At 43.7% G+C, this 245,622-nt stretch overlaps 4 protein-coding genes and 1 non-coding gene across 9 annotated transcripts; 3 read left to right on the forward strand and 2 right to left on the reverse strand.

Annotated features, from left to right (window-relative positions):
• The first annotated feature begins 3,389 nt into the window (after positions 1 to 3,389).
• rspry1 (ring finger and SPRY domain containing 1) lies at positions 3,390 to 105,481 on the forward strand. The gene is made up of 14 exons (XM_070897912.1): positions 3,390 to 4,400; positions 35,117 to 35,169; positions 61,283 to 61,395; positions 63,398 to 63,524; positions 69,864 to 69,922; positions 79,889 to 79,955; positions 82,360 to 82,491; positions 86,088 to 86,203; positions 88,885 to 89,028; positions 89,708 to 89,819; positions 91,602 to 91,704; positions 99,332 to 99,484; positions 99,712 to 99,816; positions 103,843 to 105,481. Exons 1-14 carry the CDS (start codon positions 3,973 to 3,975, stop codon positions 103,937 to 103,939), a joined length of 1,809 nt encoding a protein of 602 aa, XP_070754013.1. The 5' UTR covers positions 3,390 to 3,972; the 3' UTR covers positions 103,940 to 105,481.
• A 4,725-nt stretch (positions 105,482 to 110,206) lies between these two features.
• arl2bp (ADP-ribosylation factor-like 2 binding protein) lies at positions 110,207 to 150,927 on the forward strand. 4 transcript variants are annotated; one of them, XM_070896900.1, is made up of 8 exons: positions 110,208 to 110,305; positions 117,838 to 117,943; positions 125,128 to 125,197; positions 129,333 to 129,394; positions 133,003 to 133,109; positions 133,680 to 133,765; positions 146,586 to 146,626; positions 149,482 to 149,569. In XM_070896900.1, exons 1-7 carry the CDS (start codon positions 110,303 to 110,305, stop codon positions 146,614 to 146,616), a joined length of 465 nt encoding a protein of 154 aa, XP_070753001.1. In that variant the 5' UTR covers positions 110,208 to 110,302; the 3' UTR covers positions 146,617 to 146,626; positions 149,482 to 149,569. The 4 variants fall into 4 exon arrangements, with proteins under 4 accessions (XP_070753002.1, XP_070753001.1, XP_070752998.1 ...); XM_070896897.1 differs by having other exon boundaries at positions 110,216 to 110,305; positions 146,530 to 146,626; positions 149,482 to 150,927; XM_070896898.1 differs by lacking the exon at positions 110,208 to 110,305 and adding an exon at positions 117,529 to 117,743 and having other exon boundaries at positions 146,530 to 146,626; positions 149,482 to 150,927.
• Positions 150,928 to 152,851: 1,924 nt separating this feature from the next.
• On the reverse strand, positions 152,852 to 194,330 carry pllp (plasmolipin). Its single transcript, XM_070896902.1, has 4 exons — positions 194,044 to 194,330; positions 164,850 to 165,026; positions 158,050 to 158,172; positions 152,852 to 153,944 (listed from the first exon to the last, which is right to left on the reverse strand). Exons 1-4 carry the CDS (start codon positions 194,182 to 194,184, stop codon positions 153,825 to 153,827), a joined length of 561 nt encoding a protein of 186 aa, XP_070753003.1. The 5' UTR covers positions 194,185 to 194,330; the 3' UTR covers positions 152,852 to 153,824.
• A 5,756-nt stretch (positions 194,331 to 200,086) lies between these two features.
• On the reverse strand, positions 200,087 to 230,288 carry LOC139278784 (bifunctional arginine demethylase and lysyl-hydroxylase JMJD6-like). Of its 2 annotated transcripts, none has more exons than XM_070897913.1 (4): positions 229,455 to 230,286; positions 224,842 to 224,977; positions 218,357 to 218,486; positions 200,087 to 204,260 (listed from the first exon to the last, which is right to left on the reverse strand). In XM_070897913.1, the coding sequence occupies exons 1-4, from the start codon at positions 230,099 to 230,101 to the stop codon at positions 204,175 to 204,177; spliced, it is 999 nt and encodes a 332-aa protein (XP_070754014.1). In that variant the 5' UTR covers positions 230,102 to 230,286; the 3' UTR covers positions 200,087 to 204,174. The 2 variants fall into 2 exon arrangements, with proteins under 2 accessions (XP_070754014.1, XP_070754015.1); XM_070897914.1 differs by lacking the exon at positions 200,087 to 204,260 and adding an exon at positions 215,276 to 215,353 and having other exon boundaries at positions 229,455 to 230,288.
• An 86-nt stretch (positions 230,289 to 230,374) lies between these two features.
• Positions 230,375 to 230,457, forward strand: trnal-cag (transfer RNA leucine (anticodon CAG)). The gene has a single exon. It is a non-coding gene; the product is annotated as a tRNA-Leu (tRNA).
• Positions 230,458 to 245,622: the final 15,165 nt, after the last annotated feature.

A 245,622-nucleotide genomic window follows, 5' to 3' on the forward strand; every position in this document is an offset into this window, starting at 1 on the left:
GCCATCAGCAGCAATTTTCCTCCCCAGGAATTCAACCTCTGGTGCCATGAAGATGCATGTCGAGTGTTTCAGTCTGAGTCCCACTTTGTCCAGACGATGTAGAACCTCTACCAGATTGTTCAGATGTTCCTTGGAGTCACGACCTGTGATCAGGATGTCATCTTGGAACACGACGGTTTTGGGAATGGACTTCAGTAGACTCTCCATGTTCCTCTGAAATATTGCTGCAGCCGAACGAATTCCAGAAGGGCACCTGTGATAAATAAGCAGTCCTTTATGCGTGTTAATGCATGTAAGTCTCTTCGACGTCTTGACCAGCTCCTGTGTCATGTAGGCCGACATCAAGTCCAGTTTGGTGAACGACTTCCCCCCGGCTAGCATTGCAAACAAGTCATCAGCCTTCGGTAACGGGTACTGATCCTGTTTCGAAACCCTGTTGATCATAGCCTTGTAGTCTCCATAGATTCTGACTGTGCCATCACTTTTCAGCTTAGGAACAATGGGGCTGGCCCATTCATTAAATTGAACGGTTGATATGATCCCTTCACGCTGGAGTTTGTCCAGTTCGATTTTGACCTTCTCCATCATCATATACAGAACTGCCCGAGCTTTATGATGGACGGGTCTTTCATCCGAGTCCACGTGGATCCGTACCTTGGCTCCCGTGAAGCTGCCGATGCCTGGTTCGAACAGCGAGAGGAACTTGCTCAGTACTTGGGCACATGTATCTTTCTCCAACGACAACGCCTTGATGTCGTTCCAATCGCATCTGATTTTTTCAAGCCAGTTCCTGCCGAACAGCGTTGAGCCATTGCCTGGGACAATCCATAGTGGTAACTCGTGAACCGCACCGTCATATGACACTGCCAATCACCGTTAGGAGTTCTTTGTTGTACGTGCGCAACTTGGCATTGACTGGACTCAGCCTGAGCCTCACAGCCTTAGTATCCCACAGCTTGTCGAATGCCCTCTGGCTCATTATCGATTGACTTGCCCCCATGTCCAGTTCCATCGATGCCGGCACCCCATTAAATTTCACGTTGATCATTATCGGTTTGCTCTTAGTTCGGAACGAGTACAGTCCATACACTTACTCCTCTGGTATCTCGGATTGCGTATCCGGATCCACGCTAGTCTGACCACACGGCGTGTCGCAGCACGCTTGCTCATCTGCGGACACTTGTGCTGGAGATGCCCCACTCTCAGACAGTCTTTGCAACTATATTGCTTAAATCGGCACTGCTGGTGCTGGTGATTTCTCCCACAACGCCAACACGGAGAAATCGGATGTATTCCCGCTGGCAGACTTTGGACAGCCACAGGTTTTGCATACGCAGTCGGGTAGGCCCTGCCATGTGCCGCTCTGCTGAACGGTGAATCAATCATATTTACAGTACTTGCCGAGTTTCGATTTTTCACTGATATCTGCTTTAGACTTCTATCCGTGGTCTTGCATGATTGAGCAATCGTGATGGCCCTGTTCAAGTCCAACGTCTCCATCGCCAGTAGTTTACGCAGGATCACCTCGTGGTTGATGCTGATTACAAAGAAGTCCCTCAGCATGTCTGCCAACACAACCCTGAACTTACACGGTCCCGCTAGACATCTCAGGTCGGCAACAAATTCCGCCGCATTCTGGCCCTCTGAGTGAACATGCATGTAAAATCTGTATCTCAAGATGATGATGCCTTCGTCTGGCTTAAGGTGGTCCTGTATCAGTGTACACAATTCTTTATATGTCTTCTCTGTTGGACTCACAGGCAGGAGTGGATTCTTTATCAGACCATAAATTTTTGGACGACAAACCGTGAGGAACACCGCCCGGCGCCGATCTGCGTCGCCGACCTCCTCCATTTTGTTGGTCATGAAGAACTGGCTCAAACGGCTCACAAAGTCTTCCCAATCTTCTCCTTCCACAAATCGCTCCAACAATCCAATTGTGCTCATTTTTGCATGCAAAGGTTCTTGTTGCCTCGTCGCCAAATGTTGTGTATGCAATAACTGTTAGACTGAGTACTGTTTAACTCCAAGAGGTATGACCTTGGCTCTCCTTTATTAAGGCCCAAAGTGACTAATATACAAAATGGCTGGCCTTTTTACTTGATTTGCATACACGTTTGTGCAGCCCAATGGCCTCCAATAGTGATGTCATCTAGTGGCTAGTGATCCCAAAAGTACATACATGACAGGGACATAGTCTCAGAATAAGAGGCCGCCCATTTAAAACTGAGATGAGGAGGAATTTGTTCTCTCAGAGGGTTGTAAATCTATGGAATTCTCTGCCCCAGAGAGCTGTAGAGGCTGGGTCATTGAATATATTTAAGGCGGCGACAGACAGATTTATGAGCGATAAGGGAGTAAAGGGTTATGGGGAGCAGGCAGGGAAGTGGAGCTGAGTCCATGATCAGATCAGCCATGATCTTTTTGAATGGCGGAGCAGGCTCAAGGGGCCAAATGGCCTACTCCTGCTCATATTTCTTAAGTTATTATGTTCTGGGTACCACACCGAGGAAGGATGCATTGGTCTTGGAGGGAGTGCAGCGTAGGTTCACCAGAATGATACCCGGACTTCAAGGGTTAAGTTTTGAGGAGAGTTTACACAAGATAGGGTAGTGTTCCCTAGAATTTAGAAGGTTAAGGGGTGATCTGATCGAAGTTTTCAACATATTAAGGGGAACAGATAGGGTAGCGAGAAACTATTTCCGCTGGTTGGAGATTCTGGGATGAGAGACCAGAGTCTAAAAATTAGAACCAGACATTTCAGGAGTGAAATTAGGAAACAATTCTATACACAAAGGGTGGTAGAAGTTTGGAACCCTTCTGCAAACGGCAATTGATGCAAGATCAATTGTTAATTTTAAATCGGAGAGTGATAGCTTTCTGTTAACCAAAAGTATTAAAGGATATGGGCCAAAGGCGGGTATATGGAGTTAGGTCACAGATCAGCCATAATCTCATCAAATGGCGGAGCAGGCGCGAGGGGCTGAATGGCCTACTCCTGTTCCGATGTTCCCACCATCATCAACCTCCCAAAAATCTAGAAGTGCTTCCTTTTTAGAGGAGCACAAGTAATAAAACCTAAATCATGCAAAAAGAAAGGCAATTTAATAAATTAAACTCATATTATTTCCAGCATCGAATGGTACTTATCACAGACTCGAGGTATGCAACACTGCTATAAAACTCCCTCAGCCTCTCTGGGGGAGGGGGCGGGGCCACAGTGGTTGTGACGTCACCCTGTGACGGAATGTGAAACCTCTCAGAGCCAACATATCCAAATAGAAGGCGCGGGCGACAACCGAAAACAAACTAAATACGCGACCACCTTCCTTTTCTTTGTCTCATTCTCAATCATTTTCTTTTCCGTGTTTGTTGCTGTTGTATTTAAAAAAAACACAGTTGATACAAATGAACTTTTGAATAATTGGCGCAGGCGCATCAAGCATTCTTTCTTCTCCTCCCACCCCCGCCCCGGTCGGAAAAAAAGGAAAGCGAGCAGGCGAGAGCGAGACAGAAATTGCATCCAATCAGAGCGGGCGGAGGCTCGGGGAGCGGCGCGGGCCTTTTCCAAATAAACCGTCGGCACGGGCTGCAGCGCGAGCGGCGCGGTCGTGGTGCCGGTCCCTGTGCTCGCGGGGCTGGCAGAGAGGTGGGGAGAGGAGGGAACCACACTCGGCCGGGAACTGATGCAGCCGGCCGGCCTTCCGGGGGGGAAGTTGAGGCCGTGATCGGTACTTATTGTTAAAGTGGGCTGCTGGCTGGCTGCTGTCTATTTCTTTTCAAAAAAAACATGTCGGCGGCGGCGCTTGGGCCGTTGGTTTCAGTGGCGGAGCTAAGATGGTGGCCGGCCTGGTGCCCTGCCTCCGGTGCCCGCGGCTAAAGAGAGCGAGCGAGAGAGAGAGAGAGAGTGAGTGAGAGGCGGCGCCCGGCCGGGAGAGGATGGTGACCCTATCGCGGCGGGAGCCTTCCTAGATGATCGTAGCGGCCTGGATCGTATTCCACGCCACTCGGAGCCTGGTGCGAGGGTTAGTGCTTTCCACAGAGCCGCTCGGCGCTGCGGCTAACGCCAGCGGCCGGATGGGCAACAGCTGCGTGTGTCGGGAGGACAGCGACGTCGACGAGCACCCGGCGCCCCCGGGCGAGCTCGGGCAAGCCGAGCGTCCCCACCCGCCCCCCGCTTCGTCGTCGTCCTCTTCATCGTCGCATCACCATCACCACCACCATCACCATCCCCTGCATCACCATCACAACAACGCGGAGGGCGAACCGAGGAGCCGCTCGAGGGACCCGGTGAGGCCGCCCAGGAGGGGACGGGGCCCCCACGAACCTCGCAGGAAGAAGCAGAACGTGGACGGCCTGGTGCTGGATACGCTGGCTGTCATACGCACACTGGTGGACAAGTAAGTGGCACTTCTCGACCGCCAATTCTGGCCTCCCTCCCACAGTCGGTTCACAGACCTGCCGCAACCGATCTTTCACTGGCCCGTTTTCTCCCCTCATCCTGCACCACGGGGAGAGTCTGGAGCCCCACCAAGATGCACGTTGGTTCGGCAAAAATGCATAAAGTTCAACCACTTCGGTTCGAATTCCGAGAGCGGTCTGAGCCCCGTCAGAAGTTGCTCACATTTCATTCGTGTTCAAACTTCACAATCACTTGAGTATCACCTTTTTTCAGGGTCAAGTTGGCCGTGTGTATCAGCGATCCTCTAGCCAGATTTGCAATGTGTCTTTATTTTCGGGTTTTAAAACCAATATTGTGGCCTGTCAGTCGTAATACACAGTTGTTACCCAAAACCTTTACAGTGGGCTAATGTGGCAGTGTTTCATGTTGAGGAAACTGCGTGAAAGAATAACTGAAGATATCCAAACAATTCTGTGAGGTAGACGGTGATGGTTTTCGATTTCCTTGAAATTGCTACATCGGAGCTGTAATGGTTATGATTCATAACTGCTGAGTTAAGTAGGTGGCCCCACCCAACAGGTTGTAATATATTCACGAAATTCACGTCTCGGGTCTGATCAAGCTGATCAACTGTGTTGGTACTCTGTTCTCCATTAACAATTTGAGTCATAACAGAAGGCCGGTTAGTGACGAGGAAATTAAAGCAAATTGTAAACATATCTAAATTATAGGGCTTCACAGTTTAGTGATGCTATGGCACTTTATTGGTCTGCTGTAAATTTGTATCTGTGTAGTTGTAGTGTAAATTTAATTGTATTTTATATGTTCCTTCAATTGCAGATTTATAAAGTGCTGTATCATACAATTTCTTTTCTTGGAAGCTGTTTTAGCCAAGTTACCTAGTTATCCAGTTTCTGGTTATTGTGTGGTCGTGTGCTGATGAGACAGATCAAATAAAGAATTTAGGAGGAATTTCTATGAGGTAGTGAGAATGTGGAACTTGCTGTTGCATGGAATGGTTGGAGTCGATAGTATTGACCTATTTAAGGAGAGACTTGATGCATACATGAAGACAGAAATAGAGGGATATGGGGGCAGGGTGGAAAGAGGTAATTCATAGTTGGAGGAGGCTGTCTGGTGTAGAGGCACAGGCATAGGCCAGTTGTGCTGAATGGCCTGTTTCTCGTCTCTAGATTCTATGTAATGTATGACTTTGCTGTGCTGTAAAATGTATTTATACAGGTCAACTTTGTCTGAAGCAGATTCCACAAGGTGTGATGCATCTTGGCTATAGTGAGCACATGGAAGTGTTTATGATGTCATGCAGACATCATTAAAATGTATATTTATAATATGTTAAAATGTAATTTTGGAAGATGTGTACATATGCATGGGTTGTAAATGTGATATAACACAAGAAGCTAGTGACTTTTTGAAAAGTTAAATGTGACATTTTACTTCACGTTTATAGAATACCTCAAATATCTTTGTGCTTTACAAAGTGAAATGACTTGCATAGTATTGACAGCACAAACAGGCCATTTGGCCCAACAGCTCCATACCTGTGTTTATGCTCCACATAAACCTCCTCCCACTCATCATCTAACATCATCAACATATCCCTCTATTCCATTCTCCCTTGTGTTTATTTAACTTTCTTTAATTGTATTTATACTATTCACTTTAACTACTCCTTGTGGTAGCAAGTTCCAAATTCTCACCACTCTTTGGGTAAAGAAGTTTCTTCTGAATTCCCTATTGGATTTATTAGTGACTATCTTATATTTATGGCCCTTCATTCTGGTCCCCTCAAATGGCTACATCTTTTGTCTACCCAATCAAACCTTTTCAAAATAAAAACTTTATCAGATAGTCACCCCTCAGTTTTGTTCTTTTCTGTCCTGATGGGTACAACTTCTTGGTTCTGGTGCCATCCTAATTAATTGTTTTGGCACTTTCTCCAGTGCATCTTTTTAAAAAAAAAAATATGGAGTACTGTGAACAGTTCTGGTCTCCAAGTGCGGTATAACCAAGGTTCTATACAAGTTTAACATAACTTCTCTGCTTTTCAATTCTTTCCCTCCAGAAATGAGCCCCAGTGTTCTGTTTGCTTTTTTAATGGACTTATTAACCTGTGGCCCTACTTAGTGAATTGTGTATCTGTACCCCCCAGATTCTTCTGCTCCTCTACCCCATTTTAACACATTTTCCAAGGAGTATGTAGCCTCCTTATTCTTTGTACCATCATATACCTCTTCACACCTGTCTATATTGAAGTTTATTTGTCAATTACATGACCATTCCGCAAGTTTATAAATGCCTTGTATTTTGTCTCGGCCTTCTGAATTAACTATAAACCCCCACCACCCCCTCAATTTTGTGTCATCTGCAAATGTGGAAATTGTACTTAATGAATTTGGACCCAGGAATCTTAAGTAAATGGTGAACAACAGTGGTTCAGCACTGATACCTGTGGAGCACCACTTCCCACCTTATGCCAATCTGAGTAATTACCGTTAACCCCTACTCTCTCTCTCCTGTTTCGTAACCAGCTTGTTATCTATCCATTCTACGACTTGTCCACTGACTCCGCATTGGTCATGGGTCTGCTATTGAAGGCCTTTAGAAAATCCAAATATTTGTCTACTGCATTACCCATGTCTACTCCTTTCTTGTTATTTCTTCAAAGAATTCAATAAGGTTTTCAAGCATGACCTCCCCTTTTGAAATCCACGCTGACAATTTTCAGTTTCTATATGTTTTATTATTGCATCTTTGAGTAAGCAAATGTGGCAGTAAAGATAAAAGCAGCTCATGGATGAATGATTTAAGAACATAAATAGGAGCAGGAGTAGGCCACCTGGCCCCTCGAGCCTGCTGTGCCATTTAATAAGACCATGGCTGATCTGATCATGGACTCAGCTCCACTTCCCTGCCCGCTCCCCATAATCCTTTATCGCTCAAAAATCTGTCTATCGCCACCTTAAATATATTCAATGACCCAGCTTCCACAGCGCTCTGGGGCAGAGAATTCCATAGATTTACAGCCCTCCGAGAGAAGAAATTCCTCCTCATCTCCGTTTTAAATGGGCGGCTCCTTATTCTGAGCCTCTGTCCAAGTTTTAGTTTCCCCTGAGTGGAAATATCCTTTCTGTATCTACCTTGTCGAGCCCCCTCATTCTTATGCTTCAATAAGATCACCACTTGTTCTTCTGAACTCCAATGTGTCTAGGCCCAACCTATCTTCATAAGTCAACCCCCTCATCTCCTGAATCAACCTAGTGAACCTTCTCTGAACAGCCTCCAATACAAGTATATCCTTCCTTAAATACGGAGACCAAAACTGTATGCAGTACTCCAGGTGTGCCCTCACTATTACCCTGTACAGTTGTAGCAGGACTTTAAACTCTCTCCCCCTTGCAATAAAGGCCAACATTCCATTTGCCTTCCTGATTACTTGCTGTACCTGCATACTAACTTTTTGTGTTTTATGCACAAGGACCCCCAGGTCCCTTTGTGATGCAGCACTTTGCAATTTTTCTCCATTTAAATTATAATTAGCTTTTCTATTTTTTTCTGCCAAAGTGGATAACCTCACATTTTCCCACATTATACTCCATCTGCCAAATTTTTGCCCACTCACTTAGCCTGTCTATATACCTTTGTACATTTTTTTGTGACCTTCTCACAATTTGCTTTCCCACCCATCTTTGTATCATCAGCAAACTTGGCTACGTTACACTTGGTCCCTTCATCCAAGTCATTAATATAGATTGTAAATAGTTGAGGCCCCAGCACCGATCCCTGCGGCACCCCACTAGTCGCACTTTGCCAACCGGAAAATGACCCATTTATCCCAACACTGTTTTCTGTTAGTTAGCCAATCCTCTATCCGTGCTGAGATATCACCCCCAACCCTGTGAGCTCTTATCTTGTGCAGTAACCTTTTATGTGGCACCTTATCGAATGCCTTCTGGAAATCCAAATACACATTCACTGGTTCCCCCTTATCCACCCTGCTCGTTACATCCTCAAAGAACTCCAGCAAATTTGTCAAAAATGATTTCCCTTTCATAAAACCATGCTGACTCTGCTTGTTTGAATTATGCTATTCCAAATGCCCTGCTACTGCTTCCTTAATAATGGACTCTAGCATTTTCCCAACAACCGAAGTTGGGCTAAGTTGTCTATAGTTTCCTGCTTTTTGTCTACCTCCTTTTTAAAATAGGGGTGTTACATTTGCAGTTTTCCAATTCGCTGGGACCACCCCAGAATCCAGGGAATGTTGCAAGATTACAACCAATGAATCCACTATCTCTGCAGCCACTTCTTTGAAGACCCAAGGATGCAATCCATCAGGTCCAGGGGATTTGTCCGCCTTTAGTCCCATTGATTTACCAAGTACTACTTCTTTAGTGATAGTGATTGTATTAATATCCTCCCTCTCTATAGCCCCTTGCTTATCAACAATTGGGATGTTTTTAGTGTCTTCTACTGTGAAGACCGATACAAAATATTTTTTCAATGTCTCTGCCATTTCCCTGTTCTCCATTATTAATTCCCCAGGCTCATCCTCGAGGGGACCAACAATTACTTTAGTCACTCTTCCTTTTTGTATACCTGCAGAAACTCTTACTATCTGTTTTTATATTTCGTGCGAGTTTACTTTCATAATAAATCTTCCCTCTCTTTATCATGTTTTTAGTCATTCTTTGCTGACTTTTAAGTTTCCCAATCTCTGGCCTCCCACTAGTCTTAGCCACATTGTATGCCGTTTTCAATTTGATATCATCCCTTAGTTAGCCACGGATGGTTATCCCTTCTCATTAGTCTTTCCTTCTCATTGGGATATATTTTTGTTGTGAGTTATGAAATATCTCCTTAAATGTCTGCCACTGCTCATCAACTGTCCCATACTTTTGTCTATTTTCCCAGTCTACTTTAGCCAACTCTGCCCTCATACCTTTGTAGTCTCCTTTTATTTAAGCTTACGACACTGGTTTGAGAACCAACTTTCTCACCCTCCAACAAGTTTGAAATTCAACTATTTTATGGTCACTCATTCCTAGAGGATCCTTTATTAAGAGATCGATTTATTAATCCTGTCTCATTACACAGTACCAGATCAAAGATAGCCAATTTCCTGGTTGATTCCGCAACGTACTGTTCAAGGAAACTATCCCGGATACACTCATGAACTCTTCCTTTGTTCAATCAATGTGAAAAAATCGTCCATGATTATTGCCGTTCCTTTATTGCAAACCTTCGTTATTTCTTGATTTATACTCTGTTCAACAGTGTAGCTACTGTTAAGGGGCCTATAGACGATGCCCACCAGTGACTTTTTCCCCTTATTATTCCTCATCTCCACCCAAACTGAGTCAACATCTTGATTCTCTGAGCCAATATCATTTCTCACTACTGCACTGATCTCATCCTTTATTAACAGTGCTACCCCATCTCCTTTTCCTTTTCTGTCTGTCCTTCTGAATTGTCAAATATCCCTGAATATTTAGTTCCCAGTCCTGGTCACCTTGCAACTATGTCTCTGTAATGGCTATCAGATCATACCCGTTTGTATCTATTTGTGCTGTCAACTCATCTATTTTGTTCCGAATGCTACGTGCATTCATCTGCTCTTGGCTGAGGGAAGAATACTTATCAGGATGCAATGCCAGGAAATCTTTCTGTTCTTCAAATAATGATATGGCATCTTTGTCACCTGAAACATAGAAATGAGCAGATGGGATCCACATTTAATGTTTCAGTTGAAAGGATGACTCCTACAATGCAGCATTTGTTCATTGATGCAGTGGCAGCTCTGATGTGCCCTGATTATTTTATCCACTCCAGGGGCTTTGAGTATATAAATCACGACTGACACGCCTGTGCTGTGCTGAGGGAGTGCTGCACTGTTGGAGGTTTGTATTTCGGATGAGACATTAAACCTGCTCTCTCAGGTGGATGTAAAAGATCCCATGGCACTATTTGAAGACAAGCAGGGGACTTATCCCTGGTGTCCTGGTCAATATTTATCCCTCAATCAACATAACAAAAGCAAATTATCTGGTTGTTATCACATTGCTGTTTGTTGGAGCTTGCTGTGTGCAAATTAGCTGCTGCGTTTCCCACATTGCAGCAGTGACTACACTCCAAAAGTACTTCCTTGGCTGCAAAGTCGTTTGAGACGTCTGGTGGTCGTAAAAGGCGCTATATAAATGTGTCTTTTCTCAATAGAAATAAGGCTTGGTGTCACTCGAACTACTTTTGAGGCCATTTTCCATATGTAAGCCCAGGCAGTGAGTGTCAGTAGATTATTCAACTGTCGAACCCTTGCCTAACTGGGCATCCATACACACTTTATAGCGGCGTAGTTGAAGAGTGATGAGAATTAGAAAGCCCAACTGACTTCTCTACCTCTGGGAGGCATGAAGACGAGCTGTAGCTTTATTTTTTTAAACTTATTTTGTGTTTGGCATAGATGTGATTGTCTCTTGCAGTTGGAAATCAAACATTTTGGGCAAGAATCTCTCATGATGGACTAACAGTTTAATTTGGGAGACACTGTCCATTCTCAATTTTTAAGTGTAGATTCTTGCTCAATAGAATCCTGGAACTGATCTTCCAAAAAAACTTAAATCTACAAAATGAGTTCTGAGAATTCAACTGCTATTTTACCAATGAGGATTTTGAATTATTGCCACCAGTTTCAACGCAACTTTTCTTGCAGATTAATATATAAAGCAGTGTATCTTTTCTCTGGAAACATGTCACAATTGTCTTTGCATATTTATCTTGCAATAAAAAAGTTGCAGTGATATAGGAGAGAAATTAAATTGAATGCAAGTGCTATTTAAAAAAAAAAAAAAAAAAAAATTCTGTTGCCAGAATAAAATGGTAAATCAGACTGTACTTGGCAGTTTGTTTTTTGCTTTATTGCAGCAATACTGCAAGTGAGGATCCATTCACAACATTTATGCCTTGTAATCTCCAAATTAAAAGTTTGCAGAAAATAATTTTTGCACACGAAGTATTTTGAAACTTGTGATGGGTATTTTGCACCTGTTAGTCGAGTAATATTTTGATCGATTCAGAAAAATATTACTTAACCAGCAGGTGTAGAATACCCGTGAGACATTATTGTGCACACTTGTCTTTTTTATAATATGTGAAGTACTGTGTTGTATGAAAAGTACCTGTATGAGATCCTCAGTTGAGTTTAACCACAAACTATTCATCTTTGTTACAGTACAGTCTCATGGAGTGTTATTATTAGAAATGTATATTTACCAATAGTGGCATTGAGTGAAACCATCTTCGTGGATAAATTTGGTGCCTCCAGCACACTTGCTGTTGGAGGAAACCTTTCAAAGTCAACTGGGAATTGGGTTTGTAATCTCTCATGGGGAGGAATGTTTGAGGATGCTGATTTGAATTTTTTTTGGTGGCATAATTAGGCGAAAGTGGATACGATTGCAACAAAGTCAAATTCTTATAAATTTGGTCATAGTAGTTGTTGGTGCAAAAAAAAACGAAGGAAATTGTGATACCTTTTTATGGAATAGGAAATTGATCTTTCAATTCAAGTGGTTCTTTTATTGGGTCAGCTGAGTAACATACAATATTAGGTTTATTGTATTTACTGTACTGCATGCTTGCTCAAAACTGGGGCACGCTACAGATGGCAGTAAAAGATGTTCAATGGATTTCTGTAAATTCACTACATTTGAAGGTTCAATGGATTTCTGTAAATTCACTACATTTGAAGGTTTGAACAGTTTTAGCAGAATTCAAATATTTGCTTTTGAGAACCAATTAAATCATTTGTCTATTCAGCATCTTGAAAATTGGACTGGTACTATGCTTATTAATATACCAATATTTGTGCTTCATTTCTGGCACATTAACATATCTACAAAGTCAGAAGTGGGGATGTTGGCTAATGATTGCACAGTCAGTTCTATTTGCAGTTCCTCAGATAATGAAGCAGTTCGTGCCAATGTGCAGCAAGACCTGGACAAATAGCCAGACAGTGACCATTTCCAACAAGAGCAAGTCTAAACATCTTCCCATGACATTCAGTGGCAATATTATCGTTTGTAAGTGGTTTCCCTTGGGTGTTTTCGATGCACACCTACGTTAAAATAGTTCTAGACCTGAGGGTGATTACTGTACTGAACAGATGAATGAGTCATGAACAAATACCCCGGTCTCAACTGGCAATGCTTTATTCAAGTTAAAACACACCTGCACCCAGTAAGAACACACCCTGGTAGTCTAATACAAACAAACTCTGGCCTGTCGCGAACCTCTCCCTTAACACCCTTACTAAGATTTTGGTTGGGAGTACCCACGACACCCCTTCAGACCATGGCTGTGATCTTAAAATTGCCTGGGCAGAGATGATGCTCATCAATTCGTTGGTTTACTCGCTGCTTCTGGTGAAAACGTGTCTCTTCTGGTTTCTTCTCTCCGTCCCACGCGGAGTGCTCGGTTTTTGTCGAGGCGAAGCAGCGACAGCGAGAGAGAGAGATCTGTGGCCACATGGTCCCTTTTTTTGGCGAAGTCTGTTTGCCTTTTCTGGCCCAATAAAGTTTATCTTTGTTCTGAAGCTTCCTGTTTGTGTGGGTATTCCACTGATGGCTGGTGTTGGGTTTCACTTCCAACCGGTCTGGGTCTTAATGGCTTTCTATTGTTTTGGTATTCCTGCCTCTCTCTGGGTTATCTGATCAGGTAATGGCTTGCTGACTGATCAGTTCATCTGATCTAACTCTGACGAGTTCACATTGCTTAACAATGGACCCTCCATTTCAAGTCCAACATGGAAAAGTACCTGGGTCCCTCCCACAAACAGGCTTCCAGTTTTTTCTGCAGTGAGAAAATATTAAAATGCAATGTCCAGATAATATCCACTTAATCCTTGGGGACCCGATGACGACACGTTGAATCCCCCACTATCAACATCCTGGGGTCACCATTGACCAGAAACTTAACTGGACCAGCCACATGAATACTGTGGCTACAAGAGCGGGTCAGAGGTTGGGTATTCTGCAGTGAGTGACTTGCCTCCCGTCTCCCCGAAGCCTTTCCGGAATACTCTCCACTTGCCTGGATGAATGCAACTCGAGCTCGCCACCATTCAGGACAAAGCAACCCATTTGATTGGCACCACAACTACCACCTTAAACATTCACTCCCTCCATCACCGGTGCAATGTGTGTGCCATCTCCAAGATGCACTGCAGCAACTAACCAAGGCTTCTTCGATAGCACCCCCCAAACCTGCAACTTTTACCATGTAGGACAAGGGCAGCAGGTACATGGAGGGGGGGGGAACCACCACCACCTGCAAGTTCGCCACAAAGTCACATCATCCTGACTTGGATATATGTTGGCTTCCCTGGGTTTGTATGGAGTGTGTATGGACCAGGGAAGACAACGTAAAAGCCGTTTTTTTGACGCGCATGTGCCAAACAACAGCTTTTCCAATCTGTCAAGTTTCTGGCTTGACAGATCGCACGCATCTCGGCAGAAAGAACATTTGCACGGCAAAGATTGTGCTATTTGCCCATCTCTTGCCCTGCGAATGTCCTTAAAACGCTTGTGCCTGGGAAAAACAGGCGCAAAGCCTACTTTTACAAGCGTCAGAGTTTTTAAACCCTGCCCGCTCGGGTAATTTTATTTTAAACCATAATTAAAACTTTTTTAAAATCTGCATTTTTTTTTTCCAAAAACATTTCTATAATGTATTTGAGGTAATTTAAATTTTTTTTAATGTAGTATTTGGGGGTGTCTCTCATTTATAATAAGAGTTTCCGACTTACACAAAACTCCTATTACGGGTGCATTGTCGCTGGTCCGGAGTCCAAAACTCCGGATTTATCGGTGGCGGGATCGTACGGAATCTTTAAAATGTTCCGGAATCCGAACCTGCCGACCTTGGGGTCCTGCCGCTGCTCAGCCTCAGGCCTCAGCCTGCTCGCTGCCGCTGTCCTTGCCTCTGGACCTCCTCACCGGCCCGCCCGAACACCTCCTCAGTCACTGGCCCCGCCCAAAGAGCTTCACCACAGTGGGGCCGGCAGCCCGAAGAGCTCTTTGACGGGAATCCCCCTCCCCCTTTCTGACGTTCCGAAATCCAGAAATATTGAACCTGGGCTCGGGTGTTTCCGGATTGGTGACGTCAAAGACGATCGGAAGCCTGGAATCTGGAACGGCCTCGGTCCCGAGGGTTCCGGATTCTCAACACTGCACCTGCACTATGAATGAGAAAATACTTTACCATGATTGGGTGTCCAGACCCACATGACTCCTACGGACGTCCCAATGTCAACGCGCTCCGTTGTGCAAGAAAAGACCTGGTGTCCGGAATCTCTGAGGAGCGTTCCATCAAAAGGAAAGTGCACATCTTTTCTCCTATTTTTCGTGGGAATGCCTGTAGTAAGAAGAGACCGAGATTTTAGGCCCATTGTTCCTTCACCTTCACTGGGTCAAAATCCTGGAATTCCCGACAGCACTGTGGGAGTGCCTTCACCACACACTAGCGGTTCAAGAAGGTTCACCACCACCTTCTCAAGGGCAATTAGGGATGGGCAATAAATGCTGGCCTTGAGGAAACACCATAGGGCTACCAATATGCATGTTGTTGGGTTGAATAAATGTGTTTTTTTTCCTAATGAAAGAATTTTAAATGTGCATAAACGGCCTTATTTCAAGTTTCCAGTGTAGAGAATTTGCAAAAATGCAGTGGACAGCATCTACTGTCCTTTTTGTTGGATAACTCAGTTCTGAGGCACCAGTAGTAGTTAACAAAACTGAGGTAGTTTTATTACAGCCTCAGCTACTCTGCTGCTGAAACCCTCACCCATGCCTTTATTACCTCTGGACTTAACTATTCCAATGCAATCCTGACCGGCCTCCCATTTTCCACACTCCATAAATTTCAGATCATTCAAAAGTCTGCTGCCTGTGCCCTAACTTGCACCAAGTCCCATTCACCCATCGGTCCTATGCTTGCTGACCTACATTGACTCCTGGTTATGCAAAGCCTCGATTTGATTTTATTTTTTAAAAATTCTCATTCTTGTTTGAAATTCCCTGCATGACCTTGCCCCTCCCTATCTATCTCTAACCTCCTCTAGCCCTGCAACCCTCCGATATCTGTGCTCTGTCAATTCTGGTCTCCTTGCGCATGCCTGATTTTAATCGTTCCACCATTTGTGGCTGTGCCTTCAACTGCCAAGACCCTAAGCTTTGGAATTCCCTCTCTCTCTCCTCTTTTTCCCCCATCTTAAAACACACCTCTTTGACCAAGCTTTTGGTCATCTGCCCTAATTTCTCCTTATCTGGCTTGATGTCAAAATTTGTTTGATAACACTGCTGTGAAACACCTAGCAGCGTTTTACTACATTGAAGGCGCTATGTAAAATACAAGTTATAATAATGTAGCCCTGTACATCTACATAAGATATACAACACAGGAACAGGCCATCCGGTCCATTCCGGCGTTTATAATCCACTTGCGCCTCCTCCTGTTTTTTCTCATCTAAATCTACTCAGCATAACCCTCTATTCCCTTCTTCCTCATATGCTTGTCTAAACTCCCCTTAAATGCATCTATACTATTTTTCTCAACTACTCCCTGTGGTAATGAGTTTCACATTCTCACCACTCTTTGGGTAAAAAGTTTCTTCCGAATTCCCTATTGGATTTCTTGGTGACTGTTGTATATTGATGGCCTCCAGTTGTGCTCTTCCCCACAAGTGGAAACATGCTCTCTCTGTTCACTCTTTCATAATTATAAAGACCTCTATTAGATCATCCCTCAGTCTTTTTTTCCAAGAGAAAAGAGATCCAGCCTGTTAATCCTTTCCTGATATACCCTCGCATTTCTGGTATCATCCTTGTAAATCTTCACTCCTTCACTGCACCCTCTCCTATACCCTTTTTATAATATGGCGACCAGAACTGTAAGTAGTACTCTGTGGTCTAACCAAGGATTGATGCAGGCTTAGCATAACTTCCTTACTTTTTCATTCTATACCTCGAAATAAACCCGAGTGCTTGGTTTACTTTTTTATGGCCTTGCTAACCTGTGCCGCAACTTAGTGATTTGTGCATTTGTATTCCGAAATCCCTTTGCTGCTCTACCCCATTTAGACTCGCACCCTCCAAGTGATGTGACCTCCCTATTCTACCTACTAAAATGTAATACCTCACATTTCCCTGTCCTGAACTTCATTTCCCAATTATTATATGCCCATTCTGCAACTTTATTAATGTCCTCCTGTAATTTGTTGCAATCATCCTCAGTATTGACTTGTCCCTAATTTGGTGTCATCTGCAAATTTTGAAATTGTGTTTTTGATTCCAAAATCTAAATTGTTAATAGAAATTATCAACAACAGTGGTCCCAGCACTGATCCTTGTGGAACACCAGAACCCACCTTCTGCCACTGTGAATAGCTACCTTTTACCCCTACTTTCTGCTTTCTATCTTGAAGCCAGCTAGCTATCCATTCTGTTACATGTCCCTTGACTCCTCATTCTCTGACCTTGTTCATCAGTCTATTATGGGGTACCTTATTGAAGGCCTTTTTGAAAATCTAGATAAATTACATCCACTGCATTACCATTATCTACTCTTCAGAAAATTCAAAGACGTGTGTGTATATGTGTATATATATATATTTATTTATATATATGCCAGTCCTTTTTCCAATGAATTATTAAATGTGTAGGGATGCCTCTGCTATCTCTTCCCTAGATTCTTTAAAAAATGCATGGATGCAATTCATCAAGACCAGGTGTTTTATCATCTTTCAGTTTGATTAGTTTATTTAATATGTCCCCTCTTTTTTATTTTATTTTAAGTGTAATCTGCTCAACCAGTGTCATGTCCACTTGTTCTATTTCCCTGATTTAATACGGAAGCAAAATAATTATTTAATATCTCTCTTCTATCGTTTGTAGGCAGTCCCTCTGAGTAGAGGATGACTTGCTTCCACACTAAAAATGAGTTCTCGGGTGACTGAAGAGTCCAATGCGGGACCAACAGTCTGTCACAGGTGGGGCAGATGGTGGTTGAAGGAACGGGTGGGTAGGGTGCCTGGGTTGCCGTGGCTCTTCCCGCTGTCGATGCTTGGCTTCAGCTTGCTCTCGGTGAAGTGACTGTGTTCAGGGTCTTCCCGAATGCTTCTCCTCCACTTTGAGTAGTGGTCTTGGGCCAGGGATTCCCAGGTGTCAGTGGGGATGTTGCACTTTTTTTCAAGGAGGCTTTGGGGGGGTCCTTGAAGTGTTTCCTCTGCCCACCTGGGGCTCGCTTGCCGTGTCGAAGCTCCGAGTAGAGCGCTTGTTTTGGGAGCCTCGTGTCAGGCATGCGGACAATGTGGCCCGTCCAACGGAGCTGATCGAGCGTGGTCAATACTTTGATGCTGGGGATGTTGGCCTGAGCGAGAATACTAATGTTGGTGCGCCTATCCTGCCAATGGATTTGCAGGATTTTGTGGAGGCACCTTGGTGGTATTTCAGTGTTTTGAGGTGTCTGCTGTATATAGTCCACGTCTCTGAGCCATATAGGAGGGTGGGTATCACTACTGGTCTGTAACTCATGAGCTTGGTATTGGGTTTGAGGTCCTGGTCTTCAAACACTGTTTTCCTCAGGCAACCGAAGGCTGCACTGGCACACTGAAGGCGGTATTGGAACTCGTCGTCTATATCTGCCCTTGTTGACCGTAAGCTCCTGAGATATGGAAAATGGTCCACGTTGTCCAAGCCCTTGTGGATTTTGATAACTTCGGGGGGGGGGGGGAAATCAGGTTGGTAGAGGACCTTTTGTCTTATGGATGTTTAGTGTATTGCCCATGCTCTCATTCGCCTTGGTCAAGGTGTTGACGATGGCTTGGAGTTCGGCCTCTGAGTGTGCGCAGACGCAAGCATCGTCTGCATACTGTAATTTAATGACTGAGCATGGGACGACCTTGGATGTGGCCTGGAGGCGACCGAGGTTGAACAGATTCCTGTTTGTCCAGCTCCACTCCAGTGGGGAGTTTGCTGAGGGTGAGATGGAGCATTGCAGCAAAGAAAATTGAGAAGAGCGTTGATGCTGAACGTGGAATATGTATGGTGGATCTATTCGTCAGGATCACTGCTTGCATGTCATTGTGGAGCAGGAAGAGGATGGTCACGATTACAGCGTCCGAGATCTCCTGGTATGCGCTCCTCCTTCCAGATAAGAGAAATGGGGTCATGCATTCATGTCAATAGTGCTTCTCCGACATGTTTTAGTGCTTCGAAGGGGCCACATCTGCTCCTGATGCCTTGTTTTTCAGTCAGTTGTCGGGTGGCCTTCAACCTTGTGCCAGGCTGGGATCGTGGTGGGTGGCATGCTGCGCGATGGAGTTGAGGACACTCTCGTCGAAGACAGATCTTCGACATGTTCCTTCCAGCGGGTACTGACTGCCTCTCTGCCCTTGATGATCGCACCTCCGTTCTTGGTTGGCAGTGTGGTAGGGCCTTGGATGCTTGGGCCGTAGGTGGTCTTGACTGCTAAAGAATCCTCGCACGTCATGGATATTGGCTAGCTGCTGGATTTTTATTTTGTGCTTTCTCCACCCACCATCTTTAGGTCGTGGGTTTTCTGTCGGACCTTGGCCTTCAGACGTCTGTAGAGCTGCTTTCTTGCTCTCGAATTGCGTTGCTGTTTCCAGTTCAAGAATGCCTTGTGCTTGCGGCATATTAGCTCCTGGATCTCCTGGTCGTTTTCATTGAACCAATCTTAGTGATTCCTGGTCGAGTGACTGAGCATCTCTTCACAGGTGTTGATTTATGGAGGCCTTGAGGGCAGACCAGACACTGGACACTCTGGGTCATTCGGAGTCGTCAAGTTGGTAGCGAGGCACTGGCTGAATATGGCTTTCTTAGCGGGATCTTTGAGTGCTCCTGCGGCATTGTTTCTGTTGCTGCCGTTGTTTTGAGGTGATGGTGGTGACAGAGTGAGTTAGGCTGTGGTCCGTCCAGCAGTCGTCCACTCCTGTCATGGCGCGGGTGATGCGCGTGTCTTTGCGGTTCCTCACTCGGACGATGACTTAGTCTAGCAGATGCCAGTGCTTGGAGCATGTTGCCATGAGAACTTATGACGGAACAGGGTATTGGTTATGACGAGGCCATGTTCTAAGCATTTTGTCAGGAGGATACTGTTGGAGTTGGCTTTCCCTACCCCCTCCTGCCGATCACACCTCGCCAGAGGTTAGTGTCCTTCCCAACTCTGGCGTTGAAGTCACCAAGGAGGATCAGCTTATCACCTGTTGGGACTCGGGATAGGGATTGTTCGAGGCTGGAGTAGAATTCCTCTTTGGTCTCGTCTGTAGCTTCAGTGTTGGGGCGTACGCGCTGAAGACCGAGTGCAATGGTTCCGGGCTAGGGTGAGCCGAAGAGTAATGAGACGTTTGCTTATCCTGCAAGGGGATTCTGAGAGCCCACTAGCTCATTTTTTACGGCGAAGCCTACCACATGGAGGTGGCTGCCTTCTGGTTTACCTGTCCAGAAGAAAATGCGGCCACCACCTTATTCTTTGAGCTGGCCTTCCCCTGCTCGCCGTGTCTCGCTTAGGGCGGCGATGTCTTTGTTGAAGCACCTGAGCTTTTAGGCAACGATAGCGGTGTGGCATTCTGGTCTGTTGCTGTTGGGGTTGTCCATGAGGGTCCTGAGGTTCCAGGTCCCGAACTTCATCTTAAAGAGTGGAAGATGGCTGTGCGTCAGTTCTTTTAACGTGGGGTGGCCGTTGCACACCAGCTACCACACAGGCTTGACAGAGATTTAATTTCATAGTTCCTCTTTGCCTTCCTAATTTTTTTGACTCCTCTCCTAATCTTTTCATGATGTCCCTTATGTACTTAATGCATACCTCTTTCCTTGCCCTCAATTGTTCCCTTATGGCTTGCTTCATCCATAGAGTCTCATTAATATTTAGTATGTTCTTTCCTTTTAGTGGAATATATTATCTGTTGAACACAGTTTTAAATGTTTTCCACTGCTTCTACATTGTTTTTTGCTAATTTTGTTGCCCATTTTATTTTCCCAAGTTCTATTCTGAGCTCCTCAATCAACTTTTACCCTGTTTTCATCATACTTGTGTCCTTTGTAATTATCATGTTAAAGCATACTATATTATAGAACAGAAGAAATAGGAGCAGGAGTAGGCCATTTTGCCCCTTGAGCCTGCTCGACCATTCAATAAGATCATGGCTGATCTGATCCTGGTGTCGAAATCTCGATCTCCGATAAATGACTCGGACACCTTCATCTCTGGCAAAAGTTTCTTTAATTTACTTGCTAGCAAGGGAAAGGTCACACTCAGTCAATGGCGAAGTGAACACCTTCGAAATGGTACAGTTTCAAGAGATATTTATACAGTAAAACGCAAGTTATGGCCTCTCTCTGTGTATTGGCTCTGTCTTGCAGTCAGTGAATACAGATAGAGTTAATTACTACATCCTTATCCTGATGTGGTTTCCAGATATTTCCTTTTGTCAGGGTTATTAGTTGGCCAGCCGGCCGTTACTCAATGAGTGTGGTAATGAGCTACCTGCCTTACATTGTGTCAGGATTGTCCAGTTTCCTGGTCAATTATCTTTTTTCATCAAATGGATAAGGTCTCTACAAGAGATAATGGCTGGTGGTTTGAGTACTTCGAAAAGGGTGGGGTGGCATGCGACAATAGGAGAGCACCATGGGGGAGGGGGGGGTACTTGTCTCAGCAGGACTTGTCTCCTAGCTGTCTGGTGGCTATCAGCCCTTTCAAGCCAGGTTTAGCTGTTTATGCAAGCCGACTGCTTTCTGCAGAAATTTCTGGAAGGACCAGGACTCCATTTTGTTATATATTAAAAAGAGCACAAAAATACCATGTGGCATCAGCTTAGATAAAAATACATTTCCACATTGGCCTCAACTCCACTTCCCTGTAAACCCTTGACTCCCTTATCGTTCAAAAATCTGTATCTCCACCTTAAATATATTCAAAACTCCACTGTGTATAGGCTCAACCTTTCTTTATATGACTGCCCCTTCACCTCCAGAATCAACCTCGTGAACCTTCTCTGAACTGCCTCCAATGCAAGTATATCCTTCCTTTAAATAAGACGACCAAAACTGTACGCAGTACTCCAGGTGTGGTCTTGCCAATTCCCTGTACAGTTGAAGCAGGACTTACCTACTTCTATATTCCATCCCCCTTGCAATAAAGGCCAACATTCCATTTGCCTCCCTGATTACTTGGTGTACCTGCATGCTAACTTTTTGCGAATCATGTACAAGAACCCCACCAAATTCTTCGACATTTTGTAATCGCTCCCCATTTAAATAATTTTTCTACCAAAGTGGATAACCTCACATTTTCCCACATTCTAGTCCATCTGCCAAATTTTTGCCCACTCACTTAGCCTATCTTTGTGTCCTCTTCAAAACTTGCTTTCCCACCTATCTTTGTATCATCAGCAAATTTGGCTATGCGACACTCGGTCCCAATGTAAATGTAGATTCTTTTCTCTCAATCTGGTTCAGCAAAATTACTGAAACGAATACCGTTTGTGCTTTAAACAAAGCAAGTTTTTATTTAAAAAAACAAATCCCGATCGGGGACTTTATCAGACAGAAGGAATGCAAGTCTGTTCGAACGCACCCACTTCCTACGGACAAAGTGACGTTACATTGTAAAGGGACGATGGTTATACATTTTCGGCAAAAGATAACAAGATAGGGCTAGAGTGACATCCTAGTTCAACCTATCTCTTTTGATCCCTCTTTCTCTTTGTCCACTCATAAGCCAACCTAAGTATGGTCTGATTTTAAACAAAGACCTTCTGTTAATGTTTCAGGTTAATAACATGATTTAATAAGACCTTGAGGTTTTTCTGCAAGCTGTGGGTTTTGTTTCAATATGTGTTAGTGTTGTAACATTTCGCAGTCTCGAGTCTCAGATATCATAGCTATTCCTCCATGAATTCTTTGTTAGCTTATACTGTCCCGATACAATTCCCACGTTCTCAACTTCAATGTCTCTATACATTTTTAAACATTCACACCTTCATCCAAGTCATTAATATAGATTGTAAATAGTTGAGGCCCCAGCACTGATCCCTGTGGTAGGCACTCCTACTAATTTCAGTCTGCCAACCTGAAAATGACCCATTTATCGTGGCTCTCTGTTTTCTGTTAGTCAATCCTCTATCCATGCTAATATATTACTCCCAACCCTGAGCTCTTTTCTTGTGCAGTAACCTTGGCCCCAAGTTTCGTGCCGCGGCGAAAACGGCGCACCTCCGAGCTGGGCGCCTGTTTTTCGCGCCGAAAACTGTGCCTAAAAAAAAAAGTCCGATATTGGGAGCTCGATGTCTGCTTGGCGCGGCGCGCTCATCGCAGCAGGGGACGGAGCCTAACACGCGCGCCGATTTTCTAAGTAGCAGGGGGCGGCGGGTACAATTTAAATTAGCCTTCGTAGTGCCGGCAACCCTGCGCGTGCGCATTGGAGCGTGCGCGCACGCGCAGTCTCACACAAACATTGGCACTCAGCCATTTTTAAAAATACTGCAGAAAAAGTAAAGATTTGTTTCTTGGACCCCTGCAAAGGCTTGTAGTTTAGTTTTTTTTTGATATTTGTGTGAGGGAGTGCTTTTAGCAGCACTGCTGAATAAATCACCACCTGAAATCAGTGAGTTCAGCTTTTCACTGCTAAACTTGCAGAACCGGTGCTGCATTGGTGCATGCAAAGTAAGGACTGTGTGTTTGGAGAAATAAGAGTGCCAATTCAATTTTGCAATAATACGTGGTGTTGACAATGCAGCACCCATTCTGCAAATTTAAATATAAAACTGTCGATGTGGCTGCCTCTCCCTGTCCAAATGGCCTCAGTCCCCCTCACAGCTCGAAGGCTGCTGCAGTATCTTGGGCTGCCGGCCAGCCACTGACGCCGCTGACATCCTATGGCCGAATGGCCTCGCGTCCGTCCGCTGCTGATTCTTTGGCTGCCGGCCAGCCACTGACGCCGCCCCTAAAGCGTGGCCGAATGGCCTCAAGAACCTTAATGAGCTGCATGTGTCCTGCGTTGATTCTTTGGCTGCCGGCCAGCCACTGACGCTGCTGCTATCTCATGGCCGAATGGCCTCATCGGTCCGTTGATTCTTCGGCTGCCGGCCAGCCACTGACGCCGCTGATATCTCATGGCCGAATGGCCTCGGGTCCGTCCGGTGCTGCTTCTTCGCGGCCAGCCACGAAGAGAATGAAGGCCTGCCTCAAGCACTGCAGCTCAGCTCGAAGCTTGCTGCCACTGCCGTCGAGACACTGACGCCACACCGCTGCCTGTCTCCAACATGAAAGGCCTGCCTGAAGCACTTTCACACAGGTAGGAACATGGTTTATTTAATCTTTTCTTTGCTTATAAATTTTTATTCAGGTTGGATTTATTTGTATAAGTATAACTAAGGATTGATTGTAGAATTTAATGACTTCCCTTCCCCCCCCCCCCCCCCACCCACCTCATTCCCTACGCCTAATTTGTAACCTACGCCTGATTTTCTAAATTGTAGACAAGGTTTTTTCGAGCGTACAAAAATCTTCACTTACTCCATTCTAAGTTAGTTTGGAGTAAGTTTTCACTCACGAAACTTTGAAATCAGGCGTAAGTGGCCGGACACTCCCCCATTTGGAAAAAAAAATTCTGTTCCAAAGTGAAACTGTTCTTCCTGACTAGAACTGGAGCAAACTAAATGTGGAGAATTCTGATTTCTAAGATACTCCGTTCTACACCAGTTGCTCCTAAAAATCAGGAGCAAATCATGTGGAAACTTGGGGCCCTTGTGTGGCACCTTATTGAATGCTTTCTGGAAATCCAAATACACATGAACTGGGTTCCCCTTTATCCACTCTGCTCATTACATCCTCCAAGAACTCCAGAACATTTGTGAAACATGATTTCCCTTTCATAAAACCATACTGACTCTGCTTGACTGCATTATGATTTTCTACTACTTAATGATGGACTCCAGCATAGTCCCACTGACAGATATTAGGCTAACTGGTCTATAGTTTCCTGCTCTCTGTCTTCCTCCTTTCTTAAATAGAGGCATTGCATTTGCGATTTTTCAAGTCTGCAGGGACCTCTCCAGAATTCAGGTAATTTTTATAAATTACAACCAATGCATCTACTATCTCTGCAGCCACTTCTTTTAGGACCCGAGGATGCAGGCCATCAGGTCCAGGGGACTTGTCCACCTTTTAGTCCCATTAGTTTGCCTAGTACTTTATCTGGTAGTGATAGCGATTGTTTTAAGTTTCTCTCTTCTCTTTCCTCGCTCCCCCCCCCCCGCTCCTTAATTATCAATTATTGGGATGGTTTTCTGCCATGAAGACCGATACAAAATATTGTTCCAAGTCTCTGCTGCTTCCCATTTATTCTCCAGTCTCATCCTCTAAAGGACCAACATTTACTTTAGCTACTCGTTTCCTTTTTATATACCCGTTGAAGCTCTTGCTGTCTGTTTTTATATCTTTTTGCTAGTTTACTCTTGTATGCTATCTTTGATGATCATGTTTTTGGTTATCCTTTGCTGGTTTCTAAAAATTTCCCAATTCTATGGCCTTCCACTGTCCTTCAACATTGTATGCCTTTGTTTTCAATTTGATACTATCCTTTACTTCCTTAGTTAGCCAGGGATGGTTCATCCTTCTCGTAGCATCTTTTTTTTCTCACTGGAATAAATCTTTCCTGAGAATTCTGAAATATCAACTTAAATGTTCGCTACTGCTTTCCTACAATCTTGCCCTTTAATATATTTGCCCAGTCTGCTTTCATCAACTCTGCCTTCAGACCTTTTGTAATTACCTTTATTTAAGTTCAGGACACTAGCATGCGACCTAGCTTTCTCACCCTTAAACTGAATTTGAAATTCTACCATGCTATGATCACTCTTCCAAAGAGGATCCTTCACTGCAAGATTAGCAATTAATCCAAACTCATTACACATTACCAGATCTAAAATAGTCTGCTCCCTGGTTAGTTCCACAACATCTTGTTCCAAGAAACCATCCTGCACACACTCTCTGAACTCTTACTCAAGCTACCTTTGGACAAATCAAACTGGCAATCAATTTGAAGATTAAAATCGGCCATGATTATTGCTGTATTTTTCTTGTAAGCCTCCATTATATCTTGATTTATACTCTGTGCCACAGAGTGGCTACTGTGTGGGAGGCCTGTAGACCACTCCCACCAGTGAATTAATAGTTATCGCCACCCAAACTGATTCTACATCTTGATCTTCTGAGCCAATATAGTTTCTCATCCTTTATTGACAGCTACCCCGCCTCCTTTTCCTTTCTGCCTATTGTTACAAAATGGCAACTACCCCTGAATATTCAGTTCCCAGCCTTGGTCACCTTGCAACCACGTGTCTGTAGTGACAATCAGATCATACGCATTTATTTCTATTTGTACCGTCAACTCATCTATCTTGTTACGAATACTTCGTGCGTCAGAAATAATTTTAATTTTGTCTTGTGTATACGCTCTGCCCCTACTTGTCACACTCTGGTTATCGCTACCCTGCACTTTTGTTTTCTCCTTTCTCTTTGACTTTTAAAATTTCTGCTCGCTGGATCTCCTCCTCCTCCTCCTCTTTCCCTCCCCCCGGCCCCCCCCCCCCCCCCCAATATTTAGTTGAAAGCTCCATCTATATCCCTAGTTATTCGATTCGTCAGGACACAGGCTTAAGCTTGGTTCAAGTGAAGTCTGTCCTGACGGAACAGCTCCCTCCTATCCCAATACTGGTGCCAGTGCCCCTTGAATTGAAACCCGTTCCTCCCACACTAATCTTTGTGCCACGCATTCATTGCTCTGATCCTATTTACCCGTTGCAAATTTGCTCGTGGCTCAGGTAGTAATTCAGAGATTATTACCCTTGTGGTTCTGCTTTTTAATTTAGTCCCGAGCTGCTCTCACTCCCTCAGCAGAACCTCTTTGCTTGTTCCACCTATGTTGTTGGTACCTATGTGGACCACGATAATGGGATCTTCCCCCTCCCACTCCAAGTTCCCCTCCAACCTAGAGATGATGTTCTTAACCCTGGCACCGGGCAGGCAACACAGCCTTCGGGACTCTCTCTTGGCTGCAGAAAACAGTATCTATTCCCCTAACTATACTGTCCCCTACTACCACTGTTTCTTTTATACTCCCCCCCCGTCCCACTGCTTGAATGGCCTCCTGTACCACGGTGCTGTGGTCAATTTGCTCGTCCTCCCTGTAATCCCTGCCCCCATCCAAACAGGGAGCAAGAATCTCGTACCTGTTAGGCAAGGGCTGAGGCTCCTCCGTCACTACCTCCTGGATCCCCATACCTGCCTCGCTTGTAGTTTCACACTCTTGTCCCTGACCAGGGACCAAATTTGAATTAATTAATCTAAGGGGTGTGACGACCTCCTGGAACACAGCGTCCAGGTAACTCTTCCCCCTCCCTGATGTGTCGCAGTGTCAGCAGCTCTGACTCCAACCATCAACACGGAGCTGAAGTTCCTCGAGCTGCAGACACTTGCTGCAGAAATGTTTGCCGTGGACCTTAATGGGGTCAACCAGCTCCCACATGCAACAACAGCAACATTGCCTGCCCTGCCATCTCTAATGTAATTAAGTTTTCACATTTTGAATGCTGTTAGATTTTTAATCCCAGCTCTAATTTAAACCAATGCCCAGGAAAAAGAGAGAAATACTGACCAGCCAATCAAGCACCTGCTTTCCTGATATATCACACTTTAATTCTTTTTGCTACTGATACTCACGGGTCAGTTAATACTGTTTGGGCCTTGCTGCTCCGGCTGCCTCATGCCCTGGAGTCCCTGGCCAAAGACCGCCCTAAGTGGAGGACGTGCATCTGGGAGGGTGCTGAGCTCCTATAGTATCGTCGCCAAGAGCATGCAGAAATCAAGCGCAATCAGCGGAAGGAGCGTGTGGCAAACCAGGCTCCCTGCCCACCCTTCCCCTCAACCACTGTCTGTCCCACCTGTGACAGAGACTGTGGTTCTCATATTGGACCGTACAGCCACCTAAGAACTCATGCTAAGAGTGGAAGCAAGTCTTCCTCGATCCCGAGGGACTGCCTTTGATCATGATGCCCTTTGTAGGCCTGCTGACTTTCCTGCTCTCTCCTGATCACTATTGCCTAGATGTTCCTTTAGTTTTACATATCTTATCTGCTGTGGTTCATTCCCCATTACTAGATCGAATAGCAAATCATCCCTTGGGCTTTTTACATCTTGGGTTAGAAAGGAGTCCTGTACATAATGTAGGAACTCCATTCCCTTATTCCCTTTGCCTACTTCTCCTGTTCAATTAATATCGGGGTAGTTGAAATCCCCCATGATGATTATTCTGTTTTTTTTTTACTGATTTTGTGGATATCTGAACGGAATATATGGAATTAAGGACAGTAAAGTAAACGGGATATATGAAGATGTATAAGCCATGGAAGAATAGCTGGGAGAATGTCAGATTGCAAATAGTGCAACATCAGCATAGCTAACAGTCTGTCTCAAGGTTTCAAGTCACTAATCCTGCCAATAATATATAATTGTAACATGAAATACATCTGCAGAATTGCAAGGTCTCAGTAAATAGTCACACCATTAGATTGAAACATTTAGAGGCAATACTTGAGCTTTCAAGAAGAACATCTCATATAGATTGACTAATGAGTGGCTGAGTTAGACTGTCAATCCATTTGTATTTTGTTATCTGATTTCAAAACTGTATAACTGTTAACGCTTTACGATGTAACTTCACCTATCCGTAGGGAGTGTGTACGCTCTATCCAGAGAGTATATCTTCTGTCTGATAGGTCTTACTGGCCGGTAATAAAGACTGCTTTGTTCAAAGCACAAGAGGTATTCGACTCAGTAATTTTACTGAACCAGATTGAGGTAAAAGAATCCAGGAATTAACATTTTCACAAATTTGTCTGTCTATTTCTTCCTCCAACTCCTTTCCACGATTTGGAGGTCTGTAGATGACGCCTATTAGTGTGAATGATCCTTTATCATTTTTATCTCTATCCATAAGGATTATATTTTTGTCTTGCTGATAGCTGCGTCACTTTTTTCTAATGCTTGTTATCCCTAATAAGTACACCGACTTGACCTCCCCTTTTTCCTTCTCCCTTTTCTAAATCTAAACTAAATTTTCTAAGTCAAAACGAAGACAGTCAATCGCAGACCACTTCCTTGTATCGCTCTCTGCCCTTTCTCCTCCCCCCCCCCCCCCCCCCAAGGCCAACTCTATCTCCTTCTGTGTCTGCCCATGGGAAACAAAAACACTCTTCCCGTCTCTTACAACTGCACTTATGAACTGTTCAGCCTTTTGGCCCTCCATTCACCATGACATTTCTGCAGTTACCAATCTGCTCAGTCATACCCTCACCAAAAACAATTACTCTCTCTTATCCTGGCCGTTCCCCCAGTACAGCTCTGATCTTCGCTCAAGTCCAAGGGATGCAGACGTGAACGGATATGGTGGAGAACTGGTTTAGCCATTCACTGCCAGATCTGGCTGGACCAAATAAAGCATTAGCGGGTCCTGCTCTCGTCTGCCAAAATTGCTCACTATTCCAGAATCATTCTGGAATGTAAAGATAAATCCTGGCTTCTAATCTCCACTGCTAATCGTCTTTTTAAACCTTTCTCCCTCGTCTCCACCCTCGCCTCCGACAATAAGTGTGAGGAGCTCGTGGACTTCTTTGTTGTAAGGTTGAGTCCATCCGTTCGGCTGCCGCTACCTCTTCCCCCGAGCCCACCGAGCCAATCTTCCTCTAAGGATCCCCCACCCCCGCCCCACCCCTGACCTCACGCCTTTCGCCAGTTTCTCTCCGATCTCCCCTCATGACCTTTCCGAGCTTATCCTGTCCATGAGACCTGATTAGAAGGATCTTTCTAGTGGGGCTCCGCAGGGCTCTGTACTCGGTCTCCTGCTTTTTGTGATTATACATCAATGATCTAGACTTGAATATAGAGGGTACGATTAAGAAATTTGCAGATGATACTAAAATCGGCTATGTGGTTGATGATGAAGAAAGCTGCGGACTGCAGGAAGATCAATCAACTGGTCAGGTGGGCAGAACAGTGGCAAATGGAATTTAATCCCAAAAAGTGTGAGGTAATGCATTTGGGGAGGGCTAACAAGGAAAGGGAATACACATTAAATGGTAGGACACTGAAGTATAGAGGAACAAAGGGACCTGAGAGTGCAAGTCCACAGATCCCTGAAGGTAGCAGGTCGGGTAGATAAGGTGGTTAAGAAGGCATACGGAATGCTTGCCTTTATTAGCCGAGGCATAGAATGTAAGAGAGGGGCGCGGGGGTTATGCTGGAACTGTACAAAACACTGGTTAGGCCACAGCTACAGTACTACATGCAGTTCTGGTCACTGCATTACAGGAAGGACGTGATTGCACTGGAGAGGGTACAGAGGAGTTTTACGAGGATGTTGCCAAGAGTGGAGAATCTAAGCTGAGGACAGATTGATTAGGCTGGGGTTATTTTCCTTGGAACAGAGGAGGCTGAGGGGAGACGTATGTAAAATTATGAGGTGCTGAGATATAGTGGCTAGAAAGGGCCTATTTCCCTTAGCAGAGGGGTCAACAACCAGGGGGCATAAATTTAAAGTAATTTGCAGAAGGATTAGAGGGGAAATTTCTTTATGCAGAGGGTTGTGGGGGCCTTGAACTCACTGCCTGAAAAGGTGGTAAAGGCAGAAACCCTTGCCACATTTAAAAAGTACTTGAAGTGCCGTAACCTTAAAGGTTATGGACCGAGAGCTGGAAAGTGAGACTAGGCTGCATTGCTTCTTGTTGGCCAGCATGGACATAATGGGCCGAAATGGCCTCCTTCCGTGCTATAAACTTCTGACTTCCTGCTCCCCTTGACCCTATTCGCACCAAATTGCTGACCACCCATCTTCCTTTTCTGGCTCCCATATTTGCTGACATTGTAAACGGTGTTCTCTCCTCAGGTACTGTCCTCCTCTCCCTCAAATCTGTTGTCATCACCCATCTGGAAAAAAAACAACCCTCGACCCCTCCGTACTTGCAAACTACCGCCATATCTGCAACCTCCCTTTCCTCCCCAAAGTCCTTGAACGTGTTGTCGTCTCCCAAATCTGTGTCCATCTTTCCAGTAATTCCATGTTTGATGTCCTCCAATCCTGTTTCTGCGCCTGCCACAGTCCCAAAACGGCTCTCGTCAAAGTCACAAATGAAATCCTTAGTGACTGTGATGAAGGCAAACTATCCGTCTTCGTCCTCCTTGACTTGTCTGCAGCCTTTGACACGGTTGACCACTCTATCCTTCTTCAACGCTGCTCCACTGTCATCCAGCTGGGTAGGACTGTACGCGCCGGATTCCATTCTTATCTATCTAATCGTAGGCACAGAATCACCTGCAATGGTTTCTCCTTTCTGCCCCCACATCGTTTCCTCTGGTGTCCCCCAAGAATCTATCCTTGGCCCCCTCCTATTTCTCATCTACATGTTGTCCCTTGGCGATACCTGAAAACACAGCATCCGTTTCCACATGTACGCTGATGACGCTCAGCTATACCTCCCTTCCACTTTTCTCGACCCCCTTGGAGTCTAAATTGTCAGACTGCCGTTTTTGGTCACCCCCACAAACTCCGTTCCCTAGCCACTTACTCCATCCCTCTCCCCAACTTCTGTCTGAGGCTGAACCAGACTATTCACAACCATGGTGTATATTTGACCCTGAAATGAGCTTTCAACCACACATCCGTAGCATAACGAAGACCGCCTATTTCCACCTCCGTAACATTGCCCATCTCTGCCCTTGCCTCAACTCTTCTGCTGCTGAAGCCCTCATCTGTGCCTTTGTGACCTCGAGACTTGACTATTCCAACACACTCCCAGCTGGCGTCCCACATTCTACCCTATGTAAACGAGACGTGATCCAAAACTCGGCGACCTGTGTTCTAATTTGCACCAAGTCCAGCTCACCCATCATCCATGTGCTCACTGACTGACATTGGCTCCCAGTTAAGCAACTCCTCAATTTCAAACTTCTCATCCTTGTATTCAAATCCCTCCATGGCCTCGGTCCTCCCTATCTCTCCTCCAGCCCCACAACCCCTCAGATATCTGCGCTTCTCTAATTCTGCCCACTTAAGCATCCATGATTATAATCGCTCAACCATTGGTGGCCGTGCCTTCTGTTGCCTGGGCCTTGAGCACTGGAATTCCTTGTCTAAACCTCTCGACTCCTCTACCTCTCTTTCCTCATTTAAGACTTTAAAACCTACCTCTTTGACCAAGCTTTTGGTCAGTTCGCCTTGTGTGGCTTGGTGTCACATTTTTTGTGTCGATACTTCAGTGAAGTTCCTTGGGACATCTTACTGCATTAAAGGTGTTCTATAAATACAAGTTGTTCTCGGCCATCATACCGCTTTTGAAACCGAACCTGTAATCTGTGAAGTTATGACTGCACAGAGGCTTTGCTGTGTCTTTCAGCTCCTGATAGAAATCAATATGCTGGCAAAAAGTTACGCGAATTGCCTACCTGCTCCGAAGTGATTACACTGAAAATGTTTAAGTCTTGTGCAAGTGGGTGCAGGAGACCTGTTGCACAGCGTAAGGGGATCAGAAGAAAAGTTTCTTTGGGAATGAAGTTCTAACACACTATATAATTAATAGCTACCATGTAGATCAAATGAATGACCTGATGCTGGTTTGTTTCTTCCATCCGAGTCGGCTGCTAGCAGAAGCGGAGCATAAACGAACTTGTCTTGTATAAAGTTTTTGAAGAGTTTTCTTCTTGATTCAATGTGAAAATTATTTCCAAATGGCTAATGCCGATTACATATGTTAATTTGGAGGGGAAAGATGAAAAAAGTAGCTTGAAACAGGATAATTTAGATAAAATTGGAGATTAGCGATATAATTTTTTTTGAGTCGTGTCGAATTAAATAGAAACTGAAACCTCTCTAATCTGTATAAAGGAGAGACAAAGAAAGGTTCCTGGTATTCCTGTTGAGTTTGCCCAGAATTTCACTTCGGATGTATTGGATTGGCAATAATGTGGAACTTAGATGCAATTTTCAATGGAGGAGGAAAGCTGTAAGACAGAAGATTTGCTGCAAATATGACCATTAAAGCTGGCAAGACCCTTAAGGTTAAGAACCACCGCCCCATGTAATCCCAGGTTCGCATACGCACAGCAGTGTGCTCCTGGGCTCCGTGGGAGACTACGCTGCGTGGAACTCTGCAGCGCTTTAAGGGAAGCTTTTACAGGGGAGATTGTACAACCTAGGTGTAGATTTTTGTGATGTCCGTAGTGTACTCCTTTGATTCGCCGCCGACCGCAAATTCTTTAAGAGTAAGAGCACGTAGTGTGTATAGAACCATGTTTCAATGGGGTGTCAAGAGGAGGGGGAAGAGTGAAAATATATGCAGCATAATGCAATTTCTAATGCTGCACTTTAATGAATAGATTTTGCTTTTTGACGTGTAGGCTGATGTTTTTGAAAATGCAAAGAAAATTCTGCATTGAAAATGTTGATATCTCAATGCTGTAATATTTTTTTTGTGTCGAGCAAACATGTTCAGAACTGTGGGGATAGACAATCAACTTCTCTAGCTTTTGCCATTGCTACTGTGGAATCAGCACTTGGGAGGATGACTGTTGAGGAAGGAAGTGCTTTGCCTCTGGTCTGCAGACATTTCTTTTGAGCCATTCAGCAAAATCTATAAGCTTGGGTAGTGTAAATTTGAAAACCTCTTCCAGATAATCCAGTAGCCTCATTTGGCAACTGAACACTATTTGCTGCAGAATTTACAAATGCACTATTGATAAACTTTGTAACCCCACTGCCAGTCTTGTCACAATTTGACTATTTCCTGTTAGACCAAAGTGGGTGCAGTGTATTTTAAGACTTCTTGTTAAAGCTGATAAACTGATCAGCAGGAGAAAACTCATTATGGTAGGTTCTTGAAGAAAACTACAGGGGAAATCCAAGTGGATTAACCAGCGTACAGATTGAAACCATACATGCGTGATTCAGCGCTGTCACACTGTACTAGCAAGCCTAAAAAGAAAGTTGGAACAATACTTAAATACTTACATATACTTAAATATTATAATACTTCAAAATATTTTAAAAGTATACAGCTTAATATATAAACTTTATTTCAACAATGGTACTTGAAGGGTCCAGAGTGAAACTTAGTAACTGCTCTAATTTCTTAGCAGTTTATGCAGCAACAAAGACTGCTTTCATTCTGACGTTTAGGCAAAAATTATTTGCGCATTAACTTTAATTGTAACTATCTATAAAGTGTAAGGGATTAGTCACACTTTGAGCCAGCAGTCATTTTGATAAGTTGGCTTTTCGAATTTATTGAAATCATTTCTGTTTCGCTGTAAAAAGCAGTTGATATAAAATTAATTTGCATATTAGGCAATTTAAGAAAGTCAACAAAAGAACGGAAAATTTTAGAACCTTCTGTAAATTGAGTTTTATTTTCAAGTTCCATGTTACTGTAATAATTCCTGCAGTTTTTTTTTGCTTGGAAAATTAACCAGAGAATCTGTAAAATTCAGAATGGCAGGCAGTGACTAGTGGGGTACTGCAAGGTTCTGTGCTGGGGCCCCAGCTGTTTACATTGTACATTAATGATTTAGACGAGGGGATTAAATGTAGTATCTCCAAATTTGCGGATGACTCTAAGTTGGGTGGCAGTGCGAGATGCGAGGAGGATGCTATGAGGCTGCAGAGTGACTTGGATAGGTTAGGTGAGTGGGCAAATGCATGGCAGATGAAGTATAATGTGGATAAATGTGAGGTTATCCACTTTGGTGGTAAAAACAGAGAGACAGACTATTATCTGAATGGTGACTGATTAGGAAAAGGGGAGGTGCAACGAGACCTGGGTGTCATGGTACATCAGTCATTGAAGGTTGGCATGCAGGTACAGCAGGCGGTTAAGAAAGCAAATGGCATGTTGGCCTTCATAGCGAGAGGATTTGAGTACAGGGGCAGGGAGGTGTTACTACAGTTGTACAGGGCCTTGGTGAGGCCACACCTGGAGTATTGTGTACAGTTTTGGTCTCCTAACTTGAGGAAGGACATTCTTGCTATTGAGGGAGTGCAGCGAAGGTTCACCAGACTGATTCCCGGGATGGTGGGACTGACCTATCAAGAAAGACTGGATCAACTGGGCTTGTATCCACGAGTTCAGAAGAATGAGAGGGGACCTCATAGAAATGTTTAAAATTCTGATGGGTTTAGACAGGTTAGATGCAGGAAGAATGTTCCCAATGTTGGGGAAGTCCAGAACCAGGGGTCACAGTCTAAGGATAAGGGGTAAGCCATTTGGGACCGAGATGAGGAGAAACTTCTTCACCCAGAGAGTGGTGAACCTGTGGAATTCTCTACCACAGAAAGTAGTTGAGGCCAATTCACTAAGTATATTCAAAAGGGAGTTAGATGAAGTCCTTACTACTAGGGGGATCAAGGGGTATGGCGAGAAAGCAGGAAGGGGGTACTGAAGTTGCATGTTCAGCCATGAACTCATTGAATAGCGGTGCAGGCTAGAAGGGCTGAATGGCCTACTCCTGCACCTATTTTCTATGTTTCTGTGTTTCTAAATATACTGAGTAATGTATTCTTTCTTTTTAGTGATCAAGAGCCTCCATATTCAATGATCACCTTGCACGAAATGGCAGAAACAGGTAAGTACTAGACTGAAAAATATAATACACTAACTTCCTACAAATTGAGTTTGAACGAATTCAGTAATTTTATTGTTGTCAGCACAAAGTGAAACTTGTTAGGAGATCAGCAGAGCCTAATTTAAGTTAGAGGTTTTTTTTGTGGCGCGCTCTCTTTTTTTTTCTTGAGGCGCTCTTGGCTAAATGGGCAGGCCACTGATGCTGCTCTGACCCTGATTAAGTACACAAATAGTCATTCGTGATTCTCCATTTGTCTCTTTTTTTTTTTGTTTTCATTTTCTCCCTGTGAAGCATTACTTGACTATAGGAAGCATCACACATTGCTACATTTTATCCTTTTTTATACTTCCACATCCCTTGGGCACACTGCTCTCCCCTCCCTGATCCAGGGATGTAAATGTTAATTGCGGCACTACTCCTGTACTTTAGAACAGCTATCTCTGCATACTATTACAAATTATATTCATAAAATTGAGCATACTTGCAGTTGTATGCACATATTACAGAAGGTTCCCAACATTGAGTGCGAAAGGGTTGATTTTGTTTTAACCTGCTCTCCATTCAGTACACCATACTAAAGTTCAGTTTAATTAGGAATCTATAAATTTTCCTGAAAAATAGATTTTAAATCACTCATTAAAGTTTTGGAAGATACTAGCAAAACTGAGAGAATGCAAACAGTTAAGGTGGACATTTTACATCTAGTTTTACAGCACAAACAGGTCATTCGGCCTGACCGGTCCATGCCAGTGTTTATGCCCCACATAAGCCTCCTCTCACCTTAGTTCATCTCGCCCCATCAACATAGCCTTCTATTCATTTTTCCCTCATCTACTTATCTAACTTCCCCTTAAATGCATCTATGCTATTCAACTCAACTACCCCATGTGATAGAATGAAGAGCATTTTTACTTACTGTAGTGGGAAATTTAAGCCAATTGCCAAGGTTGTAGAAAATACAATCTTTGTCAATTTGAGCATATAAAGCTGTTTTTTGCAAATGTGTAGTGGAGATTGGATATGCCATCTTGCCATCATGGCTGGGATTTCAGTTTTTCTTCAATTCCTCCCTCTCCAATTGCCTTTTTTTAAAAGCATTTTTTAAGGCATTAACAGTAAAACATTAGGTTTTATTTAGCATGTGATGTGGAGTGAGTAGTTTAAAGTCTGGTGCCAAAAATGGTTTTGCCAACTTGCATAAAAGCTTGTAATATGGAATGATTGATGTTTCTGATCTTTTTAGAAAAGCAGATTTATCAGTCATCAAAGGGATTCCAAGGGTATTCTCAGTAGCAATGGAAGGCCTACCAAATGCAGCTTAAACATTTGACTCCAATAGTAATCTACATGCTTCAAATCGGCCATTAGAATATAGTATACACATTTCAGTTTTTTAACATGAAACAAAATACAGGTCTTGATCCTATTAATTTCCCTGCATTCTTTTTCCTCTCCCCAACCTTCAGTTCTGTCTTGGAAGCATTGCATCAGTTTTACTGCCTAAGCATTTATATAGAGAAAATGATAAACTATGTCAGATGATTTAAGTTGAAGTTCTGCAAATCTTAAATAGGAAATCTGAGCTGCTTTGAAACAGTGTTCCAGGGTGACCTTTTTATACAGGCAAAAACACAACGTTGCAGCACCAGTAACCTTAGCTTCCTTTGTTATGTTTGTCAGTGGTGCAAATTAAAGTGCAACCAGTTTCCGACAGGAATTGTAGTTGCTGAGCCTAATCTTCAAATATCCCTTAAGATTTTGTGCTTTTGTTTTTATCTGGAAAATTAAATTCCTTTTTTCAAAATAAAACACCTCTGTATAGGTAGTCTCCCCTTCAGGAAAGTTCCATTCAATCATAAAAAACATAGAAACATAGAAAATTGGTGCAGGAGTAGGCCGTTCGGCCCTTCAAGCCTGCACCGCCATTCAATATGATCATGGCTGATCATTCCCTCAGTACCCCTTTTCCACTTTCTCTCCATACCCCTTGATCCCTTTAGCCGTAAGGGCCGTATCTAACTCCCTCTTGAATATATCCAATGAACTGGCATCAACAACTCTCTGCGGCAGGGAATTCCACAGGTTAACAACTCTGAGTGAAGTAATTTCTCCTCATCTCAGTTCTAAATGGCTTACCCCTTATCTGAAGATTATGTCCCCTGGTTCTGGACTTCCCCAACATCGGGAACATTCTTCCTGCATCTAACCTGTCCAGTCCCGTCAGAATCTTATACGTTTCTGGAGATCCCCTCTCATCCTTCTGAACTCCAGTGAATAAAGGCCCAGTTGATCCAGTCTCTCCTCATATGACAGTCCAGTCATCCCTGGAATTAGTCTGGTGAACCTTCGCTGCACTCCCTCAATAGCAAGAACGTCCTTCCTCAGATTAGGAGACCAAAACTGAACACAATATTCCAGGTGAGGCCTCACTAAGGCCCTGTACAACTGCAGTAAGAACTCCCTGCTCCTATACTCAAATCACCTAACAACTATGAAGGCCAATCTACCATTTGCCGCCTTCACCGCCTGCTGTACCTGCATGCTCACTTTCAGTGACTGATGAACCATGACACCCAGGTCTCGTTACACCTCCCCTTTTCCTAATCTGCTGCCATCCAGATAATATTCTGCCTTCGTGTTTTTGCCCCCAAAATGGATAACCTCACATTTATCCACATTATACTGCATCTGCCATGCATTTGCCCACTCACCTAACCTGTCCAAGTCACCCTGCAGTCTCTTAGCGTCCTCCTCACAGCTCACACCGCCACACAATTTAGTATCATCCACAAACTTGGAGATAATACTCAATTCCTTCATCTAAATCGTTAATGTATATTGTAAAGAGCTGGGGTCCCAGCACTGAGCCCTGTGGCACTCCACGAGTCACTGCCTGCCATTCTGAAAAGGACCCATTTATCCCGACTCTCTGCTTTCTGTCTGCCAACCAGTTTTCTATCCATGTCAGTACATTACCCCCAATATCATGCGCTTTGATTTTGCACACCAATCTCTTGTGTGGGACCTTGTCAAAAGCCATTTGCAAGTCCAAATACACCACATCCACTGGTTCTCCCTTGTCCACACTGCTAGTTACATCCTCACAAAATTCCAGAAGATTTGTCCAGCATGATTTCCCTTTCATAAATCCATGCTGACTTGGACCGATCCTGTCACTGCCTTCCAAATGCGCTGCTATTTCATCCTTAATGATTGATTCCAACATTTTCCTCACTACTGATGTCAGGCTAACCGGTCTATAATTACCTGTTTTCTCTCCCTCCTTTTTTAAAAAGTGGTGTTACATTAGCTACCCTCCAGTCCATAGGAACTGATCCAGAGTCAATGGACTGTTGGAAAATGATCACCAATGCATCCACTATTTCTAGGGCCACTTCCTTAAGTACTCTGGGATGCAGAGTCTCCGGCCCTGGGGATTTATCAGCCTTCAATCCCATCAATTTCCCTAACACAATTTCCCGCCTAATAAGGATATCCTTCAGTTCTTCCTTCTCACCAGACCTACTGTCCCCTAGTACAATCGGAAGGTTATTTGTGTCTTCCTTTGTGAAGACAGAACCGAAGTACTTGTTCAGTTGGTCTGCCATTTCCTTGTTCCCCATTATAAATTCACCTGAATCCGATTGCAAGAGACCTACGTTTGTCTTTGCTAATCTTTTTCTCTTCACATATTTAATAGAAGCTTTTGCAGTCAGTTTTTATGTTCCCTGCAAGCTTCCTCTCGTACTCTATTTTCCCCCTTTTTAATTAAACCCTCAGTCTTCCTCTGTTGAATTCTAAATTTCTCCCAGTCCTCCGGTTTGTTGCTTTTTCGAGCCAAATTATATGCCTCTTCCTTGGCTTTAACATTATCCTTAATTTCCCTTGTTAGCCATGGTTAAGGGATGTACAATTGCTGAAGTTCATCCATGTGATCTTTAAATGTTTGCCATTGCTTATCCACTGTCAACCCTTTAAGTATCCTTTGCCAGTCTATTCTCGCCAATTCACGTCTCATACCGTCGAAGTTACCTTTCCTTAAGTTCAGGACCCTAGTTTCCGAATTAACTGTGTCACTCTCCATCTTAATAAAGAATTCTACTATATTATGGTCACTCTTCCCCAAGGGGCCTCACACAACAAGATTGCTAATTAGTCCCTTCTCATTACACATCACCCAGTCTAGCATGGCCAGCTTTCTAGTTGGTTCCTCGACATATTGGTCTAGAAAACCATCCCTAATACAAACGTAGGTCCCCTGCAGTCAGAATCAGGGGAAGTCATAACGGGGAACAAAGAAATGGCGGACCAATTGAACAAGTACTTTAGTTCGGTATTCACTGAGGAGGACACAAACAACCTTCCGGATATAAAAGGGGTCGGAGGGTCTAGTAAGGAGAAGGAACTGAGGGAAATCCTTATTAGTCGGGAAATTGTGTTGGGGAAATTGATGGGATTGAAGGCCGATAAATCCCCACGGCCTGATGGACTGCATCCCAGAGTACTTAAGGAGGTGGCCTTGGAAATAGTGGATGCATTGACAGTCATTTTCCAACATTCCATTGACTCTGGATCAGTTCCTATGGAGTGGAGGGTAGCCAATGTAACCCCACTTTTTTTAAAAAAGGAGGGAGAGAGAAAACAGGGAATTATAGACCGGTCAGCCTGACATCGGTAGTGGGTAAAATTATGGAATCAATTATTAAGGATGTCATAGCAGCGCATTTGGAAAATGGTGATATGATAGGTCCAAGTCAGCATGGATTTGTGAAAGGGAAATCATGCTTGACAAATCTTCTGGAATTTTTTGAGGATATTTCCAGTAGAGTGGACAAGGGAGAACCAGTTGATGTGGTATATTTAGACTTTCAGAAGGCTTTCGACAAGGTCCCACACAAGAGATTAATGTGCAAAGTTAAAGCACATGGGATTGGGGGTAGTGTGTTGACATGGATTGAGAACTGGTTGTCAGACAGGAAGCAAAGAGTAGGAGTAAATGGGGACTTTTCAGAATGGCAGGCAGTGACTAGTGAGGTACCGCAAAGTTCTGTGCTGGGGCCCCAGCTGTTTACACTGTACATTAATGATTTAGACGAGGGGATTAAATGTAGTATCTCCAAATTTGCGGATGACACTAAGTTGGGTGGCAGTGAGAGCTGCGAGGAGGATGCTATGAGGCTGCAGAGTGACTTGGATAGGTTAGGTGAGTGGGCAAATGCATGGCAGATGAAGTATAATGTAGATAAATGTGAGGTTATCCACTTTGGTGGTAAAAATAGAGAGACAGACTATTATCTGAATGGTGACAGATTAGGAAAAGGGGAGGTGCAAAGAGACCTGGTACATCAGTCATTGAAGGTTGGCTTGCAGGTACAGCAAGCGGTTAAGAAAGCAAATGGCATGTTGGCCTTCATAGCGAGGGGATTTGAGTACAGGGGCAGGGAGATGTTGCTACAGTTGTACAGGGCCTTGGTGAGGCCACACCTGGAGTACTGTGTACAGTTTTGGTCTCCTAACCTGAGGAAGGACATTCTTGCTATTGAGGACGTGCAGCGAAGGTTCACCAGACTGATTCCCGGGATGGTGGGACTGACCTATCAAGAAAGACTGGATCAACTGGGCTTGTATTCACTGGAGTTCAGAAGAATGAGAGGGGACCTCATAGAAACTTTTAAAATTCTGACGGGTTTAGACAGGTTAGATGCAGGAAGAATGTTCCCAATGTTGGGGAAGTCCAGAACCAGGGGGTCACAGTCTAAGGATAAGGGGGAAGCCATTTCGGACCGAGATGAGGAGGAATTTCTTCACCCAGAGAGTGGTGAACCTGTGGAATTCTCTACCACAGAAAGTTGTTGAGGCCAATTCACTAAATATATTCAAAAAGGAGTTAGATGAAGTCCTTACCACTGGAGGAATCAGGGGGTATGGTGAGAAAGCAGGAATGGGGTACTGAAGTTGCATGTTCAGCCATGAACTCATTGAATGGCGGTGCAGGCTAGAAGGGCCAAATGGCCTACTCCTGCACCTATTTTCTATGTTTCTATGTTAATACACTCTAGGAAATCCTCCTCCACCGCATTGCTACCAGTTTGGTTAGTCCAATCAATATGTAGATTAAAGTCGCCCATGATAACTGCTGTACCTTTATTGCACACATCCCTTATTTCTTGTTTGATGCTGCCCCCAACCTCACTACTACTGTTTGGTGGTCTGGACACAACTCCCACTAGCGTTTTCTGCTCTTGGAATTCCGCAGCTCCACCCATACCGATTCCACATCATCCAGGCTAATGTCCCTCCTTACTATTGCATTAATTTCCTCTAACCAGCAATGCCACCCTGCCTCCTTTTCCTCTCTGTCTATCCTTCCTAAATGCTGAATACCCTTGGATGTTGAGTTCCCAGCCTTGATCACCCTGGAGCCATGTCTCAATGATGCCAATTACGTCATACCCGTTAACTGCTATCTGCGCAGTTAATTCGTCCACCTTATTCCGAATACTCCTCGCATTGAGGCACCGAGTCTTCAGACTTGTCTTTTTAACACACTTTGCCCCTTTAGAATTTTGCTGTAATGTGGCCCTTTTTGTTTTTTGCCTTCGGTTTCTCTGCCTTCCACTCTTACTATTCTCCTTTCTATCTTTTGCTCTGATTCCATTTTATTTTCCTCTGTCTCCCTGCATAGGTTCCCATCCCCCTACCATATTAGTTTAACTCCTCCCCAAGAGTACTAGCACGCACTCCCCCTAGGACATTGGTTCCGGTCCTGCCCAGGTGCACTGGTTCCACCTCCCCCAGAACCTGTTCCAATGCCCCAGGAATTTGAATCCCTCCCTTCTGCACCACTGCTCAAGCCACGTATTCATCTGAGCTATCCTGCGATTCCTACTCTGACTAGCACGCGGCACTGGTAGCAATCCTGAGATTACCACTTTTGAGGTTCTACTTTTTAATTTAATTAGTGAATAAATAGTAAAATCAGAAAATGCTGGAAATCTCAGCAGGTCAGGCAGCTTCCCTGAAGAGAGAAACATTTCAGGTCGAGAGCCCTTTGTCAGAACTGGCAATAATTTGAAATGTAACAGATTCATAGGGAAGTGCTGGGGCTTGAAAAGGGGGTGGTGGGGCGGTGGAAAGAACACCAGGGAAGGTCTATGATAGGGTGGAAGACAGAAGAGATGGGAGACAAAGGGATGATGGGCTGAAATGTGATGGTAATAGCACAAGTTCGGAAACAAAAGATGAGTCTTGATAGGGTGTAAATAGCAGAATAATTACCAGCTGCCATGGGAAACAGAGAAGCAAAAAAAAGGCGGGGTGGGGGAGCTTTTGTAAAAATAAAAGCAAGAAAAGGGAACAAAATTACAGTCTGAAATTGTTGAACTTGATGAGTCCGGAAGGTTGTTTCGTGCCTAAATGAAATGTTGGAATCAATTATTAAAGATGAAATAGCAGTGCAATTGGAAAGCAGTGATAGGATTGGTCCAAGGCAATATGGATTTATGAAAGGGAAATCACGCTTGACAAATCTTCTGGAATTTTGTGAGGATGTAACTAGCAGAGTGGACAAGGGAGAACCAGTGGATGTGGTGTATTTGGACTTTCAAAAGGATTTTGACAAGGTCCCACACAAGAGATTGTTGTGCAAAATCAAAGCACATGGTATTGGGGGTAATGGACTGACATGGATATAGAACTGGTTGGCAGACAGGAAGCAGAGAGTCGGGACAAACTGGTCCTTTTCAGAATGGCAGGCAATGACTAGTGGGGTGCTGCAGGGCTCCATGTTGGGACCCCAGCTATTTACAATATACATCAATGATTTAGATGAAGAAATTGAGAGTAATATCTCCAAGTTTGCAGATGACACTAAACTGGGTGGCGATGTGAGCTGTGAGGAGGATGCTAAGTGGCTGCAAGGTGACTTGGACAGGTTAGGTGAGTGGGCAAATGCATGGCAGATGCAGTATAATGTGGATAAATGTGAGGTTATCCACTTTGGTGGCAAAAACACGAAGGCAGAATATTATCTGAATGATGGCAGATTACGAAAAGGGGAGGTGCAATGAGACCTGGGTGTCATGGTACATCAGTCATTGAAAGTTGGCATGCAGGTACAGCAGGCGGTGAAGAAGGCAAATGGTATGTTGGCCTTCATAGCTAGGGGATTTGAGTATAGGAGCAGGGAGGTCTTACTGCAGTTGTACAGAGCCTTTGTGAGGCCTCACCTGGAATATTGTGTTCAGTTTTGGTGGTCTAATCTGAGGAAGGATGTTCTTGCTATTGAGGGAGTGCAGCAAAGCTTCACCAGACTGATTCCCAGGATGGCAAGACTGAACATATGAAGAGACTGGATCAACTGGGCTTGTATGCACTGGACTTTAGAAGAATGAGAGGGGATCTCATAGAAATATATAAAATTCTGACGGGACTGGACAGGTTAGATGCATGACGAATGTTTCCGATGTTGTGGAAGTCCAGAACCAGGGGACACAGTCTAAGGATAAGGGGTAGGCCATTTAGGACTGAGATGAGGAAAAACTTCTTCACTGAGTTGTTAACCTGTGGAATTCCTTACCGCAGAGAGTTGTTGATGCCAGTTTATTGGATATATTCAAGAGGGAGTTGGATATGGCCCTTGGGGATCAAGGGGTATGGAGAGAGAGCAGGAAAGGGATACTGAGGTGAATGATCAGCCATGATATTGAATGGTGGTGCAGGCTCAAAGGGCCGAATGGCCTACTCCTGCACCTATTTTCTAGGTTTCTACGAAAGATGAGGTGCTGTTCCTCCAGCTTGAATTGAACTTCATTGGAACAATGCAGGAGGCCAATGACAGAGGTCAGAGTGGAAGTGGAGCGGAGAATTAAAGTGACAGGTGACCGGATGCTCGGGGTCATCCTGGCGAACTGAACGGAGGTGTTCCACAAAGTGGTCACTGAATCTGCGTTGGTCTCCCCAATGTAGAGGAGACCACATCGTGAGTAGCGAATACAGTGTACTAAATTGAAAAAAATACAAGTAAATTGCTGTTTCACCTGGAAGGAGTGTTTGGGACCCGAGAAGTGGGAAGGGAGGAGGTAAAAGGGCAGGTGTTGCATCTCCTGCGCTTGCATGGGAAGGTGCCTTGGGACGGGGTGGGGTTGCTGGGAGTGACTGGAATGGACCAGGGTGTCATGGAGGGAGTGGTCCCTTCGGAATGGTGAGAGGGGAGGGGAAGATGTGATTGGTGGGATCATGCTGTAGGTGGCAGAGGATGGTCTGTTGAACGTGGAGACTGATGGGGTGAAAGGTGAGGGCCAGTGGAACCCTGTCGTGGTGGTGAGAGCAGAGGTGCGGGAAATAGAATGGACACGGTCAAGGGCGATGTTGGCCATGGCGGTGGAGAGTCCTTGGTTGAGGAAAAAGGAAGACCTGTCAGAGGCACTAGTGTGGAAGGTGGCGTCGTCAGAGCAGCTGTGATGGAGAAACTGGGAGAATGGAATGGAATCCTTCCAGGATGTGACGTGGGAGGAAGTGTAGTCCAGGTAGCTGTGGGAGTCAGTGGGCTTATAGTGAATGTTTGTCGATAGTCTATCCCCAGAGATGGAGACGGAGAAATCGAGGAAGGGAAGAGTCGGAGATGGACCGTATGAAGGTGAGGGAATGGTGGAAATTAGATGCAAAGTGAATAAAATTTTCTAGTTCAGGACGACAGCAGGAAACTGCACCGATACAATCATCAATGTACCGGAAAAAGAGGTGAGAGAGAGGACCTGAGTAGGAGTGGAAACATGGAAAATAGGAGCAGTCGTCGGCCCTTTGAGCCTGCACCGCCATTCAGTATGATCATGGCTGATCCTCTTTCTCAACACCATATTCCCACTTTTTCCCCATACCCCTTGATGCCCTTTGTTTCTACAAATCTATCTATCTCCCTCTTTAATATATTCAGTGACTTGGACTCCACAGCCTTCTGTGGAAGAGACCTCCACAGGTTCACCACCCTCTGAGTGAAAAGATTTTTCCTCATCTCGGTCCTAAATTTCCTACACCGTATCCTGAGACTTTGACCCCTTGTTCTAGACTTCCCAACCAGGGGAAACATCCTCCCCGCATCCAGTCTATCCAACCCAGTCAGAATTTTATACGCTTCAATGAGATCCCCTCTCATTCTTCTAAACACAAGTGAATGCAGGCCTAGTCAACCCAATGTCTCCTCGTACGACAGTCCTGACATCCCAGGAATCAGTCTGGTGAACCTTCACTGCACTCCCGCTATGGCAAGTATATCCTTTCTTAGATAAGGAGGCCAAAACTGCACACAATACTCCAGGTGTGGTCTCACCAAGGCCCTGTATAACTGTTGTAAGACATCCTTGCTCCTGTACTCAAATCCTCTTGCAATGAAGGCCAACATACCATTTGCCTTCCTAACTGCTTGCTGCACCTGCATGTTTGCTTTAATGACTGGTGTACAAGGACACCCAGGTCCCTCTGTACATCGACACTTCCCAAACCATCACCATTTAAATAATACTTTGTCCTTATGTTTTACCTATCAAAGTGGATAACTTCACATTCTACTGCATCTGCGATGTGTTTTCCCACTCACTCAACCTATCTAAATTGCCTTGCTGCGTCTTTGCATCCTCCTCACAACTCTCAATCCCACCGAATTTTGTGACGTCAGAAAACTTGGAAATATTACATTTGGTTCCCTCATCAAAATCATATACCCCACTCGTCAATGTTCGCCACCCCGAAAAAGACTCATTTATTCCTACTCTGTTTCCTGTCATTTAACCAATTTTCAATCCATGCCAATACATTACCTCCAATCCTATGTGCTTTAATTTTGCACACTAACCTCTTTTATGTGGGACTTTATCAAAGATCTTCTGAAAATCCAAAGACACTATATCCACTGGTTCTCCCTTATCTATTCTTTCAGTGACATCCTCAAAAAACTCCAGTAGGTTTGTCAACCCTGATTTTCCTTTCATAAATCCATGTTGACTTTAATCCCGTTGATATTATCTAAGTGTGCCGTTATCTCATCCTTTATAATCGACTCTAGTATTTTCCCTACTACTGATAGGCTAACCAGTCTGCAGTTCCTTGTTTTCTCTCTCCGTCCTTTTTTAAATAGTGGGGTTACATTTGCCACCCTCCCATCTGCAAGAACTGTTCCATAATCTAGAATTTTGGAAGATGACAACCAATGCATCTACTATTTCCATGGCTACCTCTTTTAGTACTCTGGGATGCAGATCATCAGGCCCTGGGGATTTATCTGCCTTCAGTCCCATTAGTTTCTCCAGCACTATTTTCTTACTAATAATCATTTCCTTTAATTCCTCTTGCTCACTAGACCCTTGGTTCCCTAGCATTTCTGGGATGTTATTTGTCAACAAAAAATGTTCCACATATCCCATGAAACAGGCATAGGTAGGACCCATGCGGGTTCCCATAGCAACACCTTTTAATTTGGAGGAAGTGAATGGAGTTTAAAGGGGAAGTTGTTCAATGTGAGAACAAGTTCAGCCAGGCGGAGCAGGGTGTTGATGGACGGGGACTGGTTGGGCCACTGCTCGAGGAAGAAGCAGAGTTCCCTCAGGCCATCCTGGTGGGGGATGGAAGTGTAAAGGGGTTGGACGTCCATAATGAAAAGGAGAAGGTTGGGGCCAGGAAACTAGAAACTGTTAGTGAGGGCATCTGAGTCGTCGTGTATGTAGGTGGGGAGAGAGTGGACAAGGAGAAAAGAAATAGATACGATAGGAAGAAATAAGTTCTGTGGGACAAGAACAGGCTGAAATGATGGGTCTACTGGGGCAATCCTGTTTCTGGATTTAGGGAAGGAGGTAGAAGCGAGCTGTGTGAGGTCGGGGAATTGAGGTTGGTGACTTGAGGGAAGATCTCGAGAGGAAATGAGGTCAGTGACTGTCTGGGAAATTATGTTTTGATGTTCAGTGGTGGGGTCATGGTCCAGGGGGAGGTAGGAGGAGGTGACAAAGAATTGGCGATCAGCCTCTGCAAGGTAGAGGTCGGTTCACCAAACAAGAACAGCACCTCCCTTGTCACGAGGTTTGATGACAAGGTTAGGGCCGGATCTGAGAGTTCAGAGGGAGGTAGGTTGGAGTGAGTGAGGGAGCAGAGAAATTGAGACGGCTGATGTCCCGTCAGCAGTTTGCAATGAAGAGATCTGGAGAGGGCAAGAGGCTGGAGGGAGGGGTCCAGGTAGAGCGAGAATTCTGAAAACTGGAGAAAGAGTCAGCTGTGCGGGGGTGGGTGGGGGACAAGATTCCTGGCCAGAGAAGTGGGCACGGAGGCAAAGGCTCAAATTCATTGAGGTGGGGGCGTAAGGGGATGAAGCTCAGGCCTTTGTTGAGGACTGATCGTTTGGGGTCAGAGAGGGGATAGTGAAAACACGGCAGGGGTTGAAATTGGAAGAAGAGATGGGATCAGAGGGAAGTGATGGGGAAGAGGGTTGCGAAGGGGCATTGGTGTCCAAGAGTTGTTGAAGTTTATGATCCTTGACAGGTGAAAGAAAGGAAAAATGTTTTTGGTTAAAGCGCCGGATGAGGTGAAGGATGAAATGGAATCAGGACAGCTTGGAGATTGTGAGTCGGTGCTGCTGAAGAGTGAGGTCGAGAGTGTGCATCTGGAGGCGCATAGCGTTGTGTGGATCCCAGGATGCAGCGAGAGAAGTGATTTGAGGAACATTGAATATCTCAGGGATAACTAATCTTGGGTGGATCCAAAACATGAAGGGTGGAATTTCAGTTGGAATCCATGTGGATTAAGTCTGAGATGGAGACAGTTACTGAGGAAAGAGATATGGCTGTGAAAGCGAGTCTTGGCAGATACTTGATCAAACACGAGAAAGGAAACAGAAAGCGAAGAAGATGAACAAGGTAAAAGAGACAAACGGAAATCCCTTCTGAGGGAGGAGCAGAACTTCTTCAAGGTGGACATTCCGTGAAGCGCTGTGGCAGTGAATTAAACACAATTTAAGAAGCTCAAAGTTTTTCATACTTATTTAATATTTGTTTAGCAATAAATATGCTGTTAAAACCTTAGTTACACCTAATTCAACAAGGCCTAACTTTTAATGGGGTATTTAATAACTATATTACTGCAGAAAAACCCAAGTTTTCAACATTTTCACTGACTGCACTGATTGCTGGCGGTGGGGTGGTTGGGGGGGGGGGGGGGTCGGAGGGATTGCAGGAGGTTCAGAGCGCAGCCAGTGTCTGAGCAGTGAATGACTGCAATTTCAGGATTTTTGCTTTTAGATGCGCATGCAATACATCCTGAAGTTGCAGTCAGTTTCAGAGGAGTAATAACAGCATTTGCCGTTATTAGCCACCGCAAATTTCTGCCCAATAATTCTCTTAATGTGTGCATCTGACAGGAAAAGCATTTATTGCCCTGAGGTGGTAGTGGGCTGCCTTGAACCACTGAGTAGCAGTTTGAAAACTAAATAGTGTAGATTGCTTTGATTATTTAAGCGTTTCTCAATACTTGTTTCTTGTTAACCAATCCAAAAAGATCCTCAGGTTCAGGTAATAACTGAAGTTGCGATTGCCTTTCTGAACTAATCTAGTGAAGGAATAACTGGCTCTGTGCTTTTTATGTCCTCATCACCAGAAGTTTCCTCATCCTTTCTCCAATTCAGTATCGCTGATTTCCTTTATGGTCCAGGTCATGGATGATTTGAAGTTTTGATTTCAGAGAGCAAGACTCTTACTTGCCATCTTTCTGCATGTTGCCTGGCTGCAGTTGCCTCGTTTCAGTCTTTGTGCAGATGGCAGACTGTCCTAACCAGCAACAAGTTCATACTTCATGTGGGATTCACACTACAGATTCTCTTTAAATTAGCCTCAGCTTGAATTCAGTTGTTACATCCAGATCATTCTTGCTTAATTGTTCATTGTAGTAGGGCTGATTTCCAATGGAGAAAAAAATGACACTTGCTGTAGGGATTGTTTTTTTTAAAAAGTTTTTAAGATCTTGATTTTCAGTATAACAGCAATTGGTGTCAGTGAGACATTGGCTGGCTGAACATGACATCTCTGAAGCACAATCTACCTTTATCATTCAAGTTAAAATGATATGAACCAATTAGAGTGTTTTGCATACTAATTGTTATTATTTACTTGAAATAGGAAAACTATAATGTGGTTTAATAGTACAGGTTGAACCTCTCTTATCTGAGACTCCCTTATCCGGCACCATTCCCGGCTGCCGGGTGGCACGTGCACAGAACTCCAACCCCGCCCCCCCCTCAGGTTTCCCATTCCCTTTTTAGGCACAATGGTAATGCCTTTCCTTTATTATTTAATTAAATCATTCACCTAAACAGAAAATCCACACACTTACCAGAAAGAAAGTGACCAGCAATAGCAGAAGCCCCCTCAACCTAGAACACCTCGGGGCCCGCCGACACCACACTAATGGAAATTCTAATAAAAATTAAGAATGTTTTGAAAGTACTTACCTTTTTAATATTTTGATTCAGCTAACCATTCCATAGATTGAGAATATTCTAACTCAAGAACTCTAGAATAGTTTGTTCTCCAATGTGAGCACTGACTGACAGTTCCAGCCAATCGGCGCACGCACACTGAAAATACGTGACCTCCTCTTATCCGGAAATATCCCTCATTCGGAATAGGCCAGGGCACGAGGGTGCTGAATAAGGGTGGTTCAACCTGTATCTCTGAAAGTTGAAATCTCAAGAAGAAGGCATATGTAAATTTACTTCTGTGGTTGAGTTTTGAGTTCTTGTGTAGGACACTAGCCCTAACTCCAGGTGAATCTGAGCTGTGTGCCATTTTTCTCTGTCTCCTGCTGGTCTAATTGTGCAGTGTAATTTAAGTCTACAACACAAAACTCTACTATCTCCAGTTAGGGCAACATTTATATGCTTTTGCCTCTATCTCTTAATCCATGCCTTTATCATCTCAACGATTGTCTTCTCTGAGCCCTGTCCTGCACATCCAACCTCCCTCCAATTGCTAAACTCAACTTTATTGGAGGCATATTTGTCGCATACATCAGTAACTTTAAAATCTGTTGAACACATGTGTTCGTTAATCATATGCCTCTTGTAGGTTTTTACAACCGAGCTGGCAGATATGCTTCTCGGCCTTGACCAATGTGACTCCATATCTAGGCTTGCAAGTACTTCTTGGTGATTGAGGCTCCATTCTCTCATTGAAGGCTTTCTCCAATGGAGAAAGTGGGAATTTTACTGGAGTGGTTGGGGGCCGGTGGGCATTGCAGTAGTTCATCTGTGAAGCTGCACTCTAAAGCATACTGTTTGAAAGATTGTGCAATTGAACAGTTTAAACAAAGTAAGTTTCACAAGTTGAATAGGATTTTTCAGTTTTTTGCCTAGGGCACAAGATCAAATGTGTCTGCTGCCTCAGCTCCAGGTATAGGACAAAAATGTATCATTTGCCCTGCCCATGGTGCCTCTTGGTCAAATCAGCAGTCCATAATTAAATTTGTACTTGGATGTTGTGCTTCATTACTCAGTTTTGTTAATTCTAGTGGCTGAAAATCTACCAGCTGCAATTTGGAGATTTTGTTTCCTGTACCTAATAAGTGGTCTGTCACCTTCACACCACACAAGTACCAGGTAATGACTATCTCCAACAAGAGTCTACCCACCTCCCCATGACATTCGACGGGATTACCGTTGCCGAATCCTCCACCATCAACATCCTGGGGGTCACCATTGACCAGAAACTTAACTGGACCAGCCACATACATACTGTGGCTACAAGAGCAGGTCTGCGGCAAGTGTCTCGCCTCCTGACTTCCCAAAGCCTTTCCGTTATCTACAAGACACAAGTCAGGAGTGCGATGAAATACTCTCCACTTGCCTGAATTCGTGCAGCTCCAACAACACTCCAGCTCGATCCCATCCAGGATGAAGCAGCCCACTTGATCGGCACCCATGCACCACCTTAAATATTCACTCCCCCCACCACCAGTGCACCGTGGCTACAGTGTGTACCCTCTAGAAGATGCACTGCAGCAACTCCCAAATCATGATCTTTACCACCTAGAAGGACAAGGGCAGCAGGCACATGGGACCGCCACCACCTGCAAGTCACACACCATCCATAGAAATGTATCTGCCTTCCTTCATTATTGGGTCAAAATCCTCGAACTCCCTAACGGCGCTATGAAAGTACCTTCACCTCATGGACTGCAGCGGTTCAAGGCGACGCCTCACCACCACCTTCTCGAGGGCAATTTGGAATGGGCAATAAATACTGGCTTTGGCAGTGATGCCCACATCCCATGAATGAATAAATGAAAAAAAAATGTAATGGAATATAAATAATGTGTACTAGACAGTGTAAACGGATTATTTGTATTCCCGTCATTAACACAGTGGACTGCTAGTGTCTTGTGCTGCAAGTAGCAAAGCCATTTACAGCTTCCATCAACTATGAAGTTGGTTAGTTTCCATTAGCATAATTAAAGTATATTTTGATCTTGATGAAATTTTAGCTAAATTGAAATAATGTAACAGTTCTGTATATTAAAAATCTGCAATGCTGTTTACAGTACCAACTTCATCCAAGTCTGAAAATTATGCTTCAAACTTCTTGATGTGAAATTGGTACTAGTTTAAATACAAATTAAATGGAGTAACTAGAAATGAAATCCCTGGTATACTTGCAACACATGAGTGTGTGATTTTACTCCTCTACACCTCCCCCCCCCTCCCCGGGCAAAGTGTTTCTCCGAATAATTTGTGGTATTCTGCACAAGGGAATTTTGAAGTCACACTTATTCATCTAAATGTTTCCTTTATGGGTTTTCTTGAATTCAGGTTCGATAAGTTCTATCGCTGGACTTTAGATTCAGATACACTGATGGGTGAGCTACTGATATTAGCTTTCCTATCCGTGTATCTCCAGGTTGGGTTTTCTTGCATGTAGCTGTGAGGGCCGATTAGATTAATGGTTGTATTTTCTTTGTTCTGTTTCAAATGCAGAATTTCCATCATCTGTGTTTCTAGCTTTAAGCCATAGCCGTAAATTCCACATTCATATCATGGAATCAAAATTACAACACCGAAGGAGATTATTTGGTTAATTAAGACTCTCTTTAATGGCAACTATCTGCTCGAGACCAGTTTCCCTGTTCTTTCCCCATACCTTTTTTTATTTGCTTCCTTTTCAAATACTTAATCAAATTTTTTTTTTTTTAAATGCTGCTGTGGCTTCTGTCTCATAGCCACTGTGACAAAGCAATCCATGTCCTAATAACTCGCTTATGTAAAAATGCCCCTCTTTTTCTCCCCACCCCCTTCCCATTAATGTATTAATAATGAGTTTATATATATCCTCTAACAATTTGTCAACCAAGTTATGAAAAGGTTTTGAGTGCTTCAGTGAGAATTTTTAATTACCTTTCATAATTTTGAGTACTTCCCCATATGACCTGCTCTTGTGGTGGTGGGGGGTGGATGATGGGGGAAGCCCTAATCACGTAGGCAGTTTCAGCAACTCATTTAATTGACTTAACGATGACATTGTATATTTGGTGGTTGAAGTGGTTTCTGGGGGTAGCTTAGTGGCTAAATCATGTGTTACTGAGCCATAGAGATCAGGAAGTTAAATTTTTCATTTGTGTGGAATTAACTAATTAAAGCTGCAGCATCAGTAGAGGTATTGCAGTCGTCTTCAGGGCATGCAAGGGAAAATATCAGGCAGCGTTCTTGCTCCTGATCTCACTCTGCTAGGCCTGCACATATGTGCCAGTCGGGTGAAGATGGCATTGGGCTTATCTGTGATGCACCCCATAATTGAACATCCTGCTGATGCTGTCTCGGCTGATTGAAGGAGATGCATCACTTCAAGGTAAAGGATGTCCGCTCCCGACATTGAACTGTACCTCAGTATGTGTCACCACTTTGGGGGAGAAAATCCAATCAATCTACTGAAATTCAATGTTAACTATTTTTGTCTTTTTTTTGAATAAAAAATTTCAAGAGAATGGCATAACATGGGCAACTTGCATAGAGGAGTTGCTGAACTACAGTGTGCGTAGCTGAATCAATGTCAGTAGATTAATCCAAACACTTCAATTTAGTTTCAACATGTATATTAAATTGCCTTTATTAGACTGTTGGGCTTAGTAACACCTTAAAACCATCATCAGCACACCATGTTGTGAATGGGATATTTGTAATTTAATTCTTTGTAAAATATCATTGATGAAGTTTGTTTCTTTGATTGCATTCCACATTTGATAAACAGACTGCAGTAAAACTGCTGGGTTGTTGTGAAGTAGTGCCTTTTTGCAAAATAGCAAGCTGTTAATGAATGTAATTCATGCAACATTTACGTATACCAGAGTAAGAGGTGGTCTGCATGTGAGGTCTATGTGTTTGTGAAGTGTATTTAATTACAAAGTATTCTCCTTTTATACTGTGTGTGCCTCTTTTTGAGTGGGGTAAAGAGAGGAGCAACATTAGTTTTTGCCTCTGAAGACATTGTCTGTAAGTGTGCAGTGGGTAGGTATAATAAGAGTTCAAGATACAGTAACAGATTGTCACCCATGCCAAATTAAGGAGAGAATGGGTACTTCTGATCAGAGAGAAGGGAAAATTGGTGTGCCCCAGACCATTACCTTGTAACTTCTTCAGTTCCTCAATGTGGCCAGTTGTTGGTTGAGGCCTGGGGGTAACATATCTCCAGCTCATCTTGCAGCTATATGGTGCATATAATGGGCCCAAGTTTCGGGCTGCGGACGCCCGTTTTTCGCACCAGAAAGTGCGCCTTAAAAAAAACTTAGATTCGCCGGCTCCCTGCTGGTCCTCGGGAGCCGGGCGCAGCGCAACACAAGCTGTAGGGGGCGGAGCTAGGTCCCTGCGCTGAAAACAGTGCCGGGACCTCTGCACATGCACGCTACAGTGAGCGCACATGTGCAGTAGCTCCAGGTGCCCAAAACGGTGTGGGAGGGGCCCGAAGCACGCAGCCCCTAGCTCTGGCCGAATGGCCTCACTTGGGCTGCGTGCATAAGGCTGCCTTCCACGCCCAGCTCCTGCTTCCACCCGACCCGACCCGACTCGACTCCCGCTCCCACCCCCTGCCCCCGGACCGGAGCCGACTCCCGCTTCCCCCACCCCTGGACCCAACCCCCCCACCCGACCTACCTGTAAATCTGATGCTGGGGACTGGCCCTGCCCGAAGTCTTGGGCCCGGCCCGTTCAGCCTCCCACCCCCTTCTCCTTGCCTCACCCCCTTCTCCTTGCCTCACCCCCTTCTCCTTGCCCCACCCCTGTCAGAAACACAGATAGAGACACTGACAGAGACACACTGAGGCGGGGGGGGGGGCATCCCAGCATGCTGTTGGAGGGCTCCCGGTGCTGCAGTCGGTAAGTAGAAAATGTTTTATTTATTGATTTAAACAACAAATTATGTCTTAATTTTTTTTGATTGATTTATTGATGTTTTTCTCATTTATTATTGATGATGGCTCTTTATTTGTAAAACTCAAGTGTTTAATGTTTGTAAACTTCCCTTTAAACCCACCCCCCATTCCCTGCGCCTGATTTGTAACCAAGCCTGATTTTCTAAAGTGTAAACTAGATTTTTTTTCGAGCGTACAAAAATGTTCACTTACTCCATTCTAAGTTAGTTTGGAGTACGTTTTCACTGCCGAAACTTTGAAAACAGGCGTAAGTGGCCGGGCACGCCCCCTTTTGAGAAAAAAATTCTGTTCCAAAGTGAAACTGTTCTAACTGACGAGAACTAGAGCAAACTAGATGCCGAGAGTTTGAATTTCTAAGATACCCCGTTCTACACCAGTTGTTGCAAAAAATCAGGAGCAACTGAGGCTGGAACTTGGGCCCAATGAGTGGGAAGGTACAGGAGAAGAAATGTATTTTGATTACCAGTCAAAGATTTTATAGATAGAAAGAGAGCTTAGGGTGTGTGGCTAATACATGAGCATTTGATGTGATAGTTATGGCTAGTAAATGAAGCTGTAGCAAAGTGAATGGAATGAGGTTTTGGGGATAGAAAAAATTGCTTTTTGTAGGATTCTGGTGTACTAACGGGCATATTTGAATGGGTGGCACCAATTGCTGTTGTGGTGACATTCAAATTTTACTGTCACACTTGCAACTATGTTATGCCATCAATATTGTGTTCATTCTTGACACCATGTAAATCAAATGTTTAAAATATTGCACAGTATAAATAGTTAGCAGTGTTTGTATGGCAATAATTCAGTCTTTGCATCTAGCTTCACTTATGTGGTTTATCATCAGAACTGTTAAGTAAAATGAATGCCATTAGGCAGTGTGTACATTTATGTAATCATTTATTACAACTTGCATTTCTGTATCATCTTTAACATAAGAACTGCTCAAGGCACTTCAGAGAAATAACAAGATGAATGGCGAGAATAAACACCAGACAGATATCCGAATAAACAATGGCTGAGTACGTGGGCCTGCTGTAAAATACGAGAGTATTAGATGATGCAAACTGGAATAATGAGAGTAAATTAGAATTTATTTTGAGTTAAATTTATAGTCTTTAATTTTCTTCAGAGCTTCTGTACTTGTAGCAGATTGCATACCACTGCAGGTAACTGGAATTTTTCTTGTAATGATGGGAAGAGATTTTTTAAAAATCCTGTGCCAACTCAGACTTACTGTGTTTTTTAAATTTGTGAGTCACCTTTTCCTCTTCCCACCCATCCTATGTTGAGTGGCTGCCATGCAAAAATTTTAATTGTTGTAACTATTATTGGCACGGTGACCAAAAAATGGAAGCTTATTTAAAATAAAGACTGAAAGCGTGTGCAAGGGTGTTGCAATAACATTCAGAATATCACACATTCAAAGTTTGTGTTCTCTTGCCTCGCTCATTTTTGAGATCAAAAGGATCGTACTACACACTGAACATCTGTTCCTAATTGTTTGAACATAATGGGCATAATGCAGCAAATTAAATTGATCCTTGTGGCATGGGTCCATTTGTAGTGGGGATTTTTATTTGTGCATCTTGCATTCTAAATTTAGATGGTGGTAGAAACATGAAGTGCAGTAGGCTAGGTGCTTTTTCTGACCCTTTCACACATTAAAACTTTGGACGTACGATATAAGTTGCAGGCTTGAACAGTGGATGCAGATTCCTTGCAAACATTCAAAAAAGAGAACTGGACACTATCCCGCAGGAGGTTGAGATTGTTGAGTACAAAAGGGTTCTTGGGTAATGGACCTATTGGTCATTGTTATCTCCTGGAACTCTTGATTTGCCTTTAGGGGTCAGTGAAGAATGTCCCAGAATAAGTTTTTTTTTAATAACCCCACTCAGGAGATTACATGGCTGCTGGTGGGTGGGGTGGGGAGCATTGGGGGTTGCATTGCCTCGTTGCATCACGTCGGAATGGGACAGGCTCGATAGACCAGCTTGTCTTTTTCGTATGATGGTATGCAAGAGGCATTCAGGCATGTTGTGTACTAACTGATGATTCAGTGCAGCTGTGAGCTTCACGCCTGGTTTTATTTTGTGGTTTGGTTCCTGTAAATTGTTGAAATTGACTCAGACTCCACAACCAAAAGTAGCATGAAAAATTGAGAGCAAGTGAGGCAGGCAGGCAGAGATCTTGCAACCCCCTGCAAGGGACATCGATGGAGTGGATGATATCCAGAAGTCACGACACTCACTAATCACTTCATACCCAGTAAACCAGTTAACAATCCGTACACGATGCCTGCCCCATCTATGATTGGGTGGATGAAGGATGCACTTGCGCTGGGGTAAGGCACTTCGGCTCTTCCTTGCTGTCTTCTCGGGAGCTCTGGGATCTGTCACTTCAGGAAGTCAAAGTGGATCAAGTTCCAATTTGCAAAGTCATTGAGACCTTGGGATGGGTGGTTCCAGTTTCACATTCCTGTGAAACTTCAGGGTGTGGCTTATCCTCCAAGGAGACCAATCAGAAAAAAAGGTGGAGCATGTTGGCCATTTTTGTGGTACAAAAAAGCACATCATTTTTTTTATAACTATACTAGACAGCAAATCACTGAGCTGCTGCGTGTATTCAGGACTATCTCTATCGGGAGTAAATGGAAAGGTGCAAGGCTATTTATATTGCTATAGCAATGTAACAGCATTGACTAAACAAGTGAAGCAATATTTAAACACAACCACGTTGCTTCATCTGTCCTATGATACTTGCTATTCTAGGTTTTTTGACAGAAGCAACATTTTTGGTGTTACCTCCAGAGGAATCTGTACACCTTGCAAAGCCAGAGTAAATTTGGTAACAGATCAACAAAGTTTGTGGGGAAAACAGATTCATAATCTATACTAATACTTGTTTTTGTAACATTGCTATAGATTTGAAATTTATTGGCCCATAATTTGCAGTCAACAGCGATTGCTGCTGACATCGAAGAAAGCTGCCCAGAGAGATCTCGCTCTATCTGTCGCAAAACTTTAGGTTTCTCTGTGTAATTGATTATAGCGGTGTGAATAAAGGATTTCTCGTATAGTGCAGCAGTGATGTCATGAAGCTGTCTAAGCAGGAAATCGCATTGAAAAATTCTCAAACAGCATACCAGGGAAATGAGAAGTACTGATTATCTGTACTTTTTTTTAAAAAAAAATGCTACAAAGAGTGAGATAAAGATTAGGGGCATACACATGGGATTAAGGTAGAAGCTGAAATATGAACAAAATAGTTTTTAAACAATTGTAATTTTTATCATTATGTAGAAATATGACATTCCACAAACACAAAAGGTTTGTTTTTCAGGGCTACAACGGTTGTTTAGCAGTCAATGCAAGAGATTTTACATTTCAAACTTAATGATTCGCTCATGATTACATATTGGCAATGGTAAATGTTTTATTGGTATAGAGTAGTGATCATAGCCAGCAAAGACTAGTTAACGGACAGTAATTTACACTTCTGAAGAATATTACCAAATTCAGTCACTGGACAGAGAAGCATGCGATGTCTCTGTTGTTTCTTTAATGAGGTCAGGCGATTGTCTTGCTCGCAGAGAGGAGCATTCGGCTTTCACCAACATGGATCTACTCCGTTAACCGCATTTAGCTAGCATGGATCCGCTTCTTGTAGGTACTGTCGTCGTCTTCTCTCCATCTGCGCTGAGTGTTTGCAATCCCTCTTTTATCCCCCAAAGTTCTCATCAGCTTACTTAAAAGGTCCAATTGTGTTAGTTCACATAATGTTTAAACTTTTTTTTTGCTTCACAAGCAATTCTGCACCTCTGGAACTCAGTGCACTAGATATCTCTCTTTCGCCCTCATTTCATCTAACATCTTGGATAACCATGCTCCGGTACTTCCTTTTGTTTCTCTTGCCCTGTCCATGATACAGGCTTCGCAACAGCTTTAATCGCTAATGGGTTGCAGCTGCCAGTTTAACGCTTACACCTGCAAAAAAAACTACACACTTGCAAAATAGCTTAGTTTTGCAAAAGTTTATGGCCTCGAAATTGGCCTCCTTTGTACCTCCCGGAAGTGCCCCTCCACTGATGCGGAGTGTCTCAGATATTCCTCCGTTGAGGCCGAATTGCGTGTCGGGGTGCAACTTCTGGGCCGGGTGATGATAATCCCGGACCTAGAAGGTTACTGCCTCCAAGTGGGGCAATTTTGCCCCCTTGTGTATTAACTCATTACATTCTTGCAATGAGTTGCTAAAACCCCAGTTACACCTATTCCAACAAGACTCAACATTTAATGGGGTATTTAACAGCAATATTAGCGTGGAAAAGCTCAAGTTTTCACCAATTCCACTTATTTCAGCAAGTGCTGGCTATGAAAGGTGGGGGTTGAGGGCGGTGTGGGGGGGCGGTCCATAGCGCAGCCTGCGTTGGAGCAGTGAATGACTGACCGCAACTTCAGGATTTCTACGTTTAGATGCGCTTGTGCTAAATCCTGAAGTTACGATCAGTTTCAGAGGGGTCCCCACTGCAAAATCCAGACCATTGTACTTGCATTAGAGTGGTGGGGATTTGTTTTTTTGCAAAAGGGGTCACGAGCTGAGAATCAGTGAAGTACAAGTTGCATGCATTTCATGAGCTATTCTTGGTGTGAATCCTTACTGAATGTTTCTTTCATACAATTAAATAATGCATTTACACAGCATGAAAGTGCTATTAACGCAGGAGACTGAACTTTTAATATTTAATATTAGTGTTTTTTTCAAGAGGATGCAAAGTTAGAACATAAGAAGTAGGAGTAGGCCATCCAGCCCTTCGAGCCTCCTCAACCATTCAATAAGATCATGGCTGCTCTTCTACCTCAACTCCACCTTCCTGCACTATCCCAATATCACTTGATTCCTTTAATATCCAAAAAATCATATCTGTACAAAAGCAAGGAAGTTATGATGAACCTTTAAGACACTGGTTCGGCCTCAACTAGAGTATTGTGTCCAATTCTGGGCGCCGCACTTGAAGGATATGAAGCCTTGGAGAGGGTGCTGAAAAGATTTACGAGAGTGGTTCCAGGGATGAGGGACTTCAGTTATATGGATAAACTAGAGAAGTTGGGGTTATTCTCTTTACAGCAGAGAAGATTGAGAAGAGATTTGATAGAGGTGTTCAAAATCATGAGGGGTCTAGACCGAGTTGGTCGAGAGAACCAGAGGATACAAATTTAAGGTGATTGGCAAAAGAACCAAAAGCGACGTAAGGAAAAACTTTTTTATGCAGCGAGTGGTTGGAATCTGGAATGCACTGCCTGAAAGGGTGGTAGAGGCAGACTCTATCGTGGTTTTCAAAAGGGAATTGGATAAGCACCTGAAGGGCAAGAAATTGCAGGACTACGGGGAAAGGCTGGGGGAATGGGACGAGCTGAAGTGCTCTTGCAGAGAGCAGGTACAGGCTGAATGTCTCCTTCTGTGCTGTAACCATTCTTTGATTCTTCTATGGTTTTGTACTCAATGACTGAGCATCCACAGCCCTCTTGGTTGGAGAATTCCAAAGATTCACAACCCTTTGAGTGAAGAAATTTCCCCTCATCTCAGTCTTACGTGGCCAACCCCTTCTCTGAGACTGTAACCCCATGTTCTAGACTTCCAAGGAAAGCATCCTTGCAGTATTAACCCTGTCGAGTCCTGTAAGAATTTTATGTTTCCATGAGATCATTTCTCATTCATCTTAAATTCTTGGGAATATAGGCCTAGTTGTCTCAATCTCTCCTCGTAGAACAATCCCTGCCGCGCCCCCATCCCCCCGCCCTTTCCCAGGAATTCTGGTGAACCTTTGTTGCACTCCCCCTAAGGCAAGTATATTCTTGGGTAAGGAGACCAAAACTACACAGTACTCCGTGTATGGTCTCACCAAGTCCCTAAAAAATTGCAGTAAGATGTCTTTACTCTTGCACTCAATCCTTTTTGAAGTAAAGGTTGGTTATTAATAAATTCATAATCCTTTTGTAATTTGTGCAGTTGCAAGTAATGGTCATAATCTGTTTTCACCTTGTATTTCAACCCTCACCAATCTGTTTATACTGAAGCAGTTGGTGTTGGTATAAAGCAACAAAATACTGCATTGCAATGATTTTTTTCTCTTGCAATGCTATTGGCTTTTTGCAGCCACCTTTTGATTAAAAACAGGGATTGTCTGGCCAGTTTACAGTGCTGATTTTATATGTAATTTGGCCAATGTTCATATAATCTTGTACCATGATTGTATTTATTTGATGGATGGTTTGGTGAAATTCATATTCAGAGAATTTTCTAATGGGCTAATGTTTTGATTGCTGTAGCAAAGGACGACAATTGGAAACTTCTATCTGAAAACCAGCCCTGAAGTCATTGATTTGTTTACTGCATTCTTTTTTTCTGCATTTAAAATTGAACATCATGTGTTGCTATCATTCAGTGCATGTTGCAGAATTAAGGTGGATGATATCTTGGGTTGGTTGGCAAATAATGCAATTTAATATAAGACGGTGAGGATCAACGGTTTTGAATTCAATTGATGCTTCTGGCTATAAAGGCATAAGACTTGTGGGGTAAAAATGAGAAGTTTTTGAAAATTAGCGCATATTCTAATACTTCACTGGATTGGACCGAGCTGAATCTATTGGTTATTTTATCTTGGTAACAGATGAAGGTTGGCTGGAAGTAGTGCAGTCCCTGATCCGAGTTATTCCTCTCGAAGATCCTTTAGGACCAGCTGTCATTACTTTACTGCTCGATGAGTGTCCGCTGCCAACCAAAGTAAGTAGTTCATCATTTTCTAGACCAATGCTATTGTCTGTCTTTGCCTTTTAAAAATAACCTTGACCCACTCAAATATCATGTATCATGTTCTATTTGAAAGAAAGAGAACTGTTTATAGTTTTAACATTGATGCAGATTTATAAAATATCTAGTTAAAGGGATGCAATTATCAGGAATATTGGAGTACGTTTCAGAGCAACTTGCTTGTTTTCTCAATTAATAAATCAATATTGAATCGAAATGTTTCCAAACTACTATTCCAAGCTGCATTGTATACTGAATTAAGTGGGGAACTTTAAAATATATTGCAATAAAAGCCCTTTCTCCACCACCCAACAAAACAAATCGATAAACAGACATTGGTCATTTTAATGTACCATTCCCTTACAGCAGAAGTCTCCTTTTACGCTCATGTTAGTCAGGTCTAACTATAAACTCTGAATTGCAGTGCATTACTTATTGAAGAATGCTTGGGATACCCACCCTGCTTTCCTTTCACTTTAGCAGGTGTAAAAATATCACACACAGATTGCTACTTAAAGGATAAAAATACTTGTCCAAATGAAAAGTTAATAAGTTTGATGAGTTAACAGAGGGTTGATCAGGGCAATGCAGTTGATGTAGTGTACATGGACTTCCAAAAGGCATTTGATAAAGTGTCAGATAATGTTGCCAGCAGAATAAGCCCATAGAATAAAAGGGACAGCGGCAGCATGGATATGAAATTGGCTAAGTGACAGGAACCAGTGAGTAGTGGTGAACAGTTGTTTTTTGGACTGGAGGAAGGAATACAGTGGTGTTCCCCAGGGATTGGTATTAGGACCACTAGTTTTCTTGATGTGTATTAACGATTTAGGTATACAGGGCACTAGTTCAAAATTTGTAGATGAGATAAAACTTGTAAGTATACTGAATAGGTAGGGATAGACTTTGAGGTCATAGACCGGCTTGTGGAATGGGCAGATGAAGTTTAGTGCAGAAAAGTGCAAAATGATACATTTTGGCAGGAAGAATGAGGAGAGGCAATATAAACTAAATGGTACAATTCTAAAAGGGGTACAGGAGCAGGGAGACCGGTGCACAAGTTGTTGAAAGTGGCAGGAGGGTTGAGAAAGCGGTTTAAAAAGCATATGGGATCCTGGGCTTTATAAATAGAGGCATAAGAGTATAAACGCAAGGAAGTTATAATAAACTTTTATAAAACACTGGAGAGTGTGCAGAAAGGATTTACAAAACTGGTTCCAGGGATGAAGGACTTAAGTTATGTGGATAGATTGGAGAAACTGGGATTGTACTCCTGAGAGCAGAGAAGATTGAGAGGAGGTTTGATAGAAGTGTTCAAAATCATGATGGGTGTAGATCGAGTTGGTAGAGAGCAACTGTTCCCATTGGCGGAAGGGTCGACAACCACAGGACACAAATTTAAAGTGATTGGCAAAAGAACCAAAGACGACATGATAAAACCTTTTTAACGCAGCGAATGGTTGGAATCTGGAAGGGTGGTGGAGGCAGATTCAATCGTGGCTTTAAAAAGGGCATTAGATAAGTACCTGAGAAAAAAATTGCAGGGCTATGGAGAAATGGCAGGGGAATGGAACTAGCTGAAGTGCTCTTGCAGAGAACTGGCACGGGCTCGACGTGCCGAATGGCCTCCTACTGTGCTGTAATAATTCTATGATTCTAAAACTGTACACGAAAGCAGAAAGGTGGACAACAGTAATCAAGCTATATACAAACCGGACTGACTTTAGAATAGACAGCAATCATAATCTTTACTACATCTCTCTGCATAAATTCCAATATTTTGCAGAGGAATAGCCCCAGCTTGGAAATTACATGTGTTTGAGGGAACTGAGATAACAATAGTGCTAAAATCAACAATAACAATGTTTTCCATGGTATTTAATGCTGTGTTTTGAGATGCAAGATTTATATTGATGTGAGATTGAGTAATGAATGTGAAAATACACCATCTAGTTTTGTACTTTTATTTTTTTAGGATGCATTACAGAAACTGTCAGAAATGTTGAATTTAAGTGCATCTCTAGCAAAGCAGGATGCTTGTAATCCAGCTAAACACCGCAACACCACTGCAGTACTGGGGTGCCTGGCTGAAAAGCTCGCAGGTATGAAGTAATCACTTTTTCCCCCTAAATTTCTGGGATTTCTTCAGCCAAGCGCAAACACATTATCATATGTACTTGAATTGTCCTTGAGATTACTTAATAAGCACAACGATAATATGTTACAGTAATGTAATCCGAATGTGTATACGGACCAGTGGCATACGGAACAGTGAAAGGAGGAGCATCTGAAAAATCGAAGGAAATAAGGAAAGATTAAATTCATGACCAGTAAAGATGTGCCATACTGTGAGATAGTTTTGAGGCCTTAACTTTTGGACAAGACATGAGTAGAGTGCTAAATTAAGTTTTTATGTTCATAATTGATTTGTTCTTGATTCCCCTTACCACTAGCATGTGCAGGTGATTTATGAATATCCACTAGCTGAGATGAGAGTGGAAAATTTCTGTTATGCAGAAAGCCTGATTTACCTGAAAAGAAGGGGGTTCTATTGTAGCGCAGTGGAACTGAAATCATTTAATACATAAGAACATTAGAAATAGGAGCAGGAGTAGGCCATTTAATAAGATCATGCCTGATCTAGTGATCACATGCCATTATGACTGCCTTACATAGTTCTTGTTCATTTTCAAATCTTATTGGTATATTGCTTCACATATATAGATGCAGTTGTACGATGCGTACATGATATTTGCAGGTGTGCGTGCTGATGTAGTATGTATTCATATTGGGTATGTTAATTGTTTATTAGAATGGTTTCTAGAAGTGGTCGGCAGGTGAGTACACTAAGAGGAAGAGTCGGGTGTGCAGGGACTACCCTATCTAATTTGGGGGTTACTCTCTTGTACTGTAAATCTTCTTCATAGCTGAACAATACAGTTTGACAAGTTATCAGCTTTCCCAAAATGATGCTTGACTTAAGTGATATTTTAATATATCTCAAGTTGTTTGCCTCGTAGGAGCTGCAATGGAAACTCCACAGCCACAATTAAATTACTGGTCAGTTTTTGGGGGGGGGGCAAGAGAAAGAGAGGGAATCTTGACGATCAAAATTGTTTTTCAAAAGCAACGCATTGGTTATTAATTACTACCTTATTTCCAGGGTTCGGATGGTGGAGGATAATCTTGTTGACTTCCGTCAGTACTAACTTATATCAATGATTTTTATACTTTGCAAGTCTTCAAATACTGGCTTTTTTTGTGAAAACAGGAATATGTTCCCAGTGGCCGAATGGATAAAGACAGTAGCTGGTGTATCTGTCAATCATGCTGATCAAAAGGAACTAGATTTGATTACTGTTTTTTTTCCACCATTGATTTTTCACCGTTTATTTCTGGGATGATAACATTGGCCCTGGACTAAGGAGAGGAAAAATCAGCCAAGGTTACCTGTTCATGATTCTTGTCCTGTGACTCCTGCTTCAAAGTGCATATATGGTCATTTGGTGACAGTAAGCAGCTTTGGATGAGATGTTCTCTATCAATAGCTTGTTGAAACGGACAGCCTAGATTCATTGGATAATAATCTGCAGCATACTTTGGGTACAATAGTGTAATGGCTATGTTACTGGCCCAGTAATACAGACGCCTAGATTTATAATCTGGAGAGTGGGAGTTCAAATGCCACCATGGCCGTTTGAGAATTTGAATTCAGTTTTTAAAAAAAACATTTGGAAATAAAAAGGTTATTATCTGTAAAAAGCGACTACAGGTACAAGTTTCCAAAAGAAAAAAAACGGGCGCCCTTCCGAGCTGGGCGCCCGTTTTTCGCGCCACAAAGTGCGCCTAAAAAAATCCTCGGTATTCTCCACCTACTTGCAGGTCCTCTGGCCCTCGGTGCAGCCAGCATGAGCTGTAGGGGGGCGGAGCCAGGTCCCTGCGCTGAAAACAGTGCAGGGACCTCTGCACATGCGCGCTACAGTGGGCACGCAAGTGCAGTAGCTCCAGGCGCCGAACTGTGTGGGAGGGGCCCGAAGCACGCAGCCCCTAGCCCTGGCCCAATGGCCTCACTGGGGATGCGTGAATAAGGCTCCTCCCACGGCCAGCTCCTGCTCCCGACCAGACCCGACACTCGCTCCCCGCCCGCCCCCCCCGCCTCCCGACCAGACTCGACACTCGCTCCCCGCCCCCACCCTGCCTCCGGACCAGACCCGACACCCGCTCCCTGCCTCCGGACCAGACCCAACACCCGCTCCCCGCCCCCCCTGCCTCCGGACTAGACCCGACACCCGCTCCCTGCCTCCGGACCAGACCCGACACCTGCTCCCCGTCCCCCCTGCCTCCGGACTAGACCCGACACCCGCTCCCCCCCACCCTGCCTCCGGACCAGACCCGACACCCGCTCCCTGCCTCCGGACCAGACCCGACACCTGCTCCCCGTCCCCCCTGCCTCCGGACTAGACCCGACACCCGTTCCCCCCCACCCTGCCTCCGGACCAGACCCGACACCCGCTCCCTGCCTCCGGACCAGACCCGACACCCGCGCTCCTGTTCCCGCTCCCCGATCGCTCCCCGCCCCCCGACCCAACTCCCGGACTGGATCCGACCTAATCTCCTCACTCACTCACTCTCACTCTCACTCTCACTCTCACTCTCACTCTCACTCTCACTCTCACTCTCACTCTCACTCTCACTCTCACTCTCACTCTCACTCTCACTCTCTCCCGACCCAACGCCACCTACCTGTAAATCTGGTGCTGGGGACGGGCCCTGCCCGAAGTCTCGGGCCGGCCCGTTCAGCCTTCGGTCCCGAAAGGCCTGCCTGAAGCACTTTCACACAGGTGGGAAGATGGTTTATTTAATCTTTTCTTTGCTTATAAATGTTTATTCAGGTTGGATTTATTTGTATAATATTTGTATAAGTATAAATAAAGATTTATTATAGAATTTAATGACTTCCCTCCCCCCCCCCCCCCCCACCTCGTTCTGGACGCCTAATTTGTAACCTGCGCCTGATTTTTTTAAATGTGTAGAACAGGTTTTTTCAGTTCTACAAAAATCTTCACTTGCTCCATTCTACTTTAGTTTGCAGTACGTTTTCAGTTTGGAGTACGTTTTCACAGTGGAAACTTTCAAATCAGGCATCAGTGGCTGGACACGCCCCCTTTTGAAGAAAAAATTCTGTTCCAAAGTAGAACTGTTCTACCTGACTAGAACTGCAGAAAAAAAAATGTGGAGAATTGCGATTTCTAAGACAGTCTGTTCTCCACCAGTTGCTCCTAAAAAATCAGGCGCAAATCATGTGGAAACTTGGGCCCAACGTCTCAAATCCGGCAACCTCTGGATCCAGATCGTGCTGGTTTTTGGATTTTTCAGGATTTCGGATCTCACTGTTGACACTCTGCTCCTCGCCTCCTGCCGATTCTTGCCCCCTCCCCCCCTCAATGCTGCATTTTTTGTTTACTGGTTTCCTCGTCCTTCGCTGCCCTATGTTGCCGGATTGGAGACGCCTGGTGGTTGGGCCGATGCCACCTTGGCCACCTCCCCCACTACAGATACAACGTCTCAAATCTGAAAACATACCGGCGAAACGGATAACTAAACCGGCACGCTGGTTTTTGGACAATAATTCCGTATTTTGTTACTGAATATAGAATCATAGAAGTTGACAGCACGGAAGGAGGCTATTTCGGCCCATCGTGTCCGCGCCGGCCGACCAAGAGCTAACCAGCCATATCCCACTTTCCAGCTCTTGGTCCGTAGCCCTGTAGGTTACGCCACTTTAAGTGCACATCCAAGTATCTTTGAAATGTGGTGAAGGTTTCTGCCACTACCAACCTTTCAGGCAATGAGTTCCAGACCCCCACCACCCTCTGGATGAAGAAATTTCCCCTCATATCTCCTCTAAACCTCCCCCCAATTACTTTAAATCTATGCTCCCTGGTTGTTGTCCCTTCTGCCAAAGGAAACTGGTCCTTCCTATCCACTCTATCCAGGCCCCTCATAATTGGATACACCTCAATCGGGTCTCCCCTTAGTCTCCTCTGTTCCAAAGAAACCAGACCCAGCATCTCCAATCTTTCCTCATAGCCAAAGTGCTCCAGTTTAGGTAACATTCTTGTAAATCTCCTCTGTACCCTCCCTATTGCAATCACATCTTTCCTGTAATGTGATGACCAGAACTGCACACAGTGCTCCAGTTGTGGCTTAACCAGTGTTTTATACAGTTCAAGCATAACCTCCTTGCTCTCATATTCCATGCCTCGACTTATAAAGGCAAGTATTCTATATGCCACCTTAATCACCTTATCGACCTGGCCTGCTACCTTTAGTGATCTGTGGACAAGCACTCCCAGGTCCCTTTATTCCTCTACAATTTTCAGTGTCTTAGCATTTAATGTGTATCCCCTTGCCTTGTTAGACCCCCCCAAATGCATTACCTCACACTTATCTGGATTGAATTCCATTTGCCATTGTTCTGCCCACCTGACCAGTACATTGATATCTTCCTGTAGTCCACAGCTTTTTTCTTCATCAACCACACAGCCTATTTTGCAGTAATCTGCAAACTTCTTAATCATACCTCCAACATTTAAGTCCAAGTCATAGATATATACCACAAAAAGCAAGGGACCGAGCACTGAGCCCTGCGGAAGCTCACTGGATACAACCTTCCAGTTACAAACGCCCATCAGCCATTACACTTTGCCTCCTGCCTCCGAGCCAATTTTGGATCCAACTTGCCACTTTGCCCTGGATTCCATGGGTTATTACTTTCGTGACCAGTCTGCCAAGTGGGACCTTATCAAAAGCTTTGCTAAAATCGATATACTGTACATCATACGCACAGCCTTCATCGACCCTCCTGGTTACCTCCTTGAAAAATTCAATCAAGTTAGACACGACCTTCCCTTGACAAATCCATGTTGACTGTCCTTGATCCATATCTTTCCAAATGAAGATTTATCCTGTCCCTCAGGATTTTTTCCAATAATTTTTCCACCACCGAAGTTAGGCTGACTGGTCTGTAATTACTCGGTCTATCCCTTTCTCCCTTTTTAAACAAAAATACAACATTAGCAGACCTGTAGCCAGAGAGGATTGGAAAATCATGGTCAGAGCCTTTACTATTTCCTCTTCTTCTCTTAACAGCCTAGGATACATTTCATCAGGGCCTGGGGATTTATCCACTTTCAAAGCTGCAAAGCCCCTTAATACTACTACTCTGTTTATCTCGTCTAATATTTCACACTCCTCCCTCATTGTAAAGTCTGCATTGCCCCTTTATTTTGTGAAAACGGACGCAGACTATTCCATTTAAGAATCCTACCCACATCTTCCGCCTCCACACACCGATTTCCTTTATGGTCTCTAATAAGTCCCACTCTTTTTAGTTATCCTCTTGTTCATAATGCATTTATAAAACATCTTTGGGTGTTCCTTGATTTTACTTGCCAACATTCTTTCATGCTCTCTTTGCTTTCCTGATATTTTTAATTGCACTCCTGCACTTCTTATACTCCTAGAGTTTCTGCAGTATTAAGTTCCTGGTATCTGTCATAAGATTTTAAAAAAAAAGGGAACCTTATCAAATGGGATTTTCTCGAACATCCGGTTTTCGGACAGCCATATTTGAAACCTTGTACCTAATATGAAGCTGTCAGATTGTCGCAAAACCCAACTAATTCACTAATGTCCTTTTCAAGAAGGAAGCCTTCTGTCCTTACTCAGTAGCCTTTCTATAACTTCAATCCGACACTAATGTGATTGATTCTAAATTGCCTAGCAAGCCACTCCATTATCATACCCATACAAAGAACAAGAACTGCATTGTTGGAGTACCTTCACACACTACAATGGTTAAGACCCACCACCAACTTCTTGAGCCAAGTAAGGATGGGCAATAAATGGCAGCCTTTCCAGTGATACCCTGAGAATGAATAAAAGAGTTGTTGCTTCAGGAGAGATGGGGAAGAGAAAAGCATGCCAAGAACTGTTTGGTCCATTTGCTGAAGTGTTTTTCTACTATCAAGGTTGCTCTTGTTGAAGAACAGATTGCTAAGGCACTTGCTTTCTTTTCAAATTCAAATCTTCCCTTCTGTTGCATACACAATTTTAAGTGTGGTACTGTAAAAGAGAACATTGTGAATACGACTGCTACACCATTGACTTGGGACTAGTTGGGTGCCTATTTAATTAGATGCCTGCCATGGGAAGGGAAGATAACCCAAAATTTGAAATTGTACTTGATTCTCATCTCGTGCATTAACTTAATTGGCACATCTGACCAGCAAAAATTTGCAATTTTTGAAATCTAAACCATACACTTTTCTTCAAAAATTAAGGGACTTTAAGAGCAATTGTGGTTAGTTTTTAATGACGGCTCATAAATTCTTGTGCCGAAGGTAAAAGTTCTCTAATAAAAATTCTAACATTTACAGGTCCTGCCAGTATAGGTCTTCTCAGCCCAGGGACCTTGGAATATTTACTGGAAAGTTTGGTGAGTACTGGAGATGTAAGAAATCTTTTAAGATCTAAATATATAAGTATTACATTGCTATTTCTTCTATTACTGGAACCTATATACCTCATAGTATGGGAAAAGTGGCAGTGTTTCTAAGATTAATTAAGTAAATGTGCTGGTTTGTGACAACTTTGGTGTTTTTGGATGATATCTTTAGTTTAATTAAAAGTGATCTGATGTATATATGATGTGTAATCTGGGCTGCACTTTAATCAAATTGTTAATTTCTGACCAAGCCAATAAAGGAGACATTAGGACAGGTGATGAAAAGTTAGGTCAAAGAAGGAGGCTTTAAGGAGCATCTTAAACGAGGGGAGAGAAGTGAAGAGGTTCAGGGAGGGAATTCCAGAGCTTGAGGCCTAGACTGCTGAAGGCACGGGCGCCAATGGTCAGGTGGAAGAAATGGGGGATGCACAAGAGGCCAGAGTTTGAGGAATGCTGAGATCTTGGGAGTGTTGTAGCTCTGCAAGCAAGGCTGCATTAATTATCCATCATGACTTGTCCTAATGCTAGAGGGCCATCTTGAACTGCTGCAGCCCTTGTCATGATGCTCCCATAATGGTGCTAGGTAGGGAATTCTAGGATTTTGACCTAACGATGATGAAGCAGTGGTGATGTATGCCCAAGTTGGGAAGATGTGTAACTCTGAGCTGATGCCATTCCCGCAATATTGGTTGCAGGGAAGAGAGTTGCTGTCAAAGTAATCCTGGTGAGTTGCTGCAGTGCATCTTAATGTAGCCATTGTGTGTTGGTGATTTGGGGGGGGGGGGGCGGTGGGTGTTGATATTGTCTTATGAACATGAGTCATACATTCTGGTGGCAAATGTATGTTTAAGAATATTCTTCATGGGTACGGCCTGTACAGTTGGCTATAGGACACTTGAGAAATATTGCTAAAAAACTGCTAACTGGATATTAACTTGGTTCTGAAAACAGTCGGTAGTCATTCTGAAATCTAATAACTTCTCTATAATGAAAACCAATTGACTCAAATTTCAGCAAAGTTCACCGGCAGTCCAAACTCATTCATAAGCTTCTCGTGCAATTGAACCCGTGGTATTCATAAATTAAACCAAGAACCTTGATTACGTGGATGGGATTACAAGTCGGGTTCAGATGATATAAAACCATCTGAGTAAACTGTAGACTGTTTTATAATCATCTGAATGCTGAGATGAGATTGGAAAACTAAACTAGACTGCTGTGCTCAGTTCTGGTTTCCATATTAGAAAAAGGATATAGTGGCACTGGAGTTACAGGTGCACCGTCGCGAATCCGGACTCTGGGACGATCGGTGGCAAGGTTGTCTGGAATCCAGACCCGCCGACCTCTGGCCTCGCCTCACCACTGCTGCCCTTACCTCGGAGTCTCCTTGACTGGCTGCCTGATGACCTCGGGGGGTGAGAGGGGCAGTGGGGCCGCCCGCCTGCAGCAAACAGCTCCTCGGTGGTGGGGCCGGCACGAACAGCTCTTCAGGGGCCCCGCCCCTTCCGACGTTCCGAAATCCAGAAATACCCGAACCTGGGCTCAGGTGTTTCTGGATTAGTGATGTCCGAAAGCAAATCGAAGGGTTCAGAATTTTAGGCGCTGCACCTGTAAGTACAAAAAAGATTTACAAGGGTGATGCCAGAATTGAGGGGTTATAACTGAGGTTATAACCATCACGAAACACTGTGCAGGCTGAGTCTTTCTTCTCTAGAAAAGAGAAGGGCGAAAGATTCCCTGATGGAGGTCTTGGAAAATTATCAAGGGGTTTGATAGGTAGAGAAGATGTTTTCACTTGTGTAGGAGTCCAAATCTAAGGGCCATAAATATAAGATAGTCACCAAAAATCCAATGAGGAATTCAGGAGTAACTTCTTTACCCGAAGACTTGTTAGAATGTGGAACTTGCTACCGCATGGAATAGTTGAGGTGAATAGCATAGATGCATTTAAGGGGAAGCTAGATAAGTATATGAGGGAAAAAGGAAGAGAAGGATATGTTGAAACTGTTGATTTCTGGATTCTTTTACCTCAATCTGGTTCAGCAAAATTACTGAAACTAATACCATTTGTGCTTTCAACAAGCAAGCTTTTATTTAAAAAGCAAATCCCGATCGGGGACTTTATCAGACAGAAGGAATGCAAGTCTGTTTGAACGCACCCACTTCCTACGGACAAAAAGTGACGTTACATTGTAAAGGGACGATGGTTATACATTTTCGGCAAAAGATAACAAGATAGGGCTAGAGTGACATCCTAGTTCAGCCTATCTCTTTTGATCCCTCTTTCCCTTTGTCCACTCATAAGCCGACCTAAGTATGATCTGATTTTAAACAAAGACCTTCTGTTAATGTTTCAGGTTAATAACATGATTTAATAAGACCTTGAGGTTTTTCTGCAAGCTGTGGGTTTTGTTTCAATGTGTTAGTGTTGTAACATTTCGCAGTCTCGAGTCTCAGATGTCATAGCTATTCCTCCATGAATTCTTTGTTAGCTTATACTGTCCCTATACAATTCCCACGTTCTCAACTTCAATGTCTCTATACATTTTTAAACATTCACAAAACAATGGGATGAAGTAAGGAGAGAGGAGGCTCGTGTGGAGCATAAACATCAGCATGGACCTGTTGGGCCTAATGGCCTGTTTCTGTTCTGCAAAAACTACTTACTATACATGCATTCAGTACATCATGCTTGTGCTGGTTCTTTGCTACAGAAGCCCAAAAATAATGACTTGCTTATACAGACAATTATAAATATTTAAAATCGAAGCGTTATGTAAAAATGTAAGACTTCAGAATTGCACCTGCACACCCATGTCCAGTAATCCCTTGCTCTGATTCACCTGAAGACTATGCTCAGTCAAGTCCTTGTGTACAATTGCACAGGAGATTGACTAGTTAATTTTTTAAGCACTAATACTGCTGTCAGTAATCCTTATTTTCCCCAATTTTCTTATTCATTCCAAGCAGAGGAAATAATTTCTTAAGTTTAGTTTAAAAATCCATCAAACCAAGTTCCAGGTGAAAAGGACAGGACTATAATCTAAAATCATTTCTTCTCTTCCCACCCACCTTTTTGCAAGATTCAAAGGGAAAAATAGGGTAGTTGCCAAAAGAAAGTTAAGAAAAAAACACACTTCATACGAGTTGTAAAGCTCATGAACAAACCCTTCCTCTCTACAGGCAGAAGTCGCCATTTAAAAAATATTTGTTGTTGTAACTGAAAATCAATCGTTGCTATCATTTTCCTTTTTACAGCTCTGCAACTATCTGCCCTTGTCTTTCACTTCCATATAATCTTCACCCAGCTAAGACCCAAATCATTCTCTTGGATTATATTCACTGGTATGGTAGACATGCACCACAATGCAATCTTCAAATCCAGTCCATCGCACATTATTGCTTCGCACAGATTATGTTGGCGTTGATTGATTTTATTTTCTCTCATGTACCCTGATCGAAGGTAGCTGTCAGCGCCATGCATAAATGCTAACTGAAGATTTACATCATACGCCTTTTACATCTCAACCAGTAGCACGAGATTTTAGCACAGGTTCTTCCATCATCATTCTGAACTTATTTGGATCACTTTTTCTGCGCTCAAAATTCTCGGAACCATCTGTAAAGTTCGTTGCTACAGCAACATACTGCATGTGCAAAAAAAATCTCATTTTGCACACCAATGGTTTCCATAGTAACACCAAATGTGATGGAGTACTTGCTGCAGTTTTGTGCTGCCAAGTATTTAGAATTCTTTTGTTCTATTGGAAAATGATCACTGAATCCTTGCTTGAGATTTATTCCCGCTTTCCAGTGGAATAAGATGCAAGATAGCTTGTACTATATTAACAGTGGTATTCACAGCGTGTCAGATGATCTGTTTTATAAGGACAGAAGTGTTCTATATAACTCACAATCTATTATTTGCCTGCTAGACAGGAGCCATAAGAACATAAAAAATAACAGTAGTAGGCCATACGGCCCCTCGAGCCTGCTCTGCCATTCAATAAGCTCATGACTGATCTGATCATGGACTCAGCCATGTTTCTGTAAGGTCATAAAGTATAATTAAGTAAACGCGTTACATACCGAAATTCAATGCTGTAGCACTGGACGTTGAGGCCAATTTTGTTGAAAAAATGGAGGCCGCCTCACTTCCACCTGCTTCCGGTGTGGGACATGGCAGCCATTTTGGAGAGGTCGGCCGCGCTGCTGTTGCCTGTGCTCACCTTCAATGCAAATGTGAAGAGCATGATGTTAATTGACGTGCAATGCCTGAATTGATACACGACTGCGATTTTGGACGTTGCCGCTCTCCATACCACACTCTCCTAACCATGCATGGAAGGTGGTGTGTGCAGCAGTCGTACAGAGATGCTGTCAGAGCTTCTTAATGATACACGCATCTTTCAGAAGTTTGTTGCAGCTTTTGGAGTGTTTTTTTTAACATTTTATTGGAGTAGTGGCTTGGTGCAATACATTTTAAAAAGTTGTTGGAAGTGTGCAGAGTGCTGCTGGACACTTGCAAGGCTTTGGATGTTAAAGGAAAGCCTCTTGAGAAGACCACTTGTTCAGTCCTTGGCTCTAGTTACAAGGAAGCAGAAGAAAGGAGGCAACCCAGACAGCCTCTTTCTGGCCGGGATATGCGAGATGGAATCATCCACCTGCGGTACCAGTGACCACAACCTTAATTCCCCTTTCAACATTTGTCCCACACCTTGCCATACCTTTCCACTGTTCCTGATCATCCCTGCGTCCTCTTGGCCACAATGCTGGAATAAAAGCCACCACACCACAAACTTTCAAATTCAACTTTATCCATAATATGCATCCAATATGACATCAAGAAATCAACTGTCTTGCATGTGCCTTTGCTTATCCTAATGGTGTCATACAGTGCTACCCCAGTGACTGGTGGAAGGCTGCTGACTTTGTGGGAGGACTGCAGATGGCCTTGCAGGACGATCGGAGTTGGTGGCTGGGAGTGCCAAATCGAGTAACTTTCTTCTTCACTCTCCTCTCTTGGTCAACTACTGGCTGGGCAGGCTGGATTTCTTGGGTGTGTGAAATGAGTAAAGCACAAGGCTAGGGTGTTATGGGGAGGGTGGGAAAGCAAGAGGTGCATGCTTACAACATGTGCAGCTTGTAGATCAGAAGAGATTGTGGGATGAGAGGGAAGTGGGATACAAGAAGGAGGATAATGTATGAGCATCTTGTATTCTTTCAGCCCTGCTGCTAGCCAGGGGGCTCAGTCATGCCTCTGCCAAGAATGGCCAGCACTGTCTCCTCCAAGAGGGTGAGGTGAAGCTAAGAATGTGAGATGTGCTTTGAGTTCGATAGATTGTTGGTAGGGAAGTGATGGAAGTGCATTGAGCAGAGTCAAGGCCACCTGTGGTCCAAACAGCCAAGGCCCCACCCCACATCAAGGACACCGAGGCAGTCAGGGCCGCTGGAAGGAGCACTTTGAAGATCTCCTCAATCAAGATTCTGCCTTTGACGTGAGTGTTCTTGCAGCACGCTACCCGCCATCACCTCAATAAAACCCCAGCACTGCACGAGGTAGAAAAAGCCATAAGACAGCTTAAGAACAACAAGACTACGGGAGCGGATGGAATCCCCGCTGAGGCACTGAAGTATGGCGGAGAGGCACTGTTGGTGTGAATACATGACCTCATCTCTCTCATCTGAAGGGAGGAGAGCATGCCAGGAGATCTGAGATGCAGTGATCGTGACCATCTTTTTTTTTTAAAAAAGGACAAGTCTGACTGCAGCAACTACAGAGGAATCTCCCTATTATCAGCCACTAGGAAAGTCGTTGCTAGATTCCTCCTCAACCTATGGCTGAGGGGCTCCTCCCGGAGTCACAGTGTGGATTTCGTTCCCTACGGGGCACAATGGACATGATTTTTATAGCGCGACAGCTGCAGGAAAAATGCAGGGAACAGCGCTGGCCCTTATACATAGCCACCTTCAACTTTACAAAGGCCTTTGACACTGTCAACCGTGAGTGTCTATGGAGCATCCTCCTCCGTTTCGGATGCCCCCAAAAGTTCTTAACCATCCTCCGCCTGCTCCACGACATGCAGGCCGTGATCTTTACCAACGGATCCATTACAGACCCAATCCACGTCCAGACCAGGGTCAAACAGGGCTGCATCATCGCCCCAACCCTCTTCTCAATCTTCCTCGCTGCCATGCTCCACCTCAGTCAACAAGCTCCCCACTGGAGTGGAACTAAACTACAGAACCAGTGGGAACCTGTTCAACCTTCATCTCCAGGCCAGTCCAAGACCACCCCAACCTCTGTCATCGAGCTACAGTACGCAGACGATGCCTGTGTCTGCGCATATAGAGGCTGAACTCCCAAGTCATAGTCAACATATTTACTGAGGTGTACGAAAGCATGGGCCTTGCGCTAAACATCCATAAGACAAAGGTCCTCCATCAGCCTGTCTTCGCCACACAGCATTCTGCTGCCCCCCCAGGTCATCAAGATGCGCAGTCCTGGACAACGTAGACCACTTCCCATACCTTGGGAGCCTCTTATCAACAAGAACAGACATTGATGACGAGATTCAACACCGCCTCCAGTGCACCAGTGCAGCCTTCGGCCGCCAGAGGAAAAGAGTGTTTGAAGACCAGGCCCTTAAATCTGCCACCAAGTTCATGGTCGACAGGGCTGTAGTAATACCTGCCCTCCTGTATGGCTGAGACATGGACCATGTACAGCAGACACCTCAAGTCACTGGAGAAATACCAACAGCGATGTCTCCAAGATCCTACAAATCCCATTGGAGGATGAATGCACCAATTTTAGCGTCCTTGACCAAGCTAACATCCCCAGCATTGAAGCACTGACCACATTTGATCAGCTCCGCTGGGCAGGCCACATAGTCCGCATGCCAGACACGAGACTCCCAAAGCAAGCACTCGACTTGGAAATCCTTCACGGCAAACGAGCCAAAGGTGGGCAGAGGAAATGCTAGAAGGACACCCTCAAAGCCTCCCTGATAAAGTGCAATATCCCCACTAACACCTGGGAGTCCCTGGCCAAAGACCACCCGAAGTGGAGGAAGTGCATCCGGGAGGGCGCTGAGCACCTAGAGTCTCATCGCCGAGAGCATGCAGAAACCAAGCGCAGGCAGCAGAAAGAGCGTGCGGCAAACCTGTGCCACCCACCCCTTCCCTCACCGACTATCTGTCCCACCTGTGTCAGAGACTGTGGTTCTCGTATTGGACTGTTCAGCCACCTAAGGACTCATTTTTTTTTAGAGTGGAAGCAAGTCTTCCTCGATTCCGAGGAAATGCTGATGTGAGGCTAGTGGTGGGAGACAGCTTTCATTGATCTTGATGACTTGTTTGAAGTCATGAAACTACTTTGGGCACTGGAGCCAGGTCCCAGGGATAACACTGCTGGCAGTGACGGCCTCGACAATCTGGTCCAACATCCTTCTTTTTGGAGGCCTCCTGACCCCCTATGGGTAGAGAACCTCTCTTCCGGTGTTGACCCCCTGCACAAAGCTGAAATGCTGCATGCCAGAGCTAGGTGCCCTTTCCCTGAGCTGTTGAGCCAATTGTGTTAGTGCTGACACACTTACCATTTTATTTTTCTACATGCAGAAGGCAATTCAACTTTTAAGAGTTGAAAACTGCCTAATATGGAATGATTTCAGAAGTCCGTTCACCTTTAAGTGCTCAAGACTGCTTTAAAAAAAAAAGACAACCTTGCTTAAAGCATCGCTCCAGTGATTAAACATTGGGCTTCCTGCTGAGTGCACAGCCTGAAGCAGCGTGTTCGTTGCTGGACTGTACGTTAAAATCATTCAAATTAGCGGGCAGAGTCAAATTAACATGCCTGTGCTTTTAAATGGGCACGAGCAAATCTCGTCCCACGGTGTCCCCATCCATTTTCGGGCGTAATCGAATTTTTAGGCCATAGTATTTACAGCACAGAAACAGGCCATTTGGCCCAACAGGTTCATGCTGGTGTTTTGGTCTCCCACACAAGTAAAAACATCTCTACATCTACCCTATCAAACCTCTTCATAATTTAAAGACCTATATCTGATCCCCCTCAGCTTTTTTTTTAAAAAGAGCCCCAGTGTTTCCTGATGGTTATAAACTTTCAGTTCTGATATTGTCCTTGTAAATCTTTTTTGCATCGTCACCAGAGGTGCCTATCCTCTTTCTAAATAACCGTGCTGAGGAGCAAATAAAATCTGGTGTGCAAGAACACTTGTCCTGGGCGATTTGAATATCTGGTGCAGAGCTAGAGTTTAAATGTATGTACTACATTTAGTCATCACTTTATCATTCATACTGCAAATTGTGGAAATAAAAAAATGCTGCCATTGAACTGCTTTTGTTTTATTAGTTTTAGTTGTGGGGAAGGGAATAGATTTGTCTCTTTGTGCACAGTGCTATTGTGTTAAATTATCTACTAATTAGTCATTGGTCTATATTGTTCAAAGTGATCGAATACTGTTGAAGCACCCTTTCCTTCAGGTAGCTGTCAAGAATTGAGATTAAACATTGATAACTCCTCCAATGGTCTGTTTGACTGTTTATCTGACATTTAATTTCAACACAGTAAACTTGTTTTTTTTAAGCAAATTCGGTGGTAGTGTTATTGAACTTTCCTACAATGTTCAGAAACATTTCAGCTGCAAGCTATTGTCAATGATTTACTGTACTACATTCAGGAACTCTGCATTGATGTGGGCTGCATGCAGAGTTACCGTTGTGTTCAGGTTTAAGCAGGATTCAGGGCTGAAACGCAGCAGCTTTTATGCAACAGTGCTTCCTGATTCTTTTCAGTAAGGTGGTTCCGTTTGGATTTCCCGAGGTGGAGTTGTACATGATCCTTTTAAAATTGCTCTCCTACCTTGTACTTCAGTACCGATTAATTGTACTTTTGCATGATCTTTAATTCATTGGATTGACTAATGTCCTAGTTTCCTGTTGTAGGGTTATATTTGATCATACTTTGTAAAAGAAAGCAAATAGTTCCCAAGTTCGAAATAAATCTTTAGCAGACAAGCAATTTAAAATTTGCATCTGTTAATATTGAATATTGATAACACATAACCAGTTAATGCAGCCAAACAGCTTTTCAAAACTAATTTGCTGAAAACTGCTGGTAGAAATTATTACTGTTACACGATGTATGGTAAAAATAAAGTTTAATACTTATCCTGTTCCTCTACCACACATTGCTTCCTGTTGACTTATACCTCCAAATATCATTCCAGCAGATTTGTTGACATGCTGTTATTTGGCATGATAACTAATATCCTTGAGAAAACAAAGCCATGAAGAGGTTATAGTTGATCTAAACTCTGAAAAGCAAAGCTTGAGTAATTTTATCATTTGAAGCTGAGATGTGATTGCTTCACTTCTAGTTAATGCCTTATGTAAAGGCTATAAATCTGTTGCAAGATGGTGAGTTTTCATAGGCAGTCAGTTTCTTTCACTTGCTCTTTTTCTAATATCTAAGAATAATATGTACTTGATTACAAACCAGTAGAGCTTGGTTTATGGCTACATAGATGCAAGTATTGCAATGATTGAGTTAATTAGCATTACCCCTATTTTTTTTTTAATCCAAGCATGTTAAATCATTTGCATTTATATAGTGCTTTTCTCATTCTGTAGACACCCCAAATTGCTTCGCGGGCATTGCATTACTTTTGAATTGTAGTCTGTGTTCAAGGCAAATATGACACTGTCTTCAAACCAGTGTAATTTTATGCTTAAGACTGTGCACAGTTCAAGCTACATAAATGTATTGGTTCCTTGCTCATCCTTGTCAGAAAATAGTGCACTGCACAATCCACAAAGTCAAAATTATTTATTTGCATGCCTTTTATTTTAAAATTATACTTCCAAACTAATGTGTGGTATAATAATAAAACCTGTGTAAATTTATACTTGGGTGTTTGACTCTTGATATTACAGAGTGCACAGTCTCACCCCACGGTCATGCTTTTCTCTCTCATTGCCCTGGAGAAGTTTGCACAAACAAGTAAGTTTTTGTTTATATATAAATGTAACCTTTCATAAATTGTAGGATTTTAAAAAAAATGTAAATTTACTGTTAAATTGTTTGCTGTCCTCTTATTAGCTCACTACTATTCAGTGATCAAAATAGAAATGTAGTTTATAAATGAAATGTTTCATGGCTGCTTTATCAGAATCCTTATTATAAAGTAACTGAGTTTAGTAGGGATGTCAACCCCCTCAGATTATCTGGGAGTCTCCCAGAATTGAGAGTTGCTATCCTAGACACTGCTGATGTCAACCCAGGAGAGTCATTCTTCGATTTCATGCCTGCGAACCTCTGTTGCCTCTACTTGCAATTCTTGGGGCTGATCCCACTATCATACCTGATGGCACTCGAGGATCGAGTGTTTCAGCCATTCTTTGCCCCCCAAAGCACCCTGGAATTTCACCGTAGCTGGTTCCACCTCATGACCTTCCATGCTGTAACTTCATCAGAAGTGCAACAGAACCAGCCAACTGTTAGGCTGAGTCAGGTAGGCTTATTGGAAATTGTCAGCCAATATTATAATTAGTTGAACCTGAAAATTTCATCAACTTTGCATCCAATTTCCACCCTTCCCTCACCTTCATCTTGTCCATCTCCGACTCTTCCCTTCCTTTCTTCAACTTCGCTGTCTCCATTTCTGGGGATAGGCTATTGACAAACGTTCACTATAAGCACACTGACTCCCACAACTACCTGGATAACACTTCCTTCGACCCTGCTTCCAATATCATTCCAAACCATTTCTTTCCAAATTGTGCATCTACTTATGTACTATGGCGTAATTATCTTGCCTTACTTGGGAATGCTCGAGTACTGAGTAAACTAAGCTAAATGCAATAACATTTGCAAACTGTGATCAACTGCTGTGTAATCAAACCTTCAGTCAGAGTTGACAATTGTAACTTCTAGCTACAAGTCTTTGATAAGAAAAACAGCAGTTTTTGGAAAGCAAATAAAAATCGAATGGCTGCGAACTGGCAGTAGTTCAGTCAGGACCTGAATGATAAACATGGATTAATGTTTCAGTTCTGGCCCTTCTTTTGGACCATTTTGATGTTTTCTCCATGGCTTCAACAGAAAGTTGCATTGTTTATATATTGTCCTGAAGCCAAACCCTCTAGGGGTTTTTTCTCTGCACTCCAATTAATGGCCATATATAAGTTTTTACAAAACAGGCAATTTTTGTTTCTATGTGTAGCACCCTGTTTATTACATATCTTGTTAACCAGCAGCAAATTCTTGGGCTTCCTATTCATAGTTCAGCAATGTATCCCATTAACGTGGAAATAGATTAAATACTTGCTCTCTCCAGATGTGTTTGCATTATAGGAGTGCAGCCAATGGCAGTCATCTGCTCTCATTCTGTCAACGCTTGCCTCCTTCAGTGCAAAGAATCCAATCCAACAATTCTCTTGTATGGTTACTTTGCTCTTCAAGTACCATGGGATCTTAAGCCACAGGGCTGACTATTTAGATGGCTGTTAAACATCTTCTCTTGTCCAAATGATGGATCTCCACCAGTGTAGCAATATGAAAATTACAAGTCCAGATGAGATAGTTATGACATCGAATTTACAGCACAAAAATAGGCCAGAAAATTCAGCCGATCAGGTCAATGCTGGTGTTTATGCTCCATCTCCCCCTGTCACTATATCCCCTTCTATTCCTGTCTCCCTCATGTACTTATCTAGCTTCCACTAAAATGCCTCCTATGGTATTTGCCTGAACCGCTCCATATGATAGCGAGTTCCACACTACTTTGAGTAAAGAAATTTCTCCTGAATTCCTTATTGGATTTATTAGTGACTATCTTGTATTTCTGGCATCTAGTTTTGGATTCCCCACAGGTGGAAACATCTTCTCTACATCTATCCTATCAGTCCCCTTCATAATTTTAAAGACCTCCATCGGGTCACCTCTCAGTCCCAGCCTTTTCTTTCTTGATGTACCATCTTGGTTCTGATATCATCCTATTTTGCATTTTCTTCAGTGCTACTATATAGTTTTTTGCATCAGAACTGTACACAATACTGCGAGTGTGATCTAACCATGGTTCTATACAAGTTTAGCATTAGGTCCGAGCCTTACATTTGGTGGCACCAAATGTAAGGAGCGCTACTTCAAGTCGTTTTGTTGAATTGGATGCTTATTTATACAAATATTAAATATTTAAATTATAATTGTCATGTAAAATGTGGGATGATTTTTTTTTAAGTTGGAAAACTGCAATTCTGTTTGCTTAGTTCAGAATTGATTTTATATAACTACAAGCATTATCAAATGTAATTGTTCAAGTCGGTAAAGCATGCATCTTTATTACTTGAATGAATAGTTTTGTGGCCGTGGGTACTTGTTGAAACAATGCAACTTTTCATTGCAGGTGAAAATAAATTAACGGTCTCTGAGTCATGTATTAGTGATCAACTACTTATATTGGAGTCTTGGGTAAATCATACAGATTACCTGAAGCGACAGGTTGGCTTCTGTGCACAATGGAGCCTGGATAATTTGTGTAAGTTTGAGATTTTTGCTTGATTGTCACGGGAAAATAAATTGTTTGGCAATTTTCAAATGGAATACAGGGTACTTGTAATTTTAGTGACATTACAGCACATGGAGATTAATGAGAAAAATACTGTCAACTTTAAGTAAAACTGCATGGTGCAGTTATCATTCCTTACTGCTGGGGTATAAATGGTAACTACAAATCTAAAGACTTTATCCAACAATTTCAGGAAATTACCACAGTGATTGCATTTTGTAAAATACCGGCTGCAATGGTGTCTCCTCGCCCCACTCTCGCAAGTACATTTAAAAAAAAATCTTGCTGCTCTGAACTGAATTCTGATATTAACATCTTGGAAAAAGAAAATTTGGAAATTTAAACCCAAGGTATTCAATGGAGCAGTTTGAAACCTACTGCATCTTGGGAACATATGAACAACGATGGACAGGAAAAGACCCACTGGCCAATTCAGCCTATTCCACACAACCGCAATGCCTTGTGCATCATATTATACACTCCCCACCCGCGGTTAAGTAATCTCTTGGGAGAGGCAAAAAAAACAGATGAAAAATCTAGGCTAATTAGGGGGAGATATCTGGAAAATACTTAACTGATCTCCTTTCTCTTTTACCCCCTGCCCCAAGCAGGCAATCATGAAACCACTCGCCTACAGTATCTTATCTTTTGTATAAGGTGATCGCTCCAGCCAGAAACCAGTTGAACTCTCGCTTGAAGGAATTCAGCGATTAGTATTCACCGCATGAGGTGACAGCCCGTTCCGCAGGTCCACTAATCTGACAAAAGAGCCACTTCCTAACCTCGAGTTTTGAGATGATACAGTTTGTGTATCCTAATGATTTTGATCAAATTGTGGGGGCAAATGCATGGCAGATGCAGTATAATGTGGATAAATGTGAGGTTATCCACTTTGGTGGCAAAAACACGAAGGCAGAATATTATCTGAATGGTGGCAGATTAGGAAAAGGGGAGGTGCAACGAGACCTGGGTGTCATAGTACATCAGTCATTGAAAGTTGGCATGCAGGTACAGCAGGCAGTGAAGAAGGCAAGTGGTATGTTGGCCTTCATAGCTAGGGGATTTGAGTATAGGAGCAGTGAGGTCTTACTGCAGTTGTACAGGGCCTTAGTGAGGCTTCACCTGGAATATTGTATTCAGTTTTGGTCTCCTAATCTGAGGAAGAATGTTCTTGCTATTGAGGGAGTGCAGCGAAGGTTCACCACACTGATTCCCGGGATGGCAGGACTGACATATGAAGAAAGACTGGATCAACTGGGCCTTTATTCACTGGAGTTTAGAAGGATGAGCGGGGATCTCAGAAATATATAAAATTCTGACGGGACTGGACAGGTTAGATGCAGGACGAATGTTCCCGATGTTGGGGAAGTCCAGAACCAGGGGACACAGTCTAAGGATAAGGGGTAAGCCATTTAGGACCAAGATGAGGAGAAACTTCTTCACTCAGAGTTGTTAACCTGTGGAATTCTCTACTGCAGAGAGTTGTTGATGCCAGTTCATTGGATATATTCAAGAGGGAGTTAGATATGGCCCTTACGGCTAAGGGGATCAAGGGGTATGGAGAGAAAGCAGGAAAGGGGTACTGAGGTGAATGATCAGCCATGATCTTATTGAATGGTGGCGCAGGCTCGAATGGCCTACTCCTACACCTATTTTCTATGTTTCTATATTTCTATACAGTTTTAAAATACAATTCTATGACCATTGATGCTGATGTAACCAAGAGTAAGATTTTGTGTTGAAGTAAAGCAGTATTTTTTTTAAATTGACGTTTTTTCCAAAACTTTATGTTTAATTACAACTCAGTAGCAAAACAGCACCATAATGGCAGCACGTATTGCATCTAAACCACAGCAGTCCAGTGAATCAGAACAGCAACTTTAACTGTAACTCCCTTTTTTCTCTTCCCTTTTACCTGCCCCCAAACTGTTTTGGAATGCTTCAAATTCTAATTGACACATATAGCCAGCTGCTATTGAAGGAAATCTTTTTTTTTCTCTAACCAGTGAGTGGCTTATTTATCTGATCATTTAAATACCAGATCTCGAGTGTATTTTCTCCCCTCTTGCCCCCTCTCCAAAAATAATAATGGCAGGAGTACAAAATGCAAAATCATGACTGCTGTTTTGGAAAGCCTGTGACAGTTACAAATGGCTTTTTAAAATAAATATATAAACAGCAGTAACTGAAGTGTCCATTTTAAGTGAAGCTGACCAATATGAAAACCAGTATAATCAGAAGTAACTTCTGAACAGATGCCTCCTGTCCTATTTCTTAGCTCATATACCCACCCTCTTTCTTTCTTATAATTCCATGTATATTTTGTAAAGCTGCAGAGAAAGTTTAAAACCTGGATGTTTCCATTGATAAAACTGAGATCGACACTATCAAACTGCTCAGCTTAAATTTTAATTCGGAGAAAAGTGTTGAAATCTATACTTGACTGGGGAGTAGGTTAACTGAGGTGGAATTTATCAAACAAAGCAAAATACTGCGGATGCTGGAAATCTGTGGCGGCGGGGTGGAGAGAATGCCGGAAATACTCACCAGATCAGGTAGCATTTGTGGGAAACGGTTAACTTTTCAGATCGATGACCTTTCATCATGTATTTATTAATGATTTAAAAACTGGTCTCTTTTTTTTTTATATTTAGACTGCTAGCAACAATGGGGACTGTTTGGGTCATTTGCAATATGTCTGCTTACAGAAATGGACTTCAGGAACCAATTGATGATTAGCTTGAACTATTGCGAAAATGTCAGTATTTCTGATGCACTTGTGAAAGAAATACACTTTAAAAAAAAAATGTAAATGCCTCGATTGTAAAGGGAATCTGCCAACTGTACATATACACCAAGGGTATGACATGGCTAGTTATAATTTGGGATCTTGAGCCTACAGCTCTCAGCTGTGATCCTAAAGCCAGCCACACTTGACCACACTGTCTTGTAAAGCAATATTTATTTAGTCTCAACAAATTTATTAATCAAAGCTCATTTACTTGGTTAGCATGATTAAATATTATGATCATTACTCACAGGACACCTATTTTGACCCAGAACCCTCCTGTCAGTGGTGTTGGACTCTCTGGATTAGAATGCAAGTTCCCTTCAGTGATCCAGCTCCTCGGGAGGTTCTCTGTCTGTGCAGGATGCAAGTCACAACAGTCCAAAAAGTGGCACACTTTTTTTAATCACGCTTCCTTTTGATTTTTGGTTAGTTTTGCAAACACCTGCAGCCTTGTCATCCTGTTACAGATAATGAGCACGGAGAACTAGCATTTGTTCTTCCACTTTCCTTTGTTCTCACATTTACAGTTGATCTTGTAGATGGAACTAGCTTTAAGTAATGTGATTAAGGACATATTAAAAACAACTACTTTAGATGTAAAATGCAATTCTACATCACTACAGTTGATTGCACCGTCTAAATAATCTCAGTTTAGACTTGACTCTTGACTCTTGCATCCTTGCTGCTAATCTGAAAAAAAATCATAATGCTTCTGGATGCTATTCCTTTTTAATGCTACCTGTTCTGCCTAATAACTGAGTTTTTCTTAATGCAGTTTTGAAACAGAAAAGGCAGTTCACTTATGAGAAAGTAAATCTCAGTCACATCAATGCAATGTTGAATAGCAATGACGTTAGTGAATACCTCAAAATTTCACCAGATGGACTAGAGGTGAGTGTTTGTTTAATTTGCCTTGAACTATTATAGTAAAATGCATTTTATTTCCTTACATCTGTTTTTTGTGCCCTTAATGCACCCTGGGTCTGAGGTCACAATATGAAATCTGGATTTTGCTCGAATTGCCATTCAAAATGCAATGTTTGTTGCCAGTACAGGTTGAACCGCCCTTATCCGGAACCCTTGGGACCTGGCATGTTTTGGATAAGGGATTTTTCCGGACAAGGTGTGGTTACGTTAAATTGGATGGTACAGGTACTGAGCAAGGGGATATTGGGGCTGGGAGTGCAGCAGAGAGATCATGGCCGGGGGGGAGGAGAGGATGCGGTGGATCGCAGGGTCAGGCCAGCAATTGCAGGAGTCGGTAGCAAGGAAGTTCTGCGCATGCGCCACCGGTGGCTGGAAATGGTTCTGGATGAGAAGGAGTTCTGGACAAGGGAGGCTCAACCTGTACTAATAAACCTCGAATTAATTTTTTGTCCCTCAATTCGATTCAGGTTTTTTTTTTTAAGTGTCCTGTGAATTTTGTTAGCCTGGCAGTTTGGAAAGGGCTGTTAGCACTTCTGCATTGGTGGATAAATATGTTTGTGCATGCAACTAGAGATGCATACCAATTAATGGCAACATTGATTTAAATTTTATGTGTGGGTCTCAATACTTCATGGTATGCACCTGATTGTCACATAGACATAAAGCTTAGATACTTGGAGTTTAATTTAATTCTGCTTTTTTTCTATGCCCTGACATAGTGAGCCAGTTGTATGATGTGCTGTGATACCTTGCTATACAGATTAAGGACTCTGGTTTGCGCCCTAGTCTGTTAACTGATCTCAGCAGGGCAGCAAGAAGGATGTCATAGTTACCATTGACTCCCCTTCACCATGGAGGGGAAACTTACCAGGATTCCTGCTGCCATTTATCGTCTCTTAACTCTTGCATTGGAAACTGTGAATATAAAGACTGGATTAATGTTGGCTATGATACCATCCTTTGCTGAATAACCTATAAACACTTGTTTCTGGGCTCCCATACAAATAAGTTACTGACAGATGGCTGGTGCATATGAATTGTATCTCGGCATGAATTTGCACCTTCAGGAGCGGGAGGAAGGGGGGAAATTGGAATGGAGATTTTATTTTTAGAAGATTTCTCAGTTTCCATCTCTTTCTGGTTTGGCTTTGTCTATTTTCTCATGCATACGATGAAACAAATGAAATGATTAATGCAGTTAATAAAACTGAAGAGCTGGAATTGCAGATTAGATCAAGTGAAGTTGCTGGCTGTGCCCTATTAAAAGATGGAAGTAGCCATTTCCAATTGGCATAAGTCTACCAAACTTCTATAGTTTTTCTTTTACTGCCAAGCTAGAACAAAGTAAAAAATGCTCTGCCTGTCGGCATGTTGTTCCCTCCACATGGCATTGTACCTCTCCACAGCATTCTGCTCAGTTTTGCCAATGCAGATCAGATTGAATTGGCACAAGTTTAAGCCTCTGCGACCGAACAGTCGCAGCTTAAAATTGTCAAGCTTATAAAAGGTAGACTTCGACTTGATTTTAAATATGCCAAAAACGCCAAGGTAGGTACTTGCATGCCAGAACATTGCAACTTTCTTCATGCTGTTTCACTAGTATAACTAAGCTGTTTGTCTTCAAAATATTGGTTGACTTTCTGTGACCAGCCCAAAGCCATGAGACCAGATTGTTGTCTCTAAAACATTCTAGAATGGATTAAAAATTTGTATTTTGTGGATTGAGCTTACGAGGTTATGTATTCACACCAGGTCCCATATTGAATAGTGAAAGAAATAGAATTGGACTTGGTGTCGGCATAGTTTTTTTTTGCTTAATCTAGTTCAGTGGATTTTCAATATGACCAGTCACCTCTGCAACTTGGAGCAGTTTACATGGTTTTAATATTAAAGCATAGTGAAAGTGCTCAACTTGTAAGAGAGATTTTCATCATTGAAGTGATGAAAGGAACAATTTTTCTTGCAAAATAAACTTAATATTCCTGACTTGATTTGTGACTTTTGGGTGACCCCTTGGTTATATTTTAGAAAGATAGGGACAGGAGTAGGCTGTTCTGCAATTTATTTACATCATGGCTGATCGGTACCTCAACATTATTTGCCCACCTTTGTTCCATATCCCTTGCTTACCCTTGCTGAACAAAAATCTGTCTCTTAAATTTAAATTTGCCCAACATCCACTGCCTTTTGGGAGAAAGTTCCAGATTTCCACTACCCTTTTGTATAAAAACCTATTTCCTGATTTCACTCCAAGCACTAATTAAGATTATGCCCCCTTGTTTGGATTCTCACATCAGAGGAAATAGTTTCCCTCCAATTACACTTTCTCATTGTTATTTTAAATACCTTGATTTAGATTATCTCTCAACCTTCTAAGTTCAAGAGAATACAAGCCAAGTTTATGTAACATGGCCTCAATTTAACCCTTTAAGTCCTGGTAAAATTTATCCCTTCCAAGGCCAATATAATCTTGAAGTTCAGTGTCCAAAATAGATGGGGTCTAACCATCTATTGTGCAACTGAAGCATCACCTCACTTTCGAATTCTAGTTTTGCGAGCACCTGTACTGGGATTTAGTGCACAAAATCCTCGGGCCGAATCTTGTCAGGGTTATTACATTGAGTGTTCAATGTGTTTTCTTGCAGGCTCGATGTGATGCATCCTCATTTGAGAGTGTCCGGTGTACGTTCTGTGTAGATTCTGGAGTATGGTACTATGAAGTAACTGTAATTACTTCTGGTGTAATGCAGATTGGTTGGGCGACCAAGGATAGTAAATTTCTTAATCATGTAAGTTATCAAAATACTTTTTAAATGAACCAAAGAATTTTGTTTTTCACTTCTTAAATTCTAAATGTTGATTCAAATCACTAAATTCCAATAGATAGAATGTAGTGAGTCAATTTATAAAATGTGGAATAGCGGGCACTTTCATTTTGTGAGTGTTGTTGATAATTTGACTGCAGGGGGAGTGATGGGTCAGCAGATTATTTAGTTGTAGTAGGGAAGGAAGTAACACAGCTGAACCCAATCCTGTCCTGACCATCCACACACACACTTCCAGAAAGGGTTACTGGACAGTAGTTAAGAGTGGCAAGCCTCATCAGTCTCCCGTTTCCTACTCGAGGGCATTTGAGTACCCTTGCACAATCCTAGTTGAGATCAGCAAATTCCATACAGCCCACGAATCTAACCTGGAACTTTCCTGGTCTGGATAAACTCAGTGGAAGCCCTTTTTTTTAAGCAAATGTAGTCAAACTGACAATCTGGTCATTTGCATACAGTCAACACTATTACATTGAATAAATTTACCTAGCTGAACTCTCAGTGCTGAAAATACATTTAGCATTTAATTCTTTTTCTTTTCGTAAATTTATCTATAATTATTGATTTGCAATATCCTGCAAATATACGCTGGATTATTTTTAAAGTGCACTTCAGTACTAACTGTGTATGTTCCTTTTTAAAGGAGGGTTACGGGATTGGAGATGATGAATACTCGTGTGCATATGATGGCTGCCGGCAGCTGATTTGGTACAATGCCAGAAGTGAACCACACATCCACCCTTGCTGGAAAGAAGGTACTGTGTTAAATTCTCCTCAACCCAGCGATTTTGTAGCTTTCAACTTTTGATTACCTCTACTACAAACCGTGGCAATTGCTAATGTTCAAATTGGAATATAATTAAATATTTCTCCATGCACTTATTGAAAGCTTATGCAGATCAGACCTGGCTTGTCATTTAGGGAAGGAAACCTGCTGTCCTTGCCTGGTCTGGCCTATGTGTGACTACAGGTCTACAGCAATGTGATTGACTCTAAACTTCCCTTAAAAATGGCCGAACAAACCACTAAGCTGTATCAAACCACGACGAATAACTATAATAAAACTAGACGGACCACTCGACATCGACCAAGGCACCGGATTTGGACACAACAAAGGCACATCCTGCAAAAGTCACTAACATCTGGAGACTTGTGCTAAAATTGGTCGAGTTGTCCCACAGACAAGTCAAGCAACAACCTGACATGGTCATACTCACAGAATCATACCTTTTAACCAATGTCCCAGACTCCTCCATCACCATCCCTGGGCATGTGCTGACCCACCAGAGGTGGTGGCACAGTTGGGAAGGAGTGGCCCTGGGAGTCCTCAACCTGGACTCTGGACTCCATGATGTCTCATGGCATCAGGTCAAATGTGAGCAATGAAACCTCCTGCTGATTACCACTTATCGCCCTCCCTCAGCTGATAAATCAGTACTCCATGTTGAATACCACTTGAAAGAAGCACTAATGGTGTAGAATGTACTCTGGGTGGGGGAATTCAATGTCCATCACAGAGTGGTTTGGTAGCACCACTACAGACCCAGCTAGCCAAGTTCTGAAGGACGTAGCTGTCAGACTGGGCTTGAGGCAGTGGTGAGGGAACCAACCACCTACTTGACCTCATCCTGACCAATCTGTCCATGACTGCATTGGTAGGAGTGACTACAGCACAGTCCATGTGGAGATATCTGTCTTCACACAGAGGACACCCTCCATTGTATTGTGTGGCACTACCACCATGTTAAATAGGACAGATTTAGAACAGATCTAGCAGCTCAAGACTGGGCATCAATGATGCACTGGGCCATCAGCAGCAGCAGAATTGTATTCCACCACGATCAATAATCTCATGGCCGAGCATATCCCTCACTCTACCATTACCATCAAGACAGATGACCAACCTTGGTTCAATGAGGTGTGTAGAAGAGCATTCCAGGAGCAGCACAAGGCGTACCTAAAATATGAAGTGCCAACCTGGTAAAGCTACCACACAGGATTACATGCACGCTGAATAGCAGAAGCAGAATGCTATAGACTGAGCTAAGCGATCCCACAACAATGGATCAGATCAAAGCTCTGCAGTCCTGCCACATCCAGTCATGAAAGGTGGTGGACAATTAAACAATTCCATGAATATCCCTAACCTCAATGATGGCGGAGCCCAGCATCTGAGTGCAAAAGACATGACTGAAGCGTTTGCAACCATCTTCAGCTAGAAGTGCCGCGTGGATGAAACTCTGATCCACCTTGACTAAATATCTCAACCATGCCCCATTTTGCCTATAAACAATCGAATGGGTGATAGGCTTGTTTTGTAAATAAAATGCGTTTCATGTCTGGACTTGGCTTTAGTGAAAACCACCTGTGATCCAGAACGAGATAACAACTGGAGCCTGAAGTGTGAATGAGTAATACCTCTCATTTCACTCCTGTATAATTGTGATAAATGGAGTTCTACTATGAGTTCTAAATGACTAGTATTTTATGTTTGTGTTGAATTTAACTGGGAACGTTTTTGCTCCCTTTCCATGCAGGGGACACAATAGGATTTCTTTTAGACTTGACTAAGAAGGCGATGATTTTCTATCTTAATGGAAACCAGCTACCCCCAGAGAAGCAAGTCTTTTCATCAGCTACGTAAGTACATTTTTGGGAAGAACTGTTTTGAGTTTATCCTGTTGAAACCAGCTGTTCCTGGAGTAATGAAATTCTAGCTAAAATATGCTGCAAATCACTCATCAAATATCTTGGTTAGTATTAGTTGATTTGATGCAGAATATTTCCAGATAGCAAAGGAACACCGTACTTTTCTGGGGAAAAAAACGAAAATGCTTGAAATACTGATGCAGGTTACTGCACTTAATTGAATAGAAATTGAAAATCCCCAAAACACATTCCAGCTTTTGTATCTACTCCTGTTAAGTGATCCTTTTTTACCAGTGTTTTATTTACAATCGGCAAGTAATTCTATAATTATTTGCTGTCTACAAAATAGCTAATTGAAAGCAATATGAGTTACATAAATTATTTTCCAAAATGTTTGCTGTGCTCTTGAGGCATATCCTAATTTACTCAACAGTGCTTCATAAAATGGTTATTTGCATAGTATGAGTTGAGTGGGTCTGTATAAATAATATGGTATTAATCCAGTAGAAAAAAAATATTGCAGTTACCCTTTTAAAATCCTGTGATGGAATTGTGTATTGATTTTAGCGCTGTTAGTGAGATACCTAAAGCATTATGGCAAATTTTAAACAATTTACATCTATATCTCAAACATTATGGTATCTGCTGCTATGTCAGCATTGCATTGAGCAGCCTGGCTAAAAGCCAGTGAAGTTATGAGAACCCAAGAAACTAGAGTACAACAGTTTTGAGTGTCTCGGTTGTGGTTCCTTCACCCTTCGAGAAGGATTAGGGGAAGCTGGAAATATAAAGCACGATTTGGAAGATTCTGTGTACAGAAACTAAGTATTGCTTTGTTGTTTTTTTTTTAAACAGTTATGATTTAATAAACATGTACTCTGTCCCACGTTAAATTGTATCTGGTGTTTCTTTGGAAGCAACACCATTATCCGGTGCTGTACATGGATGGTCTTGGTAGACCATTGGGCCAGCTATGGCAGTTATACCCTTTTTAATCCCAATTCCCTGCCTTTTTTTCCAGATCCTTTTGATAACCTTATTTCTAAATTATTTATCTCCCTTTTAAACATCTCAATTGCGATGACATCCATGGCTTTCCAGGACACTGTTCCTCATTTTCAACCCTTTTTGTGACTATTTTACTGGATTTGCTTTTAACCTATTTAACTCAAATTCTAAAATGATATCCCCTCATTCTGGATTCTCCTACTGGAAAAAATGTTCCCTACCATGTCAGTTCCCTTTTTATAATTTTGACCACCTTTATCCATGCACCCTTTAACCTCCCCATCTCGAGCCAATATAATCCACCATGTCTTGTCATAGTTTAATCTGTTGATCTCCGACATTGCCCTGGTGCATTGTTGCTGGACTTTATCCAAAAACAGTATATCCTTCTTGGTGGCCAATATTGAACATAATATTCCCAGTGAGGTCTGACTTGCACGCTATATGATTGCAGTAATACTTCTTTGCTTTTATATTCTGAATCTCTTGTAATTAATCCTAGTGTTTAATTAACACTTTTTATTACTTTTTGTAGCTGAGTTAGCCTCTGATGACCCATGTACTTGCACCCTAGTGCCTTTGTATCCCAGCAACACCGATTTGGTGTTCTGGGCCAGAAACATGTCACAAACAGTAAGTGGGGCACATGATTACACAGTAATGTGACTCCACCAAACACACAAAAATGAAGACCTCTTGTTCTTACTGCCCCATCTCTTTTCAACCCCTCTTGAAATTCAAAACTTGGAAACCTCAACTCTTGAAAATTCCTGGGCAGGTGGATTGGTAAAGGTTGTTCCCTGATTAGTTGGGGATGATTTTTTTGAGGATGTTTCCAATAAAGTGGACAAAGGAGTACCAGTTGATGTGGTATATTTGGACTTTCAGAAGGCTTTCGACAAGGTCCCACACAGGAGATTAATGTGCAAAGTTAAAGCACATGGGATTGGGGGTAGTGTGCTGACGTGGATTGAGAACTGGTTGTCAGACAGGAAGCAAAGAGTAGGAGTAAATGGGTACTTTTCGGAATGGCAGGCAGTGACTAGTGGGGTACCGCGGGGTTCTGTGCTGGGGCCCCAGCTGTTTACATTGTACATTAATGATTTAGACGAGGGGATTAAATGTAGTATCTCCAAATTTGCGGATGACACTAAGTTGGGTGGCAGTGTGAGCTGCGAGGAGGATGCTATAAGGCTACAGAGTGACTTGGATAGGTTAGGTGAGTGGGCAAATGCGTGGCAGATGAAGTATAATGTGGATAAATGTGAGGTTATCCATTTTGGTGGTAAAAACAGAGAGACAGACTATTATCTGAATGGTGACAGATTAGGAAAAGGGAAGGTGCAACGAGACCTGGGTGTCATGGTACATCAGTCATTGAAGGTTGGCATGCAGGTACAGCAGGCGGTTAAGAAAGCAAATGGCATGTTGGCCTTCATAGCGAGGGGATTTGAGTACAGGGGCAGGGAGGTGTTGCTACAGTTGTACAGGGCCTTGGTGAGGCCACACCTGGAGTATTGTGTACAGTTTTGGTCTCCTAACTTGAGGAAGGACATACTTGCTATTGAGGGAGTGCAGCGAAGATTCACCAGACTGATTCCCGGGATGGTGCGACTGACCTATCAAGAAAGACTGGATCAACTGGGCTTGTATTCACTGGAGTTCAGAAGAGTGAGAGGGGACCTCATAGAAACGTTTAAAATTCTGACGGGTTTGGACAGGTTGGATGCAGGAAGAATGTTCCCAATGTTGGGGAAGTCCAGAACCAGGGGTCACAGTCTAAGGATAAGGGGTAAGCCATTTAGGACCGAGATAAGGAGAAACTTCTTCACCCAGAGAGTGGTGAACCTGTGGAATTCTCTACCACAGGAAGTAGTTGAGGCCAATTCACTAAATATATTCAAAAGGGAGTTAGATGAAGTCCTTAGTACTCGGGGGATCAAGGGGTATGGCGTGAAAGCAGGAAGTGGGTACTGAAGTTTCATGTTCAGCCATGAACTCATTGAATGGCGGTGCAGGCTAGAAGGGCTGAATGGCCTGCTCCTGCACCTATTTTCTATGTTTCTATGTTTCTATGATCCTGGATTAGTGGGTAGTTTTGACAAAGGAGAGTAAGGCAAGATAATGCTTGTTGTGGTCTCCGCAGATTTAGTAATGGATGGCACAACCAGTTGTGCTCCAGACATGCACATCTTGTACTTGAAGGAATAAAGATGGGACCCCTAACAGCAGAAATTGCCAGGATGGGGAAGAGTAAACATTTCACTGGGTAGGTGTAGGAGTGGTACTGGTTGAGCAGATAGATTAATGGCTGCAGAAGTGTTATGGTGAATGGAGGGCTAAAGGCTAAGCAGTTTGTAGCTTGAAAATACAATTGTAACTTACTTGGAGGAGGGTTTTTCCAGGGGTGGATGGTGTTAGAAGTGGGGTTGGAAAAGAGACTTAGTTGGTGAGGGATACAAGCCATCTCACATGGCGCGCCTCGTCCTCTGTCCATATCTCTGCTTGAGGCCAGAGAACAAGAGAGGCCATGTGAGATGGCAATGGTTGATGTGGTTCATAAACTTGAGCTCATCCAAAACACAACTGTCCGTATCCTAGCTTGCAATAAGTCCCAATCACCCATCATCCCTGTGCTCGCTGACCTACTTTGGCTCCAGTATGAGCAATTTTAAAATTCTCAGCCTTGTTTTCAAATCCTCTATAGCCTCGCCCTTCCCTATCTCTATAACCTTCTCCAGCTCTACAACCCTCTAACATATCTGCGCCCCTCTAGTTTTGGCCACTTGCGCATCCCCAATTTCAATTACTCCACCATTGGTGGCCTGCCTTCAGCTGCCTAGGCTCTCAGCTCTGGAATTCTCTCCCTAAGCCTCTCCAGCTCCCTCTTCTGACATTACAACAGTGACTGCACTTCAAAAGTACTTCATTGGCTGTAAAGCATTTTGGGATGTCCGGTGGTCATGAAAGGCACTATATAAATGCAAGTCTTTTTTTAAGACACTCCTTAAAACCTACCATCTGCCCTAATATCTACTTGTGTGGCTCTGTCACATTTTGTTTGAGAATGCTCCTGTGACGCGCCTTGAAATCTTTTACTACGTTAAAGGCGCTATATGAATGCAAGTTGTTGTCCATAATTATTGGTGAGAGGACCGTGAAATCAGAGGAGAGATGGCAAGCTGAGTTTTGATGGACATTGTCGATGAGTTGGTCTTGCAGAGGATGTGAGGAAGGATATCAGTGAGAAACCCAGGGTGGTGCTTGGGAGGCAATGAGGTAAATAACAAGGAATTTAAAGCAGAGGTGGAACAAGGTGAGCTGCTCGAAGGAGGAGAAGCTGCCATTGTAGTAAGGGGGGTAGGGGGAGGAGTGATCAAGGTGTGAATTTTTAATGAACTGTACCACCACTGGCAGTTTGGGCAGGGCAGGTGGTGAAAGTGTTGCCAGGCAGAAGGCTTCAGTTGGGGCAAGGAGTCACAACCAATGAGGAAGTTTGTCAAAGCCGGTATGTCAATGCAAATATCCATAGTAAGGCAATGGATGGCAAGGTCCTTGTTCAGGAATGAATGGACATTCTGGAGGAAAATGTGGAGGGCAGTGATGGTTGGTAGAGTCGGGGGGGATAGTGGTGGGTTGGGTGTGCGGGACAGAAAGGATGTTGGCAATATTAGTTTCCTGCGGTCTCACTGGCAGGAAGGTCAGCGAGATTAAAGTGCAAGATGGTTGAGGAACAGTGGCATACATTTGAGATATTTCATAACTCAAAATTATATTCCAGTGAGGAGGAAAGGGTGTAAAAGAAAAGGTAGCCATCTGTGGCGAAATAAAGGATGGTATCCAATTTAAAAACAATTTTTTTTTTTTTAAAGTGGCAAAAACTAGTGGGAGGACAGAAGATTGGGAAGCTTGTAAAAGCAAGCAAAGAATGACTAAAAAAATAATTAAGAAAGGGAAGATAGACTAGGAAAGTAAACTAGCACGAAATATAAAAATAGATAGCAAGCGTTTCTACAAATATATAAAAAGGAAAAGAGTCGCTAAAGTAAATGTTGGTCCCTTAGAGGACGAGACCAGGGAATTAGTGATGGGGAACATGGAGATGGCAGAAACTCTGAACAAATATTTTGTATCAGTCTTTATGGTGGAAGGCACTAAAAACATATCCCAACAGTGGATAGTCAATGGGCCATAAGGGGGAGGGGGGGGTAGGAGGAACTTAACACAATCACAAACACTAAGGGGGTGCTACTCAGTAAGATAATGGGACTAAAGGCGGATAAATCTTCTGGACCTGATGGCTTGCGTCCTAGGGTCTTAAGAGAAGTAGCAGCAGGGATAATGGATGCATTGGTTGTAATTTCCCAAAATTCCCTGGATTCTGGGGAGGTCCCAGCAGATTGGGAAACTGCAAATGTAATGCCCCTTTTTAAAAAAAGGAGGCAGACAAAAAGCAGGAAACTATAGACCAGTTAACCAGTTAGTGGTTGGGAAAATATTGGAATCCATTATTAAAGAAGTAGTAGCAGGAATTTGGAAAAACATAACCCGGTCAGGCAGAGTCAGCATGGATTTATGAAGGGGAAGTCATGTTTGACAAATTTGCTGGAATTCTTTGAGGATGTAACGAACAGGGTGGATAAAGGGGAACCAGTGGATGTGGTGTATTTGGACTTCCAGAAGGCATTTGACAAAGTGCCACATAAAAAGTTACTGCACAAGTTCACGGGGTTGGGGGTAATATATTAGCATGGATAGAGGTTTGGCTAACTAACAAAAAACAGTGTTGGGATAAATGCCAACCCGAGAATGAACCAATCAGTAACTAGTGGGGTGCCGCAGGGATCAGTCCTGGGACCCCAACTATTTACAATCTATTTTAACAACTTGGAAGAGGGGACCGAGTATAACATAGCCAAGTTTGCTGACGATACAAAGATGGGAGAAAAAGCAATGTGTGAGGAGGACACAAAAAACCTGCAAAAGGACATAGACAGGCCAAGTGAGTGGTCAAAAATTTGGCAGATGGAGTATAATGTTGGAAAGTGTGGTTATGCACTTTCGCAGAAAAAAAAAATCGAAGAGCAGGTTATTTAAATGGAGAAAAATTGCGGGACCTGGGGGTTGTGGTGCATGAAACACAAAAGGATAGTATGCAGGTACAGCAAGTAATCAGGAAGGCCAATGAAATCTTGGCCTTTATTGCAAAGGGGATGGAGTACTGCATGCAGTTTTGGTTTCCATATTTACGAAAGGATATACTTGCTTTGGAGGCAGTTCAGAGAAAGTTCACTAGGTTGATTCCAGGGATGAGGGGGTTTACTTATGAGGTTAAGTAGGTTGGGCCTCTACTCATTGGAATTCAGAAGAATGAGAGGTGATCTTATCGAAACGTATAAGATTATGAGGGGGGCTTGACGAGGTGGCTGCAGAGAGGATGTTTCCACTAATGGAGACTAGAACTAGAGGGCATAATCTTAGAATAACGGGCCGCCCATTTAAAACAGACGAGGAGGAATTTCTTTGAGGGTTGTAAATCTGTGGAATTTGCTGCCTCAGAGTTGTGGAAGCTGGGACATTGAATAAATTTAAGACTGAGATAGACAGTTTCTTAACCGATAAGGGAATAAGGGGTTATGGGGAGCGGGAAGGGAAGTGGACCTGAGTCCATGATCAGATCAGCCATGATCGTATTAAATGGCGGAGCAGACTCGAGGGGCCATATGCCTACTCCTCCTATTTCTTATGTTCTGTTCTTACGAAAGAGGAAAATGGGGCAGTTGAGGTTGCAGAATGGAGGTTAGCTGTGGATTTATCCAAGGGTGGGGGGTGCTCAAGCCTGGAACAACAGCAGAGGAGTAGTGATTGGTGAGAGGAGGGCAAAGTAACCAAGAGGGGAGAAATAAAACATGCATATGGGAAGGGGCGGAGACGAGAGAGAAAGTCCCAAGACACACCAAGGGGGGGGAAAGGAGATCGAAGTAATGAGCTCACTCTGGAGTGGTCGACAAAATGCACGCACGAATGGACAGAGGGAATTAGGTTACGTGGGTATAGCAAAGATATAGAGACATGTCCTTCTAATCGAAAGACAGGGAGGAGGCGATATGAGAGTCCAATGTTGAAGTCTGAAGTCCTGAAGACTACTTCATACCTTAGCATGTGGAGTCCACTGCTTTTCTACTAGAGTAGCCAGTGTTGGCTGTCCCGTTTATCTGAACTTGGAAGATTTGGCCCAGTGTTGTCAGACCTTGCAAAATCTTGTGCGCCTCATTTCACCCCAAAAAATCGTTTTTGCGCCCGACCCAGGTGCAAATGAGCCAAAAATCCAGTCCCTTGTGTATTAGATAAAATCAGAAATTCTCATTGTCTGTCTTTGTGATGTGTGAAAATGTCAGCACCCGTTTTCCTTAAAGCTGATGAGCTGTTGTCCTGTCAACTAAAATGCAAATATCACCATTTAAAAAGGACAATTCTTTTTAAAAATATACGTCGTATACTTTTAAAAAAAAAAACTGTTTTGGCATCTTATCACAAAAGAAACCATTTCCAAAATTGTAAAGGCCAAATACTGAATGTGGTTTACTATTTACTATTTTTTAAATTGCAGATCTGGCTTCTTTGCTGCTGCCAGTTTCATGTCGTATCAACAGTGTGAGTTTAATTTTGGAGCAAAACCATTTAAGTATCCTCCAACAGTCAAATTCAGCACATTTAATGAATATGCCTCCCTCTCTCCAGAAGAAAAAATAATTCTTCCAAGGTGAGTACATTCAGTATCAAACATAAAACCTAACTGCATTATGCTACATTTAAAGGTCTTATGGTATTTTTTATTTAAAAAAAAAACACTTTTTCATAACCAATGAGTTTTTTATCTGCATGTTAGGCCCTCAACAGGGTGCATATATGTGTAATCATTAGAATTGTGAATGAACTGAGATCGGGTATAATATTTTATAAAACTGAGAAAATTGTGTTGTGTTTAAGGCACAGACGTCTAGCTTTGTTGAAACAAGTGAGCATACGGGAAAACTGCTGCACACTCTGCTGTGATGAGATGGCTGATACAGAACTCAGACCATGTGGACATAGGTATGTTGCAGGCTTGTTTTAACTGAAGCATCTTTGCTTGTTTGTAATGGTTGTCCACGGTCGGAGTTTCATGTTTCCAAATTGGCTGCTATTGATGTAAACCACCGTTCTATGTAATTACTGATGTACGCACTAGACTGCAAGTCTGATTTCCCCCCTCCCCCCCCCCCTACGATTTGAGACTCTGCCCTTCATGTAAAAGATTTTCATAACTTCCCAGTATTTTGGATACTGTCCTCTTTGCACAGTTCCAATTGCAATTGTCCCTTCCCTTTCTTTCCCGGAAGTGAGAGGCCCTGTCACACAAGTGTCTGTTGTGTACCATACATCTTATAGGAGCCCAAAGGCCTGTAGGAGTTGCACAAGATTAACATTTTGCAACCATCTACCATGGATTAAGAGTCATAACTGAAAAATTTTGTATGGTGTGTTTGTGGCAGTAGAAAAGTCATGCTAATTCATATTATGCATCATATCTAATCAAAGACCATGGTCCTCAATGGGGGGAAAGGGTGTTTGGGTTATATTTACAAGTTTTAGGGGGAACTTCAAAATATTTTTCCAAGCATCTTCACTGCATGGGCAAGATCGTATGAGCTTCCGGCCTCTCTTTTGCCATTGCTTGCCTGTAAATCACATCATTTTTTTTTTTTAAGTATTGCATGCTTTAAGAAAAAAGTTGAAATAATGGCTGACTTGTGAAGATTGCTTCTTTGACTCTCAGGTATTCTTCCTGCAACTCATGATTAAATTTAAACAAACATTTTTGAGAACTTTCTTGTTTTAAATGTGCAGGAATCCAAGCCCAACCATATGTTGTGACTTGGCATGACTTCTTCCCACATAGACATTACCTGCAAAGATAATAAATGTACCTCTACCATCTGTCACCATCTGCCCAGTTCTTATTCCAGCTTATTTCTTTCTCACAAACAAAATTACTTTCTTGCCCACTTTTTGGCAGTTTTTTAAAATTTAAAATTTGGCGTGTTTGAAAGCATTCTACTAATGTACATTCAGCTGTGCACGTTAAATCTCCTTAAAGCGTAGACCAAAGCACAGACTAATGCTAAAAGTTTCAACGATCTTTCTCCTTTCACACCACTTTAACTACCTCCTGTTAATGCATTTAAACACTAACTAACAAATTGCCTTCTGTCAACAGCTGCACTACAATTTTCTTTTGGCATGCACCATAAACAAAACCAACCCCTTCACAATTTCGTCAGGCATTTTCACTAGAATGATGGCTCATTCCTCTGCTAAAAATTATCTGTTTATGTGGCTAAGCAACCTTTGATTACTAATATCTAGTGTCTGTTAATTTACTGGATACATTCTATGATCTATGAATTTATTTGCCTTTAAACTGATGGGCTTCCTACCCCTCTAGCAGGTATGCAACGCCTGCCCTATTTAAGGCTAGGAACTTGGTTTAGGGAGAGAAATTAGTAGTGTAATCTGTAAAGGAAGACATGTGTTAATGTATCATAATTCAAAATCTTTCTCCTTCCCAAAGAATAAAAGCCTTTTTTATGGCTTGCTAGCTACTTCACTGCAATGTACTTTGTAAATCATTATTTCATATTTATATAATGTGTGTAAATGTAAGCTCTTGTGTATAAGCATGTTTTTTGCAGTGCTTCCTCTTGGGGTTAACATGCATATAGTAATTTCTTTGGAAACTTGTTTAAGAACATTGGAAATGTTTGAAGATAATTGTCCGATAAACAGGAAAAAATAGAAACTTAAGAACATAAGAAATAGGAGCAGGAGGAGGCCATTCGAGCTTGCTCCACCATTTAATACGATCATGGCTGATCTGATTATGGACTCTGGTCCACTTCCCTGCCCGCTCCCCATAACCTCTTATTCCCTTATCGGTTAAGAAACTCTCTTAAATTTATTCAATGACCCAGCTTCGAACAGCTCTCCTTGAGGCAGCAAATTCCACAGATTTACAACCCTCTAAGAAATTCCTCCTCATCTCAGTTTTAAATGGGTAGCCCCTTATTCAAAGATCATGCCCTCTAGTTCTAGTCTCCCCATCAGTGGAAACATCCTCTCTGCATCCACCTTGTCAAGCCCCCTCATAATCTTATACATTTCGATAAGATCACCTTTCATTCTTCTGAATTCCAATGAGTAGAGATCCAACCGACTCAACCTTTCCTCATAAGTCAACCCCCTCATCTCCGGAATCAACCTAGTGAACCTTCTCTGAACTGCCTCCAAAGAACGTATATCCTTTCGTAAATATGGAAACCAAAACTGCACACAGTATTCCAGGTGTGGCCTCACCAATACCCTGTATAACTGTAGCAAGACTTCCCTGCTTTTATACTCCATCCCCTTTGCAATACAGGCCAAGATTCCATTGGCCTCCTGATTACTTGCTGTACCTGCATACTAACCTTTTGTTTCATCCACAAGTATCCCCAGGTCCCACTGTACTGCAGCACTTTGCAATTTTTCTCCATTTAAATAATAACTTGCTCTTCGATTTTTTTTTTTTCTGCCAAAGTGCATAACCCCACGCTTTTCAACATTATACTCCATCTGCCAAATTTTCGCCCACTCACTTACCCTGTCTGTCCTTTTGCAGGTTTTTTGTGTCCTCACACATTGCTTTTTCTCCCATCTTTGTATCCTAGCAAACTTGGCTACATTACATTCGGTCCCTTCGTCCAAGTCGTTAATATAGATTGTAAATAGTTGGGATCCCAGCACTGATCCCTGCGGCACCCACTAGTTACTGATTGACAACCGGAGAGTGAACCATTTATCCCGACTCTGTTTTCTGTTAGCCAATCCTCTAGCCACGCTAATATATTACCCCCAACCCCGTGAACATTTATCTTGTGCAGTAACATTTTATGTGGCACCTTGTCAAATGCCTTCTGGAAGTCCAAATACATGACATCCACTGGTTCCCCTTCATCCACTCTGTTACATCCTCAAAGAATTCTAGAAAATTTGTCAAACATTACTTCCCCTTCATAAATCCATGCTGACTTCAATAAAATGTATGTCTGAACTTTGTCAACTGTTCTCAGCAGAACCACACATTTACAACATTATAAAAGGAGAAATTGTGTGGGGTTTGAACCTGAGGAATTGGGTGTAACTGATTTTATTAAGTGCAAAGGAAGTCATCAAATGAAGGAAGATGGCCAAATGTACAGCTTTCACCATTCTATAAAGGCTGCAAAGTCCCTTCCGTTATGAACTGCAACTCTTTGGCCGAGTAATTCCACTTCATCCAAACTGTGGCAAATGAGTAGCAATAATGGCTTGAGAAATGGGAATCCTTAGCACTCTATTTTGACAGTTGTCAACTTCTTCATATGTGGTGGTAGAACAGTTAACCCCTATGAAGCAGACTAAAAAAGAGAACTCATCAGTTCTCCAAAACTCAGTCCAGTCCACAGTCCTGCAGACCAGTGGACTGGATGAGGATGGTACATTTTATGCCTGTACAACTTTGAAGAGGCAAGCTTTTAGTTCAATCTGAGCTAATGACTGACTTGACTGGAACAGCCACACAAGTTCTTAACAATTGAGGAACACAAACTATAACCATCTTCAGAGATTACCAGCATTATAGCTTTATGAACTGATCCAGCTCCCTGTGGAACGCTATCCATTTTATGTAGATGTTCATATGCAGTTAATTGTTGGCTGAAGCAGAGTTCTTGTAGCCTTTGCTGAGCTATAGAAAGCCTCTGGGTTTCACATTGATGGTACCTCCAGAGGAAACCTGCAGAAGAAACTATGAAAAGTATAATGGGAGAGTGGTCTTGCAAATTCCCCAAACTTGCATTCTTCTTTGTGCTGGGTTAGGATAAAGTGGCACTAAACTTTGGGGCAGTGTAATGTTTTAATCTGTGATCATGTAGTGTATTCATGCTTTAATTTCTGATTATACAGTTTAATTGAGAATTTTGGAATTATTGTGGCCCAACAAGGTCACCTGATGATTTTATAAATCTTATTTGAATGTTTGATCTTCTGTCTTTTTCCCAGTGACCTGTGCATGGAATGTGCCTTGCAGCTGGACACCTGTCCTTTGTGTCGTCAAGAAATAAAAACCCGGGTCAGGCTGATTTCACACATTTCCTGAACTCTTTCTTCTAAGACCTATTTTGATCAACCTCTGTACCAAGTGCTAACGAATGAAACGCTCCAGCTGGGACATGTACCATCCAAAATGCAATGTGTGCAGTTGCTAGTATTACTCCATTAGCCAAGAAGGGCTAATTTGGCATAGTTTCCAGTGGAACACGTTTGGGCAGTTTCAACAAGGTTCCTAGTGTGCATGGACCCAAAGCACAAACCATTTCAGCACTAAATTGGTAATCTCACTGATGCCACAGGTTGGCTATTGTGAGAAATGATAAAATGTCACACTGCTGCAGTAGAGTGCTCATAAAGTTGGGTTGAGGTACATTGTTGGGGGTGAGGCACCCTGTAGGGCCAACGTAGAGAAACCTTTACTCTGCATCTAAACATAAAATACCTGACCCGAGAGTGCTTGACACGGACATTGGGTGCCTGAAATGGAAAGTGTTCCATTCCTCAGCACTTAACATCCCTCGCCTTCATGAGCACAAAAAAAAATCTTGGTGCAAATTCCAGCTTGTTTCAAGAATAAAGAGATCAACTTATTTTGTTTTATTCCCTCTGACTTTAAAAAAAAAGGTGGTGCTCACCATACTCTACTTTTATTCGGCATCAGTCTGGCACACTGTCCAACCCATCAGAAGTTCTGAAGGGCTACAAGAGACTCCAAGGATATATGCAACGGCAGCAAATCTAGAAGAAAAATGTTTGTGAATAATGAGAAATTTTCATCTTTCCATTTTTACCTGTATGCAGAAATGTTTACTTTTATAGGCAGTGTTCCACAAGACCCAGGTGTGTGTTAGGAGTAGCAGTATCAACTTTTGCTGGGGAAATAATACATGGAAGACCCAACTACTCAAAGCTGCATGATTTGCCAAATTAATTGGTAGAATTTGAGATCTGATGATTCCAAAGAACATTTAACTTTTTTAAACATAAAACATCTGTGGTAATCAACATACTTTGCAAGTTTTGTTTTGTTAATCACAAACATTTCTAATCTGTCTACAGAACCAAGCCTTGTGGATAGCAAAATTATAAATTATTTATTTAATGAAACAGTGCGTGTTTTACTGATGTTTTTTTTTTCATCCATCTTTAACCTTAATGATTGCATTTGCCAAGTTTTGTAATGCAACAAATGAGCTTTTTCCCCTTAATTTTATATCAGACCAGAAACGCACTTGCTAGAGCAATTAATTATGAAACTGATGTATTGAATATAGTGCAGTTGAAAGGATTCTCAATTGCTGTAAATTTATCGAAGCAGTTTGAGGAATAATTGTTGAATAACTGGGCTTGAAAATGGATCAGTAGTGCCATTTTGGATTAGTTTGATATGTCATGTTGGGTTTTATTGGTGGAGACTTCAAATTTAAATGATTGACTTGATCATATTGTACTGCACCTAAAAGTACTTTGGAAAATCTCTCTACATTCCTATTTACCACTGTACAAAAAAAATCAGATGATGGTATTCTTTGCCCTATGTCAAACACCAGAAATTATTTGCATAATAAAATTTGAATACAGAAACGTGTTTAAAGACTTATGACACATTTATTAAAACAAAGTAAAAAAATGTATTAATGTGACATTTTCACACCCAATTCTGTATTTATATGTACTGGTCTTTAGAATCCATTCCCATTGTATATTTTATCTGACCAAACTGATGTGCAACATCCTGATTTACTTCCACTGTTTAAGAATGAATATTTTGTATGAACTACAAGCATGGGCTATTTATGCCTGTTCTGGCTAAAAGTAAGCTAACGTACATGTAATTTTAATCAATCTTTTCACTCTTCCCATGTAAAACAAGCTACTGAGTAGCCAGTTATGAGCAGAAATTAACCACCTGTTGGGTAGTCACAATTACCTTCCCCAGTGAAGTACTGACCCTTATGTCAACATTAAGATTTCAAAATATATAGATTTCCATTACTCTTACAAAACTGGTTATGAAGAAAGCTTTTGACGTTGGAACCCATTAGTAGCGACTTGGAAATTGAGGCCATCATGACTGGGAGAGGCTTAGTTACTGCATTCAGGAAAAAGTTTAACTGGGGAGTGAAAATAAGCCTACAACTTTATAATGAGCTTTGAGTCCCAGCTTTCTTGGTGTCTGTTTTCATTCAACATAGTTTGTGATAGTGCGAGCACTATAATCCTTCCATACATTGTTCAAACGACTCCACTATCTTGTCATCGTGGTTTTTCTTTTCATAGGATGTGGACATTGCTGGCAAAGCCAGCATTTATTGTCCTTGAGTAGATGATGGTGAGCTGCCACCTTGAACCGCTGCAGTCCATGTGGTGAAGGTGCTCCCACAGTGCTGTTATGAGGGAGTTCCAGGATTTGACCCAGACAAAATGGAGAAATAGTGATGTATTTCCAAGTCGAGGTGGTGGTGTTCCCATGTGCCTGCTGCTCTTGTCCTTCTAGGCGATAGAATCATAAAATGGTTACAGCACGGCAGAAGGCCATTCGGCCCGAGCCAACTCTCAGCTAGTCCTACTCCCCTGCCCTTCTCCTGTAGCCCTGCAATTTTTTCCTTCAGGTACTTATCCAACTCCCTTTTGAAAGATAAAATTGAGTCTGCCTTCACCACCCTTTCAGGCAGTGCATTCCAGATCTTAACCACTCACTGTGTAAAAAAGTTTTTTCTTGCATCGCCTTTGGTTCTTTTGCCAATCACCTTAAATCTGTGTCCTCTGGTTCTCGACCTGGGAACAGTTTCTATCTACTCTGTCCACACCCCTCATAATTTTGAACACCTCTTATCAAATCTCCTCGATCTTTACTCCAAGGAGAACCAACCCTAGCTTCTCCAGTCTATCCTTATAACTGAAGTCCCTCATGCCTGAAATCATTCTTGTAAATCTTTTCTGCACCTTCTCCAAGGCCTTCACATCCTTCCTAAAGTTTGGTGCCCAGAATTGGACACAGTACTCCAGTTGGGGTCGAATCAGTGTTTTATAAAGGTTCTTAATTTCCACACTTTTGTACTCTTAACTCTTTTTTATGAAGCCCAGGATCCTATATGCTTTCTTAACCTGCCCTGCCACCTCCAATGATTTATGCACACATACCCTAGGTCTTTCTGTTCGTGTACCCGCTTTAGGATTGTCCCATTTAATTAAATGCCATCTCCTTCATCTTTCTACCAAAATGCATCATTTCACATTTTTCTGTTAAATTTCATCTGCCACATGTCTGCCCATTTCACCAACCTGTCTTGTCTTCCTGAAGTCTATCGCTCTCCCCCTTCCAACTTTTGTCATATGCAAATTTTGAAATTGTGCTCTGTACACCCATGTCCAAGTCATTAATATATATTAAGAAAAACCAATGGTCCATGAACCGACCCTGGGAAACACTACTGTATACCTTTCTCCCGTATGGAAAAACAACCGTTCACCACTATTTCCTGTTACTTAATCAATATCGTATCCAGGCCACCACTGTCCCTTTTATTCCTTGAACTTCAATTCTGCTGGCAAGCCTATTATGTGGCACTTTGTCGATCACCTTTTGGAAATCCATATACAGTATGTTGACTGCATTACCCTCATCAACTGTCTCTATTACCTCATCAAAAAAACTCAATCATGTTGGTTAAACACAATTTGCTTTTAACAAATCCATGCTGGCTTTCCTTAATTAATCCACGCCTATCCAAGTGACTGTTAATTGTGTCCCTGATTAATGTTTCTAAAAGCTTCCTCACTACCAAGGTTAAACTCACGGGCCTGTAGTTATTGGGTTTATCTTTTACACCCTTTTTTGAACAATGGTGTAACATTTGCAATTCTTCAGTCCTCCACGATTTCCACCCTCAATTTCTCTCAGCATCCAAGGACGCATCCCATCTGCTCCTGGTGATTTATCTACTTTAAGTACAGGCAGCCTTTCTAATACCCCTCAATTTTTATCCTATCAAGTGTCTCCAGTATCTCCTCCTATGGCAGCATCCTCTTGATGAAGACAGATGTAAATGCTCATTTAGTACCTCAACCACACCCTCTGCCTCCATGCATAAGGTCTCTTTTTGGTGCCTAATTGGCCCACCCCTCCTCTTACTACCCTTTTACTATTTATATGCCCATAGAAGACTTTTGGATTACCTTTTATGTTGGCTGCCATTCTATGCTCATACCCTCTCTTTACCCCTCTTTTATTTTCTTTTTCACCTCCTCTGACCTTTCTATAAATAAGTCTGATTCTCGGATGTATTTGCAACCTGATATGACATTCGCGCTCCGTTTCTGCTTCATCGTATTCTCTATCTGTCTGTTCTTCTCGGGAGCTCTGACTTTAATCCCCCTCATGGGACTGTACCCAAACTATTTCCTCTTTAAAGGTCCTGAGTTTGGGAAGTGCTGACGAAGAAATAGCGAGTGGCTGCTGTGTATCTTTAGGTACACAGTGCAGTTACGTTGTGCCGATGGTGGATGGAGTGAATGTTTAAAGTGGTGGATGGGGTGCCAATCAAACAGGCTGTTTTGTCCTGGATGGTATCTTGTGTTGTTCAAGCAAGTGGAGAATATTCCATCACGCTCCTGACTTGTGTCTTGAGACGTCAGGAGGTGAGTCACTCACCACAGAATACCCAGCCTCTGACCTGCTCTTGTAGCCATGGTATTTATGTGGCTGGGACATTTTAAGTTTCTGGTCAATCGTGACCCCCGCACCCCCCCCCACCACCACCCTGAACATATTTATGAGATTTGGTGGTGATAATGCTGTTGAATGTCAAGAGGAGGTGGTTAGACTCTGTTTGAGATGGTCATTGCCTGGCACTTGTGTGGTATGAATGTTACTTGCCACTTAGGGGCCCAAGCATGAATGTTGTCCAAGTCTTGCTGCATGTGGGCAAGGACAGCTTCATTATTTGAGTCGTTTCAAATGGAACGGAACACTATGCAATCATCAGAAAACATTCCAATTTCTGACCTTTATGGAGGGAAGGTCATTGATAAAGCAGTTGAGATGGTTGGGCCTAGGACACTACCCTGAGGAATTCCTGCAGCATTGTCCTGGGCCGGAGATGATTTTCCTCATTCACAGGCTTGCCACAATTCAAGGGCATTCTGCATGTTGGCTATGTCCCATTCACAGGCTTGCCAGGAGTAAGAGTGACAGGAACTGTTGAGCACAAGATATGATAGTGTACATGAAAGTACAGCCTGTATTTTCAATTCTCAGACTCAAAGCAGTAAGGTACATAATGGAGATGCCTGAAGTCTGAGTTACTGATTAATTACTATTGCGAGCGAGCAATGCCCTCCATTAGTACCAACACTGGCCTGTTCCAAGCATATCAACAGCACTAAAAGTGCTATCGAGCCCCAATAAAACTACATTTACGGATTACCATTCCTTGAAAAGGATGTCCAAGAGCAGGGAATGGATGCAAGACCATGCTATAAGCTCAACTAATCACGAGAGATTATTTGCTCTTTTAATCATAGGTCTGTCCAGCTATATACAAATTAGTTGCTACATTTGCCTACAAAACCAGAAGTACCCTTCAAAAGTAATCCATTGGCTGTGAAATGCTTTGGGATGTGGTGAAGATATGTTAAAGAACCTGCATTTATGTAGCACCTCAAGTCCAGATCAAGTATTCATTTATTGTTTTGGAAACAATATTGGCCCAGAATTTGTGGTTCTAATGACGCGAAACTTAGTGTTCGCCATCACTACTCTAAAACTGACAGTTTCTGGAGTTTGCACGTGCACATTTAAATGCAGAAATCCTGAAATTGCTATCAGTGGTGCCTTGCTCCTCCACAGATACAATCAATGTAGAATCATTGAATTGACCTGAGTTTCAGTTTTTACGCTCTTCTCGCTGTAAAGATCCATAAAGTTAAGCCTTGTTTAATGAGGTAACTGATTTTTTTTTTAAAATGGCATATTATGTCATTCCTGCTGAACAATCTCTCCATCCTGGAAAACTAATTTTATATGTGGAGTCTCATTTCCTACATTACATGATAAAAATTACATGATTTTTAAAAATATATTTTGTTTTGATATTTCAGCTTCTACCTTAATTCCATATGCATGTCCCAACCTTAATTTTGCTTGCTGTAAAATGATTAAAAAGTGAAGGATAATTAGTGCTTTTTACTTCCTGGTTTGCTGTCTGAGAATTCTTCAATGTGATTGGCTGCTTAACTTGATTGATGACATCACTGATGCTGGAAATCCCTTGTAGGTGATGCCAGAATGAAATTAATGTCGGGAAAGGTAAAATTCATGCCACAGATATCGGTAGATCTTTGTGAGCAGCTTCGAGGTCAGAAGTGACCGCCATCACTTCGCAAAATCCAGGCCATTGTTTTAAGAATGGTAAGTGAAAATTGATCAGTCAATGAATTATGCCAAGTAGAAAATAAATGTGCACCGGTTTGGGAGAGGCTTCCAGTACCCATGGAATGGCATCCCAGCAAGTGCCATTGAAAGAGGAGGAAAGAATATTGGCAGAAAAAGGAGGGATTAGAAAATGAGCTGACGAATATTGGGTTTTGTAGTCTTAAAAGTTGTCTCCTTCGTCTGCTTAAATAACTGAGGAAGTTGCCACTGTTAGTACAAATTTTACATAGCCTGTTCTCAGTACAAAATGTTTTTTCAGTACAAATAAGGAGGCCACATACTCGGAAAATAAGTGTCGAATTGGGATAGAGGAGCAGAAGGATCTGGGGATGCAGATACACAGGATCGCTAAAAGTAATGTCACAGGTTAATAAGGCCATAAAAAAGCAAACTAAGCCTTTCTAGATAGATAGAATTGAAAGTTACGTTAAACTTGTATAGAACCTTGATTAGACCACAGTTGGGAGTATTAAAAGGATATAGAGGCACTGGAGAAGGTGTAAAAAATATTTATTGGAATGATACCAGAACTGAGAGGTTTTACCTATTAGGAAAGATTGAACAGGCTGGGTCTCTTTTTTTTAAAAAAAGAGATCGAGGGATGACCTGTTAGATGTTTTCAAGATTATGAAACGGTATGATGAGGTAGATGTCGAGATGTTTCCACTTGCAGGCGAGTCCAGAACTATGGGCCATAGATATGAGTTACTAATAAATCTGTAGAGAATGCAGGAGAAACCATTTTACCCAGAGAGTGATTAGAATGTGGAACTTGCTGCCACAAGGAGCAGTTGAGGCGAATAGCATCGACTCGTTCAAGGTGAAGCTGGATAAACACATGAGGGGAAAAAGAAATAGGAGTATATGTTGATGGGGTTACATGAAGAGGGGTGGGAGGAGGCATGTTGGAGCATACACGCCGGCATAGACTTGTTGGGTCGAATGACCTGTTTCTATGCTGTAAATACTTTTAAAGTTGTAACATGAAGTATTTGTTTTACAAACTCAAAAGTAAAATCTGTCTGGTTACTATAGTAACTGGTGAAAAGAGACAGATTGTCAGATTCTTGGATAAGTGCGCAAACGGCTTGAGAGAAACTGCACAATCCACTGAATTCAAGTGCAGTCTGAACATAATTTTGTTGAGTAGTAAAGACCTTTCTAAAAGACTAAAGCACATGTTCTTATAATTTATACTAAAAAGTTCATCTTGAATGTTAATGTAACACAAATGGTAATCCAAAGTCTTCTATAGGTATGCAAGTAGTAAGAGGGGTGAGGCCAATTCGGGACCAAAAAGGAGACCTACACATGGAGGCAGAGGGTATGGCTGGGGCACTAAATGAGTACTTTACATCTGTCTTCACCAAGGAAGAAGATACTGCCATAGACATAGTAAAGGAGGAAATAGAGGAGATACTGGATGGGATAAGAATTGATAAAGACGAGGTATGAGAAAGGCTGGCTGCACTTCAAGTACCAAGACACTGAGGGAAGTGAAGGAAGAAATCGCAGAGGTACTGGCCATAATCTTCTCATTCTCCTTAGAAACGGGGGTGGTGCCAGAGGACTGGAAAATTGCAAATGTTACACCCTTATTCCAAAAAGAGTGTAAAAATAAACCGAGCAACTATAGGACAGTCAGTTTAACCTTGGTCGTAGGGAAGCTGTTAGAAACAATAAGCAGGGACAAAATGAATAGTCACTTGGACAAGTGTGGATTAATTAAGGAAAGCCAATGCTGATTTGATAAAAGCATATCGTGTCTTACCAACTTGGAGTTTTTTGATGAGGTAACAGAGAGGGTTGATGAGGGCAATGCGATTGATGTGGTGTACATGGATTTCCAAAAGGCATTTGACAACGTGCCACATAACAGACTTGCCAGCAAAGTTGAAGCCCATGGAATAAAAGGGACAATGGCAGCACAGATAAGAAATTGGCTAAGTGATAGGAAACAGAGAGTAGTGGTGAACAGTTGTTTTTAGTAGAGGAGAAAGGTGGTGTTCCCTCAGGGTCTGTGCTGGGACCACTCCTTGATATATATTAATGACTTGGATGTGGGTGTACAGGGCATAATTTCAAAATTTGCAGATGGCACAAAACTTGGAAGTATAGTGAACAGTGAGAAGGATAGTGATTGATTTCAAGAGGGCATAGACAGGCTGGTGGAATGGGCGGACATGTGGCAGATGAAATTTAATGCAGAAAAGTACAAAGTGATACATTTTGGTAGAAAGAATGAGGAGAGGAAATATAAACTAAAGGGTACAATCCTAAAGTGGGTGCATGAACAGAACCCTAGGGGTGTATGTGCATAAATTGTTAAAGCTGGCAGGGCAGTTAGAGAAAGTGGTTTAAAAGGCTTACAGGATCATGGGTTTCATGAATAGAGGTATAAAGGAGAAAAGTGTGGAAATTATGATGAACCTTTAAAAAACACTAGTTCGGCCTCAACTGGAGTATTGTGTCCAATTCTGGGCACCGCACTTTAGGAAGGATGTAAAGGCCTTCGAGAGGGTGCAGAAAAGATGTATGAGAATGATTCCAGGGATGAGGGACTTCAATTACGTGGATAAACTGGAGAAGCTGGGGTTGTTGTCCTTGGGGCAGAGAAGATTGAGATTTGATAGAAGTGTTCAAAATCATGAAGGGTCTAGACAGAGTAGATAGAAACTGTTTCCATTGGCAGAAGGGTCAAGAACCAGAGGACACAGATTTAAGGTGATTGGCAAAAGAACCAAAAGCAACATAAGAAAAAACTCTTTTACACAGTGAGTGGTTAGGATCTGGAATGCACTGCTTTCAAAAGGGAGTTGGATAAGTTCCTAAAAAAAAAAAACATTTGCAGGGTTACAAAGAAATGGCAGGGAGTGGGACTAGCTGAGGTGCTCTTGCAGAGAGTTGGCACGAGCTCGACGGGCTAAATGGCCTTCCATGTTGTAACCATTCTATTCATAAGAAGTAGGAGCAGGCCATTTGGCCCCTCAATGAGATCATGGCTGATCTGATCATGCCCTTAACTCCACTTTCCCGTTCGCTCCCCATAACTCCCTTATGGTTCAAAAATCTGTCTCTACCTTAAATATATTCAATGACCCAGCCTCAACAGCTCTCTCGGGTAGAGAATTCCAAAAGTTCACAACCCAGAAAGGAGAAATTCCTCATCTCTGTTTTAAATGGTCGACCCCTTATTCTGAAATTATGCCCCCTAATTCTAGATTCCCCCACGAGGAGAAACATTCTCTCTACCCAGTCCAGCCCCCTCAGAATCTTATGTTTCCATAAGATCACCTCTCATTCTTCTAAACTCCAATGAGTATAGGCCCAATCTGCTCAACCTTTCTTAATAAGACAGCCCCTTCATCTCCAGAATCAACCTAGTGAACTTTTTCTGCACTGCCTCCAAAGTAAGTATATCCCTCCTTAAATAAGGAGCCCAAAACTATGCAGTACTCCAGGTGTGGTCTCACCAATGTACAGTTGTAGCAAGACTTCACTATTTTTATATTCCATCCCCCTTGCAATAAAGGCCAACATTCCGTTTGCCTTCCTAATTACTTGCTCTACTTGCATGCTAACCTTTTGTGTTTTCATGTACAAGGACCCCCAGATCCTTCTGTACCGCAGCATTTTGTAGTCTCCATTTAAGTAATAATTTGCTTTTTTATTCTTCCTACCAAAGTGGATAACTTCACATTTTCCCACATTATACTCCATCTGCCAAAGATTTGCCCACTCACTTAAGCTATCTATATCCCTTTACAGATTATTTTTGTTCTCTTCATAACTTGTTTTCCCACCTCTTCTTAGGCTGTCCCTTGGAGTCAAAGATGATTTACTTCCACACTAAAAATTAGTTCTTGGGTGACTGAAGAGTCCAATGCGGGACCAACAGTCTCTTGTCACAGGTCGGGTAGACGGTGGTTGAAGGAACGGGTGGGTGGAGTGCCTGGATTGCCGCGCGCTCCATCAGCTGTCGACGCTTAGCTTCAGCTGGCTCGGCAAAGAGACTCGAGGTGCTTAGCGCCTTCCCGGATGCTTTTCCTCCACCTTGAGCAATCTTGGGCCAAGGATTCCCAGGTATTGTTGGGGATGTTGCACTTTTTCAAGGAGCCTGAGGGTGTCCTTCAAGAGTTTCCTCTGCTCACCTGGAGTTCGTTTGCCGGGTTGGAGCTCCGAGTAGAGCGCATGTTTTGGGAGCCTCGTGTCAGGCATGCAGACAGTGTGGCCCGTCTAACGGAGCTGATCGAGCGTGGTCAATGCTTCGATGCTGGGGATGTTGGCTTGAGTGAGAACACTGATGTTGGTGCACCTATACTGCCAATGGATTTGCTGGATCTTGCCGAGGCAGCGTTGGTGGTACTTCTCCAGTATTTTGAGGTGCCTGCTGTATATAGTCCATGTCTTTGAGCTATATAGGAGGGCGGGTATCTCTTATCTTTGTATCATCGTATCATCAGCAAATTTGGCTACATTACACTCGCTCCCTTCACCCAAGTCATTAATATAGATTGTAAATAGTTGCGGCCCCAGCACTGATCCCTGTGGCACCCCGCTAGTTACAGTTTGCCAACCTGAAAATTACCCATTTATCCCGCTTCTCTGTTTTCTGTTACAGCCAATCCTCGATCCATGCCAATATATTATGCCCAACCCCGTGAGTTCTTACCTTGTGCAGTAACCTTTTATATAGCACCTTATTGAATGCCTTCTGAAAATCCAAATACACTACATCTACTGGTTCCCCTTTATCCATTCTGCTCATTACATCCTCAAAGAACTCTAGCAAATTTTTAAAACATGATTTCCATTTCATAAAACCATGCGGACTCTGCTTGATTGTTTTATGATTTTCTAAATGTCCTGTTACTGCTACCTTTGCACATCAGCCTGGCAGGGGGATGGGAACCTGAGAACAAATTCAATAGGGAAGGAAGTAAAGCTGAAATTGGAGAGCAAGAATTTAGAAAATGAATCTGTAAAACAGAGGAAACAAGGATTAGTAAGTAGTAATCAAGGAGGTCTTCCTGTGCTAAATGGTATATACTTTAAGATAATATCGTGGGCTGCCCCGACCTGTGTGAGGAAAACCACTGCAGGTTGGGGCTATAAATAGAGCTGGAGCGCCGGGCCCTGCAACATTGTGGGCGAAGGTGCGGTGAAACAGGGTACGGGGCGCAGAAGAGCCGAGGGCCCAGGGGCAGCACGGGTCTTCCCATACTTCGATATATGTGTGCACTAGGTCCCTGCAACAGAGCAGGTCTCCAGTCGTCCTGGTTTAACCCTTGCCACTGGATAAATGCCTAGCTCTGTTGAGCCCGTGTGGCATCGCCTATGATACTTGATATTATGAATAATGGACGCCAGCATTTTCCCAATGACAGATGTTAGGTTAACCAGTCTATAGTTTCCTGCTTTCTGTCAGCCTCCTTTGTTAAATAGGGACATTACATTTGCGGTTTTCCAATCCGCTGGGACCTCCCCAGAATGCAGGGAATTTTGGTAGATTCGATTCTATATTCCAAGTGAAGATGATTAAGTACAATACTCCAACAACGGGATTCAACATTCATCTCCATCAAGGGGCCTCTGACTATACAGCATGCGAAGCAACAGCTCACCAAGGTTACTTTGACAACACCTCCCTTCCCTTGCGCCCTCAACCAGCAATGTACAAACATACGCCATCACCTTCAAGTTAATACCATTCTGAACTGGAAATGTATTACTGTTCCTTAATTATTGCTAGTACTGCCTTCGCAGGGAAGCTAGAGCTGGGCAATAAATGTGGCCCTATTAGTGGCACTCAGAAAACAAGAACAAATCAAAGTACTGGGAATATTTTCAGTGGGATGTAAGTTCCTCCCTTACTCCTTTTACATAAAGTTTTGGAGTCCACCTTAATGTCAACATCTATAATTGTGGTGTTGCTGGATGTTGTGAATCTTTGTCTAAACAGCTCATTGAAATTTTTCTCCCAAGTAATGGAAGAACTTTCACTATAAGAGAATGCTACATGCGTACTTTGAGCAAAATGAAATATATTTAAGACGAGTCACCATGAATGAAAATTAAAATTAAAAAATTCAAATGAAACAAAAAATTTTTTTTAAACATGGAAGTTCATTCCCTCTAGCTTATTTCCTGGAAACCTATTTTTGCCTAAAATGGCTGCAGAGACGTTGCCTTAATTACACTATTTGGAAGACCATGCCGGACCTTTTTACTTTTTGTGTTTGAAGTGCTTCCTACCCACCAGTCTTCAACATGCCTTTTACTAATTATTACTGTTGTCCTAAGGTTGTCCAATTAGAAATGTAATTATTTTAATAGAATAGATTGCAATCCTATTACGATGACAAGCTGTGATTATTTGATGATCACAGAGCTAGCATGCAGGTAGAGCAAGGAATTAAAGAAAATACTTGGATTTATATAGTGCCTTTCATGACCACCGGATGTCTCAAAGTGCTTTACAGTCAATGAAGTACTTTAGGACTGTAGTCACTGTTGTAATTAGAAATGAAAATGGCCTTTATTGCAAGGGGGTTGGAGTACAAAAGTAAGAAAGTCTCGCTACAATTGTACAGGGCTTTAGTGAGACCACACCTGGAGTAGTGCACAATTTTGGTTTCTTTATCTGAGGAAGGATTTACATGCCGAGAGGCAGTGCAATGAAGGTTCACTAGATTGATTTCTGGGATGAGAGGGTTGTCTTATGAAGAGAGATTGAGTAGATTGGGCCTCAACTCTCTGGCGTTTAGAAGAATGAGAGGTGACCTCATTGAAATGTGTAAGATTTTGAAGGGGTTTGACATGCTGAGAAGTTGTTTCCCATGGCTGAAGAGTCTAGAACTCGGGGCCATCGTCTCACGATAAGGGGATGGTCATTTAAGACGGAGCTGAGAATGAATTTCTTCATTCCCCGGGTTATGATTCTTTGGAATTCTCTACCCGAAAGGGCTGTGGATGCTGAGTCGTTGAGTATATTTTAAAATAAAAATATAAGTATATTTAAGCTGAGATCACTAGATCTTTGGACTATAGGGGAAGCAAGGGTGGGAATGTGGAGCTGAGGTCGAAAATCAGCCATGATCTTAGTGCGAGCAGGCTGGAGGGACTGAATAGCCTACTCCTAATTCTTATGAGGGCAGCAGTTCATGGATGGATAAGCCTGTCCCCTGCAATGTCCGCCAGCTCCTGCCTGGCTGCGCGCAGGAGCCGCCGCCCAACGGCTCGCGGTTCCAGAGCGCGTGGTGCGGCCAGAAGCAACGCCGGAGGGGGTTCCCGGGCACCGCACCGGACAACGGCCGCCAGCGAGCGAGCCCCGCCGCACACGGACACCGAATGGTGCAGTGATCACAGCCGCGGACAGGCGCAGATTTCTTCTCACACACTGACCGATCGTGAGGTGGGTTAAAGGGAGGGCGCCGTAATGCCGAGGTGAGGGTGGGTGCGGGACGGCTTACTCACCATCCCCCTTGTGTTGTATTTATTTTACCCAGGAACGTGCGGTGGGAGCTGCTGTTGCAGTGGGGACGGCGCCTGGCCGGGGACCGGTTACTTCCGTTGCTGTGGAGAGCGGTTCAACAATGGCCTGGAAATCGCCAGGTGAGCGGCCGGCCGGCACACCGGCGCCTTCAGCGCTCAAACCGCGCGGCTCCTCGGCCGCCGCACTCACAGTCTCGGTGCTGCCGGAGCCGGCTCCGGGAGTATGAAATCCGGGCGGGGGTCTGCTTGGGAGTTTGATCATATTCCAGTGTCTGGGATGCACACCGCTTTGTCTGGTTTGGATTAAAGCGCGGCGTTGTCGACATCGAAGCCCGCGCCAATGGTGCAAGTTCCGGGGCAAATGTTCGTGGACAACCGGCCGCAGAAGCCCAGACCCGTCACATCTCGCTCATTTTGGCCTCCTTTTGGGTTTGAAGATGTGATTAATCCCCCCTCACGGTCCATTCATACTAGGTTGCGTGTCTGTGAGGTGGTTTCGGCTTTGCACCAATGTTAAACTGATGTTTAAATTAAGGGTTAAGGCCTGAGCTGACTCCGACGTGGAGTGAGATTCCTTGAGGGAGTTACTCTCATTTTGAGTCTTCAGGGAAAATCAGACTATTTACACCCTAACGGTGGTGTCAGTGAAACTTGCTTTCCGCCGGCACTATAGTTGTTAACCTGTGGAATTCCCTGCTGCAGAAAGTCGTTGTTGCCAGTTCATTGGATATATTCAAGAGGGAGTTAGATATGGCCCTTACGGCTAAAGGGATTAAGTGGTATGAAGAGAAAGTGGGAAAGGGGTACTGAGGTGAATGATCAGCCATAGAAACATAGAAAATAGGTGCAGGAGTAGGCCATTCAGCCCTTCTAGCCTGCACCGCCATTCAATGAGTTCATGGCTGAACATGCAACTTCAGTACCCCATTCCTGCTTTCTCGCCATACCCCTTGATCCCCCTAGTAGTAAGGACTACATATAACTCCTTTTTGAATATATTTAGTGAATTGGCCTCAACAACTTTCTGTGGTAGAGAATTCTACAGGTTCACCACTCTCTGGGTGAAGAAGTTTCTCCTCATCTCGGTCCTAAATGGCTTACCCCTTATCCTTAGACTGTGACCCCTGGTTCTGGACTTCCCCAACATTGGGAACATTCTTCCTGCATCTAACCTGTCTAACCCCGTCAGAATTTTAAATGTTTCTATGAGGTCCCCTCTCATTCTTCTGAACTCCAGTGAATACAAGCCCAGTTGATCCAGTCTTTCTTGATAGGTCAGTCCCGCCATCCCGGGAATCAGTCTGGTAAACCTTCGCTGCACTCCCTCAATAGCAAGAATGTCCTTCCTCAGGTTAGGAGACCAAAACTGTACACAATACTCCAGGTGTGGCCTCACCAAGGCCCTGTACAACTGTAGCAACACCTCCCTGCCCCTGTACTCAAATCCCCTCGCTATGAAGGCCAACATACCATTTGCTTTCTTAACCGCCTGCTGTACCTGCATGGCAACCTTCAATGACTGATGTACCATGACACCCAGGTCTCGTTGCACCTCCCCTTTTCCTAATCTGTCACCATTCAGATAATAGTCTGTCTCTCTGTTTTTACCACCAAAGTGGATAACCTCACATTTATCCACATTATACTTCATCTGCCATGCATTTGCCCACTCACCTTGCCTATCCAAGTCACTTTGCAGCCTCATAGCATCCTCCTCGCAGCTCACACTGCCACCCAACTTAGTGTCATCCGCAAATTTGGAGATACTACATTTAATCCCCTCGTCTAAATCATTAACGTACAATGTAAACAGCTGGGGCCCCAGCACAGAACCTTGCGATACCCCACTAGTCACCGCGTGCCATTCTGAAAAGTACCCATTTACTCCTACTCTTTGCTTCCTGTGTGACAACCAGTTCTCAATCCATGTCAGCACACTATCCCCAATCCCATGTGCTTTAACTTTGCACATTAATCTCTTGTGTGGGACCTTGTCGAAAGCCTTCTGAAAGTCCAAATATACCACATCAACTGGTTCTCCCTTGTCCACTCTACTGGAAACATCCTCAAAAAATTCCAGAAGATTTGTCAAGCATGATTTCCCTTTCACAAATCCATGCTGACTTGGACCTATCATGTCACCTCTTTCCAAATGCGCTGCTATGACATCCTTAATAATTGATTCCATCATTTTACCCACTACCGATGTCAGGCTGACCGGTCTATAACTACCTGTTTTCTCTCCCTCCTTTTTTAAAAAGTGGGGTTATATTGGCTACCCTCCACTCGATAGGAACTGATCCAGAGTCAATGGAATGTTGGAAAATGACTGTCAATGCAGCCGCTATTTCCAAGGCCACCTCCTTAAGTACTCTGGGATGCAGTCCATCAGGCCCTGGGGATTTATCGGCCTTCAATCCCATCAATTTCCCCAACACAATTTCCCGACTCATAAGGATTTCCCTCAGTTCCTCCTCCTTACTAGACCCTCTGACCCCTTTTATATCCGGAAGGTTGTTTGTGTCCTCCTTTGTGAATACCGAACCAAAGTACTTGTTCAATTGGTCTGTCATTTCTTTGTTCCCCGTTATGACTTCCCCTGATTCTGACTGCAGGGGACCTATGTTTGTCTTTACTAACCTTTTTCTCTTTACATATCTATAGAAACTTTTGCAATCCGTCTTAATGTTCCCTGCAAGCTTCTTCTCGTACTCCATTTTCCCTGCCCTAATCAAACCCTTTGGCCTCCTCTGCTGAGTTCTAAATTTCTCCCAGTCTCCGGGTTCGCTGCTATTTCTGGCCAATTTGTATGCCACTTCCTTGGCTTTAATACTATCCCTGATTTCCCTTGATAGCCACGGTTGAGCCACCTTCCCTTTCTTATTTTTACGACAGACAGAAATGTACAATTGTTGTAGTACATCCATGCGGTCTCTAAATGTCTGCCATTGCCCATCCACAGTCAACCCCTTAAGTATCATTCGCCAATCTATCCTAGCCAATTCACGCCTCATACCTTCAAAGTTACCCTTCTTTAAGTTCTGGACCATGGTCTCTGAATTAACTGTTTCATTCTCCATCCTAATGCAGAATTCCACCATATTATGGTCACTCTTCCCCAAGGGGCCTCGCACAACGAGATTGCTAATTAATCCTCTCTCATTACACAACACCCAGTCTAAGATGGCCTCCCCTCTAGTTGGTTCCTCGACATATTGGTCTGGAAAACCATTCCTTATGCACTCCAGGAAATCCTCCTCCACCGTATTGCTTCCAGTTTGGTTAGTCCAATCTATGTGCATATTAAAGTCACCCATTGTAACTGCTGCACCCTTATTGCATGCACCCCTAATTTCCTGTTTAATGCCCTCCCCAACATCACTACTACTGTTTGGAGGTCTGTACACAACTCCCACTAACGTTTTTTGCCCTTTGGTGTTCTGCAGCTCTACCCATATAGATTCCACATCATCCAAGCTAATGTCCTTCCTAACAATTGCATTAATCCCCTCTTTAACCAGCAATGCTACCCCACCTCCTTTTCCTTTTGTTCTATCCTTCCTGGATGTTGAATACCCCTGGATGTTGAGTTCCCAGCCCTGATCATCCTGGAGCCACGTCTCTGTAATCCCAATCACATCATATTTGTTAACATCTATTTGCACAGTTAATTCATCCACCTTATTGCAGATACTCCTTGCATTAAGACACACAGCCTTCAGGCTTGTTTTTTTAACACCCTTTGTCCTTTTAGAATTTTGCTGTACAGTGGCCCTTTTTGTTCTTTGCCTTGGGTTTCTCTGCCCTCCACTTTTCCTCATCTCCTTTCTGTCTTTTGCTTTTGTCTCCTTTTTGTTTCCCTCTGTCTCCCTGCATTGTTTCCCATCCCCCTGCCATATTAGTTTAACTCCTCCCCAACAGCACTAGCAAACACTCCCCCTAGGACATTGGTTCCGGTCTTGCCCAGATGCAGACCGTCCGGTTTGTACTGGTCCCACCTCCCCCAGAACCGGTTCCAATGCCCCAGAAATTTGAATCCCTCCCTACTGCACCACTGCTGAAGCCACGTATTCATCTGAGCTATCCTGCGATTCCTACTCTGACTAGCACGTGGCACTGGTAGCAATCCCGAGATTACTACTTTTGAGGTCCTACTTTTTAATTTAGCTCCGAGCTCCTTAAATTCGTTTCGTCGGACTTCATCCCTTTTTTTTTTAGGTGTTGATTGAAAGATAAATGTTAGCGAGGACATTGGAGAAATCACTGCTTTTCTTTAAAAATGTGCACCACGACAACTGGCTGTTCTCCCTCCCTTTTTAGAATGTCCTGCACCCGCTCCAAGACATCCTTGACCCTTGCACCAGGGAGGCAACATACCATCCTGGAGTCTCGGTTGCGGCCGCAGAAACGCCTATCTATTCCCCTTACATGATCATATTGAATGGTGGTGCAGGCTCAAGGGCCGAATGGCCTACTCCTGCATCTATTTTCTATGTAGAGTAACTGCACACTTAAAGGTATATACAGCTCCACTTGTTTAAGCAGGTTTTCATTCTTTTTGATTACACCTGATGTTTCCCCAATGTTGATAGCTCCTGGAAACCATTTGTGGTGTTGCTGTCATGTCAAAATTTAAAACAAAATTCCACTTCTAAAACATACAGGCTTACTTTGATTTGATAGTTCAAGCAGCACTTCACTTCCAACCTAGAAAGAAAGACTTAGATTATTATAGCACCTTTCACAACTTCAGGACATCCCAAAGTGTTTCACAGCCAATTTAGTACTTTTGAAGTGTTGCTATCGTAGGAAAAATGATGCCGTCAATTTTTTTTATTCGTTCCTGGGAGGCATGCGTCGCTGGCAAGGCCAGCATTTATAGCCCATCCCTAATTGCCCTTGAGGAGGTGGTGGTGAGCTGCCTTCTTGAACCACTGCTGGTAAAGGTACTCTCGTAGTGCTGTTATGGAGGGAGTTCCAGGATGTTGACCCAGTGTCGATATATTCCCAAGTCGGGATGGTGTGTGACTTGCAGGTGGTGATGTTCCCATGCCCCTGCTGTCCTTGTCCTTCTAGGTGGTAGAGGTCGCTGATTTGGGAGGTGCTGCCGAAAAAATTTTCTTGAGTGTTGTCATTTGCACACCGCAAAGTCCCACAAACAGCAATGAAATAAATGACCAGCTGATTTTTTTTTAGGTGTTGATTGAAAGATAAATGTTAGCTAGGACACTAGGAGAAATCACTGCTTTTCTATAAATAGTGTTGTGTGATAGTGATATAGGATCTTTTATGATCACCTGAGAGGGCAGGCGTTCCATCGGTTTAATGTCACATCCAAAAGATAGCGCCTCTGACAGTGCAACACTCGCTCAGTACTGCACTGAGGTGTCGGCCTAGATTATGTACTCAATTCTCTGGAGTTGGACTTGAACTCACAACCTTCTGAGTCAGGCTTACACTGAGCCAAAGCTGACACCTATTGTAAGTAAATGCTAGGACTGTCACTCTTAAGTGTTGTAACTTAGGAAACCGGACACCTAGAGATATGCTTTCAGCTTGATACCCAAGCTTTGCTGAGTCAGTTGATTTCAGTTGGAGCAGCAGTTAGGTTGCTACAATTGACTTAAGCACCCCTTTGCTTAAGGGGTTGGGTGCAAAACAGCCAGTTGGATTCTTGCTTCTGATAAATAACTCCTGCTGGGACGTGCACGTATGTGGATAGAATTGGATTTGGCTGTGGTGTTCTCTGTTGTTAAATAGTATGCCGAAGCTAATTCACAAAGAGTGATGAATTGTGCAAAATACTGCATCCCACTGAGTTACAGCTTTCAAGACAGGAAAAAAGTCCACATCTTAGACATTGCTGTTATTTCTGCCAGAGGGCAATTACATTTGATATTCTACTACTTTGTCCTAAAATGCCCAGACACTAAAGTTACCAATATTGAAGATGGTGGGTTTCTGAAACCAGGAGTCAATTCAGACTCTTGCATAGAATTTCCAGGTGTGTAATGAAACGTGAGCAGCAGCTCATGTTCTACCCCAGGTATATCTAGTGTGCTTTGTGTCTATTATAATGTCGACCAATTGTAACAATATCAATGAATGCATATAGGCACACAAACTGCCCAGTTTGATGGTTTGGATGCTTTCTCTAGTATCTGTTTGGGATGCTAATCATAGATCCGCCAAGACTTCTGGGAATATTTAAACAATCCTCTGTCCAGGTCAATTGTTTTTCAGATTATATTGATGCGCCATATTTTCAGCAGGTGGTGTGCATTAGGTAATTTACACTGCTCTGATAGCATTTGGTTGTAAATGGCTTTGAATCACAATGTGAAAGCTTTTACTGTGAACTAAGAATGGAAAATAAATCCAATTGCAACTAATGTGGTATCAGTAACTTAGTAAAACTGGCTTGTTTCAGTGCTGTAGATTCTGTGTAGGTATCTTGCATTGCTCTGAATGTCAGTCGGGAAACAGCTAAGTGCAGAGTAGTATCCAGCCAGTCATGACAAAATCACAGTTTGGGTGCCTTTCAGTCAGCATTCAGGCCAGTATGAATTGCCAGTGTATAGGATTCCCTCTACAGCAGCTCTGCAACATATGTCAACAAAGCATTTTGCTTATGGGGAAAGTGGGAGAATTGTGGTATTATTATTTTATCAGCCCGAGTGGTGTGCTGGTTAAGAGCATGGGAGTTGGTCAGGTGAAATCGTTAAGTGAAGTAGCCTTGTTGCAAAACTCATAGCAGTATCTTTGCTCCGTTCACAAACCTAAGTAGCAGTGCTTTACAGGCAGTGCAATAATAATATTATTATTGACTGTAGCAACTATTACAGCCAGCCGTGCCTTTAATAACTGTGCCAACCTGAAATCTGCACCTGGATTTGTCCTGACCCAATATCAAGGGCTGCTGCCCTTTCTCCCTGGTACACTTTCCCACCTTCATTCACTGAGGCCCCTGTCATACCTACACTGCTGCTTTGCTGAGACCAGCTAACTGGACACAGTGGAGATTGAACCTGTCTGATCTGTATCGTAATGTTCCACATTGGGCAGTGAATTTGGCAACATTCTGTTAAGGAATCAGGAAGAGGTTTCCAGTTATTGATCCTTATCTGATCTGAGGTAACTTACTACCTATCGTGCAGTTTATATATCACAGTACTTTACATTTGTATTTTCCCGGCTTTGCACTATTTCATGTCTTTGCACATTTATAGATGAATAATTAATATAATTATATATAGAAAATGAGAGGTTTGCCTATTTTATGACTTATTTTTTGTTCTGGATAGTTCTATTTGGTACTGGAGATCGAGTGGTGGACATGGAGGATACAGAGGATGAAAATTTTGCCTTATCTGTGTAAGTAAGATGCTGTAGTAAGGTTACTGTGCTCAGATTTACAGTATGAATTATGAACCTTGGATTTAGAATACTTTAGGAATATTCTTTTATTTAGCAATAGACAAAAGAGTGGTTGCTAGGTGGTTATCTAATCAAGTGATTAGTAGTAGTAATCTCAGGGTTGCTACCAGTGCCACGTGCTAGTCAGAGTAGGAATCGCAGGATAGCTCAGATGAATACGTGGCTTGAGGAGTAGTGCAAAATGGAGGGATTCAAATTCCTGGGACATTGGAACCGGTTCTGGGGGAGGTGGGACCAGTACAAACCGGACGGTCTGCACCTGGGCAGGACCGGAACCAATGTCCTGGGGGGAGTGATTGCTCGTGCTGTTGGGGAGGAGTTAAACTAACATGACAGGGGAATGGGAACCTATGCAGGGAGACAGAGGGAAATAAAATGGAGGCAGAAGCAAAAGATAGGAGAATAGTAAAAGTGGAGGGCAGAGAAACCCAAGGCAAAAAACAAAAAGGGCCACATTACAGCAAAATTCTAAAGGGACAAAGTGTTAAAATGACAAGCCTGAAGGCTCTGTGCCTCAATGTGAGGAGTATTCGGAATAAGGTGGACGAATTAACTGCGCAGATAGCAGTTAACGGGTATGATGTAATTGGCATCACAGAGACATGGCTCCAGGATGACCAAGGCTGGGACCTCAGCATCCAGGGGTATTCAACATTTAGGAAGGATAGGCAGAGAGGAAAAGGAGGCGGGGTGGCGTTGCTGGTTAAAGAGGACATCAATGCAATAGTAAGGAGGGACATTAGCCTGGATGATGTGGAATCGGTATGGGTGGAGCTGCAGAATACCAAAGGGCAGAAAACGCTGGTGGGAGTTGTGTCCAGACCACCAAACCGTTGTAGTGAGGTTGGGGACAGCATCAAACAAGAAATAAGGGATGTGTGCAATAAAGGTACAGCAGTTATCATGGGCGACTTTAATCTACATATTGATTGGGCTAACCAAACTGGTAGTAATGCGGTGGAGGAGGATTTCTTGGAGTGTATTAGGGATGGTTTTCTCGACCAATATGTCGAGGAACCAACTAGAGAGCTGGCCATATTAGACTGGGTGATGTGTAATGAGAAGGGACTAATTAGCAATCTTGTTGTGCGGGCCCCTTGGGGAAGAGTGACCATAATATGATAGAATTCTTAATTAAGATTGAGAGTGACACAATTAATTCGGAAACTAGGGTCCTGAACTTAAGGAAAGGTAACTTAGACGGTATAAGGCGTGAATTGGCTCGAATAGACTGGCAAAGGATACTTAAAGGGTTGACCGTGGATAAGCAATGGCAAACATTTAAAGATCACATGGATGAACTTCAGCAATTGTGCATCCCTGTCTTGAGTAAAAATAAAACGGGGAAGGTGGCTCAACTGTGGCTAACAAGGGAAATTAAGGATAGTGTTAAAACCAAGGAAGAGGCATATAAATTGGCTAGAAAAAGTAACAAACCTGAGGACTGGGAGAAATTTTAAATTCAACAGAGGAGGACTAAGGGTTTAATTAAGAGGGGGGAAATAAAGTACGAGAGGAAGCCTCCAGGGAACATAAAAACTGACTGCAAAAGCTTCTATAAATAAGTGAAGAGAAAAAGATTAGTGAAGACAAATGTCGGTCCCTTGCAGTCGGATTCAGGTGAATTTATAATGGGGAACAAAGAAATGGCAGACCAATTGAACAAATACTTCGGTTCTGTCTTCACGGAGGAAGACACGAATAACCTTCCGAATGTACTAGGGGACAGTGGGTCTAGTGAGAAGGAGGAACTGAAGGATATCCTTATTGGGCGGGAAATTGTGTTAGGGAAATTGTTGGGATTGAAGGCTGATAAATCCCCGGGGCCTGATAGTCTGCAGAGTACTTAAGGAAGTGGCCCTAGAAATAGTGGATGCATTAGTGATCATTTTCCAACAGCCTATCGACTCTGGATCAGTTCCTATGGACTGGAGGGTAGCTAATGTAACACCGCTTTTTAAAAAAGGAGGGAGAGAGAAAATGGGTAATTATAGACCGGTTAGCCTGACATCAGTAGTGGGGAAAATGTTGGAATCAATCATTAAGGATGAAATAGCAGTGCATTTGGAAAGCAGTGACAGGATCGGTCCAAGTCAGCATGGATTTATGAAAGGGAAATCATGCTTGACGAATCTTCTGGAATTTTTTGAGAGTGGACAAGGGAGAACCAGTGGATGTGGTGTATTTGGACTTTCAAAAGGCTTTTGACAAGGTCCCGCACAAGAGATTGGTGTGCAAAGTCAAAGTGCATGGTATTGGGGGTAATGTACTGACGTGGATAGAGAACTGGTTGGTAGACAGGAAGCAGAGAGTCGGGATAAACGGGTCCTTTTCAGAATGGCAGGCAGTGACTAGTGGAGTGCCGCAGGGCTCAGTGCTGGGACCCCAGCACTTTACAATATACATTAACGATTTGGCTGAAGGAATTGAGTGGAAGATCTCCAAGTTTGCAGATGGCACTAAACTGGGTGGCGGTGTGAGCTGTGAGAGGGACGCTAAGAGGCTGCAGGGTGACTTGGACAGGTTAGGTGAGTGGGCAAATGCATGGCAGATGCAGTTTAATGTGGATTAATGTGAGGTTATCTATTTTGGGGGCAAAAACATGAAGGCAGAATATTATCTGAATGGCAGCAATTAGGAAAAGGGGAGGTGCAACGAGACCTGGGTGTCATGGTTCATCGGTCATTAAAGGTTGGCATGCAGGTACAACAGGCGGTGAAGAAGGCAAATGGTATGTTGGCCTTCATAGCTAGGAGATTTGAGTATAGGAGTAGGGAGGTCTTACTGCAGTTGTACAGGGCCTTAGCAAGGCCTCACCTGAAATATTGTGTTCAGTTTTGGTCTCCTAATCTGAGGAAGGATGTTCTTGCTATTGAGGGAGTGCAGCAAAGGTTCACCAGACTAATTTCAGGGATGGTTGGACTGTCATATGAGGAGAGACTGGATCAACTGGGCCTTTATTCACTGGAGTTTAGAAGGATGAGAGGGGATCTCATAGAAATGTATAAGATTCTGACGGGACTGGACAGGTTCGATGCGGAAAGAATGTTCCCGATGTTGGGGAAGTCCAGAACCAGGGGACATAGTCTTAGGATAAGGGGTAAGCCATTTAGGACTGAGATGAGGAGAAACTTCTTCACTCAGAGAGTTGTTAACCTGTGGAATTCCCTGCCGCAGAGAGTTGTTGATGCCAGTTGATTGGAGGAAGCAGGAAAGGGGTACTGAGGGAATGATCAGCCATGATCTTATTTAATAGCGGTGCATACTCGAATGGCCTACTCCTGCACCTATTTTCTGTGTTTCTATGTTAAAATCATGATATAAATTATTGGAGCAAATTTTGAGAGGCTGGAATCTTCTAAGTTCATTATAAGCCATTTCAAAGTTTGCTGTAACAATTCATATATATTTATATACATACATAGATAATTCACTGTGACCATTCTTATAGGTATCTCATGGTGAGTAATTGGGCTGACTGATTACACTGGTTCAATTTTAAAAGGGGGTGCAGGAGCAGAGACACCTGGGATTGTAGATATGCAAGCCTTTGAAGGTGGCAGGCAGGACAAGTTTGAGAAGGCTGTCAAAAGATAGACGAGTACAAAAGCAAGAAGTTATGCGAAACGTTTATAAATCACTGGTTAGGCCTCTGCTGGAGTATTATGTCCAATTCTGGGCACCACAATTTGGGAAGGATGCCAAGGCCTTCATGAGGGTGCAGAGGAGATTTACTGGAATAGCACCGGGGATGAAAGACTTCAGTTATGTGAAGAATAGAGAAACTGTGGTTGTTCTCCTTCGAGCAAAGAAGGTTAAGGGAAGATTTCCTTGAGGTGTTCAAAATCAAGAAGGGTTTAATAGAGTAAATAAGGAGAAACAGTTTCCAGGGGCTGAAGTAGCGGTAACCACAGGACACAGATTTAAGGTAATTGGTAAAAGACCAGAGGTGACGTGAAAGAAAAAAATTAGGCAGCGTGTTGTTTTGATCTGGAAGGCACTGCTTGAAAGGGTGGTGGAATTACATTTTTAAAAAAGGTAATATTCCTTTTTCATCTCTTTACTTATCCAGTTCATCTGATGTTGATACTGAGTTTGATGCAGTCATTGGGCACATAGAAGATATTATTATGGGTAAGTGAGATCAATGTTATAAAAATTAATTTAAAGTTTCCCTTTTTACCTCCCTTTCACAACTTTTGAATTGTACATACCAACAGTTTCACAGCTGTTTACTCAAATATTTTTAGCTTTATAAATATCTTGATCCTTGGATTTGGTTTAATATTTTAACTGGCATATCATTGTACTATGTGGAATCTAATTAGTTTATGAGCGAAAAATAAATGGATAAACTAACAACTGGTAGGGTTCTATTATCCGGAAGCTTGGAATTCTGAGACTGTTATAACCTGGAACGACTCGCAGATATTTTTTATAGTATAGGTTGAACCTCCGTTGTCCGGCACCCTCGGGATCTGGCCTGTCCCAAACAAGGGATTTTGCTGGATAAGGGACTGCGCTGTTGCTGGGCTAAGTATATGTGCGCGAGCCGATTGGCTGGACCCGGCCCAAGAGTCGGCCCGACCCGCCCCCCCCCGCCGAGAGAGCGCTGTGGGGAGGAGTGGCTGGCCCGAGGACTGTGGCTGCAGGAGTTCCAGCAGGGTGATGAGGAGGAGGCAGCCGATTAAGGAGAAAGATGATATCGGTGAGTAGGATTTTGACGGTCGCGTTCTGTGCATGCGCCACCCGCCGGCCGGGAATGGTCCCACTTGTGGTGCCGGATAAGGGAGTCCCGGATAAGAGGGGTTCAACCTGTACTGGCAAGTCTTTTGTGTCATTGCTCCTGGCAATTCAACGGGTGCATAGTTGTATAACAACCATGTGATGCACATACATTTTATATTAACAAGCAAAGTGTTTACGTCTTCATATCCCTTTCTTAATAGGTGTAAAGGGACTGCCTTAAGGAAAAGTGTTTGCTGCTGGGTTCTCCTCTCATTTACACGAGAGCTGTATTTAGCCTGGCTTTTCTTTTTTAGATAACAAAGCATTCCCTTAGTCCTCTAAGTAGGCACATTCTGGGGTTAATGAGAACTTCTTATTCTTGTAGAAAAAGGTCTGTCTTCAGATTAACAGTTGCTTGTAAATTCCTAACATCCTGCAACGATGTCCTGGGACTGAGATGATTGGCCTTCACCAAGCACAACCATCTTCATTTGTGCAAGGTGTGACTCCAGCTGGTGGAGAGTTTTCCCCCTGATTCCCATTGACTCCAATTTTAGTAGGGCTCCTTGGTGCTGGCATGGAGTGGTTGGGCCAAATGCCTCTATCCATGTTGTAACTTCTATCTATTCTGCAAGTAAGGTAAGACTATGTCCAATGTTCCTATAAGCTGCATAGCCACGCAGCTCTCTGAACCTCCCGCACAGCCTGCTCACCGGCTTTTCATTTGGAAAAACTGCACATGCGTGGTGTTTTGAATTGTTTGGTTAAGGAACTTAGCAAGCTTGAAGTATGCTCAATGGTTGATGGCTCAGCTAAGAAGCAGATTGTTTTGCATCTGTAACAGAGTATGATGTCTGCACACACATCTACTATTTTTAATATATTCAGATCTCCTGTGATGTTGTTCAGTGAGTTAGAGGATCTGCTATTTCATAACTGTTGTACCATGTACTGCACAATGTATTATAAGGGCTACTGACTTAGTGACTCAGTAAATTTTTAGATATTGAGATTTTTTACCGGTTTTTCTAAGATCAAATTCTGCAATTCTCTGTGACATCTACAAATCAGGGGCTTTGATTAATATGTTCCATTACAAGTATACTCAATTTTACCGGTTACCTTTTTTAAAACCAGGATGCATAGTGAAATGGTAGGCAACGTACCAGGTTGGAGGTACTTTCCTGATGTTTAACAGGAAGGGAGGTGCCTGGGCTTCGAAGCACCAAGTAGAATCATAGAATGGTTACAATCACCTTAAATCTGTGTCCTCTGGGTCTCGAACCTTCTGCCAACGGGAACAGTTTCTCTCTGTCTAGACTCCTGATGATTTTGAACACCTCTATCAAATCTCCTGTCAACCTTCTCTGCTCTAAGGAGAACAACTCCAGCTTCTCCAGTCTAACCATGTAACTGAAGTCCCTCATCCTCTTAAATCTTTTCTGCACCCTCTCCAAGGTCTTAACTGCTACCAAGTGTCTTAGACTTTGGTAGCATTGATAGGTCCTAGATTATGGTAGGATTGAGTTGAGCATTCTGGAATTTGGCAACACAATGATCCGGATTGGTCATAGTTTTAACATGCAAAAGCTTGTTATCCCTTTGGCAGTGGAACTACCTGGCACAACTGCATAATTGCATATGGAAACAAACCATTGGCTCTTAATGCTAACTAGTACTTTCAAAAGTTTTTTAAAAAAAAACTTGTGGTCTCAATTACCTCTCTGTTTCTCTCTCTTTTGTGTGTGTATCTTCTGTCTCTAAGTGCATTATTTTTTACTTCAAATAATTGAATATGAATTGCAGCCCAAAAACCTTCTAAAATTCATCTGCCAATGTGCTTGGAAGAATTGTAGAAACAAACTGAAATATTGTTTATAGCCTCAGTTATATCCTGTGAAAAGACATGCTTTCAGTTTTCCACTGACAAAAATAAATATATTTTGCTAAATATAACCCCAAATTATAAATAAAGAGAAATACAGGTGGATAAGCACTTAGTTTCTTCTATCTGGCAGATAGGCAAACGTTTTAATGTAAGGATCAATGCAGAGAATCCACTGATTAGTTTTTCAATAAAAATGATATTTTAGTTGTTACTTAAAGGGGAAAATTGGAGGGAATGTGGCCCTGGTTTGAGATCTCATAATTTAACAGCAACAATGAGCCGGATTTTGCAATGGAAAGAACGGTGAGGTTAACAGCGCTCACCATTATTTGCGTGGAAATTGGACAGCAACCTTTGCTGATTGCACGTGCGCAGTTAAACGCGGAAATCAGGAAGTTGCTGTCCGAGGTGTCCTGCTCCTCCAGAAGCTGCGCAATAATGGGATCTCACCAGCTGACTCAGCATTAAAATACATTGAACAGCGTGAAGTTGCTGTACTTGCCTCACAGGTGCAGTCTAAACTCGCCAGAAAAATTTAGGGCTTGTCCTTTCAGGTGTAAGTACCCTTTTAACACTGTGATAAGTCTTAATTACTGCCAAACAACCCCTCTGGCATTGAAAATTAACTTTTACAAGTGTGGAGTCTCAATCCTTCAGATTTTAATTATTGTTGGAGAATTTAAAAAAATATTTGTACCGTCTCTATCTCTCAATCCAATCCTTCTTTCAGTCTCTCACTTTCTGTACCTGATTTGACATTGAATTCAATATTCTAACTGACATTTCCTGGTTCAGACTCTGTGCTGTTCATTAACCATTCTTCAATCTGATTGGTTAAGGAGATACACAGTTACTTGCACTGTTCACTCAGGTCCCAGATGCTCTGTAGAGGGCGCTGCACTTTTTGGCTGAGAGGAACTTCCAGTGCAAAAACCCATAAAATTCAATGGACAAGTGTAATGAATGGCTGGTGCCATTGTTCGCCGCTGACTGCAAAATCTGGCGCATTACATCAGCAATTTCTATATCTCTGTTTTAAAGGTACTGAAATTTATACAAATACAGTTGGTAATCAAAACTTGCGCTTAATGCTAAAAAATGTGATCTCTTAATCTCTTTCCTTCAGATGAAGAATTTCAGCAGTTACAGAGACATTTTATGGACAAATACTATTTAGAGTTTGAGAATACTGAAGAAAACAAGCTCAGTTACACATCAATATTCCAAGAATATGTAAGTCCCTGCTGTTACTGACTTTTTAGGTGTTTCTCACAGACGAGAGGTTCCAGAATTTGTATGCTGACATCGGTTATATCTACAATTTTCTGAAACATTTTAATAAACATGCAACGTTCTGTACCAATAGCAGTATCATTTTTACGCGAGTACAGTACCATAGTAAAGATGGGTTGGCGAGGGGATCTGAATAACTGAACTGGACGATTGTACAGTTCCACAAATAATACTTTATCTGAAAGCAAACAAGTAAATAAATGTCAGTAATGGTACTTAATGTGAGGCTACCTTCCTCTGGAGGGCTCTGAGTTCCAGGACGAAGTGGCCCTTTCTTGCTCCATGTCTTTATGTTCATGTATTGCTCGGTGGATGAGGGCTGTTCAGTGGATCTGATTCTCAAAAGATATAACGTTCCACCTGTGATTCTTTTAAAAAAGTTTGCTGGGCCACTGGTAGTTTTTTTTTTAAATACTTCCACTAGCTGTCACTATCCCATCCACATTATACCAAGCATTTTAATGTTTTTTTCCCTATAAGCTGTAATTAACTGGCTTTTTTTTCCCCCAGATTGATTTGTTAGAGAAGTATATTGAGCAGCAGTTGTTAGAGAGGATACCAGCCTTCAATATGACTACTTTCATTACATCATTAAAGTAAGTTAAGCAACTTGGAAAATCATCAACTAGGTACATGTTGGCTCTTGTGAACTGTGGTACATTTTCTAATTTTGTTATTTCATGCACTCAAAAAAATCAACTAGGTCTCCTGTGATGACTTAGCAAGTTTATCGAGTGAGTAGCTGAGCAGTACAAGCTAGGTTCTGTGGTTCAAGCCCAACTGTGCTGATTTCATTGATCACTGGATGGGTGGTGGGTGACACACCGAAATTAACATAAATTCTGCTGGATTAGAGAGGGTAAATTAAGCAACATTTCCACGCCGAGTCGCTGTCCAATGTCCCCTGTTGGAAGTGCTGGGACACTAGGTGAGGACAGGATCAAGTTTAGTTGTAATGTGTTCCCCCCCCCATAGGAACGTAGCCTGCTGCCTTTGTCCAGGCTCACGGGTGAATAATAGCCATGTGGATGAGGTAGTGAATGTCGACGTGTCCTCTTGGAACCATACACCAGCAATGAGGCAACACCTTCAGGAATAGGGAGAGGGAAGAAAAATGGCAGCAGAAAAGACAGTGTTTTTAGAAGAGTTTCTTTTGAAAGAAATGAGCAAGTTGAATCAAGATTTCAGCCTAATAACTAATGCTATTAGTAGAAAAGCTCAAATTGAGAAGATGGTGTTTTGGTGCAACATATTGTACTATGTCCTGGGCAAAGCTCCAGTTTCCCACATGATGAGTTCCTGCTCTCGGTGCATCAGGAGAAGGTGACAGCTGGGGGCTTTACATTTCCTTATAGTAGGGGGGAGGGTTCAGGTGAGCGGAAATTAAAAAAGGAGAAGGCAATAGAGCAGGGTAGTAATGGGAGAAATGATAACCAGAGTGTGACAGGAAGGGACAGAATGTATAAACATAAGAGTGTATCAGAAAGTAGGGTCAAATCAAAGAAAAATGATAAAAAAACAACATTAAAAACTTCATCTGAATGCATGCAGCATTCGTAACAAAATAGATGAGTTGATGGCACAAATAGATATAAATGGGTATGATCTGATAGCCATTACAGAGACAGGATTGAAAGGTGGCCAAAGCTGGAAACTGAATATTCAGGGGTATTTGACAATTCGGAAGGATAGACAGAAAGGAAAAGGAGCTGGGGTAGCTCTGTTACTAAAGGGTGAGATCAGTGTGGTAGTGAGAAATTATATTGGCTCAGAAGATCAAGATCAATCGGTTTGGGTGGAGATAAGAAATAATAAGGGGAAGAAGTCACTGGTGGGCATAATCTATAGGCCCCCGAACAGTAGCTACACTGTTGGACGGATTATAAATCAAGAAATAATAGAGGCTTCTAAAAAAAAAGGAACGGCAATAATCATGGGTGATTTTAATCTTCATATTGATTGGACAAATCAAATTGACCAGAGTAGGCTTGAGGAAGAGTTCATAGATAGTTGCGGAACCAACCAGGGAGCAGGCTATGTAATGAGACAGGATTAATAAATGATCTCCTACTAAAGGATCCTCTCGGGAGGAAAAATGATCATAGCATGGTTGAATTTCAAATTCAAAACCAGTGTCCTGAGCTTAAATAAAGGAGACTACAAAGGTATGAAGGCAGAGTTGGCTAAAGTAGACTGGGAAAATAGATTAAAGTGTTCCAAGACAGTGGCGGACATTTAAGGAGATATTTTATAACTCAACAAAAATATATTACAGTGAGAAGGAAAGACTGTCAGAGAAGCGAGAACCATCCGTGGCTAACTAAGGAAATAAAGGATGGTATAAAATTTAAAAACAATGGCACACAAAGTAGTCAAGATTAGTGGGAGGCCAGTGGATTGGGAAACTTAAAAAAACAGCAAAGAACGACAAAAAAATAATAGAGAAGATAAATTATGAGAGTAAACTAGCAAAAAATATAAAAACAGATAGTGAGAAAGTGAGTATCTAAAGGAAATGTTGGTCCCTTTAGAGGATGAGACTGGGGAATATATAATGGGGAAAGGGAAATAACAGAGATTTTGTATCAGTCTTCAAGATAGAAGACACTAAAATCATAATAATGGATAATCAAGGGGCTTTCGGGAGGGAGCAATTGAAAACAATCACCATCACTAAAGAAAAAGTACTCTGTAAGAATAATGGGACTAAAGGTGGACAAGTCCCCTGGACCTGATGGCTTGCATTCTAGGGTCTGAAAAGAAATGGCTTCAGAGATAGTGGATACATTGGTTGTAATCTACCAAAATTCCCTGTATTCTGAGGAGGTCCGAGCAGATTGGAAAACCTCAAATGTAAACATAGAAACATAGAAAATAGGTGCAGGAGTTGGCCATTCGGCCCTTCGAGCCTGCACCATCATTCAATAAGATCATGGCTGATCATTCACCTCAGTACCCCTTTCCTGCTTTTTCTCCATTCCCCTTGATCCCTTTAGTCGTAAGGGCCATATCTAACTCCCTCTTGAATATATCTAACGAACTGGCTTCAACAACTCTCTGCGGTAGGGAATTCCACAGGTTAACAACTCTGAAAAGTTTCACCTCATCTCGGTCCTAAATGGCTTACCCCTTATTCTTAGATTGTGACCCCTGGTTCTGTACTCCCCCAACATCGGGAACATTCTTCCTGCATCTAACCTGTCCTGTCCCGTCAGAATTTTATATGTTTCTATGAGATCCCCTCTCATTCTTCTAAACTCCAGTGAATACAGGCCCAGTCGATCCAGTCTCTCCTCATATGTCAGTCCTGCCATCCCGGGAATCAGTCAGGTGAACCTTCGCTGCACTCCCTCAATAGCAAGAACGTCCTTCCTCAGATTAGGAGACCATAACTGAACACACTATTCCAGCTGAGACCTCACCAAGGCCCTGTACAACTGCAGTAAGACCTCCCTGCTCCTATACTCAAATCCCCTAGCTATGAAGTCCAACATGCCACTTGCCGCCTTCACCGCCTGCTGCACCTGCATGCCAACCTTCAGTGATTGATGTACCATGACACCCAGGTCTCGTTGCACCTCCCCTTTTCCTAATCTGCCACCATTCAGATAATACTCTGCCTTCACGTTTTTGCCACCAAAGTGGATAGCCTCACATTTATCCACATTATACGCATCTGCCATTTATTTGCCCACTCCTAACCTGTCCAAGTCACCCTGCAGCCTCTTAGCATCCTCCTCACAGCTCACACCGCCACCCAGCTTAGTGTCATCTGCAAACTTGGAAATATTACTCTCAATTACTTCATCCAAATCATTGATGTATATTGTAAATAGCTGGGGTCCCAGCACGGAGCCCTGCGGCACCCCACTAGTCACTGCCTGCCATTCTGAAAAGGACCTGTTTATCCCGACTCTCTGCTTCCTGTCTGCCAACCAGTTCTCTATCCATGTCAATACATTACCCCCAATACCATGTGCTTTAATTTTGCACACCAATCTCTTGTGTGGGACCTTGTCAAAAGCCTTTTGAAAGTCAAATACACCACATCCACTGGTTCTCCCTTGTCCACTCTACTAGTTACATCCTCAAAAAATTCTAGAAGATTTGTCAAGCATGATTTCCCTTTCATAAATCCATGCTGACTTGGACCGATCCTGTCACTGCTTTCCAAATGCGCTGCTATTTCATCTTTAATAATTGATTCCAACATATTCCCCACTACTGATGTCAGGCTAACTGGTCTATAATTCCCTGTTTTCTCTCTCCCTCCTTTCTTAAAAAGTGATGTTACATTAGCTACCCTCCATTCCAGAGGAACTGATTCAGAGTCGATAGAATGATCACCAATGCATCCACTATTTCTAGGGCCACTTCCTTAAGTACTCAGGGATGCAGACTATCAGGCCCTGGGGATTTATCGGCCTTCAATCCCATCAATTTCCTGACTAATAAGAATTTCCTTCAGTTCTTGCTCCTCGCTAGACCCTCGGTCCTCTAGTATTTCCGGAAGGTTATTTGTGGCCTTCCTTCGTGAAGACAGAACCCAAGTATTTGTTCAATTGGTCTGCCGTTTCTTTGTTCCCCATTATAAATTCATCTGATTCTTACTGCAAGGGACCTACGTTTGTCTTTACTAATCTTTTTCTCTTCACATATCTATAGAAGTTTTTGCAGTCAGTTTTTATGTTTCCAGCAAGCTTCCTCCAAGACTTTATTTTCCCCTTCCTAATTAAACCCTTTGTCCTCCTCTGCTGAATTCTAAATTTCTCCCAGTCCTCAGGTTTGCTGCTTTTTCTGGACAATTTCTATGCCTCTTCCTTGGATTTAACACTAGCCCTAATTTCCCTTGTTAGCCACGGTTGAGCCACCTTCCCCGTTTTATTTTTACTCCAGACAGGGATGTACAATTGTTGAAGTTCATCTATGTGATCTTTAAATGTTTGCCATTGCCTATCCACCATCAACCCTTTAAGTATCATTCGCCATTCTATTCTAGCCAATTCACGTCTTATACCATCGAAGTTACCTTTCCTTAAGTTCAGGACCCTAGTCTCTGAATTAACTGTGTCACTCTCAATCTTAATAAAGAATTTACCATATTATGGTCACTCTTCCCCAAGGGGACTCGCACAACAAGATTGCTAATTAGTCCTTTCTCGTTACACATCACCCATGTAACCATCCTATTTAAAAAAGGAAGCAGACAGAAAGCAGGAAATTATAGACCAGTTAGCCTAACATCTGTCGTTGGGAAAATGCTGGAGTCCATTATTAAGGAAGCAATAGCAGCACATTTGGAAAAGCATAATTCAATCACGCAGAGTCAGCATGGTTTTATGAAAGGGAAATCATGTTTGACAAATTTGCTGGAGTTCTTTGAGGATGTAACAAGCAGGGTGGATAAGGGGGAAATTGTGGTTGTGGTGTATTTGGATTTACAGAAGGCATTTGATACGATGCCACATAAAAGGTTACTGCACAAGATAAAACTTAAAGGGGTTGGAGGTAATTGTTGGGATAAAAAGAAGACTTCTCTTCTTCAAGGTGGACTCACTGATATAAGGAATCGATACCCATCCGCCCGTATAGCGACCACTGAATCACTCAGACGAAACCTCGGTTCAACCGGTTTTTATTCAAGCATGCAAGGGAAGAGTTCCGATGAACCTTTCTAAGAACAGAGGTTTTACATCTACAGTTATACATTTTCCGAGGTGTGCGACCCTCCTACAAAACTACTGGGCTACTGCTATCAGCGAAGTTACATTGATTTGTTGACCCTTATCAGACTGGCTCTGAGTGGTTCCACACACCTGTCCATCTCCCATCACGTCACCCTTCCGGAATGTGTTGTTCAGTGGTGTCAACTTTGCCTCAGTTCCTCATGACGTGTGAATTAACCTTGTTTCCCAGGGTTTGCTATCTTGTTACCAAACATCTGCTTTCTTATCCCTTTCCCAAGAGAACTCCAGTCAAAATGTTCTCGTTCTCATGAGATTCAGATGCTGCTACAATCTATGTTTCTAGACTGTTGACCCCCTCCTGTCCTTGGTGGATGTTGTTCTGTACTGAATATAAGTTTCCATCTGTCTGTACTAAGGTTAACACAATGGATGGTTCATTAACCATCAAGTTTTGCTGCGTAGCAAGCTTTGCTGCTTCCCCTTCTTAAAACCCATTGTAAGCGAGTGTTATAAGCGTGCTTTACATACATAAACGGGTTTTACATACAATCTGTCAATTTACGATATATTACAATCCCTACCGCAAGGTAGTGGAACTCTCGATTCCTCAGAACCTCCTAAGGAAGGTTCTGAGGAATTGAGACCATGTGATAAGCCCTACAATCTGGACCATGTGTCAGATCAATTCACTACCTTTATTATCCATTTTAGTGACCATCTTTTATCCCCTACACCCCTTACAGTAATGTACTAGCATGTAATGCAGCCAAGTTTGTTGCTGATACAAAGATGGGTGGGAAAGCAAATTGTGAGGAAGACACACAAAATCTGCAAAGGGATATAGACCGGCTTTATATATATCTATAGCGGCACTCCACTAGTTAGCCAATCTGTAGCGGCACTAGTGGAGTGCCGCTATAGCTATATATAGCCGGTCTATATCCCTTTGCAGATTTTTTGTGTCTTCCTCACAATTTGCTTTCCCACCCATTTTTGTACCATCAGCAAACTTGGCTGCATTATACTTGGTTCCTTCATCCAAGTGATTAATATAGATTGTAAATAGTTGAGGCTCCAGCACCGATCCCTGCGGCACCCCACTAGTTATTGTTTGACAACCGGAAAATGACCCATTGATCCCGACTCTCTGTTTTCTGTTAGTTAGCCAATCCTCTATCCGTGCTAATATATTACCCCCAACCCCGTGAACTTTTATCTTGTGCAGTAACCATTTATCTTCTGGAAATCCAAATACACCACATCCACTGGTTCCCCCTCATCTACCCTGCTCGTTACATCCTCAAAGAACTCCAGCAAATTTGTCAAACATGATTTCCATTTCATAAAACCATGCTGATTCTGCTTGATTGAATTATGCTTTCCAAATGTCCCGCTACTGCTTCCTTAATAGTGAACTCCAGCATTTTCCCAATGACAGATGTTTGGCTAACTGGTATATAGTTTGCTGCTTTCTATCAGCCTCTTTATTTAAATAGGGACGTTATTTTGCGGTTTTCCAATCCGCTGGGACCACCCCAGAATCCAGGGAATTTTGGTAGATTACAACAAATGCATCCACTATCTCTGCAGCCACTTCTTTTAGGAACCTAGGATGTAAGCCATCAGGTCCAGGGGATTGTCCGCCTTTAGTCACATTATTTTACCGAGTACTACTACTTTAGTGAGTGTATTTAGTTCCTCCCTCCCTATAGCCCCTTGATTATCTATTATTGGAATGTTTTTAGTGTCTTCTACCGATACAAAATATTTGTTCAAAGTCTCTGCCATTTCCCTCTTCCCCATTATTAATTCCCCAGTCTCATCTAAGGGACCAACATTTACTTTAGCCACTCTTTTCCTTTTTATGTAACTGTAGAAACTCTTACTATCTGTTTTTATATTTCATGCTAGTTTTTTCTCATAATCTATCTGCCCTCTCCTCTTTATTATTTTTTTAGTCGTTCTTTGATGGCTTTTAAAAGTTTCCCAATCCTTTGGCCTCCCTCTAACCTTGGCCACATTGTATGCCCTTGTTTTCAATTTGATACCATCCCTTATTTCCTTAGTTAGCCACGGATGGTTATCCCTTCTGTTACAGTCTTTCCTTCTCATTGGAATATGTTTTGTTGTGAGTTGTGAAATATCTCTTTAAATGTCTGCCACTACTTATCAACCGTCCGACACTTTAATCTATCTTCCCAGTCCACTTTAGCCAACTCTGCCTTTATACCTTTTGTAGTCTCTTTTATTTAAGCTTGGGACACTGGTTTGAGATCCAACTTTCTCACCCTCCAACTGAATTCGAAATTCAACCATGTTATGATCACTCATACCTAGAGGATCCTTTACTAGGAGATTGTTTATTAATCCTATCTCATTACACAGTACTAGAGCTAAGATAGCCTGCTCCCTGGTTAGTTCCGCAATGTACTGTTCAAGGAAACTATCCCGGATACACTCTATGAACTCTTCCTCAAGACTACTCTGGCCAATTTGCTTTGTCCAATCAATATGAAGGTTAAAATCAGCCATGATTATTGCCATTCCTTGTTTTACAAGCCTCCATTATTTCTTGATTTATACTCCGTCCAATAGTGTAGCTACTGTTAGGGGGCCTATAGACTCCGGCCACCAGCGATTTTGTTTTTTACCCTTATTATTCCTTATCTCCACCCAAACTGATTCAACATCTTGATCTTCTGAGCCAATATAATTTCTCATTAAACACTGATCTCATCCTTTTTTAACAGTGCTACCCAACTCCTTTTCCTTTCTGTCTATCCTTCCAAATTGTCAAATACCCCTGAATATTTAGTTCCAACCTTGGTCACCTTGCAACCATGTCTCTGTAATGGCTATCAGATCATACCCATTTGTATCTATTTGTGCCGTCAACTCATCTATTTTGTTACGAATGCTGCGTGCATTCAGATAAAGAGCTTTTAAACTTGTTTTTACCTTTTATTTTTCCTGCTTTCACCCCACTTTCTCATTCACTTTTATGTTTATACATTCTGTCCCTTCCTGTCACGCTCTGGTTTTCATTTCCCTCAGTGCTACCCCGCTCTATTGCCTTCTCCTTATTCTTTGACTTTTTAAGTTTTCGCTCACTTGAACCCCCCATTAATTAGTTTAAAGCCCTCTCTATAGCCCATATATTTGATTCGCTCGGGCCCTAGTCCCAGCACTGTCTAAGTGGAGCCTCTCCGAATGGAACAGCTCCCTCTTACCCCAGTGCTGGTGCCAGTGTCCCACGAACTAAAACCCATTTCTCCCACACCAGTCTTCGAGCCACGTGTTTAGCTCTCTGATCTTATTTATACAAATTTTCTCGTGGCTCAAATAGTAATCCAGACATTATTACCTTTTGTGGTTCTGCTTTTTAATTTGGCCCCTAGCTGCTCATAATCCCCCAGCACAACCTCTTTGTTTGTCCTACCTATGTCGTCAGTACCTATGTGGATCATGACAGCTGGATCTTGCCCCCTTCCACTCCAAGTTCCTCTCCAGCCCAGAGGAGATGTCCTTAACCCTGGCAACACAGCCTTCGAGACTCGCGCTCTCGGCTGCAGAGACCCTTATCTATTCCCCTAACTATACTGTCCCCTATCTCTACAACGTTTCTTTTTACTCCCTCCACTTGAATGGCCCCCTGTATCACGGTGCTGTGGTCAGTTTGCTCATCCTCCCTTCAGTCCCTTTATAAAGCTATTGCCTGTAGGAGGCAGGCACCACTCCAAACTCCAAGACAATCTGGCTCAATATTAAATAAATGATTGCATTTTTATGATGCTTTACCCTGTCAGAATACTTTCCTTTTGGAATGCAGTGAACCTTGTTAAGTAGGTGAACTATGATGCCATACTATGGTTGTGATCATAATTGAAGAATGCAACCAGTAAATCCACCAAAAGTTCTGGCAAATGTTTTGAATGCACCTATTGTGAAAATGAATGAATGCCATTTGAAATGTCATCACAAGGTGGTGCTATATACTGTTTGGGGAATTGATGAAAATTTCAATTCATGCTTTTTGAAAGCATATGACTTAATAGTGAATTTCCTTAGTTTTATTTTTTAGATACTGTGTGATAATTTTTTGTATGGTTGTTGGTCAGAAAAGTTCAAATTGGAATCTCTCTCCTGAATGCAATTTACAAATTGCTTGTGGGATCAACCTGGGTCAAAATATGGGAGCTGAGCAGTTAAATGCTACTTTCTCTCATTTTCAGTGACATTATATTGGTCTTTGAAAGTCTTAAGGCGGTATGGTTAAAAAGTTAGCAATCCAGATTCGGCACTTTTTTTTTTAAAGGGGAAGTGCAGTCTGATGAATTACCCCATAATCCTAAATGTTGTAAGAGGAGATATTTGCATGCTTCCCCTACTTTAGAACTGCTGGCGAGAGATATCCTTGAAGTAAACACTCTGGGTGGAACTCTTTCTCTTCCTCTTCCCCCATACAATGGCATAATGAGTGAGGATATAACATTATAAAGTATTCTCCATGCATATGAGCACTGGACTAGAACTGCATGGTGTCACGTTGGAGAAGGAGAGAAATTCTGCAGAAAAGACTACCTCTAAAGAGCAGATCAAAAACAAGATATGAACCATCAATAAATAAATATAGGAGCCGAAATTGGTCAAAATCGATGGTCTGCCCATTTCTCGGTGGTATGTCGTTTCATACCACCCGGTACCGCTGGGTAGTGTGTGCGTGATTTTCGTCACTTTTTTCTCGGCGCTATGACAAGCAGAGTGCAGCAGGCGGAGCGGAGTGCAGCCGGCGGTGTGCGGGCAGTGAATCCTTTTCACTCGGGAATCTTCGGCTCCCAAGTTGTGCCGACGCGCATGCTGCTGCAAGGTTCAGCCCACCGAGATGCACCGACAAGAATCCACAGAGACTGCTGGCCTGAGAGCGCTGTGCAGGGGGGACGGGCGATCGCTGCTGCGGAGGGAAGGCGCTGGTGGGGGGGGGGACTGGGGGGTGAGGGATTTTTTTTAAAATTACAGGCTTAATTACAGGAGATCGACTTAAAACCACCTTTTCCGGGTCGGCGGTATGTCGGTGGTAAGTGATGAATTTTGCAATTTTGGACAGTATGTCGGCAGTGTGCATGGGTACCGCCCAGTGGTATGTCACTGATGAATTTTCCACCGATTGGTATGTAGGTATTTATTTGATGAATTTCGCGATTTTCGGCGGTATGTCCATCAGTTTCGGGCCCATAACATTCAGAAATGCACTACCCCTTCAAGAACAAGTCTGATGTTGCATTTCTTTTGTACTCCTGTGTGTTGAGAGCTACACTAAATGGCATTTAAATATTTAAAACAAATGAAATAATCTGAGAAATATAAAAGATGAAATAATATTACACAGGTGATTAAAAGTGATTGAGGTAACTATAATTTCTATGAGATAGTTCAGTTTTTACCCAGTAGCAGACTAAATGGCACATTTAGCAACTTGCTGGGGAGGGGGGATTTCAACTGCTGGCCGTCCATTTCTCGCGTGAAAAACGAGCAACCAGCAGAGTATGATGTGGTGGGGCCCTTGAACACTCATTTGCCCACCTGATTCAATTTACAGACAGGCCTTTAAATGGTGCCCAGCGCTCCAGCCGGCTGTTTAAATATGCAATCGGGGTTCTTCACCATTACAAGGCCCAGATTGCACTTTTCATGGAGGAATAGGCATTGGCATGAAAAATGCATGTTGGTCCCAGTTTTTCCTAGCGTTGAGCAGCTTGGCTCAGAAAAGGTAAGTTTTTTTTTTCTTTTAATATTTTTATAAGGCCAGGAGGTGCATTCATTACAAAAGTACCTGGTGATCCCGGCGATGGTGGTATAGTGGTGAGCATAGTTGCCTTCCAAACATTTGACCCGGGTTCAATTCCCGGCCATCGCAGTTCGGTATTTTGCGCCAGCGTTATTTGCTAGAGCTAGAAAGTGGGATTAAACTGGATAGCTTTTTGTCGGCAGGCATGGACACGATGGGCCAAAATGGCCTCCTTCCGTGTTGTGAATTTCTATGATTCATGATCCTACCTGCACGCTCCGTGCACAAGCTGTGCGATTTTCTTCCACAGCAAACCAGCGAGCTGCAGCAGTGTGCTCGTAGCTCACTGGTTAAATTTGCATGAGACCCAAACCGGAAAGTGGTTCCGGCCCCCCGACTGTCTTTGGCTGAGTATGTGGGCGCAGCATTGGTATCGTACACGATTTGGGCCCGACGTGACAATCTCTCCCGCTGTTTCCCGGGACCCTGCTGCACCTTTTGGTCACTGAAGATTTCAGAAAGTAGGCAGTATCTAAAATTGAAGTATTACAGACAATTAAATATATAGGGCCGTAAATTGCGGCCTCTCTGGTTACATATAATGTGTGCATGGTTCGAAGAGGCCCCGCAAGTTATGGGTTTAGGCACGTGAAGCACAGGCACCTAAACCCAACACTTTGCGATCTGTCAACATTCCTTTTGACAGATTGCGTGTCTCCCCAGCAGATGGGCCTTCACGGTCAGAGATTTGGGCTATTTGTCTGGTAAAAGCAGGTGTAAGGCCAGCTTTTAGCAGCATAAAAGTTTTAAAAGATAAGTTTTAAAAAAATGTTATTACTTATTTTTATATTTTAAAAACCCTGTCCATGAAAGTAAGTTTATGTTTAACACTATGAAAACATTTAAATTTTCATTTTCCTCTTCATTTTCAACGGTTTTCTCAGAAAACCACCCGGCAAAAGTTTTCACTTAAATTTTTTTTTTAAGAATTCCGACAACATTTTCAAAATACCGCCCACGTGCACCGCCAAGCAAGCCGCCACCGCCCGAGTTTTGCCTCAGCGGTGACCCGTAGTTAAAATCGAAAAAAAACACCCACGAAAAGCTGCCGGAGCTGGGCGGCAGGTAAGTACCCCTAAAAACAAAGGTAAGTTAAAGGTTTTTTTTATAATTCTTTTAAAATTCTTTTATGACTATTATGAGAGTGTTTTCTGAATTTTTATTTTTTGTTTCATTGAAAAAATATCGCGTTTTCCCCCCTCCCTAGGCCCAACCGCAGCCTCGGTTTAAATTTGAGTACTTACCGCCCATTCTGGTTAAGAACCGCCCATTTTGCCCAGGATCGTGTTTAACCGCCGAGAATCTGCGTGCAAGATTCATTTTCTCGTCGGGCGGTATTTTTTCCCTTTTTCATGCAATTTTTCGCCAGCATTATTTGAGGAATCTTAGCAGTCTTTTTGGGCGGCAATTTGGCAATGGGGGAAAGTCATTGAATTTAATTGAATTTCTATTACTTAAAGTGGAATGTTTTTTTTATTTGTGTTTTTTTTTGTTTTTATGGGTATTCACATTGATAATAATGGGAGCTCGGAGCTCCCATTACTATGAATCAGAATGCAACATTGTGATTGGTGGTCCAGGCCCACATGATCCCAGGAAGCACTTATGCTCCTGGGATGTGTGGGCCTCTGCAATGGGCTGCGCATCTACGTCTTGGAGCCGAAGTGTTTGTTCCTCCGGGACCACCAGGTACTTTCATAAAAAGCATTTTGATCGGAAGCATCCGCCCGCAGAAAGCCTCCGACCGCAATTTTTGGCCCATTATCTTTTATCAGTTTGAAGAGGATTCGAGAAACAGTAACAATGGTGCTATTATGCTTTGTTACAGGCAGCATAAAGATGAGATATCTGGAGATATATTTGACATGTTACTGACTTTCACAGATTTCCTGGCTTTCAAAGAAATGTTTCTTGACTACAGAACGGTATGTAAAGTTTACTTCATGGTTCTGTTTCATATTAAATTAAAGGTCGTGTCACATTGGCCTGCGAAGCACAGACCAGGAAAGTATGAGGTTCAATCCCTGGTCTGTGATGAGTTGGCTGATCTCAACAAGTAGCAGTGAGGGTACAACAATTGGCCTTTGTGTCCATTGGCTAGAGAAGGGAAGGATGACCTCAGAAATTGAAAGTCAAGCATCAGCTCCATTTTGTAAATGCTAAAGGGGATTTGAGTTCGTGTTGTTAGAGTAAAATTCATTTGTAAGGCTAGCCAGCTCCTTATGTGTTATGCAGTAAATATTCTGGGGCAACCATATTTATATGAACGTTGGAAAAGTGGATGGTTTATCTATCTTGGATTATTGCAGGTATGAAATTTAGAAGAGTCCATAATCACCCTGTTGGACAAGATCTGCGTCATGTGCTAAGCTCAGGCAGAACGGTCAATGTAGCTGGCATCCACTTGCTTCTAGGGAGTAATCCATAAGCTTCCATTAAACATTTTTCTTTGGATTTTTTGACCAAGAGGACTTAATTGTGCAGGGTTTTCTTGGAGACCGTTGTGTCCTCCGGGACATGAAGGACTCCCTGCTCCTCTTCCTCTTTGGAATTATTTTTCTAATTATTATATTGTATTTTATGACTTCTTGCTTTGTTGTATCACCATGGAGGGTGGTGCCTCTTTATGGAGTGGTATTGGAAAGCTGTGCAGTTAACAGCCTGGGCTAAACCTGCAGTATCTGGGGAATGCATCCATTCAAAGAATGAAGATGACCTTCAAAGGTAGCACAGCCAAATTTGAATTCAAAAATACCCTTCACACTCCACTTTCCTTTATAAATGAGAGAATTTGTTTGTGATAGTTAAAGGATAAATACTGGCATGGACACAAGGAGAACTCCCCTGCTCTTCTGTGAATTGTGCCATGGAATCTTGTATGCTTACCTGAGAGGGCAGATGAGGTCTCTGTTTAACTTCTAATCTGAAAGACAGCACTTTGATAGTACTACACTGAAATATCAGCCTGGATTATGTGCTCAAGTTTCTGGAGTGGAACTTGAACCCACAACCTTCTGACTCGGAGCAATAGTGCTACCTCAGCCAAGGTCGGTACACGTGAGGCTTGACTTCAACACACTCCTAACCAGGCATCCTGCTTCAACCTTCCACAGGCTTCAGCTCTTCCAGAGTGCTGTAGCCTGCATCCTCTCACTACCATCACCTTTATCCTTTTCCAGTTCCACTAGTTTTCCACTTGACTTTGGGGTATTGTCATCTCTTCCAAATTCCTCCATGACCCATCCTACCTTAATTATCTCCTCATACCTTATACCCTGAACACACCCTCCACTTTTCTAACACTGGGGTTTTCCTCACCCTTCCCTCAACCACTGAGGTTCAGCAACTATGCCCGTGCCATCTGGAACTCTATGTTCAAATCCCTTTGCCTTCCAATCTCTCTTCCTTCTTTCAAAAACATCCACTGAATCCTCTGTTGAACATATCTTTGCTCCTCCACTCCAACTGTCTCCATTTTTACACATTACCCACCTGCTCAGCATTCACTTTAGTCCTCAATATAAAGCATTTGAGGTGTTTTCCTACTTCTGAAGATGTAGTTCCCCTCCAAGTTCCAACTTCCCCGCCAAGTCTTACACCATCCTAACGTGGAAATATTCCTTCATTGTCACTCAGTCAAAAACCTGGACCTCCCTCACTATCAGCACTGTTGGGAGCACATTCACCACACGGACTTTAGAGGTTCAATAAGGCATCTCACCACCACTTCTCGAGGGCAATTAGGGATGAGCAATAAATACTGGCCTTGCCAGTGATGCCCACATCCCAGGAACAATTTTTTTTTAATTTGAAGAACAAATGCAAGTTGTAGCTGGTAATTTTTAATCTCCAGCATACATGTACTGCTTACTAGAAATCAAGAATCTGGTCTACAGACTCGCGTTGCACTATTGTCGACCTTCACTCTGTTCTCTAAATCTACATAAACTAGAGCTTGTAGTAAATTGTAGTTAATAAAGTAAGAGGGCTATCAGCTATGCTGCTGGTGTTGAGAAACTGCAACATCTTACTTAAAAAAAGACGATGTAGTCCTCAAGTTCAAAAGGGGACATTAATGTTTAGGATCATTTTAATGAAAAGTGTTTCTCTACAATGTAGTTAAGGGAAATATAGCTGAAGATTTGTCCTTCCTGTTTGAAAAAAACATTCTCTCCTTTTTACACTGGAGGCTTGCTGTATCAGCTCAGAACATAAGAAATAGGAGTAGGAGTAGGCCATTTGGCTCCTCGAGCCTGCTCTGCCATTTAACAAGATCATGGGTGATCTGATCTTGGGCTCAGCTCCACTTCCCTGCTCTCTCCCCATAACCCTTCACTCCCTTATTGTTCAAAAATCTGTCTGTCTTCACCTTCAATATATTCAATGACCCAGCCTCCACAGCTCTCTGGGGCAGAGAATTCCACAGATTTACGACCCTCTGAAAAGAAATTCCTCCTCATTGCCATTCTAAATGGGCGACCCCTTATTCTGAATTTCCTTCAGAGAGGTAAAAAGAGGCAGTTCTTTTTTTAAAAAAATTAAATTAAAAATTGGGGGGTGGGACAGTGGGACTATAACTTATTATTTTGTTGGACTTCGGTTCTGGTAGGAATACTGCATAGTAATATGTCACAGACTGGTCAAATGAAAAGCTGATTTTAAATTTATTTTCATGGGCATTTATCAAAAATTTGTATGAACCCAGTGACGTCAGATACTGTTTGACTAGTGACTTAAAAATAGTTTACTCCTTCTAACGTTAAATATATTTACTTTTCAGGAAAAAGAAGGACGTGGTCTTGACTTTAGTGGAGATCTCGTAGTGACATCCTTATCAAAATCACCTTCATTGTCTCTGGCTTCAAATAACATTCGACCTTTCCAATAGTTTTACTGTGTGTCTGTGGAGTTCTGCATTTATTCCTGCGTACCTACATATTCCAAGCACAATGATAGACATTTTGACATGTTACAGTATTCTCTAGAGTTGTACAGATACACCATAAAACCTCAATAAAAGGCTTCAGTACTAAAAGTTTTGTTTTTTCAGATCCTACTTGCCCAAAAATTTGTCAAGAATTTTGTAATTTTTACCAACTTTTACATTAACCAGTGAACCAACCATAGGCTTCCTAATCCTCTTTATAGATCTGTGTGCTCTAATGAGCATTCGCCTTGATTCTAGAGGCAGTACAGGAAGGTATGACTACATTGCGCTCTGAGACCCATTTGAGAAGGTGTTTTTTTTCCAGAACTCTTGGCAGCAATATAAACATTGTAATTTGATACAGAGACTCCTGTCTTTTGGGATTATTAACTGTGCAGTCCGCATGTGATTTTTAGCTTGCTGGCTTGTATGTAGCTTCCCCAACTCGAAACAATCATAGTCTTTTGTTTCTGGCACCCATTGGTACAGTTTAGATCCCTTCATCTTGCAAAGTAATTTTATAAATGGAAAATGGGATCTTCAGCCCAGAGCTGATTTTTTTTTTTTAAATGCAATGAGCCATTATCCATGACTATCATTTTCCATTTCATTCCGTGCATGCAGAACCTACATTGGTAATTTCAGTACTTTAAGCCTTCGACCATTAAAACAAGTGTCCCTGAGGTAGGCCATTCCCAGATGCTGGTAATTGGGTCAGAGTTGCTACTTCTGCCTCTGTTAATACTGGGAACCTGTAAATATAGGCGAGATTGAATCAGGATTTTGTATCTCCTCTATGTTTGAGACTTCAAATTGTATTTTGGTTTGTTGTTGTCATAGTACTGTAATATTTCCTTAACAAAAGCTGAGAATTCCACAGGATAATGCATTGGTTGTAATGCAGTTAGGTAAAGTCTGTGATAATATTATTCTCACCTTCTACACACTCTCCCAAAAAACTATCCACATTTTACATTACTTTAACTAGAGGATCCTGTAACTTATTTGACCTGATTGTAAAACATATTTTGTGAGATATCAATTTAGGTAACTTGGGGTTCTTTTACTACTTAATCCTTGCTCATTTGACTGGTTAATTGGCCAGAACAATTCAAGGTGTAAGAATAAGGATCTTGTTGAGAGAATGCAGAGTATTATGGCTTTCCTAATGTCTACAAAGTGAATTTGTCAATTTAGCTCTTGTTGCGCTATGGGTTATGAATTCATGCTTTGTATTTTTCATATTTGTACATATATTTTTATTTCTATGTATTTTAAATAAAAGATTGCTGAAATGCACTTTTGTAAGACAAGTCGTACGAGTTTTGTTTTCCAAGACTAGAAAGTGACATTGTCTTACAGGCCTTTTTATATTACTGTCCTCTATAATCAGTCCTATTTATCCGCAAATTAATTCCACAGTGCCAGAAACAACATGAAATGACTGCATTACACATGTCCGGTTATCTTTAATCTTCTCTAAAGGTGAGGAAAAGTGGATCTGTATCAGTGAGCAACAAAAATGCAGTGCTGGTCTGGAGGAGAAGAGAGGACTGAGTCACTCAGCTTGCCAGTGACCAAAAAAGATGCCAGCTTCTTCCTCCAGTGCCAGCATTTATATTGTACCAAGCAGCATGGTCATCTCACTACATACAGTAAAAGAAAGACTTGCTTTTATATAGCATCTTTGATGACCTCAGGACGTCCCAAAGCACTTTACAACAGTGACCGCTCCAGAAGTACTTATTGGTTGTAATGTAGGAACGTGGCAGCCAATTTGCGCACAGCAAGCTCCCACAAACCACAATGTGATAATGATTAGATAATCTGTTTTTGTGATGTTGATTGAGGGATAAATATTGGCCAGGACACTGGGGAACAACACTCTTGCTCTTCTTCGACATAGTCCCATGGAATCTTTTACTTCCACCTGAGAGAGCAGACGGGGCCTCAGTTTAACATCTCATCTGAAAGATGGCACCTCCAGCAGTGCAGCAGTCCCTCAGTACTGCACTGGAGTGTCAGCCAAGTCAGGATTGCAATGTTGATTATGCTGTAAGGTAAATGGGGCCTAAGAATGCCGAACGTCTGGATCAATATCCATATTGGATGCCCTAATAAGAGGCCAGATAAATAGAGATTGGCAACTACATGTAAAGTGTGTTATTTTCCTCCTTTAGGTTCTATTCCCCCACTAGCCTCTTGCTATATTTCATCCATTTAGCAGAATGACACAGTAGAACCTATAGATATCTCTATGGTTACTGTTATGAGCAACCAGTCCATTCACCTTGATCAGAGGTTGGTACTACCTGTTTTCCCAATGAACTTTGCCAAGTTTCATTATCTGTTGCCCCCAAGGAGTCAATGCAACAAAACCCCCCTGGTTGTTTCAATGCTCTACTGCGGGTCCTGAGGAATGATTTCAGATCAAAGCTGCTTGTTTAGATTATAAACAAACAACGAAAATAAAATTTTAAAAATCTAGTTTGAAATATTGCTATTTTAATCTTTACACCATTTTGTCATTTTCCTACCAACCGTCAGTATCAATTTTTAGTTGATACAGAAGACATACTTGTACAGTGAAAATATATTTAATTCTGGCCATCCACTCCTTGGGTGTACTTTAGTAGTACCTGTACAAAGAAAAATGTTCACAAAGTCTGACCTCTTCAACCCGAGCTATTTCTGTAACCATCTCCAGCCCAACAACCTGCCTTGAACTTTCACTATTCCTCTCAGTGTGGCCTCTTGTACCTTCTTCACTCCAGCATTGTCAGCTATTGCAGCACAGAGCATTACAGTTGGCCTCAGTACCTTTGGGTGAGGGAGGGGGGAAATTAGCCAGTGTTTCCCATTCCTGATCCTGATCTAGTTACCACTGCTGCAAACTGCATGTGTGTCAGCATTGAGGACAGGGCTGAGTTTGGCTGTGATGCCCTCATGGTTAATTTTATTGGCTCCTGTGTGAATAATGGCCCCCTGTTGGGGTGCCGGCCCCTGTCAGCCATACTCCATGATGCATTCAACTGCAGGAAAGCAAGGGCAAAACTTCCAAAGGAAAACAGTCAACTGCATTTCAGTACTATTCATTATGAACAATACCACAGGTTTGTGAATAATTCCTTTTATTAGAATGTAGTTACACATAATTGATTATTCCTCAATGTGTTAACAGATACGAGAGCTTTTATATAAATATACTTAATAAAAATGTCACTACTTCTGTTTATTTAATTTTAAATTTAATTTTAAATATTTATAATACAATTAGAATCAAAGTACTGCAGAAACCAGTAGGATGTTATAATTTTTCAACCGTAACAAATGAAATGCAGAAAAGCAACACAAATACAGTAACAAATATACAATAATGCAGACTTGTACTGGAGCAGGTAAAAATGGAAGGTGCATTTTATAAAGGTGCTGGGAGGCTTTGGACAAAAAAAAACAGCCAATCTCTGCAAATTGGAGCTGCTTTGAAATAGCACTCTGTCTCCTATGTTGACTGCAGCTTTACATAACATTATAGGTGAGGAAGAATGATTCCTGCTATGATCACAAAGGTTCATGTTTGGCCAGGAGAGGCCTCATCTAACCCACACAGAAACACTTCCCAACAAGTATCACTGGCTAGTGATCAGGACCAGGAAGTCTGCTATTCTGCCCTTGCCCCCGCCTCTCCCTAACTGAAGGACACTCAGTACAATTGCTGCCCTGACCTAGTTAGGCCAAGTCAGCACAGGCCAAGAATAAAGCCTGAGGCCTTCTAGTCTGCACTGTTGAGTATGACACCACCTTTACCAGCAGAGGAGCCACGGTATAGCATTTCTTAAATAAAGATACTCAAACAATGCTCAGGACTGTTGAGTATGTAGATACTTTGAAGTGGCTTGTGTTGCAGTTCACTTCCTGTAATTCCTCATGTAAAATTAAAAATACTTGAGGGGAGAATGTCAAACCACAAGAAAAATTGCAATATTATCAAAAGAGAGGAGTCAAAGAAGTTTAAAATAAAAACTTAATGAATTATTCTTGTCCTTGGTAACTGCAGTGTATTTAGAGCTGTAACCAAGCTGAACGAGGAGCAGGAGTGGAGTGTGCTGTTGGAGACAGTTGAGGCAACACAACCTGCTCATCATTTCTAAAGTGTGTAAAGGAATACGTTGTGGTCCCTGCCTTGGTGTAAAAGGCTATGCTGAATTACTTCCAGTTGCCTGACTTGTTGCTGCGTTGCTCCCACCTCCTCGCAACGACAGGCAGGAGAGGAAGGTACTTGCACCATACGCTATCATCACTACACCCGCAAAGAACTGTGGGGAAAGCACATCATGTCATTAGATCTACACAGCACAGGCTACAGCTTACTTTCCCCCTTCTCTCCTGAAGCAGGTAGGGAAAGGGCGGGGGGGAAAGAGGAAGTCAACCAGCGCTCCTACTCCTGGTCACTGCTCAATACTCCGAGCTGGAAAGTACATGAGGGGTTGATCGCACTATTTGCCGATATTCATTCACTGTCTTAGGCTCACACACACACCAAGAACTTAGATGAGATGCCAGAGAGCTTCTGGTGCTGATAGAACTAATCTGCAGAGTGTCTTAACTGGTGTGCAGTTAACACCAGTGTGTTTTATTTAGAAATTTGGAAGAGTGGAAATTCGGAGAAGAGGGGGAAGGACCTAATTGGAGGAGGTATCAGCGGCGGCGGAACTTTCAACAATTTACAAAATAAACAAGGACAGAAGTAGGTGATTGGTTGGTGAGTATTAAGTATTTTTTCTCTCTTTTCTCACCAACCTAGGACTGGTTTAAACTAGGTGTGAGAAACGATAAAGTACTGTATTAAACTTACAATGTAACTATTTGTACTACCCTTTTTTTGACAGAAATGTGTCGGTCAATCCCTTAACCCCTGTCAAGCTCTGCCACACCCCCTCTGACCGGCCCAAATCATTCCCTCCATGTGGTGCTGAGAAGCAGGACCTGGGGCTCCAACTCTCTTTGCCTGCTCAGGCCCCGGCCTTCTTTCCCTCCCCCCCACCACCCCCCGATTCTCCCCCGCTCGAGGGTCCGAGAGCAGTGGGTCTGGGGCCAAGAGCGGTGGCGAGCAGAGAAGTGGCAGGGGCTGATAGGGAGGGAGAGAGAGGCTGGGGGGCGGGGAGGGGGAAGAGAGGCTGGGAGAGAGTGGCTGGCGGTGGGGGGGGGGGGGGGTGGGAGAGAGAGAGAGAGAGAGAGACAGAGAGAGAAAAAGAGTACAAATAAGCACATCCTTAAACTTAAAGCTTAATTAGTTAAACTAATTAATATAACTACAAATAATAATTGAATAAAGACTTTAATTAAATAAGTAAAATAAGGCTAGTCTGAGATATGGCAGAGCAGGTTGTGTGTCTGGACTGCAGTATGTGGGAGTTTGTGGCCAGCGAGACTGTCCCGAGCGAGTACATCTGCAGTCAGTGTCTCCGGCTCAGAGTCATTGAGCGGGAGTGCAAGTTGGAGACACTCTGACACACAAGGAATGGGGAGGAATTTCTGGACCGTTTTATCCAGAATATAGTCTCTTCTCTTCTTAGGTGGTCCTTCGTATCGAGGATGACTTGCTTTCACACCAAAAAGGGATGAGTTCACGGGTGTTTCAATGAAGGACCTGATATTCCAGGTCAGAACTGCATATAGAAGGGTGGAAGATGCCTGAGCGTGGATTTATTTTAACGTGTGGTGGCCGTTGCATACCAGCCACCACACATGCTTGACAGAGCTAGTACTTGGTCCAGTGGCAGGGATTAACCAAGACAATTGGAGACCAGCTCTGCTACACAGGCCTAGTGTGCGCACACATCGCAGTGTGGACTGGCCCGTGCTGCCTCAGGGCCATCGCCTCTGCTTGGCCCCGAATTCACTTCTCCTGGGCCCCGATCACGTCACTCTACAAGCTCTCGGCCACCCCTTCGCCCTAACCTCGCCACTCCTGCTGTACCTGCCCACACTCCAATCAGTGACCTGGATTTTGGTGACGTCCAATCCAGTCTCCCTCTTCACAGCCGTCGCTCTCCTGCACCAGCTCATGCTGCTCGCTGAAGTGGTATGCCACCACGCTGGTTCCGGGGCCGCTCGCCTTTTATGGCTCCAACCTGCCGCTGGTGTTTCCTCGCAGGTCGGGGCCGCCATGCTGGTTCCAGGGCCACTCGCCGCATTGCCCTCGAGAAGGTGGTGAGCTGCCTTCTTGAACTGCTGCAGTCCGTGTGGTGAGGGTACTCCCACAGTACTGACTTTGTCACAGCGGTTTGTAACAACTAAATGAATACAGTCACACCCCAAAGGAAAGCATAGGTTCAGGAAAGGGCTGATGTGACTGTCAGGGAGCTGGGTAGCGGTGACTTATGAAAGGTTGAGAAGGAGGTCCCGCAGACACTGGTCCTGTCCAACAGGGTTTAATTCTAGAGCTATAGAATTGAAAAGCAGGGAAGTAATGCTAAACCTGTATCGTACCTTGGTTAGACCACATGGAGTACTGCATACAGTTCTGGTCACCATATTATAAAAAGGATATAGAGGCACTGGAGAGGGTGCAGAAAAGATTTACAAGGGTGATCCCAGAAATACGAAGGTATATATATCAGGAAAGGATGAACAGGCTGGGTCTCTTTTCTCTTGAAAAAAGGCGGAGGGGTGGCCTAATAGAGGTCTTTAAAATTTTGAAAGATTTTGATAGAGTGGATAGAGAGAGAATGTTTCTACTTGTGGGGAAGAGCAAAACTGGAGGCCATCAATATACGATAGTCACCAAGAAATCCAATAGGGAATTCAGATGCAAATTCTTTACCCAAAGAGTGGTGAGAATATGGAACCACAGGGAGTGGTTGAAGCGAATAATATGGATGCATTTAAGGGGAGGCTAGACAAGCATATGAAGGAGAAGGGAATAGAGGGTTATGCTGATAGATTTAGATGAGAAAAGACGGGAGGAGACTCAAGTGGAGCACCGGCATGGACTGGTTGGGCTGAATGGCCTGTTTCTGTGCCATATATCCTATGTAATCCTACGTAAACATACAAGTTAGTGTTTTCAAGCAAGGGTAGGGGGGATTGGTCACAGATCTATCAGTAACACTGCAATATCAATAATTCTGACATTTTTGCCATGTATTTCATCAGAATCATTTCATAATCCTAATCTGGGTTAAATTATGAGGACAGGTTGCATAAACTTGGTTTTTATCTCCTTTTAGAAGGTGGATGGGTGATCTAATTGAGGCGCTTAAATTGCTAAAGGGATTCGAAAGGGTAGACACAGAGAAACCATTTCCTCTGATGGGGAAATCCTGAAAAAGAGGGCTTAAAATCTTAAAATTAGAGTTATACCTGTTCGGAATGAAATCAGGAAGCATTTGTTTTCCCACACAAAGGATATTGGAAATCTAGAATTCTCTCCCTTAAAAGGCTGTGGAATGTTGGGTCAATTGACATTTTCAAGACTGAAGTAAGTCATAGATTTTTGTTAGGTAAGGGCATCAAAGGATATGGATTCAAAGGTAGCTAAATGGAGCTGATGTTCAAGATCAGTCGTGATCTAATGGATGGGTGAAACAATTTCAGAGCTGAATGGCCTACTCCTGTCCCTAAGCTCCTCTGATACACACATTGCTCAAACTAAGATTATTACCACCCATAACAACCAATATCGAAGCCTCACTTGTGATTCCTGTGCTAGACTCATGAGCAGCTGAGGTGTAACAGATCTTCCTCAGGTTTCAGGCCATAAAAGGCATATTAAGAGGGTCATTATCCCAGGGATATTAGGGTAGATTTTGAATTCATTGTTCTGTTCGGTCAACAGCTGAAGATCACCAAGAACCGTCTTCATATTTAGATATCCAATTGGAATTTTTGATCGAGAACGTGATTGGCTGTTTTAAATTTGCATATTCAATGAGGAAGAATTACTATGTGCTAAACGAACCATACACGGAAAATTCTTCCAACCGAGGTATTCAGATTTCTACAGGCTTTGCTGCCTCATCTAGTTGATACAGGAGACTTTGCACCAAGGTGAATCTTGAGCCAGCTCCACCCAAACCTCACGAGTGGCTGGTCCTGCTGACTCAATAGAAACTGAAAACCCCCAGTTATTTCCTGTTCACCTTAACCGTTTTACAAAACAGCAACGCCAGAAATATTTTAGGAGTTTCCAGTCAGTTCAAAGGTTGACTGTTCAGCTGGATTGTACATGTTGCATGAATGAAAAAGGGACAAGCACTGTTTTTATCTAATTATCAAGATTAATAATAATGTAAAATTAAATATTTTATACATCTCAGATTTTACAATTGTGAATACTAATCTTTTTAATTGTATAATTTTTAAATACCATTCACTTTAAAAGGTAAAGGCCAATATAAAATATGTTTAAACACTCACCGCAGCAGCTGCTCTGTTATTGTATTTGTAAGACCCTTTAATAGATGTTGGATCAACAGAAGATGCATTGGTAATGAAGGCAGTTAAGTACAGAATGGTAGCACCCAAGTTAAAAAACAGCCGCTGTGGAGAGAAAAACAGATGAAAGAGGTTGTCTCACAAGCTGCAGGCCACTACAACAGGGATATATTTAGCATATTTCTTCATCGTTCTAGCGATGTCTGTATATTGTCGCAAATGCAAAAATAAATACGATTACAGTGAAGTTCCCAATCTCTTTGCTGCCCAGGGATGATTAAGGGGAATAGAATCAGGGATTTCCAAGTCCTGGGGAGTGTCGCTATTTTGTAAACTCCAGCTAAAAGAATGTTTTCTCCCCTGCTAAATTTTCCTCCATCTTCTGAAGTGCCGGCTCTTGTTAGGTAGAGTTCACAGGTGCCGATTGCCCTCCAGTATCGTTCCCAAATGGGCCTTCTTCCATGCATTAACCTAGACAGTGTGTGTTGGCAGGTCATTCTACCATAGGGAACATCACAACTAAGCCTGTTCCTATCCTCACCTGATGCCCACACACAGGACTACGAGGCCGAGTGCTGCCCCAACTCAGATCAGCTAATTCAGCAGCAACTGAACCGAATGCACCATTTTTAGCCAAGATTTACAAAAATGGGAGACAATGCTCTTCTTTCTTCACATCTTTCTTGTTTCTTATTGCGGCAGGAAGGCAGGACAGATAGAGTCCTGTACCTTGTCATATCAATGCTGCTGTGACCACCTAATAGAGCAGCAACTCTGCAGAGAGTCCCAGGAGCATCTCACAGTGAAACCTTTCCCAATAAATCCAGAGTTCAAGGTAGAGGACTGAATGTGAAGTTTGCCACTTTTTTGAAGGCCAAATCTCAGGCCCCAGACTGGATAAGAGCAGGTGAAAGTCTAGCCCCAGTGAGGTTAACACCTACTGAAATGTCACTTCCGGGAAGGTTGTGACCTCGGGCCCTCTGAATCTCAGTCCAATATGGAGCTATCAAGTCTCTCCACAATACAGACCAGCCTCTCCTTGCACGTGTGTCAGTTACTGCGCAAGTCTCTACTTATTCCAAAGGGTTAAAACGTAGTTGTAAGGTTTTAAGTTCAGCACCTGTGTGTCATGTATTTCACCATCTTGCAATGACTATAAGTATGTAACTGTAACTCATGCATATTGTACCTGTACCCTTGTAATGCACATCTTGACCACAGGGAGTGAGCTCCTCATCTGGGCTTCCAGGTATAAAAGGGGAGGTCCCACCCAGGATCAGCACTCCTCAGTCCTGGAAATAAAGTGAAGGTCACAGAATGACCGTGTCTGAGATATCCATGCCTCGTGTGAGTTTGTAACAAGGTGCAGAGACACAACATCTGGCAACGAGAAACAGGAATCACCGAACCACGAGGATGGCCACCAGCAGCACAGAGGAACGCTACTGTGTGGGTGAGGACTGGAACGACTTTGTGGAAAGACTCCAGCAGAGCTTTGTCACAAAGGACTGGTTAGAAGAGGCAGCGGCTGACAAGCGGAGGGGGCATCTACTGACCAGCTGTGGTCCACAGACATATGCGCTAATGAAAGACCTGCTCGCACCCCAAAAGCCAGTGGACAAGTCCTTTGAAGAGCTCAGCCAGCTGATCAGTGAGCATCTCAAGTCGGCAAGTAGCGTATACATGACCCGGCACCAGTTCTACTCTCACCGGCGTCGGGAGGGTCAAAACATCTCGGACTTCGTGTCGGAACTGCGCCGTTTGGCCAGTCTCTGTAAGTTCTCCAATGCCTGCAGGGGGAAGATGTTAAGGAACTTTTTCATCGAGGGCATTAATCATGCCAGCATTTTCAGGAAGCTCATAAAGACTAAGGATTTGACTTTAGAAGGGGCGGCGTTGATAGCTCAGACCTTTATGGAAGGGGAAGAGGAGACCAAGATAATTTACGCACACAGCCCTGGATTCGATGTTGCGATGAACCAGGGAGTTAATGTTATAAAAATGACACAGAACCCCACAGGCAGGCAAGGGCAATTTGACACCATCCTGGCAGGCAGGCAAGGGCAATTCGACACCATCCAGGTAGCAACAAGCTCCTGGCAACAGGGACAATGGAAAGGGGATCGGCAATTCACGCCATCACGAGGAACAATACATCCTGTGATGGGACAATTAACATCCCCCATCAGAGTGCTTAGAAACAGCCAAAAGGGCCATCAGAGAGGAATGCCTGGGAATAGTCCTTTTGTTAACAGCAATCTCAGCTCATGTTGGAGATGTGGGAGCAGACACACTGCAAAAAATCTGCAGGTTCCAACTTTACACCTGTAGGATTTGTAATGTCCAGGGACACCTGGCCAGGATATGCAAAAAGGCAGTAGCAAGGCGAGTCTGCGAGACAGAGGAACCAGACGAGGGGTCTGAAATGCAGGATGTGGCCTGGGGAACAACCATGGATGCTGAAGTTCAGAGAGTTCATGTGGCTGATGTCCACAGCTCATACACCAAAATGCCACCCATGATGATGAAAGTCTTACTGAATGGCATCCCGGTATGGAGCTGGATACCGGAGTTAGCCAGTCACTCATGAGCGCCCAACAATTTGAGAGACTATGGCCACACAGATCTAGCAGGCCCAAATTGGAACGCATTGAGAGGCAGCTACGTACATACACCAAAGAGATTATCCCAGTGCTGGGCAGTGCAAACTTGGTGGTAACGCATAATGGATCACAGAACCGGCTGCCACTCTGGATTGTTCCGGGAAATAGCCCCGCGCTCTTGGGGAGGAGTTGGCTAGCTGAGATGAATTGGAAATGGGGGAATGTGCACGCCTTTTCATCCGTGGAGCGAAGTTCATGCTCGCAGGTATTGCAAAAGTTCGAGTCACTCGTTCAACTCAGTGTCGGAACATTCAAGGGCACCAAATTAGTGAAACACATCACTCCGGACGCCAGACCAGTGCACCACAAAGCCAGAGCGGTGCCAAACGTGATGCGTGAAAAAATTGAAAGTGAACTGGACAGGCTGCTCAGTGAGGGCATAATTTCGCCCGTTGAATTCAGCGACTGGGCAAGTCCCATTGTTCCCGTTCTCAAAGCAGATGGCTCGGTCAGGATTTGTGGTGACTACAAAGCCACCATCAACCGAGTGTCGCTGCAAGACCAATACCTGCTCCCGAGAGCGGAGGGCCTTTTTGCCACGCTGGCAGTTGGTAAGCTGTTCACGAAGCTGGACCTAACTTCAGCCTACATGACTCAGGACCTGGCTGAAGAATCCAAGTTTCTGACCACCATCACGACACACAAAGGATTATTTGTTTACAATAGGTGCCCGTTTGGCATTCGTTCGGCAGCGACTATCTTTCAGTGAAACATGGAAAGCTTGCTCAAGTCCATCCCTGGAACGATCGTGTTCCAAGACGACGTCCTTATAACGGGTCGAGACACTGAGGAATACCTCCGCAACCTGGAGGAGGTGCTACGCCGATTGGAACAGGTAGGCCTGCGGCTGAAAAAGGGCAAGTGCGTGTTTTTGGCCCCAGAGGTCGAGTTCCTGGGCAGGAGGGTTGCCAGTAGACGGGATCCGGCCCACTGAATCAAAAACTGAGGCGATTCGCCGGGCACCCAGGCCCATCAACACGTCGGAGTTGCGATCGTTCCTGGGACTCTTGAATTATTTTGGGAACTTCCTGCCGAACTTAAGCACATTGTTGGAGCCGTTACACATGCTCCTCCGTAAAGGTTGTGAATGGTCTTGCGGGGGACAGGCTTTCAATAAGGCGAGGAACCTGCTGTGTTCCAACTGTTGACTTTGTATGACCCCTGTAAAAAACTAGTTTTAACATGTGATGCGTCATCCTACGGGGTTGGGTGTGTTTTGCTGCAGGGTAACGATGATGGCCGACTCCAACCGGTGGCTTACACCTCCAGGTCGCTCTCCCAGGCAGAGCGTGGATACGGCATGGTCGAGAAGGAGGCACTCGCGTGTGTGTACGGTGTGAAAAAGATGCACCAGTCACTTTTCGGTAGACGGTTCGAGCTAGAGACGGACCACAAGCCGTTAACATCCCTGTTGTCCGACAGCAAGGCTGTCAACGCTAATGCGTCAGCTCGCATACAGCAATGGGCCCTCACGCTGGCTGCGTATGACTACACCATACGACACTGGCCAGGCACCGAAAATTGTGCTGACGCGTTCAGCAGGCTCCCACTGGCGTCGGAGCAGAGCACTGAGATGGTCATGGCCGTTGAGGCTTTTGACACTGCGGGCTCCCCCATCACAGCCCACCAGATAAAACTCTGGACCAACAGGGACCCCAACCAGGCCATGGTCACGTATTCACGGGGACTATGCGGGCCCGTTCATGGGAAAAAAGTTCCTGATCGTTGCCGAATGGATCGACTGCATCATATTGAACTCGTGCACAACATCCATCGCTGTGGAGAGTCTGCGTATGGTTTTCGCGACCCACGGCTTGCCGGACATCCTGGTCAGCGATAATGGCCCGTGTTTTACCAGCCATGAATTCCAAGAGTTTATGTTGGGCAATGGGATCAAGCACGTCCGGACAGCGCCGTTCAAGCCGGCCTCCAATGGCCAGGCGGAATGGGAGGTCCAAGTCATAAAGCAGGGCATGCCTCCTGCTGGCCTACAGGTCCCGGCCGCACTCGCTCACGGGAGTCCCGCCAGCGGAACTCCTCATGAAACGCACACTCAAGACGCGGCTGTCCATTATTCATCCAGCTCTGGCAGACATTGTTGAGGGCAAGCGCCAGTCCCAAACCGAGCTCCATGATCGAGGCTCAAGGGGGAGGTGTATAGAAATAGATAACCCGGTATTTGTTCTTAACCATGCTTTGGGACCCAAATGGCTTGAGGGCACCGTAATTGGCAAAGAAGGAAACAGGATCATGGTGGTCAGACTAAACAATGGGCAGATATGCCGCAAACACTTGGACCAAGTAAAGACAAGGTTCAGTGCAGACACGTAGGAACCGGAAGAAGAGCATGATGAGATAGCACCCACACCACTGCCAGCGTACGAGCAACAAAGACAGCCCTCAGCATGCACAGTCCCTGCGGCCAGCCCGGACAGGCCGGAATTACTTCAAGTGACAGAGACGCGTGCTGAGGCTCAGCCACCAGAGCCACAACTGCGGTGCTCCATGAGAGAGCGTCGACCACCCGATAAACTTAACCTCTGAAACTAAAAGACCTAAGGGGGGAGGTGATGTCATGTATTTCACCATCTTGCAATGACTATAAGTATGTAACTGTAACTCATACATACTGTACCTGTACCCTTGTAATGCACACTCTGACCACAGGGAGTGAGCTCCTCACCTGGGCTTCCAGGTATAAAAGGGGAGGTCCCACCCAGGATCAGCACTCTTCAGTCCTGGAAATAAAGTGAAGGTCACAGAGTGACCGTGTCTGATATATCCATGCCTCGTGTGAGTTTGTAACAAGGTGCAGAGACACAACACTGTGTACTAAATGACTTGTAGTAGGACTTAGACAACTGAACTGATGCGGTCTGCAATGTGGCAAATTGCAGACCGCATCTAGGCCTTGATCTAGAACACTGGATGTATTGGGAAATGTTTAGTGTTGAGATTCCCATGGGCCCCACTGTTTATGCTGTATCTCACTGAGTATTGATAATTCATGTTTTCAGCTGCAGGCCTCAGATTCTGATTCCTGTTTAAGTAACATGTTTCTGGGGGAGGGGAAATAAACTCATCCACTGGGAGAAATCTTTTATTTTGTTTCTTCTATGGGAGAACCCTTGGCATAGCTACGTGGGTTATAAAAGCCCAACATTGCCACCACTCTCAGGATTCAATCTCCAGGACCATCTAACAGCTGCTTTGTAACGCTCACTCACCATCACTCTGTACCATGTATGGCCCACCTTATATTTTGAATGCTACAAAAGTAATGTACCACAATGTGTTAACATATAACCAAGAACAATTGTTAGAATAAAGACAACAGTCAGGTTGTGGGGCAGTTCTCCAGCCACTCCGTCAGCCGAGTGAGGCCCGTGTCGAGAGAGACTACAATTTGAGAAGGAAAACAAGTCACTAAGGAATACAGTTGAAATGGGCAGGCTCCATCTGGGGCTCAAATTCTGCTCAATTTAAGATTGGAAATCCCAAAGAATATTGAGCTCCGCGATGTAGTAAGAAAAACAAATGACTTTTCAGATACTGCACGTTAAACCCAAGTACAGCAAATAAAGTCACATAGATTCATAGAAACTTACAGCACAGAAAGTGGTTATTCAGACCATTGTACCTGTGCTGGATCCTTGGTAGAGGTATCCAATTATTCCCACTGCCTTGCTCTTTCTCCATAGCCCTTGAATTTTCTCCCCTTCAAGTATTTATTCAATTCCCTTTTGTTGTTACTATTGAATTTGCTGCCACCACGATTTCAGGCAATGCATTCCTCGCTGCATAAAATAATTTATTCTCACCTCTTTTACCAATTACCTTAAATTAGCAAAGAAGAAAAGTAAATGTGCAGCAGTAATGGGAACTGAATGGCTCTAGCCTGAATACTATCGCACTAGCCCTACTTTTGTGGAGTTTCAAGGTAACCTGTTGTATAGTGGTATGACTTTTTGAATTTAAGGAAGTGATTAATTGAAAGAATGGTGATATAAATTGCTGGACAATTTGCTGGTTCACTGTGCCAAGAATCCCACTTATTTCTAGAGCGTCATTTACACCTGCAGAACCAGACTGATTCACTGATTTTCAAATGAAACCTACCACATGAGTCCAAGGCACCATTGGGAGTTTAGGAGTCAGGCTCAGCAGGTAGAAGATAAAGATAATAATGGTGAGTATCCACAGGAAGATGGCCACAAATATCACCCATCCAAATGCGGCATCACCACTCCCGATTCTTGAACCAGAAATCAGCGACCACACCAACAAGCCGAATACCTGCACAGAATAAAATGAAACATTATAAAGAACTTGCATTTATATAGCACCTTTCACTATCTCAGTATGTCCCAAAGTGCTTCACAGCCAAAGATGTACTTTTTTGAAATGTAGTCACTGTTGTAGAAAATGCAGCAGCCAATTTTCACACAGCAAGCTCCCACAAATGGCAATGAGATAATGACTAGGTAATCTGTTTTTTTTTTAAGTGATGTTGGTTAAGGGATAAATATTGGCCTGGGCATCAGGGAGAACTCCCTGTTTTTCTCCAGATAGTGTGATGGGATCTCCCTCAGTAGACAGGGTAGAGTATGTGCTCAAGTCTCCGAAGTGAGATTTAAACCCAAAACCTTCTTACTCGGAGGCAAGCGTGCTACCACTGAGCCACGACGGACTTCAAATTAGCCCAACTTGCAAGCATCGTCAGTGCACTGCTTTCTGCATCTCCAATCCTTCAGTGTTCCATTCTTTGTCCTCATCTGTACCAAAGATGCACCTTCCTCCTTCTCAACATTAACTGCTGTTAATTAAAGTTCAATATGTGTTAAGAACTTGCAATGTGTTGTAACTCTTCATTCCCTACTGAATAAGTAGGAGATCTAGATTATAAAGATATCACGCATAGAGCCTAGCCTCCCACAACACCTCAATTGGCATTGGCCAATGTGGAACAGGGGCATACATGGACCAGGAACATCCCTGGTTCAATTCGCTATCTGCTCATCAATACAGTTATAGGGCGCCAACTGTTAGCGTAGCGGAGATCAGATAAGTTAGCACACATTGGGAACTGGACCTCGGACTTTCCTGGTCAGTACGGTTCAGTACACTAGATGGGGCTTTTTTTGCTGTCAGTTTTCTCCCCTCCTCCTCCTCTTGAATATGTTGATCATGTTGGAGTACGGTTCCAGGGGTGGCCTCCTGTGTCTCACAGAAATGTCTATTGGTCAGTGTGTGAGCCTGTAAACTGGGTGTTGGATGGCTATTGGTCAGTGTGTGAGCCTGTATGAGTGTTGGCGAAAGAGGTGGGTTTTTAAACAGGACCTTATAGGAAGTAAAATGGTTTAGAGAGGGAATATTGGAGCCTGGAGCAGAGTTGGCTGAAATACCCTTAGAATTTAAACATGTAACAACAAGGTATTTGGTGCAAATTGGTTAATCTTTTGATCAATGAATATGCAGATCAGAGGTGCAGATGTTCACACAAGGGAGTTTTGTTGGATTCTTTGTGATTCTTTTATTGAATGGTGGTTACTTTTACATGATGCAGGAGATAGGAGAGTCATTCTTGAGATGCTTTTCAGACTCTCCTTTAAACTTGTGTATTTACTTTGTTTTCATCGCTATCTTATATGTGTGCATCACTTACTCCCCATAAGCTGCACTATAGTGTAGTTTTACTTTTTTCTTTACATTTATATAGCACCTTTCATAACCTCAGGATGTTGCAAAGTGCTTTACAACCAGTGAAGTACATTTGTAGTCACTGATGTAATGTAGGAAACATATCAGCTAATTTACGCACAGCAAGGTCCCACAAACAGCAATGAGATAATGACCAAATAATCTGTTTTAGTGATGTTGGTTGATGGATAAATATTGGCCAGGACACTGGGGAGAATTCCCCTGCTCTTCTTCAAAATAGTGTCATGACATCTTTTACGTCCACCTTGGAGGGCAGACAGGGCCTCTATTAATGATTTGTCTGAAAGACGGCAACTCCAACAGTGCAGCACTCCCTCAGTACTGCACCGGGTTGTCAGTCTGGATTAGCTGCTCAAGCCTCTGGAATGGGATTGAACCCACAGTCTTCTAACTCAGAGGCGAGAGTGGGACCACTGAGCCACGGCTGATACTCAACACTAAAGCTGAGAAGGGTAATGGGCTATAATGTTCCTTGTGCAGCTGGCTCCTGTCCCACAGTCTTGCAGAACCGATAGAAACCCCAAAGTCAACTTGCGAGATGTGCCAAGGCTGTCCACTGCAAGGTTCACCCCAGTGGCCAGTCTACCCTGAGTTTTCCTTAGGCTGCACGTCATAAGATGGTGGCACTAACACCCAACTAAAAGCAGCTCTTAAACAACTAGGATTTTGGTAGTAAACAAGATTGTCGACATGCAAAAGTTGATGTCTGTAGTGTAAATGCAAGGAATCCAACCCTCAGGACACAGGCTACACAGCAGCACTACAGAGACCAGCTTCCATCGCTCAGCCTCAAAGAACCTTGGCACATGCGCAAAAGGAGTGCAAGTTTAGTGGTTTGTGCAGCAATATAATGAAATTAGCGCAACTCAATATGAATAGAGTGCAACAAACTAAAATGAAAAATAAACTTGTTGCCAAGGCCGAGTATTGTACATTCAATCATTGTCTCTTGTGCAGGAAAATAAAACGGTGGAAATGCACCTTGACCAGCAAGATTGTAAATGGAGTGGAGGGACTGAGAGACCTTGGTTTGTAGATACACAGGTCATTAACAATGGCAGCACAAGTAGATGACACCATCAAAAGTGAAACAGAATCTCTGGTTCTATAACTAGATGCGGAGAATAGAAAAGCAAGGAGGTAATGTTGAATGTTTACAGATCTTCAGTCAGCTTGAAGCTGCAATTGTGTGTGTAGTTTTGGACACCCCATCAGAAGAAAGATATAAAAGCAATGGATGTTCCCACAGGTGAGGATTTACAATTATGAAGAGAGACCCGAGCAGTTGGGGACGTTTCACTAGAGCCGAGAAAGTTAAGGGGTTACTGTCATGTATGTAACCAGCATACTACTGTAACCCTTACACAATTGTAACCCTCATGTAACCACTATATACTGTACATACTTACTAGAAATGCACACCTTGACCACAGGGGGTGTACTTGTGGGAGACACTCCTTACCTGGAGATTCAGGTATATAAGGGGAGGTCCCTCGCAGGGCCAGCACTCCTTGGTCCAGGTAATAAAGGTGAAGGTCACAGAGTGACTGTGTCTGCAGTACATGCCTCGTGTGATTATGTTTAAGAGTTAAGGACTCAACACCTGGCGACGGGAAACGGGAATCACTGAACCCAGAGGATGGCCACCAGTAGTTCAGAGGAACGTTACTGTGTGGGTGAAAACTGGGACGATTTTGTGGAGAGACTCCAGCAGACCTTTGTCATGAAGGACTGGCTGGGAGAGGATGCGGCTGACAAGCGTAGGGCGCATCTAGTCACAAGCTGCGGGACAAAAACGTATGTGCTGATGAAGGACCTGCTCGCACCCCACAAACCGGCCGACAAGTCTTTTGAAGAGCTCAGCCAGCTGATCAGCGAACACTTAAATCCGGCGACCAGCATACACATGGCCTGGCACTAGTTCTACACACACCGACATCGGGAAGGGCAAAACATCTCGGACTTCGTGGCAGACTTCCGGCGCTTGGCCAGTCTCTGCAAGTTCTCAGACACCTGCAGGGGGGAGATGTTAAGGGATTTTTTCATTGAGGGCATTAGCCATGCCGGGATCTTCAGGAAGCTCATAGAGACCAAGGACTTAACTCTAGAAGGGACAGAATTGATAGCTCAAACTTTCATCGAGGGGAAAGGAGAGACCAAGCTAATTTACGCGAGTAGTCCTGGGTCCAACATGGCAATGGACCAAGGAATTAACGTGATAAACGTGGCTCAAGATCTCGCAGTCAGGCAAAGGCATTTTGAAACTGCAGCTGTCAGACAAAGGCATTTTGAAACTGCCCAAGCTGAAACCGACTCTAAGGTGGGCCCCCGACAGGGACAATGGAGAGGGGAGCGGCAATTCACGCAATCAAGGGGACCATTAACACCCACCATCAGAGTGTTTAGAAACAACCAAGGGAACAATCAGAGAGGAATGCCTGCTATCAGTCCTTTTGTGAACAACGATCTCAGCCAATGTTGGAGATGCGGGGGCAGACATTATGCAAAAAGCTGCAAATTTCAGCAGTTCGTCTGTAGGAATTGTAATGCCAGAGGACATTTGGCTAGTGTTTACAAACCGCCAGTAGCGAGGCTAATCTATGAAACAGGGGAATCAGGCGAGGGGCTTGCAGTGCAGGACAATGCCTGGGGTAAAGCCATGGATGCTGAAGTTCAGCGGGTTCATGTGGGTGACGTCCACAGCTCATACACCAAAACGCCACCCATAATGATGAAAGTTTTATTGAATGGCATCCCGGTGTGCATGGAGCTGGACATGAGAGCTAGCCAGTCCCTCATGAGTGCACAACAATTTGAGAAACTATGGCCACACAGAGCTAGCAGGCCCAAACTGGAACAAATTAATACGCAGCTACGGACGTACACCCAAGAGATCATTCCAGTGCTAGGCAGTGCAAACGTGGTGGTAATACACAATGGGTCACAGAATCGGCTGCCACTCTGGATTGTTCCAGGAAATGGCCCCGTGCTTTTGGGAAGGAGCTGGCTAACCGAGATGAACTGGAAATGGGGGGATGTGCATGCCATTTCACCTGTGGAGCGAAGCTCATGCTCACAGGTACTACAAAAATTCGAGTCACTGTTTCAACCCGGTGTCGGAATGTTCAAGGGCACAAAAGTAGTTATACGCACCACCCCGGACGCCAGACCAGTGCACCACAAAGCCGTGCCGTACGTGATGCGTGAGAAAATAGAGAGTGAATTGGACAGCCTGCTCAGAGAGGGCATAATTTCGCCCGTTGAATTCAGTGACTGGGCAAGTCCCATTATTCCTGTCCTTAATGCAGACGGCTCGGTTAGGATCTGCGGTGACTACAAAGCCACCATCAACTGGGTGTCCCTGCAGGACCAATACCCGCTCCCGAGGGCGGAGGACCTTTTTGCCATGTTGGCAGGTGGCAAGCTGTTCACTAAATTGGACCTCACTTCGGCCTACATGACTCAGGAACTGGCTGAAGAATCCAAGCTTCTGACCACCATCATGACGCACAAGGGTTTATTCATCTACAACAGGTGTCCTTTTGGCATCCGTTCGGCGGCCGCCCTCTTTCAGAGAAACATGGAAAGCTTGCTGAAATCCATTCCCGGCACAATCGTATTCCAGGACGACATCCTAATAACGGGTCGAGACAGCGAGGAACACCTCCACAACCTGGAGGAGGTGCTAAGCCGACTGGACTGGGTAAGCCTGCGGCTGAAGAAGGCCAAGTGTATGTTTTTGGCCCCAGAGGGTTGCCACAGACGGAATCCGGCCTACCGAATCCAAAACGGAGGCGATCCATCGTGCATCCCGGCCTGGCAACATATCGGAGTTGCAATCGTTCTTGGGACTTTTGAACTATTTCGGGAACTTCCTGCCGAACTTAAGCACATTGTTGGAGCCGTTACACGTGCTCCTGCGTAAGGGTTGTGAATGGTTTTGGGGGGACTGTTAAGAACGGGCTTTCAACAGGGCGCGGAACCTGCTTTGTTCTAACAAACTGTTAACGTTGTATGACCCCTGTAAAAAACTAGTTTTAACATGCGATGCATCATCATACGGGGTTTGGTGTGTGTTGCAGCAGGGTAATGGAAACGGACAACTCCAACCGATGGCTTATGCCTCCAGGTCGCTCTCCCAGGCAGAGTGTGGGTACGGCATGGTCGAAAAGGAAGCACTCGCTTGCGTTTATGGTGTGAAAAAAATGCACCAATACCTTTTCGGCAGACCGGTCGAGTTAGAAACAGACCACAAGCCGTTAATTTCTCTGTTGTCCGACAGCAAGGCGGTCAATGCAAATGCGTCAGCTCGCATACAGCGATGGGCTCTCACGCTGGCTGCGTATGACTACACCAAACGGCACCGGCCAGGCACCGAAAACTGCACTGACGCGCTCAGCAGACTTCCCCTGGCCACCACTGAGGGGGCGGCGGAGCAAAGCGCTGAGATGGTCATGGCCATTGAGGCTTTTGACACCGCAGGCTCCCCCATCACAGTCCGCCAGATCAAACTCTGGACCAACAAGGACCCCCTCCTATCCATGATAAAGAAATGTGTCCTGACGGGGGATTGGGCGCCCACGCACGGGGCGTGCCCCGAGGAGGTCAGACCGTTTCAGAAACGGATGGATGAGCTCTCCATCCAAGCCGACTGCCTGGTATGGGGCAGCCGAGTGGTCATGCCCCAGAAGGGGAGGGAAGCATTCATCAGGTAACTCCACAGCGAGCACCCTGGAATTGTGCTAATGAAGGCAATTGCCCGGTCACATGTATGGTGGCCGGGGATTGACAGACCTGGAACACTGGGTTCGCAGGTGCACGACGTGTGCCCAGCTGGGCAACACCCCCAGGGAGACCCCGCTTAGCCCGTGGCCCTGGCCGACCAAGCCTTGGTCACGCATTCACGTGGACTATGTGGGCCCGTTCATGGGAAAAATGTTCTTGATAATTGTCGATGCATACTCGAAATGGATCGAGTGCATCATATTAAACTCGTGCACGACATCCATCACCGTGGAGAGCCAGCGCACGGTTTCGCGACCCATGGCTTACCGGACATTCTGGTCAGCGACAATGGCCCGTGTTTCACCAGCCATGAATTCCAGGAGTTTATGTCAGGTAATGGCATCAAACATGTCCGGACGGCGCTGCTCAAGCCGGCTTCCAATGGCCAGGCGGAATGTGCGGTCCAAGTCATAAAGCAAGGCATGCTCCGCATCCAAGGACCCTCTCTGCAGTACCGTCAATCGCACCTCCTGCTGGCCTATAGGTCCCGGCCGCACTCGCTCACGGGAGTTCCGCCAGCGGAACTCCTCATGAAACGTACACTCAAAACGCAGCTGTCCCTCATCCACCCAAACCTGGCAGACATTGTTGAGGGCAAGCGCCAGTCCCAAACCGAGTGCCACAATCGTAACTCAAGGGAGAGGTGTATAGAAATGGATGATCCGGTATTTGTACTTAACCATGCATTGGGACCTAAGTGGCTAGAGGGCACCGTAATTGGTAAAGAGGGAAACAAGGTCATAGTCAGACTCAATAATGGACAGATATGCCACAAACACTTGGACCAAGTAAAGAAAAGGTTCAGCATAGACACCGATGAACACGAAGAAGAGTATGAGATGTCAACCACACCACTGCCAATGGACGAGCAACAAGAACAATCACCAACATGCACAGTCCCTGCGGCCAGCCCGGACAGGCCGGAGTCACCTCAGGTGACAGAAACGCAAGCCAAGGCTCAGCCACCAGAGTCTCAACTGCGGCACTCCACGAGAGAGCGTCGACCACCTGATAGCCTTAACCTTTGAGTCAAAAATACGTGAGGGGGGGGTGGGAGGTGATGTCATGTATGTAACCAGCATACTACTGTAAACCTTATACAATTGTAACCCTCATGTAACCACTACATACTGTACATACTTACTAGAAATGCACACCTTGACCACAGGGGGTGTACTTGTGGGAGACACTCCTTACCTGGAGATTCAGGTATATAAGGGGAGGTCCCTCGCAGGGCCAGCACTCCTTGGTCCAGGTAATAAAGGTGAAGGTCACAGAGTGACTGTATCTGCAGTACATGCCTCGTGTGATTATGTTTAAGAGTTAAGGACTCAACGGTTACGATGAGGCAAATGATAGATTATTTCCATTGTTCAGTGAGATGATAATGAGGGCATAAATTGAAGATAATCATAAAGAGAATAAAGGGGAGGTGAGAAAAGATGTCTTTCCACAGAAGCTCATTAGATTTTGAATTCTCTGCCACAAACCATTGTTGAAGCAGGGCCTATAAATTATTTTAAATGGGAATTAGATAGCTGCCTGACAAAGAGGAATATTGAAGGTTATTGAGAGTGCGGGTTTAAACTCGGTTGCTCATGTGGAGAAAAACACTGACTCGATCTTGTTGGACCAAATGGCCTGTAACATTCTACAGGTCTGTTGCTCAGATGATGTTTGCACCAGTAATCTTTTGATCCTGTTGAATCCGTTATAGACAGAAAGGGATGTCTTATTCTGTTATGGTTTGGGGCCCTCTGGATGGAACAGAGCCATGTAGGTGTTGGGTTGTAATCAGAGTCTTCTTCTGTAACAACACAAGAAAAATAAAAGAATGGGAAAAGGCCATTCGTCCCATCAAAGCTCATTTTCCCAGTACCCCAACTCTGCCATCATAACATCCAGTTTAATTTTGAGAGAGTGTTAATAATTCTCTCCCTGCTGTCCTAGCCAGCAGATTAGTGGAAAATGTCATCACTAAGCAGGGAAATTCTTCTTAATGTGTGTTTTAAATTTAAACATGTCCTTTGGTCCTACTTCTTGCGTTTCTAGCCGAGTAGTTTTTGCATGAAGATAAGGCTTTCATTAGTATGTCTTCTCTTAAATTGATGTCACATTATTTCCATACACCACATCTGTGTTTAAATGCTATTACTGTTGGAACAATTGGCTGTTCTTTATAACTCGTTACTTCAGTGATGGTGGCTTTGGAGATTTCTGTTACACCATTAGGACTATCTAATTTCTAAATAGTTCCCCTGGTGACTCAGTGGAATACTGCATGGCCTGATTTGGCTCGGAGACATATAAGCTGAGGTTCAATCCCTAGTTTGGCCTGAGACAGCGGATTTCAGCCAGGGCGGCACGGAGAGTTACAATTGGCCTCACTATCCTGGGCTACGAAGGGGGAAAATGAGCCATTGTTTTGGATCACTATTCAGTGACCCTGCTGGAAAGTGTGGATGTGAGGCAATGACAGGATCAGGCTCTTGTGATGTCCCCCATGGTTAAATAGCCTATTGATACTTATGTGTGGCCACTTAGCCGAGGTATTCAAAGGCTGCCAGCACCTATGGAACTGCCTTCAGGAGAAGCAAGAAATAACATTTTAAAATTGCCCTAAATGAAGCATTTGTCCAAAGCCTTGATTGGAATGAACTGTATGTCACTGATCACAGTGCCTTGTTTTTGTAAGGACTGATCCTTTCTCCTCGTTGTCTCCATTCCTATTATTGAACTACTGCAGTGAAAACAATGGCCGCAGTGTTGCAATTTTTATTAGGCTTGTAATGTGTTGTCATAGTGCATAATGTGCTTCAATAAGCTTCCCTTGTTGCTATAAAAAAAGTCTCATGAAATGTAATCCGATGTCATCGAGGTATTGTTGTTGATCCTCGGACTGCAGCAGCATCAGTTGCTAAAGTGTGGCAGGGTGCCATGTTCTCGTGTTTGCTTCCCAGCCTGTTCTCTCAGCCAGGATAGCAATATGGGGCATCACAATTGGTGGTGGCACTCATGGGCAAGGAAGAATCAGCTGGGCTTCCTACTTCTCATCCCTGTTGGAAAGTGCCAGTGTGTGGATGGCGGGGAGGACAGAACGTGACTCAACTGTGATGACCCCCTTGATCAAATTGTTTGCCATCACTCCAATATCAAGGTTTCATGTGTATCATGGCCACTTGGATGAGGTAGCAGAGGGCACTGTATCCCAGTAAGGAGTCTGTCCATTCAGGAAGGGAGAGGGATGTATATTTCACTCTGTGTTCATTCTCTACATCAGTCACTTTTTCTATCTGCTCTTGTTCCCTAATGCAGTGGTTGTTTGAGGAAGTCCCACATCTCACGATGAATAAGCTTTAGAATGAATGATGTCCTGTAGCGAGCTGTTAAATATTATTTATTGTAATGGGAATAGTCTGTATTGGGGAGAGGTAACGGTAATGGATTGGTGTGTGGTCTGAAATGATCTCGGCGGGAACTACAATATATCCTGTGGCATCCAAAACGTGTCAATTTTGGAATAAGATTGGTGTCATGTTCAGCAATTTGTATATTCCTGTGTACACAGCATTGAAAATACTACACATCACTTATGTGCAAGTTCTGCAGCATCAACAACAGCAGTTTAATAGCACTGGGCAGCTGCAGTTACACTATTTGTTGATGTTGAGTGGTGGTGGGCTGTGGGGGGAGTATCTCTGAGCACATGTACTCAAAACATGTATAGAGAAGGGTAATTATGAGCCTCCAACAAATTGAGAAAAGCCAGTAAGATGATCTTGGTGTCAAACGCCCAATTTCTGTAGAATTGTTAATGTTGAGCTGTATGCTTACCAAAGATACAATATAAATAGAGCATTCGGATTTCCAATACCATTTATTTGTCTGATGGTCACCACATCGCAAAAAGTTACAAAGCCCAAAGCTAATGAGGAACTGAAACCGGTCCCAGCATTATTGGGACCCCAACCACGGTATTTGCTTTGGAGGTAGCTCCAGTTAACAAAGACACATAATTGAAATCAGTGATATCCTACCTAAACTAAATGTGCCCATCACCAACCTTATCTTTCCTTCAGGACCCAAGTGTGCATCTTTCACTATCTGTTATGTATATAATGACTCAAAAAACTTGTTACTGTAAACTCACTCAAGTGTGAACCTGGTCCACTTTATTCACGCCCAAAGTGACTACAAGACATCGTACCAGCACTTATATACCAGGGCCCGCACACACACGCGTACAGCCCGATGACCTCTGACAGTGGCGCCCCTTGGTGTCTGGTGACCCCAAGCATCAATACATGACAACATCCCCCTTCAAGATCTTAGTATCAATCTCTTTACAAATTAAGACGGTCTGGGGCTTTCCGCACACGAGTTGATCATCTCAGTTCAACTCCAGTTCTGGGCGAGCATTCTGAGTCAGTTATGACTGGAGGCTGAGTAGCCGATCTGATGGGAGTGGTAATGACCATATCAGAGACTGAAAGTCCAGGTTCTGTAATGACAGCAAAGTCCTCTGATGAATGACCATTGGTTGGTTGGTCACTGACGGCATCTTCCTCAAGCGGTTCCAGTTCATCTGTGTGCCGCAGTTTCACTTGATCAACATGTTTCCTGCATGTTGCCCATTCTTGAGCACACAATAAACACTCTGTTACCCTCCTTGGCTGTGACAGTATCGGCGATCCACTTTGGACCTTGACCACAGTTCAATACATAAACCGGATCATTGACAGAAATATCACATGACACAGCAGCATGATCATGATACAATTGCTGATTCTGACCTCTGTTTTCAATATGATCATTCAAATCGGGATGAACGAGAGAGAGTCTGGTCCTGAGACTTCTCTTCATCAGTAGTTCAGCAGGGAAGACCCCAGTAAGTGTATGACGTCTTGTCCTGTAACTAAGCAATATGCGTGACAAACAGTGAACCCTGAGTCACACATTTCATGCTCTGCTTGATCGTTTGAACAGCACGCTCTGCTTGACCATTAGAAGCAGGTTTGAATGGGACTGACCTCACATGTTTAATACCATTGAGTTTCATGAACTCTTGAAACTCCAGACTTGTGAAGCAAGATCCGTTGTTGCTCACAACAATGTCAGGCAAACCGTGAGTAGCAAACATGACACGAAGACTCTCAATGGTAGCTGTGGGTGTACTGGATGACATAATAATATACTCTACCCACTTTGAATATGCATCCACCACAACAAAAATATCTTTCCCAGGAAAGGGCCCGCAAAATCGATGTGTATCCTCGACCATGGTTTAGATGGCCACGACCAAAGCCTCAGCGGAGATTCCGCTGGTACTTTACTTAGCTGCATGCAAGTATTGCACTGATGCACACATGATTCCAGATCAGAGTCAATTCCAGGCCACCAAACATGAGCCCTGGTAATGGCTTTCATCATGACAATGTCAGGATGAGTGCTATGTAGTTCACCTACAAATTTTTCTCTGCCTTTCTTGGGCATAACAACACGATTGCCCCACAGTAGACAATCTGACTGAATGGACAGTTCATCTTTACGACGGTTGTAAGGTTTGGTCTCATCACACATCTCCATAGGTATTGCAGACCAATCACACTGAAGACCACAACGTTTTACAACCGATAAAATAGGGTCATGGCTGGTCCAGATCCTAACTTGTTGAGCAGTGACAAGGGTACCTTCACTCTCAAAAGCCTCCATTACTAACAGTAGATCTGCAAGTTGAGGCATCTCCATATCTGAGGTGGGCAAAGACAGATGACTCAGTGCATCGGCACAATTATCAGTGCCCGGTCTGTGATGAATATCATAATCATAGGCAGACAGCGTCAACACCCACCTCTGAATGCGGGACGATGCATTGGTATTAATACCTTTGTTTTCCGAAAACAATGAAATGAGTGGCTTGTGATCCATTTCAAGTTCAAAGCGAAGACCAAAAAGGTACTGATGCATTTTTTTTACCCCATACACACAGGCCAAAGCTTCTTTTTCTACCATGCTGTAAGCTCTTTCCGCTTTTGACAAACTTCTCGAAGCATATGCAACAGGTTGTAGTTTACCCGACTCATTTGCTTGTTGGAGTACGCAGCCAATCCCATATGATGAAGCATCACAGGCCAATACAAGATGCTTACATGGATCATAGTGAACCAACAGCTTGTTTGAACAGAGCAGATGCTTAGCTTTCTCAAAAGCTCTATCTTGAGATACATCCCAGATCCAGTTGTCGCCTTTTCTGAGCAGCACGTGCAATGGCTCTAGTAAAGTGCTCAATCCGGGTAAAAAAATTACCGAAGTAGTTGAGTAGCCCAAGGAATGAACACAGCTCCGTCACATTGTGAGGCCTGGGTGTCTTTTTGATGGCCTTAGTTTTCGAATCCATAGGCCTGATGCCATCAGAAGCAATCTTCCTCCCCAAGAATTCAACTTCAGGTGCCATGAAGACACATTTTGAACGCTTCAGCCTGAGTCCCACTTTGTCTGGTCGATGTAAAACTTCAAGGTTGTTCAGATATTCAGCAGTGTCGCGACCTGTGACCAGAATGTCATCTTGAAACACGACAGTTCTAGGGACGGACTTTAGTAGACTTTCCATATTCCTCTGAAATATGGCTGCAACTGAACAAATTCCAAAAGGACACCTGTTGTAGACAAACAGTCCTTTATGGGTGTTGATGCAGGTGAGTTTCTTCAAAGTGTCGACAAGCTCCTGTGTCATGTAGGCCGACGTCAAATCTAGTTTAGCGAATGACTTTCCACCAGCTAGCATGGCGAACAGGTCATCAGCTCTTGGTAACGGATACTGATCCTGTTTCGAAAATTGGTTAATCGTAACCTTGTAGTTTCCACAGATCCTGACAGTGCCATCACTCTTCAACACAGGAACAACAGGACTGGCCCACTCATTAAGCTTGACCGGTGATATGACCCCTTCACTTTGGAGTCTGTCAAGCTCAATTTCAACCTTCTCCCTCATCATATAGGGAAGAGACCGAGCTTTGTGATAGACAGGCCTTGCATCAAAATCCAGATGAATCTGCACCTTGGCTCCCGTAAAATTTCCAATGCCCGGTTCAAACAAAGAAGGAAACTTCTTCAACACTTGAGCACACGAAGTGTCATCCACTGATGACAACGCTTTGATATCATTCCAATTCCACTTGATTTTCTCGAGCCAATTCCTGCCGAACAGCGTTGGACCATTGCCTGGGACAATCCATGACGGAAGATCATGAACCACACCATCATATGACATCTTGACGACTGCACTGCCAATCACCGATATAAGTTCCTTAGTGTAAGTACGCAACTTGGCATTGACTGGACTCAGCTTAGGCTTCACCACCTCAGTGTCCCACAGCTTTTCAAATGTCCTTTGGGTCATTATCGACTGACTCGCACCTGTGTCCAGCTCCATCGATACTGGCACGCCATTCAGTTTCACATTAATCATTATCAGCTGGCTCTTTCCCAAGAACGGATCCTCGAGTTGTGCATCCGGGCCAGCACTAAACTGGTCGTCATCACCAATGTGATGAGCGGCAGCACGCTTGCTCAGTTGTGGGCACATTCTCTGAAGATGCCCCACTTTGGAACAGCCGTTACAGATGTACTGCTTAAATCGACATTGATGACTCCAATGATTGCCCCCACAACGCCAACAGGGTGAAATAGGATTCGTACCAGTTGGCGGACTTTGAGCACGTAAGCAATCGTGTAGGCCCTGCCATAAACAGCTCTGCCAGACGACGACACAATCATGTTTACAGTACTTGCCGTGGAGCTCTGACTTTTCGATGACATCTGCCTCAAATTATCATCAGTCGTCATGCATGCCTGGGCAGTTGCGAGGGCCTTGCTCAAATCCAGCATCTCTGCAGCCAATAACTTCCGGAGAATCACATCATGGTTGATGCCTATCACAAAGATATCTCACAGCATGTCTTCCAACACGGTCCCGAATTTACACTCAGCAAGATGCCGCAGGTCGAATCCCGACACATCCTGGCCCTCAGCACGAACATGTGTGTAGATGCGATAGTGTGATATGATGATCACCTCGTTTGGCTTGAGATGGTCACATGCCAAAACACACAAATCCTTGTATTCTTTGTCCATTGGACGTGTAGGCGAGAGCAGGTTCTTCATGAGGCCATATATTCCTGAACCACAAACAGTGAGGAAAACCACCCGGCGCCTAACTGCGTCAATGTCTCCCGCCATGTTGTTGGCCACAAAGTACTGATCCAGGCGGTCGATAAAATCCGCTCAATCCTTACCATCCACGAATCTCTCCAGAATTCCAATAGTGCCCATTGTGTATGCGAAAGTTCTTAAGTTACCTCATCGCCAAATGTTATGTATATAATGACTCAAAAGACTTGTTACTGTAAACTCACTCAGGTGCGAACCTGGTCCACTTTATTCACGCCCAAAGTGACTACAAGACATTGTACCAGCACACACACGCGTACAGCCCGATGACCTCTGACAGTGGCGCCTCCTGGTGTCTGGTGACCCCAAGCATCAATACATGACACTATCATGGAATCAGATCCAAGGAATCCGTATCTCCATCCTATTATGAACTTGCATTTATAAAACAAATTATCACATATCTGGAGGAGATGTACCAAAATGTATCACAACTAATGAGTTGTTTTTGAACTACAGTCATTTGTTATGTAGGCTAAAAGCAGCAGCAAATTGTGATATTGGTCAGGATAACAGGAGAACTCATCTGCTCTTCAAATGGTGACATGGCATCTTTTATGTAGAACTGAACCACAGGAAGAGACAGATGAGGCCTTGGTTTAACATCTCATCCAAAAGATAGACAGAACCAAAAGAAGTCAAGTGTGATTCTTGTCTGACAGTTCTCTTTCCTCAGGTACTGTCCCCCTCTCCCTCAAATCTGCCATCATCACTCTTCTCCTCAAAACAATCCTCGACCCCTCTGTCCTTGCAAACTTCTGCCACATCTCTAGCCTCACTTTCCTCTCCAAAGTCCTTGAATGTGTTGTTGCCTCCCAAATCCGTGCCCATCTTTCCCGCAATTCCATGTTTGAATTCCTCCAATCCGGTTTCCGCTCCTGCCACAGCACCGAAACGGCTCTCATCAAAGTCACAAATGACATCCTTTGTGACTGTGACAAAGGCAAATTATCGCTCCTCATCCTTCTTGATTTGTCTGCAGCCTTTGACACGTTGATCACTCTATCCTTCTCCAACACCTCTCCACCATCATCCAGTTGGGTGGGACTGCACTCGCCTGGTTCCATTCTTCTCTATCTAAATTGGAGCCAGAGAATCACCTGCAATGGCTTCTCTTCCTGCCCCCACATTGTTATCTCTGGTGTCCCCCAAGGATCTACCCTTGGCCCCCTCCTATTTCTCATCTACTTGTTGCCCCTTGGTGACATCATCCAAAAACAGTGTCAGGTTCCACATGTACACTGATGACACCCAGCTCTATGTCTCTACCACTTCTCTCGACCCCTCCAAGGTCTCTTAATTGTCAGACTGCTTGTCCGACATCCAGTTCTGGATGAGCAGAAATTTGCGCCAATTGACTATTGGGAAATAAGCCATTGTCTTCGGTCCCTGCCACAAACTCTATTCCCTAGCCACTGACTCCATCTCTTTCCCCAGCTTCTGTCTGAGGCTGAACCAGACAGTTGGCCTAGTTTCTTCTTATGTGTCACAATGTCAATTTTTAAATCTCATTATACTCCTGTGAAGCGCCCTGGGACGTTTCACTACGTTAAAGGCACTAAATAAATACAGGTTGTTGTTGACTCTTGCCCACAGTCCAGCCTGATGCAAGTGTGTGAAATTCACCATTACCGAGATGGTTTATTCCCTTTTTCTTGGTGTTTTTTACTGTCTGAATCTCTACCAGTTAACTCATATTACAACAATGACTACATTTCAAGAGTACTGTATTGATTATGAAAGGCTTTTGGATGCCCTGAAGAGATGAAAGGCACTATATAAATGCAACTTCTTTTTTTTTAAATAAATTAACCATTTCCTCAATTGTGACAGAAGCTGAAGCCCAAAATAGTGTGCGAGTCAAAAATACAGAGGAGAAAAGCGGACAAATACTGGCCACCACATAATGGAAATAAAATTGTAAACCCAAATCCAAAACCAGCTGCACTGGCACAATGGGACCATAACCGACCACTTCCTACTGAAAGAGGTTACATCTTCTTTTATAAAGATGAAGTATGTGTAGGTAGCATAACGGTAATGTTATCAGACTAAAAACCCAGATGTGGAGATGCTCCCTTATAGTAAGTTGCAAAATTGAATGTAATCAATCTGATAAGTTGTGAATTGGCACCAGTAAAAAATGACCTGGATTGTTGTGGAGAAAGGAACCTGCCACTTCATACTTGGTCTGGCTTACATGTGACCCCAGTCTTACACTATGCGGCTGACTCTTAATGCCCAATAATGGCAGGCTCCTAGATGACTAGGAATGGGCAATAAATGTGTTACCCACATTCTGAGAGCCAAATAAAATGCTCGCACTATGGATGACACTCTAATATCAATAACATCACATTTAATGATGGGTCTTCCAAACTACCAACAGCTCTCTAGTTAAAACAAAAAAGGTTAGGCTGGATGTCTCCCTTTTCAGCAATGGGAATTATAAGTCTGTGGTGTCAATTTGGACCCAGGGCAGAGAAAAGCAAATAGTGGAGCATTCAGTTCCCTGCGACCGCTTTTCTAATGTAAAAGTATCCCATGTAGTAGGGCAGAGCTCAGAGCGCTGGTTGTAACACAGAAATGTTTCAGAATTGTAACGGTAACTTTGCTTTTGTGATTGCGTACTTCCTTCCTTGGCTAGGGAAGGTCTGTCCTCCAACTCTAGCCTCTTGCACATTTCCGATTTATTGCTCCACCATTGGTGGCTGTGCCTCCAGCTGCCTAGAACCTAAGCTCTGGAATTCCCTTTCCTTCTTTAAGATGCTCCTTAAAACCTACCTCTTTGACCAAGCTTTTGGTCACCTGCTCTAATATTTTCTTATATGGATCGGTGTCAAATTTTGTTTGATAACCTTCCCGTGAAGCATCTTGGGATGATTTTTAAAGGAGCTATATAAATACAAGTTGTTATTGTTGTCCGAGTGCACAATTCACCATTTGTAAATGCATTTGATAAGGAAATGTGGATCAAATACAGCAAAGAGATTAGCAATGAAGGAGGGCCTGTGCAGCGGCATTGAATGGATCAGTGCAAGCTTACTTAGTACATCAGTAGTTATTGTTTAAACAGCTTACAAATACTGCCTAAGACAATAAGTTGGCCACCTCCGGTGACGATCAAGTTTCCCCACCCCTCCACCCTGAGTGCCTGACCATCCACTGGAGAGCAAGGATAGTTCCAATGAAATAAGCTGACCAGGGCAGGCATGGCTTGGAAATGTAACTCCGTTACAATGACAACAAGTTCAGGACGTTGTCATTGAAGCACTTGATCATCGGCTACTTAAAAGAAAAATCCTTATGCCATGTCACTTGAGCCCTCCCATCAAATGTCACTTACAGGACATGTGCCAAACAACATTGTTCCTTCACATTGGTCATTGCTGGCTGTAGCCTCAACAGGTCGCTGATGTCTTTTAAAAATTTTAATCATCCATCAGGAGGAATCGATTTTCATTTAAAAACAAGCACACCAAGCAGTCCAGAAAAAGCTTGTTGGGAAATGGGGGTAGGTGAGGAAAAATCACAACCAGCTTAGTTAAATAAACATGCACCATCACCTAAAAACTCGAAGGAAAAGAAATTCAGGTGAATCATTGGCTGCACCTCCCAGGAGGCAGTTAACAAGAGCGCTATAGTCCAAGGCAAGGGAGCAGATCTCTTATCCATACTCCTGGGGTCAGAAAATAAGATTACAAAATGACGTGTGCATGGAGGGAGAACACATTCAATTCACTGCAAATAAAACAATTGCCCTTGTACACAGCAAAGCTATAAGCAGAAGGTTTAGTCTATCTTGTAACACACAGTGACTGCATTGCATTCACCACAGAGGTATTGTTTTATTGAATTCTATGCAATTGGGATTCAAAGTCCATCCTAGAATGGAATGTGCTGTATGAGACTGTGTAACACACCTTTGTTAACTGACAGCTCCTTGCTCTGACAAGTAAAGTTCTGATATTTCATTTTTCATCCTCTGAAGCATTTAGGCAAAAGTCTAAGCTTCTGCTGAACAATAGCTGTCCTCTGGGTACTTAACTCATAAGTCACCGCACAGGTAGACTGTCTCAAGCACCCAAACAAAACGTTTTCCCAAAGATGCACATTTTCTGATGCACAGAGTTACAAGATAAGTGCAATCAAAGTAATTACACAAGGACAATAAATTAGGTCAGTTTGGACTATGGATTGAAACCGAATGCTAAAATGAGCAAGTTAATGGGTAGACATAGAAAAAAAAAAGAGGATCTCCCAAAAATTGACTTTCAAGTGAACAATATGGAAATAGAATAAAATTGCTTACTAAGGGAAAATGGGAACGTTCGGCTTCTCGAGTCAGTTTCACCATTCAATCAGCTCATGGTTGATCTGCACCTCAACTTCATTTACCTACCTTTGCCCCTTACCCTTGAATTTCTTACCCAAGAAAAAAAATCTCTCTCAATCTCGAACACTTCAATTGACCCAGCGTCCACAGCCTTTTGGAGTGAGTGTTCCAAATTTCTACTACAACATGTGAAAAGGCGTTTCCTGATTTTGCTCCTGAATGGCTGAGCTCTAATTTTAAGATGATGTCACCTTGTTTTTGATTCCCACACATCATTTTGTATCAATCCTATCAAATCATTTTAATCTTTTAAACACCTCAATCGGATTACCCATCAATCTTCTACACTCAAGGAATACAAGCCAAGTTTACAGAATCAGAACAATACAGCACAGAAGGAAGCCATTTGGCTTATTGTGCCTGTGCAGGAAGAGCTATCCAATTAGTCCCATTTCCCTGCTCTTTCCCCATAGCCCTTCAAATTTCTCTCCAACATTAGTCAAATTCCCCTTTGAAAGTCACTGAGGTTGACATTGCCCCTTTTTATTGCACCGTTAGTGCCTCGGGGGGTGGGGGTTAACGGGACACAATGGTATTTTTGCCCGGGGAGGGGTTGCTACCACCTCCCGGGAAATTGTCCCGGAGGTTTGGGGGGCACTGTCATGGCAGTGTCACGCCCTACGATTAGCGCTCTGGGCCGGCGCGCAACCACAACCCGCGTCGACCCCTTAATGCCCCACAGGGGAAATTGCCCTGTGGGCCGCGATGCTGGCGTGGGAGGGCGTCAACGTCAGTTTCGCAACCCGCAAAGCTGCCGGACATCCGCCGCCGGCGCACCCCTTAAAGGGGAGGTTTTTAGCACCCGGGGCCGTCATCTTTATTTGTCAGCCGACTCTTGGGTCAGCCCGTCAATGTCGGCCTTCGCATCGACCTGGCCGCTATCCTGCAGTCCTGCACTCCGTTTAGAAACATAGAAAATAGGTGCAGGAATAGGCCATTTGGCCCTTCGAGCCTGCACCACCATTCAATAAGATCATGGCTGATCATTCACCTCAGTACTCCTTTCCTGCTTTCTCTCCATACCCCTTGATCCCTTCAGCCATAAGGGCCATATCTAACTCCCTCTTGAATATATCCAATGAACTGGCATCAACAACTCTCTGTGGTAGGGAATTCCACAGGTTAACAACTCTCTGAGTGAAGAGGCTTCTCCTCATCTCAGTCCTAAATGGCTTACCCCTTATCCTTAGACTGTGACCCCTGGTTCTGGATATCCCCAACATCAGGAACATTCTTCCTGCATCTAACCTGTCCAGTCCCATCACAATTTTATATGTTTCTATGAGATCCCTCTCATCCTTCTAAACTCCAGTGAATATAGGCCCAGTCGATCCAGTCTCTCCTCATATGTCAGTCCTGCCATCCCGGGAATCAGTCTGGTGAACCTTCGCTGCACTCCCTCAATAGCAAAAACATCCTTCCTCAGATTAGGAGACCAAAACTGAAACAATATTCCAGGTGAGGCCTCACTAAGGCCCTGTACAACTGTAAGACCTTCCTGCTCCTATACTCAAATCCCTTAGCTATGAAGGCCAACATACCATTTGCCTTCTTCTCTGCCTGCTGTACCTGCATGCCAACTTTCAATGACTGATGTACCATGACACCCAGGTCTCGTTGCACCTCCCCTTTTCCTAATCTGCCACCATTCAGATAAGATTCTGCCTTCTTGTTTTTGCCAGCAAAGTGTACAACCTCACATTTATCCACATTATACTGCACCTGCCATGCATTTGCCCACTCACCTAATCCGTTCAAGTCACCCTGCAGCCTCTTAGCGTCCTCCTCACAGCTCATATCGCCACCCAGCTTAGTGTCATCTGCAAACTTGGAGATATTACACTCAATTCCTTCATCTAAAATCATTAACATATATTGTAAATAGCTGGGGTCCCAGTACTGAGCCCTGCGGCACCCCACTAGTCACTGCCTGCCATTCTGAACGCCCTTCAAAGGAAGCGGCGCGCGGAGACAGTTCTCAATACCGACCCCTGCGGAACACCACAGTACACTTCCCTCCAGTCTGAAAAACAATCTTTCACCACTACGCCCTGCTTTCTGTCCCTTCGTCAATTTTGTATCACGCAGCCCCTGCCCCTTTAATACCATGGGCTTCAATTTTGCTAGAAATCTATTATGAAGGGCCTATGGCCCAATTCTGCGAAAGGCCAGGTGCAGGAAGTCCCAGCCCCAGAAGGTTACAGTCCCCAATCGGGGTGAAGGGCAATTTATAGCCCACGATTGTATCTGCTTCCAACAGCCTTTCAGGCAGTGCATCCCAGATCACAACAGCTCATTGCGAAAACAAAAAATCCTCATGTCGCCTCTGGTTCTTTTGCCAATTACCTTAAATCTGTGTTTTCTGGCTACTGACACTTCTGCGACTGGAAACATTTTCTTCTTATTTACTTGATCAAAAGCCTTCATGATTTTGAACACCTTAATCAAATCTCCCCATAACCTTCTCTGCTCTAAGAATTGCTCTGCGATTGCATGTTCTCTAGTCTTGCTGCATAACAGAAGACCTTCATTCCTGGCCTTCTAGTAAATGTCCTCTGCGCCATCTTCAAGACCTCCTAAAGTCTGTTCCTATCCTCCTACTGGTTAATGCATTTCCGAGCTTTTCCTCATCAGCAAACTTTGAAATGATGCCCTGTTTTATACACAAGTCCAGGTCATTAATATATACCAAAAAGAGCACTGGTCCCAATACCGACCCCTGGGAAACACCACGGTACACTTTCCTCCAGTCTGAAAAACAATCCTTCACCACGATGCTCTGCTTTGTGTCCCTTCATCAATTTTGTATCACGCAGCCACTGACACTTTAATACCATGGGCTTCAATTTTGCTAGAAGTCTATTATGTGGTACTTTATCAAACGCCTATTGAAAGTCCATATACACAACATCAATTCGACTACTTCAAAAGAACTCAATCAAGTTAGTCAAACGCAATTTGCCTTTAACAAATCCATGCTGGCTTTCATTTATTAACCTGTATTTTAGCAAGTGCCAATTAACTTTGTCCTGGATTATTGTCTCCGATATTTTCTTCATCACCGCTGTCAGGCTGACTGTTCTATAGTTGTTGGGTTTACCCTCTCCCCTTTTTTGACCAGGGGTGTAATTTTTGCAATCTTCTAGTCCTCTGGCACTGCTCCCATATCAAAGGAGGATTGGAAAATTGTGACCAGAGCCTTTGCAGTTTCCACCCTTGCAACTAGAATGCATCCTATCCGGACCGGGTGGTTTCTTCTTGGAGGACTGCCAAATTTCCTCCTTATCTATTATGAGTCCTATCCAATAGCACTATTTCCCCCTCCTTTACTGCAACATTGGCAGCATCTTCTCGAGTGAAGACAGATGCAGAATATTAATTTAGTACCTCAGCCATGAGAGGATCTCTTTTTTGGTCCCTAATCAGCCCACCTTTCTGCTATTTATATGTTTATAAAAGACTTTTCGGTTCCCTTTTATGTTAGCCACTAATCTATTCTCATTCGTTCTTTGCCCCTCTTAAGATCTCCTCTGTACTTTCTATATTCAGCTTAGTTCTCTACTGTAATATGAACCATACACTTGTCAGAAGCCTCCTTTTCCTGTCTCATTGCATTTATATAAAGGTTAACCTCTATATAGTGATCCAGGAAGCTCTAGCTTTGGATGCCCTTCCTTTCCCCCTCATAAGAATAAGTCTATTCTGTACCTGAACCATCTGCTCTTTGAAGGCCTCCCGTTGTTCAATTATAATTGCTGACCAATTTTTGTTTCCGATCCACCTGGGCCAAATCCCTTTTCAACTCACTGAAGTTAGCCCTCTTCCAGTTAAGTATTTTTATGCATGATTGTGCCTTGTCCTTTTACATAACTATTCTAAACCTAATGATATTATGATCACTGCTCCCCAAATGCTCTCCTACTAAAACATGTTCTACTTCATTCCCCAAAACCAGATCCAGCACTGCCTCCTTCCTTGTTGGGCTGGAAACACACTGATCAAGAAAGTTTTCTTATGCACATTTCAGAAATTCCTCCCCTTCTTTGCTCTTTACACTGTTACTATCCCTGTTTATATTAGGATAATTGAACTCCCCATTATCACTACTGTGTAGTTCTTGCATTTTTCTGCAATGTACCTGTAAATTTGCTCCTCTGTCTCCTTCCCATTGTTTGGTGGCCTATAGTATACACCCAGTAGTGTAATAGCTCTTCTATTGTTAATTTTATCCAAATAGAGTATGTCTTTTGCCCCTAAACTACTTCATCTCTCTCCGGTGCTATAATAGTTTCTTTGATCAATACATCCACCACACCCTCCTTCTTTTCCTTTAGTAAATACCTTGTTCCCAATCGCCCCCTTCCTTGAGCTAGATCACTGTTATTGCCACTCTATCATAGCCCCATGTGCCTGAAACTCACTGATTACCACGCTCCTTGTATTTACATATATGCACTCCAAACCCATCTTAGACATTCCATTAGCTTTTTGGATTGCTTTTTTTTCTTGCCTACTAGCTTTTAAGATTTGTGTATTTGGACTCCCAAAGATTTTCTCCTCCACAGTTATTAGTTTCTCATCATTTAAGAAATAGGGTGACTGCTGCCAGCCAACCGGAAGCTACACAGAAGCATTCTACGCACAAAGGTCGGGTCTCAAATAAGAAAAAGTAACGTTCGCCACAACCAGCAGAGGACCGGATAGCAATTACCACACTCCGAGAGAGTACAATAAAACTCTCACAATCTGACAACATCCTAATATCAGATCACACACATCTCACAATCCCTGAAATTCCTACCCCTCACCTTTCTTGCTCACCAATCTGTGGGAAGATCAGTGAGAACAATCAAAAAATCACTGGAACTGCGCATGCGGAACTACTTTATTTCACAAGAACACAAGAAATAGGAGCAGGAGTAGGCCATTTGGCTCCTCAAGCATGCTACACCAGTTAATAAGATCGACCTGATCTGATCATGGACTCAGCTCCACTTCCCTGCCCGTTCCCCATAACCCTTTATCCCCATAATCGCTCAAAGATCTGTCTAACTCCACCTTAAATATATTCAATGACCGAGCCTCCACAGCTCTCTGGGCAGAGAATTCCACAGAATTACAACCCTTTAAGAGAAGAAATTACTCCTCATCTCAGTTTTAAATGAGCGTTCACTTATTCTGAGACTGTGCCTCCTAGTTTTAGTTTCCCCCATGAGTGGAAATATCCTCTCTGCATCCATCTTGTCCAGCTCTCTCATTACCTTATATGTTTCAATAAGATCACCTCTCATTCTTCTGAACTCCAATGAGTATAGACCCAATCTACTTAATCTATCTTCAACCCCTTCATCTCCGGAATCAACCTAGTGAACTTTCTCTGAACAGCCGCCAATGCAAGTATATCCTTTCTTAAATACGGAGATCAAAACTGCACGCAATACTCCAGGTGTGGCTTCACCAATACCCTGTACAGTTGTAGCAGGACTTCTCTGCTTTTCTACTCTATCCCCCTTGCAATAAAGGCCAACATTCCATTTGCCTTCCTGATTACTTGCTGTACCTGCATACTTGCTGTACCTTCCTGATTACTTGCTGTACCTTCATGCATACAGGTCCCTCTGTACTGAAGCACTTTGCAATTTTTCTCCATTTATATTATAATCTGCTTTTCTATTTTTTCTGCCAAAGTGGATAGCTTCACATTTTCCAATATTATACTCCATCTGCCAAATTTTTGCCCACTCACTTAGCCTGTCTATATCCCTTTGCAGATTTTATGTGTCCTCCTCGCAATTTGCTTTCCCACCCATCTTTGCACTCGGTCCCTTCATCTAAGTCATTAATATAGATTGTAAATAGTTGAGGCTCCAGCACCGATCCCTGTGGCACCCCAGTAGTTACTGTTTGCCAACTAGAAAATGACCTGTTTATCCCGTCTCTCTGTTTTCTGTTGGTTAGCCAATCCTCAATCCATGGTAATATATTACCCTCAACACCGTGAACTTTTATCTCGTGCAGTAATCTTTTATTAGGTACCTTATCGAATGCCTTCTGGAAATCCAAATATATCACATCCACTGGTTCCCCCTTATCCACCCTGCTCATTACATCCTTGAACTCCAGCAAATTTGTCAAACACGATTTCCCTTCCATAAAACCATGCTGACTCTGCTTGATTGAATTATGCTTTTCCAAATGTCCTGCTACTGCTTCCTTAATAATGGACTCCAGCATTTTCCCAACGACAGGTGTAAGGCTAACCAGTCTATAGTTTCCTGCTTTCTGTCTGCCTCCTTTTGTTTTTAAACAGAGGCATTACATTTGCGGTTTTCCAATCCGCTGGGACCTCCCCAGAATCCAGGGAATTTTGGTAGATTACAAACAAAGCATCCACTATCTCTGCAGCTACTTCTTTAAGGACCCTAGGATGCAAGCCATAAGGTCCAGGGGATTTGTCCGCTTTTAATCCCATTATTTTACCGAGTACTACTTCTTAATGACAATGATCGTATTTAATTCCTCCCTCCTTATAGCCCCTTGATTATCCAATATTAGGATGTTTTTAATGTCTTCTACTGTGAAGACCGATATAAAATATTTGTTCAAAGTCTCTGCCATTTCCCTGTTCCCCATTATTAATTCCCCAGCCTCATCCTCTAAGGGACTAACATTTACTTTAGCCACTCTTTTCCTTTTTATGTACCTTACTATCTGTTTTTATATTTTGTGTTAGTTTACTTTCTTAATCTATCTTCCCTCTCTTCATTATTGTTTAAATCATTCTTTGCTGGCTTTTAAAAGTTTCCCAATCCTCTAACCTCCCACTGGTCTTGGCCACATTGTATGCCCTTGTTTTCAATTTGATACCATCCCTTATTTTGTTGGCAACAGTCGCGTCCTTTAGAAAATACTCCAATTTATCTTTCATGGGTCAAATGTGGATGACCTCACACTTGCCCACACTGAACTCCATTATCCATAGTTTTTACCTACTCACTTAATCTGTCTCTGTCCCATTTGCACAACTTACTGTCTCTCCTAATTTAGTGTCATTTCCAAATTTAGATCTACAACTCTATATTGCTTTATCCAAGTCATTATTAAATATTAATGAAATGCTGAGGCCCCAGAATAGATCCCTGAGGAATAGTACTTGTCACATGCTACCAATCAGAGTATCCATACTCTCTGTCTCCCATCTCCCAACCAATTTCCAACCCAAGTCAAAAGGCTGCCTCCAATTCCATGCACTCTCTTTTTTGTTAATCTCGGGTGGAACCTTATTGAATGCTTTCTGGCAGTCCACGTAGATAATGTCCATAGACACTGCCTTATTAGTAATCTCCTCAAAAAGGTTCAACTAGACATGACTTACCCTTAACAAAACCATACTGGCTGTCTCTAATCAGATCATTTGTTCAAGTGCTCAGTCACTCTATCCCTAATGACAGATTTTAGTAGCTTCCCCACAATGGACCTTTAATTGACAGGTCTGTATTCACCTGTCTTCTTTATCCCATCCTTCTTCAATAATGGAGTGACATTGGCAATTTTTCAATCCAAGGGGACAATTCCTGAATCGAGTGTTTTGGAGGATCATGACTAAAGCATCTGCAATTTCCTCTCTCACTTCTTTTCACACCCTGTGGTGGAAACCATCAGGTCCTGGAGACTTATATATCCCAACTCCCATTATTTGCTCCATTACCGTTTGTTTTATATGTATTGAATCCAATGAGTTCCTCCCCTTGATTTATTTTTAGTTTCCCTTCTATCACTGGCATTTTAACCTTTCTACTGTGAAAATGAATAAAAAGTACTTGCTTAATAAATCTTCCATTATCTTGTTGTCTGCATCACCTGCGTCTGTCTTTAATGGGCCCGTTTCTCCCTTAGCCATTGCTTAGCCACTTTGTACCCTTCCTTCCAAGTCACAATGGTTGTTGGTTCAAACCCCACTGTAGGACTTGAACACATCATCTAAGTTTGTATTTCAGTGCAGTACTGAGGGAGTGTTGTATTGTCAGAGGTGTTGCCTTTTGGGTGAGAATAATTTGAGGCCCTGTCAGTCTTGGGTAGATGTAAAAGATTCCATGGCACTTTTTGAAGAAGAGCAGGGAGTTTTTCTTGTGCCAACATTTACCCCTCAACCAACACCAGAAAACAGATTGCCGGGACATTCATCTGATTGCTGTTTGTGGGAGCTTGCTGTGTGGAAATTGACTGTTGTTTGTCTACATAAACATGACGACACGTCAAAAGTAATTTATTGGATAAGAGGCAGTTTGGGACACCCCGAGGCCATGTAAAATGTAGATGTATGCAAGTTTTTTCCTCCTTTCTAATGTGGTGTCATGTTTGTGTTATTTATCTGAACCCCAATTGTGTCAGGAAATCTGTATCCAAATATAATAGGGCATATTATTTTATTTTGTGCATAGGCATCTGTTGGAATGTGTGTGTGCAGTGCTCCCTGCCCAGCTTTCTGCTTGTGCTCTGACCAAGAAATTATCTACATCCGAGAGGAAAAAAGGTTACAGCCCCAATGATGTCAAGGCCTCGTCCCCACCCTATTGTAACCATCTCCACCAGCCATATGAGTCCACATTCACCATCCGCTTCTCCGATACCAGATTGCTGCTTGTTCCTGCACCTTCCATTGAAGCACTGCCCTCTGCCACACCCTCCCAGGATCCCTGCACTTTGCCACTTTCTTTCATGTGTTCAAAACTCCTCCTGGCCTGAGCCTAGGATACCTACTGCCACCTGACATGGTTATCATTGTCTATAGAAGGGTCTCATATAACGGATTATTCCAAATACACTTCACCAGCGAGCACTTGTCGGTCATGATTGGTGTGAATGTGTGCTCAAAGTACATAAACGTGCTTATTTTAAGAGATCGATTGAAGTTTTCATTGTGGATACAGTAAAACTGGGTCTTCAGTGTGTGTATTCAATAAGATAAGCTAGTTGGATTCTAACCAACACAGAAAATTCCCATTGCTCAATTACTGGCAATATGTTCTGATGGAGGCTATTTGCGCTCACTTTATAAATCTTCGCCCACATATTGCCAAGTCAAATGATGATCCACACGGTATGGGACAGATTCATATTTTACCTCTGAACCAAGTTGTTTAACTGGATGTTTAACTGAAACAGAACACGTTAGGGTATTAGTGAGGGCGAGATGGAAAGATCTGCTCAATGGCCTGTAAGTATTGTATTTACTCGAGCAATAGTCCCAGCCTGTGTAGCTGGAGTTCTAAAGTTGAAGCCGTACTGCTAATAGCTTGGTTACTAGGCAACCGGGCTTCTTTGCACACTTGACCCAAAGCAGCCACGATTAAATAATACAGTATCCACTTTGGAAACTTCAATCGATTTCCTAAAATGAGCAAATTCTGCATTTTGAGCATTCATTCACACCAACAAGTAATCACTGGTGAAGTGTATTTGGGACGATCCATTATGGGAGACCCTTCTACAGACAGTGGCGATCACATGTGCTTTCCACGTCGGGCGGTAGTGGGTAACCCAGACTTACTGGTCACGGCATGAGAAGACCCCCGGCCCCCACTGATCAGGATGGGCAGAATCTTCCTCCCCGGGGCACGGGTTGCCCTTCAGTGCTGGGGAGACCCACCAAGGTTCACAGCTGTTGGGGGATGGCCAGGTTTCAAGCAGCAGAGCAAGTGAAGCAAGCACTGTTGCAGTGCTCCAGTCAAGTGCTGCAGGTTATACTGGTTTATATGTTAAATATTCCTGTTACAGCTGGTTACACATAATGGCACACTGTAACCTTTCACTGTATCATTTGGAGCTCTCTCCTTTAACCCTTTAGTCTATCCACTCCCATTGTCTATAGCACCTAATTATAAATCAACAACTCTCCAAAATAAGAAAACAAACCCTTGGACTCATTTTTAAAAAGGCAATGTTGGTAACTTGTCAATATGCAAATCTTCCGGCAACAGGAACACATGTAAATTCAAATATAGAATCATAGAGTGATTAGAGTACAGGGCGAGGCCATTCGGCCCATGCCGGCTCTCTGCACCGCCTCGACATATGTAAAGCAAAAAGCTGTCAGCCAACGGGTATTGGAGCATTTCGCTTTAAAACGAGCCATATATTGTTACAGGGAAGACATGCAAGATATGAAACGAATAAACTTACTAATTCCACGATCATCAATATTCCGATGAAGGATTTGAGGAAATTGATGTCCACTCCGATTGGGGAGAACCTGGAACTAACCGTGTTGCTGTAAGTGTCCGTGCTGGTCTGGGTGTTCACTTTGTCTGGAAAGTCTGCCATGGTAAAACAGGAGTTCAGTGGCTGCAGACCACTTCTTACAGTACAGACAGTGACTGGTTCAGAGTAAAGTTGGAGCAATGCTGCTGAACTCCATTCTCGCCCACTGGTCCGGCGGGAGATAACAGCCTGTGATTCTGCCAGGAACCTGTCTGGTGGCTGCACACTGCTGAGGGCGTTAACCACAGTTACATATTGACGCACACATCTGACACCGCTTGGCTGCTGAGCAAAATACATCTAACCCCTGTCAATTATTTCCTGTCCTCTGCCGTCCAATCATTGCTGTGTTCTAACTGCTTTCTATAAATGTTCTACATAAATAATCTCGCTGATGTTTGATCAGATAATGTTCTGTATCGATGTCTATCCCTAATTTCAAGCCTGTGATATGTGCGTTAATACGAACTGTTGAGTTAAATTCGTGAGTTTCACGCACCGGCACTTTCCCTCCCACCTTTCTGTTTTGACCATCTTTCCGAAGTCGCTGGTTGATTTGACGTGGGATACTGCAAACCAGTGTTACTCAGGTCTTGCTCCAATATTGTTTCTGTTACCCTTTTGGTAAAATTAAAGTGAACTGAGACAATAAAAAGTTGCAAATACACAGCAGGTATAAAAACAAAAGACTAGCTAATATTGAAGATAAAGGACTTCTTACGAACTGAGGTTGCTCCGAGTCACAGACAGAAATATTTAGCAAACTGCTCTCATATGTACTCCCACTACCTCCAATGCACGGACATTCTCCCTGTATAGGTAGGTGCCTTTGCAGTCTATGACCCATCAGAAACGGATAAATGGTTCGACTTTAGGGTTAGCCTTAGCTCAGTGGGTAGCACTTTCATCTCGGAGTCAGAAGGTTGTGGGTCCAAGTGCCACTCCAGAAACTTGAGCACAAAAATCTATGCTGACACTCCAGTGCAGTGCCGAGGGAGTGCTGCACTGTCTTGTGGATGAAACGTTAAACCAAGGGCCCATCTTTCCTATATATACAAAAGCAAAATACTGCAGATGCTGGAATCCAGAATAAAAGAAGAAAATGCTGGAAATCTCAGCAGATCAGGCATCTGTGGAGAGGAAGCAGAGTTAACGTTTCGGGTCGATGACCTTTCGTCAGAACTGGAGAGTGTTTGAAAAGAACAGATTCTTAACTAGCACTGAAAGGGGGAGAGGAAGAAAGAACAAAAGGGAAAGTCTGTGATCGAAACATAGAAAATAGGTGCAGGAGTAGGCCATTCGGCCCTTCGAGCCTGCACCACCATTCAATATGATCATGGCTGATCATGCAACTTCAGTACCCCACTCCTGCTTTCTCTCCATACCCCTTGATCCCTTTAGCCATAAGGGCCACATCTAACTCCCTGTTGAATATATCCAACGAACTGGCCTCAACAACTCTCTGCGGTAGGGAATTCCACAGGTTCACAATTCTCTGAGTGAAGAAGTTTCTCCTCATCTCGGTCCTAAATGGCTTGCCCCTTATCCTTAGACTGTGACCCCTGGTTCTGGACTTCCCCAATATCGGGAACAGTCTTCCTGCATCTAACCTGTGGAAGGCAGGAGAGATTAGAGAGATAAAAGGGTTGATGGCCAAATGTAAATGGTAATGCCAGGAGTTAGAAATACATTAGTCAAGATAGGGTGTGAATGGTGGGATAATGACCAACAGCCATTAAAGAAAAAGAGAGAAAAAGAAACAGACTCTGGGGGGGGTGGTAAGGGAGCCAAAGATTGGACGCGGTTACGCTCGGAAATTGTTGAAGTCGATGTTGAGTCCAGAAGGCTGTAAAGTGTCTAAATGAAAGATGAGCTTGTGTTGAGCTTTGTTGGAACAGTGTAGGAGACCGAGGACAGAGAGGTCAGAGTGGAGAATTCAAGTGACAGGTGACCGGAAGCTCAGGGTCACACTTATGGACTGAATGGAGTTGCTCCGCAAAGCGGTCACCCAATCTATGCTTGCTCTCCCCAAAGTAGAGACCATCACATTGTGAGCAGCAAAGACAGTATACTAAATTAAAAATACAAGTAAATTGCTGTTTCACCTGGATGGAGTATCTGGTGCCCTGGATAGTGGGAAGGGAGGAGGTAAAAGGGCAGGTGTTACATCTCCTGCGCTTGTACGGAAAGATGCCGCGGGAAGGGGAAGGGGAGCTGGGGGTGACTGCGGAATGGACCAGGGTGTCACGGAGGGAGCAGTCCCTTCGGAATGCTGAGAGGGGAGTGGAGGGGAAGATGTGATTGGTGGTGGGATCATGCTGGAGGTGGCAGAAATGGCAGAGGATGATCCATTGAATGTGGAGGCTGGTGGGGTGAAAGTTGAGAACAAGGGGAACCCTGTCATGGTTCTGAGAGGGAGGGGAAGGGGTGAGAATAGAGGTGCGGAAAATAAAACAGACAGTCAAGGGCAATGTTAACCACGGCGGAGGGGAATCCTCTGTTGAGGAAAAAGGAAGACATGTCAGAGGCACTAGTGTGAAAGGTGGCGTCGTCAGAGCAGATGCGACGGAGACGGAGAAACTGGAAGAATGGAATGGAGTCCTTACAGGATGTGGGGTGGGAGGAAGTGTAGTCCAGATAGCTGTGGGAGGCAGTGGGCTTTTAGTGGATACTGGTTGAAGGCCTATCTCCATAGATGGAGACTGAGCAGTCAAGGAAGGGAAGGGAAGAGTTGGAGATAGACCATGTGAAGGTGAGGGAAGGGTGGAAATTGGATGCAAAGTAAATAAAATTTCCAAGTTCAGGGCGAGAGCAGGAAATGGCACCGATACAGTCATCAATGTACCGGAAAAAGAGGAGAGGGAGGGGACCCGAGTAGGACTGGAACAAAGAATGTTCCACATATCCCACGAAAAGGCAAGCATAGCTAGGACCCATGTGGGTTGCCATAGCAACACCTTTAATTTGAAGGAAGTGAGTGGAGTTAAAGGAGAAGTTTTTCAATGTGAGAACATCTTCCCTCTCGGGTGGGGACCCCAGGACATGATTGGAAGAACAGGGGCGTTCTCTCCATATCCTGGCCAATATTTATCGAAGTGACTATTTGTGTTGTGCTTTTTCTGTTGAGTCCCTGCCCCCGATCCTCCCACATGAACTGGAAGTGCCAGAACCGGAAGCGTGGCCTCAAACTGGAATCAGTCCGACCACATGTGCTGCTGATCCTCCGAGCGCCTTCTGATGGACCGAGCCTACTGATCCTCCGCTGCCGAGCGGGCAGACAGAGAGGCAGCTGGGCAGGCAGGCAGACAGAGGCAGTCGAGCTCCCCGCTGGGCCACCGAGCCCTGGGCGGGGGAGTGGGGATTGGAGGGGGAAGAGAGCAGCGGGCAGAGAGAGCCGGGGGGGGGGGGGAAGAGAGAGTCTGGTTGGTGGGTGGGAGAGAGAGACGGGTGGTGGGGGGGGGGGGAGAAGAGAGGGAACTCGGGGAAGACAAATCATGTTCTTCCAACCCCCTTTACACCCACATCTGACATTGTTGGAGTGGATGAAATCCAGAAGTCACAACACTGATACTTCACGCCCAATAAACCTATTAACAATCTGCACACAATGCACCATCTGTGGCCCGGGGGGAGGGTGGGTAAGGGACTTAGGCTGGGGGAGGGATGCACTTGTACTGGGGTAAGGGACTTCAGCTGGCACTTGGTGACTTTTGGAGAGATCTATCCTCTGTGGCTTCTGGCAGCCAAAGTGCATCGAGTTACAATTTGCGAAGTCAGTGAGAACTTGGGCTGGACGGTTCTAGTTACACATTAGAGAGAATATTCAGGGTGTGACTTATCCTTCAAGGGGATCAATCAGAGACAAGGGGCGGCCATTTTTACAGTACAAATAAACACATCCAATATTTATCCCTCAAACAACATCTAAAACAAGATGATCCTATCATTTATCTCATTTGTTTGTGGGACCTTGCTGTGCATAAATTGGCTGCAGTGCTTCTCTATGTTACAGCAGTGACTACACTTCCAAAGTAATTCATTGGCTATAAAGTGCATTGGTGCTTCCTGCTGTAATGACGGGCGCTACGTAAATACAAGTTCGTTCTTTCTTGGTTGAATCAAGCTGCCTCATTTTATTGCTGGAGCCTTGTTAATGTGCTGACTGCACCTTATTTATTACTCTAGTTGTAAAGGTTTCGATAAGCAAAGTATCAGCCATTCCATTATTGTGAGGTTTTGATTTGCGTGATTCACTGTTTGATTTACATGTTGGGAAAAACCTTTGCAAAATAAGAAAAGAAATAAGGTCAATTTCACTGTCCAGCAATCTACTAAAATGGAAGGCATTCCATGGAAAATATATTTTCAACAAGTTCGGCACTCAATGAATGGTATAATTCTTCTTGAAGTATGATAAGGTGCATGTGGTAACAAATGAGGCAGCCTCCACCCCCACAACCGAAAGTATGACAAAGACTAATAAAGCCACTGACCCTTTAATCACTGAAATGATGCAGTAAATCAAAAACAGGTGTCTTCTTATAACTGCGGCCCTAAAGATGGGGGGAGGGATCCTTTTTAATTTCCTTTTCGTAGATGTAATTACTTTTGAATTTATGAAATAATTTCAAATTGTTTTTATAGTTGGAAGAACATTCCACTCAAACTACTGTGATGCGCTTCCCCCATTGGCTGTTACACGTAGCACGTACCAACCGAGCCAGAGGCCAGCAGGTCCCAGGTTCAATTCTTAGTCTGTGCTGAGTCACCTGCTCTCGGGGAGGGCATTGTAGTGCTACAATTCTGGCATCGCTGTCTCCTGGGTTCAGGAGAGAAATGTCAGCCAGGGCTCCTGCTTCTATCTCCTATTCAGTGACTCCTGCAGTGGTGCGTCGATACTGACTGAAGGCAGCATCAAGCTTGGCTGTCATACCCACCGCACTTACTGTGGTGGCCAAATTAAAGATGGCCAACTAAGTAATCTGAAAATGATTTACTGCTAGGAACCACATCAGTCATAGAACAAAGGTCCTTTCACAGAAAATAGCTGGTTCCAATTAGTGGGCAGAGCTAAATACACAGGCTCATCAAGGGTGAATAGTTATATTATTTGGGAAAGATAAGTACCTAGGCTGACCTAATAGAAAGCCACCCTTACCTTCTGCTGTCTCGCTGCCATGATTTGAGACCATAAAAATAACAAATGACGAGCAAAGTATGTTTTCACTCAAGTAATTAGAATTTGCTCATTATACATTGGCATATGTCTAAGGAATTGAAGTAATAAAAAATGAATCCTTGCAATAGAAGTTGTCACCTTGATTGGTTATGTAGCAGAATAGGTCAAATTAAATGTACTTTTGACACCCAAACCAGTTGAGTTTTGTAGCAGGAGTTCAGAGAGGCCTGGATAAATCTGCAAATGGTTCAGAGGGTTAAAGAAAGCAACAGTTTGTAAAATAAGATTTCTAAGCTGAAGAAATAATTTTTGTGAGGGAGGCACCTTTTTGCAGGTAAACGCATGGCAGTGACTTTCCACCCAGCCAGCACTGTGTTCAGGTTGGGGGTCGGATTTGGGAGTCAGGGGTAGGATTGGAGGAGGGGGTTGGGTGCTAGTGTTGGAAGCTCCTTGTTCGAACACAGTACTGGGGGAGGCGGGGGAGGGGGAAGAGAAGTCTGCACCCTGGGAATCAACCCACTTTATTTTTCTCTCCTAATTCTTTGACTCTTGCTCAGCCATTTTATCTCTTGTGAAACGACTTGGGACAGTTTACTACATTAAAGATGATAATACAAGTGCAAGTTGTATGGTGCGTTGGAATGGTGCTGGGCATGCTAAATTTCTGCTGGAATTTTAACAGTGTCAAATATAGCCCCTGGAAGTAGAATGACACTCACTGCAGATTATTATACTGTGACAAGTTTCATTATCATCGCGAAAGAGAATAAGTAGTGCAATAACCCATTATCACAGCAATGCTTTATTTCCATATAAATGTCGCATACATGAGTTACATCGAGTAACTTGAGAAATTTTGACAGTAAGTGTCTATCGGACCATTAAGTATTACAAAACAAGGTCAAGATAATCACATGACTAACAGTAATACAAGACCTTTAAACAACATACTAAGCACGTTATAATTACAAACACTGCAGTTACAGAAGTCTCATCACTAAACAAGCAATGCCATTAAATTTGGAGACAAATGTGTAACTGAGGTTAGCAGCTGCTGCATGTAATACGCTGAGCTTTGCACTTCAAAAGGACTTATCGTGCACTGCTTAGAATGATGCTTAAACACAACGCTTAAAAGCTTACCTGCATTAGGGTGAAATACGGAATAATCGAAATATGGATGGGAATTACAGGCTCTAATTAAGGAGTTCGGAAGAGATCACAAGCAAATGTGAAGCGACACTCGTGACTCGTAAAGGCCACCCGAATCTTACAATCAAGTTACAGACTATAACTTCTTCTCTCATATTTATTATATACACTCATACACTATAGATACGCAGCATTAAAGTTTCCTTACAATTCTAAGCCAGGAGCACAGAGTATAGTTATGAGGTATTGTGCTGATTGGAACATTCAACTGGAGATGGTTTACAGCATCATGTGACAGATAGTGTCTCAGTGCACGATTTGCTGCTGCACATGCGTGCAAACAGTCTTGGAATGTGTCCAACCTAAGGCAATTCTGGAAGGAACCATTGCTAACTTGCCATTGTGTTCCCTTCCCTCACACTGGTGCCAGGAAATTCTCTTGGATAATTTTTTTCCCTCTTCTTAGACCAGCCGAGCTAAACATTATAAAATAGACACTTCAGTAGAGAATGAGCTTAAAAATATTAATGCCGTTGGGATAGAAATGGAGAAAATAATTGATAAATTAGCAAAACTAAAAGAGGATAAAATCCCAGGTCCAGATGGTATGCACCCACGTATACTCAAGGAAACTAGGGAGGAGATAGCCGAGGCACTAAATATATAAATCTCTATAGAAGAGGCAGTGCCAGAGGACTGACAGACAGCTAATGTTGTTCCTATATACAACATGGGAGATAGAACAAAACCTGGCTTATCAGTGCTAGGAAAGATACTAGAACTTATACTAAAAGTGTTAGAAGAACATGTAAAGACAGACAATATAATAGAAATAGTCAGCATGGATTCTGAAAGGCAAAGTCATGCTTAACTAACCTGACAGAATTCTTTGCAGAGGTAACAGAAAGAGTAGGCAAGGGTAATGCAATAGATGTCATATACTTGGATTTTCAAAAGGCCTTTGATGAAGTACCACACGGTCGGCTCATGACAAAGGCTAGGGCATGTGAGGTCAGAAAACAAATAACTGAATGGATAGCAAATTGGCTAAAAAATAGAAATCAGAGTAGGGATAAAGGCTAGTTATTCAGATTGGAGTAAGGTAGAAAGCGGTGTTCCACAAGGATTAGTGCTGGGACCATTGCTATTCATAATTTACAGTAATGGTTTGGACTTAGGAACAGGTAACTCAATATCAAAATTTGCAGATGGGTACCAAAAAGAGGAGGGGTATAGCTAACACTGAGGAAGAATAAAACATGATACGAGAAAACATTAGAAACTTGCAGACTGGGCAGTCAAGTTACAAATTAACTTTAACATAGATACATGTTTGGTGATGCACTTAGGTAGGAAAAACAGAAACATCAGCTACACCTTAGAAAATAAGAAACTGAATGGGGCAGAAGAGCAAAGGGATCAAGTGATACTCGTGAACAAATTAAAAGCAGCATTGCAGCTTAGCAAATAAATTAAAAATGCTAACAAAGCACTGGCATTTATTTCTAGGGGTACAGAATTCATAAGTGAAGTTATGTTAAACTTGTATAGGACCCTGGTCAGGCCGTACTTGTGCATAGTTCTGGTCACCATACTATAAAAAGGACATCGAAGCACTGGAGAAAGTGAAAAAAAGATTTACCAGAGCTGAGAGATTACAGCTATCAGGAAAGATTGAACGGCTTGGGGCTTTTTTCTTTAGAAAAAAGACTGAAGAGACCTGATCGATGTGTTTAAAGTTATGAATGGGTTGGGGAGGGTAGATGTGGAGAGAATGTTTCCACTTGTGCGAGAATCCAAAACTAGGGGCCATAAATACAAGATAGTTACTGATAAATCCAGGAGAGAAACACAGGGACATTTCTTTACTCGCTACCAAAGCAAGTGGTTGAGGCGAATAGTTTAGATGATTTTAAAAGGAAACTAGACGAGTACATGAGAGAAAAGCGAATAGAAAGATATGCTGAAAGGCTGAGATGAGGAATGGGAGGAGACTGGTATGGAGTATAAACAGACGAGTTGGGCCAAATGGCCTGTTTCTATGTTGCACATTCTATCTAATTCTATGTACTATTTTTAAATTTTGTTTCTGTATAAAGACAATACACATAGGAAAATTAATGGATGCCAGAAAATCTCCTGTTTATCATTTAAGGCTATTTAAATGAATTCCTGATCCCAGTACCAGCAAGAAGCTACCAGATTTGAGTAAGTTGTACACAATTCTGGCTCCAGATATTCTCTATTCTGGGCAAAACCAATTATATACAGTAGAGCCTTGAGAAAGAAAGTGATTGCGTCTGGGAAGTAGCTGGGCCATACAGCCCAGGAAGGTCTCATATTTCATCAGGGGCAAGTTAGCACATCTCAGATGGGGTGGCCTCAGCTCCCTGAGTTAGGGAAGCAAAATCTTGCCAGGGTATCCGTTCTGGATCACGATCCAGCAGCCGCTGCTTGAGGCACATTTGAGTGGACATTGCTGTGAAATCTCCTACAGTCAAATAGCCATGAGATACTCATAGAAACATAGAATGGTTACAGCACGGAAGGTCATTCGACCTCTCGAGCCCGTGCCGACTCTCAGCTAGTCCCACTCCCGTGTCCCCATTGCCCTGCAATTTTTTTTCTTTTGGATACTTATCCCACTCCCCTTTGAAAGATAAAATTGAGTCTGCCTCCCCCATCCTTTCAGGCAGTGCATTCCGGATCTTAACCATTTGCTGTGTAATAAAGTCTTTTCTTCGGTTGCCTTTGGCTCTTTTGCCAATCACCTTAAATCTGTGTCCTCTGGTTCTCGACCCATCTGCCAATGGGAACAGTTTCTCTCTATCTACTCTGTCCAGACCCCTCATGATTTTCAACACCTCTATCAAATCTCCTCTCAATCTTCTCTGCTCCAAGGAGAACAATCCTCGCTTCTCCAGTCTATCAACGTAACTGAAGTCCCTCATTCCTGGAATCATTATCGTAAATCTTTTCTGCACCTTCTCCAAGGCCTTCACATTAGTGTGGTGCCCAGAATTGGACACAGTGCTCCAGTTGGGCCGAACCAGAGCCTGAAGTGAATGGGAGAATATAGCAGGAAAACTGGAGAGACAGCTATGGTTTGACATCCGTTGAAGTATTCAGGCCAGAGAGCTGAAGAATGGCTGGAGAGGTGGGGGGAGGGAGGGAGTGAGGGGGAGGGAGTGAGGGGGAGGTAAATAAGGCACTATTTCTGAAACCTGCATGAATTTGGTTGGAGCACTCTATGACTAACTTTACATTTTCTGTTTGGAGGACTTCCAAGGAAATATTGACACACTCCTGGGCACCTCCACTTCCAGTCTTATTTTCTGAAAGACAACTATCCAAAAGGAAAAGTGTTATTTCTGCAAGAAATGTTTTTTAAATTTTTTTTAAAAAGATAGTGACAGAAATAGTGTGTTAGTGAGTTCCATTTACCTCTATTGCACTGGTTTAAATGTTCAGAATTACCAAACAATAATGAATATTCTTAAACAAAGTTTTAAAAGACTGCCAGTTAAGAGAGACGTACAATCTCCTCAGTTGACCACCATTTGAGGTTGTGTGGAATTGTCCTCCAATGCCCACATCTGGGATTACACCGAAACTAAAACGGAGTCGGTAACCAATCCTGCAGTCCTTCTCCATTCTTCCTCTGATGCCATAACAATGTGGCGTTAAGTGTTTCTTTTCCCGAAGTTCAGACTTGGTGGAGCTCAGTCATATTCCGAACCGATAGTAATGCTGAGCTCTTCTCCCAAAATGTGCGTTTTGTGAAACCATTTATTCGTGTCCAGCACAACTAAAAGGGAGAGGAAAACAAAGTTACAGCAACAACAACCATGCTTTTCAGTGTACACCACCCGTTTACTTATCTAATAGGGTAAGGGTTAGAACAATGTCACAACTTCTGCTAAGTGCCCGGGGTTGCTGTGAAGTGTGCAAGGTCTGCAGAACATTAGATACATGTGTGTAGAGGCGTGTAGCAACTTCTCGCCTACAACACAGACCAACTGCAGGTAAGCCGCTGAATACAAAGTACCATCTGCATACTGCCTGATCCTCCCCACAATAGAAATGAGCTGGGATGCATGCAATCGTGGGCACAGGTTTTGGTAACTTATGATGGGTTGAAGATATAATCAGACATCTTGGTTTTTATGCAAGATTCCCCTTTTTAAGTAACCAACTTGAAGGCTAATTTCTAATGCTTTGTTCTAAAAGTCACTTGCCCTTGAGTTCGGCTTTGGCAGCTCTATGTCTTGTCCTTTGCTCCTCGGTTTACTCTCCATTCTATCACAGCTGATCAGTAAAAGAGTAGAGGTGACCACTTAATAGTTAAGTGATTATAAACCCCAATCTCAAATTGTGTACTTTCTTCAGCTATCTTGTATTCACTTGTGCTAACAGGAATAAACAGCTAAAATAATTAAAGTTAGTGAGTAACTTTTCACCCAGCTATTAACAAACACATTTACAGTGGATATATTGAATAACTTCAACTACTTCACATATGTCCTTACTATACAGTACAAATGCACACGAGGCCCATACTTGAGAGGTCACTCTGTGACCAGTAACCTTTATTAGCCAGCACTGAAGTGAAGAAGGTGGGTGGAGCTTCCCCTTTTATACCTGAAAGTCCAGGTTAGGAGTGTCTCCCACAAGTTCACCACCTTGTGGTCAGTGTTCTCACAGTGTACAACTTAGGTCAGTTTATACATGGGTTACAATGATAGTTGAATACATGACAACATAGGCTAACTGCAGCAAGTTAGAGAAATGAAATGTTGCACAAACTTTATATTGAAATCCACTGATGCGTGATTTAGTTTAAAGTGATGTGGGACTTCAGAAGTCTGTTATTGAGAATAATATGAACACTGTGCAGTTACTGAGTCATCTAGATCACTGATTTTCCTGTTTGCAAATGTGACAATAAATTACATCAGCGCACAGAACTGATCATGTGTGTAGGGCGGGGGAGGGGGTCATTTTGATGATGCAACTGCTATGGAAAAAGCTGCAGTGAACATTACACAGCTGTACATCACAGCTTTTTGTGGGTTTATGATGATAATATACGAGTTCACAGTGAAGTGGCCTTACACCTGTAATTGCAAAACAAACAATTAGTGCTATTCAGAGACTTCTAACTAAGGCCTGGGGGCTCTGTGACACTTCTCTAATCAAAACTTCTTTTTATTATCTGTACTTCATAGTTACGATGCAAATCATACTTGGAAAGGAAGCCTGCACCTGTGATGCAAATCATTTTTTTTTTAAAACAAGAGGCCAGATTTTTGAGAAGTTTGCGATCGGGTTTTCCCTGCAATTTGACTTTCCGCAGCAAAAACCCACTCGCAAAGCCCGGGCAGGATCCTCAGCGTGTCGTTTGCGGCGGCGATGGGACATACCGCCGGTGAGAGGAGCACCGACGTGCAACGTCACAGATTGTGTTACCGTTGGACTTTCGGATCTCTCCTGACCCATACGCCGCGTCCAGAATACCTGTTGGTGCAGCCTGCCAGAAGCGGTAAGTATGAAAATCCCGCAAAAAAGGTAAGTTAAAGTTTTTAGTTTTTATTCAACGATTCAATAGATAAGTGTCTTGTAAATGTTTTTTGAAAGTTTGTTGGAATTCCCCACCCCCACACTCTAATAACAACAATTTGCATTTATATAGCACCTTTAACATAGTAAACCATCCCAAGGTGCTTCACAAGAGCGTTAGATAAAATTCGATCCCGAGCCTGAGATATTAGGACAGGAACCCAAAAGCTTGGTCAAAGAGGTAGGTTTTAAGAAATAACTTAAAGGAGGCGAGATAGAGGTGGAAAGGCTTGGGAAAGGAATTCCAGAGTTTAGGGCTGAGGCAGCTGAAGGCACAGCAGCCAACAGTGGAGCGATGGAAATCAGGGATGTGCAAATGGCCAGAATTGGAGGAGCACAGACATCTTGAAGGGTTGTAAGGCTGGAGGAGGGTACAGAGATGGGGCGGGACAGGGCAGTGGAGGGATTTGAACACACGGGTGAGAATTTTAAAATAAAGGCATTGCCGGACTGGGAACCAATGGAAATCAGTGAGCTAATGGGTGAACAGGACATTAGGACATCGGCAGCAGAGCTTTGGATGAGCTCAAGTCAATGGATGGTGGAAAGTGGTAGGCTGGCCAGAAAAGCTTTGGAATAGTCAAGTCTGCAGGCAACAAAGCCACGGATGAGGGTTTCAGCAGCAGATTGGCTGAGGCAGGGGTGAAGACTGGCGATAACACAGAGGTGGAAGTAGTCATTCTTGGTGATGGAGAGTGTTATGTATGCAACCCTAGGTAACCTGTATCATACCACCACCAGAGGGCATAGCTGTTGGAGTCCCAAGGGATCCCAGCATCTCTTGGGAGCACTGTATATAAGCAGGCCTCCTATGCTATACCAGCGCTAAGGTCACACTTACTCATGTCTACAGTACATTACTTTATTGTGAGCATAACAGAGAGGATATAGGTTTGGAAGCTCAGCTCAGGCTCAAATGGTTGCAAATGTTCTGGTTCAGCCCCAGACAGTGGCCAGGAAGGGGGGATGGAATCGGTGGCTAGGGTACAGAGTTTGTGGCGAGGACCAAAGACAAGGGCTTCAGTCTTCCCAATATTTAATTGGAGCAAATTTCTGCTCATCAAACAGACAAGCAGCGTGACAAATCAGAGGTAGTGCAAGGGTCGAGAGAGGTGGTGGCGGGGTACAGCTGGGTGTCGTCAGCATACATGTGGAATCTGACTATGTTTGCAGATAATATTGCAGTACTCTTATTTGGGTACAGAATTGGCTGCATTGGCCTGATTCCTCTTCTAGGCATACAGTTTTATTTAATATAATTTGTCTAGCATTTGACTGTTGCATCGAGGCAACAAAACACATTTGTTTTATACTTTTTCTCTAAGGCCACAAAAATCATAGCAGTTTGGACTGTAGCAATCTTACTGAACACCAATAATTCACTCCACAGCAAATCAAGAAGGGTATTCTGGTTAATGTTAGAACCCTCCTTTCCCCATCACCCTTCCACAAAATGGTGGCCAAATGGAACTGAGGCTGGAGTCAAGCAAGAGCCAACTTTGCCATCAACATACGCAACTATTGTGAAGACAATCATATTTTTGTCTAGCTTCAAAGTTATATAAGCTTTTGTGTATAATTCTCATCATAAAAGTTTAACTGGGGAATAAAGTCAGTAACCGTAGTTCTGACAATAAAACGTGACTGGCTGCACAAGGTAACTGAGGAGCACACCGCATCAGTAAGTCCAGAATTGCAACCACTTATAAAGAGTTGGGGATGGGGTGGAGATATGTCTCAATTAACATTTAAGCTGCACACCTGCAGTAATACAGGACATGGAGACACAGTGTACCGCAGGGGGCAACACAAAACCATATCCCAGTCCTATTAATGATCCTTTTAGTTTGGTCATTCAGTGAGCAGTCTGAAAAATGCAGTAGAGAAACTGAGAATTAAGAAATGAGCACATCTATCTTTAACATGCAACACCTTGACGTTTTACTTGTGTGTAATAATTTTGCAAGTGGAAATGATTATATCAAAAGCTGACATGCATTAATGATCTGGATAGAGACATCAGGGGAATGGGCTGCAAGTTTGTCTGCCGGCATATCTACATGCAATGGAGGAAATGGACCCCTGTCTGGCAGATATCTTTCAATATAGATAATGTAGCATGAGGCATTCGAGCAAGGGCAATTCCAGGCACACATACACCATGCAGGGTTGCATCCTCTAGGATACTGAGCGGGAGAAGGAGCTGGAAGTTATAGTTCATGAATCACTGAAGGTCCATGAATAGTGCCATGAGTATGTTGTGAAAGTGACTAAGATGTTAGGATGTATTGCCAAAGCAATTAAATATAAAAGTACAGGTGCGACGTCCAAAATCCGGAGTTCCGCAATCCGCAATCTGGACTGATCCGTGGCGGGGTCATCCGAAAACCGGAAAATATTCCGAAATCCAGACACCCCCGCCTCGGCCCCCTGGCCTCAGCACGACCTCCCCTAGCTCTGGCCGCCCGATCTCCCTCCTGCCTCGACTCGACCCGACCTCCCCGCCCCGCCTGGCCTGACCTCCCTCCACCTCAGCCGACACCCCACCCCGGTCTCAGTCCAACCTTTCCCCCCCACACCACTCCCCACCTCACTGACCAACTCCCCCCACCGGCAACCCGACCGAATTCCCCCCAGCCTGACCACAGCACCATGGTACAGGGGGCCATTCAAGTGGTGGTGGTAGAGGACAGTATCATTAGGGGAATAGATACTGTTCTCTGCAGCCGAGAGCGTGAGGCCCGAAGGCTGTGTTGCGTACTTGGTGCCAGGGTTAAGGACATCTACTCTGGCCTGGAGAGGAATTTGGAGTGGGAGGGGGAAGATTCAGTTGTCGTGGTCCACGTGGGTACCAACGACATAGGTAGGACAAACAAAGAGGTTCTGCTGAGGGAGCATGAGCAGCGAAGGGCCAAATTAAAAAGCAGGACTACAAAAGGTAATAATCTCTGGATTACTATCTGAGCCATGAGCAAATGTGCATAGGGTAAATAAGATCAGAGAGCTAAACACGTGGCTCGAAGACTGGTGTGGGAGAAATGGGTTTTGGTTCGTGGGACACTGGCACCAGTACTGGGGTAAGAGCGAGCTGTTCCGTAAGAATAGGCTCCTCTTAGACCGTGCTGGGACTAGGGTCCTGGCGAATCAAATAACTAGGGCTGTAGAGAGGGCTTTAAACTAATTAGTTGGGAGGGGTGGGGGGCGGGAGGGTTCAAGTGAGCAGAAATTTAAAAAGTCAAAGAATAAGGAGAAGGCAATAGAGCAGGGTAGCACTGCGGGGAATGAAAACCAGAGCGTGACAGGAAGGGACAAAATGTATAAACATATAGGTATATCAGAAAGTGGGGTCAAAGCAGGAAAAAAATGGTAAAAAAACAAATTTAAAAACTCTTTATCTGAATACACGCAGCATTCGTAACAAAATAGATAGTGGATAGTCAAGGGGCTATGGGGAGGGGGGGGGGGCGGAGGAACTTACCACAATCACAATCACTAAGGAGGTGGTACTCACTAAGGATAATGGGACTAAAGGTGGATAAATCCCCTAGATCTGATGGCTTGCATCCTAGGGTCTTGAGAAGTAGCAGCAAGGATTGTGGATGCATTGTTTGTAATTTACCAAAATTCCCTGGATTCTGGGAGGTTCCTAGCAGATTGGAAAACTGCAAATATAACGCCCCTATTTAAAAAAGGAGCCAGACAAAAAGCAGGAAACTATAGACCAGTTAGCCTAACATCTGTGGCTGGGAAAATGTTGTAGTCCATTATTAAAGAAGCAGTAGCAGGACATTTGGAAAAGCATAATTCAGTCAGGCAGTCAGCATGGATTTATGAAGGGGAAGTCATGTTTGACAAATTTTCTGGAATTCTTTAAGGATGTAACGAACAAGGTGGATAAAGGAGAACCAGTGGATGTGGTGTATTTGGACTTCCAGAAGGCATTTGACAAGGTGCTACATAAAAGGTTACTGCACAAGATAAAAGTTCATGGGGTTGGGGGTAATATATTAGCATGGCTAGAGGATTGGCTAACTAACAGAAAACAGAGTGTCGGGATAAATGGTTCATTCTCGGGTTGGCAATCAGTAACTAGTAGGGTGCTGCAGGGATCAGTGCTGGGACCCCAACTATTTACAATCTATATTAACGACTTAGATGAAGGGACTGAGCATAATGTAGCCAAGTTTGTTGACGATACAAAGATTGGAGGAAAAGCAATGTATGAGGACACAAAAAACCTGCAAAAGGACATAGACAGGCTAAGTGAGTGGGCAGAAATTTAGCAGATGGTGTATAATGTTGGAAATGTGAGGTTATGAACTTTGGTAGAAAAAAAAAATCAAAGAGCAAGTTATTATTTAAATGGAGCAAAATTGCATGGTGCTGCAGTACAACGGGACCTGGGTGTCCTGGTGCATGAAACACAAAAGATTAGTATGCAGGTACAGCAAGTGATCAGGAAGGCCAATGGAATCTTGGCCTTTATTGTAATGGGGATGGAGTATAAAAGCAGGGGGGGATGGAGTATAAAAGCAGGGAAGTGTTGCTACAGTTATACAGGGTGTTGGTGAGGCCACAACTGGAATACTGTGTACAGTTTTGGTTTCCGTATTTAAGAAAGGATATACTTGCTTTGGAGGCTGTTCAGAGAAGGTTCACTAGGTTGATTCTGGAGATGAGGGGGTTGACTTATGAGAAAAGGTTGAAAAGGTTGGGCCTATACTCACTGGAATTCAGAAGAATGAGAGGTGATCTTATAGAAATGTATAGAATGAGGAAGCTTGACAAGGTGGATGCAGAGAGGATGTTTCCACTGATGGGGAAGACTAGAACTAGAGGGCATAATCTTAGAATAAGGGGTTTCCCATTTAAAACTGAGATGAGGACGAATTTCTTCTCTCAGAGGGTTGTAAATCTGTGGAATTCTCTGCCCCAGAGAGAAGTTGGGTCATTGAATAAATTTAAGACAGAGATAGAGTTTCTTAATCAATAAGGGAATAAGGGGTTATGGGGAGCGGACGGGGAAGTGGACTCGAGTCCATGATCGGATCAGCCATGATCGTATTAAATGGTAGAGCATGCTCGAGGGGCCGTATGGCCTACTCCTGCTCCTCTTTCTTCTGTTCTTATGTAGATGAGTTGACGGCACAAATAGCCATTACAGAGACGTGGTTGCAAGGTGACCAAGGATGGGAACTAAATATTCAGGGGTATTTGACAATTTGGAAGGACAGACAGAAAAGAAAGAGAGGTGGGGTAGCTCTGTTAATAAAGGATGAGATCAGTGCATTAATGAGAAACGATATTGACTCAGAAGATCAAGACGTTGAATCAGTTTGGGTGGAGATAAGGAATAGGAAGGAGAAAAAGTCGCTGGTGGGCGCAGTCTATAGGCCCCTTAACAGTAGCTACACTATTGGACGGAGTATAAATCAAGAAATAATGGAGGCTTGTAAAAAAGGAATGGCAATAATCATGGGCAATTTTAACCTTCATATTGATTGGACAAAGCAAATTGGCCAGGGTAGTCTTGAGGAAGAGTTCATAGAGTGTATCCGGGATAGTTTCCTTGAACAGTATGTTGCGGAACCAACCAGGGAGCAGGCTATCTTAGATCTGGTACTGTGTAATAAGACAGGATTAATAAATGATCTCCTACTAAAGGTTCCTCTAGGAATGAGTGACTGTAGCATGGCTGAATTTCAAATTCAGTTGGAGGGTGAGAAAGTTGGACCTCAAACCAGTGTCCGAAGCTTAAATAAAGGAGACTGAAGGCAGAGTTGACTAAAGTGGACTGGGAAAATAGATTAAAGTGTGGGATGGTTGATGAGCAGTGACAGACATTTAAGGAGATAGTTCATAAACTCACAACAAAAATATATTCCAATAAGAAGGAAAGACTGTAAGAGAAGGGATAACCATCTGGGGCTAACTAAGGAAATAAGGGATGGTATCAAATTGAAAACAAGGGCATACAAAGTAGCCAAGACTAGTGAAAGGCCAGAGGATTGGGAAACTTTTAAAAGCCAGCAAAGAACGACTAAAAAAAGAATAAAGAGAGGGAAGATAGATCATGCAAGCAGCACGAAATATAAAAACAGATAGCAAGAGTTTCTACAGGTACATAAAAAGGAAAAGAGTGGCTAAAGTAAATGTTGGTCCCCTAGAGGATGGGGAATTAATAATTGGGAACAAGGAAATGGCAAAGACTTTGAACAAATATTTTGTATCAGTCTTCACGGTAGAAGACACTAAAAACATCCCAATAGTAGATAATCAAGGGGCTATAGGGAGGGAGGAACTTAATACAATCACTAAAAAAAGTAGTACTTGGTAAATTAATGGGAATAAAGGCGGACCAGTCCCCTGGACCTGATGGCTTGCATCCTAGGGTCTTAAAAGAAGTGGCTGCAGAGATAGTGGATGCTTTGGTTGTAATCTACCAAAATTCCCTGGATTCTGGGGAGGTCCCAGCGGATTGGAAATCCGTAAATGTAACGCCCCTATTTAAAAAAGGAGGCAAACAGAAAACAGGAAACTATACACCGGTTAGCCTAACATCTGTCTTTGGGAAAATGTTGGAGGCCATTATTAAGGAAGCAGCAGCAGGACATTTGGAAAGGCATGATTCAATCAAGCAGAGTCAACATGGTTTTATGAAAGGGAAATCATGTTTGACAAATTTGCTGGAGTTCTTTGAAGATGTAACGAGCAGGGTGGATAAGGCGAAACCAGTGGATGTGGTGTATTTGGATTTCCAGAAGGCATTCGATAAGGTGCCACATAAAAGGTTACTGCACAAGGTAAAAGTTCACGACGTTGGGGTAATATATTAGCATGGATAGAGGATTGGCTAACTAACAGAAAACAGAGTCGGGATAAATGGGTCATTTTCCAGTTGGCAAACAGTAACTAGTGGGGTGCCGCAGGGATCAGTGCTGGGGCCTCAACTATTTACAATCTACATTAATGACTTGAATGAAGGGATCGAGTGTAATGTAGCCAAATTTGCTGATGATATAAAGATGGGTGGGACAGCAAATTGTGAGGAGGACACAAAAAATCTGCAAAGGGATATAGACAGGCTAAGTGAGTGGCCAAAAATTTGGCAGATGGAGTATAATGTGGGAAAATGTGAAGTTTGGCAGGAAAAAAATAGAAAAGCAAATTGTGCATGAATCACAAAGTTAGTATGCAGGTACAGCAAGTAATCAGGAAGGCAAATGGCATGTTGGCCTTTATTGCAAGGGGGATGGAGTATAAAAGCAAAGAAGTCCTGCTACAACTGTACAGGATATTGGTGAGGCCACACCTAGAGTACTACGTAGTTTTGGTCTCCATATTTAAGGAAGGATATACTTGCATTGGAGGCAGTTCAGAGAAGATTCACTCGGTTGATTCCAGAGATAAGGGGGTTGACTTATGAAGATAGGTTGAGTAGGTTAGGCCTATACTCATTGGAGTTCAGAAGAATGAGAGGTGACCTTATCGAATGAGGGGGCTCGACAAGGTGGATGCATAGAGGATATTTCCACTCATAGGGGAAACTAAAACAAGCCGCCCATTTAAAACTGAGATGAGGAGGAATTTCTTCTCTCAGGCAGTTGTAAACCTGTGGAATTCTCTGCCCCAGAGATCTGTGGAGGCTGGGTCATTGAATATATTTAAGGAGGAGATAGACAGATTTTTGAGTGATAAGGTAATAAAGGGTTATGGGAGCGGGCAGGAAAGTGGAGCTGAGTCAATGATCAGATCAACCATGATCTTTTTAAATGGCAGAGCAGGCTCGAGGAGCCAAATGGCCTACTTCTGCGCCTATTTCCTTATGTTCTTATGTAGGACTAATTTGCAGGGTTATGGGGAAAAAACTGGGGTGAGGGACTAAATTGGACCGCACTTTGAGAGAACTTGTGCAGGCAAGTTGAATAGCCACATTCTGTACTGTAAGATTCTATGATCAGTACATGTTACAAAAACATTGAGTTAGGCTAGGTGCCAGGAAGTAATACTATTTAGAGAACTATAGACCTGTGGAACAGCTTGCCTGTACATGTGGTGAGTGTGAATTCACTGCAAGCCTTTAAAAGGGAATTGAACAAGAAGGTGGGTGATATCAGTCAGCTTAGACTCCCGGAGCTTACTCGACTGCATTTTGGGTTCGAGAGGAATTTCTCAGAGTTGTTTCCCCTAAATTGTCCTCAGGTTTTTACTCTGGCTTTTTGCCTCTCCCAGGAGATTGAGTGTCTCTGGGGTTGAGGTGATTTTTGTGTAGGCTGCACCATGTTGGGATGAGACAGACTTGATGGAGTAGCTGATCTTTTTCAGTCTTTTTTTGTACGTTCTGAAATAAAAGCAATAAATATACTATATAGAAACATAGAAAATAGGTGCGGGAGTAGGCCATTCGGTCCTTCAAGACTGCACCACCATTCAATAAGATCATGGCTGATCATTTACCTCAGTACCCCTTTCCTGCTTTCTCTCCATACCCCTTGATCCATTTAGCCATAAGGGCCATATCTAACTCCCTCTTGAATATATCTAACGAGCTGGCATCAACAACTCTCTGTGGTAGGGAATTCCACAGGTTCACAACTCTGAGTGAAGATGTTTCTCCTCATCTCTGTCCTAAATGGCTTACCCCTTATCCCTAGACTGTGACCCCTGGTTCTGGACTTCCCCAACATCGAGAACATTCTTCCTGCATCTAACCTGTCCAATCCCGTCAGAATTTTATATGTTTCTATGAGATTCCCTCTCATTCTTCTAAACTCCAATGAATACAGGCCCAGTTGATCCAGTTTCTCCTCATAGGTCAGTCTTGTCATCTGGTGAACCTTCACTGCACTCCCTCAATAGCAAGAACGTTCTTCCCCAGATTAGGAGACCAAAACTGAACACAATATTCCAGGTGAGGCCTCACCAAGGCCCTGTACAACTGCAGTAGGACCTCCCTGCTCCTATACTCAAATCCCCTAGCTATGAAGGCCAACATACCATTTGCCTTCCTCACCGCCTGCTGTACCTGCATGCCAACTTTCAATGACTGATATACCATGACACCCAGGTCTCGTTGCACCTCCCTTTTTCCTAATCTGCCGCCATTCAGATAATATTCTGCCTTCACGTTTTTGCCACCAAAGTGACAACCTCACATTTATCCACATAATACTGCATCTGCCATGCATTTGCCCACTCACCTAACCTGTCCAAGTCACCCTGCAGCCTCTTAGCATCCTCCTCACAGGTCACACCGCCATCCAGCTTAGTGTCATCTGCAAACTTGGAGATATTACATTCAATTACTTCATCTAAATCATTGATGTATATTGTACATAGCTGGGGTCCCAGCACGGAGCCCTGCAGCACCCCACTAGTCACTGCCTGCCATTCGGAAAAGGACCCATTTATCCCGACTCTCTGTTTCCTGTCTGCCAACCAGTTTTCTATCCACGTCAATACATTACCCCCAATACCATGTGCTTTAATTTTGCACAACCAATCTCTTGTGTGGTACCTTGTCAAAAGCTTTTTGAAAGTCCAAATACACCACATCCACTGGTTCTCCCTTGTCCACTCTACTAGTTACATCCTCAAAAAATTCTAGAAGATTTCTCAAGCATGATTTTCCTTTCATAAGTCCATGTTGACTTGGATCGATCCTGTCACTGCTTTCTAAATGCGCTGGTATTTCATCTTTAATAAGTGATTCCAACATTTTCCCCACTACCAATGTCAGGCTAACCAGTCTATAATTACCCGTTTTCTCTCTTCCCTCCTTTTTTAAAAAGTGATGTTACATTAACTACCCTCCAGTCCATAGGAACTGATCCAGAGTCGATAGACTGTTGGAAAATGATCACCAATGCATCCACTATTTCTAGGGCCACTTCCTTAAGTACTCTGGGATGCAGACTATCAGGCCCTGGGGATTTATCTGCCTTCAATCCCATCAATTTCCCTAACATAATTTCCTGACTAATAAAGATTTCCTTCAGTTCCTCCTTCTCGCTCGATCCTCTGTCCCCTAGTATTTCTGGAAGGCTATTGAAGACAGAACCAAAGTATTCATTCAATTGGTCTGCCATTTCCCTGTTCCCCATTATAAATTCACCTGATTCTGACTGCAAGGGACCTACGTTTGTCTTCACTAATCTTTTTCCCTATGCAGTACAATATGGAGAATACTGCACTCTGGGTTGCACTGAAATCATTTGACAAAATTCTCTCGCCAGTACAGTACGGCACCAATCTCAGGCTCTAAAAAGCTTGAAATTACCAATCACTGCAATGATTTCTCTATTTTAAAAAAAGATCAAAATTCATAAACAATTTATTTGGTATTCAATGCGACTCTTCGTGTTTCTCTGTTGGATAGTCACTGCAGTTTATATCGTTCACCCTCACTGGAGGATATTGATGACTCGACCACCAAAGGGTTCTTGTATAAATGCAATTCTAATGGGTCTCTGTTCATGGCAGCTGTACATCAGTTTCTTCTGTAAATGGTGTGAAAGTTCCATGATTCGTGAGCCAAGATGTTTGTGTGATATTATACATAAAAAAACATGAGTGTTTGAGTTTAGTTTTTCATGTGCCTTCTATAAATAATGGTGGTGTCCTGGGACTGAATGCTTCAGTATCTGCCATGCTATTGGTGCCTTTACTTTGGATGATGTGCGTGGAAGGATGTTTTGCAGCTAGTCAGTAATGTGTTATCTTAGAACAGCACATGGCAGGTGCCTGTGGCTTTTAAAACTGTATTATCTTCAGAAAGCAGAGAAATATCCATTTAACACAAAAACAAAATCATACAATTACTATAAATCATGTATGAACAAACTCTTGGCTGCAGTTCCACTACAGTCAGTACGGAGCTGACAACCTCAATGAGCTGAATCCCTGACCAGCAGGAAGGCTTTGTTGGCCTCTTGGTTTGTGCTAATAAGGTTCACTGTTCGTTCAACCATTTTGTAGGATCCAGCTGGATGACTATAAATTATTTAAATATGTTTGTTGCTTCTGTCTCTCGATTTAGTCCACTCCTCTACTGAAGCAGTGCCTCTCTGAGCTATTGTTGCAATAGTGCCCACAGCTCATGTGTGCAACTAGACAGCGAGAGGCAACAGACTATGGGGTATCACAGCAGAGAACATTTCGATTCATTCGCTGTTAATACACGTTCAGGGGTTAAACACAAGGATATCTCCGACCACTTCCTTGTATGCCTTGGCACCCACATTCCCCTACCTCCTTCCAAATCCACTTCCTACAGAAAAACTCTCCCCAAGTCACTCATGCTTTCAAATTTCCAAGCGTCTGGCCAATCACTCGCCACAGGGGTCACTACATAATGATGGACAGTGGGAATCCTGGCTGCTTTTATTTCTCTTCCCCGCACCTCCCTTTTGCCCAGTTGGTCAATAGTCACGTCTGCCCGGTCACCCAGCTGAGGTCAGCTAATTTAGCAAAGGATTTAATCTGGGATCTTCCGTCATGGTGCAAAAGCCATTGGAGCACTTCAGATATGATTTAATAAGGCACTGTTAAAATAAATTCTGAAATAGGATTTGTTCTGCTTTTAAGGTCACGGGGATTTCTTAATTTCCTCTCTCCAGTCATGCTGTACGAGTTTCTGGTAAACACGGCCTGTTGTGCTGGGTATTCATCTGTAAAATTTAGTTCAAAATACTGCACTCTTTCAGAAGATGACAGTTTAAATTGATTCCATTATTTAAAACCTATCGGAACAACTTTGCATTACACAATCAGACCTCCTGTCTGTTGTGGTCATTTGATCTGCAACCTAACAATAAATGAGTAATTCAAATATAATCCTCCATTCAGGGACCAGCTAACACCCACTGACAGACAGCCTTTATCTTTGCTGCACAAAGTGTATTATCCAGTATCACACTTCAATAGCTCACTGGTCTGGTTCTCAATAGTGGTACAACCACTGTCAAAACGAGGCTTGGGACACAGCCCATCAGAAGTCAGCGTGAAAATTAATCTGTGTCTGAAACAACTGCATCTCAGATTGTACTGTTCTGTTTCTGGGCAGTACAAGGTGTGTAGTGATAATCCTGAACTGTTTAATACAATCATATACAAGTACAGGCCTGTGGGAAGCTTAGATCCCTATTGGTCCCTGTGAATAAGACAGGAAATTAGAGGGGTAATTGTGAAGTTCGGTAGCCATGAATTCTTTCCAATGTTATAAATGTTGGTTGGGAGAGTTGCAAGGGTGCTCATTGGAGGTATGCACAGTACCATATTACTTACTGATCTGCCCAGGGTACACAATGGCTTCCAGAGAAGAGCATTCATAGTAGCATTCTGCAGGGGGTTCCAACTTCCAGTGTTTGATGCCCCTGATTTGGGCCTGCCATGACGGATTATCTACATCATCAATCTAAAGAAAAAAAAACAAGTGGCAAAAACATTTTAACACCAAATATAAAGAACGGGAATGTTTAAAGCCCAAAGGCAGTGACCAGTACATGGTAATAGGTCAGATAGCTCAGGGTCATATGCTTAGGGCTTAGCGTTTATCAGTAATGTGAAGCAGGCAAAGGAAAATGAACTCTTGTGGTGCATTCATAATCCACAAGTTCGTAGTTGTTTGAAACCTGAAACTGCTTCATAAAGCAGAGCTGAAATGCTATTTGGGTGCAAAGGCCCAAACTGACTCTGAGGCACAGCTAAGTGAGACTCCCTCCTTCAAGAAGCACCACTACGCTTCACTCTGGTGTCAGAACATAACACAAGAAATAGGAGCAGGAGTAGGCAATTTGGCCCCTCAAGCCTGCTCTGCCATTCAATAAGATCATGGCTGATTTGATCCTGGCCTCAACTCCACTTCCCTGCCCACTCCCCATAACCCGTGACTCCCTTATCGTTCAAAAATCTGTCTATCTCCACCTTAAATATATTCAATGACCCAGCCTCCATAGCTCTCTGAGGTAGAGAATTCCAAATATTCACGACCCTCAGAGAAGAAATTCCTCCTCATTTCCGTTTTAAATGGGCGACCTCTTATTCTGAAACTCTGCCTCCTAGTTTGAGATTCCCCCATGAGGGGAAACATCCTCTCTACATCTACCTGGTCAAGCCCCCTCAGAATCTTATACGTTTCAATAAGATCATCTCTCAGTCCACTAAACTCCAATGAGTATAGGCCCAACCTGCTCAACCTTTCTTCATATGACAGCCTCTTCATCTCAGGAATCAACCTCTTGAACCTGTTCTGAACTGCCATCAATGCAAGTATATCCTCCTTAAATAAGACCAAAGCTGTACACAGTACTCTAGGTATGATCTTACCAATACCCTGTACAGTTGTAGCAGGACTTCCCTACTTTTATACTCCATCCCCTTTGCAATAAAGGCCAACATTCCATTTGCCTTCCTAATTACTTGCTGTACTTGCATGATAACTTTTTTGTGTTTCATGTACAAGGACCGCCAGATCCCTCTGTACTGCAGCATTTTGTAATCTCTCCCCATTTAAATAATAATTTGCTTTTTTATTTTTTCTACTAAAATGGATAACCTCACATTTTCCCACAATATCTGCCAAATTTTTGCCCACTCACTTAGCCTATCTATATTCCTTTGCAGATTATTTGCGTCCTCCTCACAACTTGCTTTCCCACCTATCTTTGTATCATCAGCAAATCTGGCTACATTACACTCTGTCCCTTCATCCAAGTCATTAATATAAATAGTAAATAGTTGGGGCCCCAGCATTGAACCCTGTGGCACTCTACTAGTTAGTTTGCCAACCTGAAAATTACCCATTTATCCCGACTCTCTTTTCTGTTAGTTAGCCAATCCTCTATCCATGCCCAACCCGTGAGCTCAGGTCAGGTCCCACTCCACATTTGCACTATAACTGGTTAAGACTAACAGCTGTGGTGTAAATGCACCAGTAAACCCCATTCACTAAACAGATATTAAAGGAGAACTAGGGAGAAAGAGAAGAGATTGATGCACATTCATCTTCAAGAATTAACTCTTTCCATTTGGCCTTGCTAGAGATTAAATTTCAATGTACTCTCCTCCTGCTTCGAAAATATGCTACAAGGTTTAAGAAGTCACAATGCTCTTAAAACAACCAATATGGGCTTTATATAAGGGCATGATTAAAAAGTTTTGAGATGATTTAAAACATCAATCTATCCCAGCATGCATTTCCTTTAGCATTTTGTGTGGCAGAGGAAATGTGGGAGAAAGGAAAATCTTAATTTTGTCTCTGTAGATGAAGAGAGTGTTTGGAAACGCAAGGGCAGAGAATGAAAATATCTAGGTCTTGGGAATGGAATAAACATTTCGCCTAAGTACTTACTGTATTATTAACAAAGCATATAGCACAAAAGCAAAGGATGGAAAGATTATGAGCTGGGTAAACACCTAAAAACACAGCCTCAGCTAAACGTGTAACCTATGTATTATGTAAGCACAGGCCAAGGTTGTATTATAGCATAAGAATAGAACCCGTTTCCCTTTTAAGGCAGAGTGTTCTCAAGGTCTGGAGCCACACAGCCATGCTCAGGGCCTGGAGGGCAGGTACTGCTCACCCCAGGACTTGCGTTGTTCGCTTGGGTCGCAGCGTGCTATCGAAGTGGTCGGAGCCTGGGAACCTGGTTGTATTATTTGCACATCATTTAATATAAAATGGAAGACCAAATTGGTCAGTGTAATAAAGCCACAATGCAGCCAGTGTCGGATCACTGAATAACAGACCACAACTTCAGGATCTCGGAGTTGAGATGTGCATGTGCTACATCCTGAAGTTGTAGTCAGTTTCAAAGGAGTAATAACGCCGAACAGTGGTAATTCGCCGTCATTACCCACTGCAAATTCCGGCCCAATATTTGAAACAGAAAATTATAAAAGGATACAGTGAAAGAGAAGAGAAACAGGATTCGAGCAGATAGCTCCCACTGTGCCAAATCTCTTTTGTACTGATTTTCCATGAATTATGATTAACATTCTTTTTGATTTTAGTCTTTGTTGATATAAAAATTATTTATTTAAAAAATTGTTTTTATTTGAATATGGAGAGATGATGACATTATAAGAGAACTGGCGTAATGGGTTATTGAGTCCAACATGTGAAATGGAAGACATAGCAAAGAAGATCACAATGCCATGTGTTGGACAAGTCTTTTTTAATGAGCACACAGGGATTTTTCTTCAATTCTGGTAAGTCCCATCCCGCTTTACATTTGGAGCTGTAGCATGCAATATTGCTTTATCCACAGTAATTTATTTCTCCATCTCAGATCTTACCTTTTAGCCAACTCCTCCTTCGCCATCCCTGGTGATACAGTGGTATACAGTTGGGAGAGTGGCCCTGGGAGTCCTCAACATTGACTCCGGAACCCATGAAGTCTTGTGCCATCAGGTCTAACATGGGCAAGGAAACCTCCTGCTTATTACCACCTACCGCATACCCTCAGCTGATTAATTAGTACTCCTCCATGTTGAACACAACTTGGAGGAAGCACTGAGAGCAGCAAGGGCACAGAATGTACTCTGGGTGGGGGACTTCAACGTCTATCACCAAGAGTGGCTCAGTAGCACCAGACTGGGCTTGCGGCAATGGTGCAAGAACCAACACGAGCGAAAAAACCTCATCCTCATCAATCTACCTGTCGCAGATGTGCCTGTCTATAACTATCGGTCGGAGTGAGCACCGCACAGTCCTTGTGGAGACAAAGTCCCGTCTTTACACTGAGGACACCCTCTATCATATTGTGTGGGGTAGATTCAGAACAGATCTAGCAGCTCAAAACTGGACATCCATGAGGCTCTGTGGGCCATCAGCAGCAGCAGAACTGCATTCCACCACAATCTGTAACCTCATGGCCCGGCATATCCTCACTGCTATCAATATCAAACCAGGTGACTGACCGGATCACTGAAGAGTGTAGAAGAGCATGCCAGGAGCAGCACCAGGTGTACCTAAAAATGAGGTGCCAACCAGGTGAAGCTACAACACAGGACTGCATACATGCTAAACAGCAGAAGCAGCAAGCGATCCCACAACCATCGGATCATATCAAAGCTCTGCAGTGCTGCAACAGAGTCGTGAATGGTGGTGGACAATTAAACAATTAACAGGAGGAGGAGGCTCCATGAATATCCCCATCCTCAATGATGGTGAAGCCCAGCACTGGAGTGCAAAAGACAAGGCTGAAACGTTCGCAAATGTCTTCAGCCAGATGTCCCGAGGTCCTCCCCATCACAGAAGCCAGTTTTCAGTCAATTCAATCCACTCCATGTGATATCAAGAAACGGCTCAGCGTAATGGAAATGTTAAAGACTATGGGTCCAGTCAACATCCCAGCTAAAGTGCTAAAGGGTTGTGCTCCAGAATTAGCTGTACCTCCAGCCAAACTGTTCCAGTACAGCTACAACACTGGCATCTACCCAACAAAGTGGAAAATTGCCCAGGTATGTCCTGTCCTCAAAAAGCTGGACAAATCCAATTTTGCCTATTACTGTCCCCATCTGCCTACTCTCAATCATCAACAAAGCGTGGAAGGTGTCGCCGATTGTGCTATCAAGTGGCACTTGCTCATCAATGCTCAGTTTGGGTTCTGCCAGGACCACTCAGCTCCAGACATCATTACAGCCCCCTGGTCCAAACATGGACAAAAAAGTTGAATTCCCGAGAGTGACTGCCCTGGACATCAAGGCAGCATGTATGTGGCATCAAGGAGCCCTAGTAAAGTTGAAGTCGTAGAATTACATAGAATATACAGCACAGAAACAGGTCATTTGGCCCAAATAGTGCATGTTTATGTTCCACTCAAGCCTCTTCCCATCTTTCCTCATCTAACTCCATCAGCATAACCCTCTATTCCCTTCTCTCTCATATACTTATCAAGTCGCCCAGAAATGCATCTGTACTATTTGCCTCAACCACTCCATGTGGTATCAAGTTCCACATTCTCACCACTCTGAGTACAGAGGTTTCTTTCGAATTTCCTGTTTGGTTTCTTGGTGACTATCTTATACTGATGGCCTTTAGTTTTGCTCTTTCCCAAGAGTGGAAAAACTCTCTCTCTCTGTACTCTATCAAAACTGTTCATAATCTTGAACCACTGCAGTGGTGAAGGTAATCGCCCAGTGGTTAGGTTGGGAGTTCCAGGATTTTGACACAGCGACGATGAAAGAACGGTGATATATTTCCAAGTCAGGATGGTGTGTGATTTGGAGGGAACTTGTAGGCGGTGATGTTCCCATACACCTGCTGTCCTTGTCCTTCTAGGTGATAGAGATAGCAGGTTTGAGAGGTGCTGTCGAAGAAGCCTTGGCAAGTTGCTGCAGTGCATCTTGTGGATGATACACACTGCAGCCACGGTGGTGGAGGGAGTGAATGTTTAAGGTGGTAGATGGAGTGCCAATCAAGCGGGCTGCTTTGGTGGTGCTGAGCTTCTTGAATGTTGTTGGAACTGCACTCATCCAGGCAAGTGGAGAGTATTCCATCACAATCCTGACTTGTGCCTTGTAGATGGTGGAAAGGCTTTGTGGAGTCAGATGGTGAGTCATTTGCCACAAAATACGCAGCCTCTGACCTGCTCTTGTAGTCAAATTATTTATGTGGCTGGCCCAGTTAAATTTTTGATCAATGGTGATCCCCAAGATGTTGATGGTGAGGGGATTAGACAATGGTAATGCCACTGAATGTCAAGGGGAGGTGATTAAACTTTCTCTCGTTGGAGATGGTCACTGTCTGACACTTGTGTGGTGCGAATGTTACTTGCCACGTATCAGCCCAAGCCTGAATGTTGTCTTGCTGCACGCGGGCACAGACTGCTTCATTATCTGAGGAGTTGTGAATGGAACTAAACACATGCATCATCAGCGAACAACCTCATTTCTGACATTATGATGGAGGGAAGGTCTTTGATGAAGCAGCTGAAGATGGTTAGGCCTAGAACGCAGCTCTGTGGAACTCCTGCAGCGATGTCCTGGAGCTGAGATGATTGACCTCTTACCTATCCGATTGTACCCAGTTTTATGAGCCCTGGAGTGAGTTTGCCTGCATGGATACTAACAACTGAGCCAAGCTGATGTGTGTATTTGTGACATACTGCCCTTTTGGCAAGTGTCAATCCCCTCACTATGATAATAACAGCAGATAATTGCTGTACAACATTGCCATGCACATTACATTTGTTGTCTTTAGGTCAGCAAAGAAAAATGCCTGTGGAAATTGCATGTAAATTGGAACAGATTTCTTTTAAGCAAAAATAATGCTTTCTTCTTTATAAGTTATTAAAGGAAGTGTATTCTATACAATTGCACCATAATTCTTGAATAGCTTTACAGTTATTGGTATCTCCCAATCATACATGTTTTCATTGAAAGAAAAACGTGCATTTATATGCTTTATGGTAGCGCAAACATCTTAGTGCTTCACTTACAATGAATGACTGTGAAGTACAGTAACTTTCGACAAAACGACAAATGTCGTGCTTTACAGCTTGATTGGTGGTTGTTTCCTCAAATTGTGACCACACGACTGGGAATATTGGCCCATAGCAAGTACTTCTTATTCAGGATTTCACAACACAAAATGTTGAGAGACTTCCTCTAACCTGTAGTTTAAAAGCCCAAGATGCAGCCACAAGGCAAGTGGGAGTTGCCCCGGTTTGTGTACAGACATCTCCATTATTGCACGCAAGAGATTATGGGACAATTCGATAGAACAAACTTCCCTTTCAAATAAAGTCACAATTTCTCATTCTTACATGCATGTGGGCTCCATGCCCTGGCACTCCCATGAATATCCAGTCCATTTTACTAGATTCGGAAATGGCTGGGATAAAATATGGTCGCTGGTAGTGCTGCCTCAGGATACTTGCTGCACTGGAATCACAGTTACTCCTGTGAAATGAAAGCAGAGTTAATGATTATCAAATGGAACTGGCTACTCTCCCTCCCGTCGCTCTACCCCACCCCACACAGTTACAGACTGCTTACACATAAGAGCATACTCCTGTACCTGAGAGAGACTGAAAACCTAGCCAACAAATGTTTCCACATTCACCACCAATAACTCACTCAGACTGGGCATTGACGTAAACATTGGGGGCAGGAGCATTACCCCGTGATAGCAGCTGTCAGTAACTACAGGATTAGTGCCAGTTCTATGGTGCATCGTGCTATACAGCGTGATAAATGCTGCATCTATATCCTCAGTTATGATCACTGTAAAGGTGGTACTGCTTATGCAACCTGTCAAGTGAGAGAGACTGGATAATTCACAAGCAACAAACCTGGAAGTACATAACTGTCAACCTCTCGAGCAAAGGTATTTTCACTTGCCTGCTATTGAGGATACTATTTTATTTATAAGATTTCTAGGTTTAGAATGAGTGGGGGGAATAACTTTCACACTTTGTAGCATAAAATAATTAATTGTGTGCTGAATAGTTAAAGTATGAGAATGCTCACAGTGAAGGATTAGTAACTGATCCATTCATTACAAATTTATAATAGACAAACTTGTAATAATTCTGTTAAGATTATTGACTATTGTTTGTCTGTATACTCTTCACAATTTCAGTGCAAGCTTTGTTCCAAACACTCTGTGTACAACCTATTAGCCAATTGGCAGTGCTGTATAGAGCAGACTGCTAGATGCTCTATCACAATCTTTCTTTGGTCCAAACTACTTGGTTCCCCATGTAAATAACATCTTACTTACAGACTATGAACACACATTTTACTGCATGTAACATATCCGAGAGACCAATCAGATTCTTGGTGTAACATATTCTGTTTTAGACAACTGGAGCTACTGGAGGCATTCAATTTTGCCACCACTATCACTGATCCTGTGTTTCAGCTCGGAGGGGACCAACGTGGTCTTTGAATGGGACATATTTCCTCCATCATCTGAATAGTTTTCAAAGTCATTTTGCCTGTACATTGTAGTGTCAAGTTATTTGCTGCAAATATGCACCTGGAACTTCAAAATTCTACCTCACCACCACCTCTTTCGACCCCTCCGCTGCCTCTGATTTGTCACACTGCTTGTCCCGATATCCAACATTGGATGAGCAGAAATTTACTCCAAATAAATGTTGTGAAGTCATTGTTTTCTGTACCAGCCACAAACACCATTCCCAAGCTACCGACTCCATCCCTCTCCCTGGCCACTGGCTAAAACTGAATCAGACTGCCCGCAGCATAGGATGATCATCCGAACCCATATCCTCGGCATCATCAAGACTGTCTATTTTCATCTATATTCCTGCGTTAAAGGCGCTCTAGAAATGCAAACTGTTGTTGTTAATGGATAACAATACATGCGTGACATTAAGTGTTCTCAATTGTCTACTCCACTTATCTGCATAAAAGCAAAATACTGCGGATGCTGGAAATCTGAAATAAAAATAGAAATTGCTGGAAACAAATCAACAGGTCAGGCAGCATCTGTGGAGAAGGCCATCGCCCTGAAACGTTAACTCTGTTTCTCTCTCCACAAAATGCTGCCTGACCTGCTAAGTGTTTCTAGCATTTTCTGTTTGTATTCCACTTATCTAAATGTTACGTTGGCCCTTTTTTTAATGCTGAGGCCAGGAAAAAAATACAAAATAGGTAGCTAGGATAAAATACAAATACGGCTTTGAGCTTTTACAATGAGTACAGGTGCTGACAATATAAAGTCTGAAATCCTGATCACCTGCTGTTCAATAAATAGACAAATCTACTAAAACTGAATCAGAACCAGCTGCAACATCAAAACAGAGTTTTATATTAAAGCAGGCCTGAGCTTTGGATTTTCTCAGTAAGCTGCAGTATGTGCACTTCTGGCTCTGCCCCAAACCATGACTCACAACCACATTTAGTACAAGATTATTGTATACAATATTCCTCTATAACTCACGTTACAGAACAATGAGTCGACAATACCAAAACCAAGGTCTGCCATTAATCCAAAACCAATGTCATTCATAAAAACAGATAGTAAGAGTTTCTACAGGTACATAAAAAGGAAAAGAGTGGCTAAAGTAAATGTTGGCCCCCTAGAGGATGATACTGGGGAATTAATAATGAAGAACAGGGAAATGGCAAAAACGTTGAACAAATATTTTGTATCGGTCTTCACGGTAGAAGACACTAAAAATATCCCAATAGTGGATAAACAAGGGGCTATAGGGAGGGAGGAACTTAATATAAATAACTACCACTGAAGTAGTACTCAGTAAAATAATGGGTCTAAAGGTGGACAAATTCCCTGGATCTGATGGCTTACATCCTAGGGTCTTAAAAGAAGTGGCTGCAGAGATAATGGATGCATTGGTTGTAATCTACCAAAATTCCCTGGATTCTGGGGCGGTCCCAGCGGATTGGAAAACCGCAAATGTAATGGCCATATTTAAAAAAGGAGGCAGACAAAAAGCAGGAAACTGTAGACCAGTTTGCCTAACATCTGTCGTTGGGAAAATGATGGAGTCCATTATTAAGGAAGCAGTAGCAGGACATTTGGAAAAGCATGATTCAATCAAGCAGAGTCAGCATGGTTTTATGAAAGGGAAATAGTGTTTGACAAATTTGCTGGAGTTCTTTGAGAATGTAACGAGCAGGATGGATAAGGGGAAACCAGTGGATGTGGTGTATTTGGATTTCCAGAAGGCATTTGATAAGTTGCTACATAAAAGGTGACTGCACAAGATAAAAGTTCATGGGGTTGGGGGTAATATATTATTAGCAAGGATAGAGGATTGGCTAACTAATAGAAAACAGAGAGTTGGGATAAATGGGTCATTTTCTGGTTGGCAAACAGTAACTAGTGGGGTGCCGCAGGGATCGGTGCTGGGTCCTCAACTATTTACAATCTATATTAATGACTTTGTCCCTTCATCCAAGTGTAATGTAGCCAAGTTTGCTGATGATACAAAGATGGGTAGGAAAGCAAATTGTGAGGACACAAAAAATCTGCAAAGGAATATAGACAGGCTATGTGAGCGGGCAAAAATTTGGCAGATGGCGCATAATGTTGGAAAATGTGAGGTTATCCACTTTGGCAGAAAAAAATACAAAAGCAAATTATAATTTAAATGGAGAAAAATTGCAAAGTGCTGAAGTACAGAGGGACCTGAGGGTCCTTGTGAATGAAACACAAAAAGTGAGTATGCAGGTACAAGCAAATAATCAGGAAGGCAAATGGAATGTTGGCCTTTATTGCCAGGGGGATGGAGTATAAAAGCAAATTAGTCCTGCTACAACTGAACAGGGTATTGGTGAGGCCACACCTAGAGTACAGTTTTGGTCTCCGTATTTAAAGAAGGATAATACTTGCATTGGAGGCTGTTCAGAGAAGGTTCACTAGATTGATTCCGGAGTTGAGGGGGTTGGCTTATGAAGATAGGTTGAATAGATTGGGCCAATACTATTGGAATTCAGAAGAATGAGAGGTGATCTTATTGAAACATATAAGATAATGAGGGGGCTCGACAAAGTGGATGCAGAGAGGATATTTTCACTCATAGGGGAAACTAAAACTAGGGGACATACTCATAATAAGGGGCTGCCCATTTAAAACTGAGATGAGGAGGAATTTCTTCTCTCAGAGGGCTGTAAATCTATGGAATTCTTTGCCCCAGAGAGCTGTGGAGGCTGGGTCATTGAATATATTTAAGGCAGAGATAGACAGATTTTTGAGCGACAAGGGAATAAAGGGTTATGGGGAGCGGGCAGGGAAGTGGAGCCGAGTCCATGATTAGATCAGCCATGATCTTATTAAATGGTGGAGCAAGTTCGAGGGGCCAGGTGGCCTACTCCTGCTCCTATTTCGTATGTTCTTATAATATAAAAATTCTTGAATAGTTGGCAGATTACAGGTTGTGATCCTTTCTTCTTGCTAAATAAATTTTTCACAAGTGTCAATTGTTGTCTTCCTGATTCCCAAATACCTTCTAACTGATCCATTCTAAAACTGTGTCTCATAACTTCTGTGAATCTTCCTTCCCATCTCGTTTTAGTCCTAAATATTCAGTTTCTGCTCTCCTAATAAAAAAGTAAACCTTTTAAAGTAATTTTTCTCCACTAACTCTAATCTCAATGATCTGGTAAAGATACTGCCCCATTGATTCTGCGCAACCATTATGATCGATATCAAAAGACTACCGAGTCTATTGAGTCCTCTACTTTATGGACTCCAATCAGAACACTGGTTTTATGGTATCCATCTCATTGTCTTCCAAATTTATCCCTTTCTATTGATTGGCTCTCGTTTGTTTTTTTTCTCAAGGATTACTGACTTGCGCTCCACTGCCCCCTCATCTGTCACCCTTGATAGGCAATTCTCCCCGACCATGCAAGAAAAATGAAATTGCTAAATTGCCACACACACCATCCAATGTACCAGGGTTTGGTATTGCTGTGCATGCTAGCACGGCCCACCCCCATCCCGAAAACATCCCCCAGGTTCACGAACTCCGTGTCGTAGGGGAAAAACTGGCACTCGCTGCCGCTGTTGTCCAGGGCGCTGCTGCCGCTGCCGTAGATCTGGGTGAAGAACTCGAAGCTGAAGACCTCGCGGGCCGACCAGTTCCTCTGGCCGTCCTCCACCACCACCGGCTGCATAGAGTAGGCGTAGGCCCGCAGGAACTCCTCGTGGCTCAGGTTGCTCCTCCGGTCGACGGCGGTGATGTTGCTGCAGACCCGGCAGTCCAAGGGCCGCCGGAAGGGGCTGGGGAAGTCGGGCAGCCCGACCACGCACGGCTCGTTGTCCGCCGAGGAGCCGCGGAGCCAGAAGCAGAGGCGCAGCGCCGAGTGGCGGAGCGGGCCGCAGCACGGCAGCAGCAGGAGGAGGAGCGGCAGCAGCACGACTCCGGCCCCGGCCCGCAGCGGCCGGGAGCGGGAGCGGGAGCGGCCCCGGCTCAGCAGCAGCTTGTGCACCGCCGGCAGCTGCGCGATGTCCCGCTCGGTGAGGCCGGAGCGCAGGGCCAGAGCCACCATCTCCCCCACCTCCTCCCGGCTCAGCTTCCCTGCCGCCATGACGCTGACCCCGTTGCTGGGGAGGGGGGCGGGTTCGGGGGTCAGAGTTCAGCCGCTTGCAAAACAACAATAGGTTCAATCGCAATGGCTGCAAGCGATGCATCGGGTGCACGGGCTTCTAAACATCCCCAAAATCATACATCACCCATGCACATTTATCATCGGCGCCTTCCTGGGGCACCAATACAGCATTCGCAGCACAAATCTCCGGGTGAATGAAGAATTGCACCGCCCGCCACCGGGATGAAAAGCCTCGCCGCAGTATATCCCGGAGTCAGGATGGCCGAGCGGTCTAAGGCGCTGCGTTCAGGTCGCAGTCTCCTCTGGAGGCGTGGGTTCGAATCCCACTTCTGACATTACAATCTTTTTCCACAATTAAAACAAAAATCATATTCATATTTATCTCAACTCACCGCTGTCAAGTCTGGTGTTCTGAAAATCTAAAATGCCACCGTGATTTCTGGAGCCACATATTCGAATTCTGTGGCTTCTCGTTTTAATTTATACATTGACAGGGCCTGTGCATGTGGCAGATGAAGAAGCAACACAAACACTTTATTTTCCTGCGTTGATCATTGCACTTTGGAAACCTTTTCCAATTGTTAAGCCTTTTCCTATAGTAGTATAGTACCTGACAATAATGGGCCAAACCAAAAGTCTTCCTTTCACCATAATTTGAAACTGTTACAAGAGGCAAAAAATGGACAGAAAAAAGATAAATCTGATTATTTTTTAAATGGTTAAAAAGGTAGGAACAGTAGAGGTAAACAAGAATTCCATGTAAAGAAAACACTAAAATATAGTGGTCAGGTACAAATAATAACCAAAAAGGCCTTTACAATTAGAGGGCTAGAATAGAAAGGGGAAGACATTTTGCTATACAAAGGGTACTGCTATACAAACCCCTGGAAAAACTGCATCTGGAGTACTATGTACAGGGCTGGGCACCACACCTTTGTAAGATTGTATTGGCCTTGGAAGGAATGCAGCACAGATGCACCAGGATATTACCAGGGGTCCAAGGATTAGATTATGAGGTGACATTCCATAAACTCTTCTTCTTCTTTCGTATGGTAGTAGCAAAAAAATACAAATCAAATATCAATATCCAAGTCAGATATCCAGGCCAAAGCTTCCAGCACTAGCGTGGATATGTTGTAGGCTGCCTGCAAATTTCCTTTGAGGGCAGTGCCCGCTGATATGCTCCAGATCTGATTAGGAGCTCCACAGTTGCAGATGGGGATGCTTTAATCTTCCATCTCATCATAGGCAGTCCCTCAACATCGAGGAAGACTTGCTTTCACTCTTAGCATGAGTTCTTAGGTGGCTGAACAATCCAATACGAGAACCACAGTCTCTGTCACAGGTCGGACAGATAGTCATTGAGGGAAAGGGTGGGCAGGGAGCCTGGGCTTGATTTCTGCATGCTCTCGGCGACGATACTCGAGCTCAGCGCGCTCCCAAATGCACTTCCTCCACTAAGGGCGGTCTATGGCCAGGGAGTCCCAGGTGTCAGTGGGGATGTCACACTTTATCAGGGAGACTTTGAGGGTGTCCTTGTAATGTTTCCTCTGCCTGCCTTTGGATCATTTGCTATGGACGAGTTCCGAGTAGAGCGCTTGCTTTGGGAGTCTCGTGTCTGGCATGCGAACGATATGGCCTGCCCAGCGGAGCTGATCAAGTGTGGTCAGTGCTTCAATGCTGGGGATGTTGGCCTGGACGAGGACGCTATCGTTTGTGCGTCTGTCCTCCCAGGGGATTTTCAGGATCTTGCGGAGACATCTATGGAGAAGGTGGCTGCATCTACCATGAACGGTTCTGAGGTGGTTGATGGTTGTCCACTGTTTGCGAGGAAGGTTTGATCTTTCAGATGCTACTGAGGGATCCTCAATAAGGAATCCATTTGGTATGTCACAGTTATTCCAAGCATTTCCTCATCGGTCAACAAAGCTGAGGGAGGTCGCTGAAGGGCTTTGGTGATGGTTCAAAATGGCCTTCTAGATTTGAGACGGGTTGGTCGTAGGTTGGTCAGGTCGGCCTGAATCGGTATGCAGCAGTTGTATTCTCTGGAGACTGCATATTCGCAGCGTAGGTATGATAGTGCGATGTTTGCAAGCATGGGTAGCCAAGGTGTTGGTGTCGATAAAAGCGTGCTGGTGTTAATTCTCTCAGTAGAGTTCAGCTGGACATCAATGAATTTGACATGTGGACTTGATAGCCATGCCGGAGAGCAGTACTCTGCTGTACAGTACACTAGGGCAAGGGCTGCAGTACAGAGAGTTTGAGCGTCTGCTCCCCATGTGGATCCAGCAAGTTTCTGGATCAGATTGACTCTACTCTTTAGTTTCTTCCCAATGATCTAGAGATGCTGTCTATACGACAGTGGGCGATCAAGCGTGACTCCTAAATAGGTGGTGGTTTTCGCCTGGTTTACCTCTGCGCCGCAAAATGAGACTTTCAAAGCTCGGTTTGCTTGATGGATGTTGAGATGGAATGTCGAAGTGATAGTCTTTTGAGGGTTTGGCCAAAGTCGCCATTGACAGAAGTAGGCCTCCATCCTCTGTAAATCACTGGTCAGGGTCTCCTCGGTGATGGACAGATTCTTGTCTTGCGTGGCCAAACCAATGTCATCAGCGTATACAATCTTGCAGGACTTTGTTTCGGGCAGATCACTGGTGTAAACGTTGAATAACATGGGTGCCAGGACAGAACCCTGTGGAAGTCCATTGTTCAATGTCCTATATCTGCTCTTCTGTGTGCCAGTGCACACACAAAAACGTCGGTTGCTAAGCATGGAGTTGAGAAGATAGATCGTTGTTCTGCAGGGTAAAATGGTGGAGAGCTCCAAAAGCAGTCCATGCTTCCATACTGTGTCATACTCCGCTGACAGGTCCACAAGTGCCACAATAGTCTTGAGCTAGCACTGGAACCCTGCTTCGATGTGCGTGTTAACTCTACCACTTGGTCGCAGCAGTTATGGCTGCTCTGGAAGCCCGTTTGCTCTTTAGGAATGGTTGACTCAATGATGGGGTCTAGTCTGTGGAGTAGAAGCCTCCCAGCATTTTATAACACATTTATTCTCTAGTTTAATTTATTCTCCTGGTTTCTTTTCTCTACTGCAAACTGTCACCTTAAAGCCCCCCTCCTATGTCTTCTCCACCTCCACCTCCAACAACATGTGCAAGGAGCTCATGGACTTCTTTGTCACTAAGATTGAGACCACCTGTTCAGCTTCCCTTCCCCTAGCCCACTGGGCCAAACTTCCTCCAAGGTTCCTGTTATATATGTATACTTGTATTTACTCTGTACAGCCACCAGAGGGCTCACCCCCTGGAGTCCCAAGGGATCCCATAAACCCTTGGGAGCACAGGTATTTAAGGAGGCTTCACAGGTTGGAGAGGCACTCTGGAGACCTGCAATAAAAGACTAAGGTTACACTTTACTTTGAGCTCACAATGTTTAGTCTGACTCTTTCTCCATACACTACAACTGGCGATGGGATACAGATAGCAAACCCAAAGATGCAGAGAACAGTGGGCATCCTGGAGAAATTCTCGGAGGGAGATGATTGGGAAACTTTTGTGGAGCCACCCGACCAATACTTTGTGGCCAATGAGCTAGATGGGGAAGAGAGCACTGCCAAACGAAGGGCGATCTTCCTCACCGTCTATGGGGCACCAACGTATGGCTTCATGAAGAATCTGCTCACTCCAGCCAAACTACGGAGAAATCGTATGACGATTTGTGCACACTGGTCCGAGAGCATTTGAACCCGAAGGAAAGCGTTCTGATGGCGAGGTACCGGTTCTACACCTACAAAAGGTCTGAAGGCCGGGAAGTGGCGAGTTATGTCGCCAAGCTAAGACGCCTTGCAGGACGTTGCGAATTTGAAGGACATTTGGAGCACATGCTCAGAGACTTTTTCGTACTTGGATTGGCCACAAAACCATACTTCGCAAACCTTTGACTGTAGAGACCCCAACCTTGAGTAAGGCCATAGCGATAGCCCAGGCGTTCATTGCCACCAGTGACAATACGAAGCAAATCTCTCAGCACACAAGTGCTGCTACAAGTACTGTGAACAAAGTGATGTTGTTTTTGAATCGTAACGTAAAGGGCAGGTCACACATGCCTGCAGCTGCACGTCCACAGATGTCTCAGAGTCCACCATCAAGGGTGATGAATGCAAGGCCATGAACACCTTCTTGGCGCTGCGGGGGTGATCATCGTTTCCATTCATGCCGATTCAAAGAGTACATTTGCAAGGGCTGTGGAACAATGAATGACCTCCAATGAGTGTGCAGGCGAGCTGCTAAGTCTGTTAAACCGGCAAACCACTATGTTGCAGAGGAGGACAGATCCACGGAGGATCACGATGAACCAGAACATCAGATTGAGGAGGCCGAGGTACATGAGGTGCACACATTCACCACGAATTGTCCCCCGATAATGCTGAATGTTGAACTAAATGGACTCCCAGTGTCAATGGAACAGGACATAGGCGCGAGCCAGTCCATCATGGGCAAAAATACTTTCGAAAGGTTGTGGTGCAATAAGGCCTCAAGGTTCGCATGAAACTAAGAACTTACATGAAAGAATTGATTCCTGTAATCGGCAGTGCTACCGTAAAGGTCTCCTACGATGGAGCGGTGCACAAGCTACCACTCTGGGTGGTACCGGGCGATGATCTCACGCTGCTCGGCAGGAGCTGGCTGGGAAAGATGCGCTGGAACTGGGACGACGTCCGAGCGCTATCGCCCACTGACGACTCTTCACGTGCCCAGGTCTTAAACAAATTTCCTTCGCTGTTCAAACCAGGCATCGGGAAATTCCAAGGAGCAAAAGTGCAGATCCACCTAATTCCGGGGGCGCGACCCATCCATCACAAGGCGAGAGCAGTACCGTACATGATGAGAGAAAGGGTAGAGATCGAGCTAGACTGGTTGCAAAGAGAGGGCATCATTTCCCCGATCGATTTCAATGAGTGGGCCAGTCCTATCGTCCCAGTCCTCAAGGGAGACAGCATCGTCAGAATCTGTGGCTATTACAAAGTAACTATCAATCGTTTCTCTGTGCAGGACCAATTCCCACTACCAAAGGCCAACGACCTCTTTGCAACGCTGGCGGGAGGAAAGACGTTCACGAAGCTGGATCTGACTTCAGCCTACATGACGCAGGAACTGGAGGAATCATCGAAGGCCATCACCTGCATCAACACGCACAAAGGTATTTTTGTTTATAACAGATGCCCGTTTGGAATCCGATCGGCAGCGGCGATATTCCAGAGAAACATGGAAAGTTTACTGAAGTCAGTCCCGCACACCGAGGTCTTCCAGGATGACATCTTGGTCACAGGTCGGAACACAGTCGAGCATCTGCAGAACCTGGAGGATGTTCTCAGTCGACTCAACTGTGTGGGGTTCAGGTTAAAAAGCTCGAGGTGCGTTTTCCTGGCGCCTGAAGTGGAGTTCCTAGGAAGGAGGATTGCGGCGGACGGCATCAGGCCCACCAACGCGAAAACGGAGGCAATCGAGAACGCACCGAGGCCACAGAATGTGATGGAGCTGCGGTCGTTTCTGGGACTCCTGAACTACTTTGGTAACTTCTTACCAGGTCTCAGCACACTGTTAGAACCACTGCAAGTCTTAAAAGGGGACAAATGGGTTTGGGCAAAAGCCAAGAAAATGCCTTTGTTAAAGCGAGATAATTGTTATGCTCAAACAAATTGCTTGTGTTGTATGATCCATGTAAGCGTTTGGTACTAGCATGTGATGCGTCATCATATGGGGTCGGGTGTGTATTGCAACAAGCTAATGATTTCGGGAAACTGCAACTGGTTGCTTATGCATCCAGGAGTCTGTCTAAGGCCGAGAGAACCTACAGCATGATTGAGAAAGAAGTGTTAGCGTGTGTCGATGGGGTAAAGAAAATGCATCAATACCTGTTTGGGCTAAAATTCGAATTGGAAACTGACCATAAGCCACTTATATCCCTGTAATCCGAGAGTAAAGGGATAAATACCAAGGCATTGGCCCACATCCAGAGATAGGCACTCACATTGTCCGCATACAACTACGCCATCCGCCACAGGCCAGGCACAGAAAACTGCACCGATGCTCTCAGTAGGCTGCCATTGCTCACCACGGGGGTGGAAATGGCACAGCCCGCAGATTTAGCCATGGTTATGGGAGAATTTGAGAGTGAGCAATCACCCGTCACTGCCCGGCAGATCAAAACCTAGACAAGCCAGGACCCCTTATTATCTCTAGTCAAAAGCTGTGTGCTTCATGGGAGCTGGTCCAGTGTCCCAGTGGAAATGCAGGAAGAGATAAAGCCGTTCCAGCGGCGCAAAGGTGAAATGTCTATACAGGCAGACTGCCTTCTTTGGGGCAATTGAGTAATGGTCCCCAAGAAGGGCAGAGACACCTTCATCAATGACCTCCACAGTACTCACCCAGGCATCGTAATGATGAAAGTGATAGCCAGATCCCACGTGTGGTGGCCCGGTTTCGATGCGGACTTAAGAGTCCTGCGTTCACAGATGTAATACATGCTCGTAGTAAAGCAATGTACCCAGGGAGGAGCCGCTAAGTTTATGTTCTTGGCCCTCCAAACCATGGTCTAAGGTACACGTCGACTATGCATTCCCGTTCTTGGGTAAAATGTTCCTTGTGGTTGTAGATGCGTAATCCAAATGGATTGAATGTGAGATAATGTTGGCTAGCACGTCCGCTGCCACCACTGAAAACCTGCGGGCCATGTTTGCCACACACGGCCTACCCGATGTCCTGGTGAGCGACAACGGGCCATGTTTTACCAGTGCTGAGTTCAAAGAATTCATGACCCGTAACGGGATCAAACATGTCACATCTGCCCCATTTAAATCAGCGTCCACTGGCCATGCAGAGAGAGCAGTGCAAAACATCAAGCAAGGCTTGAAGAGGGTAACTGAAGGCTCACTGCAGACGCGCCTATCCCGAGTCCTGCTTAGCTACAGCACGAGACCCCACTCACTCACTGGGATCCCACCTGCTGAACTGCTCATGAAAAGAGCACTTAAGACAAGGCTCTCGTTAGTTCACCCTGATCTACATGAACAAGTAAAGAGCAGGCAGCTTCAACAAAGTGCATACCATGATAGCGCAAATGTGTCACGCGAGATTTAATACAATGATCCTGTATTTGTAAAAAATTATGGACAAGGTCCCAAGTGGCTTCCCGGCACTGTTGTGGCCAAAGAGGGGAGCAGGGTGTTTCGGGGCAAACTTTCTAATGCACTCATTCATCGGAAACACTTGGACCAAATCAAACTCAGATTCACAGACTATCCTGAGCAAGCCACCTTGGACCCTACCTTTTTTGATTCCCCCAACATACACACCAGTGGCAACCGGCACCATGGTTGACCACGAAGCAGAACCCATCATCCACAGCAGCCCAGCAGGGCCAACAACACACCAGCCCAGCGAGGGCACAGCCAACACACCAGAACAGACATTTGTACCGAGGTGGTCCACCAGGGAAAGAAAGGCTCCCGACCGCCTCACCTTGTAAATAGTTTTCACTTTGACTTTGGGGGTGGAGTGATGTTGTGTATCTGTAAAGCATGCACTCCCAGGGAGCTCATCCCCTGAAGTCCCAAGGGATCCCAGCATCTCTTGGGAGCACTGTATATAAGCCGGCCCCTAAGGCCTGTTCCTCACTCTGGAGTATTAAAGACTGAGGTGACTGTTACTTTAACCTCCTTGTGTTCGGAACACAATAGGTGGTAGTTTGTAAGGACGGCGAGATCAAGGATTGTTTTTTTGAGGAGAATGGTGATGACGGCAGATTTGAAGGAGAGGGGGACAGTACCTGAAGAGAGTTGGGTGGTCAGTAGTTTAGTCGGAATAGGATCGAGGGAGCAGGAAGTGAATCTCATGGACAAGGTGAGCGCAGAGAGAGCATGAGGGGAGATTGGAGGGAAACTGGTGAAAGATGCGAATTCAGGGCGAGGGCACAGTGGTAACTGTTGTGTATGGAGAAATAGTCAGACTGAACACTGTGAGCTCAAAGTAAAGTGTGACCGTAGTCTTTTATTGCAGGTCTTCAGAGTGCCTCTCCAACCTGTAAAGCCTCCTTAAATATCTGTGCTCCCAAGGGATTATGGGATCCCTTGGGACTCCAGGGGGTGAGCCCTCTGGTGGCTGTACAGAGTAAATAAAAGTATACATCTATAACAACACTCCCCCCCATCCCGCCCCACCCCAAAGTCAATAGTGTAACTATTTACAATGTGAGTTGATCTGTGGCCCTTATTGCCCTGGTTGATTGTCTCGGTGTGAAAGCTGGTGTTGTTGAATCATTTGTTGAGCCCTCGCTGGGCTGCTGTGTGAGCCTGGCCTTGCTGGGCTGTTGGGCGTGATGGGTTCGATTTCCTGGTCCGGGGTGGTGTCGTTGATCCTTTGGGTGTGTGTTGTGGGCTCGAAAAAGGTGGTGTCTGCTGTGGGTTGTTCAGGGCAGTCTGTGAACCGCAGTCTCGTTTGGTCCAGGTGCTTTCTGCAAATTTGTCCATTGTCTAGTTTGACTACAAACACCCTACTCCCTTCTTTAGTTATCACCGTGCCCGCGATCCACTTGGGCCATGTCCATAGTTTAGCACATACACAGGGTCATTCAGATCAATTTCCCGTGACACAGTGGCGCGACCATCGTTTACATTTTTTTGCTGCCGCCTGCTCTCTACCTGATCATGCAGGTTGGGGTGAACCAGCGAGAGTCTGGTTTTAAGTGTCCTTTTCATGAGTAACTCAGCCGGGGGCACCCCTTTGAGTGAGTGGGGTCTCGTGCGGTAGCTGAGCAGTACTCGGAACAGGAGGATTTGGAGTGAGCCTTCTGTGACTCGTTTAAGGCTCTGTTTGATTGTTTGTACTGCCCGCTCTGCCTGCCCATTGGAGGCTGGTTTAAACGGGGTCGAGGTGACATGTTTGATCCCATTGCGGGTCATGAATTCTTTAAATTCGGTACTGGTGAAACATGCCCCGTTGTCACTGACCAGTATGTCAGGCAGGCCGTGGGTGGCAAACATGGTCCTCAGGCTTTCAATGGTGGTGGTGGCGGTGCTTCCCGACATTATTTCACATTCAACCCATTTTGAAAAAGCATCCACCACCACAAGAAACATTTTGCCGAGAAACGGGCCCGCAAAGTCGACATGGATCCTCGACCATGGTCTGGAGGGCCAGGACCACAATTTTAGTGGTGCTTCTCTGGGCGTGTTGCTCAACTGAGCACACATGCTGCATTGCCGTACACAGGACTCTAAGTTAGAGTTGATACCGGGCCACCACACGTGGGATCTGGCTATCGCTTTCATCATTACTATACCCGGGTGTGTGCTGTGGAGATCCGAGATGAACGTCTCCCTGCCCTTTTTTGGTAGCACTACGCGGTTACCCCACAACAGACAGTCTGCCTGAATGGACAGCTCGTCCTTTCGCCGCTGGAACGGCTTGATTGGCTCTTGCATTTCAACGGGAATGCTGGCCCAGCTCCCATGCAGTGCACAGTTTTTTTTACTAGGGACAGCAGAGGATCTTGGCTGGTCCAAGTCGTAAACTGGCGGGCCGTGACAGGTGATTTATAATTTTCAAACGCTTCCATGACCATGAACAAGTCTGCAGGCTGCGCCACCATCAACAAGTTTGCAGGCTGCGCCATTTCCACCCTCGTGGTGGGCAATGGTAGCCGACTGAGAGCATCCACACAGTTCTCGGTGCCTGGCCTGTGGCGGATGGTATAGTTATACGCTGATAGCGCGAGTGCCCACCTTTGTATGCAGGCTGAGGCATTAGTATTTATCCCCTTGTTTTCAGCGAATAGGGATGTAAGGGGTTTGTGATCGGTTTCAGCTCAAATTTGAGGTCAACCAGGTACTGATGCATTTTCTTTACCCCGAACACACACGCTAATGCCTCTTTCTCAATCATGCTGTAGGCCCTCTCGGCCTTAGACAAGCTCCTGGAAGCATAGGTGACAGATTGCAACTTCCCCGCAATGTTAACTTGTTGTAATACACACCCGACTCCATACGACGACGCATCACATGCTCGCACAGTCTTTTACACGGGTTATACAATACAAGCAGCTTGTTAGAGCATAAAATGTTTCTGGCTTTCTCAAAAGCAATTACTTGGTCTTTTCCCCATACCCAGTTCTCACCTTTGTGCAATAACACATGTAGGGGCTCTAAGAGGGTGCTTAACCCCGGTAGAAAGTTACCAAAATAGTTGAGGAGTCCCAGGAACGACTGCAGCTCCGTGACGTTCTGTGGCCTGAGCGCATTCCTGATAGCCTCGGTCTTGGCATCTGTGGGCCGAATGCCATCCGTTGCGATCTTTCTCCCCAAAAACTCAATTTCTGTTGCCATGAAGACGCATTTCGACCTCTTCAGCCGCAGCCCTATGCGATCCAGTCGCTGGAGGACTTCCTCCATGTTTTGTAGGTGCTCGGGCGGTGTCCCAACCCGTGATCAATATGTCGTCCTGAAAGACCACCGTGTGTGGTACCGACTTGAGTAGGCTCTACCATGTTTCGCTGGAAGATCGCTGCAGCCGACCGAATTCCAAATGGGCATCTGTTGTAGATGAACAGTCCCTTGTGTGTGTTGATGCAAGTGAGGCCCTTCGAAGACTCCTCCAGCTCCTGTGTCATGAAGGCCGAAGTCAGGTCGAGCTTGGTGAACGTCTTGTCTCCTGCCAGTGTCGCAAATAGGTCGTCTGCCTTAGGTAGTGTGTATTGGTCCTGTAGTGGGAAACGATTAATAGTTACTTTATAATCGCCGCAAATCCTGACCGTGCCATCACTTTTGAGTACTGGAACAATCGGGCTGGCCCATTCGCTGAATTTCACTGGGGAGATGATGCCCTCGTGTTGCAGCCTGTCCAGCTCGATTTCCACTCTCTCCCTCATCATGTGAGGTACCGATTGCGTCTTGTGGTGAAAGGGTCATGCCTCTGGGACCAAGAGGATCCGCACCTTCGCTCCGGAAAAGTTTCCAATGCCTGGCTCAAAAAGGGAAGGAAATTTGTTAAGAACCTGGGTACATGAGGCCTCATCGACATGTGATAGCGCTTGGATGTCATCCCAGTTGCAGTGGATTTTGCCCAGCCAGCTCCTTCCAAGCAGTGTGGGACCATCGCCCGGGATAATCCAGAGTGGCAGTTTGTGCACTGTGCCCTTGTAGGTGACCTTAACCATGGCGATGCCCAGGACAGTGATAAGCTCTTTGGTGTACGTTCTCAGTTTCGTGTGGATGGGGCTCAGGGCTGGTCTGCATGCCTTGTTGCACCACAGTCTCTCAAACATCTTTTTACTCATGATGGATTGGCTTGCGCCAGTGTCTAGTTCCATCTCTGCGGGTAAGCCATTCAATTTTACGTTTAGCATTATAGGTGGATATTTCGTCGAAAATGTGTGCACCCCGTGTACTTCAGCATCTGCCTCCTCTCTCTGAGGCTGGAAATTGCTTTGATCCACCATGGACTGATCTTCCTCTGCCATGTGGTGGTTAGCAGGTTTTGCAGAGCTTGCAGCTCATTTGCAAGCTTGTTGGAGGTGCCCCATTGTTCCACAGCTCTTGCAAACATACCCTTTGAAGCGGCGTGAATAGGCTGAATGGAAGCCTCCATAAGGTCAACAAGGTGTGAATTGCCTTGCATTCATCCTTTGTTGGGGATTCTGAGTCATCTGGGTCACCCGAGGCCTGCTGGCAGTTGCAGACTCGTGGGTTCTGCCCTGTACATTTCTGCTCGCAAACACAGTTCCAGTTAATTTATGAACATTGCTAGCACTTGTGTGCTGAGAGATTTGTTTGGTGTTATTACTGGTGGACATAAACGCCTGTGCTATCGCAATGGCCTTACTGAGGGACGGTGTCTCTACAGTCAAAAGTTTTCATAGGATGGTCTTGTGGCCGATGCCCAGTACAAAAAACTCTCTGAGCATTTGCTCCAGGTAGTCATCGAACTCACATTGTCCTGCAAGTTGCCTTAGCTCGGCGACGTAGCTCGCCACTTCCTGACCTTCAGATCGCTGGCATGTGTTAAACCGATACCTCACCATCAGCACGCTCCCCCTCGGGTCAAGATGCTCCCGAACCAATGTACACAGCTCCTCATACGACTTATCTGTGGGTTTCACTGGAGCCAGAAGATTCTTCATGAGGCTGTAGGTCGGTGCCCCGCAGACTGTGAGGAGGACTGCTCTCCTTTTTGCAGCGGTTCCTTCTCCGTCCAGCTCGTTGGCTACAAAGCCGTTCAACATAGGCTTCCCAGTCCTCACCCCCCGAGAACTTCTCCAGAATGCCCACAGTTTGCTGCATCTTTGCATTGGATTTGTATTCTCGTCGCCAGTTATTGTGTTCCTAACACAGATGAGGCTGCACACAGGGAGGTTAAAGTAACAGTGACCTCAGTCTTTATTAAGACACTCCAGAGTGAGGAACAGAACTTAGGGGCCGGCTTATATACAGTGCTCCCAAGAGATGCTGGGATCCCTTGGGACTTCAGGGGATGAGCTCCCTGGTGGCGGAACATGGGAATGCATGCTTTACAGATACACAACACCACCCATCTCCAACCTCGCTTTCCTCTCCAAAGTCCTTGAACATGTTATCGCCTCCCAAATCCGTGCCCATCTTTCCCGGAACGCCATGTTTGAATCCCTCCAATCAGGTTTCCGCCCTTGCCGCAGTACTGAAATGGCTCTTATCAAAATCACAAATGGCATCCAATGTAACTGCGACAAAGGCAAACTATCCCTCCTCGTCCTTCTTGACTTGTCTGCAGCCTTTGACACGGTTGACCACTCTATCCTTCTCCAACGCCTCTCCACTCTCATCCAGCTGGGTGGGACTGCACTCGCCTGGTTCCATTCTTACCTATCTTAGCATAGCCAGAGAATCACCTGGCAATGGCTTCTCTTCCTGTTTCAGCACCATTACCTCTGCTTTCTCCCAAGGAACCATACTGATTCCCGGGATGGCGGGACTGACATATCAAGAAAGACTGGATCAACTGGGCTTGTATTCACTGAAGTTCAGAAGAATGAGAGGGGATCTCATAGAAACGTTTAAAATTCTGATGGGTTTAGACAGGTTAGATGCAGGAACAATGTTCCCAATGTTGGGGAAGTCCAGAACCAGGGGTCACAGTCTAATGATAATGGGTAAGCCATTTAGGACCGAGATGAGGAGAAACTTTTTCACCCAGAGAGTGGTAAACCTGTGGAATTCTCTACCACAGAAAGTTGTTGAGGCCAATTCACTAAATATATTCAAAAAGGAGTTAGATGTAGTCCTTACTACCAGGGGGATCAAGGGGTATGGCGAGAAAGCAGGAGTGGAGTACTGAGGTGAATGATCAGCCATGATCTTATTGAATGGTGGTGCAGGCTCGAAGAGCCGAATGGCCTACTCCTGCACCTATTGCCTATGTTTCTATCCTTGGACCCCTCCTATTTCTCATCTACAAGCTGCCAATCGGCGACATCATCCAAAACCACATCAGTTTCCACATCAACACACTGATGACACCCAGCTCCACCTCACCACCACCTCTCTTGACCCCTCCACTGTCTCTAAATTATCAGACTGCTTGTCCTAAATCCAGTACTGGATGAGCAGAAATTTTCACCAACTAAATATGAGGAAGACAGAAGCCATAGTTTTTGGTTCCCGCCACCAACTTTGTTCCCTAACCACCGACTCCATCCCTCTCCCTGGAAACTGTCTGAGGCTGAACCGGACTATTTGCAACCTTGGTATTATATTTGACCCCAAAATGAACTTCTGACCACCTATCTGCACCATCACTAAGGCCTCCTATTTCCACCTCCAGAACATCGCTCTACTCCACCCCTGCCTCAGCTCGTCTGCTGCTGAAAGCCTCATCCATGCGTTTGTTACCTCTAGACTTGGCTATTCCAAAGCACTCTTGGCCAGCCTCCCACTGCTCTACCCTCTGTAAACTTGAGGTCATCCAAAACTCTGCTGCCCGTGTCCTATGCACCCATCATCCCTGTGCTCGCTGGCCTACATTGGCTCCCAGTTAAGCAACGCCTCAATTTAAAAATTCTCATCCTTGTTTTCAAATCCCTCCATGGCCTCACCCATCCCTTGAATATCGAAGGTTAAGGGGTGATTTGTTTGAGATTTTTACTTGGCATATCTCTGACATCTCCTTCAGCCCATAACCCATCTGCGATATTTGCGCTCCTCTAATTCTGGCCTCTTGAGCATCCTTGATTTTAATCGCTCCACCATTGGTGGCCGAGCCTACAGCTGCCTGGGCCCTAAGCTCTGGAACTTCCTCCCTAAATCTCTCCCCCTTGCTACCTCTCCTTTCTCCTTTAAAACACTCCTTAAAACTGTAATGTATGTATGCCTGGGTTTACCTGCCACCAGGGGGATGCGAATGTCGGAGGTCATTGGGCCACAGACACACACGTGCAGCCCTGATATATAAAGAAAGCCTCCATGTTTAATCCTCACTTTGAGAGCTAATAAAGTAGAGTCAGGTCGCACCTGACTGAGTTCACGGTACTAAGCCTATTGAGTTATTGCATACGCAACATTTGGCGAAGAGGCACAATACAAACTTTCACACACAAAACAAAAAAATGAGCACCGCTGGAATCCTGGAGCGATTCTTGGTGGGAGGATTTTACAAATCGCCTCGACCAGTACTTCGTGGTCAACAAGGTGGATGAAGACACTGACGCAGTTAGGTGCACAGCGGTTTTCCTCATGGTTTGTGGCCCAAATATCTATGGCCTCATAAAGAATCTGCTCTCACCTGCACGTCCAACGGAAAAGACCTATGAGGAATTGTGTGCTTTAATTCGGGACCATCTCAAACCTAAAGAAGGCATCATTATCTCGAGGTATCGCTTTTACAAGAATGTTCGTTCTGAGGGCCAGGACGTGGTGGAATTTGTTGTCGACCTGTGTCGGTTTGGAACCGCGTTGGAAGACATGTGCGCGACGTCTTTGGAATAGGCCTAAACCACGAGATGATCCTGCAGAAGCTGCTGGCTGCGGAGACGCTGGATCTGAGCAGGGCTATCACAATTGCCCAGGCTTGCCTGGCCACGGTCGATAGTACAAAGCAGATATCCTCGCAGAGTCGGAATTCCACGGCAAGTACTGTGCACCAGATTGTGTCGTCGGTTCGCAGAGCTGCATCTGGCAGGGCCTACCCGACTTTGTTTGCGAAACCTATAGCTGCTTGAAGTCTGCCATTGGGCACGAATCCGATTTCACCCTGTTGGCATTGTGGGGGCAATCATCAGCCTCATCAGTGCCGTTTCAAACAGTATATTTGTAGAGGCTGTGCGAAAATGTGGCACCTTCAGCGGATGTGTCCGCAGCTCAGCAAGCGTGTTGTGACACACCACGTGGATGATGATGACCGATCCGGAGCGGATCCGGCAATGCAACCCGAGATACCGAGGAGGAAGTGTATAGTGTACATTCATTCCTG

Source organism: Pristiophorus japonicus, chromosome 13, assembly GCF_044704955.1.
Source record: "Pristiophorus japonicus isolate sPriJap1 chromosome 13, sPriJap1.hap1, whole genome shotgun sequence".
Taxonomy (NCBI): domain Eukaryota; kingdom Metazoa; phylum Chordata; class Chondrichthyes; family Pristiophoridae; genus Pristiophorus; species Pristiophorus japonicus.

Coding starts and splice junctions, on each gene's coding strand:
- rspry1 (XM_070897912.1), top strand. CDS start 3,973: ATGATCGTAGCGGCCTGGATCGTATTCCACGCCACTCGGAGCCTGGTG. Junction 35,170..61,282: donor GCACGAAATGGCAGAAACAG/GTAAGTACTAGA, acceptor TCTTGGTAACAG/ATGAAGGTTGGCTGGAAGTA. Junction 63,525..69,863: donor CCTGGCTGAAAAGCTCGCAG/GTATGAAGTAAT, acceptor TAACATTTACAG/GTCCTGCCAGTATAGGTCTT.
- LOC139278784 (XM_070897913.1), bottom strand. CDS start 230,101: ATGGCGGCAGGGAAGCTGAGCCGGGAGGAGGTGGGGGAGATGGTGGCT. Junction 224,978..229,454: donor AAACCCTGGTACATTGGATG/GTGTGTGTGGCA, acceptor TTCATTTCACAG/GAGTAACTGTGATTCCAGTG. Junction 218,487..224,841: donor GGCATGGAGCCCACATGCAT/GTAAGAATGAGA, acceptor TTTTTTCTTTAG/ATTGATGATGTAGATAATCC.
- arl2bp (XM_070896897.1), top strand. Junction 117,944..125,127: donor AATGGCCTGGAAATCGCCAG/GTGAGCGGCCGG, acceptor TGTTCTGGATAG/TTCTATTTGGTACTGGAGAT. Junction 146,627..149,481: donor TGTTTCTTGACTACAGAACG/GTATGTAAAGTT, acceptor TTTACTTTTCAG/GAAAAAGAAGGACGTGGTCT.
- pllp (XM_070896902.1), bottom strand. CDS start 194,184: ATGGCAGACTTTCCAGACAAAGTGAACACCCAGACCAGCACGGACACT. Junction 158,173..164,849: donor TGGTGCCTTGGACTCATGTG/GTAGGTTTCATT, acceptor TTCTCTCCACAG/CGGCTGTTTTTTAACTTGGG. Junction 153,945..158,049: donor ATAACAGAGCAGCTGCTGCG/GTGAGTGTTTAA, acceptor CTTTCCCCACAG/TTCTTTGCGGGTGTAGTGAT.